A 288,358-nucleotide genomic window follows, 5' to 3' on the forward strand; every position below is an offset into this window, starting at 1 on the left:
CTATCTGTACTTCCTAAGTCTTGGTCGGTAAATAAAATCACAAGAGAGTTTAACGCACCAATGTATATGGCGAGGCAGGTGAAGGATCTTGTTTATGAACAGGGTATTCTTTGTACCACCGAAAAAAAAAGGGGGCATGGTATTGATGAAGATACAAAACAAATAGTAAGTGAATTTTTTGATGATAATGATATCAGCAGGCCAATGCCAGGAACAAATGATTTTGTTTCTGAGGTTCGAAATGGAAAAAAAAAACAACAAGTTCAAAAACGACTTTTGATGATGTCGCTCAAAGAGGCTTATATGATTTTTGTAGATATGTACCAAACTGTGAATATTGGTTTCACGGTATTTACACAGTTGCGACCAAAGCATTGTATTTTACTTGATTCTACTGGTATACATAATGTATGCATATGTACTATTCATGAAAATGTAAATTTAATGTTCAACAGTATAAGAATTGTGTCACAAGATGAAATAATACAAAAAATGCTTTGCGATATTTCCACCAGAACAGATAATTGCTTTTTCCGTGCTTGTGAAAAATGTGCTTGTAATGAACACATTGAAGAGGAACTTACATTGATATTAGAATCAAATGACAAAGAAGAGATTATATTTCAGCAGTGGTTGAATACTGATCGCTGTAATTTAGAAACGATTATTAAACCTGTTGATGAATTTGTTCCGTATCTTGTTGATAAAATTGACAAACTTATAACACATGACTTTATTCATAAACAACAATCATCATTTCTCAGAAATAAAAAAGATACATTAAAGGTGATGAAATTCTTGCGATTTGTGATTTCTCTGAAAACTATTCATTCATAATTCAAAACGCTGCTCAAGGATATCATTGGAACAACTCGCAAGCAACAATACACCCATTTGAAATTTACTATATGAAAGATAATAAACTTGTAAATGTTAGCTTCATTATCATATCGGAAGTAATGGCTCACGATACAGTTGCGGTCCAGTTGTTCATCTCAAAAATGATAGATTTTATGAAACAATTAACGAACTTTTCTAAAATTTATTTTATGTCTGATGGGGCAGCATCACAATACAAAAATAAGAAGAACTTTGCTAGTCTATGTAGATTCCAGTCAAAGCATGCATTAAGAGCAGAATGGCATTTTTTGCAACGTCCCACGGTAAAGGTCCATGTGATGCTATTGGTGGCACTCTCAAGCGAATGGCAAAGAGAGCAAGTCTTGCTCGAGATTATGGAAATACCATAACAACTCCACGAGAGTTATATAACTGGGCAGTTGTACAGACAGATAAAAATATAACTAAATTAAATTTCTGTTACGTATCCACTGAACAGTACATTAAAATGTCAGAAGATCTCGAAGAAATATATAATAACGCCAAAACAATACCAGGCACTCAGAAATTCCATAGTTTTTTGCCTATTCCTGGCGACAAAGTAAAGGCAAACAGGTATTCTAATTCAGAAGATGAACCAAAAATATTTAGTATGATCGGAAAAAAATAGAAAAGAACATGTTTGAAATTGGCTCTAAGACACATATATATATATATATATATATTTGAAAAATTCATAATTATAAATAATTGTATATTTAAAAGTGCACTTCAATACATATTGCGATCAAACATTACATTTCCTAAGAAAATACATTTGTAATATTTTGAAGTTTTTTATGTATAAGAAAACCCTTCCAAATGATTGAATAAATAACACAAAATCTCCTAGAAAATTGAGTTTCATTGGATTCTGGGATTGTTATGACCTTCACTGGTTTTATTGTTGATAACAAAATACACTAAAAAAAAATCATTCGAACAAGAAAAAGTTTTTGTTAGAAAAACTTTTTTTCCTTAAAAGTGCCCATCTTGTGATGTATGGACGGTTGGTAGGGAACATAATTACCTGTCTTGAGACAAAATTTCATCAAAATCAAAAATGGTGTTTTTTTAAAATCAACTTTGAATTTTTAGAAATGATTTTTTTTCAGTGTAGGGCTCATTTTGGATTTTTTTCAGTATTTTTTTCTTAAAATTTGACTTATTTTGTGATAATCACCCATACACACTCAGATTCAATCTCGTTGTTCGGTAATTATTTTGCTGGAAAAATTCAGTAATGCGAAAAAACAACCGTAATTCGGTAATTATGCGTCATTTTACAGGATTTCGGTAATGTTAGTACCGATTAGTTTGTAATTTGATACTTTGACAGCATCATATGTCAAATAATTTACAGTATGTACAGTAAAATCGAACAATTACCGTATACTGTAAGAAACACTACCGAAATGCTTGTAAATCGCATCTTACTTTACCGAAGCTCCGTAAAACTCCCAGTAGCATTTCGAAATGTCAAACTGGTAGAAGTTGAAATTTTCATTTCGGTTTTAGCATTAGTGTTATCTGAAAAAGTCTAAGTAAAAAAATCACGTCAGTGCAATTTGCGATTATTTTAAGCGGAGCATTGGATTTGCTGACATCTGAGTGAGTGTTATCATTTATGTATTTCATCTGCCTTCTTGGAATTAAATTATCAACATTTCGTTGCAGCTGCTCCATAGGTGTTTGCGAGGTAAAGTGGGGTAAAAATTTGCTGCGTGTTCCTGCTCCAAATCAAATCCGGCATATAATTAGTAAGAGCAGACGAAATTTGTTTATAAATGTCTCAGAAATTTGGTGAATAAAAACATTTAAACCCTCAAGCCTGCATCTTTTATTTTTACAAAGTACCGAAATACTGTAAAATATCCAAAAGAAAACATTGAATTACAGAAATCCTACGGTAATTCTGAAACGAACATTACCGGAGAAATTCGGTAGTTTTTGACAGCATTAGCAAATTGCATTTACCGAATGTTCGGTACCCGTTTTGATTACCGAACGGATTACCGAACGTTCAGCTGTTGAGAATTCGGTAAAAAATTACCGAATACTGTAAAAAAATCTAAGTGTGTACAACACTTTTTTGTAGGAGTAGTCATTTTTTGATTAAAAACATTTTAAAAAAATCCATAAAAAAAGTTTAGCCCTTTTCAAAAGTCAGTCGAGAAAAAAAATTAGAAAAATGAGTATGCAAAGTGGCTTATCTGGGCAAGGTCTACACACCAAGAAAATTTCGTTGTAATCTGAGAGGGTGCTGCCAACATTTGTTCGAGTTGGCGCGAAATCCGTCACATGCTTTTTGATGACCTATTCGGCCTAATGACATATTCGGCCTATTAACCTATTCGGCCTAATGATCCATTCGGCCTAATGAGCTATTTGGCTTAATGCCCTTTTCGGCTTAATGACTTATTTGGCCCAATTACCAATTCCACCTAATGACCTATTCGGCTAAATAAACACTTTGTCACAAGATAGGGCTTGGGTTATTTTTATGTACGGCCAGTTGTAACAGTGCAGGTCCGCATCTCTTAAATGCCCATAACCCCGGAACGCCTTGATCGATTCAGACTATTTTAAATGGCAAACTATGCGGAAAAATTCTGGTTCGATTCGAGCTAAAATCCGAAAACCGGCCAATGGGAGGCGCCTTAAAAATAAGTGACCTTTTTTTATACACAGGCATACATACTCACAGACATTATCTCAATTCTTCGAACTAAGTTGATTTGACTTTCAGAGCCTTCTATCGGAAATTAGTTTTCAGAGCGAACATATAGCCTTCAGTACACTTTGGTGCACCAGAAAGGCAAAACCTTTCAGTGATAAATTTGTGAATGATTTTCAAGATACCTCAGAAATTCCTGAAAAGTTCTACATTCTTCTATTTCTGAATACAGTCGGAACCCGCTCGTTGAGCCATAACCTCCACCCAACCAACGAATTCGATTCGATAGTTGGGTGAAGTGACAGCAGCACAGGGGGCGTGCGCATGTTTTTTTTAATCATGTTTAGGTTGGAAGTAAAAAGTAAAATTTTTCAATTTGATTTACATTTAGAGCAAAACTGATACTATTTGCAAGATACATATATGGCCAATGCGAGAAATAATTATTTCCACCCATTTTTAGTCGGTGAAGTGAAAATATAGATGTTTATGAAACCACCCGGACCAAAATGCAAGCATAAAACTCTTTCAATGATCGACAAAATGAAGATTGCTGATGTTTTGCATTTGTTTTAAAGTAATTGTACATATTGTTTTTTTTTTTAAGAAATAGAAAATAGAAATTCTTCTCGATTATCAGTAAAGTTTAAGAAACCAAAAACTCATTTGCGCGCCCCTCGGAGTTACAGATTGGTTGTCATTTTCAGTTTGACATTGAATTATGACATCCAGGTGCTTTTTAGTTGGCTGACAGCTCAACTAACGGAGTCCCAAATAAAAAGCCACCCAACTATTAAGCCCCCAACCAGCGGGTCATGACTGTACTTCTATTTCTCCTGGAAAATCTTCAACGAATTTCTTTAGAAATTTTCATTTAGAGAAGTTTTTTTTAATTTCGTCATGAGGGTGACCAATTTTCAGATTGGGTGGTCCAATAAATCAAGGTTTCCCAAAACTTAAAATTAAAACAAAAACTAGCTTTTGAACCAGTTGACCGATTTTAAACTTCTTTTTTTTTTTGTTTGAAAGCTATTGTAGTTTTAGGGGGCAAATTGTGTTTTGAGTTAAAACACACGGAGTTGCACTATATCGTTTTTCTATGGAATGGCTGTATAACAATTGTTGATGTCTGTGAAATGGACAAATTTTTTTAATTTACCATTACAGAGTTTTGAAGATTTCACAACACCGCATGAACAGTGATTTATTTTCTTATTATGAACAACATTCACTTGAAGTTTTCTCGTAATCATAGCAATTCATCGCTTTACCAAGAACACGTCATCATCAACTACCGGCCCCAGTAAGTGTTGGCACACAGTGCACCATTTCTGCACTAGCCTTTGACTGCACCCCGTACACACATCATTAGTAGATAGCGACTTTATGCACCCATAAATTACCGAGTCGTCCCGCTCTCTAAGCGTACAAGACACTTGGAGCAAAACTTACAAACAAGCTGACGACGACGACGACGACGACGACGAGATTCGCTCCCGGCGAGTCGCAAACAAGCAGTCAATCCTAATCCTTGGCTTGGCCGCCGCACGAGCGTTTCCTTCCTCCACCAATCACACCGTTGCGTTGTAGACTTCGGAGCAATCTCGAGAGTCGAGAGCCTATATTTTAGCCGAACCGCGGCCAAAGCGCTGGCCGGCTGTCCCGATGCGTGAAATGTTAGCGTAAACTGTGGCTTAGCCGCAGTTATTAACCCAGAAGCTGGCCGCTTAAAATAAAATCTCCGGGCTTTATAGATCGAGCGTGACGAGCACGGTGTCACGTTCCTCACCTCACCGCAGCCGTGGAAGGCATCCCAAAGGTAGTGTAGGTTATACACTAGACTGTGTAGTTGTAGAAAGAAAATTAATTTCGTCAATCCATGGTGGTGGCGGAGCTATAAAACTGGCATGCACGGTGAGGTAAGAGGGAATCAAAACCATTCGGAGCTCTAAAATCCATCATTAATTAAATCCAAACCGTCAAAAGGCACGCAGAAAAACAAACACCGAAATTCATCCCCCCGGATTCGCATTTCGGTAGTTTACTCAACGTTGCCCGTTGGGGACGACCTGTGCAGCATTAAATTTGGGGTGGATTACTGACTGCCACCGCTTTTGGCAGCCAGGAGTCAAAAGTGTATTCAGCACATTTCAATTATTGCGGTGAGATGCTTACAGAAAAGAGGCTACTCGAGTAGTAAAATTTTCAAGTGGTCATCATTAGGTTTTGGGAAATTGCGAATAGATCACACGCGAAGATGCCAAGGTGATGGGATTGAGTGAGTGACGATTACTTCAGGTATGTTACTGTGGCAGACAAAATGGTGTACTTATATTATAACTTCAAATTTCAAATTTATTTGTCTAATCAACAGGCTCCCTATAAGCCCCAATGATGTTTCTTAAATCTAAAGTCTAATATTACATACCTAAGGAATCACAGTCAAATATAAAACTTAAATATAAACAATAGAAAGACTTCACTAACAGTCAAACAAAAAAAAAACATAAAAACTAAGTTTGCCTTGAAAAAAAAAAACAAGCTAAATCTTCGGTGAAGGATTTGACGAGAAACATTAAAGTCGAACAATGCGCAAACTCTGTTAAAATTACGCTGTAACCCATTTACACTCCCAAACATGCTGTAGTTCGTTCGGCTCAACGGTGGCTGCAGCATACAGTTGTTGCGAAGAGCACGAGGTTGAACATTAATGTCGATTTGTCCCCGAATAGCGGGACAGTCAATGTGTCCCTGCAGAATATCTGAGATCAACAGAGCCCTAGCTGTATCTCTGCGGGGCGATAATGGTTCTAGGTGGATCAGTTGACAACGACTCTCGTAACTTGCAAACGATACGGATTAGACCAAGGCAAACGCCGAAGAGCGTATCTGTCGTTGAACAGACTCGATCCTTTCGACGCCGTTACTGTAGAACGGATTCCAAACAACCGAACAATACTCTAGTATGGAGCGGGATAGGGCACAGTAGGTACAAGGATTTTAGGCAACAGATATCCGTGAATTCCCTGGCTGATCTGAATATGAAGCCCAGAATACTGGAGGCTTTCCCGACAGCGTAGCTAATATGCTGTTTGAAAGAGCACTGCAGGTTCAAAACTACACCAAGATCGTTAATTTGGCTGACGCGTTCAATTCTGGTGCCTGACAAATTATAATCAAACAGTATGGATCGTTTTTTGTTCGAAAACGAAATCACCGAGCACTTGGACGGGTTAACTTCCATTCGGTTTAGTGCACACCATTCAGCAAACGCATTCAACTGACGTTGGAGAAAGTAGCAGTCTTCAACCGATTGAACACGAAGGTATAGTTTGAGATCATCCGCATAAGATAATCGTGGACCTTTGATCACCAAGTTCACGTCGTTAAAATAGATCAAAAAAATTAGGGGTCCCAAGTGGCTGCCCTGCCCTTGAGCGGAGCTGAATCTTTTCAGACCGCTGCATCTTCTGGAGCCTTTAGTAGGCATCTGTAGCAACGACTTCTACGGATGTTGCGCCTTCGACGTTCACGACGTTTTCGTCTATGATTTTTCATAGCTCTGTGCGGTCGATATTGTCGTATACCGTTTTGAAGTCGATGAACAGATGATGCGTTGGAACCTGGTACCTGATATTCACAGCATTTCTGGAAGATTTGCCGTACGGTGAAGACCTGGTCTGTTGTTGACCGGCCATCGATGAAATCGGCTTGATAACTTCCCGCGAACTTATTCGTTTTAGGTGACAGACAGAACATGATTTGGTATAGCACTTTGTAGGCAGAATTTAAAATGTTAATCGTTCTGAAGTTCTCAAGTTTCGATCCCCTCACGTCCGTCCGTCAAGAAGCCCCCAGCCTCATTCCAGCGCATTTCGGCTCGCGGCACGGAGCCGTTGTGGAATGCGTTGAGCTTCTGGTAGAACTTCTGTGTTCCATGGGAACAGCACAGTAGTTTTATTTCCTCGCACTCCGCTTCTTACAGGTGGCGCTTTTTCCTCCCGAAAGAGGCGAGTCAGCTATTTCCGCTTCTGTCTATAACATTCCATGTTCTGCCAAATTCCTTGCTGCAGCATTACCGCTCGTGCTGCGCTCAGCTCCTCCAAAACCGCTCTGCACTGCTCGTTTCGTCTACTGCTTTCCACGTACCCGATAGTGTTCATGGCTGCGTCGTTTATAGCTACTTTTACTGTTCTCCAGCAGTCCTCTAGAGGGGCCACATCGAGCTTGACCTCGTGTAGCAATGGTGCTTCGAGAGTCTGCGCGTATGCTAAGGTGACATCCGGTTGCCTCAGTCGCTCTAGGTTGTACCGTGGCGGTCGCACACGGTACATTGTTGATGACGGAGAGTTTTGGGCGCAGTTTGACCATCACCAGATAGTGGTCGGAGTCGATGTTGGCACCACGATAGGTCCTGACGTCGATAATGTCGGAGAAGTGCCATCCGCCAATCAGAACATGGTCGATTTGCGATTCCGTCTTCTGTGGTGATCTCTAGATGTATCGATAAGGGAGGCTGTGTTGGAAAAAGGTGCTACGTATGGCCATATTTTTGGAAGCGACGAAATCAATGAGTCGAAGACCGTTTCCGTTCGTCAGCTGGTAGGCGCTGAACAATCGTCGGTCGAATTTCTCCTCCTGGCTACCTGAGCATTTAGGTCTCCAATGATGAACTTGACGTCGTGGCTTGAGCATCGGTCACATTTGTGTTCGAGCTGCACATGGAATGTGTCTTTGTAATCATCAGTGCTTCCAGAGTGTGGGCTGTGCACGTTTATTATGCTGAAGTTGAAGAATCGGCCCTTGATCCTCAACCTACACATTCTTTCGCCGATCGAGCACCAAAAGATCACGCACCTCTGCATATCGCCCATAACGATAAAAGCTGTTCCCAGCTCGTATGTGTTGCCGCAAATGTGATAGATGCTATGATACACTCAAACCTCCATTTAGGTAAAATCTATTTAGGTCCCTCCATTTAGGTAACGTTACCTATATGAAATTCGATTGTGTTCAGATCAGTTGTAGTACTTAAGATTAGGTATAAGGTTGGTTTACGGCAGAGGTTCCCAAACTTTTTGCTATCGCGGCGCCCGTTGACATTTTCAAAAATGTCGCGGCGCACCAAAGTTTTTTTTTTAATTTTGGGCAACTTTCACTTTACAGTGTGCAAGACTAAATCGTGAAACACTTCTCTAATGTCATGTTTTCAGATTTCAATATTTGGAAAACTAACTTTTTTTTTAAATTAATTTCTCAAATATAGTTTGAATATTTGTAAGATTTCAAAAATCATGTGGATTGTGGATTTCATCATAGAAGTTTTCAAAATAAGAAGAAACTCAGATGTACAGGTAAAACAAGCTGCTGAATTTCAACAATTCAGCCGAAAATTCTAAAGCGTTAGCAATAATTAAAGAATTCTTATTGAATGAAAATGACTACACAGAACTTGACCAAAGCTTCAACTTTTTGCGAAAATTGCAAAGCAACACTTTTATTTATTTTGGAAAATTTCGGCAAACTGGGACACATGAAGAGATTGTCAGGTGGACTTTGATTGAACTTATTTTCATAAATTTCAACTTAATCCTTTGGGCCTGGATTGGCCATATATAACCCTATTGATGAAACCGAGCATAACAAACTTATTCGAGTTCTGCGAGGTTGCGTCAGTACTGATGAAACAATACGGTTCAAAAAGGTCAAAGCTAGCTTCACACTACCAGATCGGCAAACCTTCATGCCACTAAGATGTTCCGAAGACCTTGTAATTATTCTGAAAAGAACCTTAATAATGTTCTTGAAATTAAAACTTTGGACAAGTTATAGTAAAATCAAAAGCTAAGCTGAAACTTAAGAATTCCAAAGACAATTTCAAAAACTTGAAATTTCAAAATGTTGTTTCAATTGATATGTTTAAAAATGATACCAGAAATCCTATGGAACAATCGAAGAGTCAGGAAAGATCTAAGAAAATGTGAGCGACACTAGTTTTCCTAATAAAAAAAGGTGTTCCGCAGTACAAATAAAGAGTTTGTTTATTTTTTTGTTTCGTCACAAAAGCCAAAATCCTGCGGCACACCTGGGAAAGGTTCGCGGCGCACCAGAGCGCCGCGGCGCACAGTTTGGGAAGCACTGGTTTACGGGAAAGAAGTAGTGTGTTGTGTTAGGGGGTATGGGGGAGGTTGATGCAATGTTGAGATATGCCCCCTAAACAGCCTCCTCATCCCTTCCATTGAGTGTTGAAAAGTGTCAGTATCCAGCGTCATTTTTAACTGAGTTTGAGATAATCAACCATCCTTCCATCATTAAATTGATATCAGCTCCAGCATTGATGACGTCAAACCCGACATCAACCTATTATTCACCTGTTTTTTATTTTGGCCACCAAACCCAACAGTTGTTCGATGTTGGTCCAACTATGACCCGACATTCAATAATTTTTCAGTCTGGCGGAATTTTGCAGGGTTTTTCGTGTTTGTGCCCAGATAGTCATTTGAATGACAATTCTGATCTAAGACCCTCCAAAACCCCCGAAAACGCCCCTCCCCTCCTGAAACTCCTTGAAAGCCATCTGAAACTTCGCATAACCTCCTTTAAATCTTCTAGTAACTCTACTTTCTTAAACTTTTTTACAACCTTGTACTCCATTTAGGTAATAAACTGAATCCTTTTTGTAAAAATTCTATTTAGGCAGTCCCGACTCATTACCTAAATGGAGGTTTTGGTGTAACGTCTAAACGTTCGCACCATGGATTGTGTAAACCACACTTTCTGCAGCGCTACGATATCGAACCCGCGGTCCTTCTGTAGATCGGCGAGAATGCGGTTGCTCTCTATGAAGTTGAGATATCGGATGTAGTTCCACGTACCGAGTTTCCAATTCCAAGTTGTACAGGTTTATTCAAATATTACGTAACGCAAAATTTGACCATTTTAGACCCCTTTCCTCCTCCCCACGTTACAAATTTTGTATGGTAAATTTTTAAATTTTGTACGAAGCGTAACACAGCGCTTGACCCCCTATATACCCCCTTATCGCTACGTTATATTGGATCGAACGCTTAGAGTCCTTCCCTGGCACTTGGAAATCGATCAGTCGCCCTTAACATGGGGATTAGACGCTGTTCTGAGCCACTCCTCCTGAAGAACAGACATTCGGGTTCGCAGAATAACCACCTCCCCCTTTCGCTGGCAGCCTACGATCAAGGTTCCCACCGGGGTTGGTTAGCCGATCTTCCCTAAGACTGCTCTCAGGCTGGCCTGGGCTGGGCAGAGGCTTATGGATCTCAATAGGATCTGAGTTGCGCGATTAACCCATCTTTTACCGTGCCGGGTTCATTACGGGTTCAAGGTATAGATGTTGAAGATCGATGTCCGACTCTACTTCACCCTCCTCGCTCTTCATTTGTCATTTGTCATTCCATACTTCTGCCTATGCACTGCTCACTTATCTCTCGTCATTGCTCACTCCTCACTTGATGTGCACTTCTGCTTACTTCTCACTCACCCCTAATTGTTCACTGCTCACTCGTCATTCCTTTTTTTACTCCTCACTTCTCCACACTCCTTTATCTGCACCTTTCATTGCTCATCCATATAGTTCAAATCTCTCTCCCCACAACTCACTTTTTACTTCTCACTGCTTTCCACTCATTCTTAGCTGCTTACTTCTCACTGTTTTTTCCTTACTGATTAGTTCTCACTGTTCATTTCTCACTTTCCACCGCTCAATCATCACTACTCACTCCTAATTTCTCACTATTCAACACCTCTCATTGTTCGTTTTTAATTAATTTATTCCTCTCTGCTTACGTTTCAATTCTGATTATTCTCTGCTCTTTTCTCACTCTACATCATCCACTTATCAATGCTCACTCCTTACTGATTACTTCTCACTGTTCACTCTTCATTCCTCACTTCTCACTCATTACTGTCCCCCACTCTTCACTTATCACTTTTCACAGCTTACTCTACCTTCTCATTCTTCACTGCTCACTGTAGAGACGGTCAATGCTTACTCCTTACCAGGATTGTAAACAATCGAGGGGCCCAGAATCAAAGGGGTGTTAGTGACCATTTTGTCGATTTTGAGCTGAGCATATCAAAAAATTCTTCAGATTTCTAGCTTTCAGGAACTTTTTTAAGATTATTTTTACGATGATTATAAAAATTACAATAAATCGTAGAAAATTGGGTTGATTTTGAAACTCTATACATGGTATGGGATGAAAAATTGGTGAAAAACTTCAAACCTCACTCACTCGAAAGTGGGTTTTTGTCACTTACACCCCTTTGCTTCTAACCCCCTCAACCGACACTTTTCAATACCTTCGTTTCATTGCCGTGGTCGGCTGTCAACTTGTTTTGCTACACTCGTGCGCTAAAAATTGAAATTTTCTCGGGATTCCTTTATTGATTCCTCATGGGAATCATTCAGGGATTCTTCCAGAATTCTAACAGAAATCTCTCTCGGGACTCTTTCCGAATTCCTCCAGGATATTCAAAGGGGATTCAAGGATTAGTCAAGGCTTTTTAAGGGATTCCTTCTAGAATTGCTCCTGGAATTTCTTCAGGGAAATCTCCCGGCATTCCTTCAGGATTTCTTTCCAGGATTGCTGCATTGATCTTCTCTGGTTTTCTTTAGAGATTCCTATCACGATTCTTTCTGGGAATCTTTCAAAGATTCTATTCCTTTCGACATTCCTTTATTGAATTCTCCCAGGACTATTGAAGAGATTTGATCCAGGATTTCTTACAACATTATTTCAGAGATTCCTCCCTGGTTTTTATTAAGGGACTCTTTCATGGATTCCACTTGTTTTTTTTTTTCATTTAAAGATTCCTACCGGGATTTTATTTTTTATTTTTCCCGAGATTCTTTTTTGGACTTCTTCCGACATTTTTCCCAGTATTTCCACAGCGATTTTCCCACGGATCCCTCTTGCATTCTTTCCAAGATTCCTCTATTGATGCATCCCGAGTTTTCTTTAAACAATCATCCTGGGATGCCTTCAGAGATACCTGCAGAATCTGTCTCAGAATCACTGGAGAATCTCCTGGTTTCCCGCTGAAATCACTTGCTCATCTCTATAAACATCCTTTGGTCGCCGTTGCAATAGTTAGCGTCATCATTAAATTTTCTTATGCACCATATAGGTTCTGAGTAGCTTTCCCTCTTTTTATGCAGGACATAAAAAAGGTGCATAAAAAAAGGTTTTTGTGCATTCCTCGTCCTCCTACATAGAGTAATCCTCATGTAAACTCTGGGAATTTTAAGGGAAATTTAAGGGGGTTTTGGTGGTCTGAGAGGGGTTTCGAAAGCATTGCAGGGAGTTTCAGATGATTTTCGACGAGCTTTGGAGGCATTACGTTTTCGGGGGTTTCCGAGGATCTCACGGGCGTTACATGGGGTCCGAGTGGGCCTTAAGGGGGTTTCGGAGGCATTTCTGTAAGTTTCAAAGCATTTTAGGCAGGATTCAGAGGCGTTTCGCAGGTTTTTTTTTCGGGGGTTTCGGAGAGTCTCAGGTGCGTTACATGGGGTCCGGAAGTGATTTAGGGGGATTTTGGAGGCATTTCATAAAGTCTCAGAGCATTTTAGGCTCTGAGCATAGGCGTTATACAGGCGTTTCCGGGGGTTTCGGTGGCAGGCAGGCGTTACGTAGGCATTTTCTGGGGTTTCGGAGGGTTTCAGGTGTGCTATGTGGGTCCGACGGGGTTTTAGGGCAATTGTGGAGGCATTTCAGGAAGTTTTAGAGCATTTTCGGTGGAATGAAGGACGTTACGGAAGCGTTTTTGTGGGTTGTACAGGGTCAGGTATGTTACATACGGTCCGAGGAGTTCTTAGGGGGATTTCAGAGGCATTTCAGGAAGTTTCAAAGGATTTTCGACGGGTTTCGAAGGTGTTTCACAAGCGTTCTCGGGGGTTTCAGAGGGTTTTGAGTGCATTACATAGGATCCCAGGGTGTTTTAGGGGAATTTTGGAGTTTTTTTTTCAGGAAGTTTCAGATCATTTTCAGCAAGTTTAAGTGGCGTTACAGAGCAGTTTTTGGTGGTTTCGGAGAGTCTCAAGTGCGTTACATTTGGTTCATATGGGTTGAAAGGAGATTTCGGAGGCATTTGAGGAAGTTTCACATCACCTTTGATTTAAGGGTGTTCTCGAAACCCTTTGATACGGCCCTGACCTGAAATGCCTTGAAACGCCCCTGAAACCTCCGTCCTCAATTGAAACGCCCTTCAAACCATTATAATAAATAAAATGCTTCTGAAACTCCTTTTGATACATTTAATTAGCTGAAAATCCCTAGAATCGCCCTGAAACCCCCTGAAACCCACTGAAATGACTCTGAAATGCTTTGAAACGCCCCTCAAACCTCTTGTATCGCCGTTCATAAGCTCCTGAGATACACTAATTTTCCCTCAAAGCCCCTTGAAACATATCTGAAACCCCCTTAATACACGCAGAAAAAAATATATTGAACTCAAAAATAAAAGAAAATAAATCATTGAACCATGGCTTAATACCATTTTGCTTTGAATCAAATACATTTGGTATTAGATTCAAAGCATTTCTTTCAGCCTTTGCGACATTGATTTTAGTTTCAAGTATTTTTCAACTTTGAATCTATAACATTATTGCTTTGATACTAAGCAATTTTGTAAATCCAAAGACAATATTTTTTAGAAACAAACATGCATGGACTTAGATTCAAAATAGTTTTGTTTAAAAGTGATATCGAAATAAAAAAAACTTGCGAGATTCGAACACAGGTACTGTCATTATATGATTCACTGATAGTGAGCTATCGTACACGGCCAGATCTGCTCTTGAAAAGCTGAGGGTAAAACTGAATAATCTTGCTCATTATTGGCGATAAACATTTTCCAATATTGAAAACAAAGAAAAAAATTTTTTGATTCAACAAACCCCGCGACTTAGGTACTACTGAAATGCCCCTGAATTCCCCGCAACAAGCTAAGTTTCCTGTTCCGAAGTAGAGCGCTCAAGTAAAATTCCACCTTTTTTCGCAAGTATGATCTAATATGGGGAGATTCCTTACGAAATAATAGCACGGACTATTTTTCCGCGTGGAAAAGTGACAGCTCCATTTGATTTGCACGGAAAGCGTTACAGACGTTACACTTTTTTTTCTTATTTTCCATCTGCGAACTGCTCAAGTAATTTTGAAGCAGAATCATTACTTGTCCTATCTTTTTGCACAGTACGCATGAAGTGGAAACTAGCCAATACTATTCAAACGCCAACAAAACCAGACAGAATGCCCTTGAAAGGCTTCTTATATCGCTCCTGAAGCCCCTTGGAACCCCTTTTTTAAGTACATATCTGGGAACTTTTTGGAAACTCTCTTAGCCCCAAGATTCCCTCATTAAAACCTAAACTTAATTTATGCACAAATTTCCATCGTTTTAGGCTTTTTTTTTAATTAATGCACATTTTTATTTATGTCCCAGCCATGTGCATAAATAGAGGTTCCAGTGTACTTAGATAATGTACCGAGTCATGTATTAAAATGTGCTGCTGTCCGACGCCATTTTGAAATCCAAGATGGTAGCATTCGGTTTTTGAAAAGTCCTGAATACCCATGCAAACAACAAGCTCGAAGAGTGGCTGCGGAAAATTGATGTTTAATGCAGAGCTTCACATTCCTCGCTCTTCATTTTTCATTTGTCATTACTCACTGCTTACTATTCACTTCTGACTATGCACTGCTCACTTATCTCTCTTCACTTCTCATTTATTATTTACCTTACACTGCTTATCCTTCAAAGTTTACTTCTCACTCCTCACAGCTTTCTTTTTACTTCTCACTTTTAACTGCTCACTCCTCGCTGCTAACTTCTCACTATTTCTGTCTGCTCACTGCTCACTTTCCACTGCTTACTCCTCACTTCTCACTCCTAACTCTTCACTGCACACTTCTCACTGCTCACTATTTCATACTCCTTATTCTTCGTTTTCAATTTATCATTCATCACTGCTCACATCTCATTCTCTGACTCTTCGCTGCTCAATTCTCACTCCGCACCCTTTAACATTCAATGCTCACTCCTCACTGCTTACTTCTCACTTTCTACACACTCTTCATTCTTCACTTCTCTCTCCTCACTGCCTCATACTCTTCATTCTTCACTGATTATTCCTCTTAACTTACTCCAACTTCTCACTATTCACTGATCACTCTATAGTCTACACAATGCTCACTTCTCACTCTTCACGGCTCTTACTCCTTCTTACTCCTAATTGTGGGATAGTTTTTTAAATTAAACAAGGGACATCTTTTCAGTAGCATGATATAACTATGTAGCACACGACAGATTCTCTACACACTCCGCCATGAACTTCTGCAAGAACTTCCTGAATGTGTATTACATATTTTGGAAAATTTCTTCAAATAATTACAGGTGGTATTTAGAGGGTTTCAGATTTTCATGTGAGGTATTCTTTTTTGGATCTCCCATTGACCAACATAGGAATTCTTTTCTATTTATTTAATAAACATATTTCAAAAGTCTAAGAAGTTTATGAGAAAACCCAAGTGTATCCTTCTAGAGAGGTTGAGAGGCCATTATAGTTAATTTCAAGTTCGTTCAATGATCACATTTCTTGTACAATACATTATTGCTTCAAGATGTCTTGTTCCCCTGCACTGTTAAAGCAAACATAAGGCTTGCAATATTTTTACCCATATCGCAAGCTTCACCATCCCGGAAGTACCATAATCGTGGAAGTAATCGTCTTTTACGATACCACTGAAAGTCCGTGTAAAGATTCCTATACGCATTCGTCTCATATTCCGCCAACAAATTCATCGTCTAGGTACTCTCTTGAGCATTCATCCCGTCCCGCGTGTGTCTCGGTCTGGTTTACAGCCTAATTGAAAGTTACGGTTATGGAGCCCTTGAGGAGTAGAGTAAAGCACGACGTGCAGCAGCAGCTGACTGCATCCGTCACGTCGTTTCGAACCTCTGAGACAGGATGGCATTCGCAATTGCCTGGTACTTACTTTCCTGGGGTTACGATCACTCGTAAAAAAGGCAACAAGAATGCACATAGAACGCAACAGACAAAGATGACGACGTCGACGACGACGTAACAGTCATGAAGGTTTGGCGAAGAAAAAACTTGAATTGGGTAACTACCTTCTTGGAGTAGTTTTGTCGCATGTCGCTTTCAACGGAGAGGGGGAAGGATTCGTCACAACATTCATGCTTCCCGCAGTTCCTGCAGCTGGTGCTGCAGGATACCGAGGATGGAAGCCGGAGTGGTACTGCTAAGCTCTTTCAGCTGATTGACACCGCAGCGTTCTAAAGTCACGCCGCTCACTTACACTGGTAGAATTGGATCGATGAGCAAGAGCGCGAGAGAAGTTGTCTTCCCGGAGAGGAGACGCATACATTGGAATCGTAGCATGCGCGCTTGTGCGTGCGAGCGAAAGAACGGGAGAACCAGAAGAAATGAGGAATCCGGGAGCTAATGACGCCATGTTATTCCACGCGCGAGCTCTCGGCATTCTCCGAATCGTGGCGTTGATACGCCTCTCGGTTCGACTTGTACGTTGCATGTGTTTGTATCGAAGAGGTTGAATGGCAAGTGGGCGGAGCTTCGTCGTTTGGATGCGGTACACTGTCAATTTCGCTGTATCGGAAGTTTGGAACGGAATGATTTGGAGAGTGCAGCTTCTTTAGAACTGAATGCTTCGTTTGACAGATGAAATTTCCACTTCACAATCAGCGTTGAAACCTGATCAGTATGAGCAGGAAGGCTCCGCCTTCCGTTACAAAAATAAAGACACGGTGAGATGAGTCTCACACTGCCGCACAAGACTCTTCCTTTCGGCCGACGTCACTGTATTGGTAATCGTTTCCACTCTCTTTCCTTTTCTCGTGAAGGCAATATTTAAAATTTACACCGCATTCGAGACGAAGTTCATAAAGCATATAAAAATAATAAACTGCTTCTGCCTGTGGCCGGAGTTTTTTGTGGCCCTGCTTGGTTTTGCTTGCTATCTTCCTGACTCTTCGGGTCGTCGTAACAAAGAGCAGGGAGCGACGTGTGGAGGAAGCTCTTAACGTTGACAAATAGGTGTGGTTATGATTTCTTCCCTTTTGGATGCTTTACGTGGAAGCGGGAACGGAACGATACGGATTCGTGGGTAGCACTCGACGTTTTTGCTTTGTTTTATTGTTTTAGAGTACACTTTTACACAATTGAAAGCTTAGCGCCAGTTGATCAAGCACGCATCTGTCAATCTTGCACGGTTCTTGGAGACTCCTTCGTAGACTCCCTTCACACTGACACTCCTTCGATGGTTATTTCTCACTTCGAGATTCGTTCTATCCGGATTAGATCTAACATCTTGAACTCAAACTTCTTGCAATGCATTTTTCGCTGCGTGACCACTCTTCCTGGATGCTTCTAGCAGACTGCAATCCAGACGACTACCTTCGTTCTTCGCTTCGATTCTTCCATTTCCCGCCAACAACGAGACAGAATGTCACCAACCATCCTTACGGGCGGTAGGGGAGCGAGTGAACCTGGACCGGTCTCAGGGAAAAATCTGCTCAACCATCGACCTCCTAACTGGCAGTCGAATCACCGTCGCCGCCGTCCGGCGACTTCACAGGAAATCCCTTGGAAATCCCCGGGATCTAAAGTATACAACACCGGCTCACCGCATCGTCGGCTGCTGCTGCAGCCAGTAGTCGACGTTGTCATCTGCCACCAGCCGGAGTAGTGCCAGCAGCGCCGGACCCAATCAGTCAGTCAGTAGTGTCAGAACCAGCTGAGATATAATCTCACCGGCTCTGACTGACTGAACCCCGCCGCCGAAGAAGTGTAAGCTCATAATTACGGGGACCGATGGCGGCGGTCGGACGGACGGTCGCACACCTAAATCTATATGCCATCCTCCGCTTTTTGAGTAAGCAAGCGAACTACCTACCCTACCAACATTATTCCGGAGTTTTTTTTTACTCGACCTCGAGGCAGGGAGCGAATGCCATCGGTTTTCCTGTCGCCGAGAATGGTAAGAAAAATGATAATCGTCGTCGTGAAGCAGTTGCTGATGGACGGGCGGACGGACGGACGGCGATGCGGAAAAGGTATACTTACCACCGCACCGTACCTACTAGGAGGACCTTGTCCTTGTAGCTCCTTCAACGCCGCCGTGCCAGCTCTCCGGAAAGGATTTGGGATAGTGGGTCAAGCTGGATGGGATTTCGAATGATGCATACCGGGAAGGGGATGATACGGGGTAACTTTTTATTGCCAAAGTGATCTGTTGAAACGAGGTTAATGAACTTGAATGGGTTTGGAGTTTTTTCTGGTACCTAGATGGACTGAATTAATTGGGAAGCTGTAGCATTTGAGATTGAACATTGCACCACTGCAACTCGGGAGACGTTCCATCGGAACAATTGGCATTCGAGTGCGAACGATATTTATGTTTTAAGGAATGCGAATTATGTCCACATTGACAGGTAACATTACATTACGTTTGCATTCACATACCGTAGTAAGAGAATTTTCCTCAAAAATGCACAAAAAGCACTTATCACTTTTTCACTATTTCGTTAAATTGGATTATTCCAGGGAAACTAATCAACGTATTTTTTGCACGAAATTGTATGTAATGCTCGCGAGAGGATATCTTGAAGGAGTTCCTTTCTTTTGAGTTCCTCCGAAAAATCGTTTGAATGTATTGCATTATATGTAGTTTTTTTGTAAATATTTTCCATGACTAGGAATATCGCTAGGATTCTACTAGGATTCTTTCACAATTTACCGAAATGCTCATCTTAAGAAATTCCTCCAGATATCTTTTTAGAATGCATTCCTGTCCATATATTTATTTGAAACTACTCTTGATTTTTTTTTTATTTGAAGTGAATTTTATTCCCAAAATAGTAAGTCACATAAGTTTCCTCGAGAGATACAGTATGCGGTAGGAAAAATGCGAAAGTGTTTTTTAACTTCAAACCTCATTTTCGTCCATTTGACATTAAACAATCTATGTTTCAACGTTCCATGATCTATAATAGACTAGTTTTCTGAAAAGTCAATTAAAAAATTTCCCATTTTGGTCACTAACCTTTACAGGGCGGCGCCTGAAGATGAAGACAACCAGAATTTTCAAACCGCAGAAAATCGCACAGGTCGCTAAATTTCGCATCTGATAAAACAAATTTTTTGATTTTCTCTACAATATCATCAAATATATGTACTTATTTCATCTGGTATGTGAAACTACATGGATCTGGATCAGTGTGGTCTGGTTGTTCATCGAATTTGAGCTAATTTTGTTACTGTTGTAGTAATTTTGTTTAATGACCATTGGGCGCGCAGTTTATTGATATCCGCTTATTAGGCCTACATTATCACATGTTAAACATCAAATGCGTTCATTTTATTATTCAGTGCTAGAATGACATTGACTGGTACACTGTCATGAAAAAATAGTCATATATATTCCATATTTAGCGTGTAATAGTGCCTTGAACTTTTCGCATTTTTTCCTGCCGGGAGGGAGGGGGGGGGGGGGGGTTGATATATGGGGGGTTAGGAGGGGTTAAATGAGGGTTTTCCTAAAGGTGATTTCTGGAGTATGGTTCTGGTAAGAACAACTTGAAAGATGTTCTAGGTTACCCAAGAACTTAGGTTATCCAAGGACTTTCACGAGTAAGCGCCTTAAGATCTATAAGCGTAATCGATGGATTGTCATTACATTACTGATACGATGCAACATCCTACAGGCCCTTAGAGCATAGTTCTGTAGTGACGTAGTTTCAAAGATATTCTAGGACCTCCAAGAACTGAAAATCTACGAGCGTAATCAATTAATTGCTGCTATATTATTGATTCGGTGTAACATCCTACAGGTCCATGGAGCATAATTCTGAAGAGAAATAATTTTCAAGGATATTCTAGGACATCCAAGAACTTCCGCGAGTAGTGGCCTTAAGATCTACAAGCGTAATCGATGGATTGCAGTTACATTGCTGATACGGTGTAACATCCTACATGTCCATGGAGCATAGTTCTGAAGAGAAGTTTCAAGAATATTCTAGGGCATCCAAGAACTTCCGCGAGTAGTTGCCTCATGATCTACAAGCGTAATCGATAGAAATGATAGAAAACTAGATCATCCAAGAACTTCTGCAAGTGAAAGCCTTAAGGTCTACAAGTATTAAAATGAAATGTTGTTACATAACTGATGCGGTGAAACATCCTACAGGTCCTTGACGCATGGTTCCGTTAACGTGTTCTGGGTCATCCAGAACCAGAGCTTCCGCAAGTAAAGGCCTGAATCTACTAGCGTACTTAATCAATTGCTTTTACATTACTTATACGGTGTAACATAATACAGATTTATGGAGCATGGTTCTAAAGAGAAGTTATTTTCAAAGATTTTCTAGGTAATCAGAGATCTTTCGCGAGTAAAGGCCTTAAGATCAATAAGCATAATCAAATGGACTTTTGTTGCATTACTGATGCGGTGCAACGTCGTACAGGTCCATGGAAGACAGTTCTGTAGAGTCTTGATTTCCAAGAATGCATTATGTCTTCCAAGTACTCTTGCGTATATAGACCTTAACAAACAACTATCGACGGTAACATCACGCTTGTGATGTATGTAATAAACGTTATTTTTCAACCACTGATTATCACTGCGCGATATGGGATTAATATTTCAAACATTCGCATTATGATAAACAATTGGACCGCAATTCCAGATGTAGTATTGCAACAATGCATTTGGAGATTTCTTATGCGGGAAACGTTATTATCGGGCGAGTGATTTTTTGGGCGAAAGAAATTCGTGCGTTTTTTATTCAGGTATTTGGAATTTGGACGAATGACATTCGAGTTTTGTTTCCAAAGCATCTCATCGATAAAACTAATTTATCAGTCAGCAACATTTATGTTTCGTAGTGATCAAACCCAAACAGAAATAACCCAATCATTTTGAATTTTTTACCAATGCGAGAACCCAATAATAAGTCCGAAGTTGACCAAAGTTCATAGCTATCGCAGTCGCAGTTAACAACCGGTAAACCTGAAGGATGTTGCACCACATCAGTAATGAAACACCAATTCATTGATTACGCTTAGAGATCCTAAGGGTTTTTTTCACGGAAGTTCTTTTGAAACCTAGAACATCCTTGAAAATTAGTTCATTACACAACAATTCTCTACCTGTAGGATATTGCATAGCATCAGTAATATAATGAAAATCCATATGTTATCGTTGTAGATCTTAAGGTCTTTACTCGTGGAAGTTCTTGGAGGACTTAGAACATCTATGGAATTAGTTCCTTACAGAAAAATGGTTCACGAATCTGAAGGATGTTACAACGTACTATAAATGTAACAACCATCCATTGATTACGCTTATAAATCTTAAGGCCTTTACTTGTGGAAGTTCTTGCAGGCCCTAGATCATCTTTGGAAATTATTTTTCTACATAACTGTTACGACGCGTTAGTGGGAGGTGGCCGTGATACGGTTGGTCATATCAATCATATAAAAACGCGTACGTAAACGAACAACTTAACTTTTAATTAAGACACAACTTTACGGGATAAAAGCATACATTGGAATGACTCAGTATAAGGTAATTTAAGAATACAATGACAAATGGAATGACAACGTAAATATCGGTATCCGGTTTATGCTTTTGACGTCTATCGTGTGGCAGCACGTAGCTGTCACCGATGAGCCCAGCTGGAAAGCGAGGGATGAGCTATGCTCCGAGGACAGTGTTCCCAGCGCTCCTGTTCCGTTGTCGCAACAATAACTATGCTCCCCGGACCTGTAGGACGCTACACTGTAGCGTGTGTGGCAACAAACTATTGATAACGGTTGTAGATCTCCAGATATTTACTCGTGGAAGTTTTTGGAGGACCTAGAACATCTATAGAAATTAGTTCCTTACAGAAAAATTGTTCATGGATCTGTAGCATGTTACAACGTATTAGAAATGTAACAACAATTCATTGATTACGCTTGAAGATCTTAAGGCCTTTACTCGTGGAAGTTCTTGGAGGTCCTAGATCATCTTTAGAAATTATTTCTCTACAGAACTGTGCTCTCTGGACCTGTAGCACGCTACAGTGTATCAATAATGTGACAACAAACCATTGGTAAAACTTGTAGATATTCAGGTCTTTACTCATGGAAGTTCTTGGAGGACCTAGAAATCTGTTCCTTACAGGAAAATGATTCATGGACCTGTAACATTTTACAACGTATTAGAAATGTAACATGGATTGTTGTTACGATGTGATTACGCTTGTAGATCTTAAAGCTTTTACTAGCGAAAGTTCTTCGAGGTCCTAGATCATCTTTGGAAATTATTTCTCTACAGAACTATGCTCTCTGGACCTGTAGCACGCTACACTGTATCAATAATGTGACATCAAACCATTGATAACACTTGTAGATATTCAGGTCTTTACTCATGGAAGTTCTTGGAGCACCTAGAACATCTGTGGGAATTATTTCTATACAGAAAAATTGTTCATGGACCTGTAGCATGTTACGACGTATAAAAAATGTAACAATAATCCATTGATTACGCTTTTAGATCTTAAGACCTTTACTCGCGGAAGTTCTTGGAGGTCCTGTCCTAGATCAACTTCGGAAATTATTTCTCTACAGAACTATTCTCCCTGGACCTGTAGGACGCTACACTATATCAGTAATGTGGCAACACCATTGAAAACGCTTGTAGATCGTCAGGTCTTCACTCGTGGAAGTTCTTGGAGGACCTAGGTTGTTGAAATTAGTTCCTTGCAGAAAAATTATTCATGAACCTGTAGCATTTTACAACGTATTAGAAATGTAAAAACAATCCATTGATTACGTTTGTAGATCTTAAAGCCTTTACTCGCGGAAGTTCTTGGAGGTCCTAGATCATTTTTGGAAATTATTTCTCTACAGAACTATGCTCCCCGGACCTGTACGATGATACACTGTATTAGTAATGTGACAACAAACCATTGATAACGCTTGTAGATATTCAGGTCTTCACTCATAGAAGTTCTTGGAGGACCTAGAACATCTGTGGGAATTATTTCTATACAGAAAAAATCTCGGATACTTTTTCAAAACGACGTATAATACACGCAAATCCTATGTTGATACGTCGTTTTGAAAAAGTATCCGAGAATTGTTCATGGACCTGTAGCATGTTACAAGTTACAAGGTATTAGAAATGCAACAACAATTCATTGAGTACGCTTGTAGATCTTAAGGCTTTTACTCGCGGAAGTTCTTGGAAGACCTAGCATTGGACCGGCCTACAATTGTATGGCGAGAAAGAAAAGTTGGAAAATTTTACGGGGCACCCTCTAGAATCGTGCCTTTGGATGAGAAGAACAGTCTGTGAAAGATTCAGCTCAATCGGTTTAAAACTGAGCTGATGCGAATGAGTTGAAGGATTGTATGGGATTTAAAGTCTAAATGAATGGGAAATTGGATGACCTACAGTCTCTCACTCAGTACGCCGGTTCAGCGAGTTCGATTTAGCTCAGAATTGAAAGAATGGTAGTTTATACCCTAAGGAACAACTACGGCAAAGGTTATTGCAACCATAACAAATTGCAAATGCTCCATAGAAAATCAAAAAGCTCTCCATAAAGAATGAACATATGTTCCATGAAAATGTGAAATGTTACCCATAAATAATTGAAAACGTTCCATACTTTATAAAAAATGTACCGGTAAGACATAAAATTTTCTCATTAAAAGTGATATTTTGCACCAATAAATAATACTGAAATGCTCCATAATAAAATACAAATGCTCCATAGAAAAATGCAAGCGCTCCATAAAAAATTGAAATTGCACCATAGAAAAACGATGAATGTTCCATAAGTATAAGCAAACTGCACCACATAAGCAACAGCACCACTAAAAAAACCTCGCTCATTGTATACGGCGCGAGCACGGTGCAGTTTTAGGATCAAACTGGCGCGCGTCCTGAAAGGTTGATGAATGCTCCCTAAGGTCGAAGCAAAATAGCAGAATTGTCGGTCGAAGCTTGCGCACTACATCATAGGCAGCTATGAAATTCTTCATTGTTTCGATACCCGCCCACGTGCGTGAGCAATTGAAATGAAGGACAACAAAGCCGCCTATGATGTTGAGCGCAAGTTCCGAACAGCAAACACGTGCTGCATGTAACAACCGAGAGTAAACAGGGGAAGATGTTCTGATCCTGCTTTCGTTAGCTGAAACCGCAACTAAATTAAGTTTTATCATTATATTATCTTCCACAAAGTTGTTCCTTAGGGTATCAACTACAATTCTTTTAATTATGAGCCAAATCAAACTCTTTCAACCAGCGTGCTGAATGAGAGACTGTAGGTCATCCAATTTCCCATATTTTTGGATTGAAGATCCCATACAAACCTTCAACTCATTTGCGCCAGCTCAGTTTTAAGCCGATTCAGCTGAAATTTTCACAGATTGCTCTTCTCATCCAAAGGCACGATTCTAGAGGATGCCCCGTGGAATTTTTCGACATTTTTGTATTTGGGCCAGTCTACCTAGCATATCTTTAGAAATGAATACTCTTCAGTACAATGCTTAATGGACCACTGGGATGTTACAACGCATCGGTAATGTAGCAAGAAATCATTGGCTATGTTTGTAGATCTTCTGGCTTTTACTTGCGGAAGTTCTGGGAGGTCAAAATTGGAGGTCATGTTTGAAAATTATTTATTTACAGAACAATGCTCCGTAGACCTGTAGGGTGTTGACTGTCTCCTTAATCCTTCGTTTCATCCGTCTAAACAGGCCTTAACACCCCAAAATATCCTCTGCGATCTTCCTTGGAAACAGTATTCACTCTGCTCCCCATAACCCATCCCTTCTCCACTAACCCCTACATTCAACCCTTACTACTACCCCCTCCCTTTCCTTATTAACACTCTAAAACAAACCTCGGATATCTGAAGGTGAGGACATTTCAAATATTTTCAGATTTCCCTCAGTCTTGTTTTACACGGATTCCCGAATTAGCACGGTATTTTTTACACGGGGCGTATCCCCCGTGTAAAAAAACCTTAGTGTACACCAAAAACCATTTTGAGATTTACGAAACAGTCCTAAATATAAGCCAAAAATATAAAAAAATTGATTTTCCACGAAACAAAAATTACAAAAATGCTCAAATTATTACTGATTACTGACCAACTATTGAACTGTGCCATTTGTAAATCACATACTATATTCCAACACATTAAAAAGTTCATGAAAATTTAAAAGTTGAATATGTGCAAAGTTTTGTAGAATTTTGATAAATGGGTTTTTGTTGATGGTTAACAAAAATCGCTTCAGTTACATAACAAACGACATTTTGTATGATGTTATATTTTAATTACATTGTAGGATAGCTATGAACAGTTATGCAAAAAAACTGGGAATAATTTTGTTGAAAAATGGAAAAGATATCGCATAAACAAGTTTTCCGTTTTATAAATTGAACAGTCCTTATTTCTTTATTCCCTCATTGTGAAGTAGGGGTAGGCGGGGCAATATGGACACCCTAAGATTTTTGCCAACTTTACCTGGCAAGATGTCAAAAAAGTTTGGTTTTTTGATACATGTATCCTTTTAAAGTCTATTTAGCATCTATTGTTTAAGAATGCTCACGAAGAAAAATGGTTTATCCACTTCAAAAAATGTTATGAAAAATGTTAGTTTTCCATGACCGTTTTCAAGCATACGGGGCAGAATGGACACCATGCGACTTTTACGAATTTCGTACATTATTAACACCTATAAAGTCATTTCATTACAAAACAACTACTTCTTCTTCTTATTCTTCTTCTTCTTCTTGGCGTAACGTCCTCACTGGGACAAAGCCTGCTTCTCAGCTTAGTGTTCTATGAGCAATTCCACAGTTATTAACTGAGAGCTTCCTCTGCCAATGACCATTTTGCATGTGTATATCGTGTGGCAGGCACGAAGATACTCTATGCCCAAGGAAGTCAAGGAAATTTCCTTTACGAAAAGATCCTGGACCGACCGGGAATCGAACCCGTCACCCTCAGCATGGTCATGCTGAATACCCGTGCGTTTACCGCCTCGGCTATATGGGCCCAAAACAACTACTATGGATGAATAATACGCCAAAGTAGTTCATTTTTGTTCAGTTAATTTAAATTCAGGCTGTTTTGGATAAAGCTTCGTTTTTGTCGGCATGTACAGCCGTGCCTAGAACAACTATTTTCCACTGCTGTCGTTTTTTTACCAATTTGTTTCACCCTATGTCTACTATAGTTTAACCGAAAATATATTGAAATCGAAGAATTTGGTTGGATTGTGATTTAGGTTATATTTTTCCCTTGCCGCTTCTTACAAAAAGGTGAGTGTCCATTTTGCCCCGGCAGCAGAAGACATTTCCAAACTTGAATTTTATATAAAAAAGAAGAAAATATAAACATGTTAAGCATGTAGATACAGCAAAACTACTTGCATGTGTTCTAGAAATATCAGGTTTTAATCGATCTGCAATAAATTAATCACTAAATCTTATTTTAGATGGTATGAAAATTATAATTTCCATGCACAGAAAACGGAGGACGCAACTTTTTCGTGTGAAATCAAGTATAATTTTAATTTCGAATGTTTCTTTTCCTGAAACTACGTTTTAGACAAATGGACTATATTCTCCATTCATTAAAAGTTCAAAAAAGTTCGCATATTTCAAAATATTGAGGGTGTCCATTCTGCCCCGGGTGTCCATATTGCCCCGCCTATCCCTAATTTTTCAAAAAGGGTGGGCCATGGAATCAACATTTTTAAAATTTTAAATTTTTTAAATACCTAGTTTTGAAACTTTTGAATAAGTCGACCGATTTTCAATTTATTTTTGTTAATTAAAAAAATTGTTTTCAGAAAAATAATTCGTTGAAAAAATTTAAGTGTGTTTATTTTCAATGAAACTGGAATCTGGAAACCATGAAGTCATGAAGAAACCCGATACATTAAGGGTTTCCAGATTCGTTTTTAAATTTTTATCAGTAAGTTTAGTTTAGTTAAGTTCCCTGGCCAAGGGGTTGACGGTATTAAAGTAAAGGAGTTTCATTTTGATTATTGTAATGTAGTGTTCTTTAGTGAAACATATCACCTTTTTAACACTTTTATGCACCTCCAACGGTTCATCACGAACCGGCTGCTGCAGATGGAGTATGGCTGATCATATGCATCAGACATGCTCGATAAACATGAAGGAACCGCCAGGGCTCATTAGAGTCTATTCCCAAGCAATAGTTCCAAGTCGGTTGGATTTGAGAAGGTTTTGATGATCGTTACAAATCCTTCTTCTTCTTCTTCTTGGCGTAACGTCCTCACTGGGACAAAGCCTGCTTCTCAGCTTAGTGTTCTATGAGCATTTCCACAGTTATTAACTGAGAGCTTCCTCTGCCAATGACCATTTTGCATGTGTATATCGTGTGGCAGGCACGAAGATACTCTATGCCCAAGGAAGTCAAGGAAATTTCCTTTACGAAAAGATCCTGGACCGACCGGGAATCGAACCCGTCACCCTCAGCATGGTCATGCTGAATACCCGTGCGTTTACCGCCTCGGCTATATGGGCCCTCGTTACAAATCCTAATAAAAGTATTATTGAATTTGTGACAGGTTTTGGAACCTTTTACAGCCAGCTGACTTCAAAATGTTGTTTGGGCTGTATTTCCCACGTTTCTCGGTTGATTTTGATTAGTAATTTATTAATGTCATAGTCGCTTTTTCGAATTTTTACAATGTTAGCTGATCATATTTTCTTTAAATAAAGAAATCAAAATCGACCGAAGAATTAATGGGAAGGAGATTTGCAGCACTTAATTGTGCTGATAGATTGGAAACTAACGTGCGAACACTTAAACGCATTGTTGACGTCAATGCGTTCGACGTGACATTTTGGACACAAACTGACTGTTTTTTTATTAACTGAACAACGTTACTTTTGTATGACTAGGTTAACATTTCTAGGCTACACTTGAGAAAATGCCATGATTTATCTAGGTAGGACCGATAGGACAATAGGAAGCAATCAGTGAACTAGATTGAAAGTAGTGAGCTGGATTTTTGTATGGTGAGATGATCAGTTCTCCATTTCTGTAATGAAATGGTACAAACAGCGTGGGTTATATGATTTTTTGACTAATTTGATGCTATTTGAGCAAAAGCTTGGGTAACTGTGTTGTTGTATTATTTATTTCTAGCAACTTCAACAACACAGTTACCCAAAGCTTTGCTCAAACAGCATCAAATTAGGCAAGAAACCATATAACCCACGCTGTTTGCACCATTTCATCGCAGAAATGGAGAACTGATCATCACACCATACAAAAATCCAGCTCACTACTTTCAATCTAGTACTGATTGTGTCCGATTAAACGAATTTGAATATTTTTCATAGTATTTGTAGGGGGATGAATACATAATAGTTGACAATCAATCTTTATTATTTTAAAATTATTATTATTGCAATCAACTGACTGGCGTATTTTTGTTTATCTCTTAGATGGTATTATGACACCAACAGAAATTCAGTTACATGTTTCTGTGGGATTTGGAGCGATGACAATTTAAGGACACAAGAGATGGATACAGAGAAGTAGAAAACGATTAGCGAAATCAAGAAAACAATTTGACACAGGGTCGACTATATTTCAGCATACGGGGTTCGATTGATTCAATGAAAAAAAAAAAAAATACGACAACTGACTCAACGAGGAGAAATACATATTGAACCATACCACAACATCAAACAAGAAGACAAACACAAACCGTGTGACCATAACACTACATAAGCAAATCCTGACTGACTGACCAATTGAAAACTTTCCAATCTTCTACCGTAACTTTTTGAGTCAGTTTGCAACAGTGTCTTAATGGATATCATTTTCCGCGTACGGCTGGCAAACTGCTTCTGAAAGATTACGTACTCTTTTCTATCTTCGGGTCTAGTGTAGAGGTTTCAACTCTATCCAGAGTGCAGCCAGAAACCTAGCAAGAAAAAAAGTTTAGTTTAGTTAAGTTAATTTGATTTAGCATATACAGTCGGCTCTCTATGTCTCGATGTTCTACATCTTGATATCTCTCCCTATATTGATGGCCTGATCGGTCCCTTTAAACTGCATTCGTTTTCCCTCTCCATATGTCATATCTGGACGAACATTTGAAAAGGGCCTATCTGCGTTGCGTAAACAAACATGTTTTTGTCTCTGCAGGGCTTATCTGCATCCACCCACGCACATCAACACCCTTATCAGAAAGAGTGTTCTTCAAGCTATCTGTTAAGGGTGTTGATGTGCGTGGGTGGATGCAGATGGACCCTACAGAGGCAGAAACATGTTTGTTTACAAAAAGCAGATATGCCCTTTTCAAATGTTCGTCTAGATATGTTCTTGATTTTCTCTCTATATGTCGATATGCCTATTTTACAGGTTACATAACTTAATTTCGTTGGTGCAAACTATTCTAGGAATGCGCAATGACATCTGTTTGTTGTCGGAAGTTATTTCAATCTAGTGTGCGTTGCAAATTGGTTCTTCAATTCGATCTCTCCATATCTCGATAGTCCCTCCAATAACGAGACATGGAGAGTCGACTGTAAAAAAAACAGCATTTTTTACTTTTTGAGAAATGATTTTTTGAAAATAAGGGACCTGAAGTTATTCTTGATACATCGCGCCCCACGCTGCTAGTTACTGGCAGAAACTAATGAAATAATGTTTAGATTCAGTTTCGCTTTGAGAATGAAACAATATCTGTTTAACTATCCTCAATGCTTTCCGTTCTATGAATGAAGCGAAGTCATCATGCCTCTGGACGAGCCAGCACAACTATCACGAGCATTTGACGAGCATAAGGTTTCCCAATCCCAAACATCAGAAACACCAGTAAAAAAGCCGATTTTCCATCCTTGAATCACGTCCACGTTTTCCCCCAAAACTCGAGATGGTGTGTTTGTTTTGGAGAGCGGGAGAGAAAACAACCATTCTCGGCTTCAATGGTGTACGTGTGCGTAATGTTATTTTGAATGTGAGCAAGCACATGTTACAGTGTGTCCCTACACTGCTGTTGTGGTGCAAACGGGATAGAACTAGTGACCCGCTCTATCTGGGAAAAGAGAGAATGTCTTCCGTCGCAACGGTGGTGGTCGGAAAAGCGAGCTTGTGGCGTGGGCAGATTTTCCGATGGGGGGCCCAGGATGCTCCAGTCTATGGCGTGCTAAACTCCAAACAGATGATGCTGCAGCTTTTGTAAGGTACTCTGCTCGCGACTCAACCATATTTCCGGCGGTTTAAGCCGCATTTGATTGTTGGCCAATGTCCGGTTCGGTTCGGTTTGGTCCGGTGGAAAGTTTGACGGGTCGTCGGGATTTTGGGTTGACTTGTGGATGGATGTCTCGAGCGAGCGAGCTGTTTTCGTAGTCGACGGACGCACGGTTGGTTGCCGAGCTGAACTGAATAGATTGAGTGCGTCGATGCGTCTGTTCGGCCGGAGCTGGTCTACCGGACGGATACGGGAGAGCAAGCACTACTGTGTTGTCAACGGATAGATAACAAACGACGACGACAATAATAACATTTACGGGGTGCGGGACAGAGACAATCGCATCGAATCCCAACTGTGGTAGAGCGAGTGAGCGAGGTTGCTGGTCCCGTTAGTGTGCGTCGTTCGTTCACTGCGAATGGTTCAACCAACCCAGTCCCCTCGTATATCTACGCGCGCAATACTACACTACGCCAGCAAGCAAGCAAGCGAGCAATCCAAATATATGTTGTGAGTGAGTCGTCCGACCGAAAAGAAAAAAAAAAGAAAGAGGGGCCTTCCACTGACAAGTCGGAGCTCTCGAGCTGGCACTTGGCTACGGAACGGCTTTCGGTGTCGGTGTGCGAGGACTAGACCTCCTAAGAACACTAAATCCCTTCTCGGATCGTCGCGGCTCGGCCAACTAAGTCCGGGCAAATAATAATAAGTTTTTAGGAGAATTAACTTTTCGGTATTAAGGATTTAAGCAATAAAGTTTGATGAAGAGGAGTCGGAACAGCGCCAGCTGAGCTGAGGTGGTATATCGACGTCGTCGACACGTCGGTCGATCGGGGGCAACGTCGTCGTTGTCGTCTCAGGACGGTGTGGTCAGCCTTCCTTCCTGTTACCATCGAAGAGACACACGGAAAAAGTAGAGGAGGAAAAAACTAACGGCGGTGATTTTCACGCACTAAATCCCGGATTTTCGGGCTGTGGCTGCCCCGGCGTCGTCGTCGTCTTCACCGAGTGAATTGTGAGTGGGCGAGCGCGAATCGGCGGAAGTTGTTCGACCTTCTCGTACCCAGAAGTGTTCCGAACCGAGAATCTTCGAAAACAGGAAAAGTTGAAAAGTGAAAGAAGTGCTTTTGGTTCGCGGATCGCGGTGTGTGAAATCGGGCTTAAGTGATTAAGAATTGTTCAAAACATTCACATGCCAGCATCATCATAAGGCGAGTAAGATTTTCCGGCGCACGCTTCGGCTTTGACGGATGGTGTTCCGTCGTCATCGTCGTCGGTTGGTGTCCTCATCTCTCGCTTGCCGACTACGTTCGATCGTACCCTGAGTGTTTGAGCGCTAGTGGATTAAGAGCTGAGGTGAAAGCTAATTAGCCAGCCAATCCGATTGATGGTTTCTGTGGTTTGAATCCGGCGGAGAAAAAGTGAATCCCCCAGTTGATGAAATATTGAAACGGATTTGTTTTGGCTGAAAAACCAAATAACCGAGATCAGGTTCTTAGTGTACTGTGGTGGACGAATACTTCCGGAAGTGGCTGTAAACTGCCAAGTGACTGTGGAAGAAAAGTGATTTTGTGCGTCGTTGAGAACAGTTTCCGTCGGAAAGTTGGACATACAGTAAAGGTGAGTGGCGTTAGATTTTTTAACTTTACTGAAAAGCAATTATCCAATTTGCACGAATTTTATTATGCCTACAAACATATGTTTTAACGTTTTTCACGTCGTCCATAACACCGTGGACAGGTCTTTGAATTCAACAAAAATGTTAATGAGTGGCGTGTTTTTTTCGTATTGAATCTAAACAAATCTTCAAGTGTTTAAAGAAGATTCTGTATGTAGATATATATATATATAGCAAGACCAAGTACTCAGTTATTTAGTTATCTATCTATCTACCTCCAGACAACCCTTAATTGTTTCCCAAAATATTGCTTCAAAAACGCATACTTTTACTTCTGTAACTATAAATTTTGAATATTTTTGAAAAATTTTGATGATGTTACTATTTATCAATTGATTTGATTTGCACAATTATGGTTGGTTTTGATATTTGATCGAAATTGTTATATCGATGCTGGAAAAATAATGTTTAGAACATATTCAGCGAAAGCTCGGACTTCTCCTGTCAAAGATATACAGAAAAAAATATGTAATTAAAATTCAGCGAGAAATCATGCACATGAAGGAAAAGCTAGAGTTAGTGCACTTTTACATGAGATATAATGTAAAATTACATTACGATCGTGTAAATTTCCGCCAACTATCGCGACTCCAACCGGTTACGCGACTATTAGTGGAAATTTACACGATGGTAACTTAACTTTACATGATATCTCATGTAAATATGCACTAACTCTAGCATTTCCTACATGTGCATGATTTCTCGCTTAATTTTACATGAATATTTTTTTCTATGTATAATATATTCGAGCGTGAAAAACTGTTAATGCACTATGTATTTACATAACAGGTAAAACAACATAAAACAAAAAATACTAGAAAATATAAACAAATTCCTGTTTGATACAACTAGAATTTGACATTGAATCGAACACAACCTGTACGTTAGTTATATTTGAATAACTACAGCAGCTGAAACAACCTTTATTATCGTCTGAAGTAAACTAAAAATTGTTATTTTTGCTGATGATCTCATGTTGAATAAGCCTCATCTTTATTGACTTGGAATTGTTTTTTTTAAACATTAATTCTTGTAGCTTTTTGTTATGTTTACTATACATTTTTTATCTTCATTAACGAGATGTTTAGTCTGGGCCTTGCTCATCTCGGAACCCACCGTTATTTCTTCCCTTTCGAAGGAAGAACTCACATGTTGTGAGTATTTCGAGAGTGCTATTCAATTCCAGGTCCTTGACGGGATAATCAGGGGCTTTAACCTTCACACCTGGGCCGTTCCACATAACAACTCTTCATTGAGTTCAATCATAGAGCAGGCCAGTTAGCCTCTGTCGCATATCATTTATTAATTAAAACCTCAAAGTGGAACTTTCAAAATTTTCAAACATATTGGAGGGACAACCTTACGGTGTTCGAGCTAGAAATCCTCCTCCTCTTCTTGGCGTAACGTACTCACTGGGACAAAGCCTGCTTCTCAGCTTAGTGTTCTATGAGCACTTCCACAGTTATTAACTGAGAGCTTCCTCTGCCAATGACCATTTTGCATGTGTATATCGTGTGGCAGGCACGAAGATACTCTATGCCCAAGGAAGTCAAGGAAATTTCCTTTACGAAAAGATCCTGGACCGACCGGGAATCGAACCCGTCACCCTCAGCATGGTCATGCTGAATACCCGTGCGTTTACCGCCTCGGCTATATGGGCCCTATGAAATTGTTTATCGATGCTGGAAAAATAATGTTTAGACAAAAGATAAACATGGTCAACGAAGGCTCGGACTTCTCCTGTCAAAGATCTCATATATGCGAGCGTGAAAAACTGTTATAGTAATACACTATGCATTTACATTACCGTTGAAGCAAAACATGCAACAAGTAATACTAGAAAACATGAACAAACTCCTGTTTGATTCAACTAGAATTTGACTTTAAATCGAGCACAACTAGTACGTTAGTTAAATTTGAATAACTACGGTAGTTGAAACAACCTTTATTTTCGTTTGAAGTAAACTAAAAATTGTTGATCTCATGTTGAACAAGCCTCATCTTTGTTGGCTTGGAAATGTTTTTAAAAATAATAATTCTTGTAGCTTCTTATTTTGTATACTATGATTTTTTTTTATCTTCATTAACGAGATGTTTGGGCCTTACTCATGTTGTGAGTATTTCGAGAGTGCTATTCAATTCCAGGTCCTTGATGGGATAATCAGGGGCTTTAAACTTCACACCTGGGCCGTTCCACATAACAACTCTTCATTGAGTTTAATCATAGAGCAGGCCAGTTAGCCTCTGTCTCATATCATTAATTGGTATCCGGCCAAACGGCATTCGGCCAAATGACCCGGAACCCATTAATTAATCAAAACCTCAAAGTGGAACTTTCAAAATTTTCAAACATATTGGAGGGATAACCTTACGGTGTTCGAGCTAAAAATCACTGAAATTTAATTTGCCTTTTTTCACAAAATTATCTATCTTTGCCACTTGGATTATTTTTAGTTTCTAAAATGTCACTTTAAAGCCATAATAATTTCTAATTAACGAATTAAGCATTCATTGTGCATTTTCGAGTGTCGGACTTATTGATGAATTTGTTTTCTTATTCTTCTTCTTGTTCTTATGGCCGACGCATCACTGAAATTTGGCTTCAATTTAGTGTTCTTTGAGAACTTCCACAGTTTTGAACTGTTGTGCAAGGAATGGGTTGAACACAAACAGGTAGGATATGTCCTACCCATAAATTTAATAAAATTACGAGAAAAATAAAATTTATGTTTGATTCCCGATAGTACATTTTCCTCGTAGCAATAAAAAAAAACACAAAGTCTTAAAATCTTATAATCAAACTGAAAAATTGAAAATATCCCCAATATCTAATTATTTCTTGAATATTAACTTACAAAGGATTATGTATAGCAATAATAAATCGTAATGTAGTATATTGATGATTAAATCAGAAAATTATTTATTAATCCCATCACTAAAGGCTTTTTACGGCATCATCAGCGCCGGCAGCCATGTTGGATATGTGGTTCGAAATTTCAAAGTGATAATTCTCTGCCACTAAAGCAAATTTCCGTGTGAAAAAGTATCATCCTATATGCTCACTCGCAATGATTACGATGATACTTTTTCTGCTGCGTTGCTGCAGAATTGACAGTTTTTTATCACTTTAAAAACGCGAGGCAAACAATCATTGAAAAGCAAAAAGTCAATGATTCGTTTGAAAGCTGAGTGACGCATCAAGACACCTTAATTCAAATTCTACAGCTTCCTCCAGATACCGGTAGCAGTTTTTTTATTTAATTCCACAAGAAATTTTCTTCACAAATTTCTATGGTCTTAGGTTTATCAAACATAGATATGCTTGAAAAATTTCTCAATATTCTTATTTTGGATTTTTCAACCTTACATTTCACCAGGTCTTGTACAAGTAAAACACTTATTTTTCAGCGGCTTTACAAAGTTTTTTTTTTGGAATGCCATTAGAAATGTTTAATCGTCATTCAGTAGAATGTTTCAACAGAGATTCTGACGAAATTTCTTTTTCTTCCTAGGGTCCCACTTGCATACCTTTTAGAATTTCCGCAGGTATTGCTGGAGGCCGTATATGGCTCTTGTACACGAAAAAAAAAATCCATTACTCTCATCATGAATAAAAAAAATCATGTTCTTATGATGTCTGTCAAGTCATAATGCCATAGTTATGATTCATAATATCATAAGAATCATGAATAGAAACAAACATTTTTAGAAATTATATTCATGGTCGCTTCCTAGCAAGTGTAACGCTAGGATCTGTCATATGTAATTATATAATTCGCGCGGTCGTCCAGTACAGACATTTGGAAAATATTGAAGCTGCTATTTTTGAAAAGTTTTTATTTAGTTAGAGTAATAAATGTGCATAAACCAGGAAATGGAACAACATCAAAACTCAAAACAGTGTGCCCTTAAGATTCGGCAGTTCGTTGGGAGTTGATTGACTAAAAAAAGTAAACGTGCAAAAGGTAAACAGTGCCCTGTTCGCGTTTTCTTTGTGCCATCCGTCGTAGTTCCTAGTTTATGTACGGAGGGTTTTGCGATGGTTAACCGCAAATGGAAGGTTTTTCCATGTTTTATGCTGGTTTTATACGAGCATGCGAAAAAGTCAGTTTTCTATATTAGTTTGATGTGATAGTTTTTTACATTGCACCTTTAGCATTCCGTAAAATTATCATATAACTCCTGCTATAAACGTCTTCAGTTAAAGACTTGCAAGTAGTCATGAATTGGTTTTATCACTTATTATAAACCATTTTAATAAAACTTGTATTTGCGGTTGTTGTCGGAGAGATTTCTTTTTTGTAAACACATAAACAAAACCTTAAGGCAATGCTCAAAACTAACAAAAGATTTCGTGGCCATAACATGGATCATGAAATGCTGTTATAAAACCGTTATTTCTATCATGAGCTCAGTTATAACCACCACAGGATTGTTAGCCCTATTGGAAAAATTATCAGGAATACAGATTTTTATCAGAAAATTGTGTCGCTCAGCCGGGATAATTTATGTAAATACAGAAAAAAATCATCACTCAATTTTATGATTTCACATACAGCTGAGGATCAAACTTAACGATTCAACACGTTTCCGTCATTTTGATTTCTGAAAAAAAAAAAATACATAATGTCTTTGAAACTTCGCTATGTTGAAAACCCCTTTTTTGTACCCAGTTCCACCAAGTAAATTAAATGCATTTCACTTCCAATTAATGCACAATTGCATAGTTTGTGTGGCGCACTTGTTTTTTGTCATTAGCACAGTCACATTCACCACAAATTTCCCGTGGTATGTCTCCTAACACGTATTAAATAGGAAAACATATCTGAATTCCAGATCGACATCTTTCCAATTGATGGCTGTATAAAAAAAACCAAGCATAATTTATTTTGAAGACCGAACATTAGTGAGTAAAAAAACAAATGTTTAACAAGTCAGAAGATGGTTTTATTTAAAAGGTTGTATCGGGGATACGATAAAACTACCTATGATACAATCCGAAATCCTAAGCCGGTTTGCATACGAAAGTCCTGTAGATCATAATAAGACTGGGCCAACTAGCCAGAGCGTGGGCTTGTAGAGGCATATTAGAACTCGAGATGACTTTTAAATCGGCATCAATGGTTTTATGTTTAGGGTTTTTGAATCGTTAAAAAAAACTTCGATAAAATCAAAATTGTTACTTGGGTGGTGATCGTGCGCTGGTTTTCGGTAATTCTTTGTATTTTTCCGGTTTATACTTCGTTTGACGACTGGAGACACAGCAAGTGGTATGAACTAGTGAACATTCGATATGGTTTGAAGGGCATCCTTAGCCTATTGGATGCAGCAGCTAAAGACAAACATAGAAAACCAGTTGAATATGATTTTCCAGTGAGTTCGATCATTGTTGTTCTCTTTTACATTTGAACTTAACATGTCTTCACTAACAAGAGGCCAACTAAAAAGTGCTGCTTGCTCAGAGAAAAAGAAATGATGGATATTTCCCTAAATCATAGAAATGGTCTCTGATATCACGAATTTTATTTACTTATGGTTTTAGCTTGCATTGTTTTTTGAATCTAATTGGAAGCATTTGGGACCGACGACGACGGAATCATAAAAGTAATTTTTGATTTCATGAATTCTATGCATGGTTCCACCTCTCCAAACCATAATTTTATGAATCTGGTGGTTAAGCATCAGGATCTGCATCCAGGATTATTAAAAATTATTGCTGGCTTCATGAATGCTTCTTATGATTCTAGCTTATTTAATCATAGCTTCATGATTATATTTTTCATTGTTGGTCGTCGAAAGCCAAAACAATAACGGATATGCACCCTTTATGGTGAAATCAATCATAATATCATGACGTATAATCATGGTGTGTATTTATAACATGAAATCATAAAAATATTTATGATTTTGGAAAGGATTTTTTCCGTGTACTAATTACGGCACTACGTTAGGAAAACTGTTTCTACAAAAATAACAAAAAGACCGACTAATATCATCGATATATCAAATTCATACTTATAGAAAAAAAAATGTAGACAGGGAGCCAAAACAACGTTTAGTATTCATTACGGCCTGAGACAATGAATGGATCCCTGTACCAGTTACGGTTATTTTAATTTAATTTCGATTCCACTTGGCACTATTTGCATGCGTTTCTCATGCGATTAGCTAAAACTGGTGCACTACTGCGAAAAAGAGTGGAAGGAAACTAATATTAAAAAAAAGTGATATCTTTTATAGTTTAGGCAAATTTTGAAGTTTAAATAAGTGACACCATCTTTACTCACAAAAGGTGTCATCTCGATTTGTATCGTCAAAGCTTGAATATCAACTGTGGCCAGATTGAGGTACACAGCTAGTCGTGTACGGTAATTTTTATCGAAATCTCAACTCCTGTGTATTCGGGAATGGTTTTTTTTTAACGAAACTCTGCAGATGGGAATGTTCGTTTATCTGTCAAACTCTAACGAAGTTCGTTAAAAATTACTATGTTTACCATTTTTTCCGGTTAAAAAACCTACGGTTGAATTTTATCGGACTCGGTGATTTTTCTAGGTATACACTGAGCCTATTTTTTTTTCTCGGGCGATGGTAGACTCTACTACATAGGGTCAAATATTTGACAAGAAATGAACCAAAGAGCAAACATCTGGTTGACACGAATGAAAATTCGATCGAGTCATACCACCCAGCCAGCAATTTGGTTGCTATATCGAAATTGCAACTGAAAAAGTCACACATATATAGCACTAAAGAAATCGTATTCATTGCACGAAACAGGTACAGTGTCGGACAAAATAATAAGACCACCAGCCATTTTTCATACAAAATGGCTAAGTTTGACGATCTGATGCTCGGTTTCTAGTGAACCGATTTGGCTGAAATTTTGACAGCCGCCATGGAGTTACGTGAATTTTGATTTGTATTTAATTGATTGAGTTCTGTTCACTACATCAAAAGTTACAGATATACGAAATGACAAAATGATAGGACCACTTTCAGATTACCATCACCAAAGGATATTTGAGAGTATCTGATACTTGATGATTGATAAACAAGTACTAAAATTAAGGATGCCATTTAAACTTGGGGACATTTTTATTGAATTGGCAACAAATAATCATCATAAAAATCTGGTGTTAGAATTTTGTCGCACCGTATATCTGTAACTTTGGAAGTAGTGAACAGAACTCAATCAATTTAATACAAATCAAAATTCCCGTAATTCGAAGTCGGCTGTCAAAATTTCAGCCAAATCGGTTTACTTGAAACCGAGTACCATATCGTCAAACTTGGCCATTTTGTATGAAATAGGACCGCTGGTCTTATTGTTTTGTCCGACACTGTATATGCATACTAGAAAGTGGAGGCCATATCGAAACATACATAAGATTACTGCGATTCCATCCATCATAATTTACGATTTCGCATGATCTTATTACGATTAAGAGTACCAATATACGACTCAAGATTTTCAAATAAAAAAAAAACCAATTGGTGTTCAGTGGGAATCGACCTTAGTTCCTTTGACTGAAATGTGCGTTATCTCTATATATCTCTATATATTGGCTATATTGCCAAGTTGAAAATAGAGAGTTCAAAGTGAATGGCATGAAACGAAAAAAAAATTAGCATGATACGGTGCGAGACTTGTGGTGGGAGCGTTGTTGTTGTGCATTGAGTGGCACCAAAGTGGTACCGTGCAAGAGGCCCGGAATTCACATCGTTGTTGGAATCTATACATCACTTATTAAAAGTCATCTGCTAGTATGATAACCTATATATTTGGTTGGAATTATTGCTACCATGGTTGGAGTGTGTCAACAACAACAATAATATAAATTTGTGATGAAAACCATTTTTTCTTTTTCTCCATCATACAAATATGTATACAAAATCATTTACGATATCCGAGATTAAGATTCGACTATTAAAAGTGCAGTAACAATCATATGCGACTGTAAAAATGAATATACGGTTTCTACGATTTCGTTCACTTGGTATACGACGCAAGTGTGACGCAAACGATCAATATACAACATTGTCATTGTTGTATACGATTTCACCTATTTTCATCATATCTTTAGGTAGCAAGCTCGATTTAGCAGATTCATATATACGATGTGAAGCGACTATTTCCACGATACAAAGAAATCATATATACGATGCTAGCGAACTTGCAGCTTGACATTAAGAATGTATGTTTTTTTTCACGATTCTATCCGATTCTGTGCGATCCTACCGATAGTATCTCGCACCTTTTATGATCGGAGACGACTATATGAAACAAAATCGCAATTGAAATTTAGTTTGGCATGAAATGCGATTTTACGCAATCATTGTCAACAAATATTCATATTATTATACAATTCTGATTCAATATATGAAAATATACGACTTTTTCCACACAAATGGTCAAATATTTGGCCCTGCGTACTAGCGGCTTCAAAAATGAAAAAAAAAAAACAAGCCATTTTTGAGAAAATCATCATCAGCTCCAAATCACGTTTACGTCTATAAAAATACATAAAGTTTAAAATTCGTTATTTTTTCAATTGGACATGTTTTTAAATTTATTGACGAGGTAGTTTATGCACAGAACGGAATTTTCTTATTAAAGTCAAAGTTGGAGAAAAAAAAGTTTTTTAAGATAAATAGGTTTAATTCGCCAATTGTTGAGCACTACCCAAATGTTGAACAGTTTGTGAAAATGTCTTTATAAATTTCACCTAAGTAATTTTCCATCAACGTAAACGTATGATGTAGATGCGTATACATGTGTGCCATGATATTGCTCCAATAAAGTTACAAAATTATACATATTTCACGTCAAAAATATCGATTGAAAATTTTATACCACTGATGACATGAAAACTGCACAACTCTGATTTTAAGAAATTGCTGTTACGAAATAAGCGTTGCTGGCAAATCGACCACAAATATCAAAGTCACACCATAGTTACAAGAACTGGAAGGACGTCTTTAACAGTTTAACATTGTTTAAAATTACATTTTCATTGTAATTTCATTTGAAAAAAATATTTTTCTCATCACACTATCATTATGCATCGGTGAATTGGTTAATTCGAAATTTCCTCATTAGATGGCGCAATTTGGCATAAACAATTTAGTAATACAGGGCTGTTACAAAAGTGTCGATTTGGAAATCGCAAAATCCGCGCCAAGCCATTTGAAATCCGCGCCGAGGTCATCTAATCCGCGTTAGTACAAAACATATTGCCCAGTCAACCAGTGATCGTATAAGATGTGGTATAAGATGTTAAAGTGGAGGCGATATGCGTACATTTGTCATGCGCCTAAATGAAGGCATGCACGCATATGGCCTCCACTTTAACATCTTATGCAACATCGTATACGATTACTGGTTATCTGGGTGTTGACTGAAGCTCATAAAAAGGCTTTTGTTGTACTCCAGATGAAGAGCATTTCTGATGAAAATTTATTTTTTAACTTTTGTTAATCTATGACTTTGAATGACAACTTATACATCAAACAAGAATTGAAAAATGTTGCTAGTTTTTTTTTTTATTGGAATAAAAAGTTTGGAATCGATAGTTCTTTGATTGTTTATCAATCAGTGTGTCTGCTATTTTACGAGAATAGGTTTTCCTGATCTCAGGGATTCCGAAAAAGGAGCATTCTCGGCGAATCTTCTGAAACAATTTATAACCAACGTTATAATAGAAATCCTGAAATAAAATCTGTAGTAAATACCAAAAGATCGTTCGAGAGAAATTAAAGAAAATTTTCAGAAACTTTTTGAGAATTTCATGGATTACTTTTTACGGAAACTTATTTTATGAAGATACAAATAGAGTAATACTAGTGGGATTAATTGAATAAATGACCAAAAAACTTTACTTCTAAGAGAGGTATTTATAAAAAGGAAGCACTAAAAACTGTCTGTAAATTCAGTGAAGATTTTAGAAAGTTAGGATTCCAATTTATTTAAGAATTCTCCAAAAAATCCTCAGGAAATTCTACCAAGAAACCCTTTAATAACTCTTGTACGGACTTTTTAGGGCGGAATTGAAAGGTACGAAACTGATTACACTCATTCCTTTAATAACTGTTCCCGCAACACCCCTCAAAATGAGTGCTCCGACTGGATATCAAAGAGAAATTTCACAAAAAAAGTTTACGTATTTTTAGGATAATTCTATCAGTATTTAAAAAAAAAATCGATTCCACATAAATTCCACAAATAGCTGATTCAAGAATTCCGTGAACTCCGTTAAAATCACCCATAACACTAGTTTACAAAATAAAACGAAAGTCGTGAACTTCTGTCAACGACCAAAATTTTTGAAGTACAATTTAGTGCTGATTTCGAATCCGCGCTTCAAAAAATTTAAAGTAGAGTAGTTTTTGAGTTTTAGCTTAATATCGAGTTTTACAATTATTTAAAATATGAAATTTGCTAAAATTCAAATATCTTGCTTTTTGTTCAACCAATTTCAAATCTTTTTTTATAAATTAAAAGCTGAATACAACACCATTCGATCATCTGAATGCAGGTTTTGCGTCGGATTGATGAAATTCAACATATTGGCGAGTTTTTGGGACGATCTCCTTAAATTTTAGCAATATTTCCAAAAATATATGAAGAAACGTATTTTTTTCAATAAGAAAAAAAAAAACAAAATAAAAATTCTTTTTCAACGTTTCTTTGACACATCATAGGCGAGTTACAGTAAAAAATTAAGCTCAAACGGAGCATTGATTACGGAGAATGAGATGTGTGAAGTGAGCGACTTCACTTAAAAATAGAACAAAAATCGAATAAAAATCATCAACCTTGTATGGAAAGTCGAAAAATTTCCGCTCTACTGTATTTTTTTTCCTTCACGTTTTCGAACTCAGGGCATGATTCTACACCAAAAATGATCATCAGCTTACCGAGTTCAAAAATGCTGTAAGCTAGTGTAATGAATGAAAAAAATCCTGCATGTTAAAAAAATCGCTCCCATCTGAAAAAATTGGCACTGAGAAAATAAACTCTGAAGTTTTAAAATTCGATTTCTATGTGAAATTTCGGAAAATCGCCATAAATTGAACATTTCTACGATCATCATGAAACTCTCAAAAATTATTTCAAACGTGAAAACATAACAGCGAAAAATATACAACTGGCTAAAACAGTGTACGGTTCTGTACTGTAGGGTACACAAGTTCGTATTGGGACTGACTTGCGATTACTTTTCATTATGGGACAATCTGACTTAGTGTTGTTTTTCGATTTTACTGAACAAACTTCTTCTTCTTCTTTATGGCTCTACGTCCCCACTGGGACTTGGCCTGCCTCGCTTCAACTTAATGTTCTTTGAGCACTTCCACAGTTATTAATTAAAGGGCTTTTTTTGCCTGCCATTGCATGAATTTGTATATTGTGAGGCAAGTACAATGATACACTATGCCCAGGGAGTCGAGAAAATTTTCCCGACCGGAACGGGAATCGAACCCGCCGTCTCCGGATTGGCGATCCATAGCCTTAACCACTAGGCTAATTGGACTGAACAAACTATATATTTTTATTCACGCAGCTGAAATATCATCCGAAGAAAGATCGAAAACTACCGTCAACTCAATTTTGCCCAAAATGCAGATGGGACTGATTTATGATTCACGACAGTACAGTCTACAAAACCAATTATTTTCATTACGAGATTCTATTAAATGTGACTACAAAATTCAACCAAATGTTTCTCCAGAATTTCCGGCAGGCGTCTTTTTACAATTTCCATTAAAAAAAATCAGGTTTGAGTATCACCAAGAAAGCCCAGCCCCATAACTCTAATTAGAAAATGTTCATTATTTTTTACTGATTGTGTTGAGCCTCATGTGTAAATATTTTATGTAAATGCATTTGAAAACGATTTCCGCAAAATCCGCGCCGAAATTAGCAGAAACGCGCGAAACGCAAAAACTGCGAAAAACGCAAAATCCGCGCCACCTGTAACAGTCCTGGTAATATAATGTGTTAAAACGAAATTATCGGAAGGTCTAGAGCTTGTAGAAGCGTCACGTCTTCGGGAAAGTTGCTTAGTAAGTTGAGCGCTTACAGATAATGGACCGATTGATTCGAAATTCCACCACTAGGTGGTGCTAGTGAGCATGTAAATTTTGTGTCTCATATATCACTGGATCCTTAAAACTTATAAATATGACGCCTTCGAGAAAGTTGTTGTGTTTGTCAATTACTTCCAGATGATGGGCCGTTTGATTTGAAACTCCACACATAGGTGGCGCTAGTGAGCTTGCAAAATTTACATCTCATATATTTCAAGATTCTGATCCCATAGAAAGATGGTGTGTTCGACAGAGTTGTATCATAGGTCAAGAACTTACAGATGATGCAAAATTTTATTCGGAAATCCAAACATAGGTGGCGCCACTGAGTATGCAAATTTTATACTTCAAATATCCCAGGACCCTAATAACTCTCTTACCGTTTCTTCTATCTTTAGCAAAGATGTTTGTTAAGTCAAGAATTGCATTTTTTTTTATTCTTCAACCTAATTTACAGCTATTTTGTCCAGTAGGGCACTGGGTGAGCGATTCCATTGGAAGCTGTATTAACACTTTGCACAGCGCCTAAATGTATTCTATTCTAATTCTTTTATACATCGAACTGGTTGGCGTTGCACTGCCTTTACTTTCTACCCTATCATGGTAGAATGATGAGCACGAGGATGTGTGGATGTTGGTTGTTCCTTTTTCCAGTCCGATTGGGGTCCATTATGAAATACCGTTCGCCGATGTCCATGTATCCGGGTTCGTTTGAGCCATGGGCTCAGAAGAGGGTCAGTGTCAGCAGTAGAATAACTAGCCACAGAAGTCCAATGTCGCGACTGTTCATGTGACTAACATTTAGTTTGCCATGTCCTTATAGCGTCAGCAGCGGTACTAGAACTGTCAAGTTAAGTTTGCTTACCAAAACAAAAGATCCTCTACAAGATAGCCTCTTAAAAAAAAATAAGTTATTGCAATTAAAGTTTAAAAAATAATTAAATGAGAAAAGTGACTACTGCGCCATTGGAGTTCTAGTATATTTCTATTGTGTCAGCTGCTCTCAGGGGGAAAGAGCAACTGACGAAAGTGCCGGGGCTGGGATCGAACCCATGACCATCTGCTTTTGAAGCAAACATGGTCACATGTTTGAAGCATATGCGCCACGGGCCCCGGCTTAATTGCAAATTTTGTAATGCTCATTTGGTGATATGGTGTTGCAGGTTCCATTGGTGCTGATCAAACATATTATAACATCAAATTAATACATTTTCATTGAGATCATAAAGGTATCTACATTTTCCTAAACATAGTATTCAGTTGTGTCCACATGAAAAAAAAAGTTACAAACGTCTTTAACAAACACTTCCTCATCTTATGCCTATCTTACCTGCCGTCGCTCATTAGATCTAAATTACTTTTCCAAGCTCACGTTTCTTCCAAATTCGTACTTTTTGCCTCACTGGCAGAACTGTTAGCCTTTTCCAGTATAGTTCAACATTGCAGAGCCTCCGCCGTGCCCACATTTTCAGATTTTTTCAACACTAGAGCTTTTTTGAGAGCTACTGGTCTATCACCCGACGGCTACCGAATACCAAACAGCCCCAAAGTGTGGATGTCGCCGCCGTCGCCAGTCCCCAACAACATAGCTCGATTGTCTGTCCCCCCAGAAAAAAAAGGGTTAGCGTAGGCAGGCATCATATCGTTCTCGTCTGCGCTACCGGTTGAAACAATATTTACACTCGGATAAGCTCCTATTTGGGTAATTTCAAATATTTGAGGCACCGTCGTCGGCCGAAATACCTTCACGTCGTTCTTGGTGTTGGATGACGCCGCGCGTTGTCGTCGCTTTCGCTAGCCCAGGAAGAAAGTTCTTTTTTTCGATCGAAGGCTGAGACCGAACAAGAGACCCAAACGGCGCCCTTTCACTCAATCAAAAGGTAATTTTAGATCGAGGTGGAATTATCGCGCTGCTGGCTGCCGCCAGACACGAATGACAGCGACGTCGGGCGGATGCCTGACGGCAGCTAACGCCGGGCGACTCACACGACAAATCGAAAATAGGGCTAAGTGAAAAAAGGGTTTTATCTATGGAAAGGTTTGTGAAGGTTATTGATCGGCGCGGCAGCGGCGGCGATAAAACGGGTCCGAAAAGTTTCGTGAAATTTGAAATCGTTTTTCCAGCGCCAGTCCGCCGCCGAAGCCAACCTCATTTGCAGCGATACTTCTGACGGTTATAATCCCCGAAAATGCTTCCGATAGACCGAAATATGTGCTCCATTTGGCGTGGGTAAATTCCACATGATTTACAAGCACCCGTCGTGGTCTGTGTTTAGTTAAACGAACGAAAACATACTACAGCTAGATGTGGTGTGGTGCAGTTGCACTATACCCAACCAAGCCGAATTATTACGCTTCTAGATGCATATGCTAGGGAACCCCTTTCTCCGCCGTTTGTTGACGAACCGTCGGCGTGCGTGGCGTCGTCATCAGCGCCGACGGTCTAGAGTGGCGCCAGAATGCACACAACTGATTAGGCTGATAAGGTTTATATGCGTGCATACACGTTACAATCAGTAGTGGCTAAAGAGGGCGCGTGAAAGTGCTCTAAAACTGGATAAGTGCCTTGGGATTGCGTACCTACGAGTGGATTTGTATTCGAGGAAATCAGCTGAGAGCTGCCAACTTGAGGTATGGAATCGTTAGTGTTCAAAATTTCAAAGTCATGACAATGTATAAGAGCCCATCGGAAAAAAAATAAATCAAAGATTTTATAGAGTAATGGCAGAAGTTTGATAAAATACTGAACCATGGCAAGATTTCTGAAATAATTGGTATTTGCCCGAATCCTTTCTGTTTCCTGCCTTTAAAAATGGTTCATTTATTTAGTTAACATCAAATTCATGATAATACTGAATCAACAATTTGTCGCCATAATACTCGATTTGCAGCTGCAGCTCTCCAACCTCGGTCGCGCCCAACACTTGCCAGATCACGCTCCACCTGGTCCGCCCATCGTGCTCTCTGCGCTCCACGCCTTCTTGTACCAACCGGATGGTTAGCAAACACCAACTTTGCAGGGTTGTTGTCCAGCATTCTTGCAACGTGCCCTGCCCACCGTTCCGGCATTGGCCACTTTCTGGATGCTGGGTTCGCCGTAAAGTGCAGCGAGCTCATGGTTCACCCTTTTCCGCCACACACCGTTCTCCTGCACGCCGCCGAAGATCGTCCTTAGCACGCGTCGCTGGAAAACTCCGAGTGCTTGCAGGTCCTCCTCGAGCATCGTCCTTGTCTCGTGTCCGTAGAGAACCACCGGTCTTACTAACGTCTTGTACATGGTACATTTGGTGCGGGGGTGAATCTTTTTTGACCGCAGTTTCTTCTGGAGCCCATAGTAGGCACGACTTCCACTGATGATGCGCCTTCGTATTTCACGGCTCACGTTATTGTCAGCCGTTAGCAAGGATCCGAGGTAGACGAATTCTTCTACCACCTCGAAAGTATCCCCGTCTATCGTAACATTGCTGCCAAGGCTTGAACTGCCTCGCTCAGTCCCGCCTACCAGCATGTACTTTGTCTTAGCCGCATTCACCACCAGACCTTTGCTGCTTTGCTTTTCAGGCGGGTGTACAGTTCTGCCACCGTTCCAAATGTTCTAGTGATAATGTCCATGTCGTCCGCAAAGCACACAAATTGACCGGATTTTGTGAAAATCGTTCCACGGCTGTTGAGCCCGGCTCGTCGCATGACACCTTCCATGTTGAAGAGTAGGCATGAGAGTCCGTCACCTTGTCGTAGTCCCCGGCGAGATTCGAATGAACTGGATAGTTCACCCGAAACCCTTACGCAGTTTTGCACACCGTCCATCGTTGCTTTAATCAGTCTAGTCAGCTTCCCAGGAAAGCCGTTTTCGTCCATGATTCTCCATAGCTCTGCGCGGTCGATACTGTCGTATGCCGCTTTGAAGTCGATGAACAGGTGGTGCGTTGGGACCTGGCATTCGCGGCATTTCTGGAGGATTTGCCGTACGGTGAAGATCTGGTCCGTTGTCGATCGGCCGTCAATGAAACCAGCTTGGTAACTTCCCAAGAACTCATTTACTTTAGGTGAAAGACGACGGAAGATGATCTGGGATAGCACTTTGTAGGCGTTGAATGCCGATCGCTCGAAAGTTCTCACACATTAACTTGTCGCCTTTCTTGTGGATGGGACAGATTATCCCTTCTTTCCACTCCTCCGGTAGCTGTTCGGTTTCCCAGATCTTGACTACTAACTGGTGCAGACAGGTGGTCAACTTTTCCGGGCCCATCTTGATAATTTCTGCTGCGATACCGTCCTTACCAGCCGCTTTGTTGTTTTTGAGCTTCTGGATGGCATCCTTAACTTCTCTCAGCGTGGGAGTTGATTCGTTTTCGTCCTCTGCTGCACCAACATAGTCATTTTCTCCGCTGCCTTGGTCCTCCGTGCCTACATTCTCTTCGCCATTCAGGTGCTCGTCTAATCCCTGCAGATTTCGGCTTGCGGCACGAAGCCTTTCCGGGATTCGTTGAGCTTCTGGTAGAACTTACGTGTTTCTTGTGAACGGCACAGCAGTTCCATTTCCTCACACTCCGCTTCATCCAGGCGGCGCTTTTTCTCTCGGAAGAGACGGGTCTGCTGCTTCCGCTTCTGTCTGTATCGCTCCACATTCTGTCGGGTTTCATACTGCCCGCCCGCGCTGCGCCCTTCTCCTCCAGAACCGCTCTGCTCTCCTCGTCGAACCAATCGTTTCGTCGACTTCGTTCTACGTACTTGATAGTGCTCTCGGCTGCGTTGTTGATGCCTGCTTTGACTGTGCTCCAGCAGTCCTCTGGAGGGGCCACATCGAGCACACCCTCGTCCGGCAACGCTGCCTCGAGATTCTGCGCGTATGCGGTGGCGACATCCGGTTGCTTCAGTCGCTCTAGATCGTACCGGGGCGGCCGCCGGTACTGTACATTGTTGATAACGGAGAGTTTTGGGCGCAGTTTAACCATCACCAGGTAGTGATCAGAGTCGATATTAGCGCTACGATAGGTCCTGACGCCGATAATGTCGGAGAAGTGCCGTCCATCAATCAGAACGTGGTCGATTTGAGATTCCGTTTGTTGTGGTGATCTCCAGGTGTAACGATACGGGAGGCTGTGCTGGAAAAAGGTGCTACGAATGGCCATGTTCTTGGAGGCGGCGAAATCGATGAGTCGTAGGCCATTTTCGTTCGTCAGCTGGTGGGCGCTGAACTTTCCAATCGTCGGTCCTGGCCTACCTGAGCGTTTAGATCCCCTATGATGATCTTGACGTCGTGGTTTAGGCAGCGGTCGTACTCGCGTTCGAGCTGCGCGTAAAATGCGTCCTTCACACTTATTTCTGAATTGCCTGTTCGGTACTTTTTTGACGAGATTATAACTGCAGTACGATCCCATATAGCCGATATAGCCGGGCCCATATAGCCGAGGCGGTAAACGCACGGGTATTCAGCATGACCATGCTGAGGGTGACGGGTTCGATTCCCGGTCGGTCCAGGATCTTTTCGTAAAGGAAATTTCCTTGACTTCCTTGGGCATAGAGTATCTTCGTGCCTGCCACACGATATACACATGCAAAATGGTCATTGGCAGAGGAAGCTCTCAGTTAAAAACTGTGGAAGTGCTCATAGAACACTAAGCTGAGAAGCAGGCTTTGTCCCAGTGAGGACGTTACGCCAAGAAGAGGAGAGGAGAGGACGATCTCGGTAGTTTCGGTAATCGATTTTACTGAGGTTCAGTAAAACAACTGTCAAAATCGTATGGAAAAGATAAACAATGCATTTTTGCTGAACGAGTTCGGTGCTCAGCAGTTTTAATGTCGTCAAAAAATTACCGAACTCGGTAATCAAAATTAAGTGTGTCGTCATCATCAGTGCTTCCGGAGTAAGGGCTGTGCACGTTTATTATGCTAATGTTGAATAATCTGCCCTTGATCCTGAACCTGCACATTCTTCCGTAGATCGACCACCAACCGATCACGCGCCTCTGCATGTCGCCCATCACTATAAAAGCTGTTCACAGCTCACGTGTGTTGCCGCAACTCTGGTAGATGGTATGATTACCTCTAAACGTTCGCACCATAGATCCTGTCCAACACACCTCCTGCAGCGCTACGATTCCGAGCCCGCGGTCCTTCAGTATATCGGCGAGTATGCGGGTGCTCCCGATGAAGTTGAGAGATCTGCAGTTCCACGTACCGAGCTTCCAATCGCAAGTCTCTTTTCGTCGCTGTGGTCGTCGCCATTGGTATCGGTTCGCATTCTTCTCTTGTTGATTTTCCGGTGCTAGTCTTTTTTACGGCTGGCTCGCAGGGCCTGACACCAACCCACTAACCCAGGGAGCTGGGCTTACCTTCCCGGAAGCTACGGGTTTTGCATTGGCATTTCCTCCAACTACAGTGCTAAATAGCTAGGCTCGAGCGCCAGTCTTCGCCGGGGGTGGTGTTTTTAATGGGCGCCCAGGAGATAATATTTTACCTGAGCTTCCACCCCCACTAAACAGCGTGAACCGATTAAATAGATAAAACGTCGCAATCACCTAGACAATCTTTGATTATTTCATTCGCAGCTTCATGAAACATTTCAATAATCAGATAATCATGGCTTACGTAGTTATTTAATCTGTTTAGTGAACCCCTGCTGTGTTTATGACCAAGCTGTTGAATAGACCAGTGCGCCGACGATATTTTGCTCGGCGGCGACGTGTGGCCCCCGCGACGGAATATTAGGAGAAATTCCCGAAGGAATTCCAAGAGGAATTCTCGAAGGAAGATCCTCCCAGGAGAAACCCCCGAAGAATTTTTAGAAGGAATCCCCGAAAGAACTCTGGGAGGAATCCCCGAAAGAAATCCAGAACTTCTGGACCAGAAGAAATGTTTGAAGGAATTCAAGGCAGAATCACCATAGGAGGAAACCCCCAAAACATTTCTAGGAGGAATCCCTAAAGGAACTCCAGGAGGAATCTCCGAAGAAATTCGAAGAAGAATCTCCAAAGCAATTCCAAGAGGGAATTCCGAAAGAATTTAAGAAGGAATCCCTGACGGAATATTAAGAGAAGCCCCGAAGGAATTTTAGGAGGAATCCTTGAAGGAATACTAGAAGGAATATCCGAAGGAATCCCAGAAGGAATTTTAAAAAGAATCCCCGAAAGCATTCTAGGAAGAATCTTTGAAAGAATTCCAGGAGAAATCCCTGAAGGAATTCCAGGGGGAGCCACCGGATCAATTTTGGGAAGAATCTCCGAATGAATTCCAAGCGGAATCCTCAAAGGTTTTCAAGAGGAAACCCTTAAGGAATTGCAAGAAGATTCCCCATAGGAAGTCCTGGAGAAGAAATTCAAGAAGGAATCTCCGAAGGAACTCTAAGAAGAAACTTCAAATTCCAGGGGGAATTTGCGAAGGAATTGTTAGAGAAATCACCGAAGAAATTCAAGAAGGAAATCCCGAAGAAATGCCAGGAGGAATCCACGACGGAATATCAAGAAGAATCCACGAAAGAATTTCAGGAGGAATCCACGAATTATGTCCTGGAGGAATCCCCAAAGGAATTAAAAAAAAAAAATCAATGGAATATGAGAAGAAATCCCTAAAAGATTTCTAGGAGGAACCATCGGAAAATATCCAGTAGGAATCTTCGAAGGAATTGCCTTCTTTAGCGTTGTTGAGATAATTTCATATTCTGAATCTGCATGCAAAACCGAGCCGAAATCCAAATTTTCATGAATTTTGGTGCCCGGGAACCTACATAAAAATCAGTTTGAAGTTTTTATAGGAAAGATTTGTCGAATCACCCCTCGTCGCATTTTGTACTGGGCGGAGCTGTCAAGCAGTAGCTCAGCTGTCAAAAGGTGATTTCGGAACATCTATTCTAAATTGATTTTAGGTACCAACAACCAACATAATGTTCTAAAAATCTGAAAAAAATCACAGTGGTTCAAAAAAGGTGCTTTTTCGTAAAAAATCATAAAATCAATACGTTTTTCTTAATTCAAAAATCGAGAGAAATCCTTGAAAGATTTCCATAAGGAACACCTGGATAAATTTCATGAGGAATCCCCGAAGGAATTTTAGGATGAATTCGTGAAGCCATTTAAGAAGGAATCCCCGAAGGAGTTCCAGGAAAAATCCTCGTATGAATTTCATGACAAACCCCTGAAATAATTCCAGGAGGAATCCCTGCAGGAATTCCAAGAGGAAATCTCGAAAAAATTCAGCACGGATTCCAAAGGAGTTCCAGCTATAATACACAAAGCAATTCCAGCAGGAATTCCCGAGAGAATTCCAAGAAAATTCGAGAAAGAATCTCCAAAGCGTTTCTAGAACGAATCAACGAAAAATATCCAGAAGGAATCTCTGAAGAAGTTCCAGAGGAAATTCCTGAGGGAATTCTAGAAGGAATCACTGAAGGATTTTCAGAAGACAATTTCGAAGAAATTCTAGGAGGAATCCTTGGATGAATTTCATAAGGAATTTCATCTGGGATCCCCCAAGAAATTCCAGGAAAGAAATCTCCGAAGAAATTCTCCGAACAAACTCCAGGAGGAATCCACTTAAAAATTGTTGGAAAAATCACCGAAAGAAGGAATCTCCGAAGAAATTCTAAGGGAAATCCCGAAGAAATTTCAGGAGAAAAAAATCCATGAAGGAAGTCCAGGTGGCACCCCGAAGTAGGCAACATCTTATACGATTACTGATTGACTGGGTTGCGAATACTATCAGAGTAGAAAATTACCGATAAGGCCATAAATGATTATCTTGAATTAAAAAAAGGGTCGATGAATCCGTAAAATTATAATGTTAATTGTAGTTTTAGAAAGTTGGTGTTTCATGTAGACTCAATGGAGTCCGATGAATGTTAGGTACAAATATAATACAAATACAATGAAAAAAAAAGTCTACCAAATATTTTGGAGAAACATAGAAACATTTGGTGGTGTTTCAGAGGGTATTCAAGTGTGTTTCAGGTACGATTTTAGAGCTCCCTGAATTTCTCAGAAAAGCCCTTCAAACATCTGGAAGAATTTCAACCTCTTTCAAATAAATTTCAAACGCCAGTGAAGCTCCGCTGTAACCCCATTGGGATGCCTTCAAAATGCACCTAAACTGCTTGAAACCACTTTAAGCTCTCTTGAATACCCCTAAGGCCCTAACACATCACTCAAACTACCTTCTTTTAGGCACCAAGAAACCCCCTTCAGCTTCATCTCAACCTCCCAGGAGCAAAAGTTCTTCTCGAGAACTGAAGTTGTTCATTTGTAGTACTGGCTTTATTTATGCTCACTTTTTTCTCTTTTCATGCTGCTTTCTTTTAAACACATTTTCATTTTGTGCACCCCCAGTCCACGGCATAAAAAGAAGTTCCAGTGTACTTAGGGAGTGATTCTTTTTTGCGAACTTGTGGCGAATTTGATGCATTCAAATTGCTAGTGTAGTTCCCACTTATTACACTAGTTTACCAAATAAAACGAAAGTCATGAACTTCTATCAACGGCTAGAAATCTATTTAATTAATTAGAAAGCACAGAATGTTACTAATTGAAATATTGAGAGATGAATTTGTGAAAAAAATCACGTTCTGGTGAGATTTGAACCCACGACTTCGCGTGTTCGCTAGACCAACGCTTTAACCAACTAAGCCACAGAACAGGTAACGATACTGCAGAATAGAAAGCCAATCTGGCTCCGAGGCCCACACCATAAACGTTTCCTTATTCACAAATCCGAATTTATCTCTCAATTTGTCAACTACCAACATTCTGTGCCTTCTATATAATTACAAGTTTTTCAAGTATGTGAGATGGCAGGCTGTCTCAATTGTAATGAACAGAATGCAGTTTTCTTAGATCGATAAACTTTTGATTATATTTAGTGTGCAGTATCTGGCACACCCACGTCTCAATCTGTTGAACAAAGTACGTGGACGCGGCATGATTTTGTACGCCGAGCTGAGAAGCATTATTCTGCGACCCCTTTTCAAGAGAGTAAGAAAGCAAATAAAATCCTGCTTCCAGCCGCCAAGCTGGATCCTCAACATATCGTAATTTTGGGTATATACCTTCTTTTTCTAACAATTTGCCTTCTTTGGTTTTGAAGATGCAAATATCAATTTCCACTCAACTGACGCGACATAGCTAATACATTATTCGATTGTGCACCGCAAATGTACGATCAAATTTCTGGTTCATAATATTGAGTAAAATCTAAGATCAGTAACTGAGCAATGGTGGACATTTCACTGTTATCGCATCCGGCTTTGAGCTGAAATGACAGCTGTAAAATATTCGCATATCATTCTGTGCCACACTGTTTTGCACCTCAGTAATAACATTCTCCTCATATAGACTGCTTCAGAAATTATGAAAATGGGGTCTGGGACCATTTGGGCAGGGAACCTATTTTGGGCATTTGCTGCTATAACTCATTCAATTTCAATCCGATTAACATTGATTCATCCTCACAAGTTCCTACCTCATGCTTCCACGGGTCAAACGATGACAAAGACCGCCAGCTAAGAGTTGTGTGCTTAGCTGGTAGTGCAGCCTGGGCACTGTTGTCCTTCTGACTTCAGCTAGATTGAGGAGGTATGACCCGAGCGTCTGTTCACCAAGGAGGTGCGGCTCAAACAGCGTCTGTTCTGGCATCCAGCGGCTGAGTAAGAAACGCTGCACCACGCCCAGCTGGATCCAAGGTGGCAGCCCCATCAGCGTGGTCGTCCCAGTGTTGGTTGGGACGTTAAACAGAACTGGCACGATGGCCCTCCGGCGAGACAGGAGTGTTGGCGTAGGCCCAATAAGCCACCCGTAAAAATCCCCATTGCGAATAACGTAGGAGAAAATACGACTCGATACAATCGGCAAAGACCCACGCGACGAAATAAGGACTACGATTGGAAAATTGGAACATGGAATTGCAAGTCACTAGGTTTCGCAGGATGTGACAGGATAATCTACGACGAACTACATCCCCGCAACTTCGACATCGTGGCGTTGCAGGAACTTTGTTGGACTGGACAGAAAGTGTGGAAAAGCGGGAATCGAGCGGCTACCTTCTACCAAAGCTGTGACACCACCAATGAACTGGGAACAGGATTTATAGTGTTGGGCAAGATGCGACAACGTGTGATCGGGTGGCAGCCGATCAACGCAAGGATGTGCATGTTGAGAGTTAAGGGCCGTTTCTTCAACTACAGCATCATCAACGTCCACTGCCCACACTAAGGGAGACCCGATGACGAGAAAGAAGCGTTCTACGCGCAGTTAGAGCAAACATACGATGGTTGCTCGCCACGTGACGTGAAAATCGTTGTCGGCGACATGAACGCGCAGGTAGGAAGGGAGGAAATGTACAGACCGGTAATCGGGCGAAACAGCCTGCACGCCGTATCGAATGATAACGGCCAGCGATGCGTAAACTTTGCAGCCTCCCGTGGTATGGTAGTCCGAAGCACCTTCTTCCCCCGCAAAAATATCCACAAAGCCACCTGGAGATCACCCGACCATCAAACAGAAAACCAAATCGACCACGTTCTAATCGACGGTAAATTCTTCTCGGATATAACCAATGTACGCACATACCGCAATGCGAATATAGATTCGGATCTATAATCGCTTAGTCGTTGTATGCATGCGCTCAAAACTTTCGACAGTTATCACCACGCGTCGAAGTCGAACGCCGCGACTCAACATCGAGTAGCTGCGTAACGTAGAAGTGGCTCAAGACTACGCGCAGCAGTTAGCAGTGGCCCTACCAACGGAAGAGCAGCTTGGCGCAGCTACACTTGAAGGTGGCTGGAGGGACATACGATCCGCCATAGGTAGTACCTCGGCTACAGCACTAGGCTTCGCGACTCCGCATCACAGAAACGACTGGTACGACGGCGAATGTGAACAGTTGAAAAACGAGAAGAATGCAGCATGGGCGAGAATGCTGCAACACCGTACGAGAGCGAATGAGGCACGTTACAAACAGGCGCGGAACAGACAGAACTCAGTCTTCCGGATGAAGAAGCGCCAGCAGGAAGAACGAGATCGCGAAGCGATGGAAGAGCTGTACCGCGCTAAGGACACACGAAAGTTCTACGAGAAGCTGAACCGCTCGCGCAGAGGCTTCGTGCCACAAGCCGACATGTGCCGAGATAATTTCGGGAATATTCTTACGAGCGAGCGTGAGGTGGTCGAGAGGTGGCGGCAGCATTACGATGAGCACCTCAATGGCGACGTTGCAAGTACCGAAGGTGGCGTGGTAACAGATTTAGGAGTATGTGCACAGGATGAAAGACTTCCGGCCCCTGACCTCCAAGAGATTGAGGAGGAGGTTGGCCGGTTGAAAAACAACAAAGCCGCTGGGGCAGATCAACTACCAAGCGAGCTTCTAAAATACGATGAAGAAGCACTGGTGAGAGCACTACACTGGGTCATTACCAAGATTTGGGAGGAGGAAGTACTACCGGAGGAATGGATGGAAGGTATCGTGTGTCCCATCTACAAAAAGGGCGACAAGTTGGATTGCGGGAACTATCGCGCGATCACACTACTGAACGCTGCCTACAAGGTACTCTCTCAAATTTTATGCCGCCGTCCATCACGAATGCAAGAGAGTTCGTGGGGCAATATCAGGCTGGATTCATGGGTTAACGCGCTACAACGGACCAGATGCCGCGAATACAACGTGCCCACACATCACTTGTTCATCGATTTAAAATCGACGTATTATACAATCGATCGAGAACAGCTATGGCAGATTATGCACGAATACGGATTCCCGGATAAATTGATATGATTAATCAAGGCGACGATGGATCGAGTGATGTGCGTAATTCGAGTATCAGGGACACTCTCGAGTCCCTTCGAATCTCGCAGAGGGTTACGGCAAGGTGATGGTCTTTCGTGCTTGCTGTTCAACATTGCGTTAGAAGGTGTAATAAGAAGAGCGGGGATTAACACGAGTGGTACGATTTTCACGAAGTCCGTTCAGCTGCTTGGTTTCGCTGATGATATTGATATTATTGCTCGTAAATTTGAGACGATGGTGGAAACCTACATCCGACTAAAGAGTGAAGCCAGGCGAATCGGATTAGTTATTAATGTGTCGAAGACAAAGTACATGATGGCAAAGGGCTCCAGGGAGGAATCACCGCGCCCGCCACCAAGAATTCATATCGACGGTGATGAAATCGAGGCGGTTGAAGAATTCGTGTACTTGGGCTCACTGGTGACCGCCGATAACGACACCAGCTGTGAAATTCAGAGGCGCATTGTGGCAGGAAATCGTGCTTACTTTGGACTCCGCAAAACTCTACGATCGAATAAAGTTCGCCGTAACACGAAGTTAACTATCTACAAAACGCTGATTAGACCGGTCGTCCTCTATGGGCACGAAACATGGACCCTACGTGCAGAGGACCAACGCGCCCTTGGAGTTTTCGAACGGAAGGTGTTGCGTACCATCTACGGCGGAGTGCAGATGGAAGACGGGACTTGGAGAAGGCGAATGGACCACGAGCTGCATCAGCTGCTGAGAGAACCAACCATCGTCCATACCGCGAAAATCGGGAGGCTACCGGGTCACGTCATCAGGATGTCGGATAGCAACCCGACTAAAATGGTTCTCGAGAGTCATCCGACCGGTACAAGAAGACGTGGAGCGCAGCGAGCTAGGTGGGTCGACCAAGTGGAGGACGATCTGCTGACCCTACGCAGAGTGCGGAACTGGAGACAAACTGCCATGGACCGAGTGAAATGGAGGAGGCTACTTTGTACAGCAGAGGCCACCCCGGCCTTAGCCTGGTTGGTAAGGTAAGTAACTTGATTCATGACTTGATCAGATATTGTCTGATTGTATCCCACAAATCAAGTCAATCGGTTAAAAATTGATTGAGTTATAGCAGTAAGTGCCCACAATAGGCCCCCTGCCCTAATGGTCCCAGAACCCACTATTATACTATTTTTTATTATTATTATTATTATTTATTATTTCTGAAACAGCCCATACTGATTGTTCTGTCTACGGTGAATTATCAATGGTACAAGCTAACAACCTTTCTTTTAAGACAGTTTCAGTGACAGTCGACTGATCCTTGGGATCAGAGTTGATGTTTGGTCCTCGTGTTAGTGAATGCCGAACAATGCCAACTGTCTACCAGAATGGGACCAATTTGGTTGGAAGTATTGCCATTTATCCCTAGTAGAAGATTTATTCATATTTTATTCTGGTTTGATACGGGCATTTGCGAATGCTTGTGATTGCATATGTATCAGTTTTGTATGGTAGTTTCTTATTTTGCTTCTCTGGCATTTAACTATCACATATGTAAATTCTACTTTATAAATATCATCAGGTGAATACATCCCATTTTCATTGAATAATTGTTAACGCCTTTTTTAAGACACCTAAAACTACAATGAAAATCTCAAAAATTATGTAACTTGAACTATAAACCTGCTCAGCAACAAACTATGTTCCTGTCGTCCCAAAACAGTTGTTTTAACTGGCCTCACTTGGCTTGTTTATCGGCTTGCTTTTGCTCAGAAGAGTGCACCAGTTTCCCAAAACTTGCACCGACTACTGTCTTGAAGAAATGCCACGAAAAGTGCATCAATTCACAGTTGTAAAACTCGCCCATCGCTCGTCTGTCTGTGCTGAAAAACTGTCATCACATCGTCGTCACGTTGAAGTGGTATTTTTCTGTTTTTATTTCGATGACCTACGAATCGCGGTCACTGTCGTAAAACGATTTTCATTCGGTGAAAAGTCAATTTTCCCGCGTCCACGTCGTGTAGAACAACTTGCACCAGTCTCAATGGCGAGGAAAAGGTTATTTAATTAGGATGAAAAGAAGCGAAAAATCACGTACCCGTTAGCGTTAATACCTCTAAGCCGTTGGAATGACTGTGTTGCTTACCGCACCCCCTCGCCGAAGCCGAAGGATATCGAACCGGATAAAGTCGGCGGATCGCGGGATTATCGCACAACTGCTGCACAGCGCGAAAGTCTCAGTTTTGAAAAACTTCCGCTCCTCGGAACGTGCCTCAAAATTGATTAGAATGTAACGCGGTCCGAAGCCCGGATTTTCACCACCCGAAGTGGCGGGGAAATTGTTTCAAATCGAATCCCCGAGGAAAATCCATGTCATGTCGCGAGTTGTGGCGGCGCGGCGTTCCTCCTCTGAGAGATCCGAATCTCTTCAATTTTACGACCCACGTGCTCAATTCTTCACCGTGAGGTAAGTACCCACTTACGTAGTTTACTGACTATGGTAGCTACTTGCTTGGACCATTTACCGTCTTTACGTGGCCATGCTGGGCGACGACGATGACGACGACGGTGTCATCTTCTTGGGACCACGACAACGGCAGAAGGAAACGAAGGCAGCCATAACTCTCAACCACATATTTCGACGCTGCCGGTTCACTCTGACTGGTTGTAAGGAAATGGGGGAGGAAGGACCGGGCCGAACCCGGGAGCCTCACCACGAGGGGAGAATAAAAACAGATCATAACCATAAACTATATCTAATAAAGTTTATAAGCTTTTTTCGTGTTCATCGGCACAGTAGGGTTTTTTTTTTCGGTGTGTTTCGTATCCGCACGAAGAAGTTGAGGCTGGTCGAAAAAGAGGCCAGTTGATGCGCTGGAAGACAATGAACCGAAGGCAAGGGTGCCAGGGTTACACAATTTAAATCTGGCTTTTTCCAAAACTAAATGACAACTTAAAGTTGATCTTACTTACTTACATACATTTATTTGCTCAACCCCACATGTAAGACAAGTCATAATCAACAATAGTGCGCTACAATACTCGGTTTGTGGCTGCCGCTCTCCATCCTTGGTCACACCCAAGGCTCGCCAAGACACGCTCCACCTGGTCCGCCCATCGTGCTCTCTGTGCTCCATGCCTTCTTGTACCAACCGGATCAGTAGCAAACAGCAACTTTGCAGGGTTGTTATCCGGCATTCTTGCAACATACCCTGCCCACCGTATCCGTTCGGCTTTGGCCACCATCTGGGTGCTGGGTTCGCCGTAAAGTGCAACGAGCTTGTGGTTCATCCTTCTCCGCCCCAAACCGTTCCCTGCACACCGCCGAAAATCGTCCTTAGCACGCGTCGCTTAAAAACTCCAAGTGCTTGCGGTCATTTTCGAGAATGGTCCATGTCCGTAGTGGACTACCGGTCTTATTAGCGTTTTGTACATGGTGCACTTGGTGCGTGAGTGAATCTTTTAAGACCGCAGCTTCTTTGAAGTTTGTAGTGACTCACGATGTTGTTAGCCGTCAGTAAGTATCCGAGGTAGCCGAACTCCTCCACCACCTCGAAGGTATCCCCGTCTATCGTAACATTACTACCTGACCTAGATGGACCCGATCGTTTTCGGTTCCGCCTACCAGCATGTACTTTGTTTTTGACCATCACGCGTTTCAGGCGGATGTACGGGAAAGCACACAAATTGACCGGATTTTGTGAAAATCGTTCCCCGGCAATTGAGCCCGGCTCGTCGCATCACACCTTCAGAGCGATGTTGAAGAATAGGCATGAGAGTCCGTCACCTTTTAGCAGTCCTCAGTGAGATTCGAATGATCTGTTGTGTAAACCGTCTATCGTTGCTTTAATCAGTCTAGTCAGCTTCCGAGAAAAGCCGTTTTCGTCCATGATTTCCATGGTTCTGTGTGGTCGATACTGTCGAATGCCGCTTTGAAGTCGATGAACAGGACCTGATATTCACGGCATTTCTGGAGGATTTGCCGTACGGTAAAGATCTGGTCCGTTGTCGACCGGCCGTCGATGAAGCCGGCTTGATAAATTCCCATGAACACATTTGTTTAAGTTGACAGACGACGGAAAATGATGTGGGATAGCACTTTGTAGGCAGCATTCAAGATCGTGATCGCTATGAAGTTCTCACATTCCAAATGGTCGCCTTACTTGTGAATAGGGCAGATTACCCCTTCCTTCAACTCCTCCGGTAGCTGTCCGGTTCGCCAGATCCTTACTACTAACCGGTGCGGACAGGTGGCCAACTTTTATGCGATACCATCCTTAACAGTTGCTTTGTTGGCTTTGAGCTAGTGAATGACATTCTTATCTTCCTTAAGCGTGGGAGTTGGATCCGTCCTCTGCTGCACTGGCGTAGTCGTTTCCTCAGTTGCCGTTGTCTCGTGTGCCTACGTTCTCCACGCCACTCAGGTGCTGATCGAAGTGCTGCTTCCACTTTTCGATCCCTTCACGTCCGCCCGTCAAAAGGCCCTCATCCTTATCTCAGCATATTTCGGCTCGCGACACGAATCCGTTACGGTATGCGTTGAGCTTTTTTGTTTCTTGAAAACGGCCAGTAATTCCATTTCTTCACATTCAGCTTCTACCAGGTGGCCATTTTTCCCGAAAGAGACGAGACTGCTGTTTGCGCTTTTGTTTGTAACGTTCCACGCTCTGCCGGGTTACTTGCTGCAGTATTACCGCCCGCGCTGCGTTCGTCTTCTCCAAAATGGCTCTGCACTTCTCGGCGACCCATTTGTTCTGGCGACTCATTCTCAAATGGCAGTTGGTGCTCTCGGCCGAGTCGTTGATGGTTGAGGAGTCACCTCTGGCCACGCTGCCTTGAGATTGTGCGTGGATGCTGAGGCGACAACCGGTTGCTTGAATTACTCTAGGTTGTACCGTGACGGCCACCGGTGCCGTACATTGTTGATGACGGAAAGTAGTGCGCGCAGTTTGACCTTCGCTAGTGGTCGGAGTCTACGTTGGCGGCACGATTGTTCTTGACGTCGATTATGTCTGAGAAGTGCCGGCCGTCAATCGAGCGTGTTCGATTTTGGATTCGGTCTTCTGTAGTGATCCACAGGTGTAACGATAAGAGAGGTTGTGCTGGAAAAAGGTGTTACGTATGACGATGTTCTTGGAGCCGACAACATCGATGAGTCGTAGTTACCCGAGCAGAGGAGAATATCAAATTAATAACTACGAAATCGCATAACCTGTTTTTATATCTTGTTTTTTTTTTATCATTTATTTATCAAGGCATAGCTTTTCCATAACACATTTTGTTGAACAATCTCATTTTGTTATAATCAAGCTATTGATATACATTCACTCAATTCCGCTGAATAACATGTTTTGTTGAAGTACAAGTTTTGTTATTGTTATACTATTGATCAACAATAGCACAACAGTAACAAGTTTTAAGCAACAATTCGATAATAATGACCGGTCCTTTTGTTTTGTTCCATTTTTATATTCAGTTAGGCCGAAAATTTCTGATCTAATCCTTTGAAAATTCCTTAAATAATATTCGGAAAAACACTTGAAAGTTCTGGAGGAGGCCTTTGATACTTCGGAGAAGTATTCAAAAGAAATCCTGACGCAATCTTCCTAGAGATTCCAAAAGTAATTCTTCTGAGCAAAAATACTCTTGACAAAATCTCTTAAAAAATTCCTCGAGAATTTTTCTGAAAAAAAAAACTCCTGGTTAAATTCTCAAAAAAATCAGAGAAATCTTAAGATAACATTCGGGACAAATAATCACGAGAAATTCTTGAGGAATTTCTAGAGGAGCCTTTAAAAATCTGGGTAATCTAAGCTAGAAATCGAAAGATAAAGAGTAGTTCTTTCAAATGAGGAAAACTAATTACTGTTTTATTAGGAAACCCAAGAGTTCTGGAAAGCCAAAGTTGACCCATTTGTATGAAGATTTCACTTTTTTGAGCTCCGTCCCGAAAGGGATATAGTAAGTATCATAATTCACTTAGTTACGATTTTGATATTATAACAAATTTTGCTTTCCGCTTATTATCAATGACATATAAATATCAAAATTTTTTTTTATCTGTATTAACGAGATTTTTTGCCCTTGGCTAGTTCATCTCGGGAACCACGATTTACTTCCCTTCCGAAGGAAGAACTCACATTTTGCGAGTTTGTCGGGAGTGGGATTCGATCCCAGGTCCTCGGAGGGATAGTCAAGTGTTCTAACCATCACACCAGGTCCGCTCCACGAATATCAAAATTTGTTATTGAAATATTTTCAAAATTCACTGTTATTAAGTTGTTATTGAAACTCACAAAACAAGTTATTAAAATGGTTTTCCAAGAACATTTTTTTGTTATGTTATTTGTTATTTTGCCGCTTATGACAGACAAATTTGTAACATAATATGTTATGTTAATAACTTAAAAATAATCGATTCCATGATTCAGTTATTTTACCCAAATAACACAGCTCCTTATGCTGTTGTTATTCCCTTCTGCTCGGGTAGCTACCGCAACATTGCTTGGTTGGCATGGGGATCATTAAACTATTACGGCAGCTCCGACCTATACATTTGATTGTTTTTTTTTTTCAATTTTCAATCACAGATGTCATACTCATTAATCCATACACACCCGCTAACTTACTGATTAACTCATTTACTCACACATTCACTCACTTATAGGCTCACTCACTCACAAACTCACTCGCCAGTTTACTAACATACCAAAACACTCACTCATCAACTTGCTAACTCACTGCATCTCACTATTTCACTCACATATTCATTCACCAACAGGATCACGTACTCACTGATTCATTCACTCATTTACTAGTTTACTCACTCACTCACACGCTCACCTAATCACTCGATTATCAGCTCACCAACTAATCACTATGTCAACTCACTACATCACTCAACTTCTCAACTCTCTACATCAGTCACTTATTCATTTAATCACTCATCAACATACTATGTACCTCACTCACTCATTAACTCTGGAGATGAGCTTGCTAAAAGCACTTCCAATTTACAGTTTGCTGGCCCAGAATCAATCTGCGGTATACCAAACTGTACAGCAAAAATGGAACTGAAAGGATGGGCTGAGCAGAGGGGGATATCCAATTAGATGGATGCAATCAGTTAAAACTACTTATAATAACAAGCTTTATGTACATACACTGGCCTAGCAACTGGAAACTGCCTGAGCAGGTATCACTTGAAAAATAGTGGCCAAATTCAGAGTGATGTCTGTCGTTTCTGTTACACGGAATATCTACCGTGCACTTATGGTGCTTTATACACATGCAGCTAACGATTCCTATACTGTAGTTACTTGCATTTGGGCCGATGCAAATATAATTTTGCACTTGCTTTCAAACTTACTAACTCACTAACTCTCCAACTTACTCGCTAATTTTCAAATTCACTATCACACAAACTCACTTACTCAGTAATCAGCTATCTCACTCATTCATATACTTTACATACTCACTCAATCATTCACATCCTCATTTATCAATACATTCATTCACTCATTCGTTAGCGTTAGCGTTAGCGTAGTTACGGTATACTTCGTAGATTGGATACTAACATCATTCATGTACCTTTCGCTTAACTTGCTTGGATTGCTTTCAATACACTAATTCACTCTTTCACTCACTTACTCATTATCTTCCTCATTCAAAAAATCGCTGATTAACTTAAGGACAAACGTCTTGAAATCCCGCTTCAACAGTGCATCAGAACTTCAGACGCACAAATCTTAAGAAGCAAGCTTCAAACAACAGAGAATTTCATTACTCTGTTCATGCTCACTTGTAATAAGCTTAAAATAAAACGATCAGATGCGCTGGTTTTGTTTATGAAGAGATTTGTGCCTTCGAAATCGTGAGTAGGTCCCGAAGTCGGCCATTGTGGCGGCCATTTTGGGATTCCAACAAGTCTGTCCTTAAGCCCCATTAGAATACCTTCTTTTCTGTAGTTTTCTTGAAAGTTGCTCAAAATTGTCCCATATCTTATAACCGATGTTATTGTGTAGCCCAGGCTGTGTCGAAAAACTTTGTCGAAGACCGCAAAGCGATCCGATGTATGTGGAATAAGTTATTCACTTGGCAATTCCTGCCAAAATTAGGGTTGCATTATTGATGTTATTCTTTTACATGTTAAATGGTAAGCACTTTCAGCCGATTAGCAGGTTATAACTTCTGTCACAAGACTCGGATCACTTTGTGGTCTTCGACAAAGTTTTCAAGACATCTAAAGCTATACTTTTACACAATCGGTTACATACTATCAGAATAATTTTAATATTTCATAAGGAAAATTCAAAAAAATAGTTTTCCCATACAAAATCCCATATAAATTTCTATCGCGATGCGCAAAGTGTAAGCATAACCAATCGCGCGCAAATTTCGCACAGTCGTTCACAGTTTTGGACCCGAAATGGAACCAAAAAAAAAAATTGATCTGAAAAAAACGACCTCTACAACGTACGCTTATATGCATATGCATCACTTTAAATGAAGATTCAAGCAAAAAAAAAATCAAAGGAAAAAGTTTGCAGCGCATTGTGACTATCCATCGCTGAGTATAGGTTGTTGAGACTCGACCCCGCTGTGGTGTCAACATTTTTCAGGCTCAGTGAACTCAATGTTCATCGTTGCACTCATCTATAGTTACCCATTTCGAATTGAGACTGAGATCACAATAAAACTGAACGTACTCTGAACGTGAGCCCATTAGCTGATAAAACAGTATGAGAAAGATTAAGCAACTTCGAGTGGCTTCAACCTTCCTTACTAAACAGGGCTAATGTACACAAACGTTCATTATTGCTTCATTCGCTGAAACATGAAAAAGGCGATGATAAAAGAAATGTATGGAGCTTTCATTTACGAAACCGCGTAAATAAGAACCGCATTCAAAAGACCTGACTGTATTGATTCTTTCAACCGTCGATAAAGAAACAAACTCGCTTTGCAACTCTGATTGTGTATGAATGAATGGTAGAGACTGGTTGTGATTGAGCGAGTGTTTCCCATGCCTATTGGCGAGTGCCGCTTTGTCTTGCAATGAAATTTTACATTTACTGCACTCTAAATGCTGAATATTCTTACTGGAAGCTTGTGATTCCATGAAGAAGTTGAAGATTCTTCTAGATTTTACGAGAAGATAGTTGAATCAAAATGGATACTGGGTATCCATTTTAGAGAGAAAAAAGGGGGGGGGGGGTGTCTTCAAGGTCAAGCAGATATTTCCGGCAAACTAACGATGCCAGAAATATGTTACAAACACCTTGTGAACGCGACAGAATCGGGATGTTAAAATGCATCTAAAAATCCTTCACAATGATTGTTTCTGAAATTGAGGCAACATCTTTAGAGATTACTTTTGGAATATCTTACAGGATTTTTCACAAGACTCATTCCGTTTTTCATGACCAGCAAAATTTTTTGCTGAACTTTCAGCAAAGTTTGCTGAATTTCAGCAAAACGTTACTGGTGGTCAGCTGAGTTTACTGAGCAAATCAGCAAAATTTTGCTGAGTTTCCGCAAAATTTTTACTGAAAACTTCAGCTCGGCAAAATTTAGCAAAATTTTGCTGAAACCCTCAATTGATTTTTGGTGTGTACATAACTGATTACACTTCGAAGAGGGTATTCTGCTTGGAGGGTTCGAAAAGTCGGTACAAGATTGTAAGAGTTTCATACATAAGGCTCAAATGTCTTGCAAAAAAACGGAGGCGAAAGACAACATAGAAGTGGCTTCAAACTTTAACATTGAAATTGTCTATTTCACAACATATCAAATATATAGAGCTTTATTTGAATCTGTATGACCAGTGTCGCCAGTATTTTGTTTGTCCCAACGTGAAACAATTGTAGAACATTAGAATTGCGTATTTTACACCATATCAAAGTTATTGAGTTATATATGAATCTGTTTGATCAGTGTTGCCAGCAATAAAATTATTTTTTTGCCCCAACGTGAAACAATGTACTGTACTTGAGATGAACTATAACATTGTCGAACATGTGAATTGGAATCTGTATGACCAGTGATTCCAGTATTTTTTTTTTGTCTCAACGTGAAACAATGTACTGCACTTGAGGTGCATTATAACATTGTTGAACATTCGAATTGTCTATCTCACAACATATCAGAGATATAAAGCTATATTTTAATCTGTATGATCAGTGTTGCCAGCAATAATTTTTTTTTGTCCCAACGTGAAATAATGTACTGCGCTTGAGGTGCACTATAACATTGTAGAACATTCGAATTGCCTATAGCCCACCGTATCAGATATATAGAGCTATATTTGAATCTGTATGACCAGCAATAACCTGTATTGCCAGCAATAATATATTTTTTGTGTCCAAAAGTGAAACAATGTACTGCACTTCAGGTGTACTATAACATTGTCGAACATTCGAATTGCCTATCTCACACCGGATCTGTGATATTGAGCTATATTTCAATCTACATGACCAGTGTTGCCAGCTTGTACAAAAATTATGTGTTAATAAATGATGTCAAAAATTTCTGTATTTTAAAATGACACCAAAGATGCCACTTGACTTCCACATAATCTTAACTGAACAATCAAATTATCTATTATCTCACAATTGCGTTGATCGATGTTTAACATTATGCAGTGTTGCCAGTTGCAGTGATTATTTTGAAGAATCAAATGTTACAAAGATAAGTACTCAAGGTAAATCCAGTTGACTTGCTGACTTGACGTCTACTTTAATTATGCTGAAGAGTATTTTATATTGCATACATTCATATGTATATATTCAGCAATATGTAGCCAGTGTTGCCATCTAACAAAAGAAATAATGATACCAGGAGCAGTCACTGGTTGGCCTTTGTTGTGCTTTCGAACTTTTCTGAACATTACATGTGTATAAAAAGTTAAAAAGTGGACGTAAATCAATCCGGCGTAAAATGAGTTGGTGATTGAGTGAGTGTGAGCTGCCCTAAAATAGAGTGAGTTGTTGACCGAGTCAGACTAAGAAAGTTATAGAGCTTAGGATCGAAAGGTTCTCGAATTTTAGTGTATTCTTAAAAGAATTAGTGAGTTGGTGTACTCACCAGTGTGTATGAATTAATGAGTCAGTGAATAAGAGCAGTGAGTTGGTCATTAACCCTATGAGTACGTCAAGTGTGTTTCGTGAGACTAAGATGACTAGTAAGTGAATTAGCGAGTTAGTCAGTAAGTGAGCAATCGAGAAGTACCCAGGTTACAATTTGATGCTGTACAAACATTCCTTCAACTATTTAAAATCAGCCTTCATTTGAACAAAAGCTGAGCACAAGAAGTACAATCCTTTATTCAGCTCCTAAACATCTAGTTTTGGTGATTTTTTTCAACCTTTAGCTGATTTGAGGTTCTTCGAAAGGCTGTTTTAAAGCTTAATATGCGCTTAATCAGTAATCTATCAAATTCATCACTCACCTTAGCACCTACACCACACAGAATTGTATGTGTATCCTCGAAAACAAGTGCATTACTTGTTGTGTCTGAATAGTGAAGAACGTAAGTTGAACTAAACCTGTATTAAGGCTGAAGAAGCGATGTGAACTTCACAAAAACATGCTTGGGTCTGCTGTCAAAAAATATTTGATTGAAGATTGAACAACAGATGATTAATTCTGCATGTTGGTGTACTATTCAACTTGATATTCAGCCATTTATGTATTGCTGATTATAGAGGCTGAACGTGCCATACTTCAGACCAATATCCAGCTGTCATTGTGTTCAGCCACTGACACCATTAACCAGCCACTATTCAGCTTGTACTCTCACTGTTCAGCATTCATTGTTACTTGGGTAGTTATTGCACTAGTCCATGTTTTTGCAATTAAATCGTGAAAACAAGATGAAATAAATTTAAAAAAAACTTTCAACTGGGTAGAAGTTGATGAGTGTCGACCCCACAGTGGTGTCAAAATTCGCTGGCCGAGTGAACTCGCAACTGGTGGTGTTGATTGAATCTTTTGAATCAATGAATGCATTTTGACTAAATCGGTTGAATGCAAGTGTAAATGTTACTCGATTATTGAGAGTTGAAGCACTTTTGTTTGAGTAGTGTGCGGTAGTTCGGCAGCAGCAAAGCTTCGCGCGCTCGCTTTGCTAGATTTTTGCGATTTTCTTTCCCCTTCTCTCTGCGGGGCTCCGACGACGGGACGCCAAGCAATCAGTAGTGTGCGGTAGTTCGGCAGCAGCAAAGTTTCGCGCGCTCGCTTTGCTAGGTTTTTGCGATTTTTTTTTTCCTCTTCCCTCTGCGGGGCTCAGACGACGGGACGCCAAACAGTCAGTAGTGTGCGGTAGTTCGGCAGCAGCAAAGCTTCGGGCGCTCGCTTTGCTAGATTTTTGCGATTTTCTTTCCCCTTCTCTCTGCGGGGCTCCGACGACGGGACGCCAAGCAATCAGTAGTGTGCGGTAGTTCGGCAGCAGCAAAGTTTCGCGCGCTCGCTTTGCTAGATTTTTGCGAGAGTGAGTTTTTGGAGGCACAGTGTACAGGCCGCGTTTTCATTCGGTCGTCGTCGTCGTCTATTTGACTGCTCATCTTCGTACGGGGCGATTTATGATACGATAAATGCAACAACAACATTTATTGCGATTTTAGTCAACAGACATTGAAATGTTCGTCACGTCAAGTGTCGGCCCAAGTTCCAAAGCCACGTTGGTTCAAATCACTTTATTATCTCTTTCGTTAATTTTCGCACTTCGAAAACTATCTGAATGGTTCGTCATCTTCGATGTCGACATGTGTTTTGTTTTAGTCCAAATGAAAATAAGTGGTTTGATATTAATAGGGTTGCATGAATCACTCCACTTACCAAAGTGAACCCATATCATGCGCCCTTTCCCCTCCCCACTAACAAAAAGTCCTTCCCATGACAGACGTGGAGACGCAGAGGTGATCTCGGTCTTTAGTAAGCAACGCACGTCATAATAACATTCCTTTTCTTCCTCGATGACCGTAAGGACGTGGCCGGCGCCGTTATTGACCTAATAAAGTTTGGAATTCTCGAAGATGCACATTGAGGACGGTAAGCTACTCCCAAGCTCCGTCTGTTGGTTCCTTGTGCAACTTCGATTGTTCTGGTCAATCACGGAGTAGCAACTACGAATAGTACGGTCATCTATGCTCATGCTCATGCTATTGAGAGTTGAAGCACTTTTGTATTCATTCATCGGTAAAACATCATTAATTGTATAGATAAACCAGTTGACGTATCTGGCACCACTTCCGAACCCCAGAAGCCGCCCGTCATCCAGTCTACAAAGTCCCGCTGACTGTGCTTCGTAAAGGGAAGCCATTGCTCCATGTTTAACAGTTCATTTATGTATGTGTTTAACCTTACCCCACACGTCCCAGCCGTATACCATTCCATCCAATTCAGTCGCAGAACCCTCCACATGAGGGACCGACGCCGACCGGTGGCAAGATGGCAGTTGGTTGGCATTAAAATTATGTTTTCGCATACATTCCATTTTTTTTGCTCCGTTTCTTTGTTGTTCATTTTTACGCCATAGTACGACGACAACGACGCGTCGGTGATGGTGGTACTAGGGAGCAGACGCGGAGGTGTAGCATATTTATCTCCGCACACTTCAGAAAAGTTGAACCGTGTGTGTTCAAAAACTCCTCTGCTGGTCCCCGGACCCGAGGGACCGGCGAGCGAAAAAAAACTTTCATTCTTTATCGCATGTGCTTCATTTTTATGTTATTCGATTTTTATATGGATGGCGGTACCGTCGGCGCGGTGGCTTTGGCTATAGAGTGCAAATAAATAATGCTCCTCACCGTCGTTGGTTGGTGAAAAATGTTCAAAGGAAGCCGTCCGTCGTCGTTACCGAACGGTGTTGGGGGTTGAGAACCCTCTGTTGTTCGATTACGATGAGGAAGGTCTTTTCGAGGATTCTTTTATGTCAATAAACGCTTTGATAAAGTTTATTGAAAGTGAATGTATGCTGCATGGTATGGTGACAAATCGGTATTGACTTATCAATATGGTTTGTTGAATCCTGAAAACTGTCATTTATTTTCTTCATTCGCCAATTTTAATAAGACGAATTTAGTTTAACTAGTTGTTCACAGTTCAAACAGAACAACACTGGATGAAGGATTTGCAATAATTGAGTTCCCTGATCAAGGGCCCAAATGTAATAGAAACGTCGGACAATTCAACATAAAGTACCCCAGATAAACTAACTTAGGGCTAAAAATCTCGTTAATACAGATATTAAAAAACATTAGTGAGCAAAATTTTTATTTTATCGAGATTGAAAAGCTATTTTTACGTTAAATTTCCCCACAGTAGAAACCAAAACTGATGCAAAATTACAAGAGGCTCTTCATAAATCATGTAGACAAAATTTTGGTCATCTCAATTGATATTGAAGGTGAATCGTGAAATCTTTTCCCTCGAAGAAGACTTATCCTCTACTAGTTTTCCATACAAGAAAAAAATATGTCCATTTCATCCAAAGCAAACAAAAACAAGAAACGTCTCCGCCTTCATTCCTACATACCTACTCGCATTTTCGAAGGAAATCGATTATTCTCCTTGACAGCAGCCTAGCAGCCGCCAAAGAAGGGGGTGGGGGTGCCACAAGCACGCGCGTGTCTCCATTCGGTGAAAATCCATTTTCATTTTCTGTGGAAAACTGCACGACGGCAACGACTGGTTTCCCAACCAGTTCATCTGTTTGCAATGATTTTCCCTCCATCCGAACCTCGTGGTTTATGTGTGTCTGTATTTGTGCATGTGCTTGCGCACTGTTGAACAACAGTAGTGGCATCATTTGGAATGGAGTACCTAATGGCGGAGTGGGGGAAAATGGCTATTTCGGTGCGAGGGAAGTAGTGGAACGGGAAAAGTTTATCTTTTTCGTAGAATTGCTTGCTCTGTGACAAGTTTTCCAATGTGTGCTTACTGTTTAAGAATTGAAGATTGTAGTGTATTACTTATTGCATCGTTTAGATCCTCCTCAACTGCAAATAGCCAACGTGTGCGTCCCTTCCTGGTTATCTGCTAAATAACATTTGTTAAGTTGTAATTTCTCCGACATACGAGCTACGTGGCCAGCCCACCGCAGCATGCCGTGTTTTATTCGCTTCACTATAGCCATCTCTTTCAATTTGTTGGTACCTACAATTCGTAGTTCATGCAATCTTCTGGTTTACCGCTGAGCATTCTTCAGCAGCGCTTTACGTTCAATAAATTTATCTCATTGTCCACGATTCTTGGCCGTATGGAATGACTGGAAGAATTAGAATCCTGTACAACGCGAGTTTTGTCTTTGCTCGCAGCCTAAGGGTCTGTTCCAATTGGAGAATTAAAATTAATTTTTACTTAAACTTGACAGTTCGATAATTATTTCCTTAGGAGAACTGTCAAGTTTAAGTGTCAAACTGTCAAATTTAAGTAAATATTAATTTTAATTCGCCAATTGGAACAGACCCTAAGTGGCTTCAGCTGGTTTCATGGGTAACATCACTATAGTACGCTCCTATCAAGATAAATATTCACAACTTTAAACCTATCACCACAACCAAGACCGGACCAACGTTGATTATCAGGCAATCATGTACCTGACGTTTGTGGTGTTAATCGTAAGTTCAATCTTAGCAGTCTCCCTCTTAACACGTTAACGGTTAGGGTGTCTCACAATTTAAATCTTCATTAAAATTTGTTTCATGAAAACAGTCCCGGCAATACTCCCTGATGGCGGGGCCCGTGGCGTAGTTGGTCACACGTTCGCTTTATATGCGAATGGTCATGGGTTTGATTCCCAGCCCCGGCACTTGCAATTTTTCGTCAGTTACTCTTCCCCCGAGAGCGGCTGACATTGACCCTCTTCTGAGCCTACGGCTCAAACGGACCCGGATACCTGGACATCGGCGAACTGCAACTCATAAAGGACCCCCAATCGGACTGGAAAAGGAACAACAGCCACCCATCCACATCCTCGTGCTCTTCATTCTATCATTAATAGAGTAGAACAGTAAAAGAAGCACGCAGGTAACCAGTTTAATATAGAACAATAAAATAGAATACATCTAGGCGCTGTACAAAGTCTAAGTGCAGCTGTAAATTGTTATCGCTCACGTAGTGCCCAAGTGGACAAATAGAACTGTAAATTAGGTTAAGTGATTAAGAATTACAAAAAAAAATACTCCCTGAAGGAATCTGTAGAAAAATACCAGGAAGAATCCCTGAAGAAATCCTAATGGAATCCCATACAGGAATCTTAATGATATGCTGGAATGGGTCTATGAAGGAATCCCAGCAGTGATTCCTGAAGGAATACCGACTGAAACACTTGAAAGAATTCTTTCAAGATTTTCTAAAGGAATCCCGGCAGAAATCCCTGAAGGAATCCCGGGAGGATTCCCAAAAGGAATTCTGGGAGGAACATCTGTAAGAATCCTGAGAGGAATCTCAAAAAATACCACAGAAGAAATCCCGGGAGGAATCCCTGTAAAATCCCGAGAATAATCTTTCAAGGAATACCAGCTGGAAGCCCGGCACGAATACCTTAAGAATACCACTATGATTCTCTGATCATACAGTATGCGGCAGGAAAAAAAATGCGAAAGTGTTTTCAACTTCAAACCTTATTTTCGTCCATTCAAAGTTAACAAATCTATGTTTGAACGTTCCATGATCTCCAACATGGTTATTTTCTAACAAGTTCCTAATTCCTTTTTCTAATTCGGTAATCTGCCTTTACAATATGGCGCCTGAAACTGAAGACAATTTGCATTTTCAAACCAAAGAAACAAAATCAAAAGATTTTTTACGCGATCTGTCCTCCGCGAATGGAATCCTTTTTTTTTCAGGAGGAATCTTTGAAGGAATCCTAGCAGGATTTTCCAAAGGGATTCTTTAAGAAATTTTGGAAGGAATCCCAGAAGGAATCCTCGAAGGAATACCGACTAGAATACTAAAAAGAAACCTCTCAGTATTATTTGAAGCAATCCCTGCAGAAATCCCTGAAGAAATCTCAGGAGGAATCCACACAGGTGTTGCGGAAGGAACATCTGGAGGAATTCTGGAAAGAGTCTCGAGGGGAATGCCTGAAGAAATCCTGGAAAGAATTCATGAAGGTATCTCGGATAAATCTCTTCTCATTTCATCTCGTTTCATCACTCTACTTTCTACCCACTACCCTATCCTTCACTCTTTACTCTACCTAACCGTCTCCCCTGTACTCTACCCTAACCCTTTATTATACGCTTAGTGCTAACCCTCGATCCTACCGCCTACTCTACCATTTTGCCTAACCACCTCTACCCTCTACCCTTTACCATAACTCTATACCCTAATCTCTTCCCTACCGTCTATCCTAACTCCAGCTTTCTCAAACTTTGGGTCGTGACCCACCAGCTGACAGTAAGAAGTTTGAGAGAGGCTGCTCTAATCTAACCTCTTTTGTATCCTCTACCCTACCCTTCACCCTCGGTAGAATTTGGTGCTGCTGCCGAGGCCAGGGAAACCTCCCGGCGATGCCTATTGGATATCCTTGACAAGTGGTTGGAGAGAGTAGTCCTAAACAGGCCCACGAAATACCCGGAGAGTGAGAGCAGTCTTTCAGAAATGCAGTTCGTATTCCGGGAAGGCAGGTGTATATGTTGTATATGCCATCAGAGGATGCTATGCAGAAGGCGTTCAACCAAGACAGCTGGGCAGAAAAAGCTGATTCGTTATTATATACATAGGTTGAGAGGGCGCCAGTGTATCTGTGCCAGATTCCGAAAAATTATTTTCTGAAGCGCAGACTGATCTACCTAACAGACGTTGGAAAGAAAAATTTGGCTATTTTGGCGGGTGTTCCACAGGGATCTATTCTGGGCCCGACTGTCTGGAATGCCATGCATGACGAGGTATGAAAGCTGAACCTTCCCAGAGATGTAAAGATAGTTGACTTTGCGGATGACGTGGCGCTGCTATTAATCGGGGAAACACGAGAGGAAGTGGAAGTACTGGTCACGGAGGCGATAGTTGCGGTGGAAGACTGGATCCGGGAGAGGAAGCTATCTCTACAAGACCGAAATGGTAGTCATTAGCAACCGAAAGGCAGTAAAGCATACATTAATTGTGGTTGGCGAGTGCGAAGTGAGGCAGGCACTTGGAATGTAAGACGACCGACTGAACTTCAACTACCATTTCGTCTGCAAGAAGGCCAAGGTGGCGATCGAAGTATGCCTAACAACTCTGCGATCATAGACTGCAAGCGGAGACTACATGCAAGCGTTTGAACCTTGTGCATCAGGTTTGCAGGTCCAGTGTGGTTGGTCTGTGTTGTAGTTTGTATCGAACCATATCATCGGACGCATTGTGCGTAATAGCGAATGCTACAGGGACCGAAGCACAAGAGGAGTACGGGAGAGAAAGTGCGAGCCAGCACACTACTCAAGCGGCAGCAACAATGGGACAACGATGTGAATGGCAGGTAGACACATTCCCAATCTGTCGATGCGGGTCACCAGAGCACACGGGGCGGTTAACTTCCACATGGTTCAGTTTTTGTCTGACCATGGGCGCTTCGAGCAGTACTTGCACAGATTCGGCCATGCAAGATCGAAGATTTGTCCTGACTGCCGAGAGACGGAAAAACATGGGAGCATGTAATGTTTAGCTGCCCAAGGCTTGCGCACCCACGGAGTTCGAAGAGCTCCCCTGTGATATCCGCTGGTAGCAGGAGCACCAACGGAGCTAGTAGATCACATCTGACGCCGGAGGAGCCAGGGTAAGAAAACGTGAAAGAGATGGTTTCGGAGAAATTCCTTCGCCGGGGTACTCTCTGACGGAATAGGCTAGTCGAATAGAACGTGTCGAAGTATCAGTCTGTGTCGTTGGAGCGTCAGGCTTAACCCTCTACTCTACCGTCTTTTCACCATCTACCCTACTCTCAACCCTACTCTTTACCCAAAACATTTACTCTACCCTCTGCCATACCATTCAAGCCTGTACCTTACCTTCTACCCTGACCTCTACCCTAACCCTCAACTCTACCTTATCCTCTACCTTTACCCTCCATCCCACCCTCTGCACTTCCGTCTATCTAACCCTCTACTCTCTCTGTTCAATCCTCTACCGTACTCTTCACTCTTTCCCTCTGCCATACAGTGTTGGTAAACTCACACTCAAAGCACGCTCATGAACCGCTCCTGCGTGAGCAAACTCGCACGCGATTCTGAATCGTTTTCTCACGCGCGAGAATTTCATGCAAAATCTCGCTCTCACGAGTCAAGCGTCGAAATCTCGTTCGCTTGTAAAACGAATTCAAATCAATTTGAACAACATTCAATGTTGTTGTACGCTAGATTCGCTTTTGTTCTATCATACAATCATAAAAACTTTGATGTAAATATTAAGAACACCAAGAAATAAAATAATGAGTGAAATCATGAGTCAACTCATGCATGATTTTTTCGGCGGTGAGTTTGGCGAGTCAAGAATCACGCGTGAAACAACTCAACCATGAGATTTGAGAATTTGAGTTTTTACCAACACTGCTTCCATATCCTCTAGTCTAACACTTCTACCCGCTCCCCCTACCTGCTATCCTACCTTTTGCCCTACCATCTACCCTACTTTCTGTCCTAACCAGGGTCGTGCAATTTCGAAAGGAAAACATGACGTACGACGACTGTAGCAAATCGTTTCCCATGCGAACGGACTGCTGTGATGCTTCATCTCTCACCCAGCAACACACTCGTTCGTTGCTGCTACAAAAACAAGTGTGTATGAAACATGGGATGATACACTTGGATTTTCGTTTCATTTATGATTCATTGAAATACCTACTTCAACATGCTAAAACACTATTTAAACCACATTTTTTAATAGTGGTGCACGCCAATAGAATGATAATTATGTTTTATGAAAGAGGATAACAAATTCGACCACTCGTAACCATTGAGAGACTAGCGCGCACCAGTGAGACACTAATGCTCTGACGGGTGAAGCACAAGCAATGCGACCGGGTGGGAGACTACCGAGTGCTACGATGAGTGGAAAAGTTTTTTTTAACGACCGAGTCATTAGAAAAATGTATGAAACACTTGAAGTGACTCATTCAATTGTTGCATGAAAGTGTATCATTGAAACGAAATTGTACGCCCCTGGTCCTAACCCTCTATCCCAACCATCTACCCTAGGACAGCAGGGACAGGAGTCCAGGGGCTTGACGAACCCTCTCCTCTTTTCTGCGAGCCGAGTGGGAGCCTGGGAATCTTTATTAAGCGAAAACCATTCACACATCCACCTTTGGCTCTCCTTCGGGGATTGCCCAAGCTTCGGGTTTCCAGACAGCTCATACAAGATATTCCTAGGATGTGGAGGGGTTTAACAATGGGCTCTATTGGTTCCGCCTCCAAAGTGCCTTAGCCCAAACACCCGCAGTACCAACAGGCACCTCAGGATCAATGGCAGTAAGATCCTGGCATTCTGGCATACTGGTAAACGCAAACGACAATGGAATACGGAATATGGATCGAATGGCGACGGCAGGCTGACATTTGTTCTGTTCTGTTCCCATCTGGTGGTGACACCAACTTGAAACGGCAGATAGGCTAATGGTACGTTTTCCTCCGTCACGGTAAAACCTAGCCAGGCCTCCGGATACGTTCATCATCTGTCCATCAAATTGATGGGTACTAGGCTCGGATGTAACATTCCCGCCTTACGCTGATTACATCCGACTTACGGCTCTTGAGGTATACACCATGAAGGAACGTCTTTAACCCTCGCTTGACCTCCCTGTTTCATAGACAATAAAGAGATCACGAAAGTGACTTGATTCAACGGATAGTGATGGCGGTTGAAGAGGAACCCAATAGAATGGAGACATCAACTCATACCGAGGCAGTTGGAGAGAACGCAGATGCGTTCAGAAGAAGTGGAATGGTGCAGGGATCACCAGTGACACCGGTGGAAACCACTGCGAGAACGAATAGAAGTGTGATACGGAGCGATCGCCAAGAAAGCCAACAGAAGTGCTCACACTGAACTTGAACAGCAGCACAGCTCAAGAGTCGAGTTCGATCGAGGTGAGGATAAAAGGTAAACAAGCTGTACGAGTTTGCCAAAGACAAGCAGAACCTTCATCGGAAGAGTAAGCAAACGAGGGACAAGCATCAAGTCTGCCATTGCAGCTGCGTAACGCGATCGCAAGTTGAGAGCAAAAACAGCCAAGAATTCTCTTTTGAAAGCCACGAATCGAGATACGGCAGACGCTAAAGAGCCACCGGAATACTCGCTCGGTGAAACGGGGCAGGGACACGCCAGGAGATGAGAAAATTGTGAAGAAACAGAGAAGCGAACATGAGCGCGCCAGCGATCGGAGTGATGATGGATGGCGCATTGTGAATAGCCAGAATGTGAAGAAGAAGAAGAAGTGAAAGGAGAAGGAAGAAAAGAAGAAGCAACCGAAAAAGAAAGAAGTTCGTCGGCCTCCTAGGAATAGGAAAAAAGGATAATGCATTGATCGTCGAGGCGAACGACAAGACTACGTATGTACGCTACCCTTCTTAGGAGAAAAAGGGAGGGCTTGGAGTTGAAGGAGTTGGGTGAAAACGTGGTGAAAACCAGACGCATCCAAAAAGCAGAGATGCTGTTCGATCTCAGGAAGGATCCGACGATTAAGAGTTCAGCGATCAGGGAACTTGATTACAAATCCCTGGGCAGCGCGCCCAACGTGAGAGCTTTATCACAAACGGCAGTTGCTCAAGTCCAGGATCTGGACGAAATCACGACCGATGAAGAGCTGAGGTGCGCACTGATCGAGCAGTCGATCGATGGACCGATGACAATTTGGATAAGGAAGGCACCCATACGGCGACAATCTCATCGCCTTAGAATACCCCCAAGATGCTGGTGGCAACTGACAAGATCAAAATTGGCTGGTCGGTGTGCTCACTGCGACTGGCTACCGGAGCTACCAAACAACTGTAGTGGTACTTTAAATGCATGGAGTTTGGTCACCAGGCGAGAAATTGCAAGAGTCCCGAATGGATCAGACAATGTTGGAGTTGCGCTGGAAATGGCCATGTTGCTCGGGACTGCACGGTTCAACCCAAGTGCATGCTGTGCAAGCTGGAGGACCGTAAGACGAGAGGCTTCGAGTGCTCGGCTTATAGAAAGAAGAAGTCAATCATTGCGACATTGCACAGCAACTGTTGTGGCAGTAGTCGACAACAGAGACTAAGTGTTTGCTAAGTGTGATGTTGCAATATGCGCAGAGCCGTATCGGGCAAGATCGGGTACCCCCCGAGAACGGCAATTGGGTGACGCATAGAGCCCAGATAGCGGCGATACAGGTTGTGGGCCGATTCCCCATACAAGAAGTGATCGAGAACTCATATGACGGTTTTGTGGTTGCAAAAATCAATGAGATCTTCGTGTGCAGCTGTTATGCACCTCCAAGGTGATCGGATGGGTGCGAGGCTTTAGCGATGCAGTGATGGTACGGCCAGCACATTCCGCTGAGACGGCTGTGAATTCATAATCGATGTTACGTTCTTCAGTCCGTCGCTAACAGAAGACAATAACTGAAGAGTCATTGAGGAGTATTCTTAAAGCGATCACTAGGCGATCATTCACGGCGGTGAGCCTCTACTACGACGAGGAGAACGTGGACATGCGAGTGCAGATGGAAGACATAAGACTTAGTCACACCCAGAGGGCCAGAAATGAAGTTCAGAGCGAAAGAAAGGCGAACCATGTTTCGGGAAGCACGAATTCCTTTAAAACGCAAGATTAGGCTGAATAAGTCGAACTGCTACAAAGAGCTGTGTCATGAAACCGATGCCAACCCAACAGACAACGCGTACCGAATCGTAGTAGCGAAGCTAAAGGGTCCAGTAATACGCGTGGAAATGTGCCCGGACAAACTGAGGAGGCTCGTGGAAAGTCCTTTTCTGCATCATGATATGACGCATTTTGGTCGCCTACACCATACGCAGACGGTAAAGAGCTACTGGTAATCGAAAATATCAGGAAAGCTAACTGTCCGGATGGGATCTCCAACGTAGCAGTCAGAACGGAGATACTAGCGTTTCCGGACATGATCAGGACAAAAATGCCCAGATGAAGGCTACTTCACAGTCAGATGGAAAGTTCAGAAGATGGTGCTGCTACCGAACAGGTGTTTCTTCAGAGATTACTCCAGGAGTTCCTTCAGTTCTTCTTTTAGGACGATTCTGGGATGTCTCCACGAAATCCATAAGTGGTTCATTCAGAAGATCGTAAAGGGATTCTCATTGGAGGTCCTTCAGATCTTAGACTAGGAGTTTCCTTAGCGATACTTTCTGAAGCTCTTTCTAGAATTTCTACGGGAACACAGGAATTAACCCAGGAGATTCTTCGGAGATGTCCCCAGTATTTTTTTTTTTTCATTTCGAATCAGGAATTCTCCTGGCGCTCCTTCAGAGGTCCCCTTAGGAGTCCTTACTCTAAAGGACTCCTAATAGATGTCCTTTAGAGATTAGTCTAGGAGTTCCTCCACGGATTCTTTCAGGATTTTTACAGGAATTTGTACAGGGATTAGTCCAGGAGTTCCTTCAGAGACCTGACTCTTTGAGATTCAAGGACTAGTCTAGATGTTTCTACAGAGATTCCTTCTGAAATTCTTCAGAGATCTCTCCAGAATTTCCTTCAGAGATTCTGTGTGGTATGACTCTGGCAATAAACATCTGGGAGCGGATCTGGAGTGATGGTTAGAACACTTGACTATCACGCTGAGGACCTGGGATCGAATCCCACTCCCGACAAACTCACAATATGTGAGTTCTTCCTTCGGAAGGGAAGTAAAGCGTGGGTCCCGAGATGAACTAGCCTAGGGCTAAAAATCTCGTTAATACAGATATAAAAAAAAAAAAAAAATAAACATCTCTCGTTTCCCGACGGTTTATGTTTGAAGAAAACATTTGAGATTTGTTGATTTAAATCGAGTAAGCTTAAATTTAAGAAATTTGTAACAGTATCTTTCGGAATTGGTTCAAAATTAAAAACGAATTAATTCTAGGCCCTGAAGAACCTCTTAACAAGGATTGAAACGTTGGCGAAGACTTAAAATAATCAACGCAAAGTTTCGTTGACTGCAATGCCTAAAAATGTCTAAAACACGCCAGTCGTGCCACAGACATTAATTTGAAATGGCAAATGCCTTTCTCGTATACCAAAGTGTACTGAAAGGCTATATGTTTACTCAAAAAACGAATTTTCGATGGAAACCTCGGAGGGTCAAGTCACATATACTAATCAACTCAGCTCGACGAAGTGAGATAATGTCTGTATGTGTGTGTATGTCTGTGCGCAGAATAAATTTACTCACTTTTAAGGCACTTTCCATTGGCCGATTTGAGGCACTTTCCATTAGTGGATTATAGCTCGAATCGAACTGGAATCTTACCGCATTGTTTGCTATTAAAAATGGTCTAGATTGGTCAAGGCGTTCCGGAGTTATGGTCATTTTAGTGATCCGGGTAAACTGAACCAAGCCTCATCATGCGACACGTCAAACTGCGGCGACTTTTGTAGCCTTTGGTTGACGAATTTTTTGAGGAAATCAATACTGGAGACCAAAAACTCCACGATGTCGGCCCAAAATTCAAGATAGCGGCCTAATATTCAAAATGGCGGTTCCAAAATCAAGATGGCGACTGTTTAATAGATTCTTACGCCCTAAAACCATGCAATATGGGGTATATTTAGTATAGGGTAGATGTCTGGAGTTAAAGAAATGGCGACCAAAATATCCAAGATGGCGGTCTAAAATCCAATATGGCGGCTTAAAATTCAAGATGACGTCAGTTTAATGGAGTTTTAGGGCCTAAAAACATGCAATATTGATAAATTTGGTATTGAAAAGATCTCCGCAGTCCAAAAATGATTACCACAATATCCAAGATGATGGTCTACAATACAAGATGGCGGCTCAAAATTCAAAATGACGGCTGTTTAATAGAGTTTTAGGCCCTTAAACTATGCAATATGGGTATATTCGGTATGGGGAAGATGTCCTAAGTCAAAAAAAGCTGAGCAGAATATCCAAGATGGTGGGCTAAAGTCCAGGTAACGGCTCAAAATTCAAGATGGCGGCTGTTTTATGGTGTTTTACGACCTAAAACCATGTAAGATATACCGGGGAAAGTTGAAACGGGTGGGGCAAGATGATACACGATGTTTTGAAATAGATTTCAATACAATTTGGAAATTTTTATTTCGCCAAAAGATTGTTTGAATCAAAAACTAAGTGTTATGGGTGTTATGGCATTCAAGTTGTTTACCATCATTGGATAACATCATGTTATCCCGCTTTTTTATCTTGCCCCATCCGTTTCAACTTTCCTCGGTGTACCTTAATATGAAAAATGGCAGTCCAAAAAAGCCGACCGATATAACCAATATGGTGGTCTAAAATCCAGATAACGGTTTAGGCTCTAAACCCGTGCAATATGGGTATATTTTGTATGGGGAAGTTATCTGGAGTCCAAAATTCACGAGAAGGGCGTCATCACCGCAAGGTGGATCAATTAGGGTTTTTTTAACATCGGATCAACATTTTGAATATTCTCGAATGATGGTTTCATGCTAAGGAGGAATGTTTATTATTCAGCTATTGAAGACCTTAACATACTCAAACTAAATAAATAAGCAGGACATCATAACTTTTCCACTAACCACCCCACTTTCTCGCTTTCTTTTGATTAGCATCAATCTGGGTCATGGGGTGCAAAAACTTCTTCCCCGCGTCCCACCCCTGTGACACCACACCCCTTCCACTAACCCCGGGGCGGGGGTGGGTCATTATTCACTGCCACACGATCTGACGGCGGTCGACACCGTTGGATGTCCATAATTCACCCCATTTTGGGATGGGCGTATCGTCGTAGGTACCTACTGTGCTGGTGTCCCGAATTCAAACGCCTGCCAGTCCGTCCATCCGTCCGGGGTGCCTTCACCTAACCGCAATAATTTTCCGAAGGAACGCGCATCAGGGATTAACATTTTCCCGGTCTACGCTTCGGTCTCCGCCGGTCGGTCGGTCGGTCGGGTGCCAACAACCACACTTTTCCACAACTACCTACTCTTTGTGTGTATGTTTGCTATTTCCAACTGGTCGTCGGAGGTCCAAGAAGAAGGGGAAGGTGGATGGACGGCACGAGACGTCTCTCGGAGGCATTTCCATTTTAATTTATTTAAATCTTTTCAGCTTGAGGAGATGCTTTCGTTTACCGTCGCATTGCTCCGCTTTCGCTTTTTCAGTTTTATTTTTAATTAAAGTTAATCCCTACGATTTGATGATGTGTTTCGGGGCTCTTCTGCTCGACGGGTTCGCGTCGGTTCGGATCTCCACTACACTACTGGATGGGCGTTCGAAACGGCGAACGAACGAACGCGTGCGTGATTCGAAATTATTTAAGACGTGTTTTCGGTAGTCTTTGAGAGCAAGGAGGGAGGGATTACCGTTCCAGTCAACTTTGAACTTTGAATGTTTCGTGCTCTATTAATGACCATATTTCTATGTTTATTCGTTTTCAGGTTCAACGGCTCTTCGAGAGAAGAGAGAAACAGAAGCGTCGCGCGAGTGCTACCAAAGCGCAGTCCGCTGTCCGCGAAACAGCGATCCCTTTTTGAGACCCCCGGTACAAGAAAACAGTCAAAACGATTTATCTCCGGCCGTACAAGGACATCTTCCCGGGCGGTGGCCATAACCAGTTGAGCTCGTTATACCCACAGTCCGTGATGGAACGTGGAGTTGGAGCGGGCACTGGGGCTGGCGGCGCCGGGAACGGTACCGGGCTCGATTCGATGACCGATACCAGCGGGCTCTGCCTGCAGGATCTGGTCGGGAACGGTGGCGGTGGTACCGGTGGAGGCGGAGGTGGTGGTGGAGGAGGAACCAATACCAATGGGACCTCGGACCATCACCTGCACCATAACCACAACAGCCACAACCATCACGGGTCGCTGCACGATTCGGTGACGGGCGGTGGGGTCAGTGTGAGTTCGGCCCTGACCAGCCTGATGAGTCCCGGGATCAACAGCGGGCTCGGCCATCTGCATCATGGTACTCCGGATCTCAGTGCACATCACCACCACCATCAGCACCCGTCGTCGGTGCTGCATGAGCCGCTCGAGAAGCTAAAGTGTAAGTAGATGAATATTTTTCTTCTTTTAAGTAATAATAGTTCATTACCTAAAAAAGTAACAACTTTACTCAATATTTCTCCCGAGAGATTTCTCAATGAATGTTTCAACAACAATACACAGTGTAAAAAGCTGTAAAACGCGAATAAATGCTATATTACTGCTTGGAGTAATTTGGATTGGACCATTTTTGAAGGCTTTTTTATAATTCTTCCAGAATTTTTGGGGGAACCAACAGGAAATTTTTCGACTGCTCCTCAAATCATTCTTCCTTAGATTTTTCCATGGTTTTTCGCAAAAAATTCTTCAAGAAGTTCTCAAGGTTTCTCTTCTAAAAATTCTTCAATCAGTTTCAATTTTTCAGTATTTTTTTTCAATAAGTTTTTAGGATTTTTTCTGAATTTAAGAAAAAATCTTCCAGAATATTTTTGTCAAATTTTCTACAGGAATCTATTTATATCTAAGAAATTTTTACAGGAATTTATTCACGGATTGCTACCCGATTTTCTGCAAGTTCCTGTAGTATCTCTTTAACGATATCTTCAGTATTTTCTCTAAACATTCCTCCAGCAGTTTTTCTTAAACTTCTTTTAAAAGTTTTTCTTTTATGAAGCTTCTTTCAGGATAATATTACGGATTTTGAGAATTCCTCAGAGTTTCTAAAGAGATGAGTCCTGGAAAATTTCCAAGGGGCTCCTCCATGACTTCTTAAAGACTCTCTGTATTTCTACTGCTCCTCAAATGATTCTTCCTCGGATTTCTACAGGCTTGTTCGCAAAGATTCCATAAAAAAATTAGGGTTTCTCTTCAAAACAAAAAAAAATAACTTTTAATAGTATTAATTTGTCAAGTGTTCTTTTCAAGTTTTCTTTGGGATTTTTTTTTCTAAAATTATGAACTTTATTAAGAAACACATTTCCAGGATTTTTTTTTTTTGTCTAAATTTCAACAGGAATCTATTTATGTCTAAGAAAATTCTACGGGGATTCATTCACGGATGATATCTTCAGCATTTTCTCTATTTGTTTTTTTTTTTAATGTTTTCCACAAGGTTTTTTTTTATGAATTTATAAAGGTCTTTTTATGCAGCTTCTTTACAGTTTCTATAAAGATGAGTCCTGGACAATTTTCAAGGGGTTCTTCCATGACTTCTTAAGTACTCTTTCACTCAATTGATTCTCCGGGATTTTAACCTAGGATTTCTAAAATATTTCTCCAGGATTTTTTTCAAGGATTCCTTCAAAAATTTATCCAGGATCATTCTTAAAACCCTAATTAATCCACCTGGCGGTGATGGCGCCTTTCTCGTGCCTTCGAAAACACATTTCAACACAACTCAAGTGACATGTAACCGGGGAAGTTTTTCGGCTTCGCAGATTTCATGGCACAGAGATCATATCGTTTATCTGGCTTTCGATTTTTGAGTCTTAAACTCTTGAAAAACAGCCACCATCTTGAATTTTGAGACGCCATCTTGGATATTCTGGTTGCCATTTTTGGACTTTGGACATCTTCACCATACCAAATATACCCATATTGCATGGTTTTAGAGTCTAAAACTCTAATGAACAGTCGCCATCTTGATTTTGGAACTGACATCTTGAATTTTGGGCTGACATCGTGCAATTTCTGGTCTCCAGTGCTCATTTCCGCATAAACTTCGTCAACCATGCTAAAGGTTACAAAAATCGCCGCAGTTTGATGTGTCGCATGATGGGGCTTGGTTCACTTTTATATTCGGCCAGTTCCACCGGTGCTGTTCCGGATCACTGAAATGGCCATAACTCCGGAACGCCTCGACCGATCTGAACCATCTTCAATTGCTAACAATGCGGTAAAATTCCGTTTCGATTCGAGTTCTTATCCGAAAAATCGGCCAACGGGAAGTGCCTTAAAAATGTGTGAACTTTTTTTTGCGCACAGACATACATACATACACACATACAGACATCATCTCAATTCGTCGAAATGAGTTAATTGGTATATGTGACTGGACCCTCCGAGCCTTCTATCGAAAATTCGTTTTTTGAGTGAACATATAGCCTTTCAGTACAATATGTAATATGTAATCCATATTTTTAAAGATTTCTCAGTGAATTTTCGAGAATTTTTCTCTAAATTTCTCCAGCGGTTTGTTCAACAGATTTTTCAAGGATTTCACCAGAATTTTATCAATGGTTTTCTCCAAGGATTTCTCTGGAATCTTCTCAGAAGATTTTTCCGTCTTTGTTTTTCATGGAATTTCCCATAGTTCTTGAAGTATTTTTTTTATTTTTCTTGGCGTTTTCAAAATTTGTCTTCATGACTTCGTTCATAAATTTCTTAAAAAAATCTACAATTTTTTTTTCCAGAATATTTTCAAACGTTTCGCTAAGATGGTTTTATCAATTCCTAGTCTGATTTTCCCAAGATTTTTTCAGATGTTTCAGATAGGATTCTTTATGAGAAGTTCATGAGTCCTCAAAACAAATTCAAAGTATTTATTCTGGAATTTCTTCGATGCTTTCTTCTGAAAGTTCTTACATTTATTTTTTGCATTAAAGGAATTTTAGCGAACTTTTGGAGTACCCATAAGATTTATTCTAGAGAATTTGAAGATACTTTGTTTGAGGTTTTCTCCATGTTATTTCCAAGGATTTCTCCAGGATAATAGCTTTGTGAAGTTTCAAAGTATTTATTCTTCTTTTCCTCCTCTTGACATAATATTCTTACCGAGACAAAGCCTGCTTTACAGCTTAGTGTTCTGCCAATGACCATTTTGCATGTGCAGCCACAAAGGTAGACACTTACGAAATGTTCCTAGACCATCCGGAAGTTGTTCCTGTCGGTAGATTTCAAGATCAAATTTACAAGAAATGCCCTTTTTTCGGGTACTTTTTACCCAAAACTTACACAACTCCCGATAGATCATTTCGATCCTAGCACCAAATCAGAGTGAAAACACATTGCTTTTATTTGGTGGCAGACTAATCGATGCTGATTTTTTTGAATAATAAATATTCTTCAAAAACACCGTGAGATATTTGTCAGGTTTTTTTTTTGGCAAAAAATAAAAAAAAAACTTTGATCCCTGAAAAAGATTCAAACCCGAGGATCGAAACGTCGACGATGAATTGAAAGAAATAACGCTTATTTCTATGACTACAAGCTGAAACCATTAGACGTTAAAAAAAACAATGCTTGAATGATTCCAGAAGTTTTTACGGCTATTTCTTATATTTTTCACAAGATTTCAACAAATTGCTTCAAAATTTCTTCAAAAAAAAAAAAATCCGGAATTTTCCCTAAATTTTTCCTAAAAATTTTCAGGGATTCGCAATTTTTTTTCTGCAATTTCTCCAAAAGTTTTTTTTCACAAATGGGGATTTTTATTATCGTACAAATTGGGCCGAAGGGTCTCAGATTTTCATGAAAAATTATCCCGGGCTGGGCTCATGGATGTATGAACAAAAAAAATGAGAAAAATTCAGGTTCGCCTATTTTCTCGGAAAACAAAGGTGGACATTTTTTGTTTTTTCTCTGACACTACCTACTTTTAAAATCATTACTCAAGAACGAAGCATCGTAGAAACAAAGTTTGGCCAATTTTGTGAAAAATGACCATGTAAGCCTGTGGAAAACTTTTTCCACTTCATATTTTTTTGATTTCTGAGAAAATTTGCTTTCATTTTCATAAAAAAAATCTTTGTTTCTACGATGCTTCGTTCTTGAGTTATGATTTTTTCAAAGAAAAGGCTTATATGGCACTTTTGGACATTTTTCAACAAAGTTGGCCATAATTCAAAAACGAAAAAGAAGTGCAAAAATTTCAGCAATTAAAACTTATGCAACAATCTTCTCAAAAATGTTATTTTGAAAATTTTCCACGAGTTCGGGCATAGTTTTTCCGGATTTTCTTTACAAATTTTCTCAACTGTGGCAAATTTTGTGGAAAACATTTACTTTTTTTGAATTTCTGAGAAAATTTGACTTTATTTTCTGAAAAACAAAAAAAAAATTTTCTACGATGTTTCTTACTTGAGTTATGATTTTTCAAAGTAAGTAGTGTCAGCGGAAAACAAAAATTTTCCACCTGAGTTTTCCGGGAAAATAGGTGACCCTGAATTTTCTTCAATTTTTTTTAAGTTCATATATCCTTGAGCCTTGCCTGTAGAATAAGTTTCATGAAAATCTGAGACCCTTTGTACGATAACAAAAAAAAAATCCCCAGCTGCACTTGCACTTTATACAACGTTTTAACCCTCTAATATCCAATCCCACCTTTAGACGGGGTATAGTTTGAGCATTTTGTAATTTTTGTTTCGTGGAAAATCATTTTTTTATATTTTTGGCTGATATTCAGGACTGTTCTGTATATCTCAAAATGGTTTTTGGTGTATTTTAATGCGTATTTACATTTTTTTAAAATTATTGAAAAATTGATATTTTAGTCACCTTTTAGAAATCATTGTTTATTTTGTATTGAATCGCTACAATAACATATTTAAAAAATTTCCCAAATCATTCTATCCTTGTTTAATAGTTTAAGGGAATCGAATACACTCTTAAATTATTTTCCTTAAAATTACACGGAAAATAAAATTTCCCGTGAAAAAAAAAATAAAATAATAATATTTTAACAATATTTTTAAAATCTCAAAATGTTTTCATTTAAAAAAATCCGTTCCCCAAATTGGCTTCCAGGAAAAATATAAAAGTGTGGGGATGTTCAAAAATAAAAATTAGAAAAATCAAAACTGAAATTCACGAAATCGAGAATTGAAAAGAATCATCTTCCAAAACATGTTTAAATCGATTTTAGATGAGGAAAAATGATATTCAGATCAAAATCAAAAATTTAGGTATTAAAGGGTTAAATTTTCAACCTGGAGTTCCTCCAAGATTTTCTCTAGAACTTCACTCTAGGAATTCCGTTGAAATTTATTTTTCAAATTCAGTGTTGCATTTGAACTGAACGCGAGCCAAAAATGAACTGAACGCGTTCAATTTTTTGAACGTGAACGCAGCAAACATTGAACTTGCGTGTCAGAGCTTTTCACTGCTCAAGAACGCCCGTTCAGATCCCCATTCGGCTCAATGTTCTAATGTACTATTCTATCAATATGTAAAGCTAATGAATCGGCCCAGTCGTCCAGAGTTCCGTAGAAATAAGACTTCATGGAACATGGCCCTTTACTGTACCACATAATACCATATTAGTAATACGTACATAGGTGCATTGCATTGTGGGGTTGGGAAGGGAGCGGATCGAATCGTCCAGGGTGACAACGCCTCGGTCCTTATGATGCGTTTTTATCCGAAATAACATCCAAAAGCTTGGATGCGTCATCATATCCTATATGCCTTCTCTCCTAGGACTTTGTGACGCATTTGTACACTCGTTGTTGCACGGAAAAATGCGCCATACGACCTAGGACATTGTGGCATTGGGCATTAAGATTCTGCACCGACATACGGATTATCCGCAATCCACGGTGACCGGACCGGTTCCCCCTAAAAGAAGGTCAGATTCTGAATCCAATGAGCCCAAGATTGCTAGAATTGGCGAAAAAATGGCAGAAATATGACCATTTCAGTTTAGCGGGTACCAGGGTATCATGTTAGCATGGTGGCATTATTAACTGGTGCAGTTCTTACTCAATGTTCAAGGTGCGTTCAATTTCGAGCTCGCTCGCGTTCCAAATTTTGAACTGAACAATGTTCAAATCGTTTTGATCGCAGCGTGCCGAATTTGAACATGAACGCAAATTGATCGCGTTCAAATGCAACACTGTTCAAATTGCTCCAAAGATTCCTTTGGAAATTTTTATTTTTTTTTTCAAATTCAAATGTTAGCATTCCTTTAGGGAGTTCTTTAATGTTTCAGATTTTTTTCAAGTATTCCTCTCAAAATTTCTCCAAGATATTTTAATTTTTAAAAGTATTTCTTCAAAGATTCTCACGGGAATTTTTCTATGATATGCTCCTAAGGGAACTTTTCTGATGATTCTGCGAGGATTTGTTTTTTCAAGGACTTTGTCGGAATACATTCTTGGGGCTGTTCATAAACCACGTTAACCAAATTTTGGCCATCTCAGACAGGATCTCAGGATCTCAGACAGGGGGAGGGCCTCGTACACTTTCGTCCATACAAAACTTTTGAAATACTCTCTCCCCCCAAAAAGTCTTCATGGTTTATGAATGATGGTCCCCTTGATGATAATTTATGGCTTTTTTCAATGCATTTATCCAAACATTTCTTAAGATTTTCGCCTACAATTTTTTTTTTCAAGAATTTCTATACAAGTTTCGGAATGAACTGTACTAGGAATTCAATATTATTAAGATTTCTATAATTCTACAAAACAGTTCCATGAAATATCTTTGGGAGTCTTTCAAGAATTTTGTCAATTGTTTTTTTGGCAATACAGTATTGTTCCGATTTTATCACGCCCCTTTTCAAAAATGCTTTTAAATATTCCACAAAATCTACACGTATTTTCAATATTTCTAACGTTGCAAAGCGAGCTTTCAACATTCATCATGAAGAAGAGGGGAAACACTTGCTCTCAAATGTTACAGTAGATTAATGAAAAATGAATAACTGACGCGCGGAGGGCGTGATAAAATCGGAACATTACTGTATATTTTTTGGTTAGACATTTCTCGAAATGGTAAAATTTGTTTCGAGTTTTTGCTCCAATATTCCGCTAGGTATTGTTCCTAGAATCCTAGAATTCGAGGATTGATTCAGCAAATTTGCCAATCAGAGATATTTTCCAGAAATTTTTCCAAGGTTCCCCTCAATTATTAAAAAAAAATCTAGGGTTTCTGAAGATCTCTCTTCCGCATTTTCATAATTAATTGGGCAATCATCTTCCAAACTAGCTCCCTCTATAAATTCCAAACAAAACCAGTGGAAAATATCTTGGATTATTTCTTGGAAAAAAATCGTAGTTGAATTGTAGTAAATTCTGTAAAGTATCGTTGGAAATGTTCCATAACTTAAAATCCTGAAAGAGTTTGCAAAAAGAATACAGAAGAGACTTTTTGAAAAAGTCCAATTAAAACTGAAATTCTGAAAGAAATCGCAATGAAATGCATAGATGGGCTCTCGTAAGAGAAGAAAAAAAATAAAATAAAAAAAGAATTTGAGGAATTTCAAAGTGAATTTTTGAAAAAAAAAACCTTAGGAACGTTGGAATTTTCAGTTCAAATCTTGAGGAAACTTGTATACAATCTCTTTAAAAAAAAAAAGCAAGGCGGATTTTTTTTTTGAAGTTGATGGAGAATTTCTAAAGATAATCGTATTAAAAATAGCTATGATAGGAAATGCGCGTAGAAAACACTGAAAAAATTCTGGATAAATACCAACATAAACCTATAAAGACCTAATAGAGCAACTGAGCTTCAAATTCCTGATGGGCTCTTTGTAGAAACTAAGCGATCTTCTCCGATAAATCTCAGGAAAAGCCACTGGGACAATGTTTGAAGAAACTTTTGGAGGAACCACTGAGGGAACTCCTTTAGGAATCACTAAAGGGAGAAGGAATCATTCCTGGAGGAAACTTCAGGATAATACCACAAGCAACCCATAGAAGGAGCTCTTGATGCATTGCCTAAAGGCAACTCTGAAGGCATTTTAGAAGTCACCTATGAAAATATTCATAAAGAAGCTCTGAAAAGAATCCCTAAAGAATCCATAGAGAGACTGTAGAAGAATCTTTGAGAACTGAATTAAAATCTCTGAAATAACTCCAGGAGTAATACTTCAAGGAATGTTCAGAAGAATCTGAAAGAATGTATGGAATAACTGGTGGATGAATATCTGAAGGAGCTGCAGTGAGAACACCTGAAGTAACTAATAAAAATATCCATGAAAAAATCTTAGGAGGAATTGTTGGAGGAACTCGTAAATGAATTTCTATTAGGTCTTCCAAAGAAATCTCCGAAGGAATGATTGAAGAACCTCTGATGAAACTACTGAAGAATCCCAGGGGAACTTCAGCAGTGACTTTCAAAGAAACTTTTACAAAAATCCCTGAAGAAACTCCTGGAGTAATTCCTAAAGAAATTTCTAGAATAATCCCAAAAGCAACTTCAGGATCGATTGAAGGAACTATTGGAGGAATTCCTTAAGAAAAAACACCCTGAGGAATTCCAGTATGTCTTTAGCAACTCCTTGGAACATGCCACAAAGAACTCCTTGAGTAAATTTTTGAAAACGTTCCTGAAAATTCCTCGAGGAATTCCGATGGTGCATTCGCGTTATAAGCAGGATTGCAGAATTTCATTTAACGGATAGCAAAGCCTACACCAATCCTTTGCTCTAGAGAGTAATACATTTTTCATACAGCAACTGTTGCTAGGAATTTCGAGCAGAGCTTCTAGAGAAATTCCCAGAGTAAATCCTGGAAAAAATGCCAGAGAAATGTGGAATTTCGAGAGGAATTTTTTAAATTTCTTTTTATTCGTGATTTTCAAGTTTTGCCAATTCTTACCACCGTTTCCAGAGTAATTTCTGGAGGAATTTTCAGAAGGATTCCTGAAGGAATCCTCAGAGAGATTTCTTGAGGAATTACCAGAGGAGTTACCAGAAAGAGTTACCAGAGGAATTCCTAGTGGAATTCCTAGAGGAATTCCTGAAGGGATTCCCAGAGTAATTCCTGGAGGAGTTCCCAGAGGAATGCCTGTAGGAATTCGCAGCGGAATATCTGAAAGTATTCCTGAAGAAATTCTCATAGGGTTTTCTAAGAATTTCCAAAGGGATATCCTGAGGAATTCTTAAAGGAATTTCTGGAGAAACTCTCAGAGGAGATTCCCAGAGGAATTTCTAAAGGAACTCCCAGAGAGATTTTTTGGAGGAATTCCCAGAAGTATTTAAAACCTTCTACCGACGGGCTGTTTCGTGGGTGTTTTAGAGCCCAGCGGTGGGTTTAGTCCGAGTGATTTCAAGTAAGAACCGAGTGCTTTCGATTGTTGCGGAACAATTCCGCCATTAGAAACCATCGCAACGGATTTATCGTCTGTCTTTCCGCAGTCGAATGTATTGAAAAAATCCTCAGAAAGCCATACTCAAACATATTTAATCATTTAAATGTCTGTCGTAATATTTTCTGTATGTTTTGACCACAGTTTCTCAGGTTGATAGCCTTTTAAACACGCCACGGGTTTCGAATCAGTGGTTTAAATCGCACTGAATTCTGTCACCGTTAATGGCTTTCTCGACGACGACGACGACGATAACAATTCAACCGCTAGACTGTTTGAATGTTTATCGTCCGCCAGTCAGCTGAGACGGTAAATCTTGTTCTGCACGACAAAATTTCTCCCACAAATCATGCCACCGCGCAGTTGTAATTTATTTCAGTTTTTGTTATTCTTTCGGTGGTCCTCGGCGGGCGCGTTCCCTAAGACGGTCGGTCACGGTCGGTGAGCCACATCATTTCGTTTCCATGTTAAAACCTATTACAACACGTGTTGCACTCTTCCGTATCCTCAAAACAAATTACCTTGCGACTCGTCGATTGTTATTGTTTTGCTCTACCTAGTAGAGAAACTGGGGTTAGAAGTGGAACTCGTCATACCTATGTATGACAGAACTTCACAACCCGTGTCGATGGCTGAGAACCGAAGCAACAGGCATAGGGGAACAAAGCCCAAAATGCCAAGATGGGGTAAAATGACCCAACTCACAAAATCATTCCTGAATGAGGCTTGATCATTACTATAGGTGAATGGTGTCAAGAAATGTTTACATCGAACATTCTTCTAGAAGCTAGGCCACTAAACCCACGAAAAATATTTAGATTTTTTAATGAAAATTGGCAACTTCCGGTTTTTCGTGCTTGCAATTAAGGTTTTCTGGTGATTTTATTACCAGCCAAGTGTTTCCAACGAGGTTGAGGCACACATGGAGGCGCATGGTTGTTGATGTCTACGCTTTCCATGCAAGGGGTCATTCAAATATGACGACCATCGTTTTGCGGGGAGGGGGGTAACACTCCATTTATTGAGTATACGAAAAAAGCGGTACAAAGGGGGGAAAAGGAGTTGGAAATGCCAGAAAACTGATGGACGTAATTTTTGAATGTTTTCATGAAGTGGCATCTTACCCCACGGCAGATGGTCTTTTTGCACCACTTCCGTTTTACAATCCAGTTTTTAAAATGGCTAAAAATCGATGAAAATTCAATAGTTTAGTGAATATTTTTGCTGAAGTATCGAGCAAATATTGTCTAGTTGCTGTTACCACTTTAAAAGCCTTACAAATGAGGCTAATTATCATTGAAAACGATGAAAGTTTGAAAAATGGCATCTTACCCCACTTGACCCTACCTATCCCATCTCATCGGCAATTTGCTTCGCAGCAGTCGCGCGGAAAGGATTCAAAAGCATGTCGTGTTGTGTTGTTGCTGCTGCTGCTCTGTGGAGGCCTGATTGCCGTGTAACATGGTTTCGACAACAGCAACACCAACGATGACGACGACGATTGACGCCATTCCAACGCAGCTTGGCGTCATCGCAATAACCGTTCCGTACGTAACCGACTGGCGTATGGTGTAGACTGGATGTTAGACCTGCCATCGTCCGCGTCGCTTCTTGTAAGCTGCTGGATTGTAACAGTCGAAAGCTTTTTTTCATGAATTGGCGCCTAGCACAGTCAGAAGAACATGGACATAACTATTCAATGCGATTGGCGGCAACAAGTGTACAAATTTCTCTTTATTAGTCGCATTGGCGTTTTTGGTTTCAGATATGGAAGTAACAAACATTCCTAGAGAAATTTATAAAGACACAGACATACACTCACTCACATCCACCAAATATACACACATACAGACATCATTTATTAGATTCATCGAGCAGAATTGATTGGTATACGTTATTGGATCTTTCGAATCTTCTTTAGAGAAAATTCGTCTTCTGTCGGTCTGTCTATCTGACCCTTATGGACTTGACAACTAATCCGATCGGCATGAACCACCGGAGACCCCCTGGAACATTTCTGGAACGCCTCTGAAAGCCCCTGAAACCCTTGGAATGTCCCAGGGACTCCTGAAATCCACTGGAACACCCCTGGAAGCTCTAGAAACTCCTTGAAACCCCCCGGAACACCTCTGGAACAACCTTAGAATCCCTTGAAATTCTAAAATTCCCTGAGTTTCATGGAAGGCCTTGAAAAACCCCTGAGGCCTCGTGGAACACCCCTACAACACCACTAGAATTTCCTGAAAGCCCATGGAACGCCCTGAGATCCCCTGAAAACCCCTGGAATACCCCGGAACGCCTCTGAAACTCCCAAGAAACGCTTTTGAAGCTGCCTGAGCCTTCTAGAACATCCCTATAACGCATCTGAGTCCCCATAAAACCCCTTGGAACATACCTGGATCATGAAATCCCATGGAACACTCATTCAACCCCATGAGACCTCCTGGAATACCCCTGGAACCCCGCGAAATGCCTTTGAAACCCCATGAAACTCTTTGAAACATATATGAATTAGGGAACGTCCCTAAAAGCCCTTGAAAGCAGTGGTGTCATCGAGATTGCTACAATTTACTCACTGAGAAACCAGCTCTTGAGATTAAACAAAGTTTGGAATTTCAGTATGAGAGCTCTTGGAAATGCAAGAAAAACAACTTATGTATTGTTTCATGCTTTGCGCTTTCATACAGCTTGATCTTGATTGACCGCCCGTTGATGCTACTCCAGTATCACCAAAACAGCTACACTCACACAAGGAACCAATGAGATTATCTGCCGGCGACTAAAGCAGGCATCTTCAGTGTGTGAGCATTGGTGATCTTCTATTTTTAGGCGACAATGGCCGCCGCGTCAGGTTGCAGGTCAATGTGGGGAAGGGGAAGGAAGTGATGATTGGAATTGTTTGTATCCACATCAGACCCAATATATCTCTGCGTCTGCACAAACTTATGTCGGAGTGCTGGTAGGATACGGTTGACAGGGGGTTCACGCATTGGTGTGTGAATGCTAGGTGTAAGGCAAAAGATTAGTGCGATTACTACCACAGACAAACAGACATACAGTATTGTTCCGATTTTATCACGCCCTTTTTTAAAAATGCTTTTTAATACTCTACAAAAACTTTTCCCATTTTCAATATTTTTATCGTTGCATAACGCGCCTTCAACATTCATCTTGAAGAATAGGGGGAACACTTGCTCTCAAATGTAACAGCAAATGTACGAAAAATGAAGGACTGACGCGCGGAGGGCGTGATAAAGAGAAATTGTTTGAAAAGTTTTTTAAGAGGATTGCCGGAGAAACCCGTCGAGAAACTTCCGCAAAAATTGCAGGCAAATGACTGGCAGAATTCATTGAAACACCTCTCAGTAAAATTTCCAGAGGAATTTCGGAAGGAATTCTCGACAGAACTACTGAAAGCACCTTTGGAGGAATCCTTTGAAAAAGAAGTACACAAATATCTCTGAATCACCTAAGAGAAATTTTGCAGAAAATCCTGAGGATTTCGAAAAAAAATCCTTGAAACTATTTTTTGGAATAATCTTTGAAAGAACACCAAAAAATGATAGAAAATTTTCTTGAAGAATTCCTTGAAAAATGACGAGAAATCGATACTAGAGTTATTTCTGCAGGAATCGCTAAGAGAATCTTTCGAGAATTTCCGAAGTATCTCCGGAAAAAGTTTGAAAGAATCTCTGAAGAAAGGTATGCATAATACTTAGCAATTCCTGTACAAATACCTGAAGGGTCTTCTGAAGAAACTCCTGGAGAAACTTCCAGAACAACCTGTTGGGACTATCACGCCGAGGACCTGGGATCGAATCCCACTCCCGACATACTCACAACATGTGGGTTCTTCCTTCGGAAGAGAAGTAAAGCATGGGCCCCGAGATGAACTAGCCAAGGGGCTAAAAATCTCGTTAATACAGACAAAAAAAAAACCTGTTGGAAATTTTCTAGAGGAGTTCTTAAATACATGCCTGAGAAAATTCCTGATTTTATAGAGAAACACCTGAAGGATCCACTGGAGAAATTCCAACACATGTTTCTGAGAGAAATCCTGTGATTTTTTTTTTTGAATTTCTGAAAGATTTCAAATACCTGATGGAATATTATGAGAAAACTTCGTACTACTTTCAAGATGGATCATTCGATATTTTTTTTTGAGGAACTCCCGAAAGTGTACTTAAGAAAAATTTCTGTACGAATTCTTGAAAGAATATCTGGAGGATTCCCAGGAGAAATTTTCAAAGAAATACATAGATAAGAAATGCATTCGAAAGGAATACCAAAAATTTCGGAAACATTTTGATAAGTTCTGAAAAAACTCTTTGAAAGAATTGACTGATTGATTTGTCTTCATTAAAGAGACTTTCAGCTCTTGGCTGGCCTTTGAAAGAATTCCTGTCAGGATCCCTGGAGGTAATCATGGAGAAAATTTCAAAAAAAAAGTTTGGCAGGATTAGGGGGAAAACATTCTAAGTTAATGCTATGACGAGTCTGAAGAAAAATTATAGAAGGAATTCCTGCGAGAATGCTTATTACGTGAAAATGAAAATTTTGCGAAAAAGCAATTTGTGGGTTTCCCAGGAGTAATTCTTAACCCTCTAATACCCAAATTTTTTATTTTGATCTAAATATCATTTTTCGTCATCTAAAATCGATTTACACACGTTTTGGAAGATGCTTCTTTTTAATTCTCGATTTTGTGAATTTTGGTTTTTGATTTTTATGATTTTTATTTTTGAACATCCCTTCACTTTTATATTTTTCCTGGATGCCTATTTAGGAGACGGATTTTTTGAGACGAAAACATTTAGAGATTTTATGATAATTGTTGAAATATTTTCATTTTTATTTTTTTTTCATAGGAAATTTTATTTTCCGTGTAACTTAAAGTAAAATAATTTTAGAGTGTATTCGATTCCCTTAAACTATTTTACTATGATAGTATGATTTGGGATAAATTTAAAATATGTAAACTGAAGCGATTCAATTCAAAATGTACAATGTCTTCTAGAAGGTGACTAAAACATTATTTTTTCAATGATTTTTAAAAAAATGTTAATAAGCTTCAAAAGACACCAAAAATTATTTTGAGATATACAGAATAGTCCCAAATATCAGCCAAAAATGTTCAAACTATACCCCGTCCAAAGGCGGGGTTGGGTATTAGAGGGTTAATAAAGGCGCAATACTAATGTATCGTCAAGGCGCCATTCACCGTGGGGGCTCCATTCACCGTGTTCCTTCGAATATTTTTTCATTATTTCCATATTACGGTTGAATGATATGACAATTTCCCTTCAATTTCGCCAATATAACACTAATGTAATATTACCATGTCAAAACACAAATTAGAAACATTTAAAAGTATCATTTTGACACTAAACTGTGTTTACATGAAGCGGGTTTCTGCTCGTTCACTGCATTCATAGTGAAAAATCGAAAACTGCGCTAAGGTGATTTAAGCGATAAACTAAATGTAGTAACGTTTTTATTCCACCAAGAAGCAATTAAATTCACATATCAGGTATGTATTTTGCATTACCGAAGTAAGTTTAACAAGAAAGTACGATTACTCGTACTTTTTAATTGAAACAAAAAGGCACGGTAAATGGGTACCCTAAAAATCAATGGTCTCCATTCACCGTGCCCCATATTGTCCCATATATCTAGAAAAAATCTAAAATTTGAACATTCGTTTTTCTAATAAAATCTTGCAAGTTATTACTTGAAATGAATTTAAACGAAGAAAATTCCCTTAGCTGGGTTGTTTTGATCATGTTTAAACAAAGTAGAATAAAATTTCTCATACACGGTGAATGGGTCCCTACTACCACGGTGAATGGTGACCTACGACGGAATTAGGCGACCCTAATACCCTTTACTAATTGTACTATATAACCAAATTATGTGAAAAATTTTCTACTTCTGTGGATATTGCTTTAGTTTTAACCTATAATGAAGGCAATTAAAAGCGGCACCAACAATGTTTATAAGACTGGTGTCAAATGACAGCCCTTATTTGCTCCGAATCTTCTTAGATCCACGGTGAATGGTGCCTTGACGGTAACTTACAAGGGGGCTCTGAAATTTGGAAATATTGAGTAACCAGCACTGATTTCATCATGGCTTGAAAGCTCTTGAAACTTTCCTGGAAACCCCATGAGATCCCCTGGAATGCTTCTAAAGCCCTTTGAAACTTCATTAAAAACCCATGAAATCCACTGAGACTTCCTAGAACTCACCTTAAACCCCGACTTCATTCTTCTCAACACATGTATTGATAGGAGTTGAGTTCACCGACCTCCAGCACAGTTGAGGGTGCTTACCAGTGGAAGAATGGTTTCTGAATTGGCGAACCTTCTGTGTAGGTGCCATTGCCTTTGACCATTGATGTTTCTTGCGAGCGATCTTAGTCTCGAACATGTATAATGTAAAGTTGTGGGAAATCACATGCTGCAATTGCTACATTTGTGGCAGAAATTAACACGATTCTTCCTATCTGTGAAGATTTCTGGTGATTTCAGGGTAAATCTTCATCTTCTCTGCTCTTTAAACTAAGCTCAATACCTGAAATGCACGAAGAACTCTCTATAACCCCTTGCTTCACCACAAAAGCTTCCATGCAGCCCCCTGAGTCGCTCTTCAAACGCCTGACACTTTTTGAATCGCCATTCTACACCTCTGGTCCCCCTGCATCACCCCTAAAATTTCTGAGAGGCTTCTGCAACCCCCTTGAAACGGCACGGAGGCCCTTGAAACTCCTGCAACGTCTCTGAGATCCCTTAAAACACCCCTGAGACCTCATGAAACCTATTGCCATACGCCCAAAACCTATTGAAACCTACCGAAATCTCCGCAATGCCTCGGAGATTCCTTAACCCCATGAAATGCTTCTCAAATCTACCTAAACACCCCTGAAATCCCCTGCTTACTCTGAAATCCACTTGAACGAACCAGATACCAACTGATCCAGCTATGTAATTGCCCTGCACGCCCATGAAACACTCTGCAACGCGTCTGAAACCCCCAAAACCTTTTCGAACCATTTTGAAAACTACTCCTCTTTCCTTGGAATCTCTCAGAATCCTTTTAAAATCTACCCTGCACCTTGCTGATCTTTAAATGAGTTTAAATTTTATTTGCTCATTTGCCTCATTCTCCCTGAAATCTTCATGAAACCTTTGGGCCTGTCCATAAACTACGTAGACTCTTAAGGGGGCCGGGGTGGTCTGGTCAAAGTCTACGCTCCATACAAATTTTGAAAATTGCCGCGATGGCCGAAAAAAGTCTACGTAGTTTATGGACAGCGCCTTTTTTGCTTACCTCCATAAACGGATCCCTGGGCGCCGTTGCCATAGTCATTTGTTATGCAGGGAATAAAAAAGTTGCAGAGATGAAATATGCATAGAAAGCTTGAATAAATAGAGGTTATTGTGAACTATAACGAATGTTCGTGGAATACAGTTAATGCTACTGATGACTACATGCTCTGTCTTGTGTCTCGGGATGACTGATCACGATTGGCTCTATTGTATCTCGTAATATTACGAACATCTACAGGGGATAGCCAAAATGATCTGGACATGCAACATTTTCATTTCTCAAAAAATGGTCATTACTTATGTGCCAATGGTCCAATTTTGGAAAAGATCGGGCTATTTCATATGAAGTTAAAAAGATCTCAGGGGCATCACAAGGTTGTCTAAGAAGAGTTTCAAGCGGTTTTAAGGGTCCCAGGGGCGTTCCAGGAGCAGTCTTGTAAGAGATCACAGTCATTGACACCTTTTTGTCGATATTCGGCTGCCTTTGTCTCCGACATTCGCAACACAAGCAATCAAACTACCGTACGAAACAAAAATGTCAAACGAATGCACTTGACCACGATTGCGCCTTCGGGAGACGGTTCGGTTTTTGTTATTCCTGTCTTCTTCCACAATTAGAACTGTGTTGGCTATATGTGTGTCGTATTCAATTCAACAAGCAAGAATAAACTAATATTTACATTCATAATTGGAATTGGCTGGAATACATGCGAAAAGCAAGTATTAGACAAATGTCATCGTGTCAGACGACATTGATTTGACCCCTTTTTATGTTAATTGATCTTCGTCCTACCGCTCGTGTTGTGTGTAAGAGGTAACGGTAGCACATGAATGTAACAAAGCAAGCTGATACCCGACTGCGGCACCGAAATGAAAGTAATTAAAAATGTCGAATGTTGACAAGACTGTCCAGGAGACCTCAAGGAGGTTTTAGGAGGTTGCAGTGGCGTTTCAGGGGGTCCTAGAGGATTTAGAGTAGGTATCTGAAGGTCCCAGGTGTACTAAACACAAAAAAAAAACCCTGACATATTTCGCCAGATTGAAAAATTATCGGATGTCTGGTAAAATTTGGGTTAAATTTATCCAATGTTGGACTACTGTTGGACCCACAGCGGATAACTGTTGGGTCTTCATTGGGTTTGGTGGCAAAAATAAGGTCAACGATAGGTTTATGTCAGGTTACACATCATCAATGACAGAAAAGCTTTGACCTTTCAAGACGCGCACCTGTTTGTTCCTAAAACTGCACCGCTTAATAAGACAAGCGCGGATTTTGGATTGTGCTGTATTTTTTTTTACAACGGCGCGCGTCCTGAAGGGTTACAACTGCGACACCACAATAATGTATGTTTGCTAGTTGGGACTCAATTGAATAATATGTATGTGCTTGTAATCAGAAGTAATCCAGTAAAACTCTAAGACACTTCATGGGATCTCAAGGGCGTTTAAGGGGGTCTCAGGGGATCTCAGAAGGTTACAGTAGTGGATGTCAGGGCATTTTAGGGTTTCTCAGATGCGTTTCAAAGGTTCCAAAGGGGTTCCAGAGGGGCACACCTTGGGATCTTAAGGGCGTTTCTGTGATGTACATAAAGCTCTCAAAGGCGTTTCAGGGGGTTTCAGGAGGGCACTAGGAGGTCTCAGGGCGCTACAGGAAGTCTTCGTCGGAGCGCTCTTAAAGGCTCCTAAATCCCACTGAAGCTTCCCTGAAGCTCATTGGAGCCCCCTTCTTTTGAGCTCTCTGGAAATTTCCTTGGCTCCAATTCAAACTTCCAGGAGTAATGCCTATTCTCGCGAACTAAGTTTCCTCATTAAAACCTGGACTTAATTTATTCACAAAATTATGCCCTTTTCAACTTATGCACATATTTTTTTTAAATCACTTCAAAATGTGGAACTTTTATTCGATAGAGAGAAAACAATTTACCTAAACTGTGTCTTGGTGGATTTGATAAACTTCTGAAAAAAGTAATAATTGTGGCCTGTTTGGGTAAAATTTCAAGGTCATTTCTTCAGTATTGAAGTTTTTTTAAATACTCAATGGAAATACTCAAAGAAGTTTCAAATAAAGTTTCTAAACATACCCATAGCAAGAGTCTTTTGGTTTTTTTTAGATTTTCTATTAGAAGATGCAGACTACTTCCATGAATAATTCCTCTGATAATTCCCGCAGCATTTCGTTTGTCGATACATCCCGGGACTCCTACAGAAAATCCTCCAGGAATTTCTCTGAAAATTCTCATATTTTTTGGGAAACTCCTTCAGGAATTCCTCTGGAAATTTCCTCAGAAAATTCGCTGAGAAGACTTCCTGAAATTTCTCCAGAGTTTCCTCCAGGAACTCTTCTGGCATTCCTCTAAAAATTTCTCCAGGAATTTCTCTGTAAATTCTCTAGGAATTTCATCAATTATAATTCCTTTGGGAATTCTTTCAGAACTTCCTTAGAAAATAACTAAATTCCTGGGGATTTCTCTATGATTGTTTCATAACTTTTCCAGGATTTTTTCTGGAAATTCCTCTAAGAATACCTTCAGTGATTGCTCTGGAAATTTATAAATTCCTGTGGGAATTTGTTAAAAAGAACAGTTGAAATTTCTCCAAGAATTCCTGTGGTAATATTTCTTACGAAATTGAAAAACACAATTCTTCTCGGAATTCCTCAATGAATTTATCCTATAATGTTTTCAGAAATTCCTATAGAAATGCTTCTGAGAATGTCCTCCAGTAACTCTGGACATTTCTTTAAGCATTCTTCTGATGATTCCTCGGGAAATATTCTAGAAAATTTATCTGTAGATTTATTAATAAATTGCTGTGACAGATCTTCGGGTTTATTTTGGATTTCATACTAAAATGATTCTGTTCCATGCTCCAGGAATTACTTTGAACATTTCACCTGGAGTTCTTTTGGAAATTCTTCCAGGAATTTCGTTTAAAACACCTTTGAACATATTTCAATAAAGTTATATTAAATCTCTGGCTTCATTGTATCTGAACTAATACCGCACAGGCAAAGAATGTACCATAAAGCATCATCTCACGTGCCATAAATCCCCGATGGCACAGCTCTTAATCAAGTCACTTGAAGAGAAAAAAAAAATAGAGCCAACGGGCAACAACGTTCATCCCCATTGAGCCACAGAGCTTCACCCGGGTACATACTATTTAACAAATGAGAGTGATCCCAAAACAAAACAATGACCCGTTGTCATCACCCAAGCTTGGTTATTCGCGTCCCGACGCGACGCGTCGGCCGACGGATGGTGGAATTCGGGTGTTCGAGATAAAATTGCTGAAAACGATAAACAGAAAAAAAGAGCACGATCAAATATTTGCGCGCACACAATTGACCGTTGTCGGCTCATCCGGAGCCGGAACCCAGATGGGAAGGAGAAAAAAAAAGACACTCGGTCTTTCACAGTGGTTCAGTTTGAGCAAAAGATTTTATCTTATTTTCGTCCAACCAATAATGATCGAGTTAATTCTTTCACCTCGCTCAATACCTTATTAATGGCATCATGTATTAGATAATGTAATACATATTTTAAAACAGGCATTAGATCATGTGATATATATTTTACAACAACAACCATTTCCTTAAAAAAGTAAGATTGATTAATTGTCTCTCGAATTTTGTTTCCATCTAGTCCACGTCTGTTTCTGGCACAACATCCATTTAATTCCCATCATACCTTGTGCGTGACACTATGATCCATAGGATAATCAGATCAGTTCAACAAGTAAATTTGGTGTAGAAAAAATTGAACGGTGACGAAGAACAATTCGGCTAGCTGCTGCTTTGATACGCTTGCCTTCGGCATACGCAAGACGAGAAAATTGTGGAGTCGTAAGTGGATTGAAATTAAAAGGCGAAATTTTGTCCGTGATATTGAGGCTGGTTATTGAAAGTCTACATCTTTTTGCTTCCATTTACTGAGTCATTGGCCAAAGTTAATTGAAATATATTTAACTATCCACTGTTTTCCATCTGATATGACGGGAATAAGCGCATATGACGAAGTAGATCTCTACCATGGATAGGGTGTCAATATTAAAAAGTTTCGCATAGTCGTTGACTGGTACTGATTCCACACCTTTTCCAGCTGATAACTCTTTAGATTTCGAAACAGTTATCTTTGTCTTATGGGAGTTGCATTCAGTTGTTTAACTTATGTTTTAGTTGCTTTCTGATAAATTTTAATGGATTCCCAGGCTCAAACCACTGCGTCTCTGAAGCACAACGAAAGCGCCAACAAGTTGCCATCCGTGTCATTTTTCCGGTTTCGATCCACGGCTTGGGGATCAAGCTTCCCGTGTGTTGTTTGCCCGGCGAGAAAACGTTAAACCTTCGCCATATATGGAGGAAGCCTCTATAGCCTCTCTGGCTGGCTGGCTGGGGTGTGCGTTTGGATTGGATAGGGGATTTAAAGCTCGAGCGCGCGCGCGCCGGCTTGCGGAGATTAATCCTCTAAATACTATTTCTTGCCACAACAGAAAAGACCGGGAGCTAGCAGCCACAGAGTCAATCCAGCTACGCGGGCGCGAGGCGAGATAAGCTTTACGCAAATTGCGCTCTAAGCACCGTGAGAACCGGGAGTTCGGGACGATCCGACGGGGAGCTGAATCACACTTGAAAGTGAATCGCCTACGAATAATTTTAAACGATCGTTAGCGAACCTCAGCGGGCGGACCGCAGCTAAATGGACCCCAAGGAGTAGTTAGTCAAAGACACAGGGACATGTGGAGAACCCTCGCTCGGAACTTGGCCTAATGTGTTGTGGACTGTGATTAACATAACACATCCCTACCGAAGCCACATGTACCCAGTAAGTAGCAACCCTTCGGAGTTTTCGTCTTCCTAGCCGGGAAAGGCGGCCACAGCCGGGTAAAAATTCATTTGACCAGAAAATTGGTCCCATATGGCTTGCATTGTGTCGCTTCTGAACAGAGATACGTACACTTGGCTGTGGGGTTGAGATTCGAGGGATTGTCTTTTTCGTAGACCTAACCTAGAGCTACTGTTGCTGCTACTGTTGTTGTTGGTGATGATGATGATTAGGATCGGTAGTGACTCGGTCGGGGTTGCTTATTTGGGATTCACCCTCTCTCTCTTGGTGTGTCTTTTTGGCATTAGGATAATGCGGCATAGATTGCAGACAGATTGGCGAGGAAACTCGTACTCGAGTCATTGTTTTCAGGGGCAGTGTGTAATCATGGGTTGGATATCCTTGTGGTGAGGCAGAGATATTTCGAGGGAAGAGATTTGGTAGTTGGAACGGTTATCGATATTATCTTCACTTTTGTCTTGTTTGATACTTTGAGATAAAAGTATGACTTTCAAATAACATTTCAGGTTATACCATCTTCAAAAGTATTATTCATAAGCTGTAAATCAAGAACTGTTTTCATCAGTATCGTTTGATCAATTTCTTGATTTTTGCTTAAGCTAACCAAGCCAACTGGAAATTACAATGTTTGATTGCTCTAACATTCATACACGCGACAGACATACGTGTTTGATGAACAACTTGAGATTTGAATTGTGAAAAAAAAACCCACGAGCTCCGGTGGGAATTGAACCCATGGCTCGCAATTCGCTAGACGGGCGCATCTTTCCTCCAAGCTACAGAGTATCTTGACCATCTGTGTTCCTTAAAGGCACAGAACTGAACTCGATTCCACTAATACACATAGTTTGTTCTAAATCTCCTTCGGATGAAATAAGAGGAACATCTACACGTCTCTATTGTGTGCTATGTGCATGAATGTCGGATCAAAAGGGAAATTTTTAGAAACATACTCACTAATCTTTTGAAAACTTTGTCCCTGCAACTAATTTTTTGAGAATTTCTTCATAAATTCCTTAAAAACATGTTCGTGATCTTCCTTGGCAATTCTAAAAAGAGTGGCCGAGAAGTTGACAAAGTAATTTCCTTATCAATTTCCTGTTCAATTTTCAAAGTAGTTGGACAAAGAGATACCGCAGGAGTAGGCAAATGATTTTTAAAAGAAATTACGGAAGAAAATGATTCAATCAATTCACATAAAATTATCCGCAGGAATCCGAAAGGGAGTTTCTGTGCGATCCCCAAAGAAATCTTAGAAAGAATTCCTGAAGCATTTCCAAATCTCCAGAGAAATTCCTGAAGAATTTCCACATGAACTACAGAATCTTCTCTCGAAGAATATGCCGAAGCAGTTTACACAGTAATTGTCGAGAAATTTCCAGAGGAATCACTCCGGCAGTTTTCAGAAGAATTTTGAGAGAATTTTCCAAAGAAAATGCAGAAGGAATTTTCAAAGGATTTGTTGAAAAAAAAAACCAAAAGGAAATACAGTATTCCTAAAGGAACTGGCGAGAAGCAAATTGCCTGAGAAGTTTCAAAAGAAATTGTCAACGAAATTTCCAGAAAAATTGCTGACGATACTGCTGAAAAAAATACCCAAATGAATAAGACCAAGAATTTTAAAGAGTTTTCCCGAAGAAAACCCTTAATAAATTGGAGAAAGCGCTCCCAGAAATAAAATTAAGTCATTTTTAAGGGAATAGCAAAATGAATTAGAAAAAACGAATTTTCAAACATGATTTGTATTTAGTAACAAATCGATATCACATTTAGATATCAGTTTATCTTTACTTAATTTGATTTCTATTTTTGTTTTTTGTCATTTTAGAATAATGTAAATATTTAGTGTTAGAATAGCTTTATATCTCTTAGTAAGCTATAAGGCTATCCGACGTTTGATAACACTAGTTTACAGCATTTTTGAACTCGGTAAGCTGATGATCATTTTTGGTGTAGAATCATGCCCTGAGTTCGAAAACGCGAAGGAAAAAAAATACAGTAGAGCGGAAATTTTTTCGACTTTCCATACAAGGTTGATGATTTGAAATCGATTTTTGTTCTATTTTTAAGCAAAGTCGCTCACTTCAAACATCTTATTCTCAGTAATCAATGATCCGATTGAGCTGAAAATTTTACTGTAACTCGCCCACATATGATCTGTCAAATAAACGTCGAGAAAGAATTTTTAAGTTGGTTTTTTCTTATTGAAAAAAATACATTTCTTCAAAAATTTTTGGGAATTTTACTAAAATTTAAGAAGATCGTCCCTAAAACTCGCCAATATCTTGAATTTCATCAATCTGACGCAAAACCTGCATTCAGATGATCGAATAGTATTGTATTCAGCTTTTAATTTATGGAAAAAGATTTAAAATTGGTTGAACAAAACGCAATATATTTGAATTTTAGTAAATTACATATTTTGAAAAGTTACAAAACTCGATATTGAGCTAAAACTCAAAAACTGTTCTACTTTAAATTTTTTGAAGGTCGGTTTCGAAATCAGCACTAAATTGTGCTTCAAAAATTTTGGTCGTTCACAGAAGTTCACGACTTTCGTTTTATTTTGTAAACTTGTGTAACCCTTCTCTTTTTGGCTCCCGAGAAGGATTGGTTTGTTTTTAAACGGAAACGTTTCCGTATGAAAATATTAAACGAAAAATTGCTATCTTCTGCTGCTGCTTGAGCGAGAAGGGTGATAATCATTAGATTGCCTTATGTTAAGTAACGCTAGGGGTATACCATTAGTGAAATTATATTATTATTATGATTTGATACGAACAATTTTTAACCATTTTTCATTTTGTTGCGCTGATTACAACCAACGGCTTTCTGACAACCACGGTGGTTTGAGTGTAAGGGAGGCAGTACGACCTACAGATTTGAAAGAAGGTATTACTTCCAAATGCAGTTACGCCCTTTTGAAATGTTGGTGCCGAGTTATCAAAATTAGCAATATCACAACATCAATAGCTATGTATACAACAAGATGCATAATAATGATTTTTCCAGCACGAGGCGTACATCTATCCAACGAAACTTGCTGAGAAGTTCAGAGAGGAATTCCTGGAGATTAGGTTCTCAGAGGAGCTCCGAGAGAAATTTCTGGAGAGGAATTCCTGTTCGAATTCCAGATGGAATTTCCGGAGCCGAGGAATTTCAGGAGGAATCCTTGAAGATTTTCACAATGACATATCTGGATGATTTCTCAGAGGAATACCATGAAGAATATTCATAGGATTTTCTGTAGGAATTCTCAGAAGAATTCCTTAAGAAATTGCCAGAAAAAATCCTGAGAGAACTCACAGACGAATTCCTGGAAGAATTTCCAGAGGAATTCCTGGAGAAATTCCCAGGGGAATTCCCAGAAGATTTTCCAGAGGAATTCCTGGAGGCATTCCAAGACAAATTCCTAGAGGAATTCCAAGAGGAATTCCTGGAGTATCTGGAGGAAATATCTGGATGATTTCCCAGAGGAATAACTTGAACAATGTTCATAGGATTTTGTGGAGGAATTCTCAGAAGAAATCCTGGAGGGATTGCCAGAAAAAATCCCGGGAGAATTCACAGACGAATTCCTGGAGGAGTTCCCAGGGTTATACCTGGAGGAATTGCCAGAGGAATTCCTGGAGAAATTCTCAGAGGAATTCCTGGAGGAATTCCAAGAGGAATTCTTGGAGGAACTCCCAGAGGAATTTCTGGAGGAATTCCCAGAGGAATTCCTGAAGGAATTCCCAAAGGAATTCCTGAAGGAATTTCCAGAGGAATTCCTGGAGTATCTGGAGGAAATATCAGGATGATTTCCCAGAGGAATACCTTGAAGAATGTTCATAGGATTTTCTGGAGGAATTCTCAGAAGAATTCCTGGAGGAAATTCTAGAAAAACCCAGGGAGAATTCACAGAGGAACTCCTGGAAGAATTCCCACAGAAATTCCTGGGTGAGTTCTCAGGGGAATTCCTGAAGGAGTTCCTAAGGGAATTCCAGGAGGAATTCCCTGAGTTTTTCCTGGAAGAATTTCTAGAGCAATTACCAATGGAATTTCTAGAGTAATTAACAAAGAAATTCCTAGAAGAGTTTCCAGAGAACTTGCTGGAGAAATTTCTCGAGAAATTTCTGAAATAATTCGCAGAGAAATTCCTGAAGGAATTCCCAGAGCAATTTATGGAGGAACTCCCAGAGGAATTCCTGGAGGTATTCTTAGAAGAATTCCTGGAGGAATTCCCGCAGGAATTTCCAGAGCTTTTTATGGAGTAATTCCCAGAGCAATTTCTGGATGAACTCACAGAGGAATTGCTGGAGGAATTCCCAGAGGTATTCCTAGAGGAATTCCCAGAAGAATTCCCGGAGGAATTCCCGGAGGAATCCCCGGAGGAATTCCCTGGGAAATTCCCAGAGGAATTCCCAGAGAAAATCATGGAGGAATTCCTAGAGTAATTCCTGGAGAAATTCCCAGCGAAATTCCCAGAAGAATTCCCACAGTTTTTCCCGGAGGAATTTCTAGAGCATATATCAAAGGAATTCCCAGCGTAATAACCCAATTAATTCCTAGAAGATCTCCCAGAGAACTTCCTGGAGAAATTCCACGAAAAATTCCTGAAAGAATTCACAGAGAAATTCCTGAAGGAACACCCAGAGCAATTCCCAGAAGAATTCTTGAAGAGATTCCCAGAGGAAATTCCAAAAGATTCCTAAAGGAATTCCCTGTGGAACTCCTGTAGATGTTCCCTGATGAAATGCTGGCGGAATCCCCAGGGGAATTCCTAGAGGAATTCTCAGAGGAATTTCCAACGAAATTCCTTGAGGAAGTCCCAGAAAAATTCCTACAAGACATCCCAACTAACAAAAGTAGCTGCATAAAAGCTTATGAAACAAACGCATGGGTAAAAGTCGTTTGTTAAACTTTTATACAGCAAAAATGTTAGTTGGGATTCCAGAGATTTCCGTAGAAAAATTCTTGGAGGACTTCTTGAACGAATTCCTTAACGAATTCTGAGTGGACTTTTTAGACGAACTCTGAAAGAAATTTCTGAAGGATCTCCTGGGGGAATTCTCAGAGAAATTTCTGGAGCTATTCTCGGAAGATTATTGTAATATAAATACTCGTTTCTTTCAATTTCAAATAGTCAAGAGTCCAAAATACGAAACCTCCATCCTTCAAACATCTCCGCCACGAAACCCTCCGGAGCGCATCCCCGGCCCGATTAATCTCAATAAACCTGTCATAAGAGCGCAATATATTTTGCATATACCAGCTGTTGCGTTTCACTGCCTTGTCCCACGTTGGAACGCATCAGCCAGCGAGAAAGCGCGGACGCACGGGGGGAGTGTCACTTTGGTCACGCTCAATCTGGTCTGGAGCGCGATTGTTGTGTGGGCCACCACACCACTTCAGAACCCAGGAACCTAAAGAAGAAAAAAGAAGGGCGAGAGGTGCAACGCGCCGTCACAAGATCCTCCTCACTTTCTCTTTTTTCTTTCTGTTTTCCTTCACGGCTAATTGATCACCCTCTCTGTGGCGAAGTTGAGCTTCGTTCTCTACTTGGAATGACTCTGGCCCGAGACGAGGAGTTCTCCAGACAAAGAGACACTCTGTCTGGAAGCGTTAGCTCAGTAGGGTAGGTGAAACAATTATGAACAGGCAGGTTCCCTATTCAAATCTTGGAAATAGATTATGATGATAATCATTGTGATGATACTGATAATGATGATCATCACAGTCAGTGCTGTCAAATGTCATGAATTTCAGGTGACATTCCCAAGTAACATTTTTTAATCAAATAGACTATAAGTGGTTCTTAGAACCACCATAAAACCAAAATAAAAGGTATGCACATTCTTACCAAGAAAATTGATCTTCGTATTATGCCAAATAACCAATTGCCAAATGTCAAATGGTTGTTTTGCCAAATGGTCTTTATGCCAAATGGCATTACATATGTCAAATGGGGTAGTGCCACTCACTTCTATCATTATCACAGAAACAATTTGCATTGCAATGGTGGCAAATGTGATAGAAGTGAGCGGCTCTACCCCATTTGGCAAAACGTTTATTTGGCATAACTTCAATTTGACATAATGCCATTTGGCATTTGGCAATACGAAGAACAACCTTCTTGGTAAGAATGTGCATAATCCTTGTTATGTCAAATTGCCATTATGTCAAATGGCCATTATGCTAAATGGACTTTATGCCAAATGGCCATTATGCCAAATGGACTTTATGCCAAATGGCATTATACCATATGGGGTAGAGCCGAACTGATTTTTTTTGGAAACAATCTTTGAAATCTGAAAGTATTTCTCAAAAAATTCTTGAAGTAATTTTACAAAAAAATCTCTGAAGGTACATTCTGAGTTCCAGACAACTACTTGTGACGTTAATCAGTATAGTTACCCTATATGCTATGCAGCACCTATCGTTTTCCTCCGAAGATAATCATAAATAAACAAATTTCAGTTTCGTGGCAAGGTAACCGGCGCGACGAGGTATGAAGACAAAAATGAGCAATTTGTTTTCAGGAAAAACCGAAAACTTTTTCCCCTGTTTCCCTCCGACGAATCATGATGAAGCCTCTGGATGATGATGCGGATACTGCAATGTAGCATTTTACGTGACGTTTTTTGTTAATCCCTCGTTTTCCTCTGCCAGACGGACCCTTTCTGAATGTTACGCAGGCATATCGTGCGAGGCAGGAAACTGTTGTTCCTCATATCTGCGCTTCGAGAAGGGTGACTTTCGAGTGTAATTCGATGCCTCCGGGTTCTGCTCCGGCTGAAACTATGGAAAGTATGCAGAGAGAGAGGGTGCACTTTATGTTTCTTCTCGTCGTCGAAAACCGAACGAAATCGTGATCTAATTGAGCGCTATTATGTCGGTGTAATTTGTTTAATTGTGATAACACAATGCGATTACATCATCATCATCGTCGTCGGCTGATATCGGTGGTGGATGGGACAGATGGTGATGGAGGTGAGGATAAAAATCGGTTAATTATTATTGGATTATGGAAGCAAGTGCGCAGTTTTCCGGCGCTGATGCTGGGCGAGGGCGACACATGGACATTGTAGGATGACATTAACATTTTCGAAGTGACATATAGATATTCGGACGAGGGATTATGAATGAAAATCATTGCTACAATCATTGCTGACAATTCCTTCAGAATATCCTCCAAGACTTCCTCCGAAATTTCCTCCTGGAATTCCTTTGGGAATTTCTCCAATATTTTTTCAAATAAAATCTCAAAGTATTTCTTCGGGAATTCGTTCAAGTGTTTCTTTGGAAATTTCTACACGACATCGTCGAGAAATTCTGGAGAAATTTCTGGACGGAACCTAGAATTGCTACAGAAATTATTGCTAGAATGCCTCATGCTGTTACAGCCACTAACGGTAGCCAGACTTTTCTTTTTTTCTCTCTCATTCTCCTTGATAAACACGAGAAAGAGCGGTATGAACGGGCACAACTAAGTCTAGTGTTGGCATCTAAGCCAAAAGAGAGATGGGTTTGTGAAAAAGAAGTGTTCACGGTGTGGCTTCGGAGTCAGGTTGGCTTTCTATTCCGCAGAATCATTACCTGTTCTGTGGCTTAGTTGGTTAAAGCGCCGGTCTAGCGTATACGGAGTTGTGGGTTCGAATCCCACCAGAACGTGGTATTTTTACACAAATTTCATCTCTCAATTTGTCAATTAGCAACATTTCGTGCCTTCTTGTTACAAGTTTTTCCAGTATGTTCCTAGTAATTCTTGTTTGAAATCACCATGAGATTCCTTTAGGAATTCTCGCTGGTTTTGCTCCTGGATTACCACTGGTATTCATTCAGAAATTTCTGATAGAGCACACCAGAAAGTTTCGCTGGGTTTCCTCAGGCAGTTCCTGCTGGGAACCCTCCTGGAATTTTGAGAGAATTCCCAACAACAACTACTGAAGAAATTCCAGATGCAAATGCTTCAGAATCCCCAGCATGAATTCCTAGAGAAATCCTAGTAGGAATATATGTTAAATAGAAATTCCCAAAGAAATCTTTGAAGAAAACTCTAGGAGAATCCCAAGAGGAATTGCTACAGGAATCCTTATAGAAGATTCCAGAGGAATCTTTGCAGGAATCACAGGAAGGATATTTGAAGGAATTCTTGCAGAAGCCTCTTGAACAACAAGAATGTTTGGACTCAAAAGGAATCGCATCCAGCATTTTTGAAAGAATTCCAAGAGCATTTCTCCTAATATAAATCTAAAACTGCTTCCAGTAATGCCTGATGGGATTCTCTTGAAATTCCTGCTGGGATTGTTGAAGAAATACTTTCAAAGATTCCTCCTGGGATTCCTATAGGGAGTCTTCTTCAAGGTCCTGCAGGTATTCCTCCTGTAATTTGTCCATGGATTTCTCCGAGAATGTCTGCAGTGGAAACCTCCCTGTGATTTTTCCAAGAATTTCCGCAATAGTTCCTCCAGTCATTTCTTCAAGGATACTTCCTGATGTTCAGAAATGTTTCCAAGGATTTCTACAGGAATTCCAATTGAGAATCTCCTCTCCTCTTCTCTTCCTCCATTAATTTAGAAATTCTTGCTGGGATTCCTCCAGAAATTCCTACTGTAATTCATTCGTGGTTTTATCAAGAAATGTAGTAACTATTCCTTCTGGGAATCCTCGTGAGATCATTCCAGGAGCTACTACTGAGATTGCTCCAAGACTGCTGCTGGAATTCCTATCCTTAAAAACAAAACACAGTAAGCATTCTCGAAGAAATTCCAGTAGGTTTTTGTAAGGGAAACCCAGCAGTAATAGCTGGAATACGAAAAGCAACTCAAAGAAGAACCTTGAAGAAACCGCTGAAAGAGTCATACCTGGTACTTCTGGAAGAACTTGAAGAGGGTTCCCAAGCGGAATTTTCGGAGAAATTCCAGCAGGCCTCCCTAGAGGTATTCCTAGAGAGTTGCTGTAGAAATCTTGAGAATAAACCATCTGATTCCCTCAGGAATGCCTGATGGGGATCTGCTAAAAATTTCTGCTGGGATTCCTCAAAGGATTTCTCTAAGGTTTCCATCAGAAATTTCCCAAGTAACAATGAATGCTGATCAGTGAGAGTATTAGCTGAACAATAGCTGGTTAATGGTGTCAGCGGCTGAACACAATGATAGCTGAATATTGGTCTGAAGTATGGCTTCTTCAACCTCTCTAATCAGCAACACATAGATGGCTGAATATCAATTTGAATAGAATATTATTCATCTGGGTAACCAGTTTCGAAACATACACCAGCATGCAGAATTAATCATCTGTTGTTCAACCTTTAATAAAATATTTTTCGACAGCTGACCCAAGCATGTTTTCGTGAAATCCACATCGCTTCTTGAGCCCCAATACAGACTTAGCTCAACTTATGTTCAACTTATATTCAGACGCAACAAGTAATGCTCTTGTTTTCGAGGATATGTATACGAGAGTGTGTGGTGTAGGTGCTCAAGTGAGTGACTATAAATCAGGAGGTTCGAGTTCAATTCCCAGTTTTCTCACAGATTAATTCATACATTCCTAAACATCTCTCTGGAAATAGACGCAGCTAATGGTAAAATTAGGCTCACGAAAGTGTTTTTATTTTATTGCACTGATTGAAAACTGATTAAGCGTATATTAAGCCTTAAATCAGCCTTCCAATAAACCTCAAATCAGCTAAAGGTTGAATAAAATCACGAAAATTAGATGTTTAGGAGCTGATTGAAAATAGTTGGAGAAACGTTTGTACAGTATCTGGGTTCCTCTGTGATTCCTATAGGGATTTCTTTAAGGATTCGTATATGATCCCTATATATACAAATTCCCCTTTGAATACCTCCAGAAATTCTTACTGGGATTGATTCATGAATCTTGCCAGGATTCCTCCAAGCTTTCTTCTTAAGGTTTCCCAAGAATTTCCAGATAGTATTTCGGCAGTTTTGCTCTAACGAATCTACCAGGAGGATTTCAAGCAGAAGTTGCTTTTAAAATCTTAGCAAAACATCTTGGAGGATTCTCATCACGAATGCCTGGAGAAATCCTAACAGCATTTCGCGACAAACTTTATCGGAAATTTTCAAAGTAATCTGAAGAGGATCTCCGGAAAGAATACGGAGAAATTTATAGAAGGTTCTTCAGAGGAATTCTGATGGAACCCCTGAACAAACTCTTAGTGAATTTATGAAGGAATCCAGGTGAAGCTACAGCAGCTATTCCTGGATGAATCCTATCAAGAATAATTGAAGAAATCCCAGTAAGAATTTTTAGATGTAATCCCAGATGAATTTTCGGATAAACTCCAAGAGGTATTCCTGGAGTAATCGTTGAGAAAATTCTCTTGAAATTTCTCCACAAATGACTGATGGGAAATTCTTGCTGAGACTGCTCCAGAGGTTTTTCCAAGTATTCCTATACAAATCCGTCCAGTGATTCCCCCAGTGATTCCTCTCGTTGGAATTTTTCTCGGAATAGGATCAGAAATTTCTGTTAGGATTCAGATATTCCTACTAAGATTTCTTCAGGAATTCTTGTTGGAATTTCTCAAACAATTTTAGCTGGGATTTCTTCAGTAGTAATTGCTCTTAGGAGTCCTTCAAGTATCACTGGATGATTCTCAATGGGGAATTTCCTGATAAATCACAGCAAGACTTCCTGGTGCATATCACCAAAAATTGAATGAATACCAGTAGCATTCCTGTAAGAATTCCTGAAAATTTTCAAATGGATCACTGGAATTACTGAATAAATTCGAAGAAACAAATCTACAGGAATCCTTGTAGAAATTCCTGCCGGAAATTTTGAAGAAATATCTACAGGAATCACTGAAGGATGCTTTGCATGAGGAATTCCAGCAATATTTTCAGGAGGAGTTTAAATATCACTCCATGATTTTTTTCCCGAAATTCCACCCGAGATTCCTTCAGGGATTTCTTCAAGGACTCCACCAGGTAATCTTTTTGGGATTTCTCCAGTTGGGATGCAGGCTTTGTTCCACTAGAAGCGTTATTCCAAAAAAATAAAAGTTGAAGGAAATTTATTTCATCACAGAGAACACCTTTATATAATACAAAAAAAAAAAACAAAAAATGGAAAAGTTATAAAAAAACAATTTCAACAGATTGTCCACAATAAAATAACACATAACTCTTTAAATTGAGCAAATAAGGTAATAATTTGTTCAAAAAACTGTCCAACAATATGTGTCTCGGTAACTTTGCAAAAGATACCAATACTCAATCTTCATTTACGAAAGGTGAAATTCTATCACACTTTTAGATTGATTGAGCACATAGGGGAAGTCCCAATATGTTTGGGATAGGTCACATGTTTCTCTCTCACAAAAAAATTCAGCATAGAGTGCATCAAGAGTTCTCAAATTTTGACTCTTTGTCAACCTGTTGTATGCTCATCATCAATATAGTGTTAATAAATGCTACAGGTTTCATTATATTTGTTTCACTAGTTTCACCAATATTCAGTTCAAAAATTAGTTTTAAAAAACAGAGTTTTACTAAAGCGGTACTAGCTTCGCGAAAGATTTACCAACCAAGACCAAATTTATACCAACGATGCACATTTAACCCTAAAAGGGATACCTTCATGGCCTCAGTTTCGCCACTTCGCTGAGTATGTTCCATCAAAGACGAGCTCTGAAAGGCGCCTGGGGTCCAATGGACCCCAGGTATCCCTTTTAGGGTTAAACAGTTGACGAACAGTCAAAATTTGAGAAAAAAGTTAGAGCTTGTAGAATTTTTTTGTGAGAGAAAAAAAGTTGCTTATCCCAAACATTTTGGCCACTCCGTGTCTTCTCTGTTCTCTCACTCCTCATCCCTCTTTCTTCACTGTTCACTCTTCATTCCTCACTTCTCACTCCTCACTTCATCTCACTCCTCACACTTCACTTTTTACTGCCCATTTCTTACAGATCGCTTCTCACGATTCACATCTTACTTTTCTACACTCCTCGTTGCTCAATATTCACTGCTCAATTATCACTCCACACTTCTCTTTTCTCACTCATTACTTTCACGCACTCCTCACTGCTCGCCAATCATATCTTACTCTTAATAGGACACGTTCGGTACAGTACAGCACAGTGTACTAGAATTGTAGTAATGAGCAAAATGTTTGTATGACGAGAAGGTGAATTCTCCATTTGTGCAATGAAATGATGCTAAAAGCGTGAGTATTATGATACCTTACCTAATTTGATACAGTTTGAGTAAAACTTCGGATAACTTTGTTGCTGTTTTCTCGATTTCTTGCAACTTAAACAACACAGTCATTCAAAGCTTTGCTCAAACAGCATCAAATTAGGCAAAGAATCGTAATACCCACGCTTTTTGCGCCACATCATTGCAGAAACGGAGAATTCACCTTCTCACCATACAAAAATTCAGCTTATTACATACTACAATTCTAGTACTACACCGAACGTGTCCTATTGCTCATTTGTCACTTCTTACTCCTTCACTGCATATTCCTTACAGTTCGCCTCGAACTCTTCACTGCTCATTTCTCACTTATAGCTCTTCACTGCTCACTCTTTACTCTTCACTGCTCACTCCTCACACCCCTCACGTCATACTTCTTATTATTCACTGGTCACCCTCACCAATCACAGCTTACTCTTTACTTATCACGCCAAAATGAACATGGGACAACTTTTGATGATACAACTGAGCATGGAACAAATTGACTTGATGTTGTTTTCATAGAGTTTCCGAACAAAGTTTACCAACAAAGAATGTATTCTGAAAGCATAGGGTAAATGTACCAATAGTGGAGCTATTAGTGGCTACTTGTAGTAAAATAATTGAATAAAATTGATTATACCACACAAAATAAAAAATCTGAAAACGTTAATCGGTAGTAATTCACTAAAATTTGCTAAAATAAATGTAAAACCATCGTTGATTTCAAATTTCTCTAATCAATCGCTTTCACCAACTATAGGGACATGGTTCCTATAATGGTGGTAAAATTTAACATTGGTTCCTTTAGTGGCGCATTCCATTGAATAGGACCCACCACTATAGGTACCAAGGAGCAAACAATTCAAGTAAAAAAATGTTTAAAATAGGTTTTTCGACAAATTTTCAAAACAAAACTGAATTAATGTCATTAAGCAAGTATAATACATCTATTGAAAATGTTATATGCAAACTTTTTGGCCTAAATAGTGATAAATTGCCACTACCTCTACTATTGGTACCTCCACTAAGGGAGCATTTACCCTAGCTTTTTTGTCCTAAATCCTAAATCCTAAACATTTTCCAAATTTCTTCAGGCTGTTCTAAAGTTTAAATATATTCTGAAAATTTGATGGAAAATCTGAAATGAAGAGACCAGCCATGATGGAAGATAGATCATTTTGATCGTTTTCAAATAATTTCCGATACATTTCATACCAGTTTGGCAGTTTGAGCTGAAAAATGGAAGATTTGATAAAGATAAATTAAGGAGCACCAGTCCCCATAGGGTTTTATTTAAGATTATCTTCATTACTTTCCATATGATGGGTCCACTGCATTCTTTGATTATTGTTTCGGTAATTCTTTACGAAATTCATTCGACAGGTAGATACTTTTAGAATTCCTTAAATAGTTGAAATTTCCCGTTTTTTTTCTTCTACGAAGAAATTTCTAAATTTTGATTTATAAATTTAAAAGCTTGTAAAAAAAAAATCCAAAGAGAACTTACAAGATAATTCACGAAAAAATTGCCGAAGAAGTTTCCAAAAGGGTTACCGAAGAAATAACCGAGGAAAAAATCTTCCAAAATAATTCCCAAAAAAATGGCCGAAATAAATTTTGAAAAATTTCAAAAGCAGCTGTCAAAGAAACTTTCAAAGTATTGCCGAAGGAAATTTCAAAGACATAGTCAGAGAATTTGTCAATGAATTTGCTGACGGAGCCTTAAAAAGAAACCAAAAGGAAATTTCCCTGGGAAATCCTAGCTGCATTACTGTAAATTGCCGAAGGAAATAATAAAGGATGAAATGCCGAAAAATCAAAGGAAACGAATAAGAAAATTCCGCAGGAATTACTTAATCATTTATTAAAGGAATTGGCAACAAAATTCTTCTCGAAGAGTTGCCAGAGAAATTTGCAGAAGGAAAGACATTATTGAAAATGCCGAATGACATCCAAAAAATATGTCGAATGAATTGCCGAAGAAGGAGTACGTGCACATGGTAACTCATAAACTTCGCACTTCTTACATTTCACTCCTTAATGCTTCGCACTCTTTGCTCTTTTTTTCAGTTCTTATTCCTCATTGCTTACTACTCACTTCTGATTCGTCACTGCTCATTTCTCTCACTTTACACTTCGCTCCAGGTTGATTTTTTGTATACAATGAATAATCTTCCCAATGCTTTTATCTGCTTCGTCACACTCATCAGACTTCACTTTTCACTGCCCATTTCTTACAGTTCACTTCTCACTTTTTACTTATCGCTCCTCACCACTCACTTGTCACTTTTCCTCGTTGCTCAACCTTCACTGCCTAATTCTTTCTCCATACTCCTCACTGCTCGCTCATTTTAACTCAGTCTTCGTTGCTTATTTCCCACTCCTTCATTTCTAACAGTTCACTTCGAACTCAATTTTTCACTGTACGCTTCTCACTGCTTCACGCTTCTTACTGTTCATTCCTCACTGCTTAATTCTTACTCCGCACTTTATAATCACTCCTACTACTCACAGTCACTACTCATTCTCCGGTCCTCACCGCCTCACACTTTTCACTACTTCACACTCCTCACTACATACTCCTTTTTATTCACGGCTCACTCTTCACTTATTATGCTAATCTTCTCACTTATCACTCAGCACTTCTCAATTGTCACTCCTCACTGCCCGAGACTCTGCGCTCTTCAACGTGTACTCAAACTTCTCATTAAACATTCTACAATGCTCACTTCTCACTCTTCAGCATTCGTGGTATAGCTTTTCATGCGTAAAATCTGATCAAAGGATAACTTATGAGAAAAAAATATGAATTTGGGACATCATCTGATGACAAAACTAAACATGGTACAAATTGACTTGATGTTGCTTCCGTAAAGTTTCCGAACAAAGTTTACTAACCGAGAGCTTATTCTGAAAGTATACGTAACACCGAAAACATTGAGATACTTATTTTGAAAATCGTTTTGAAATTGAGTTGAATTCTGATTTCGTACTTTAAGGCACACCAAACATAGCCACAACCAAATCAGGTTCACTGAACATCGCTACCAGCAGAGCGCATAATTTAAGATGCACTGCCCACATGTTACCCCAAAAGTTACCCTCTTCGACTCGTCCTGTCCTATCTCACTACCATTCTCGGGAAGAGGGATAAGAAACAGACGAGACAGATTATCCACCGAAATCAGTTTGACTGGTGATGAAATCGAAACTTAATGTATATTGATGTGACAGTGCACTGTTCCCTATCCCCGACGTAGATGAATTCCGTGCGACACGGTAATCAATCAGCTGTCTCCCTGGTCGAGTCAACCGAGACGCAGCGCTGGCTGGGCTTGGCCAGCCTCTGCATGGCAAGTGCACCACATAATGTTTGCCCAGCGCGCAGTGTAAGCAAACACAGCCCCGAGGGCTGATTAAACGGTTGTTAATCACAAAAAGTGTTGCTGCTGCTGCACTTCGAGAACGCTGGTGCTTGTCATCCGCAGTCAGAGCGGACGGACGGATGTTTTTGAGTACAGCCAGGCAGTGCACACTATTTGTGCTTATCTAGTTTCTAGGTCATATAACTAAAATCGCAGCACACAAACAACCCTTGCGCTGTACGATGCAACTATTCATATTGCATTCCACACCACACGGCAACAGCTAACGACGACGGCGACGCGATGGTTATAGTTTCATCTTTATCTAATCTCGAACCGTACCGACGAGCGGGGTGCAATTTAGCGTTTGAATTACAGCAGACGGAGGTAAATATCGTAAATTTTTGCACTTTAGCGCGGGCCTGAAGTGAAGGTTACCGGGGCCGGCTGTTGTTATAGTTTCGCGATGTAAAACGGGACACGAAACCTTGTTGGCCGGTATATGTAGTTCCGCGCAATAAGGTGAATCGACCTTCAATCGTCGTCAGGCAATGGAATGGAGTCATTTTCAAACTACATTGTAATCAAACCGCCGCATATTGGAAAATAATAAAGTATAGGCCTTCCAAGGAATTTCTGGTGCTTTTCAAAGGAATTAGAGGAGTTTCATGGGTGTTTCAAGACATTCCGGGGAGTCCCAGTGACCTTTTGAGGAATTTTCAAGGTGTTTCATGGGTTTTTTGCCTTTCTCGTACACCAAAGTGTACTGAAAGGCTATATGTTCACTCAAAAAACAAATTTTTGACAGAAGGCTTGAAGGGTCAAGTCACATACACCAATCATCTCGGTTCCGGGTCATTTGGCCGAACGCCATTTGGCCGAATGCCGTTTGGCCGAACGCCATTTGGCCGAAAGGGTCATTTGGCCGAATGCCATTTGGCCGAATGCCGTTTGGCCGAAAATAAATGATGAACTTAAGTGACCATGTCACTATTCCTCGCATCAGTATAACTGTTGCAAGTTTCCCGGTAGGGGCAGAGCGAAAACTACCGAAGCGAAACACAAAGCAGACACTAAAGGGCCAAGACACCAACGAAATCACAAAACGTGTAGTTCATTTTAACAATCTGTATTGCCAAACATCTTTGTACTCCTCCTTCCTAAACTTCCTACCCTCAAAGGCCTTTGATTGACTTTCTTAGGTGCTAAACATATTCATTTTCGCTTAAGTCTAATGAAGGGTACTCACGGTACCGGAACTAGCACCTTCTGGCCGCATCGAATCCCGACAATTTACGCGCCCCTTCGGCAGTGGGACGATCCGTCGCTCGTCCGCTCATGCTGATTTCAGGCTGACCCCCGGTGCCCGACCAGGTTCGGAATCTGCTTTGGACGTTCGAATCCGACGATCGATCCAGAGGTACGAACTCGGTTTGTCGCGGTTGCGTCGAAGCTGAAAGACAGTCAATAAGAAAACCCTGTCGTACGGAAAGTTAGGTTTTGCTCCGACCGACATTCTTGGAAATGGATATCTTACCCTTAAAAGGGGTTTTCCGTTGCGTTGATTTGGTTGACGCTGACGCGACCATGGATCTTCCTATCTCGTCCCGGAAGGTACCGTATTGACCGATTTCGTGCCGATTCGCCGCCTAGGTCCGGGCGGGCAGTGGCCGATGATCGTGCAGTGTTCCGACTGACGATTACTGCGTCTCAGATCTGACCGCTCTCGTGATTTGTCTGAGGGCAATGTAAGATTAGTTTGCTTATACTTCGCCTTTCCGAACGGGGTCGTACTCACCGATGAACATTCGCCCCGTCACGACTCCGATCCAAGAAACGTCCTCTCCTACACCGCCGTTCCGATCGCTGTCGCCCTGTCTGGAAAGCACAAAAGGACTCGTTTCTGGACGCGCTTGTGTCTCCGCGTACTCTCCGCCAACGGATGCCGACTTTTGACCGCCTAGTATTCAGTCCACGGAACTAACTCTGTCGAGGAGGCCCGTTTCCTTCACGGAAGTACGCTTTCTGAACGTGTTACTTTTGCTGCCACAGCTTCCGGACGATGATATCTAGCATAACGGCGAAAATCAATATGAGGGCCTTCTTCTTGCTAGACAGGTAGTACTCACCGGATGGGATCTGATTTGGGACGCCGATCCTAACCTCGTTGCGATCGCCTCGTGGAGCGAGCCTTGTTCCGTCCGGATCAGCAAGCGTCGGTTCGTCGAACCCCGACCGTTTTCTTGATGCTACTGCTCTGAGGAGCACGGCTTCCTGTGGTCCCAGCCAGGCCTAACCACACCGGTTCCCTGATGGATCTGCGCACGTGGTTCTGCGCGACTCGGCGCGTCCTTTTCGCGGACGTGCTTTTGACGTGGAGAGCAATCTATATCTTAACGGGAACGCCCTTGCTGAGCTGGCAAATGGTATCCTTCCTTTTAAATGCTCTCGTTGCGCCCACCTCCGTAGGACCCAAAAACTTTTCACCCGCGGCGCGTTCTTTTTAACACACTTTTCACGATGGCGGTCGGTTCGAAATGAGCCGTTTGCCAGTTCACTCCAACGGGACTTCTTTTTGCCTCCCGCTGACCAAGGCTTGAGCGAGAATGTGTGTGTGCGGTTCGCTCTGTGGGAAGCAAACTACGAATGACAGCTGTTTGGTTGTCGGACTGGAGCGATTGTCGGTATAATTGCTTGAGGTGATTCGAATTGGCCGTTAGCGCTCGAAAATGCACGGAGCGAGATGGTGAACTCATTTGTGTTGTTTTTCATAGTTTCTTATAACTTTTTTATTCTATCTTGAACAAATAATAGTGATACGGGCCCAAATCAAACTTAAACGTAACACAACTCTACCGTAGCGGAAGAATTTTTCATAAATCGATGATCAAGCGATTTATGAAAAATTCACAAAATCTTACTCATCCTCCTAGGATGATGGTCAGAGACAAGTCGGTCAGCCTAACTCTTGAGCAGACCTCAAGTTACATTGTTTCCTCAACTAAAATCAAACTCATACGCAAGCCTTGGTCGCTTGCCAAATCTTCTCTAACCTCCAAACTGCATAATCTTAATGCTAAACTAAACTTCACGCCAGCTGCGCCTGGCAAAATCTTCGACCTCTCAAATCGTCTCTGACCAATGTCCTTGTCCAGCTTCCACGAATCCTACGGCAAAACATTCAAATCGGATTCTAGCCTATTGTATTGACTAAAATAGGCTTAATCGCACACAAAACATTAAGAAGCTATATTTACAGACTATCTACAAGGACAAAATTGGTTTGTTTTGGTTTGTGCATGTTCTGAGAAAAGAAACATTTACTAATCTAAATCGTCATGAGCCCGGGAAATAGGGTTTTACCGCGCCCCTGGTCGCGTTACTTTTGGGATGAAGATTTCATGACGACCCCCAGATCTTTAACCCTTGGCCACGCATTCGAATTGACTGGAAACACTTGAGGGTACGTGTGCACCATCCAGTCGTGGATGTGCTTGGATTGCCGAGATCGTGTTCTCTTCCTTCGTAGTGGTGCCGCTCATAGCTCTGTGTTAGTGAGGATGGTCGAATTCTTGATGATGGGCTCGATTTGTCTCGATCGGCTAACGGCATGACCATTTGGTGTGTTTCGGTGTGAGGGTTCCTCGGGGTGTTGTTGCGCTTCACTCGTTGTCTGGATCGTTTGGTATCTGGAGCCTCCCTACTCACAACGGTTTTCAGGGTCCCAGTCTCCCTCGCCCGCTGTAGGCTGTATGCTGCGCTCTTCGTGGTGGTATTTGGAGCCTCCCTACTCACTACTGTTTTCAGGGTCCCAATCTCCCTCGCCCGCTGTAGGCTGTTCGTTTCCGCATTCTTCGTCCTGGTATTTGGAGCCTCCCTACTCACTGCTGTTTTCAGGGTCCCAATCTCCCTTGCCCGCTGTAGGCTAGTGCTGGCTGTGCTCTGTGTTCTGGTATTTGGAGCCTCCCTACTCAACGATGGTTTTCGGGGTTCCAATCTCCCTTGCCCGCTGTAGGCTGATGACTGCTGTGCTCTCTGTACTGGTATCTGGAGCCTCCCTACTCACTGCTGTTTTCAGGGTCCCAGTCTCCCTCGCCCGCTGTAGGCTGTTGGTTGCTGCGCATCTTCGTCCTGGTATTTGGAGCCTCCCTACTCACTGCTGTTTTCAGGGTCCCAATCTCCCTCGCCCGCCGTAGGCTGATGACTGCTGTGCTCTCTGTACTGGTATCTGGAGCCTCCCTACTCACTACTGTTTTCAGGGTCCCAGTCTCCCTCGCCTTCAGTAGGCTGTCGATTCGTCCTGATGTTTGGCGTGTCTTCGTCCTGGTATTTGGAGCCTCCTTACTCGCTGCTGTTTTCAGGGTTCCAATTTCCCGCGCCCGCTGTAGGCTTCTTGCTACATCCTCCTGCTCTCCCAAAGCTCTCCAGTTGCTGTCTCCCTGCGCCTGATAGTGGCCGTAAGCTTCGACTCCGCGCCGAACCGATGTTTGGTCGTCGATCTCCGGGTCTCCACTCCTCCTATCAGAGAATACATCTGGTGCCTTGACGAGAAACCTGCGTTCCGTTTCCAGAATCACAGGGTGCCATTTCTCTCGCTTGGCGAACGGCTCACGGTACACTTCCTGGCGCGATGGAAGTGTTTGGGTACCGCATGTTGATTCTCCACTTGCTACTGTTCGGCCTTCTGACGGATCGGGTGATGGAATCGCAAATCGTTCAGTGCTTCCGACGAAGATCGTGGTCTACAACAAAGCTGGCTGATTTGTCGAGGTGGAGAGGTAGTCGTAAAGAAGTAATTGCTCATCACACCTGACTTTCTACCATTTTCCCGTTTGTTACGTATTTTTGGAGCGTGGTACTCATGGTTGACAGGCATAGCCTGCGGACATAGCTTTAACATTGTGGAACCTCGTACGGCTGTACGGAAATCCTAGCTGTCGACTCACAATCGGTGTTGCTGTGGTGGAGCAGTATTGCGACGGCTTCTCTTCCTCAGCTCTCGTGGTCAAATCTCCCAGTGATTGGTGTTTTGATAGCTTGGCTGCTCCGTGGTTGATAGGCACCGCCTGTGTACATAGCTTGAACAGCCCGGAATCTCGCTGCTGGGAACGAAGATTCCAGTAGATGTAGTCGTCAAATCGGTGTCACGGAAGTGCAGAATTCGGTTGGAACTTCTCTGCCCTCCTGTTCGCTGTAATTATGCCCAAATATGGTGTTTTTTCAGCGTTCGCTTCGTCGTTGACAGGCACCGCCTGTTTGCATAGCTTGCATACTTTCGTTTAGTCCGCCTTGATGTCCTTCGCGTGGTATCTTCCCTTCTTGCCGCTTAGAACATCTTCTAACACGTACAGGTTCGTCCCGATGACCTCCTTGACGATGGCCGGAACGAATTTCGGCTCGAGCTTGCTGTTGATTTGGTCCGCCTTCGAGGAGAGTACGAACGATCGCCGCCAAACCAGGTCTCCGACTTTGAACGCTACTGATCTTGTGCGAAGGTTGTATCGCTGCTTCGCCCGCTGGTGGCTGTTCTTGATCCGCTCGATGATTAGCTTCTGGATTCGACGAATCGCCGAGAGTCGCAGGTCCTGCGCTACCTTTGGGTCTTCTGGCGTGTTGAGTTCCTGCTGCGTGTACAGATCCGTGTGCAACAACAGATTCCGTCCGAAGTTGGCTTCGTGTGGACTGACGCCCGTCGCCTCGTGTCGAGCAGCGTTTATCGCCGCCGTGATCGCCGGTAGCTTTTCGTCCCACTCTCGATGATCGCCGTCCAACAATGCCCGGATGCAGGTTACTACGACGCGGTTGACGCGTTCGGCGTTATTGACCTGCGGACAGTAGAACGCTGTCTTCATGTGGCCGATCTTGTGTTTCGCTAGCCAGGATTTGAAGACCATTGATTCGAACTGCTTCCCGTTATCGGACAGTATCAGCCGCGGCCGAGAGAACTTCAGACAAACTTCTTCTTCCAGGAACTCCACCATCTTCTGCGAATCTGCTGCGCGCATCGGCTTGACAATTACGTATTTGCTGACCCAGTCGACTACTACCAGCAGCACTGTGTTTCCTCGCTTGGAACGTGTGAGCGGACCGACAAAGTCTACCGATATCATCTCCCAAGGAGTCTTCGCCGGCTTCGGGTTTCCCATTTGCGGCATCATTCTTTTCCCCGGTGCCTTGCACGCTTTGCAGGTCGCACAGTTCATAACGTAATCGTGAATCTCCTGTTGCATCTGTGGCCAGTAGTAGTGGGCTTGTAGCTTGTGCCAGGTCTTGTAGAAACCAAGATGCGCTGCTGCCGGTTCGTCGTGGAATCTTCGGATTAGCTGGAACCTCTCTTCTTTCGGAACGACTTGCTTCCACTTGTGGTAAACTGCTCCCACTTCGTCCTTGCAACGGCAGTTCTTGAATAGCGTGTCGTTTGCTATGCGGAAGTCCGGGAACTTATCTCCTTCGCTCTTTACTCTGTCCACCAGCTTCCTGTACCACGGATCCAGGACTTGGTCTACCGTGAAGACTGCTTCTGCTACCGTCCTCGAGAGAGCATCTGGAACAACGTTGATGGAACCCTTCCTGTACCGGATCTCGAAATCAAACGCGTTCAGACGCAACAGCCACCGGCTCATCAAAGCCGTCGGGTTCTTCATCGACTTCAGGTAGCTGAGAGCTGCATGGTCACAGTGGACAATGAATCGGATTCCTTCCACGTAGCCTCTAAACTTCTCGATCGCTCGGATCACTGCGAGGCACTCCCGCTCCGTGACCGAGTACTTCCTCTCCGATGCTGACAACTTCTGCGAGAAGTAGCTGATGGGATGTTCCTCGCCGTTGATCTCCTGCGTTAGCACTGCTCCGATTGCTGTGTCGCTGGCATCGCACGCTATGGCGAACGGTTTGCTGTAGTCCGGCATCGCCAGTACCGGTGCCGAAACCAGAGCTGCTTTTAGCTTGAGGAACGCTTCTTCAGCTATCGGATTCCAACGGAACTTGGTCTTGCCTGACGTCAAGTTTGTTAGCGGAGCTGCTAGCTGCGAGAAACCGGCGATGAAGCGTCGGTACCAGTTGCAAACACCGAGAAATCGCTGCACTTCTTTGCGTGTTGTTGGAGTCGGGAACTGTACAATCGCCTGGATCTTCTCTTCGTCTACACGCCAACCTTGCTCGTCGATTACGTAACCGAGGTACTTCATGCTTTTCCGGCAGAACTTGGACTTCTCCGATGAAATCGTGAGATTTGCTTGGCGTAGCCGGCGGGCTACTTCTTCGAGCAGAGCGATGTGCTCTTCGAATGTTTCAGAGCAGATGATAATGTCATCCAGATAATGGAATACCAGTGGCTCCAAATCGGCGAAGAGGTGAGTCATTAGTCGCGCTAGAGCTTGGCTAGCCGTGCACAGCCCGAAAGGCACCACCTTGAATTGAAAGTGGCCTCTGGATGGAACGGTGAAGGCTGTCAGTGGTCTCGAACCTGGATGGAGTGGTAGCTGCCAGAAGGCATCCTTGAGATCGATCGAAGAGATGTATTTGCTGCTTCGGAGGTTGTTGGTGATCGCTGCAATCTGGGGAATCGGATATCCCTCGTTCACCATGACGGAGTTGAGGTGACGCGCGTCCAAGCAGACGCGATACTGCCCAGTCTTCTTCTTGACAGCGACCAGCGGGTTGTTCCATGGCGAGAACTGCGCCTCCTCGATAACGTCCAGCGCAATCATCCGGTCGATCTCTCTGTTGACCTCCTGCAGAACGTACGGCGACATGGGGTAATGCCGTTGTTTGCGGGGTGGTGCATTCCCTACATCGATTCGATGCTCGTACAGCTTCGTGCGTCCTAATCTTCCATCTACCGCTTTCGGAAACTTCTGAATCGCCTGCTCCAGGCGCCTCTGCTGTTCCGGACTGAGCTGCTTCATCTCCTGTTCTTCGATGATCTGATCTTCCTGCTTCGCTTCGAGTGTGCAACACACTGCTTTTACACCGAATTTGTCCCAGAAGTTCATTCCCAGGATGATGCAGTCTGGAATCGAAGGCACCAACAGCACTGGAAGAACTTCGTTGCGGTTGTTGTACACGATCGGTAAATAGACGAAGTTTGCGATGCTGTGTCTCGTGCCGTCTGCCGTCTTTATTCCGCCGCTGACGGTTCCTTTCTGTAATCCGCATTCCTCTGCCAGTTCGACTCTTCTTCCTCCTAGCAGAGAGCAGTTCGCTCCACTGTCCAGCAAAGCTGTCAACTCCTTTCCCAGCACTGATATGACAGCGTGCGGTCGATTGTCACTTCCGGGGTTGATAATGATCGAGTTGAGGTTTTGAAATTCCGGGATATCGGAGGGGTCTCCGAGATTTTGCGGAGAGCTGCTCCCCTCTACTGCTGGTTCTCCGCTTGGTAGTTTACCGCGTCCATGCGGCACGTGAAGCAACTGCGCAGCGAGTAGCCTTTCCTTCCACAACGGTAGCAGAATAGGATGGCTTGCGGCTTCGGACAGTCCATGAATCTGTGACCCTCCTCGTCGCAGTTCCAGCAAAGCATTGCTATTCGTTGGCCGTTCGGAGCTTCTTCCTGTTGTATTTGGCGATCTTCCCGTTGTCTGGCTGGTTCTGGCAGCAGACGTTGGCTTCTTCGGTTATTGTCGCTCTGATCCGAACTTGGCATCCCCTGTCGTGCATGCCAGCCCTGTGCTCTTTGCGGCTGTTCTTGCTGTTGTTGTGGTAGCCGAGTCTGGTACGATGCGGTTTGCGGCCGCTGCTGCCGTGCCGGCGTTTGCGCCTCTCTTGTGTACTGCCGCGCTGCTCGCAGGACGTCAGCCTCTGTCCGGTTGTACCTATCCGTTGGCCTTGTCTGCCTTTCGTCGCGTGCGGCAAAGCTTGGTCTCGCAGATCTCCGCTCAATGTTCAACTTCAACGCGTTGACTTGCTCCACCAGCTCGTCGATGTTGTGCTGCCAATTGTCTTCTGGTCCTTCCTCCGCTGCTTCGTGCTCGAATGCGCCTTCTTCTACATCCACGGCGTGAACTCTGTTGAACCGCTGTGGCTGTTGGTGATGCTGAATCGGTGGTGGTCTGCTGGTTACTACTGGCGTAGCGAAGTTCGGTTCAAGAAGCGCGCTGTGCGGAATGGGAATCCTGCGCTGCCTGTTCAGAAGCATTCTCGTTTCGTCGTATCCGGTGCAGACTTCCACCATTTCTTCCAGTGAACGAGGCCTCGCTGCTGTGACGATGGCTGCGTAGTTCTCGTTCATGTTCTTCTTCACCAGGAAGAACTTTTCGTCGTCTGGAATTGGTGGATCGACGAAGCGGAAAAGCGCTGAGATGTCTCGGTAGAACTTCGCAAAGGATTCCTCCCTTCCTTGAAATCGAAAGCTGGCTTCCAGACGCAGAATTTGGGAGTATCCGCTGGGCAGGAATTCCCTTCTGATCTCCCGCTTGAACTGGTCCCAAGTGCGCAACAGGTTTTGCGACGTTGCTCGCGAGTACCAGTCGATTGCGTCCTCCTGGAGTAGATGCTTGATCGAACTCAGGAGTGTGGCATCGCTCATGCCTTCCGACCTCGCGAATGTCTCCACGCGATCTAGGAACACGTTGAGTGATGTTGTGTCCTTCTCGCCGCGAAATTTGAAAGGCCAGTTGTGCACCGCCTTCTGTATTCGGCGATCGTCCGCTCGTTCCGGTGCTGGTCGATCTCGCCGGATTAGCCGCTCTAGGTCCTCTCGCATTCGATAGTTTTCTTCACGCGTCCGCTGTTCTCTTTCCTGCATTTCCGCTATTCTCGCTTGCAGCTCCTGAACTTCTCGTGACTGTGCTTCTGGGACTGGCCGGTTCCATATTTCTCGCTCCCGGGGAAGATAGGGAGGCGGTGGTGAGGTGTTTCGTTGTCTAGGCTGTGTCTCCCCTACATCTTCGTTGTCTAGCGCTCGGAATGAACTAGAGAACAGCAATCCTCGTCCTTGTCCACCGGAGAAAGACGTCACTGGTGGTGGTGTGGTTTCTTGCCTGGAAGCGACGCCCACTGGAATCGTGGCGTCCGTTTCGCCACCTACTGCTCCTTCCTCTCCACCGTTGTTCCTTCGTATGGCTCCAGTTGACGTTGCTTGACTAACTACACTTTCACCTCTTGGCACACCGTTCACTACACTTGTCCCGTTCACTTTATTTAGAAGTACGTCGACATGCACCGACAGCATTGCGTGAGTTTCCCGCAGTTCGTTTGGAGGACGGATCAACAGTAATCGATCACGATAGTGGTAAAGACGTGTTCGTATTTGGTTTAAAGCTACGCTATCGGCTGTGCGGATGGCCGCTTCTGCGCCAATGTGCAGCTGGTGAACTTGAGATTCACATTGCTCTAGGTTGGATTGTGTGCTCATGACATGGTCTGAGCTAGTAGGCTTACTATCTCTCAAGGACTCTTCTTGTATTAAGGCCTTGAGGCGAAGAACCTTGCCTCTATGTGTAGTGGGTCCAAGGTTTACTACGTGGCGTAAAGCCAACTCGTAGTTTACTTCTTCATCAGTCAAATGGGTAAAGTCCATTTTTATTTCGAACTTAATGCGTAAGGGTTAAAATTATATTGGTTATCGTAGGCCGGATAACCAAAAAGCACAAAAACCAAAAACTTTTGCTCACAAACCAAAAAATCGCTAAACGGTAGTTTAAATGTGGATTTTCAGTTGGGCGCCAGTGTTGCAAGTTTCCCGGTAGGGGCAGAGCGAAAACTACCGAAGCGAAACACAAAGCAGACACTAAAGGGCCAAGACACCAACGAAATCACAAAACGTGTAGTTCATTTTAACAATCTGTATTGCCAAACATCTTTGTACTCCTCCTTCCTAAACTTCCTACCCTCAAAGGCCTTTGATTGACTTTCTTAGGTGCTAAACATATTCATTTTCGCTTAAGTCTAATGAAGGGTACTCACGGTACCGGAACTAGCACCTTCTGGCCGCATCGAATCCCGACAATTTACGCGCCCCTTCGGCAGTGGGACGATCCGTCGCTCGTCCGCTCATGCTGATTTCAGGCTGACCCCCGGTGCCCGACCAGGTTCGGAATCTGCTTTGGACGTTCGAATCCGACGATCGATCCAGAGGTACGAACTCGGTTTGTCGCGGTTGCGTCGAAGCTGAAAGACAGTCAATAAGAAAACCCTGTCGTACGGAAAGTTAGGTTTTGCTCCGACCGACATTCTTGGAAATGGATATCTTACCCTTAAAAGGGGTTTTCCGTTGCGTTGATTTGGTTGACGCTGACGCGACCATGGATCTTCCTATCTCGTCCCGGAAGGTACCGTATTGACCGATTTCGTGCCGATTCGCCGCCTAGGTCCGGGCGGGCAGTGGCCGATGATCGTGCAGTGTTCCGACTGACGATTACTGCGTCTCAGATCTGACCGCTCTCGTGATTTGTCTGAGGGCAATGTAAGATTAGTTTGCTTATACTTCGCCTTTCCGAACGGGGTCGTACTCACCGATGAACATTCGCCCCGTCACGACTCCGATCCAAGAAACGTCCTCTCCTACACCGCCGTTCCGATCGCTGTCGCCCTGTCTGGAAAGCACAAAAGGACTCGTTTCTGGACGCGCTTGTGTCTCCGCGTACTCTCCGCCAACGGATGCCGACTTTTGACCGCCTAGTATTCAGTCCACGGAACTAACTCTGTCGAGGAGGCCCGTTTCCTTCACGGAAGTACGCTTTCTGAACGTGTTACTTTTGCTGCCACAGCTTCCGGACGATGATATCTAGCATAACGGCGAAAATCAATATGAGGGCCTTCTTCTTGCTAGACAGGTAGTACTCACCGGATGGGATCTGATTTGGGACGCCGATCCTAACCTCGTTGCGATCGCCTCGTGGAGCGAGCCTTGTTCCGTCCGGATCAGCAAGCGTCGGTTCGTCGAACCCCGACCGTTTTCTTGATGCTACTGCTCTGAGGAGCACGGCTTCCTGTGGTCCCAGCCAGGCCTAACCACACCGGTTCCCTGATGGATCTGCGCACGTGGTTCTGCGCGACTCGGCGCGTCCTTTTCGCGGACGTGCTTTTGACGTGGAGAGCAATCTATATCTTAACGGGAACGCCCTTGCTGAGCTGGCAAATGGTATCCTTCCTTTTAAATGCTCTCGTTGCGCCCACCTCCGTAGGACCCAAAAACTTTTCACCCGCGGCGCGTTCTTTTTAACACACTTTTCACGATGGCGGTCGGTTCGAAATGAGCCGTTTGCCAGTTCACTCCAACGGGACTTCTTTTTGCCTCCCGCTGACCAAGGCTTGAGCGAGAATGTGTGTGTGCGGTTCGCTCTGTGGGAAGCAAACTACGAATGACAGCTGTTTGGTTGTCGGACTGGAGCGATTGTCGGTATAATTGCTTGAGGTGATTCGAATTGGCCGTTAGCGCTCGAAAATGCACGGAGCGAGATGGTGAACTCATTTGTGTTGTTTTTCATAGTTTCTTATAACTTTTTTATTCTATCTTGAACAAATAATAGTGATACGGGCCCAAATCAAACTTAAACGTAACATAACTCGAAAGAACAGCCTATGATTCAAAGAAGGAAAAATCTTTGATAAAATATTGACAGACTCAACGCCAACTAATCCCTGAATGTCAAAACTAGAAAGAATAGCCTATGATTAAAAGAAGGAAATATTTCTAATGATCATATTGGTAGTTGGAATGTCAAAAACTTCCTCTGAATTCTTTTGAGCATAATTCGGCCAAACGGCTTTCGGCCAAACGACCATTCGGCCAGATGGCATTCGGCCAAATGGCGTTCGGCCAAACGGCATTCGGCCAAACGGCATTCGGCCAAATGGCCGGACACCAATCATCTCAGTTCGACGAATTAAGATAATGTCTGTATGTGTGTATGTATGTATGTCTGTGCGCAAAATTAGTTCACTCACTTTAAAAGCACTTCTCGTTGGTCGATTTTTCAGATTTTAGCTCGAATCGAATCGGAATTTTACCACATTGTTTGCTATTGAAAGTGGTCCGGATCGGTTGAAACGTTCTGGAGTTATGGCCATTTCAGTGATCCGGACCAGCACCGGTAGAACCGGTCGTATATAAAACTGAACCAAGCCTCATCATGCGATACATCGAACTGCGGCGATTATCATAACCCTTAGCATGGTTGACGAATTTTATGCGGAAATCAACACTGGAAACCAGAAATTCCATGATTTCTGTCCTAAATTGAGATGGCAGCCAAATATTCAAGATGCTGGCTCCAAATTCAAGATGGCGGCTGTTTAATGGTGTTTTAGGCTCTAAAACCATGACATATGGGTATATTTGATATGGGGAAGATGTCTGGAGTCCAAGAATGACAACTAGAATTTCCAAGATGACGACCTAGAATCCAAGATGGCGGCTCCAAATTTCAGATGGCGGCTACGTAACCTTCACATACCCGGCATCCGGCAACTTATTTTCAAAATGCTGGTATTTCGTCAATTTTCATCCGATTTTTTTGAAGTTGCCCTAAATTGGTGCAAGTTTATTACACCCAAGTGGCCATGCAATATCCCGAACCTTTCCGGAGATATTTCGGATTGTGCTGGGGCCAGGAAGGGTGCCGAAATGGCTTAACATGATTATTTCGTGTGTTGTTGTGTTTGAACCATCGATTTTCAGCAGAACTTTCATTGCGAACAATTAAACACAACCACGAATATCAAACTTGAATGAGTTGACTCATCCGGATCACCGTGATTGGTTCCATGGGGGCCTCATTGGGGACACTTCGGGTTATTATCCAAAACATGTCGTGCGACATATAAAACTTCATGATTTCGAATGACTGAGTCAGAAAAGATACCCAGAAGTCTGTATCAATCCCGAAAGCCCCGGAATATCTAGCAGAGGTTCCACGGAGGTGACAACATGATTTGCAACCAAAACATGCCGTGCGACTTATCAAACTTTGTTGATTCAAATATTCGGTAGTTGGTCAATTGACCTGTCGCGGCGCTGGTATCGTTTTTGCTCCAGTTTGACGTTTGCTCACTACCGCCATCTAGTGGTGGCTTGTCCAAACACGGCATGATTAGCATTGGGCGATTACGATTTATTGACGATGATTTTTAATATAAATTGTTGTAAATGTTACATCTGTTTCTCTGTGACTGACATGGCTGCTCCGGAACACCTGAAATAGGTTCCGTGGGGCCCTCTCAAACACAATAACACACGAAATAATCACTTTTAGCCATTTGGCAAAACAGAACCTATCCCCACCTCCTGACCTCAGCACAATCCGGTATATCTCCGGAATGGTTCCGGATATTGCATGGCCACTTGGGTGTAATAAACTTGCACCAATTTATGATCGATTGAGGGCGACTTAAAAAAAAAAAAATCGGATGATGTTAATCTTAATCTTTTAATCTTTTTCCTTCTAAACCATGGGAGGATAATCTCGTGAAGCTTGCCCTCGTTTGGCAGCACCACCTTAAGATACGCTGAGGTGACATTTGGTTATTTCAGTCAGTTGGAAGATATTGACTAGGCTGTTGGATCCTTTACTGATCGTTGCGAGCAGAGCGCAACGATAGGACCTGAGGTCAAAATTTCGACTGCAATTCGAACACTTCATTTTCAAACATCCAGCGTTGAACGTATCTTTCCAATTGGTTTCAATTTTATAACATGTTCTGACATTATTTGTCAGAACTCATTTCCTTTCACTAAATCGAACGGTCCTTTAAAGACATCGGATCTACAACTCCATAAAGCAATCATTGCCTTTAAATGCTCTCTCCCATGAAGTTCTCGCCACATGAAAGAATACACCATCTCTATTCAAAATGCTGCATCATTCTCACCCAGTAACCGGATGCTTTTCTATACGAACAAAACCCGCCCACAGTATCCTGCAGCAAAAAGGACACATCATCATCATCGCCACCATCATCGTCACCATTCCGAAGAGATTGAACTGTACGTTAAGCAAAATTTACTCCCAAAATGCCCCATCACCCTTCTTCCCCGCGCAATTCCGCAGGACCCGGGACACCATCTTCATAAATCTCAATTTAAACATTCCCCATCGACCCCAAATTCCCCCCTGCCCGTCATCCTTTCATGCTGCGCTGTGCCACCAAGAAAATATCGATTTTTCCCGAACAAAAAGGAACCCCGACCGAAGCGAACCAAACCAAACGACGACGACGCGTGCTTAGGGGGGCGATGATGATCCTTCTAATCGTGCCCGGAATCGGTATCTGTCTGTCTCTTGCAAACCTCCGACCAACCGGGTATTGATTTTTGCCAGCGTCTCACCATGAACGAACAACAGCCGTGGTCCGCTTTTCTGAATATTTATGAATCGTCTTCTATCCCGTCCCTTCTTGTCCTTCCATCACCTCACGGTCTAGTCCACGTCCCGTTTTTCGCTTTAGTAGGTGATGATTTAGTGTATTTATTTTGAGCAACCCAATATTTATGTACATGTGGATGCGGAGGACGTCGAAGACCTTCGTCGAAGACGATACCTCCTATCTTCTGCGAGGCAGCGAAGCGCATCCAGGGCTTCAAGGGAACCATAAATTACGTATTATCTGGTGCTTGCCTTGGTCCGGTTTCTTTTCTTCGTTCTGGGTAAATTGTTGTAGACAACTACATTCGATTCGATACGTGTGTCCCTTCGGAGGATGGATGTGTGCTGGATGGAATATTCGTCAGAACACTGCAGAGTGGTTCAGAGAACTTATATAGCTGTGGAATCTTTGTGGACTTTCCTGTGGAATCTCTGTGAAAATAACGATGGAATCCCTGCAGAGACTACAGTGGAACCTTTGTGAAGATTTCGGTGGAATCTCTTGAAGATTCCTCGAGCATCTTTGTGGAGAATCCTCTGGAACCTCTGTGAATACTCTTCTGGAATCGCTGTGCATATTCCTCTGTAATCCCTGCAGTTATTCCTCTGGAATCTTTGAGGAGATTCCACTGGAATCATTATGGAGATTCCTTTTGGAATCTCTGTGGAGATTCCTTTTGGAATCTCTGTGAAGATTCCTTTTGAAATCATTGTGGAGATTCCGTTTGGATTCTCTGTAGAGATTCCGTTTGGAATCTCTGAGGAAATTCTTTTTGGAATCTCTGTGGAGAATTCCTTTGGAATCTCTGTGGAGATTCCTTTTGAAATCATTGTGGAGATTCCGTATGGATTCTCTGTGGAGATTCCGTTTGGAATCTCTGTGGAGATTCCGTTTGGAATCTCTGTGGAGATTCCGTTTGGAATCTCTGTGGAGATTCCGTTTGGAATCTCTGTGGAGATTTCGTTTGGAATCTTGTTACGGGTTCTGTGGAGAATCCTCTGGATTCTCTGTGGAGAATCCTCTGGATTCTCTGTGGAGAATCCTCTGGATTCTCTGTGGAGAATCCTCTGGATTCTCTGTGGAGAATCCTCTGGATTCTCTGTGGAGAATCCGCTGGATTCTCTGTGGAGAATCCTCTGGATTCTCTGTGGAGAATCCGCTGGATTCTCTGTGGAGAATCCGCTGGATTCTCTGTGGAGAATCCGCTGGATTCTCTGTGGAGAATCCGCTGGATTCTCTGTGGAGAATCCGCTGGATTCTCTGTGGAGAATCCGCTGGATTCTCTGTGGAGAATCCGCTGGATTCTCTGTGGAGAATCCGCTGGATTCTCTGTGGAGAATCCGCTGGATTCTCTGTGGAGAATCCGCTGGATTCTCTGTGGAGAATCCTCTGCATTCTCTGTGGAGAATCCTCTGCATTCTCTGTGGAGAATCCTCTGGATTCTCTGTGGAGAATCCTCTGGATTCTCTGTGGAGAATCCTATGGATTCTCTGTGGAGAATCCTCTGGATTCTCTGTGGAGAATCCTCTGGATTCTCTGTGGAGAATCCGCTGGATTCTCTGTGGAGAATCCACTGGATTCTCTGTGGAGAATCCACTGGATTCTCTGTGGAGAATCCACTGGATTCTCTGTGGAGAATCCACTGGATTCTCTGTGGAGAATCCACTGGATTCTCTGTGGAGAATCCACTGGATTCTCTGTGGAGAATCCACTGGATTCTCTGTGGAGAATCCACTGGATTCTCTGTGGAGAATCCACTGGATTCTCTGTGGAGAATCCACTGGATTCTCTGTGGAGAATCCACTGGATTCTCTGTGGAGAATCCACTGGATTCTCTGTGGAGAATCCACTGGATTCTCTGTGGAGAATCCACTGGATTCTCTGTGGAGAATCCACTGGATTCTCTGTGGAGAATCCGCTGGATTCTCTGTGGAGAATCCGCTGGATTCTCTGTGGAGAATCCGCTGGATTCTCTGTGGAGAATCCACTGCATTCTCTGTGGAGAATCCGCTGGATTCTCTGTGGAGAATCCGCTGGATTCTCTGTGGAGAATCCGCTGGATTCTCTGTGGAGAATCCGCTGGATTCTCTGTGGAGAATCCGCTGGATTCTCTGTGGAGAATCCGCTGGATTCTCTATGGAGAATCCGCTGGATTCTCTGTGGAGAATCCGCTGGATTCTCTTTGGAGAATCCGCTGGATTCTCTGTGGAGAATCCTCTGCATTCTCTGTGGAGAATCCTCTGGATTCTCTGTGGAGAATCCTCTGGATTCTCTGTGGAGAATCCTCTGGATTCTCTGTGGAGAATCCTCTGGATTCTCTGTGGAGAATCCTCTGGATTCTCTGTGGAGAATCCTCTGGATTCTCTGTGGAGAATCTTCTGGATTCTCTGTGGAGAATCCTCTGGATTCTCTGTGGAGAATCCTCTGGATTCTCTGTGGAGAATCCTCTGGATTCTCTGTGGAGAATCCGCTGGATTCTCTGTGGAGAATCCGCTGGATTCTCTGTGGAGAATCCGCTGGATTCTCTGTGGAGAATCCGCTGGATTCTCTGTGGAGAATCCGCTGGATTCTCTGTGGAGAATCCGCTGGATTCTCTGTGGAGAATCCGCTGGATTCTCTGTGGAGAATCCGCTGGATTCTCTGTGGAGAATCCGCTGGATTCTCTGTGGAGAATCCGCTGGATTCTCTGTGGAGAATCCGCTGGATTCTCTGTGGAGAATCCGCTGGATTCTCTGTGGAGAATCCGCTGGATTCTCTGTGGAGAATCCGCTGGATTCTCTGTGGAGAATCCTCTGCATTCTCTGTGGAGAATCCTCTGCATTCTCTGTGGAGAATCCTCTGGATTCTCTGTGGAGAATCCTCTGGATTCTCTGTGGAGAATCCGCTGGATTCTCTGTGGAGAATCCTCTGGATTCTCTGTGGAGAATCCTCTGGATTCTCTGTGGAGAATCCTCTGGATTCTCTGTGGAGAATCCTCTGGATTCTCTGTGGAGAATCCTCTGGATTCTCTGTGGAGAATCCTCTGGATTCTCTGTGGAGAATCCTCTGGATTCTCTGTGGAGAATCCTCTGGATTCTCTGTGGAGAATCCTCTGGATTCTCTGTGGAGAATCCGCTGGATTCTCTGTGGAGAATCCGCTGGATTCTCTGTAGAGAATCCGCTGGATTCTCTGTGGAGAATCCTCTGCATTCTCTGTGGAGAATCCTCTGCATTCTCTGTGGAGAATCCTCTGCATTCTCTGTGGAGAATCCTCTGGATTCTCTGTGGAGAATCCTCTGGATTCTCTGTGGAGAATCCTCTGGATTCTCTGTGGAGAATCCGCTGGATTCTCTGTGGAGAATCCGCTGGATTCTCTGTGGAGAATCCGCTGGATTCTCTGTGGAGAATCCGCTGGATTCTCTGTGGAGAATCCGCTGGATTCTCTGTGGAGAATCCGCTGGATTTTCTGTGGAGAATCCGCTGGATTCTCTGTGGAGAATCCGCTGGATTCTCTGTGGAGAATCCGCTGGATTCTCTGTGGAGAATCCGCTGGATTCTCTGTGGAGAATCCGCTGGATTCTCTGTGGAGAATCCGCTGGATTCTCTGTGGAGAATCCGCTGGATTCTCTGTGGAGAATCCGCTGGATTCTCTGTGGAGAATCCGCTGGATTCTCTGTGGAGAATCCGCTGGATTCTCTGTGGAGAATCCGCTGGATTCTCTGTGGAGAATCCGCTGAATTCTCTGTGGAGAATCCGCTGGATTCTCTGTGGAGAATCCTCTGCATTCTCTGTGGAGAATCCGCTGGATTCTCTGTGGAGAATCCTCTGGATTCTCTGTGGAGAATCCTCTGAATTCTCTGTGGAGAATCCTCTGGATTCTCTGTGGAGAATCCGCTGGATTCTCTGTGGAGAATCCGCTGGATTCTCTGTGGAGAATCCGCTGGATTCTCTGTGGAGAATCCGCTGGATTCTCTGTGGAGAATCCGCTGGATTCTCTGTGGAGAATTCGCTGGATTCTCTGTGGAGAATCCGCTGGATTCTCTGTGGAGAATCCGCTGGATTCTCTGTGGAGAATCCGCTGGATTCTCTGTGGAGAATCCGCTGGATTCTCTGTGGAGAATCCGCTGGATTCTCTGTGGAGAATCCGCTGGATTCTCTGTGGAGAATCCGCTGGATTCTCTGTGGAGAATCCGCTGGATTCTCTGTGGAGAATCCGCTGGATTCTCTGTGGAGAATCCGCTGGATTCTCTGTGGAGAATCCGCTGGATTCTCTGTGGAGAATCCTCTGGATTCTCTGTGGAGCTTTCTCTGGAATCTCTGTGGATATTTCTTTGGAATCTCTGTGGAGATTTCTCTGGAATCTCTGTGGAGATTTCTCTGGAATCTCTTTGGAGATTTCTCTGGAATCTCTTTGGAGATTTCTCTGGAATCTCTTTGGAGATTTTTTTGGAATCTCTTTGGAGATTTCTCTGGAATCTCTGTGGAGATTTCTCTGGAATCTTTGTGGAGATTTCTCTGAAATCTCTGTGGAGATTTCTCTGGAATCTCTGTGGAGATATCAGAGAAATCTTTGTGGAGATTTCTCTGAAATCTCTGTGGAGATTCCTCCTGGAATCTCTTCCTCCTGGAATCTCTGTGGAGATTCCTTATGGAATCTCTGTGGAGATTCCTTATGGAATCTCTGTGGAGATTCCTTATGGAATCTCTGTGGAGATTTCTCTGAAATCTCTGTGAAGATTGCTCTGAAATCTCTGTGGATATTTCTCTGAAATCTCTGTGGAGATTTTTCTGGAATATCTGTGGAGATTTCTCTGGAATCTCTGTGGATATTTCTCTGGAATCTCTGTGGAGATTTCTCTGGAATCTCGGTGGGGATTTCTCTGGAATCTCGGTGGGGATTTCTCTGGAATCTCGGTGGAGATTTCTCTGAAATCTCTGTGGAAATTTCTCTGAAATCTCTGTGGAGATTTCTCTGAAGTCTCTGTGGAAATTTCTCTGAAATCTCTGTGGAGATTTTTCGGATATTTCTGTGGAGATTTCTCTGGAATCTTTGAGGGGATTTTTGTGAAATCTCTGTGAAGATTTGTGGAGATTTGTGGAGATTCTTCAGGAATCTCTGTGGAGATTTCTCTGAAATTTCTGTGGAGATTTCGCTAAAATCACTTTGGAGATTCCTGTGAAATCTTTCGGAGATTCCTCTGGAATATTCTGCTCCTGGACCACTGTGCATCGGGACGAAGGAGTTGCCCTTTCCGAAGAAGAAAGTGAAACGAATGAGCTACTTTTATGAGCTGGTTGAGGGATTCCATGTGGGCACTTGCCGCCAAGACTGCTGGCTGTGCTGAGCAATCTCGGATGATGTCGGAATTTCGCCTAGAACTACATCTCTATGCCTGTATTCATAAAGGGTTCACGTCTCTCCCAAGTTTGGGGAAGGTGGTAGGATCATCATTCGGTGATTTGGATGCTCCATGATTTCGATTGAGATTTATGTTTATGGTCGCAACGTGCAAACTGCGTGCTGGGAATTTGGGCATTCAAGAATCGCCGTTCTGAGATCCAGATGAGCGATCACCTCCACCAATAAATGGAATGGTGTCTGTCGGTAGGGCCGTAAACATTATTTACGATCGATGCACCGGTGCGGTGGTGGCGTGGTGGGCTGTCATCGGAACTCCACGACATTCCACGACTAACTAATCTATATTTATAATTAATTTGTCGCGTAATTGCTTTTAATGGCCCGCCAAGAGGCATGGTAACCATAAAACTTGGAGCGCTCGGGGACGACGTAAAAAAGTGAATGTCGCTTGGAAAAACATTCCCACTGCCGGTTGACTAACTGACTTCGGATTGCAGGCAGTGGCGTGGTGCCGGGGAAACGGAGATTTTCCCATTCATTTGTCACGTCCGGAGCTAATCCTTGGGTGGAACTGACAGCTGCCGGAGTCGTTCGTCTCTTGAGTTTGATTTGTTTCTATTTCAATGCGGTACGATTCCATAAGAGTGAGGCAAACATGTTTTTAAGCTACATTTTCGACATCCCTAGTAAAGTAACATTGAAGCCACAATAACTCTGCTCAATTGACACAGCAAAAACTCCAGAAGAATCTCCCCAGAGATTCTAGAGGAATCTTCGCAGAGAGTGTAGAGGAATCTCCACAGAAATTACACAGAAATCATCACAGAGATTACAGAGGAATACCCCAAGAGATTCGACAGAAATCTCTACAGATTCCAGAACAATCTCCACAGAGATTCGAGATGAATACCCCAAGAGATTCTAGAGGAAACTCCACAGAGATCCCACAGAAATCTCCACAGAGATCTCCACAGAGATTCCACTGAAATCTCCACAGAGAATCTGAAGCAATCGCTGCAGATTCCAATGGAATTTCCACAGGGATTCCAGGAGATTCTCCACAGAGATTCCAGTAGGAATCTTCACAGAAATTCCAGGAGAAATCTCCACAGAGATTCCAGGAAGAATCTCCACAGAGATTCCAGGAGGAATCTCCACAGAGATTCCAGGAGGAATCACCACAGAGATTTCAGGAGGAATCTCCACAGAGATTTCAGGAGGAATCTCCACAAAGATTCCAGGAGGAATCTCCGCAGAGATTCCAAGAGGAATCTCCACAGAGATTCCAGGAGGAATCCCCACAGAGATTCCAGGAGGAATCTCCACAGAGATTCCAGGAGGAATCTCCACAGAGATTCCAGGAGGAATCTCCACAGAGATTCCAGGAGGAATCTCCACAGAGATTCCAGGAGGAATCTCCACAGAGATTCCAGGAGGAATCTCCGCAGAGATTCCAGGAGGAATCTCCGCAGAGATTCCAGGAGGAATCTCCACAGAGATTCCAGGAGGAATCCCCCAGAGATTCCAGGAGGAATCTCCACAGCGATTCCAAGAGGAATCTCCACAGAGATTCCAGGATTAATCTCCACAGAAATTCCAGTAGGAATCTCCACAGAGATTTCAGGAGGAATCTCCACAGAGATTCCAGGAGGAGTCCCCACAGAGATTCCAGGAGGAATCTCCACAGAGATTCCAGGAGGAATCTCCACAGAGATTCCAGGAGGAATCTCCACAGAGATTCCAGGAGGAATCTTCACAGAGATTCCAGGAGGAATCTCCACAGAGATTCTAGGAAGAATCTCCACAGAGATTCCAGGAAGAATCTTCACAGCGATTCCAGGAGGAATCTCCACAGAGATTACAGGAGGAATCTCTACAGCGATTCCAAGAGGAATCTCCACAGAGATTCCAGGAGGAATCGCCACAGAAATTCCAGTAGGAATCTCCACAGAAATTCCAGTAGGAATCTCCACAGAGATTTCAGGAGGAATATCCACAGAGATTTCAGGAGGAATATCCACAGAGATTCCAGGAGGAAACTCCACAGAGATTCCAGGAGGAAACTCCACAGAGATTCCAGGAGGAATCTCCACAGAGATTCCAGGAGGATTCTCCACAGAGATTCCAGGAGGAATCTCCACAGCGATTCCAAGAGGAATCTCCACAGAGGGGGGCTATTAGTCTTCGATAAGACAGATTCGTTTCTAGTTCAGCGATATAAAAAATGTCCATTTGCCTTATAACTGGGGTGACAGATGTCCGTCCAATTAATTCTCAATCTGACTTCGGCTGCGACTCCGCCATCCAGCAAAGAATGTGCATTTCATCGCTTCTAATTGGGATAACATATTTCCAATTAATGGACACATAAACCTCAAAGATACAAAACATTTAGTGATCTGCGTCCGTAAACAAAGGCAACCCTTTTTCGCATCGCCACTATACAGCATCCCTTTGATACGAGGTGGTCACCAATTTTGCGGACAGTATGCTATCAAAAGCACAGTTCAACCCTTTTTCACCCCTCTGGCTGCGTTTGTCCATATGCGCCACACTCTCAGGTGGTTTGCGTTGTTTGTGGTTTTGTGATGCTGTGAATTTTGACGACAAAGTGTTTCAGGCTTCATCCCATTCAGGCAGGCATCGCCGCATCGCATGGAACACATGTGCGGCCAAGCCTATTGTGGGTTGGTGATGCTGCGTGACACTTGACAACGCCCGGGAAGCAGTCAGTGTGAGCGCTCGCTCCAGCGAGTATAATTTATGTTCGACGATGGCATAAAACTATCAATAAATTAAATTGATGTGTTAACACCCTTTCTTGCGTTGTGTGGTGGAGAGACAAAATGCGGTTTTTTGTGGGCCCTACATTGGCGTGCCCAGCAGGCACAACACACTTGTATGACAACGTCATTACACACCACCAATCGTCAGTTTTTTTCCTGTCTGTGGTCGAGGGATTGTCCCATCAGGGTTCATTGTTGCTCTGGTTGTGATGTTTTTTTTTTGTTCGAAGGAAAAAAACATATTCGAGAAAACGGTAAGAATTGCTTGCTGTATTCACACTTCATTGAAAATTAATTCGCCTAATGGTTATTGCAATGGTTATAGCATTGAAATCTGTCGTTGTTGGGAGTTTTCCACGTTTTACGCTGCTCGATTATGTTACTGTTCGTTCCTATATGATCCCCTTTGGCTTCTTATTTCTAAACCATTTGAAAGGTCATAAAAATATGCTGTGGATTATTTTTTATCTGATCTTGACAGTCACAATGGAGATTCCTGTGGAATCTTTGTAGAGATTTCTGTGGAATGTTTGCTGAGATTCCTGTAGTATCTCTGTGGAGATTCCTGTGGAACCTCTGTGAAGATTTTTTTGAAATCTCTGGGAAAATTTATGTGGAATCTCTGAGAAGATTTCTGTGGAAGCACTGTGGATATTGCTGTGGAATCTCTGTGGAGAATCCTGTGGAATCTCTGCAGAGATTCTTGTGGAATCTATGTGGAGATTCCTCCTGGAATCTGTGTGGAGATTCCTGTGGAATCTCTGTGGAGATTCCTGTGGAATCTCTGTGGAGATTCCTGTGGAATCTCTGTGGAGATTCCTGTGGAATCTCTGTGGAGATTCCTGTGGAATCTCTGTGGAGATTCCTGTGAAATCTCTGTGGAGATTCCTGTGGATTCTCTGTGGAGATTCCTGTGGAATCTCTGTGGAAATTCCTGTGGAATCTCTTTGGAGATTCTTCTGGAACCTCTGTGGGGATTCCTCTGGAATCTCTGTGGAGATTCCTCTGGAATCTCGATGGAGATTCCTCTGGAATCTCGATGGAGATTCCTCTGGAATCTCGATGGAGATTCCTCTGGAATCTCGATGGAGATTCCTCTGGAATCTCGATGGAGATTCCTCTGGAATCTCGATAGAGATTCCTCTGGAATCTCGATGGAGATTCCTCTGGAATCTCGATGGAGATTCCTCTGGAATCTCTGTGGAAATTCCTCTGGAATCTCTGTGGAAATTCCTCTGGAATCTCTGTGGAGATTCCTCTGGAATCTTAGTGGAGATTCTTCTGGAATCTCTGTGGAGATTTCTCTGGAATCTCTGTGGAGATTCCTCTGGAATCTTTGTTGAGATTCCTCTGGAATCTTTGTGGAGATTCCTCTGGAATCTCTGTGCAGATTTCTCTGGAATCTCTGTGGAGATTCCTCTGGAATCTCTGTGGAGATTCCTCTGGAATCTCTGTGGAGATTCTTCTGGAATCTTTGTGGAGATTCCTGTGGAATCCCTGTGGAGATTCCTCCTGGAATCTCTGTGGAGATTCCTGTGGAATCTCTGTGGAGATTCCTGTGGAATCTCTGTGGAGATTCCTGTGGAATATCTGTGGAGATTCCGCTGGAATCTCTGTGGAAATTCCTCTGGAATCTCTGTGGAGATTTTTGTGGAATCTCTGTGGAGATTTTTGTGGAATCTCTGTGGAGATTTTTGTGGAATCTCTGTGGAGATTTTTGTGGAATCTCTGTGGAGTTTTTTGTGGAATCCCTGTGGAGATTGCTGTGAAATCTCTGTGGAGATTCCTGTGGTATATTTATGGAGATTCCTGTTGAATCTCTGGTAAGATTCCTGTGGAATCTATGGTGAAATTTCTGTGGAATCTGTGAGGAGATTTCTGTGGAATCTCTGTGGAGATTTCTACAGAGTCTCTGTGGAGATTTCTACGGAGTCTCTGTGGAGATTTCCGTAGAATTTCAGTAGAGATTTCCGTGGAATCTCTGTGGAGATTTTTGAGGAATCTCTGTGGAGGTTCCTGCGGAATGGAATCTCTGCGGAGATTCCTGTGGAATCTCTGTGGAGATTCTTCTGAAATATCTGTGGAGATTCCTCTATAATCTCTGTGGAGATTTCTCTGAAAACTCTGTGGATAGTCCAGAGCAGATCTTCTATCAATCTGTGTGTAAGTGTAAATGAACCGTTTCATTTTCTCACACAAATTTAAGAAAGTGATGTCCATATCTGCCAACTCTCCCATAACAAGTAACGATCCACATTTCTTCCTCATATTTCTTCCTCATATCTGAAGGAAAGGAACACCCGAAAGGCCTGTTTAAAATTATGTAAATTTACGCTACTACAAATTATCTGCCACACTGCACCATTTGGAACCCCTCACCCTTCCCTTTCCCTCGGAAAGCATATTCCCTCAACTCGCAGAGTTCAGCTCACCCAGAAAAATGGGCACAGGCCGCGGTAGAACACGCATGACACTTTTTTTACGATGTCGAATGCGGCTGCCTTACCTCCTCCTGCACCCGTCGTGTCGTGTCGGAGAAATGTTAAAGACCGTCATTTAACACTTGTCAGGAATGCTCGTTCACACAGTTTTAGGGAAATTTTTCCTTTCCCGCCGCGTTTGTCACATTCGACCGGGCGGCCGCCTTGGAGGAACATAATCGTTTGACGATGATGACGATGTTACGGCGACTTTTTTTACTGATTTTTTTGTTCTGACGTCACCAACAACAACGTGGCTGCTGCTGCAACAATTGAGCGAGATGTCGTTCGTCGGTTTAGATGGACGGGCACGCCAAGCCAAGACTCGTTGCGTGCTTTCTTCCGTCTCATGATTCGAAGTGACAATTTTATAGTGTGTAGACCTGGTAGACCTAGTAGGGCTGCTGACGACCGACGTTGTTGAAGCCAATGAGCGAATGCATGTGATGTTGTTATTGTCAGCCGGCTAGTTAGTTTTCTGAACTAAAGGGAAATGATGTTGTTAAGAGACGACAAAACCTCCGGAAGATTTATTGGTTCTTTGCTGTGGAATGACACTTTTTCCCTTGCTACTGCACCACTACGGGGCAGAGACCGAGTGTGTGTCATGCGTGTAGCCACATGCGGCGGCAGTGTGGTATGCATCGAACCTAGATGTCTCTCCAAATCGTTGTTAGCATCCTTGGTGGCGTTTCATCCAATTTGAGTCTTGGAAGAACTTGAACAGTGGCATGCGAAGTGATTATATGTACACTGGAACCTCTTTTTATGCACATGGCTGGGACTGCATAAATTAAAAATGTGCATAAATTAAAAAAGGCATAAAAAGATGGAAATTTATGCATAAATTAAGTTTGGGCTTTAACTAGGGGCGGGACAGCCCTAATATTGATTAGCGGTATTAGAAGTATTAAGAGATAATAATCCCCAGGGCTTTAATTAGAAAATGTAGTTTGCGATAACAGATCTTGCTCCTGGGCAGATGAGGTGGGGCTAAGGGGGTTTCCAGAATGTTCTCAGAGAGCCCAAAAAGGGGGTTCCAAGGGGCTTCAGGGGCGTTTTAAGGGGTTGTTTCGGGGGAATTGAGGAGCCTTACAAGCGTGTTCTGTCAAGATTTTTTGGTGTTTTCATGGGATTACGGAGAATTATGGGGTATTTCAGTAGTATTAAATGGGTTTCAGGGGCGTTCCAAGGGGCTTTAGGGGCAATTCAAGGGACCTCAGGAGACTTTAAAGGGCGTTGCATGAGGTTTGAGGGCGATTTAAGGTATTTTAGAGTCTGCTCTGAAACTTCCCGAAATTCCTCAAAAATCCCCCTTGAACCCCCCGGGGACCCCATGTAACGCACCTGAGAGGCTTCGAACTTCTCCGTAACGCTACCGTAACGCCTCTGAATCCCCCGAAAATGCTCTGAAACGCCTTGAAATGCCTCCAAAATCCCCCTAAAGCCCCCGCGGACCCCATGTAACGCACCTGAGAGGCTCAGAACACCCCGAAAACTCCTGCGTAACGCTTCCGTAACGCCTCTGAATCACGACAAAAATGGTCTGAAACATTTTGAAATGCCTCCAAAATCCCCCTTAAACTCCCTCGGACCCCATGTAACGCACCTGAGAGGCTCCGAACACCCCGAAAACTCCTCCGTAACGCATAAGTAACGCCTCTGCATCCTGCCGAAAATGCTCTAAAACGTCTTCAAATGCCTCCAAAATCCCCCTTAAACCCCCTCGGACCCCATGTAACGCACCTGAGAGGCTCCGAACACCCCGAAAACTCCCCCGTAACGCTTCCGTAACGCCTCTGAATCACGCCAAAAATGGTCTGAAACATTTTGAAATGCCTCCAAAATCCTCCTTAAACCCCCTCGGACCCCATGTAACGCACTTGAGAGGCTCCGAACACCCCGAAAACTCCTCCGTAACGATTCTGTAAAGCCTCTGAATCACGACAAAAATGGTCTGAAACATTTTGAAATGCCTCCAAAATCCCCCTTAAACCCCCTCGGACCCCATGTAACGCACCTGAAAAGCTCCGAACATCCCGAAAACTCCTCCGTAACGCATAAGTAACGCCTCTGCATCGCGCCGAAAATGCTCTGAAACGTCTTAAAATGCCTCCAAAATCCCCCTTAAACCCCCTCGGACCCCATGTAACGCACCTGAGAAGCTCCGAACACCACGAAAACACCTCCGTAACGCATAAGTAACGCCTCTGCATCCCGCCGAAAAAGCTCTGAAACGTCTTAAAATGCCTCCAAAATCTCCCTTAAACCCCCTCGGACCCCATGTAACGCACCTGAGAAGCTCCTAACACCACGAAAACTCCTCCGTAACGCATAAGTAACGCCTCTGCATTCCGCCGAAAATGCTCTGAAACGTCTTGAAATGCCTCCGAAATCCCCCTTAAACCCCCTCGGACCCCATGTAACGCACCTGAGAGGCTCTATACCCCCCGAAAACACCTCCGTCACGCTTCCGTAACGCCTCTGAATCACGCCGAAAATGATCTGAAACATCTTGAAATGTCTAAAAAAAATCCTCCTAAACCAAAACCCCTAAAAACGCCACCGTAACGGCTTTGAAACCAATGCTTAAAATGCTCTGAGACTCCTGAAATGACTCCGGAATCCCCTTAAGACCCACTCGGAGCCCATGTAACGCACATGAGACCTTCGGAAACACCCAAAAACGAACCTGTAACCTTCCTTTGCTCTCATCTGTAAACACCCCCCGGTCGCCGTTGCAATAGTTCCTGTCATTATTATATTCTTATACACAATATTGATTCTGAGTAGCTTTCCCTCTTTTTATGCAGGGCATAAAAAAAGGTGCATAAATTAAAAGTGCATAAAAAAACATGCATAAAAAGAGGTTTTAGTGTACCCTGCGGAATAACACCCAGACAACCAATTTGCACGTATAATGAAGTTTAAGACCGTGTTATACGTACTTCTAAACGGTAAAGTAACATCGCAAAACATGCAGCAATAGTGCCTTATGCGTACACAAAAAGGAAGCGATATACGTGCAATGGTGGAACAATAACAACGATTATACGATGAACTGTGTGCACTATTGTGATGTAATGTAGCATCTTATACGACTTAATAACATTCTAAAAAAACTATTCGTTTAATCTCAATGTTGAATTAATGAATTAACATCAAACGCTACTATATGCTAGTTTGTTTTCATGATATTTTAACTCGCCTCAGTGTTTGTTGAAACTTACTTGGTTTACTTGCGCTGTGCGTGTTTGGCAAACTATCTGAAAACGACGAAGCGTGATTTCTCGCATAGTTATCACTACCTCACTCTGCCTAGCGCTACCCATTTTGATTACCAAGGCTACAACACAAAATACGATGACTTAACCACAATCATTATGGAGCTTGTGGACGAGTTTCAGCAGCATGTGAAAGCTCTCGCAAAGCTGAACGAACCCGTCGAGCACTCCTCTAGTCAACCTTTTGCCCTACAAGCTTGATCCGTCAACCCTCCGAGCGTGGGAGGAACCCAGTCAACCAGTGATCGTATAAGATGTTGCATAAGCTGTTAAAATGGAGGCGATATGCGTACATTTTACATGCGCCTAAATTGAGGCATGTACGCATATGGCCTCCACTGTATCATCTTATGCAACATCTTATACGATTACTGGCTGTCTGGGAAGGGAGCAGCCATGAAGAAGACGTCGAATACAACGCTCTTGTCGTGCTTCTGTATCCCCAAGTAACCAAAAGTTCCGCTTCCCATGACAAAATGCACTTTCAAGTTCCACAAAGTTCAGAAAAAGTTCCGAACGGAACTTTCTAGCTGCTTAAGAGGCTAACAATGAGCCTTGCTGGAACATCCCACATATGTTCCTGCAAAGCTCATTGTTAGACTCTCAAGCAGGCAGAAAGTTTCATTCGGAACTTCATCTGAACTTCGTGGAACTTGAAAGCTGCTTAAGATGCTACTCGGAACTTTTTTGGAACTTTCTAGTTCCTTGAAGTTCATTTCGTTATCTTGATGATCTAAGGATTTATTTTTGTAATTTTAGCAAAGACATCATTACAAGCAAATTTTCATAGACAACTCAATTAAATTCACCTAATCAATGAATATGATGTGGAAATGAAAAAAAAAAATATGACACCTACTAAATTCGAACCGGTAGTCGCTGCATTAGAGCCCTACACTCTACCCCGAAGCCACAATCGCGATGAAGTGCAAAGCGGATGAAATCTGACTTGAAGCAATCCTCTGTCGACATCTAGGTTTGTACACTTGTACAGTAGCGTAGTTAACGCAGTGGTTTGACGGCAGCTTATCACGCAGGAGGTCCCGGTTCAAATATACATACACGGGAAAAAATCCGCTGCTTGGAACCTGCTAAATGAGTCATGATTTCGCGTAAAATGTGTGTTTTCATGTTATAAATATACACCACAAAAAAAGGTCATAATTTCATGACTCATGTTGCCGAAACATCACCTTGGCGTTACGTTTTTCATATTTATTGACAAAAATTTGTAAGTTAAGTCATGATATCATGCCCATGAATACCAGAACTATTAACTAGATTCATAAAACCAGAAGCGGTATTCATAGAACTAGTAGTTGTCATTTATGGTTCCAGTTGTATTAGCGAAATTTGGTAAGTCGGTTCATATTATCATGATGTACGTACTCAAACTATGAACTAAATTTATGAAAGCTTGAGCATTACTCATGGTGCAAGTATTAGTCATTTATGGTACTGGATCGATTTGCGAAAAATGGTAGTACTGGTCATGCTATCATAAAGCATGTTCTAAATTTATTATCTAATGTTATAAAAACATAAGCAGTATGCATGATTCTAGTATTTGTAATTTATATACCGTAGTTTTTCTTCTGTTGATGAAACTGGCCAAAATGTTGTGCCGGAATTGTGCGTGAGCTTGATTGTTCTGCTGCTGATGAAGCTGGCCGGAGTTTTGTGCCGGAATATGGAGTTTTTTCACTTTCAACTTCTGGAATGTAGTTCAATAATTATATTGAGCTTGCTGACGTTTATCCACCTCTCTCTTTCAAGCATGCAGGCGGGATAGGATTTGTTTTCATCGGGAAACCTTTCCTGATGGCAACAAATCCTATTCCGCCTGCATGTTTGAAAGAGAAAGGTGAATAAACGTCAGCATGCTCTATAGTTCACTACTATTCAAGTAAAAACAATTCACTACACTTTTTCGAAAACCAAAAAAAAATCTCACCAGAAAACACTGCAGCTCACAAAAGGCGCCTTGACAGAAGTGACAAAAATGGTGTAGGTGGTTCTGCGCGAGGGTTTGCGTAACGCTTACAGTGCCCAAATTCGTTTGTTGTGATTCATGATTTTATGACTCTGCGTTATGTTCATACGACTCAGCGTCTGGTTGAGATGACTCAGCGTCATAGTTTTATGACTCAGAGCCATGCTACCGTGACTCAGCTTTATGGTATTCAATTTATGAAAACGAGCTTATTTTTTTCATAACGCTTTTGACGGCTATGGCTTTTGTTGATGGAATCAGTAATTATTATTCATGATAACCGTTGTTAACGTCACGATATCATGACTTGTAGTTACAATATCATGAAGCGACAAGTTTTATGATTTCATAACATTTTAGTCATGGATCCGGCAGTGATTTTTTCCCGTGTAGGAGTGCCATATGCATAAGTAAATCAGTATGTAATGTAAGTTTGAGCATATGTTACTCAATAAAACTAGCAACAACAAGTTTATGATGAATCTGAAAAGTACATTTTTGTTTTAACATTAATTTTGAGGAAGTTCCGTCAGAAGCTGCTTAAAAGGCTATCCGACTTCCTTATGTGAAGTTCCGAAGTTACCTAAAAATGAAGCTGCTTAGAAGGCTAAAGAGCAACCTCCAACATGCTGTTTAGCTTATAAAGTACCCCCTTATCTGAAGTTTTGGTTACTTGGGTCAGCGAGTACGGCGATACTGAAGTCCGTGGCATCCGTCATCTTCCAGCGTTCCCAGGCGGTTCTAGCAAAGGAGACCGGTGTTGCTTTCCCTCCAAAAAGGCAGTTTCCATCTAAATTTGCAGCCAACGTGGATGTGTCCGATACCAAGACGAATGGCGCATCCTGCTTCGCTTGTTCCGACCGGCATTTTTTGCTCCAGTGCGAATCGTTCGCCAAGATGACCGTCAGCCAGAGGAGAGTTCTGGTTTCCCAGCTCAAGCTATGCTGGAACTGTTTCCGAACCGGTCACCAAGGCAGAAGTTGTACCTCGAAGTTTTCCTGTCGTTTCTGTTGTGATCGGCACCATACGTTGCTCCACGATCCATCACAGCCTGGTAATGGTTCGTCCGCCTCAGCTGTGACGACGAAATCCAACGAAGCGCTGTCTATTCCATCCACTTCGGCCCCAGGATCGGCTTCCACATCCAAGCAAGTAAGCATGTCGGTTCACTCCCAGGCCAGTACCGTTCTCCTCCAGACAGTCGCTTTTCACGTCCTCGACGTTCACGGCAAGACCTTTGAGGCCAGAGCTCTGTTGGATTCCTGGTCGATGTCGAACTTCATCTCGTTGGAGCAGGCTAATCTTCCTGCTATTCCTCAGTCCGAGGTCGATGTGTCCGTTGCCGGGATCGGCCAGTCCCATTGTAAGTTTAAGCGAGCAGGGAGCGCCACCGTCCGTTCCCGAATCGGATCGTTTTCCACCAAGCTCCGATTCTTAGTCATCGGTCACCCATCCCCGTCAAGCTTTCGTCTTGGAAGCTTCCAAAGGTCGAGTTAGCCGATCCGCAATACCAAGTTCCGAACTTGATCAACCTCGTCATCGGCGGTGAAGTCTATGTACTGGAACCTGCATACTGGCAAGAAGCTTTCTATTGGACGTGGCCTACCGTACCTCATTGAAACGCGCTTCGGTTGAACTTTGTGTGGTTCTACCTCCCAAGATTCCATCGGTTCGGTAGCCTGTCAGCTGTCTACCGCTGATCGAAACAATTCCCAAACAATCCGTTCACTACACGACCGAGAAAGCACGTCAGTATGTGAGCATGTTATACGATGCAACCACGTTCTGAGAGCCAGCGGAGTTATACGTCGTTTGCCTTCCCAGAACAAACAACCCGGATATCGTTTTGGGAGATTCTGAATCCATTGTCGAACACTGATTCCTCAGTTTAGAACGCCGACGCCTCCAACGAGACCCCAACGTGCAATCCGCATATCACCAGTTCATAAAGGAATACGAGCACCTTTGGCATATGAAGCGGCTCGACGAACCGGTAGACAATATTATTCCGTACTGCAGCCTTCCGCACCATCCCGTCTTCAAGCTGTCGAGCACCACAACGAAGACAAGGATAGTATTTGACGGCTCGTGTAAAACGACATCGGGCCATTCCTCCAACGACACCCTCCTCGTCGGTCCGGTCGTACAAGACGACCTGCAGTCTCTCGTTAGAGAGCGTCCATTAATAGCAGGTTCGGACAATCCTGCTGACGACATTTCTCAAGTATTAGACCCGTACGATCTACTCGCCAAAGAAAGATGGTGGACTGGCCTGGCGCGGCTGAAGATTTCACCAGAACAATGGCCTGCCGGAACGCTTGCTGCCGCCGAATTCCCAGAATTCGTCCAAGAAACCCGTAAAGCTCCAGTACTCGCCAAGACATCCGTCCAGATCACGTTCGCTGAAGAGTTGTTCTCCAGCTTTTCCAAACTCCGCCGTACCGTTGCATGGTGTTAACGTTACTCATAAGCCCTCCGAGACCATGAAATCACCCGCCGGCGAGACCAAGGGAGTCTGGATGCACTCCGAAATCTATCAGCGTCCTCTCACACCTACACTTAACTCCGATGGGCTTCACTCCGCTGCTCATATTATTGTTCGTTGGCTGTCCGTTGGTGTGTTCGTACCCAAATCCAGTCCGTTGAAGTGGTTTGAGGCCTACATTGACAAGTTCGGATTGATCCGCGTCGATAGGCGACTCAACAATACCGAATTACCCGAAAACGACAAGTATTCCACCGTACTCAGCGCCAAGCATCCATTAGCCAGACAGGTCACCGTCTAATGCCACAGACCTTTGCTCCATGCTGGTCCACAACTCATGCTGGCGAGGCTTCACCAGATATTCTGGATCCTAGGTGGACGAAACCTAACTAGAAGCATCTACCACCAATGTATCACCTGCTTTCGAAGCAAATCGTAGCTGATACAACAATCCTTTGCTGATCTGCCAGCTTCTCGCGATTCTCCAAAGCGTCCGTTCTCCGTCTGCGGCGTAGATAACTGCGGACCGCTTTATTTCAAGTCATCGGTCAGGCAGCATGGTCCAACGAAAGTGTAAGTGGCCATCGTCATCTGCTATTCCACATGGGCCGTTTATATCAAGCTCGTGGGTGATCTGACGTCCACTGTATTCCTTTGCGCACTGCGCTGCCTGATGGCTTCAAGGTAGGTCTCTGGGAGGGCGCGGTGAAGTCCGCGAAGACCAATCTCCTAAAGGGAATCGGCAACTTCAGTTTGTCGTACGAGGACATGCTCACCTTGCTCGCTCTGGTGGAAATATGCCTCATATCCCGTCCTGTCACACCACTATCTTCACAACCATCAGGCATGGAATCTTAGACACCTGTTCATTTCCTGGTGGGTTTCAACCTCCAAGCTGTTCCCGAAAAAAAAGGTAACCGACGTCTCCGAAAGCCGGCTCGACTATTTTGAGCAAACCCAGCGCCATCTCCAACGAATCTGGGCATGATGGTACCCGGAATGTCTGAAGCAGTTGCAGTCCAGGGCTGTTCAAGGCTGCAAACCTTCGACCTTCGTCAAACCTGGACAACTCGACGTGGTCAAAGAGGACTGCCCTCCGCCCGCTCAATGGCCCCCGCGGCAGAATTGTCAAGGTCTATCCAGGGAAGGACGGCATCGTCAGAGTGATGAAATAGGCCAGTTCAAAAGTGGCCGGAATATAGAATCTCTTGTGAATGTATTTCCTCGATGTAGTGACAAGTAAAGCAGTACACTAAGGTCTTTTTGATGACCAATTAGTCTTGTAGAGGTTTTGAGAACCGTCATAAAACCTCATACCTTTTATTTTGGATTTATAATGGTTCTTAGAACCTCTTGTAGTCTGTTTGACTAAAAAATGTTGCTTGGGTGGTAAGGCTATATGCTCACTCAAAAAAAAGATTTTTTGTAATTGCGTTGCAAATTCCCCTACTTTTCACTCGCGGTTGGAACAATATAATGGCCTACTTTTCTTCACTAAAACAAGAGTGCCGAAAAGTACTACTTTTCGGCACTCTTAAGAGTGCTGAAAAGTAGCACTTTTCGGCACCTTTGCCGGCACACATTTTTTCCAATTATCGCAGCTTTTGTTGATACTGCTGCTGCTTCTATATCCACTGAGTAGCTCGAGTTCGACTCAGGATCGATTAGAATCTGATTCGGGCTGCAGATCAGGTGTAGAGCTACACTTTCACTCTTGCTTTTCTGCTGCATGACGACGACGGAAGCTTGAAAATTTGTGACATCCAGCCTACCATAGCCTACCTGATCGAACAAACACACGCTGATGTACAAGGAGGCGCGCACGTGGTTCCTCCTGATACATGTTTGTGTAGCTAGAAAATATTATACTGAATGGGATTTTTTTTTGCAATTACAAAAAACTTTGTATGCAACGCATTGCAAAACTCGATTTTTTCAGCACTCGTCGTATTTATCCAACTCGGCAAGCCTCGTTGGATAAATGTACGACTCGTGCTGAAAAAATCATCATTTTGCAACTTGTTGCATAAATAACTATTTCGATGTCTGTATGTGTGTATGTATGTATGTCTGTGCGCAAAATAAGTTCATTCACTTTTAAGGCACTTCCCATTGGCCAATTTTTACCGCATTGTTTGCTATTAAAATGGTCCGGATCGGTCAAGGCGTTCCAGAGTTATGGCCATTTCAGTGATCCGGATCAGCACCGGTAGAAATGGCCGTCTATAAAACAAAACTAAGCCCCATTATGCGATACATCAAACTGCAGTGATTTATATAACCTTTCGTACGGTTGACGAATATTTGATAACTGGAGACCAGAAATTCCAAATTATCAGCCCAAAATCCAAGATGGCGACTCCAAATTCAAGATGGCGACTCCAAATTCAAGATGGCGACTGTTTTATGCTGTTTTAGGCTCTAAGGCCATGTAATATGGGTATATTTGGTATGAGGAAGAAGTCTAGAGTCCAAAAATTAATACCAGAATATTCACGACAGCGCTCTATAATCAAATATGGCGATTTAAATTCAAAATGACGGCTGTTTAATGGAATTTTAGGACCTAAAATCTCGCAATATGGACATATCTGGAATGGGGAAGAAGTTTGGCTTCAAATTCAAGATGGCGATTGTTTAATTGGGCTTTAGGCTCTAAAACCATTCAAAAATGGCGACCAGAATATACAAAATGGCGTTTCAAGTATATTTGGTAGAGGAAGGACAATGTTCAACCAATCCAATCCAAAACAGCGGCTCAAAATTCAAGATTGCGGCTTTCTTAAGAGTTTAAGTTCGAACTTCAATAGCCAGATAATCGATATGATTTCTCGGGCTATGAATTTATTTTTTTTATCAAATGTATGAGGGTGCGATATTCACCCACAAATCACTTGAGTTTTGTTGATATAGGTTTTCGAAGGCACCAGAAAGGCACAATCACCGCTAGGTGGATTAAATAGGGGTTTTTTACACGGTTTCTCGGATTAACACGGCTGCGAATCAACACTGTTTTTCAACTTTCTCGTGTCCAGAACGGAACTCTTACTAAAAGGATGAAAGGGGATTTATGGGAAAGGGTTGCAAGGGGTTTGAAGAGTGGTATGAGGTGGGGGCAGATGATGATGTAAAAGATCTGTAGGAAAGGGACCTCCAAAAACTTCCGCGAGTACAAGCCTAAAAATCTACGAGCGTAATCAATCAATTGTTGCTATATTACTGACGCGCTGTAACATCCTACAGATCCATGGAGCATGATTCTGTAGAAAACTTTTTTCCAAACACTTTCTAGGTCATCCAAGAATGTCCGCGAATAAAGAATTTAAAATCTACAAGCGTAATTAATGGATTTTTGTTACATTACTGATACGGTGTAACATCCTACGGGTCCATGGAGCATAGTTCTAAAGAGAAGTTATTTTCAAGTATATTCTAGGGCATCCAAGAACTTCCGAGAGTAAAGGCCTGAAGATCTATAAGCGAAATCATTGGGTTATTGCTACATTATTGATGCAACGTATGATTCTATAGGTCCATGGAGCATGGTATTGTACAGAACAAGGCGCACGGTTCTGTAAACGTGTTCTAAGTCATCCAAGAACTTCCGCAAGTATAGGCCTGAATATCTATTAGCGTATTCAATCAATTGTTGTTACATTACTGATACGGTGTGAAATCGTACAGATTTATGGAACACATAGATGCAATTTACTAAATTACTGATGCGTTGCAACATCCTTCAAGTCCATGGAGCATGGTTCTGTAGAGAACTACCTTCCAAACCCGAGTAGAAGAAAATAACAAGTGAATAACATATCAAGGTATTTATTTTAAATACTACCATACCTTGATATGCCCTTCATTAGGTGGTAATAAGAGGCAAGATAACAAAAACGAATACCAAAATTTTGTATAAATAACACCTAGAAAATAACAAGTCTTGTTATTTCAATAATAAATACATACCTAAAATTTCAATTGCTGTATTTGTTATTCCAAAGTCATTGAATAACAAACTCATAACATTTCTTGTTATTAAATGTTTCATGTATTCGATGACTTCATGATGTAATAGCAAATCTTGTTCTTCGGTTATTTTCACTGCTAAACTAGCAAATACTACATCAATACCAAACTCTGCTCAAATACCTCCAACTGTTATTGTGATGTTCTCATAACATTTCATACAATGACGCTGCAATTACAATTTTAGGTAGGGAATCGCGCCACTTGGGCGGAGGCTTTTATATTCGTCTGTTTTCCACTATAACTCAGACAAATTTGAATCAATTGACACAACTTTTGGAATGTGGTGAGATAGGTATAGTATCTACCCGTGTACAACATTTCAAGTCAATTGGTTCAAAATTGACTGAGTTATAGTGGAAAACAGACGAATATAGAAGCCACCGCCCAAGTGGCGCGATACCCTATTAGAGCACATGTTGCTCTTCGCATGGTATTTGTAAGGTATGCGCTTCTGCTCGGGAAGATGTTCTAGATCATCCAGAATTATCACGAGTACAGAATTTAATATCTACAAGCGTAATCGATGGATTTTTTTCATTACTAATACGGTGTAACATCCTGCAGGTCCATGGAACATAGTTCTGCAGAGAAGTTATTTTCGAAGATGATCTAGTGCATCCAAGAACTTCCGCGAGTAAACGCCTCAAAATCTATGTATAAGCAAAATCAATGGGGAATTGTTGCATTACTGATGCCGGGTAACATCCTATCCCAAAAAATTCTAGATCATCCAAGAACTTCCGCAAGTAAAAGCCTTAAGGTCTACAAGTATTATAATGAAATGTTGTCCCATAACTGGTGCGGTGAAACATCCTACAGGTCCTTGGCGCATGGTTCTGTTAACGTGTTCTTGATCAGCAAGAACATCCGCAAGTAAAGGCCTGAATCTACTAGCGTAATTAATCAATTGCTTTTACATTACTTATACGGTGTAACATCATACAGATATATGGAACACGGTTTTGTAGAGAAGTTATATATATTTAAATAGGTCATTTCAAAGGTCGTCGGAATTTAGAATCACTACGCGAAACTCTCTAAAACCAACTTGTTAATCGTAGGCCGAAAGTTCAGAAGTTCTTGTTCGCGACCTTAGGTAGTAAAGTGGGAAGGCAGATCCTGGTCGTATTAAGCCTGAACGATATCAAGGTGTGATTAATGCTATACCGCCGCTGTGACTATAGAGTGCAAGTAACGAAGAAAGTTCCCCCCAACAATAGCCATACACTATGGGTCTTGTGATTGGCCGTTTTGTAACGGTGATTAAATACCTTTCGTCCAGTAATTTATAGCCAACTGGCTCGTACAATGACAATATTAACGAATCAGCTTATGCGAGTTTGTATGCACACTTTAACGTGTTTATTCTAACATTTAGGCGATTTCATTCATACACCAATGCGAGTTAAACTGGCATAAAAGGAAAAGTACCAAGTGAAGTCGTTCAATTATCGCAGTACGCAATTATGCGAATTTATTTGACATTTTGCGAATTCGCTCGTACGCTTATGCGAATAAACGCAGATATGAAAATGATTTATGTCCAAAGAAGTCAAGAACAGTTTCATTATAAATACTTCCTGAATCGATTGGGTACCGATTCCAGCTTTGTTTGCTGAACACCCATGCATTTGCTGCTTCGATTATAGGGTCTGGGACTCAGTCAATTTTTAACCGATTGACTTGATTTTTGTGACACGATCAGGTAAGTACAGTATTTAGCTATGATCAAAAAATCAAGTCAATCGGATTGAATTTGAATGAGTTAAAGCAACAAGTGCTCAAAACAGGCCTCAAAATGGTCTCAGGCCCTATATCCCCGCATACACTTTTTTTTTATTCTTAATCACTTAACCTAATTAGGGGCCGTCCATATACCACGTGGACAGAAAATTCATGGTTTTTGACCCCCTCCCCCCTCCCCGTGGACAAGCGTGGATTTTTCATTGACCCCTACCCCCCTCCCCCATTGTCCACGTGGACATCAGAAAAAAAGTTTGTTTTTCACATTTCTAAAAAAATAAAAAAAGTGATTTTGAAAAGTTTTTTTATTATTTTTTTTGTAAATCATGTCTTAAATATAATTGAAAACTTTATAAAATACAAATATTTTATAGCTTTACATAGAATACAAACAAGTAGCACAAAATAGGAACCAACAAGTTTTCAACATTGTTTTTAATTCAGCTTAATGTTTGTGAGTTGCTCCAGTTGGTGAAAAATGTTCGTCAAACGTAAATTCTTCATTGGGTGTTTTTCGTGTAATGTCTATCGCCTAATGTTAGTGATTGTTCAATTTTCAGTTTGTACAGCCTCTGGTTGAAGACGGTGTTTTTGAGAATATTTATTCAATCTATGATTGTCTGATTGTTTTGTTGAGATAAGGTAATTTTAAATATTATATTTTTGTTGAAATAAGATTATATTTCTTAGATTCTTACAAAAACCAAAATTTACAGCAACTAAATTGTATTGGTGAGGCTTAGACTTCAATATCAATTAGAAACATCTTAAATTTTAAAGGAACCTACAAAAAGAAGTTTTTGAGATAAGCCTGCAAATCCCTACATGTATTTTAAAACTTTGAAGAAGCTTAAAAAATGATATGAAACTTAGAAATACATACAGAACTTCAAAGAAAATTTTCTGACTGAAACACCAACATTTGCATGGTCTACACTTTATTTTAAATCTCCAGTATATTCCTCGATGAAGAAAACTAAGTAATTAAAAATTCTGAAAGTTTAAAACAAATTAGTCTGTGAATCATTACCATAATTTTTTTTGTATAATGAAATAAAATGTATGAAAGAACTGTTAAAGAGAATCTCATCAATAATGCGACATAATTTGTTTCGTTTGTTGATTCTTGTTTCCTATAATGTTGTCCACGTGGACATTTGACGAACCCCCACCCCCCTCTCCGTGGACAAGCGTGGACTTTTCGCTAACCCCCTCCCCCCTCCAATCTGTCCACGTGGTATATGGACGGCCCCTTACAGCTCTATTGTCCACTAGGGCACTACGTGAGCGATTTCAATTGACAGCTGCACTTACATTTTGTGCAGCGCCTAGATGTATATTCTATTCTACTTTATCGAACTGGTTGCCTTTCTGCTGCTTTCACTTTTCTACTCTATACATGGTAGAAGGATGAGCACAAGGATGATGGATGGCCGTTGTTCCTTTCCAGTCCGATTGGGGGTCCGTTATGAGTAGCAGTTCGCCGATGTCCAGGTATCCGGGTCCGTTTGAGCCAAGGGGCTCAGAAGAGGGTCAGTGTCAGCCGCTCTCAGGGGAAGAGCAACTGCCGGGGCTGGGAATCAAACCCATGACCATCCGCATATGAAGCGAACGTGTGACCAACTACGCCACGGGCCCCGGCCTGCATACACTTCTGAATGAATTATCCCGTAGGTACACAGCTTTGAACGAGCGTGTCGCTTGTCCTTCTCTTATACACCATGCACATAAAAAGCGACCACTTTTATCCAATCTTCGGGTGCAGCAACAACTAACACCGCGTGAAAATGCGCGTCACCAATTATCGGAAGGTTCGAAGCGGCTCATGTTTGGATAATTTGTTGCTCCTTCATCGCTGCTGGCTGGCTGCAGCCAGGACGGTTGAGTTTTGAGTTATTTACGGCTGACGGCCAATTTGTACTGTGTGATATATGACCGACCGACCGTATAAAGACTCCTCAGCTCACCATTGTGCTGAGAGAAAGATAATTGCTGTTGACATAAGCGACTAATTTCGGACTTAATCATTTGGACAGCTTCTTCGGTTCAGGACCACAATGAAAACATTCATTCTGATGGAAACATAAATCTTGTAATTTATTTTTCTTCTGAGAGTTGAGTGCACCTGAGATCCAACTGCAGTATTTTGATCAGTAAAGGTTCTCAGGGACGCTGTTAGTCCTAACTACCGTACACAGTCAAGCATCCACCTGGTACTGCAATCTCCTTCACTAAATTGAATTAAATTACTCTCCAAACCTAATGCACTTGTGCTTTACACGATCTAATTTCCCGTTTTTTCCTCTCTCTTGTTTCTCATTTTTCTTGGTATAGTATGGGCCGAGACGGGCGACTTTCGTGATAATAGCCACAGTGCAATGTCGGCCGTGACCAGCATCGACCACACGCAGATGGGCTTTCAGTCGTCGACGGCGCGGAACCGGAGCAGCCGGGATCGGAAAAACGACGGTGAGTTTATCCACTTGAGAAGATGAATTAAAAATCAGTAGCTGTTGGTACCTACGTCTGACATTGTATGCTGGTGTATCATATCATCATCATGGCTAGAGCGATAAGCACCTATCCTAGGTGTCGTCTTATCGATGTTGTCGTCAAGTTTGGTGAATTCGGAAGCGAGTGTTGTTTCCTAATATACGTGTTCTTATGTGACTACCGAGTAGAATAAACAGCCTCGGAAGCTTTCTTAACTTATCTCGGAATCGCACGGCGTTCAGGTTGTCTTGCTGTTAGAAGCTTGTAGAATATCACTTGGACTGACTTGGAAACCTGCTAGAAAGTTAGTAATGCTGAAACAAGTTTACGCACAGTGAATAAAGTGGTTTGTGGATAAGTGGACACCACGATAGAGAGCAGTTTTTCTCTTAAAAGACACCAGCAATTGCTAAACGAATCCTGCACGGTTGTTCTAAAAATCTGAGCATGCAAAGCCGAATTCCAACCAATCGTTATTCCCAAAACAGTCGAATCCTCGAACATCCATTAAATTAAAACGCTTATGTTCCCCTTCATCCATCCTTCGTTCTATATTGTTTTAATTCCATCTTTCCATCATTGGTCTTATATTATCTGTTTTCTATCGTTTTTCTTCTATCCTCAATATTATTTCTTGATTGATTGATTCATTTATCTTTATTATTGAGACTTTCAGCCCTTGACTGTATCTTATAAGTACCATGTTACACCTTCTATTTTCTATATTCTATTTTCTGATTCCAGTCCTTCTTTTTCAAACTCCTAGTATCAAAGTTTAATGAACTATTGTTTCTTTATAAAACAAAGAAACGAGAATCAGTAGGTAAGACAATCCTCTCTCTCGCATCAACTCCGCAATTAGTCTGCCCACCTGCTGTACGATTCACCATCCCAAAAATAGCAGGTCACACACGTTCCACAACAGAAAACAAACTTCGCGTATCGGACAGGTGAATGCTCAATTGTACTGTCACGCTACCGTGAACGCATCGTCGTCATCACCATATGTAAATGATGTAGGCTAGGCAATGCCAAATCAACCAAACGTGAGTCGAACACAGATATCAATCATATTTCGATTGGGTGTCCTGACTTGCGCATCGCTGAGGACCGATCTTTATCGAGTTACGTCGTCGTAGTAGTCGTCTTCCTAATGGAAAAGTAAACCAACCAATCATCTCGGTCGCTATCAGCGTCCGTCGAACGTCGTTCGTCGTCATCGACGATACTTATTCAAATCGGTAGGCATCGGTTTGAAGAGGTTGCAGCCAAGAAATAGCACCGGAGATAAGATCGTATAGGGCAAAACGGAGAACCAGCAAGTTGACAGTTGAATTGTATAATGGATGATTTGGGTGTCCGTCAATCGGTCTATTACTTCGCACTCTTGCACCATGGACGACGACGACGACGACGGACCGGGCCATTGCTAGACGAGATGGATGGCGAAATATGTGTACACTTTACTCGAAGTGACTGCCGATGGTCACTTGGAGGCTTTCCTTATCAGGTGTTTCCGCCGGCACTACGATACTCCAATCTTCAATTTTTGGACCTATGTGTGTTTTGGGTTTCCAAGGGATTTGATGAATTGCCCTAAATTACCCTATTCATTTCCATTCATCATTTTCTTATTAATTTATCGAAGCCCTTGACTGCTCTGTATCTCTCGTCACTAAATAGGAAGCTATTGAACAAATTGGTACATATCAAGGTACATATGTACCATTGTGAAAAGCTGGCAGAAATAATCCACGTTTTTCGTAAAAAGCAATCACTGCCTGCATTCTGGCAAACAGTAATCTGGCAAATGACATTCTGGTAAATATTGCACACTCAATGCTTCTGAACCCTCTCCTTGAAACCCCGCTGAAGCTTATCTGAAGGCCTGGGCAACCCCTTAAACACGTCTGATACCCTACAAAACACCTGTAATTAGCTGACAATCGCCCGAAAACCAGTGAACCCCTCTAAAGTTCCTCTGAAACGCCACTGATGCTCTCCCGGGATGCCTCTGAAGGCTTCCGGAAGCTCTCCTGAAGGCCTATGGAACTCCCTACAACAGCCCCCGGGACCCCTCTAAAGCTACCTGAAACCTTTCGGTGAGATTAATGGCCATGTGGTTAGCAGTGTCAGTCGTCTAGGCGTTTCGATTCACACTCCAGCCGTTAAAAGCTTTTCGTCCAACAGAAATTCTGCACTACACGTTACCTAATGTTAGTTATCGTTATAACGTTAAGTCACAGTGACTTCTGTGCAACCCTTACATACGCTGCCATCACTGTTTTGTAACCATGTGTGCTGCTTGGGTAGGTCTATGCAACTTTTGGTAGAAGACGAAGTGGTACATATTTTTAGAATTTCGCTTAAAACTGCTCTTAACACTTTCTGGATCTCATTTGAAGATCTTCTGTAACTTCCTGAAGCCCCTCTGATAAGCATTGCAACACCTCTGAAACCCCCATGTAATCCCCAGAAACTCACATAAAATCCTCTAAAAATAGCTCGTAAACCTTTGAAAGCCTACTGAAATACCCCTGAAATGACTTGAAACCGCTCTAAAACTCCTCTGAACTGAACTGAAAACTGAAAGCCTTTTGATGGCTCGACGTTCGCATTGGAACTTGACTTCAACTTGTGTTCTTAGAGCACTTCCACAGTTATTAACCCTAAAAGGGATACCTTCATGGCATCAGTTTCGTCACCTCGCTGAGTGTGTTCCATCAAAGACGAGCTCTGAAAGACGCCTGTGGACCCCAGGTATCCCTTTTAGGGTTAATTGAAGGCCTTTTTTTGCTCGGGGAGTTCAGAAAATTTTCCCAACCGGAACGGGAAACGAACCCGCCGTCTCCGGATTGGCAATCCATAGCCTTAACCACTAGGCTATCTGGAGACCTTGAAACTTCCAAAAGCCTCTGAAGCCCTTAAAATCTACGGAAGTGCCTCTATAACCCGTGAAATACCCGTGAAATACTCATCTGAAAGTCTGTGAAACCCGTATAAATACTTCCGGAGAGAGGAAATACTCCTCTGAAACTTTCTGAACCACCTTAAAATGCCTTGATACCAGCCTTGAATTTCCTCCTCCTGAAGCTCATACCAGAGCCTGTAAAGTCCTCTATAACGCACGCGAACCCCAATTAAACCCCCGGCAATGCACTGAAACACTTTCAAAAGCATCTTAAACCTTCATGAACTCCTCTGATGGTCGCCTGAAAGCACGTGAAGCTCCAAAAGCCCCTCTGAAACGCCCCAAAAACTTTGAAAGCCCCTGCAAATACTTGAAGCTCACCCGAAAGCCAGTGGAGCCCCATGAAATTCCCGAAGACCTGTCTGAAACCACTTGCAAGACGAAACGGCTTGAAGCAACTTGAAATCGCTCTAAATCCCCTCTGGATCCCTTATCAAGTTCTCCCAAGAGCCTTAAAATCCCCTCTTTGGTGCCCTTCTGAATCTCTGTGAAATGCTCTTTTGGTGTTTCGAAGTATCCCTGCAGTTCTCCAAAACTCTAGGAAACCCTTCTATAACCCTCTGAAGCTGGAGCCTTTAGATATAGTTTATATTGTAACGTTTTTTTTTGAAAAGATGAAGAGGTTTTGTGCCTTTTTGAGAAAGATTTCAAAATTGTGGAAATCACTCAAAGGGGTTTTTCCCTCTTTCAAAATTTTTGGTTAATAAATAAATAATAATAATAATAATAACCCTCTGAAGCCTCCTGATGCTCACTAAACTCTTGGATATGCTTTCAAACCTTTCTGAAAACCTCCTGAAGGTCTCCAAAAAGTCTCTGCAGCCCTCAAAAATCTCTCTCGAATTTCATGGAATCCCTGAAATTTCCTGAAGCTCACCCGAAAGCTTGTGTAGTTTCCTAAAATCCTTCTGAAACCCCATGAAACGCCCTGAAATTCCTTAAAGCGCTTCTGAAATCCCCTGAATTACAACTTGGAAGCCTCCGGCAACCCCTATAAACAACCCAAAGCCTCCTGAAATCTCTATGAAATTGCTCTAAAAGCTCTCTGGATCTTCCTTGATGCTGTCCTGAAAGTTTCAATATGGAAATGCCCAGAAAGTCATAAACCCCCTCCGAAACCCCGTAAAACGTCTTGCAACGCATCTGAAGTCATTCTAAAACTCCAGAAACCTTACTAAATCCCTCTCAAAACCTCCTCAAGCCTCCTGAAATCCCCCTGAAACGCTTTTAAAAGCCTCTCAAATTCCAAGAAACTCCTCTAAAAATTTCTTTGCAACCCCCTGAACCCTTTTGAAACTCTCTGACATCCCCCGGACCGTACATCCCACTGAAACGCTGTGAAACGTATCGGAATCCCTCCGAAACCTCTTGAAGCTCTCCTGATAGCTTCTGAAGCCCACAAAGAACATTTCTGAAACCTCATGAGCCCTCCAGAAACACCTCTGAAATCTCCGTGAACTCTCTTGAAAGTCCCTTGAATACTCTTCGAACGCTTTTGAAGCCCCGTAAAACTACACTTTACACCTTCATCCAGAATTTTTATATTTTTTACCTTTAAAAAAGTACCAAAAATGTCATAACTTCTTTGTTTCTCGACGGATTTTGATGAAAATTCCACAACTTCCCGAAAAACTCATCTAGTTTAGAATTCCGGGGACAAGGGTATCTGATCCACATGGTTCCGGAAATATTCCGGATTGTCTTGGGGGTACCAAAATTGGCCACATACTTTGCACAATGAGATAGAAGAATAGTTTCTTCGACAAATGTATACATCAGGCTGAGAACTACCTGGCTACGGCGAGCTTGGTTGGAGATTTGTCCGCTAGGCAACGCCAGTTTTAAAAAATGTTCAAACCTCTATATCTCAGAGACCTGATGAGAAAAATTGATGCCGTCTTCGGCTTCAAAGTGGCTCAGCAAGCTTAGAACTGTCTGACTAGTGAGTCTATGATTTGGGATTTATCCGCTAGGTGGCTCCTGGAGTAAAAAAAAACTCGAACACGTATTTCTCGAAACTTGAATGAGCTAGAAGTGTTACGTTTTCAGAAAAGTTGTTCTGCAAACTAAGAACTCTGTGACAACGGCGACCTGGGTTAGGGATTCATCCACTAGGTGGCGCCTGTGTAAAAAATCAAACACTTGTATCTCAGAATCCCGATGAAATAGAGTGATGCCTTCTACTGTAGTTTCAAGAAAGCTATAACACGAATAGATAGCAAGTTTCAACTGGATGGTTGTTAACTTTGGGAGATTTCGGCTTTCAGTCTAACAGATTGCGTTGATTGATTTCTTATCATCGCCGACGTTTCGGTCCGGCTATTGGACCATCTTCAGGGCTCGGCGAAACGTCGGCGATGATAAGAAATTAATCAACGCAATCTGTTAGATTGAAAGCCAAAATCTCCCAAATACAACACGTATATTCTCGAAATTCTAATGAGCTTGAAGTGTCCGGCGGGCAAAGAACTATCTGGCAACAGCGACTTTAGTTTTAGATTTGTGCGCTAGGCGGTGTTGGTGTCAAAATTACTCAAAAGCCTTTAACTCCGAATTCGGATAAGATAGAATGATCACGTTTTCGGCAAAATTATTCAGCAATATGGAATCTATTTGATAGTTGGGTCTTTGGTTGGGGATGCCGGCAAAGTTTTGAATAAAGCTCAGGGGTTCCCAACCTTTTTGAGGTGGCGACCCCCTTTAAGAATTGTCGAAGCATCTGGGGCCCAATGAAAATTTTTAGAAAAAAAAAAAATGAATTAAATAAACGAAGCCGATCTATTTGGGTGCAGTGGTGTAGCCAGAAATTCACTGTGGGAGGGATTTTCGACGATTTATTTTTATATGACACTCACATTTTGTAAACAATGACGTACATGTCAACATGTCCATTTAATAATTGAAGTCGTAGCTTAAAAATAGCGGCGCAGCCGAAAATTTTTTTCTTCTAAGATCGTTTTATACTGAAATTTTGTTCCTCAAATTGTGGCTCTTGGGGTTTTTTGATAACATCGCGGCCCCCCTGGACTGGCTTCACGGCCCCCCCAAGGGGCCGCGGACCACCGGTTGGGAACCCGTGCTATAAACCACATGTCGATTGGGGCTTTGGTTCGGTTAATCCATGAATTCCTCTAGAGATTTCTTTTGGGATTTCTTCAGGGATTCCTTTAGAAATATTCCACGAGGGATTTATTTGTGAATACTTCTAGGGATTCATCGAGGGGTTTCACAGGGGCTCAGCCAGGAGTTCCTCCAGGAAGCCAATATCACCAAATATATTTAAGGGAATCCCTGTAAGGATTACTCTACATATTTTTCCTGTGATTTTTCTCAGAATTTCGCCAGAGATTTCTCAATAAATCTCACCAGGATCGCCTGTTAAATCTTATCCTCAGGAATTCTACCTGGTATTCCTCCAGGAATTCTCCTGAGGATTCAAATAGGGGTTTGTGGATGGATTCCTGAATGCACTTATCAATGTCTTCAAATGTGACTGAGTTGGTCTTACTCAGGAAACCAAAAATCCTTCGTTATCTTACTCAGTTCCAGCTAAAAGTGGAACAACCCATTGCCAATGAGTTGTCCCACTTTTAACGAAAACTGAGTAAGAAAACAAAGGATTTTTCAATTTCTGAGTAAGACCTACCGTACACCTTTCTCGGTGTAAATTTTGCCGAAGTTGGCATCATTCTGTCGCATCCGGATTCTGTGGCGTATGGGTGAAGATAGGAGAATGGGAAGAGTAGAATGTAGAAAAATCACAAGTAACAAATAGATGACCAATTAATCTTACAGAGGTTTTGAGATCCGTTATAAAACCTCTTTTGTTTTGGTTTTATGTTGGTTATAAGAACCTCTATCAGTCCATTTCACTAAAAATGTTACTAGGGATAGGATCTGTCTTCCTATCCCTAGTAACATTTTTAGTGAAATGGACTGATAGAGGTTCTTATAACCAACATAAAACCAAAACAAAAGGGGGAGTCAGAATTGAAGATAGATGATAGAACAAAAGGATGGCAATATATGAAGCCAGGAAGAGAAGTGGATGTAAATATAGAATGGTAAAAAGAAAGATAGTAAGACAAGAAGATAGGAAGATAAGAATATCGCAAAGCAAAAAAGATAGCGAAATAAGAAGACAGGAAGATAGGAATATATGAAGACACGATGAAATGAGGGTTGGAAGAATAGAAGATGAAAACATAGAAAGATAAGAAGGTAAAAAAGCAAGACTAGCAGGAAGGCAAGCAAAAGCAAGAAAATAGTAGTGTGTGAAGCTGACAGAAGGGAGAACCTGAGTAGCATACATATTGTAGATGACTTTTTATGTTTCTTTTTTATCATATGAGAGTTACATAAACTCATTCAGGACATGTGTGCTACTCAAGATAGAACGATAGAGTGATGGAAGGATAGGAGGATAAAAGAGGGAAACATTGGAATGCAGAAAGAGAGGAACCCAAGTAGCCCTCATGTGGTAGCTGAGTTTACTCAACTCCTATATGATCAAATTTAGTCGTTTAACAGTCACACTGACTCATGTAAACATTATTGCTAATCCGAAAGGTAAGGAGACGGTAAGATAGATGGATAAGAATGTAGAAAGATGAAATTATATGAAAATAGAAAGAATGGTAGGTAGAAAAGCAAAACAGTTGAATTATAGAAAGTCATGAAGCGATTAAGATTGGAAGATAAGAAAGAAGTAAGGTAGAAGCTACAAAGATAAAAAGATAAGACAATAAGGAATAAAGAAGGTTAAAAATAAGGAAGAAATGGGGACAAAAGAAGGTAGATAGATATTTAGGTTAGTGGGTATGAACGAGGGTAGGAAGATAAGAGTGTATGAAGCGAGGAAGATAGGAACATAATTTGGCATGATGGGAAGACAGAATAAAAGGAAATATGAAAGATAAAAAACAGAATGATTTAGAAGATAAAAGAAAAACGTGAAAAAATATATATTGTTGATAGAAAAATAGAAGATCCGTCTTACAGCCATCTCTCTCACTGGCACTATAAATGGATCCAATGACAATATTCAAGAAAACTTCGATTCCAACTTTTATGTAAATTTGCACCGCTATTCAATCACAACTTTTACACACTCTGCCGAACGACCTCGCCTACGATTTGCCATTCACCATCGTTACCTTTCCCAACGTCAACTATTGATTGACAAAGTTTTAATTGATTTTTCTTTGCTTTCTTCCACCCACGGCGTAGTCACACGTGTCGATCCCACCTCGGTCAAGACGGAAAACATCAGCAGTGGGATGTCCCACGACGACAGCGGAAACCCGGCGGGAACGACGATAACGGGCGACGGCAGTGGCGGTCAGGACCAGAGTGGAACCGGTGGCGGCGGCGCCGGTGGCAAAAACGACAAGAAGAACAAACGACAACGGCGGCAGCGGACCCATTTTACCTCGCAGCAGTTGCACGAACTGGAGCAAACGTTTAGCCGGAATCGCTACCCGGACATGTCGACCCGGGAGGAAATCGCCATGTGGACGAACCTGACCGAGGCGCGAGTTAGGGTAAGTAGGAGATTTTGACGTTTTCATGGGATATTGGGATGGGTGGTTGCCCAAGGGGGGAAATGCCACAGAAGTTTTTCAAGTGACGCTTTTGACATAAACAAGACTAAGAAGGTTACATATGGGTCATAATTGAGTTTTCGAATTATTATTGCAACAATGCGTGGTTTACACTTAGTCTATAAAACAGAAAACTTGCAGTATGGAATGTGGGAAATGGGGAAAACATGTTGCTTTTAAAACTTATATGCAACATGTATACAACATCCTTCAAAACAAGCGCAGAAGCCTTAACAACAAAGCTAGTCACTTATGTGTTGCAACAAAGTTATAATTCGGTTGAGAAATCGTAAATGGATGAATTCGAAACAGCTAGAAAGTTTAAGATTCACTACATATCTGTGAAGTCCTACCTACGTTTCCAAAAATTTGACAGTGGCGAACAAAGTTTTTATAAAGTTGTTGTAAATAAGCTAAGAGAACTTTGGCACTATTCGCTACTGTCACATCACAGTGTATTGCATTTATATATCATACTGTTAGCGAACGATTCCAATTTCAATCCCAATCGAACCGTCAACCACCGAGCGAGAAGTCCCCGCGCGCATAATCGTATTTGTGTTATGCAACATATTGTTATTCATAACGCTTTTATCCCTTCGCTTCGCCCTCAAGGAAAGGGGTTCCAATTCTGCGGCGAGCCCTTTCGAAAGAGAAAAGGGTCGATGACAAACGTTTATTCTCATAATGGTTTTATTGAGGACTGCATGCGGCGGCGGTGGTTGCCGCCGGGGTTTTTCGGACAAAGAGGGATGGCATATTGTGTTGGTGCTCTGTGCTGCAACAACACCACCCGAAATGAGCAACTATATCGCGATTTTCAATCGCAATAGGGGTGTTCGGAAGGGTTTGCCCCGGAGGGGTTTTCGGTAATAGATTCCAAATTCGGGTGTAATCGGAAACATATGAAATGGTGATTTGAATAACTCTTGGAGATTTTCAAGAATTCTGTTTCTTTGTTGGATTCAGACTTTTTTTCAGTTGAGAACGATGTCAACCATAGCCGAGCTGTAAGAGATAAGGATTATACATAAACTTATCGGAGTTTATGTGCTACTTCAAACTCTGTGTTTCCATAAACAGCACAGGAAGGTGATTTATATGCTTTTTTATTTTTTCATTATTGAGTATAAACAGCAATTTCTATGAATAATAAAAGTTTTCCTAGCTATTGGGATCAGTTATTCCTCTACAAATTTATGCAAAGATCTTTCAGAAACTTCTGCATTATTCTTCCAGGAAATTTCGAGTAAAACCTCCACAAATTATTCCAGACTCTCTCAAAAAATTCTTCTATTATGCATTTCTCCTGGACATGTTCCTTGATCTTGCCCGGTATTCCTCCAGTTGTTTTTCCAGGTATTTCTTCTACAATTTTATCAGGAATTGCCTCATATACTTCTGTTGGTATTCCTTCAAAAATGTTTTCAGAACTTACAACCTTACAAAGTAATTTTCCTAACAGTTCTTCCAAGAATTCGCCACAAAAATGTTTTTCAGAAATAAATCCTGTAAAACTCAACTTATGGGACGTTTGTTCCTGGGATTTTTCTAAAAGTTTTTATTTCTGTGTATTTTAACCTATTTCCTTAAAGTTCACCCGGAAATTCTATTGGGGTTTCTTAATTTTCAGAGATTATGTTAGCGATTTTTCCAGAAGAATTCTTCCATTTTTTTCCAATGATTATTCTAATAATTTCTTTAAAGCTTCTTTTGCAACTCGTTTAGTGATTCCTCCATAAGTTCCTATAGGGATTTCTCTGGGATTTATTTCTAAAATTCCTCCAGCTTTTTTTTTTAAAGATTTTGTAAAGACTTTCTTCTGGGATTTCAATCGATATCACAGCGCAACATTTTTTTGTCTCAAGAGCAAACTAATATGTCTCTGAAGGATTTTGGGCCGCTGAATCCGAATCCGGGCTCAGATTTGCTCCAGCACGTAACAATTTTGAGCTATACCTCAATTTATAGGGTAAAATATGCGATTTTGGACTTTTTTGACTGCAAGCCATTAAGCATGGAATATTTTTTTCTAAGCAATCAAAATGTTAATTGGTCAATTAAGATCAAAATTAACGACTCATGCAAAATATTTCGTTTTACCTAATCAAATTTGATAGATTTAAGCATTTTATGTTAGTATGAAAACTTGCATGCAACTTTTGGAGGGTGACTTGTATGGGAAATATCGTTCCTAACATAAATCGCTTAAAACTTTCGAATTCGATTTGGTATAACGAAATATTTTGCATGAGTCGTTAGTTTAGATGTTAATTGACCAATTAACCTTTTGATTGCTTTAAAAAAATATTTCCATGCTTAATAACTTGCAGTCAAAAAAGCCCAAAATCGCATATTTTGTCCTATAAATTGAGGTATAGCTCAAAATTGTGACGTGTTGGAGCAAATCTGAGCCCGGATTCGGATTCAGCGGCCCAAAATCTGTCAGAGACACATAAGTTTGCTCTTGAGACAGACCAAAAGTTAATTTTTTTAACGCTGTGTATCCCACCATGACTTTATTCAACATTACATCTGGAATTTAAAAATGATTTTTTTTCTGGTACTCTACAATATTTTTTCAGTGATTTCTCCTTGAAAACTTCTAGGAATACCTCCAAATAATACTTTTGAGATTTTTTTTCCTTTTTGAGAATTGTGTTGGGGATTCATCTGGTAGTATTCTCAAATATTCCTTTGGAAAATCTATAGCGGATTTCTCCTGAAATTTCAAGATCAAAAACAAGAAGTTCCCCAAAGTATTCATATAAGATTAGACAATTATAATGACACTAGATAAATTCAGAAATTCCTTATCAATTCAATTCCTGAAACCATCTCTAAAGAAGTGTCTTGTAGATTATTAAGATTTTTTTCTTTTTTTTTATTTCGAGAAATTAGATGTATTAACCCTCTTATAACCAATCCCGCCTTTAGACGGGGTATAGTTTGAGCATTTTTGTAATTTTTGTTTCGTGGAATTTTTTTTTTTAATTTTTGGCTGATATTTAGGACTGTTCTGTATATTTCAAAATGGTTTTTGGTGTATTCTAAAGCGTATCTACATTTTTTTTAAATCATTGAAAAATTGATATTTTAGTCACCTTTTAGAAGTCATTGTTTATTTTGTATTGAATCGCTATAATTAACATATTTTAAATTTCTCCCAAATCATTCTATCCTTGTTTAATAGTTTAAGGGAATCGAATACACTCTAAAATTATTTTCCTTAAAATTAAACGGAAAATAAAATTTTCTGTGAAAAAAATTAAAACAATTATATTTCAACAATAATCATAAAATCTCAAAATGTTTTCATCTCAAAAAATCCGTTCCTCAAATTGGCTTCCAGGGAAAATATAAAAGTGTGGGGATGTTCAAAAATTAAAAACTAGAAAAATCAAAAACTGAAATTCACGAAATCGAGAATTGAAAAGAATCATCTTCCAAAACATATTTAAATCGATTTTTGATGACGAAAAATGATATTCGGATCAAAATCAAAAATTTGGGTATTAGAGGGTTAAGAATCCTCTAGAACAATTAGTTTCATTATTTTGACATCCCAATGCATTTTGGACCCTGTTTAGCATATATTTAGGGCAATTTATATTAAAATCCGTTTGTAACTAATTAAAAAAATGCCACCTGAATATGTTGGACAGTGCTGTCATGATAAAATCAGAGCTGATTACTCAAGGTTTCCAAATTTCAGTGCCCGCTGTACTGGTAGGCCCCCATGAAAAAAAAAACTTCAATATTGAGCCTTATTTAGAATTATTCCAGAAAACCTCTCCATAAAATAAATTCCCACGACTTTTTTTAAGATTTTTTTTGTACTTTTTCCAGAATTTCTTCTATGAGTATCAACAGAGTTCTTCCAATAATTTCTCCATGAGAAAATTCTCTAGGGATCTCACAGAAATTTGATGAGGAATTTCTTCAAGAATTCCACCAGTAACTCTTATGAGCAATTTGTGGCGACACTTTTTAAGAAATCTACGGATTTCTTTAGGTATCGCTCCAGAAATTAATTTCAGAGCTCCTCCAGAAGTTACTTGTGATTTTTTTCTAAGAACTTGGGAGGTATCTTAAGGATTTTTACCTGGTACTCTCCCAGGTATTCATTCAGGATCCACAGAAAACTTCAGGTATCGCTTGAGAAATTTCTAATCAAGAATTCCCTCAGAAAATTTTCAATAATTTGTTCAAAGCATCTTCAAAGGTATCACCAGGAGCTTTGATGATATTCCATCAGATAATTCTCCTGGATTTGTTTTTGGAAATTCTTTCAGGGATTCTTTCAAGAATTTTTCAAGTATTTTCGTGTAATATATGAAGGAACTTTTGAAAAAATGCGTGATAAATAACTAAAACTATTTCTGTAGAAATATCTAAACGAATCGCAGGAGTTATTTTTGATAAAATTACAGGCGCAATTTCTAAAATAATCCTTGCAGAAATTGCTGCAGGAATCGCCGAAGGAATTTCTGAAGAAATGGCTGGAGGAACTCTTTAACGAATTGCAGAAGAATGCTCTGTAGGATTGCAAAAGAAATTGTCAGAGGAATTTCGGAAGAAAAAACTCCATGGAAGCTTTTGAAGAAATCTCTTCCTGAAATTCATGGCGAAGTCCTTAAAATTTTGAGAAAGTATCTGGAGATATTTTTGAAGCAATCCCTAAAGAATCTCCAGTACAATCCCTGTAAAAATCTCAGTAAGAACTCTTGTATATATTTTTTTTTGAGAAATACCATGAGAAATCTCAGAGAGTTGTTCACGAAATACTAGGATGAATTTGTGAAGAACTTCCTGGAGAAATTCCTCAGTAAACCCTTGGTGAAATTCCTAAAAAAGTTTAGTATGGGAGTTTTAGGAAAATTGCCGAAAAATCCATTAATAAAATTCTTGGATGATTTTCTGGAAGTATTGCTGTAGCAATCCAATGCTGCATTTTAAAATAATTTCCTGTAGATACCCCTTGGTAAGCTGCTATGAAGATCCTTAAAAACTCATTAGAAATTTGTAAATGAATTCACCCTCAAGCCGATATTATTACAGTAATGCTTAGAGGAAACTCCGGAGATATCTCTGGGGAATTTCATGGGGAAAAATCTGGAGGAAATCCTGAAGGAATCGCTAGAAGATTTCCTGGCTGAATCACTGAAAGTAATACTGCGAGAAACTTGGGAGGATTACTGCAGGATTTTCTGGATGAGTCCCTAACGAAATTTCTGAAAACATTCCTGCGAGAGTTTTCAATGGAATCCCCATATCAATTCTTGGACGAATCTCTAGTGGATATCTTGAAAAAATACGATTGTGATGCCTCGGGTTGCACATCTCTCTCATAAAGACACCTAACCTAAAAACCTGTACAAATTGCTGAAGGAATCTCTAAAAGATTGCTTGGAGAAAGTTCTGGAAGAATTCTAGAATGATTTCCTGTTGAAAAATCTGAAGTAATACCTTGAGTAATATCTGGCGAAATTTTCGAAAGGTTTTTCAAACGAATCCCTTCCCAATCAATCCCTAGTGGAGTTTTAAAATCTACCTATCAGAATTCTTGGAGAAATTTCTGGAGAAATTCTAGAGGGAGTATCTGAAGAAAGCCATGAAGAAATTTCTTCAAAAATCCTTGGGGGGTTTGAGAGGGCTTCCAAAGGAGCTTCAGGAGCTTCAGGAGGAAGGGTTCAGAGGCGTTACAAGGGGCTTCAGGGTTGTTTTTGGATGAGGTTTTGGAAGGTGCTTTACAGCGGGTTGCCGGGATTTACGGAGGATATTTTGGAGGAGTTTCAGGGGTGTTTTTGAGGATTTCGGATAGTCTCAGGTGCGTAACCGAGAGTCCAAGAGGGCTTCAGGGGATTTTTGGTGACATTTCAAGAAGTTTCAGAGAATTTTCATCTGACTTCAGAGGCGTTACAGGAGCATTTTTGTTGGTTTGGGAGGATCTCAGGTGCGTTATAAGGAATCCGAAGGGAATTCAGGGGGTTTGCTATTGCATTTCTTGAAGTTTCAGCGGATTTTTAAGAGGGTTCCGGAGGAATTACAGGGGTGTTTTCGGGGGTTTTGGAGGGTCTCATGCACGTTATTCAGGGTCAGAGGAGTTTCAGGGGATTTTCGGAGACATTTCACGAAATTGTAGAGGATTTCCAGAGCTTTCCGTAAGCGCTACAAGAGTGTTTTCGAAGACTTCGGAAGGTTGATTAATTTGTCTTTATTTAAGAGACTTTCAGCCCTTGGTTGGTTCGTCTCTGTCCTTCGGAAGGTCTTTGGTGCGTTACAGAGGGTCCGAAGGAGTTTGAGAGGATTTGAAAAGACAATTACACCGCCTTCGGGCAGTGGCCGCACAGACTGAACATTACTATCATTAGACAACGGACAACACATATAACACCCAGTGGGCCAGTGGAGAATTTTCCGTTTTGACGAAAAGTTTTCCCCGACTGGAGCGGGAACCGAACCAACACTCCTAGGCTTACGAGTCACCTGGCAGTTTTGGCGGCATTTTAGTAAGAATCAAAGGACTTTTAACCTTCTTCACAAGGGCGCCTTCGTTGATTTAGAAGGGTCTCTCAGGTGCGTTACAGGGAGTCCGAGGGGGATTCAGGGGGTTGAGGGTCTCATGTGTGTTGCACGGGATCCGTGGCGGTGTCAGGAGGTTCTCGGAGGCATTTCAGGATGATTCAAAGGATTTTTGGCGGGTTCAGAAGACGTTACAGAGGCGTTTTTGGAGGTTTCTGATGTTTTCACGTGCGTTACAGGGGGTTCGAGGCGGTTTCGGGGGTTTCCGAAGCCATTTCGATGACTTCTAGAGGATTTTGGTGGTTTAGAGGAATGGCTTCAGAGGCGCATTCGGGGATTTCGATGGGTCTCAAGGGCGTTACAGGGGATTTTGAGAGGGGTTTAAGGAGGCCTACAGTTTTTGAAAATACGTTTTGATTCACTGCTCTTAAGTGAGCTTCAGGGTGATTTCAAAGGCGTTTTAAAAGCATTTCATAAACGCTTCAGTCATTTTCAGAAGCGGGTTCACGACGTGCTAGACTGATTACGGTTGTAGATCCGATGCCCTATACTCCATTGGGCCTTTGGAGATTCTTAATTTAATCTTAACCCTTATGTGGCCGACAGGGTACCCGGTTACACAGCACCCATTTAAAAAGCACGGCGTAGAAAAGAGCACATGTCGGACACATAACGGTTAAAAAAACATTGAACTCACCACATGAGAGTGCATAGTTGCATGAGGCTGTGCAAGCCTAAACTCCATTCAAACACACAAGTTATGGATGACTTATGCCAAAGAAAGTTTTCAGGGAGGTACCCAATTACAGTTTACCTAAATGGAATCTACATGAATAGAGGTTCCAATGTAGTAGATGGTCCTCTTCAACTATGTTAGTTCATTGTTGCCACTCAACAAATCATCGATGTTCTCCTTCCACCTGGCTTCCATCATTGTTTTGTCTGTCACCGAATTTCCTTTCCGACCATTGCACAAGATGGGCACCCAGCAACACACAAGTCACAAAGGAGTGTCAACAGCGCAGGTTTTTGATTGGACACGAATCATCTGCCTTTGAGTTAGAATGACATGACTGTAGCTTCTGTACAACCAAAAACCTGCGCTGTCGACACTCCTATGTGACTTGTGTGTTGCTTGGGCACTGCCGTAATGCACCGCGCACCATTGACAATCGCATAAAACCTCCGCATATCGATCCGCTCCATGCTTTCTTACGCCTTGGCAATCGCACTCTCTTCGTGCAGTGGGGGATTCGTTTAACTCGTTTAACTGCTCTCTGTTGAGTCGGCCACCGGCCACTAGTGTTTGACTTCTGGCGGCATTCTGTTCGTTCGTCACTTGTTGACATTGCTCGTCGAACCAACCATTGCGTACCTATCAGTCACCTCTTGCGCTGTTGTTATCATTATTTCATGAATCAGATTGAATAAATGGTTAACATCGCCAGATGTGTTCTTCGACTCTTGTTTGTCCAAATCGCGCTCAAACTCTTTCGGCTGCAAAATAATGATCCGAGTCAGCGTCATCTGTGCAAGTTTTTATTTATGTTGTTTTGAATCACAGTACCTACATTTATTTTCTTAATAGTGATGAACAGCTAGTTTTCATTAAACATTCTAGCATAGCTTAAAAAACTAGAGTTTACTAGCATTTGATAGTGAACCTTCAATAATTCCAATATATCTTGTCTATTTTTTGTTCAGAAATTCGCTTTAAATATCAATAAAATCGTTATTTTATGCGACATCCCATGTTGCGCTCTTCACCTCATCCATACCGAGGGAAACCGGTAAATTCATCGGAGGGATGTATCGGTTTGTCGTACCAACTCGCAGTATTTTTCGGAGCAACTTCTAGACAAACAGACGTCGGATCGAGAAATAAAAGCAGCCTGAAATATAGAACAATCCACCTACAGGAGAGACACCGACTTTTTAGACACTCAGTCAAATATTTTGTATAAAATGCTACGTCATTTATGGACGGCCAAGGATTGTTGTTTTCGTAGCAGATTACATTATCGTCTGGGAAACCTTAGCGAAAAAAAGTATATTTCACCAGCGGCAGGATGGGTGTAATAGCATTGAAAATTTCACTCTCGTACCACGGCCCGAACCCTGCCCAGCAGGGGGTGACACCTCATAATGTATGTAGATTTATGTTTGCGCCCTTTTCCGAAATTTGCTGCTTCCCTTTTTTTTAGATCCATCGGTCGATTTGTTGTTCTTTGTTGCATTCAGACGGCCGTGATTTCAAAACTCAATCAGTTCCTGATGCAGCCAAATACTGTGATAATCCTGAGCATGTTAGAAGAATGTCTGCAAATGTAGGAATATCGACTTAACTACAGTTTCGTTTAGCTCCAACTTTTTATAACGTTGCATCCTACGGCAGACACGTATTTTGACCATAACTGCCTCTGTAGTCTGGAAGAATGATACTTTAAAAACTGAGTTACAGTTTGAATCCCCTGAAACATGAAATTTGTAAATGTGTCATAATAGTTGGATCATTTCATGGAGTTTCACTGACATGGGACCGCAACTTTTTTGCTTTACCGGAAGTCACGGCAGCAGGTGTAGGGTAGTGTTGTCTTCAGCACACGTAGATTTTTCGTGTAATATATGTTTGACATCCTGTAAGGTACATCCACCCACACATACAATCGTGCATTTCACTAGATGTGTGCGAAGATATTTTAGTGTATCAAGTAAGCGAATGGGAGAGTTCAAAACAAACGATACACACGACAGACAAGTCGAGAAGAGAAAGATGTTCCTGGCGGCTGAACGAACGAACACTGCCCAGAAAACAGACGAACACTAGGGTGCCTGTACCAATTATGGCACTACCTAAGGAAAACTATTTGTACAAAAATAACGAGAAGACCAACGAATGTCACCAATATGTTAAAAGATAGTTTAGTTTCCATACTTTACAGGAAAAATATAAAAAACGGAGCCAAAACTATTTTAGTATTTATTACAGCGTGTGCCAATGATAGGAACCCTGTCCCAGTTATGGCTACATTTTATAACTTCGGTTCCTTTTCGCACTATTTGCATGCATTTCTTATGGGATTAGCCATAATTGGTACACTATGGCGAAAAAGGGTGCAAGGAAGCCAAAATTTTAAGGAAAATGATTTATTTCTACCATAATTTAAGCAAAATGTGGACTTTAAATGAATGCAATCATCTTTTGTGAACGCGATCTGTTGTTGACATTTTTTTTATTGTTGATATATATCGTTAAAGGGTGAAAATCAACTATAGCGAATAAATGGTACTATAGCCATAATTGGTACACATACCCTACACTGGTTTCCAGCAGTTTGCTCTCGTCCGCCCGGCCCGGTACACAATGCACACATACGTTGTTCCCCACGCGCGCGCGTTCGGTAATCCACCAAGATTTATTGTCTTAATCATGGGAGGATTAACCTTATGCCGTTGAAAGGACTACGCATGTATATTTTAGCATTATGCTGTATTTATTTATACCTTTCGGGCTCTGTCGGTTGGTTGGTGGATGGACCGCTAAATAAACTTGCTGCTAGCAGCCGTCGGTAGCCGCCACTAATCGTGTTCTTCACTACTAGTTCTAGCGCTAGTTTTCAGGGGTGGTGGAGAAAGGTTCGGGTCAGCATGGTGTCACTGGTACTTAGCGTAGTTTGTATGCTGCTGCTGTAGAAGCAGTAGCAGCAGCAGCTAGCGGTTCCAGAAGGGGTTGTAAGGGGTTGTCTGGCATCATAAAGTACACGATGAACATCGCCGGGTTGCAGTCCTATACCAACATACTCGGGGGAAGTTGTTAGTCTGCAGTCTAACGCCGTTTTGGTGGAGAGCTTCTGCGTTCGAGATCATAAACATGTGAGATTTGCGCTTCGGTTGTGAAGTTTTCCAATTGGGGTTAAATGACAATGCTCGAGGTGGGTTGGGTTCAGCTAGTAATAAAGTTGTCAACTTGATAAAAAGTACAATGTAGTAACCTTAATTTTACCTATCTTGAATAAGGCCATTTTCGCAAGCACGCATAGAGGGCCATTATGGCGATTTTCTTGAGGACTTCACGACCAAATTCCTAACGTTTTTTGACAAATTTGTGAGATTTTTTTGTGATGGAGCCTACAGAAGTTTTTGAAAATTCTCCGAAATGAATCGCGGACAGAGGTGCAGGCGATATTCCTGATAGAGTTTTTGAAGCAGTTTTTGGCTGAAATCATGAATCCAACTTCACAGTACAGTGTTAATCTTTAATTCCACGCCTACAAGTTTTGCAACCAGCTAACTGTACCACATGCTCCGACATCCACGTATGTTTGTTCATCATAACTGTTAGAAATCCTTCACGAGTTCCTTTAGAATTTCTACAACAGTCTCTGGAGTTCATAGAGGTTTTTTTTTCAGGAGTTCTTCGAGAATACACATCGGGTGTACCTCGGCATTTCCTCCAGAAGTTCCCCGAAAATTTCTCCAGGAGCTTTCTTCGAAATTTCTTCAGGAGCTTCTCGGTAATTCCTCCAAAAGTACTCCGGTGAATTCTCCAGGAGTTTCTCAGACATTTTCCCGTGGTTCACCGATGATTCTCTGGCGACGCTACAGGAGTTTCACAAAAATTTCTTCACGAGTTTCTCAGGAATTTCTCCAAATGATCCTTAAGAATTTCTCCAATACATCCTCGCGAATCTCTCCAGTAGTTCCTTTGGAATTGGTCCAAGAATTTTTCAAGAATTTGTCCAAAACATTTATCAGATCTTTTTCAGGAGCTCCGCGAGAATACTTCTTGGAGTTCTTAATTTTTTTTCCAGAAGTCCCTCGGGAATTCCTCTAAGAGGTCAACGAGATTTGTTGCAGGAGTTTTTTTGGAAGTTCCTGTATTAGTTTCATTGGGATTCATTCATAAGTTTCAATAACACAAAAGATTCTTCTTGGAGATTTTTTTCAGAAATTGTTTTAAAAACTCATGTTGGAATTCTTGCTGAGGTTTTATAAGAATTGTTTTCCGACTTTGGACCTGTTATCACGTGAGTTTTGGTCTCTTTCGGCCTGGGTAGTCTACAAAAAAACAGCAAAACGGTTTGCCTTTTTATCCGACGGTTTCGGTTTTTAAAAAGTTTTATTTAAACCGAAACCGATGGATAAAAAGGCAAATCCGTTTTTACAGTTTCTATAGACTGTCCAGGCCGAAAAAGATCAAAAGCCACGTGATTTCCACATATATTCATTGCTAGAACTCTGCAGGGATACCTTCAAGAATTCCTGCAAAAAGTATTCCTTGGAATTTCTTCAGAAATTCCTCTGGAAAATTTTCAATAGATTTTTTTTTTTGGTAGTTCTTCCAGAATTTCTCCAGAATTCCTGCTGGAATCTCTTAAAATTATTGATAGAAAAAATCTCTGGAGCATTTTTGAAGACATTCTTGCGGAAACTTCCATTGAAATCCCTAAGGGGATTTCTGAAAATTCTTCGAAAAATTTCTGAAGCGGATTTCAAGAAAAAAAATGTTAGAAGGTTTTCGAGAATGTTAGACAGAATTTCTGTTGTAATCACACGCTGGCTGGTTGAACTGTAGGAGAAATCCACGGAATACATGTTTAAGGAAAACATTTTTTGAATTTCTTAAAGAATATCTGGAAATAATTCTTAAAGTTTCCCTGTAACAAATTCTAAAGAAACCGTTGAAGCGTTTTTCAAAAAAAAAAAAAAAATATGGGAGATTCAATAAACGAATTTCTTAAGTAATTTTTGAAGAAAATCATGGAGCAATTTAATTTAGGAAGATTTTCTTAAGAAATCTCTGGAGAAATTTCTAAAAGAAGCTCTAAAGAAGAATCCCTGGAGAAATTTCTAAAAGAATTTCTGGAATAATTTATGAGAAAGTCTTTGGATAAACATTTTATTGAATACCTGGTGGATTTTCTTAAAAGAAATTCTTAAGAAAGTTTTGAAGAAATTTCTGAAGGAATGCTGTACATTTTATTTTCGTGGGACTCTTGAATGCATTTCTGTTGGTAATGTTTCTGGAAAAAACTCTGGCGAACTTTATTACGTTTCACGAGGGTTTCGACTGGATGTTTGATCGATGCTTCGGTTGGCTTTCTCTGTCTTTAAGTCGAGAACGAATTGTTTTCTACTTTCCCGACGTTTCGGCCGAACGGTTTTGGCCTTTCCGAAACGTCGGGAGGGTAGAAAACAATTCGTTCTCGACTTAAAGACTGAGAAAGCCACCCGAAACATCGAACATGATTAAAGAATTCATGAACAATTTTCCAAAGTAGAATGAACTTGCTTCTTCACTGGTGTTCAGATCTTTTCATATTCTAAATCTGCACGCCAAACTGGACCGAAATCCAATTTTTCATGAATTTTAGTGTCCGGGAACCTATTTAAAAATCAATTTGAAGTTTGAATGGGATCGATTTGTTGAATCACTCCACGTCGCATTTTTAACTGGGTGAAGCTGTCAAGCTGTTACCCAGCAATCAAAAGGTGTTTTCAAAAGATCTCTTTGAAATTGATTTTAAGTATCAAATAAAGTTATAAAAATCAGAAAAAAACATACTGGCTCAGAAAAAGGTGCTCTTTCGTATAAGATTAAAAAATCAATACCCTATCAATAATTTCTCGCTTCCATATTCATCCTATTCGAAAACGACTCCGGCATATTTAAAAATAACCACTGGAAGAATTTTTTAAAAGATTTATTGTAAGATTTTATAAAAGAGTCATAGAAGTTATTTGAAAAGAAATCCATGGGTGTCTTTCTAAAGAAATCCTTCGATAAATTTGTGGCGGGTTCTTTCGAGGAATTTATTGAGGGATCCCTTAAGCTTTTCTGAAAAAAATTTAATAGAAATTCTTAAGAAATAAATACAAGTTTTTTTTTACATAATTATTTGAAAAATATTAAAGTAGTAACTTTTTGAATTTCTAAAAAAAAAAAACATGAAGAAAGTTTTCACATGCAGCATAAAAATTTCTTTGAAAGATTCCATTAAGGAATTCCTGGGAAATTTATGAACGAATGCTTAGGAAATTTTCGATGTAATCCTAGGAGGAATTTCTTAAGAAATCCGAGTACAAGTTTCCGAAAAAAAAAATCCTAGAAGTATTTAAATCAATTGGAGCAATTTTTAAAGGAATCTTTGGATTAAGGCGAAACTGGAAGCATTTCATCATTTTTTTGGTTTTTGATTTTTTTATTTACTAACGAAGCAATATTTTTCAAATCGGTTTTCGTGCACATGTAGAGTATGGATGAAGGTATTTTCTAATTTTTTTACGCTGTAGAAAATGTTTTTCGTTTTTGCAGAAACCATTTTTTAGTGAAATTTTGTTCAAAAATGGTTTCCGCAAAAACGAAAAACATTTTCTCTCGCGTAAAAAAATCAGAAGATACCCTGATCCATACTCTACATCTGCACGAAACCCGATTTTGAAAATATCGCTTCGTTATTTAATAAAAAATCAAAAACCAAAAAGTGAGGAAATGGATCCAGTTTCGCCTTAAGTTCCAATATCACAAAGATGTTTTGCTCGTATGAGGACGTAACAAATAGAAAAACATCAAAGGCAAGAGGGCCCAAAAAATTAAAAATTAAATTTATATATAGGATGAAAAAATGTCAATCGTCTTTATGAACGTTATTTTAAAGTATGAAGGCTCGAAAAATTATAATATCCACATGAATTATTACTCATACCAAAAAATAGTGGTTGAAAAAGTTTAAATTCTATAAAGGTCCACTTTTAAACGTACAAGGGCTGGCCAAAATGTTTAAGAAAGGCAACTTGTTTTTCTCAAAAAAAAAAAATCTATAACTATTCTTAGAGTGCATCAAATATTCTCAAACTGTGAATGTTTGTCAACCTATTATATGTACATCATTGGTACAAATTTGAACCGTTCTCGTGAAACACTATTGTCCAAATTTTTGAACTGTCATATCTCAGAAACCAGTGAATCGAATTTAATGAAATTCTGAGCATTCATTAACAATATATTGATACTTGATACGCCATTATAAAATGCAGTATGTATTTTCGCACAACGAATAAACACAAAAAAAATCTAAATGTGTTCTTACTGTAAATCAATTGTTAAAATATATCTTAATTAAGATATTATGAGAATATAAGTTTAAAATATGTTGATATCAAAACTAAAATGTAATGCCATTGATGTAAAAAATAATCACTTCTTCGAGAAAGATCCACATCCATCATAACTTTTTTCACCATTCAAAAAGCTCCTATTTTTCGAAGAGTTTTGAAGCATCAATAAATTGTTGCTAAACGTTCAAAATTTCATTCGATTTGGTTTACTGATTTCGGAGATATGACAGATCAAAATTTAGTTGTCTAAAAATAGTGTTTCTTGAGAGCGGTTCTGGCTTCGCAATAGATTAACCAATTGAGCCCACATTTTCGATGCACATATAATAGGTTTACAAACAGTCAAAATTTGATAACTTTTGGTGCACTCTATAAAAAGTTACAACTAGTTGAACTTGTTTTTGAGAGGAAAATAAAGTTGCCTATCCCAAACATTTTCGCCATCCCCTGTATGTGCAAAATCTCCATCGACAACATAAACTCATATAAATTAATGTAGTCGATGGAGTTTTTTTCACAGGCAAAACATGTGATTACAGCTCATCAACAGCCCATAGAACCCAAGTTCTGACTTTAATCAAGATATCTCGTTTGCTCAGGAATCTGTCAAGGAACTTCCCAAGTAACATTTTAATAGCCAATAAGTCTTGTAGAGTTTTTGACAACCATCATAAAACCTAATATCCTTTATTTTTGTTTCATGATGGTTCTAAGAACCTCTTCTAGTCTATTTGACTAAAAATGCTACTTCGGTTGATTGTACCTCATACAAGTCATAATGGCTTATGAAGCTGGTCGTTCTTTTTGGCGTGGAAACGACTCTCATTTTTGTCCTTCTACGGTTCTCTGAAGTCAAGGTTTGACTTCGCCCAGGTCATCAAATTTTCCTTTTGACACATTTACACATTGACACATGATAGAATATGAGTTTATGTATTGTACCGAGGTTCCACATAGGTAAAATGTGTAATTTCATTTTTTCTACAGCTCAATGAACTCAAGGCGTGACTTCGATCAGGTGATCCCGTGTGCTCAGGAATTTAGTCGAGGTTTTTACGTTACCTCTGTTAGATGCTGAATTGTTTTCTGGAGCTCACCGTTAACAATTGTTTTCCGGGTGCAAATTACTCTGATTGTAGTCTATGTATAGTTCTCTGAAGTCAAGGCATGACTCCAATCAGATCATCTTAAACGTCTGTGATCGAGTGATCAAGTTTTGTAAGGACGGATTCGGCCATTTGAGAGATTCAGAGTACACATGGGCACACATGCTCCTAAGATGTCTCCGATGACCTATGGGGTCAGTTCGGAGAAAATATCTCTTGTTTATGGTCATTTGAAAACAACAAACGTTGATGTAGACATGGATCACATACTTTTATGGTTCATAAATGTTCAGTAAGTATCTCAAAAACTCAAAAGAAACCTATCGAAAAATCTCAAATTCGAACTTGTAGAAACTTGAACTATCGTTAGGCAATTGAAAATGTAAACTCCCATTGAAATACTTCGTTAAAAATAAAGTTATGATGGTTCAAATCGTACTTGGCCTTTTTTTACCCAACATGATCCAGTGACCTGTCCAAGAAAGTGTTGAACTCGTGAATTTCCAAAACTAGAGTGATGCGTTAGTTCGGGTCGTTTGGTGAATTTTTGGATTTTCATTTTTCAGTTAGCGTCAAACGGATTAAAACCATCATAAAACCAAAATAAAACATTCTGGTTTGATGCTGGTTCTCAAAGCATCTTAAAGACAACTTGGGCTACAAATTGTTACTTCGGCTGCAAACAACAATTTGTGATTTGAAGAAGTTTTGTAAGCTATGATCAAACCAACATACTCTTATTTTGGTATTATGACAGTTTTGAGGACTTTCTAGTTTCAATCTTGAAATAGCAGCTTGGAACTGGAACCTACATTTTGTAACAAGCTATAATAATCGATACACTACTCGGTTGATTGTGGCAAACTTCCCTGATTCATTAAAACCTAAACCAACACCCAGAGATATCGATTGGCAACATTGTACTGAAATCCAGTGGATTTCTATTGCTAGCAAATTCCCCACGTAACCAATCCTAGAAAATCCCCAATCAAACAAGCACTCGAACTTGACAATCATTATTACCCATGCAAAGGTGTGTCCCAGTTAGGGGCTATCAGCCACCAACAGAAAAATAAAAACTAAAATCGGTCGACACCATTTCAAGTGCGTTGACGCTTCTTCCCGTCTGATAGGTTGACGAGAGTCATCGCGCTGAGAACCTAGTTGTTGTCTGATTGGTACACACCAGCAGATAGAGGACGTTTCGCGGGAAATTGCACTGGCGTACGTGACTTCGCGATAGTTGGACTTTCGACTCGTCCTTGGGGGGAGGCATCCACTATCCCGCGTTGCTAAGCTCTACTGCAACTATTTGCCTCGGGAAGTGCTTTTTTGTTTCTGTAGTGACGACGGGGTCAACAACAGCCCATCGAATGCACCGCCGCGCCGCCATGCCACCAGCAGAAGCCGGTGGGATTTACGCCAGGTTGAAACAAGGATTATCGGGGATCATCACTCTTCTGGAGGGGATGGGAAATTGTGAATGAACAAACCACTCCGTCGTCGTCGTCGCGCGATGTTGTAGTGCCAATAATCGGGAAAATCCTGTCGAGGCGGGCGAGAGGCTCTTGAACTTGGATCAACGCTGTGTTGTAAAATTAAGAAACACCTTTGTCAACAGTTCGATTGAATTCAGCTGGCGGTGAAGGTACGATGAACTTGGGTCTACGCGCGATGGATAGCGAATATTTATTGTTTGACTGTAATCCTGGCACGACGTATTTACGGTCTGAAGAACTATGAAAGGTATCGTGGAAGCAACAACGGTCTGACCGTAGCCACGTTCCACGGTTGGCCCATAAAGCATGGACGCGCAGACGAAAATGGCGTCCCGGAGATGATGATGGCAGCGGTCACGTGTGTAAGGGATTGAAGCTCCTCTCCACAAAACTACAGATATAAAGAACACAATCCCAACAACCCCAACCGAGAACAACTGACCAGGTCGATAATTCCTCGTTCGATTGGTTGGCTTCGAGTGGCCAGGTCCAAGCCCGGAGAACCCATTATAACCGGGCGATAAATTAAATATAGCCAATATTTGCATTGCGGGAGCAGCCGCCGTTCGTTGTTCGAACCTGGGCACGAACAGCATTTTTTGTGCCTTTCCCACCAACAACCACTAGGCACCAAGTGGTGGTAGTAGCAGTTTACTGCAGTTTCACACCGGAACATGTTTGCTTACACTTCTCACCGAACATTCCGTTTGTACCGCAGTGCCAGGATGCTAGAGAGAGCACAATGAATGGTCGTAAAGCATTAAACAATCGATGGTGGAAATTTATGGCGCTGCAGTTTTGTTGCCCCCAAACCTACATCACCCTCCATTCTGAATTCGCCAGGAGTCGACGGGTCGCGTTCAGGAAGTGCTACAACTTCTGGTACAGATTCGTCCGCCGGAGAACGGACGGGTTGCAATTTTAGTGTTTCACTCTTTTGTTTATGGTTTTGACGATTTAGTGCGATGATAGAGAGATGCTACACAGAGAGCTAGCTACATCATGGACGGACGACGGTCATTGCACATAACAATGGCTATAAATGACATTTCTTTTCAAAAAAAAACCAATGGAAACTAGGAGTGAAATGAATGCAGACGTTTAGGAAGTCGGACTTGTTCCGGACAACGCAGAACGAGATTTATGGAGCGAACAACTTATCTCGTGTTGCTCCTGGTACCCCGAGGACAACTTCTACGGTTGAAGTGCAGTGCAGATCGTTTTATGGAGTAACGAACTAGACGCAGAATAGTTTATGGTTTGATTCTTATCACCACCAAGTAACGAACATTGCTCTGTGATTGTTTTATGCTACCCGCGAGTAACACATGTAGGACTGAGTTTATGTAACACACAGATCACAGAAGAGTTACGGCACCGCAGGTTTTGGTTGCACAAAATTCACTGGAACTTACTTCTAACAAATGAGAACTTACTTGTTGTTAAGGGATTTCAGGATGGGGTTTCCGTGGGATTGCAGGGGATTTGAACGAGCTTCCAAGGAAGTTTCGATAGGTGTTCAGAGTAGATTTAAGACGTTTAAGCCGTTTTGAACCCTCATAAAAATGCTCGAAACAACCTGGAACGCACTTGAACTCCCTGAGACGCCCTGAAACGCCTCTGAAACTCATTGAAACTGGTATGGTCTTGAAATCCATTGAAACCCTTGAAACACATGGAAACTCCTGAGAACGACCATAAAATCTCCTGAAACGGCCTTGAAGTCTCCTGCAATCTCTGGATCACCCATGTAAATCCTTCGAACCCCTGGAACGCCTCTAAGACCACCACGAACTCCCCTGGAACACCTCTGAAATTCCTTGATACTCCTTATAACGGCCTTGAAATCCCTTGAAATCCCTGGAATACCTTTGAAATACATAGAAACTCCCTGAAAAGCCAAAACATCCCCTGAAACCCATGAAACGTCCCTGAAACCCCTTGAAACTGGGAACGCTCCTGAGATTGCCTTGAATGGTATTAAAATCTCTCGAAACTTCTGGAATATCCAGGAAAGACGTAGAAAGCTGCCTGGAACTCCCTTGAAACCTCCTGAGACGTCAAGAACGATCTTGGAGCCACCTGGGATGCCCATGAAATCCATTGAAATCTTCTAGAACGCCCCTTGAAACCCGTGGAATGGCGTAGGACTTTCATGAAACTCCCTGAATATCCCTGGAGCGCCCATGAACATCCTTGAAACAAACTGGAACGCACTTAAGACCCTATAATATCACCTCCGCATCTCACTGGAATGACGTTAAAACCTCTTGAAACTCTTGGTACATCCTTGAAACACATTGGAACTACCTGGAACGCCCATGGAATCTCCTAAAACCCATGGAACACTCCAGAAACATCCGTGAATCCCCTTGAAACTCGGAATGCCCCTAAAACCACCTTGAAATTTACAGAATCCTCTTAAATACCTTTGAAATACCTAGGAAACTAACTGCCCTTAAAACCGCCTGGGACCTCAAGAACGCTTTTGAAACCACTTGGAATACTCCTAAAACGCCTTCAAACTTTCGGGAACGGCACAGAAATCCCCTGAAACGGCCTTGGAATCTCATGGAACCTCTGGAATGTCCCTGGAGCGTCCCTGAAGGTATTTGAAACAGCCTTGGTCGCAGTTGAAGCCCCGTGGGAAATCTTGGACCGCATCTGAAAATCCTTGAAATTCACTGGAATGATCTTGAAATCTTTTGAAACCCCTGGAACACCACATGGAAACTCCCTGAAACACCCATTAAATCACCTGAAACGGCCTTGAAGTTCCCTGCAACCCCTGGAACCTGTGAAACCTCTTATGGACCTACTTTGTCCATTAAATTGCGATATCTCTACTGGGTTTCGAGATATTTGAAAAAGTGTTCTATTTTAGTAATTTTTGAGTGAAACATAAAACATAAAAAGTGCCTATGTTTTTCATTCATTTTTTTTGCTACCTCATGAAGAAAACCACAGAAATTCCTCTAAAAATTCATAGAGGAATTTCTCCGGGAATTCCTTCACAATTCCAAATTGATTTTCCAAATTTTTTCACAAGTTCCTTTGAAAATTTCTTCAAGTATTCTAATATAATTTTTTTCAGAAATACCTCCACGGATACTTTCAAAATGTTCTCCAAGTTCAAATGGTTGTGTTTTTTTTATTGAGTAATTGCTATATAAACTCCTCAAGTGTTTTAATTAGAAGTTTTTCTGGAGAAATCCAGCTAGTTTGAAAGAAGTCGCACAGGATTTCTTCCAAAAAACTTTCGGGGATTTTTTCACTTTTTTTCCTTAAATTCACTCGGAAATTTTGCACTAGAGATTTGTTTAAAAATTCCTCTAGGGATTCATTAACAAACTGTTTTTGAGCGAATTTCTTGAGGGATTGTTTAAGAAAATCTATCATAGATTTCTTGTAAAATTACTCCAGAAAACCCTTAAGAAATACGCGCAGATTTTATCCCCACAATATTCTTGGACTTCTTAAAAAGAATAATCTTGAATGTAGAACTTCCTCCAGGAATTTCTCATGAAACAACTTCAGAAATCTTGGATTTTACCAACTTATTTTTTTCAGAAACTCATCGATGAATCTCTTCAACAGATGCTCAGGATCCTTAAAAAATATCTAGAGGTTCCTCCGGAAAGTTTTGCAAGGATTTCTCTAGATCTTTCCACGAATTTCCTCAAAAAGTAATCCATGGATTCTTTCAGAAATACAATTTTACAAATCTTTCAAGGATTCCTTCAGAAAATCAGCTATGCTGAGTTGCTTAAAAAAATGTCCAAAGTTTACTTCAGAAATGCTTTTACGGATTCCATATGACTTCTTTAAGGATTTCTTCAAAAAGCTTTCCTGGAATTCTTTTAGTGAATCTTCCGCGGATTCCTTCCGAAGTAACATGAAGGTTTTGTTCATAAAATCACTCAAAATTTGAAAAAATTACCAGTGATTCCTTCCAAAACTGTCCGAGTTATTCTTTAAGAAATTTATCTGAACTTTTTTTCGATATTCCATCAACTTCCTCCTTTGGAATTTATTCCAAGGATTCCTTCACGGAAAACCTTTCAGGAATTTCTTCAGAAACTTTTCCTGGGCTTTCTACAGAGATTCATTCAAAGATTGTTTCGGAATTGGCTCCAATAATCTCTCCTGAAATTTATCCATAGATCCCTTCAGGAGTTTCTTAGAGTATTACTATTTGTATTTCTTCAGAAATTCATCCAGGATTTCCTCCAAAGATACTTCCAGAAATTTCTGTATGGATTTCGTCAGAATTTCTTTCATAATCATAATCGTTCGAGAATGTAATGATAATGTTCTATAAAAAAATCTAAAAATATCACCAGAAGTCCTCTCAGGTATTATACCAGAGGTTTTCGAAGAAGTTTTTTTTTCAAAAAATTCTCCATTGATTTCTTCGGGAATTGTCGTTGTATTCCTTAAATTTTTTTTCAAAAATTCTTCTACAAATTTTTACAGGAATATAACTATATATTCGTTTTCGGAAATTCTTTTAGAAAATTATGTTTAATTTATAGCTTCGGTAGTTCTGTCAGAGATTTCTCCAGGAAATCTCCATTATATTCTTCCAAGGATTTTGTAGACATTCTTTCAGCGCATCGGGAGGTTTTTAGAATAAGTTCAAGTATTTGCAAGTCGCTTTCTTGAACACCAATTCTCCAAATCACCCCTAGAATGGCCCAGAACTTAGCTGGAACGCCTCTTAAACCCCTTGCTACGGCATTAAAATCTTCTGAAACCCTTGAAATACCCATGAAATGCTCCTTAAACGGGGCTGGATCACAACGTTCGAGGCCATACTGTCCCGGCCGTTAAGTCGCGTTTTTGTCGCGAAATAACGTCCAAAATTTTAGATGTGTTATAATATCCTATGACCCTTCTTTTCTTGGACTTCGTGGCGTATCTGCATGTTCGGACGTTATGCCACGGAAAAATGCGCATAAAGTACTGGAACCTTGGACGTTATGATACTACGCCTCCTTAAACCCCCTGAAATGGACTTGAATTCCCCTAAAATCTCTGGAATAGCCCTTAATCACCTAGAATCTCTTTGGACCGCCACAGAAGCCCCCTGAGAGCTCTGGAAAGCTCGTGAAACCCCCTGAGGCACCCTGGAACGATTCTGAAATTTCCTGCAACATCTCTTAAATTCTTTGCAATTTCCTGGAACGGCCCTGAAACCTTCTGGAACGCATTTGAACCCCCTGAGACACCCTGGAACACCCCTGGAAACTCGCTGGAATGGCCTTGAAAACCCCTGAATCCTCTGAAATACTCCAGGAACGCCCCTGAAACCATTACTTTGAACAACTTGAAACCCCCTGAGACTCGCTAGAGCACCCATGGAACGACTCTGAATCTCCTTGTAATTCCATGTAACGCCTTGACAGCCCTGGAAACCATCTGGAACGCCTTTGAAACCTCTAGTTACATTATGGAACAGCTTTGAAATCCCCTGCAAATCCTTGAATATCTTTGGTCGCCCCTGAATCTCCTTGAAACTCCATGAAACGCACTTGAAACTCCTCCAGACTTCCTGGAACACCCCTGGAATGCCTCTGAAACTCCTTAAAGTTCCTTGGAATGACCTTGTTCGTCAATCAAACCGCCTAGAACGCTCCTGAAACCCCTTGAAACATAATGAAACAGTCTTGACAGCCCCTGAAACCACTTGGATAACCTCTAAAACAATCTGGAATGCACTTGAAACCCCCGAGAAACTTTGGAACACTTCTGGAACACCTCTGAAACCCCTTGAAACTCTCCGGAACGCCCTTGAAATCCTCTGATACCCCCTGAACCACCCCTGGAACGCCCATGATGCTCCGTCAAGCTCTCTGGAACGCCCCTACGCATGATTTGGCAGTTATCCCTTATCCAACTATATATTGGATACAGCGTGCAGCTTCAAGGGAGATTTTATGCGGATTGCAGAAGGCTTCAGGTGGTTTTAATTGGCTTCCCGGGAGTTTCTAGGGCTTCATAGGCTCTCATGTGAGCTTTGGAAAGCCTTCAAGTTGCAAGGCATTTCCGAAGGTTTCAAGTATTAAAAGGCTTAGAGAAGAACTTCAGAAGCGATTCAGATGAGTTTTGTAGTAGTTTTAAGGCGTTCAGGTGGGTTTCAGCAGAAGGTTTCCGATGGAATTTAAGAGCCTTTGAGATGAGCTGGTCGAGATTTCATTGCAGTTTTCAGGGGCGTTTCAAGGCATTTCAGTTGCGTTCAGGGCGTTTTTGGCAAGGTTTCAAGACATTACAGATCGATTACGCTGGTAGTTTCGAAGACATTTGCTAATGGGAGTTCTTGGAGACCCAGAGTAAATGAACTTACCACATGATAGGTGTTGCGGGAGGCGTTACACCCGTAGACGTTACGCCACAAATTATCCACAGGGATGCTTCATATCTGACGGACCGCTTGTCTTCCAATAGCTCGTTAGTGTAAGTAAAAACATGATGAAATGTCAAAATGAGAAATAATAGAAGAGAATCATGCAGAATTATGAATGTCATGCAGTGAACAGAATTAGTTGCTAAAAGTTCCTAAAATTATTGAATTATTCGCTAGTATTATGGTATTATCCGCTAAAAATGTGAATTGGAGTTGGTGACAATAGTGAGATGACATGTTTGTAAGAAAATTACTGAATTTGATGAAATTGTTTACGATTAAAGTTTAACTAAATTGATAGGTTAGCCTTCATGCACAATTCACCCTATTTAGAGGACTAAAACTTAAATTAGACAAATTAAGCTATCTACTACTAGTACGGACTGTGAGTAAACTTAACTTTCAATATTTGCTTGTGACTAAGACGATCTAACTAAATCAAAACAGGAGAATTGACCAGACATACCGTAGGACGGTTTCCAGGACGTAGTGAACTGTGAGTATTGAGCAGAATTGTGAGTATTGTTGAGTAGTTGAACCAGAACTGTGTAACTTTACTTTGCCATCCATTTTAGCTTTAAAGCCTTTCTAATAAATGAATTGCTACGGAATCCGTGACTTCTTGCTCTGCGCCCTGTACCGTGCCAACAATAGGCTTGACAGCTATTCAGCAGACCCATGCAGTGGGTGATGGGTTCTGCGAGTATCAGGGTGGCTGAGGTAGTGTTTCAAGGCGTTTCAGTACGTTTCAGAAGTTTTCAAGGATTGGACGTTTCTGAATGCCGCAAGGGGTTTCATATGGGCTTAAAAGTGCATCAGGGAGTTTTTAGGAGTTCCAGGGGACTTCAGGAGACCGGCAGAGGACTTGTAGTAGAGTTCCATACACGGTACAACGCGTTTCTGTTGGTCTCGGGAAAGTTCAGGGAGGTACCCCTAGGTACTCAGTACCTGGAGGTTGGAAAGATTTCAATGCGCTCTAAAGATTTCAGAGTGATTTATGAGATTTCCGGTTCAGGGGAGTTCCCGGAAACTTCAGAGAAGCTTCTGGAAGCCTCAGGGGAGTTTTAGAGTGGTTCTAATGTATTTTAAGGTGTTTAGGAAATATATGAAACTTTGAGGTGTTTTCAGGGGTTTCAATGGCATATCTGATTGTTTTTGGGAAGCTTCAGGGAGTCTCAGGAAAGTTAAAGATGGGTCTCATGGCGTTTTAGTAAGTTTTAAAGGGTTTCAGGGGTTCTCGTGAGTCTCAAGTGGTCTTCTAGGTGTACCAGACATGGTACATGAGTAGTTCTAGGGGCTTCAGGGGTTTAAGGGGTCTTCGTAAGGGGTTTAAACGATCAGACAGTTCAATTGCGAAGGGGACGTGGCCTGCCTCCTCCCTTCTTCACAAAATAGCCTTAAACATTCTCTAATTGCTCCGTCGCAAATTTTACCTTAAATCCTCCATGTACCCAGAATACCATTCAATTCCGTTTAGGTATTGTTCACCTCAATGTATATACTTAAATTGAATTCGCCTAAATGGGGGTTTCAGTGTTGCCAATTGTTCTCATTCTGGCCAGAAATTCATTCATCACAGTTTAAATAGTAATGATTTTTTTTTTCTGAAAGAAAATCGCTCAAGGAATCTGTCAAAATATAGTAAAAAATTCTTCACAGAAATACCTTAGAGATACCTTCAAGAGTTTTATGTGGAAGTTCCAAAAAATTCGGGATTTCGTAAAGAAATTGCACATGAGCTTTTGTAAGAGTTATATTAGGGTATTTATATTGACGACATTCAGAGTGTGCAGAGTGTGCAGAGTGAAAATGTTTAGAAATTTGTTGGAGAAAAAAGCTACTGAAATTCGCTCATTTTCGCACCTTAACAGCTCAGCATAATTCACCTTACGCAATGGATTGGTTAAATGCCTTTTTGTTGCAGATGAATCGTGTAGCGGGGCATACCTTCTTGTGACACCACCGGTGACCACTCGTGACGCATCAAAACGGTCGGATACTCAAAACAACATCACTTTCAGTTTAAGAAAGTATCCGGAGGTCCCATGGGCGTGCCAGGGGATTCCAGGAGCGTTCCAGGGGGTTTCAAGGCCGGTTAAGGGGTTTTCAAGGGCGCTTTATAGTGTTTCAGGATGTTTTAGAGACAGGCGTTCCTGTGGTTTACCAAAAGGCTTCAGGGGCATTCCTGTGATGTTGCAGGAGGTTTCAGGGAGTCCCTAGGGCGTTCCAGAAGTGTTCCACAGAATTTCAAGGGGTTTTAAAAGAATTCCTGAAATCTTCCATGGGTTTCAGGGACCTTCCAAGGCATGTTCCATGGGCTTTCATGAGTATTCCAAAGGCATTCTTCTTCATGGAATAAGTTTTGCTTAGAAAATTTTGAAATATTATATGAACGTAGCACAGCGCTAGACCCTCTCCCTACCGCTAGGGGTTTCGTTAAGTTTCAGGAAGTTTCAGGGGGTTGATATCCCAGAGCCCTCGAGCTAGAGAAGTTCAATGGAGTTTCTTGGAGGTTTTCCTGTACGGTGCAGGGCTTGCTTTAGAGAGGTTCAGAGGTGTTGCAAGGGATTTCAGTGGAGCTCCAGGAGTTTTCAAGGAGTTTAATGGGCGTTTTAGTAATGTTGCATGAGCGGTTCATGGAGTTTTTCAGGTGTTCTTTGTGGTTTCAGAGGGTTTTAGAGGCGTTTCAAGGGTATTCCAGGGGCTTACCTGGGGTATTCCAGATGGTTTCAAGCGGGTATCAGAGGGTCCCAAGGTCGTTAGAGAGGAATTCAGGAGCGTTTTAGGGGATTTTAAGACTGGTTTAGATATTTTCAAGGGCGCTCCAGAGGATCCAAAGGGCGTATCATAGTGTTCCAGGAAGTTTTAGAGGCAGGCGTTTCAGGGGTTTTTTGAGGGTTTCAGGTCGTGTTGCAGAATATTTCATAGGGCATCAGGGAGCCCCAGAGGCGTTCCAGAAGTGTTATAAGGAGTTTGAAGGTTTCAAAAGTTTATCTGGTATCATCCACGGGATTCAGAAGCCTTCCAAGAGGTGTTCCAAGGGGTTTCAGGTGCCTTCCAAGGGGTGTTACAAGGGGTTTCATGGGCATTCCATAGGTTTTCATGGAGCTTGGATTCATTCAAATATGTTAGATTCTTTTTTTCCCAGGCTTTGTATAATAAATTTTGAAATTTTAAATGAACGAAACACAGTGTTAGACCTCCTTCTTACCCTTTAGGGTTACGTAACAATTCAGGAAGCTTCAGGCAGAAGATACTTCATAATCCTAGAGCTAGAGGTGTTCAAGGGGATTTCTTTAAGGGTTTCCTGTATGGTGCAGGGTATGTGTCAGAGAGGTTCAGGGGTGTTCCAGAGAATTTCAGGGGATTTCAGGGGGCTTCAATGGTGTTCCAGAGGTATTCAAAGAGTGCTATTTTAAAGGCGTTCCAGGGATATCCCAGAGAATTTCAGTGGGCGTTTGGCTAGGTTTCAGGAGGGTTCATGAGCATTCATGGGGTTTAAAAAGTATATGAAGCGTTCTAAGGGCTTCAGGAGCATTTCAGAGTGTTCTAAGGACCCCCGAAGTTTTCAGAGGGTTTTAGAGACGTTCAATTCCAGGGGATTTTCGTGGATTTTATAGGTATTCGTGGGGTTTTAGTGACGTTCTCGGGTTCTCCATGGGATTCCAGTCTCAAGTGTGTCGAAGGGGACATATCTAATATTCATAATATCACCTCAAACCCTAAAACGACTTTACATCCCTCTGATAACCCCTAGAGACTTCCTTGTAAGCACCATAAATCTCCCTGAATCTCACGAAAACTCCTTCGTTTCCCTCCTGACAAACCCTGTAAAGCTTTGATACGCCTTAGATCTTTTCTGAAACATCTGTGAAACCCCCACAAGAACCTCCAAGATACCTTCCGAAACCTTTCTAAAACTTCCATACAACTTGAAAATGAAAAACCTGACAGATAATTTGAAATTTCGCTTACCGGAGTTGACCGTTCAACAATAAGTCAACATTGGGATGAGCTAACTTAAAGAAGTTTTGTTCTCTTAGAAAATGGAATTCAAATATAAAGGGAAGTTAAAGAAATTACCATCCATTTAACTATTGGCGAATTAATCGGACCATCCATGACCAAAAGCAAAGAGATGAAAAATCAAATCTAGGAATGAAAAACTTTCTTCTTTCTCTTGAACTTATTCTACAAAATACACCATATCATAACAAAGTTCCCAGCATTTGGGAATAGCCCGTTAAAATCCAGTCGGAAACGTTAAGTTATTCACCGAAAGCCGCTGCAATGAACCTGATACTACGCCACAATGCCATATCTTTCCCTATCAGATCAAATCACAAGCTTAGGGCAGATAATCAAATTGACTTTCCGTTGCATCCGAATGTGGTCTTCTCATTCTATTTACCGCCAGCGACCGATTCACAATGAGCACTGTTGTACTGTCCAAGCCCAAGCCCGACGAGAGAGTTCGATCCCCGCCAATAACTCATCATAAATCTGTCATTTTCAGCAATCCTCATTATTCTAAAGGCTGGGAGGCTTTGTCCGACAGCCAGCGCAGCAGCGATTCCAGGCGGCTGCATTTATCTCGCAAACGATTGAGAGCATTAGCAGCTGGCTATCCCTGGAAATCAGTTCCAAACCATCTCATAATGATTGTGTATGTAGGTACGGTACGTTGTCCTGGGTCAACCAACAACACAAAGAATGTTCTGCTAGTAGCACAGTGCAGTGTATTTACCTCAGCTGACAGAGCTACCGGCAATCCACCCACACTGGACGAAAATGGCCATCTGTTCTGTGGGGGTTGGAACTCTGGGACCTGGGAAAGGGGGTCGTCGGAGAGCGGGAACAACGAAAACCCATATCTTCATTTTGGCACCTGTCCTGTCGTGCTGCACACCGCTCCCCTTCGGAAGCCCCCGTTTGGGGGCTAAAGGCAAGTCCTGCAATAGGCTTCCGAGGTGGGATTAATTTAGACATTAGAACATACACCTCCCCCAAGTTTGGATCCCCTCGTCCCGTCCCGTCTCGTCGCAACCAAGCCTTGCAACTAGGTTTCAGTAGCATTTTGACCGTGCACGATGTTAGAGCAGGAACGTTTCGGCCATGTTGGAGCGCACGATACCTAAATGCGCGTTTGGTCATTATACAATATACAAAATGCATTTCCAAAACGGGACCTGAGGGTGAAACAACACGGCCAAATGCGTACCACACATAATATGAAGATGTCCACCATATTGCTGCTGGTGGTGGTGGTGGTGCAAAACCAGAATGTAGAGCTCCCGGGGATATTCCTGTCAACACACACGGAATCTCATTTGCATATTCTGTTTAGTGCCTGTTGTTGGTGGTGGTTCGGACGCGTGTTTGGGTGGAGGGTGGCCAACGGAACCAGAAGATTTTGGAGCTGAGTTTAGGTAACATTAAGTTTAACCTCTGGTTGAAGCCTGTTAATGAAAATTTAGTTGTGCATTCGTGGAGTTCAATGAAGTTTCTAAATAGCTACCGAAGAAGTGTAAGTAAAGGTTAATCTGTCCAATCCACAAGAGCGCAGGCACAAGACAGGGCGATCGCTTGAAATGTGAGAAACCACGCTGAAGTACAATCTGTGAAGCGCCCTAAAACCACTTTGCAACCCCCTGAAGCATCTTGAAACTCCCTTAAACTTCTGTGAAACGTCCTTGGAATCGTATTGGAAATCCCTTGAAAGCTTGAGCTTGATTGACTGCCCATAATTGCTACTTCAGTTTTTGCCAGATCATCTACACTTGTACAAGGAATAAACGAGATAGCTCCTTTGGACTTATTGGCATTTTCCAAGGCATTTTCAGTGTGTGAGTATTGATGATCTTCCATTTTAGGCGAGAATGGCGCCTGCTATGTCAGGTTGCAGGTCAATGTGAGGGAGAAGTGGTAGTGATGATAGCAATGCGCCTGCAGATGTCGTAGTGTTGTTGGGAGATGGTTTTTTCTAGCAGAGCGTTCACGCATTGTTGCGTGGATGCCTGGCTTAAAGTGATGAATTGTGTGAAGATTACTATGAAGATGATGCTGCACAGTTCGCTTGGTTGCATAACTTGTAGGCGTTATATGAAAGATTGACACTGTGCTGTGAAAGTTGGAAGGAAGGGAAACGCCTTTTCCAGTGTAAGGTGCAATATTACCGATAGCAGCATGTATGTTTCGCATTTGAAACACAAAACCGTAGCCTCATGACTGCATTCCGAGTTCAACTAAATCATCCAATGTGACACGTTTCCGTGCACACATGTAAAGGATTTACATACAGCCTTCAAGTGCCACAGTTTTGCTAGCGAAGCCCACCAGTAAAACTTTTCATTTTACCCCGCTCAGATTCATGTTTGAAACGAAATTTACCCTCGCCCCAAACAAACCCAAACGATGCGTAGAAGGCATAAATTAAAAACTTTTCTTTCTGGGGAAAGTTGCGGGGACGATCATGATAAAACACTAGAAGATGGTGGTTGACACTTACAGGAAGGTTGTTCTCTTCCCCGGCAGAATCTACTGCACAACATTACGAGAAAAGTGTTCCTTCCTTGCATAAGTAACTTGGAGATTAATTCGTACGCACAGAGCACCCTGAAAGATAATCGAGCGAAGCGGCAGTGTACATGCCCTGAATCAGAGCTGAAATAGTGTTGGTGGGGGAAGTCATGTGGGACCATCTAGCCATTTTTCATTTTAATTAGTTTCGTTTAGTTTGCCCTCCTTGTCAGAAATCAACCATCGTTGCTCTGCCGCAACGAACGGAGTTTGCGTATTTGTATCGGATGTAGCTATGCAAAGTGCCACTTCAAGTCGACGAAGACGAAAGTTTTCCCTTAAAACCGATTCAAAATGGCGCCGGTAGTGGTGGGTTGCCCGGTTAACTCCTCCACCGGGATAAATCATCTTCAGGCGGAGAATACCGCCACGCCGTATTTCATCTGCGAAAGTGAAGGGAGTTTTCCCCGGCCATGTCATGTTTATATTTATTGCTTGACGCATCTAATAATAAGGTTTTGTGCATTGCTCGCTCGCCCTAGGTTGCCCAAGCACCTGCAAGAGAACAGAACTGGGACGAGAGTTGAGGTGGGACCGACAAAACGGTACTTTGTTCAAATACAACAAGAGCGCCACCCACCAGCTAGTCTAACGTCATGCGGATGGTGACCCGAGTAGAAAAGTGTAACTGCACTTCGCACGTCGATTGTCCCTTCGTTTTCCACTGGACCCGGTCCTGGGCCAATCGCTTCCAGTCCCCCTGAACGTTGAGTGATCTAAGGTCCTCTTCAACTACAAGTTACTATGAAGTCGCGCCGACCTCTCCCTTTTTTCGCCTGTCGGTCTTTTGGTATCTTTGCGACGTTACTGTAGAAATCGCAGGCGACATGGATGCGTGAATTTCTGACGGAATTCTTGGAGGGGATTCTAAGAAAATATCTGAAGAAATTTCTAAAGAGATCCATGGGAGAATTTTTTGAAAAAATCTTGAAAATTTTTATCAAATAATCCCTGCAAAAATTTAGGAATCCCTGATGAATTTTAAAAAAGAATCTTTAGAAGATTGTCTGGGGTAATATCTTTAGGAATTTCTTAAGGATTTCTGATTGACTTTGGGTCGCCATCTTGGATATTCTGATTGCAATTTTTGGACTCCGGAAATCTTCCCCATACCAAATATGTATACCCATATTGCATGGTTTCAGTGCCTATAACTCCATTCAACAGTCACCATCTTGAATTTGGAGCTGCCGTCTTGCATTGTAGGCCGCTATCTTGGATATTTTGGTTGTCATATTTGGACTCCAGACAACTTCTCCATACCAAATATACCCATATTGCTTAATTTAAGGGCCTAAAGCACCATTGAGCATCTGCAATATTGAATTTGGAGCCGCCATCTTGGAATTTCTGGCTTGACCTTCCGAGCCATCTATCGAAAATTCGTTTTTTGAGTGAACATATAGCCTAGCCTTTCAATACACTTTGGTGTACAAGAAAGGCAAAAATAATAAAAAATGGAGGACAAGGATCGGTATACTCGCCTCACTCCATTCATATTCACTCCTCTTTGCTGAAGCGAATCGAGAAAGATGCAGCAAACGGATCGTCGTGATCAAACACGCAACCCCATCACCAGTGGGAAGCGATGAGCCAGCGGCTTGCCATGAATATTCGTTGCCATTCGTCGCAGTTTGGATCGCAAGCAAATGAATGAATGGCGAATGGTGAAGAATGTTGGTGAGCGATCGAAGCAGCTATTATCATAAGTAGAAGAGAATTTCTGCATGTAATGCATACATTTTTACTGTATTGTTGCTGAAATGCTAGATTAGCAAAGAAAATAATTCGAAAACATCAAAAATTCGTATGCACAATATCAATCGCATCACTCACGAATCGCATTCGCTTGCGATGCGAATGTGGACGAATGAGTAATTTTCAAGTGTGGCCTCCCACCGTTCGCCGGAGTTTGCTGTCGTCGCTGACAAGCATACACACGAACTAAAGCGACAATCGTTCGCTGCTGACTGTCTTCGAATGTGGAAGAAGATGAAAAGTGGAAATCAGGAACCCTGATGGAGGATTTACTAAGTAATTTGGCTTCTGAAGGAAGACCGATGAAATGATTTTATTAAAGAATTTTAGGGACTGAACTGAACGATTTTCAAGCGAAATTAAAAAAAAAGCTTTGAAGGAGTTTTTTTTTAATCCATAAGAAAAAATTAACGAAGAATTGTGGAAGATTTTCATAAAGAATCGACCGCTTCTATCATTTTCTTGTCATTATAAATGCTTACTGTGGATCAGTGATGCATTACAAGTATTGAAGCGGCTAGGCTTACTGTGCTCCGCCATTGAATATTAAGTTGAAACCATAGAACGGGGACATCTCATACCAATCGCTCCGTATAGTATGCGGGGAGTGACGTTGCTAAGAAAATTAATGTCACTCCTCTAAGGCTCATCCTCCTGGAAGGGCCTAGGTTCAAGCGCCGTTGCTCGCTCTCTGAAACGAGATATTTGGTGAAATTTGGTTTGAACAATTAATCATCGGTTGTACTAAAAAAAATCAAATTTTAAGTGATTAAATTATGAAACGCTTACAAGCCCCACACTTTCAACATCAAGACATCTCTAAGAAATTAGAAAGATCTCACCAATTAATCAAACGTCCGGAATACTCTATAAACCCCAAACCAGCGTTTCTCAAACTATGGGTCGCGACCCACTGGTGGGTCGCGGGCTGATTTATGGTGGGTCGCGAAGACTTTGGCGACATTTAGAAATAAATGTTTAAATTAATGTATGCCAAAGATTGGATGGCCGTTTTTTTAATTCATAAATAGCCTCTTGAAGAATCTGCAGAGGTATTTCAAGAAATTGGGATTTTCTTTAATACCATTCAAACTTTGTTTTATAAGTCAAAGCCCGGATATATTGAATATGTCTGCGTTCTGAAATCAGAAGGCTTACAATCTGTTAAAGTTTTAGATTTAACTAATGTTCTGAAAAAAAAAATGAGCTCAAGTTGTGCTTGCAATTTACATTTTCAGTTTGATTTACACGCCAATAAGAATTTTAGACAAAACCACAATACCGAAAATCAGCGAAAAATTAAAAAAAAAATCGTCAAGAAACCAACGAATGTTTGGTAACCTCACCTGAATTATCTGTTTTTAACAAACCTTCGGTAAACATAGTTAACCTGGAATTCGAAAATTTAAACTTTTACAGAATTCCAAACAGCTGAAAAGGAATTTCAATTAAATTGAAGAAAATAAGCATGTATGAAGTATCTGATTGAATATTCCAGGAAGACTCCTGACCATCCAGCAGCACCATAAATCTTAAAACTTTATTTGTGTTTACCCGCTCGCCGATGATATAGAGTAAGATTTTAAGCCCGATGTGTTCGAAGAATTTAATATCCTAAATCTGTGGTTTTCTGTAGTGTTGCGTGGAAGGAGACTGGTTAAATTTGTATCAGAAACTTGCAAACTGAACGGAAATTCTTAAAACAAAGAGTTTACTGAAATCGATCGCTTGTGTACCTTTGATTTTTTCCTAAAAACGAAAAGAGCACTGTAAATAATTAAAAAACTTTAAATTTGTAAGATTAAGTGCTACGTAACGAAGGTATATCAAAACCTATTAAAGCGACATAATGTTCGTTTACATTCTCTAAAATGGCGTATGTTACTGAAACAAGTGCTTGTGGGTCGCCAAATTCTATAATATTCAAAAGTGGGTCGCATATCGGAAAAGTTTGAGAACCCCTGCCCTAAACCCTAATCCTAAGATGAGACAGCACGCCATCGCTTCCCTTTTGTTTGTTTGTAGTAGCGTTCCGCTCCTGTAACTTAGAACACCATTCCACCCACGAATTTTGTCAGTGGTGTTACATAACCTTTTCGACTCGTTCACTACTTCACAAGTTTTTTTTTATTCAAATCTTCATTACTGTAACAATTTAAAAAAGACACTACACCGGCTTCAACTAGAGGTTGTACAGACTGAACAACTAGACAACGAATAACACCATAACACCCAGTGGCCCAGTAGGGAATTTTCAGTTTTATGAAAAGTTTTCCCTGACTGGAGCGGGAATCGAACCCACACTCCAAGGCTTACGAAACGCCTAGATAATTGACGCCTGTAGCCGCACCACCACGAAGCCCACAAATCAAGGGAAATTCACTATACACAGCTGGTTAGTAGAGCTTTCGTCGGCCAAAAACTGTGATTTACTTCGAAGCGAGAAATTACATGACGCTTTCATTTTATTGCTTCCTTTGATGGAAAACACTAAATAGAATAATATAACTTCTACACCCGAGCCGCTGCACGTTTCCGCTCGGAGAAAATGTTCGGAAAAGTTCGTGGTCGCTTTTCTGAATAATTGCTGAACTTTTCAAGAGGCTTTGGAAGTATTTCCTAATGAATTTGTGGAGGGTTTTGTAAGCGAATCCTTGGAACTATTTCCGAACGAACCTTTGGAGGCGTTTTTAAGGAAATATTTGTAAAATTTGGAAGGAATCTCGGACGAAATATCTGAGGGAATTCTGAATCTCTTATTTTTCTCGAATAGCTCAAACAATTTTTTGAAGAAATCCGTGTAAGATTTTCCGAAAAAAAAAACTGTGAACATTTCTGAAAGATTTGAAGGATATATCCGTAAAAAGTTTTTTAGAGGAATCCTTGCAGAGATTTGATGAGAAATTTCTAGAATTTTTTTTTTGAGAAACCAATCGAGGAATTTTTGAAGTAAAATTTGGAGAAATGTCGGAAACTTTAATTGGGAATTTTTTAAGTAATCTATGACAGATTTTCTAAAATGATCCCATTGGAAATATCCAGCAGATCTTACAGAGATATCCATGGCGAAATTTCTAAAGGAATCCCTGGGGTGGTGTTTTTTTTGAAATCCATGGAAGCTTTAGTATAGGAAATTTTCATGGAATCTCTGTTGCATTTTCTTAAGGAACACCAGAAAAAAAAAATCGGAAGGAATCTTTAGAGGAATTTATAATCAGAATCAATGAAATTTCTTTAATTATCTTTTGAGATGTTTCTGTAGGGTTTTTGGTAGATTTTCTGAAAGAATAGATCACAAAATATATGAAGGAATACCTAGAGAAATTTCCGAAGGAGCCCCTAGAGGAATTCATGAAACTAGAAAGAGGAACTTCTTGAGTAATCTATGGCAGATTGTCTAAAAGAATTCCATGAACATATCTGGTGGATTTTCTAGAGACATCCACAGTGAAATTTCAGAAAGATGGCCTAAGGTGATATTTTTATTGAATTTATGGAAGATTTTTTGTAGAAAATTCTCAAGGAATCTCTGTAACATTTTCTTAAGGAACACCAGAAAAAATTGAAGAAACCTTTGAAGAAACCTTTGAAGAAACCTTTGAAGGAATTTCTAAACGATTCTCTGGCAGATTTTGTAAAGCAAATTTTGGAAGATTTTCTGAAATAATCACACCAGGCATTTCTGAAGAAATTTGTGGAATGTTTTTCTAATAGTGTCTGCAGGAGATTCCAGATGGAATCTCTGGAGGGTTCATTAAAAGAATAAATAAATTGAAAGTGTTGCAAATAAATCCTTTGGGAAATTTCTGGGCTTATCTTTGGAGATGTTTTTGTAGGATTTTTTGGAGATTTCCTAAAATAATACATCAAAAAATACCTGAAGAAAATCCTAGAGGAATTTCAAAAGACATCCCTGCAGAAATTTTTGAAAAATCTGAAAAAAATGAATGTTTTTTCGAAAGAACCACTGGAGGAAATTCTTAAAGAATCCTTGGGGAAACTTCGGGAGTAAGACTTATATGCTAAGAATCCTCGGGAAACTTCTTGAAATCCACTCTGGAGGAATTGTTGAAGAAATCAACGAAAGGTTTTCCAACGAAATTCATTGAGCAATTGCTGGAGCATTCTACGTGAGATTTTCTTGAAGAATCCTTGACTTTTAAAAGTATCTGAAGGATACTCCTGAAAAAATTTCGAAGTGAGTCCAGATAAGATGTTTTGAAGGTATCTGTGAAGGAATTCCAGGAGAAATTTCTAAAAAAAAGAATCCTTTGAGAAATTTTAGAAGGATGCTCCGATTGAAATTTTTATATTCTCTTAAAAGTATTTCTAAAGAAAAAAAGGAATATTTTGAAAAGTTTGTAAAGGAAAATCCAAAAAGTTCCTTCTGGAATTTTTCCAAGATTCGTCCAAGTATTCGTTCTGGGTCTTCTCCAGGAATTTCTTCTGGTTTTCTTCCATAATGTTCCTCTAGGATTCCTCTAGGAATTCTTTCGGGGGTTCTTCCGGGAGTTCCATACGGTATCCCTTCAGGAAATCCTTCTGTATTGCCTTTAAGATTCCCCAAGGAATACGTTTTGAGATTTGTTCAAGAATTCCTTCCCGAAGTTCTTTTAATTTTTTTTTGCGTTTTTCGAAAGGGATATTTCCGAAGGAACTCATAGAGGAACTTTCGGAGAAACTTCTGAATCAATTTCTGGAAAACTCCTGAAAAAAAAAATTCCATAGGAGTTTCGATAGTCGCGGAAATAAAAATACTTGAGGATATCCAAACGCTAAAAATGGACCAAATTCCGCTCAGTTCCACCGGTGGTTGTTTCAAATTCTAAATTTCACATGACGCGTCAACGATGTTTTTAAAGTCAAAGGCTTGAAACGAATTCAAGAAAATACCGGGGGTTCCTAAAGACAGCTCATGGCTGAAGAAAGATTCCAGGAGTTCCGGAGAAAAAGTAGCAGTACCGATTGTATGGTAGTGTTAACGAGACTCAAGAAAATGCAAGTGATTACTAGAGATAATATTTCTTCAGTAGCTCTTTTGAGGATTCTTCCAAAAAAGAACTCCACTAGGAGTTCCTCCGGGAATTCCGAGAGTTCCTCTAGGAGTTTCTCCGGGCATTCTTATAGAAGTTCTACTGAGGTCACTTGTGGTAGTTCCTCCAGATATTCCTCTAGGAGTTACTACGAGTGTTCTTTTAGGATTTCCTCCAGAAATTCTTTTAGGAGTTCCTCCATGAATTCTTCTAGAAATTCTTTCAAGTGTTTTCCCGGCTATTCCTCTAGGAGTTCACCCAGGAATTTCTCTAGGAGTGCCCCATGTAATTCTTCCAGAAATTCCCCTAGAAAATTTATCTCGGAGTTCCTCCAGGGATTGCTCTAAGATTTCCTCAGGAATTTACATTATGAGTCCTCCGGGAATTGCCCTAGAAGTTCTTCCTGAGAACTCCTTTAGGAGTTCATCCGGCAATTACTCTACAAGTTCCTCCTGGAACTCCTTTACGATGTTCTTCGAGAATTCTTCTAGGAGCTCCATTGGGAATTCCTCTAGAAGTTCATCCGGTTATTCCTTTGAGAGTTCATTCAGAGATTCCTATAGGAGTTTTCTCCGGGAAGTCCTATACTCAGCGGATTCCTTAACGACTTTTATGGGAATACCTCAAGGAGGTCCTTCGGCAATTCCTGTAGAAGTTCTTCCGAAAACTCCTGTAGGAGTTCATCTAGGAATTTCTCTAGAAGTACTGTCAGGAATTCCTCTACGACTTTCTCCGGGAATTCCTCTTGGAGTTCCATCGGGAATTTCTCTAGAAGTTCTTCAGGAGTTCATCGAGGAGTATCTCCGGGAATTCCTTTATGAATATCTTCGGGAACACTTCTAGGAGTTTCACCGGGATCTCCTCAAGAATTTCCTCTGGCAATTCCTCTACGAGTTGCTCTAAAAGTTTTTCTAGAAGTTTCACTGGGTATGCCAGGATTTTCCTCCGAGAATTCTTCAAAGAATTCTCCCGGAAATTCATCTACGCATTCCACCAGCAGTTCTCATGAAGTTCTTCCAGCAATTAATTTCGGAGTTCATCCGGGAACTTATCTAGGAATACCTCCGGGAATTCCTGCACAAGTCCCTCCGGGATTTCTTCTACGAGTTGCTTCGCTGATTCCTCTAGCAGTGCCTCCGGGTATTCCTGTACGAGTTCCTCAGGAAATTTTTCCTATGATTTCTTCCGGGATTTCTTCCAGGAGTTTCCCTAAATATTCCTCTAGGAGTTTCCCAGGAATTTCTCAAAGATTTCCTTAGGGAATTTTTGTTTCGGAAATTCATTCAGGAGTTCAACCGGGAATTCCTCTAGGACTTCCACCGAGAATTCCTCTACGAGTGACTCTAGATTTTTTTTTTCTTGAAATTGAACAGAGAGTAACAGGATTTTCCTCCGAGAATTTCTCCTGTAGTTCCTCCGGAAAATCGTCTAGAAGTATTTCCCGGAATTCCATCAGGAGTACCTCCGGGAATTCCTCCAGAAGTGCCCCCAGGTTTCCCTCCAAGAGTTCCTTCGGTAATTACTCCAGACCTTTTTTCGGGAATAACTTCGAGAGTTCCTTCAGAAAATCCTCCAAGAGTTACTCCGGGAATTTCTCGAAGATATCCTCCAGGAGATCTTCTAGAAACTGCGAGAATTCCTTCAGGAGTTTTTCCGAGAATTCCTCCCGGAGTTGCTCCAGAAAATCCTCCGGGAAATCTTCCGAGAGTTCCTTAGGAAATTACTCCAGGAGAAGCTACAGGAATTCCTTAAGGAGTTCCTCCGGGAATTCTTCCAAAAGTTTCTCTGTAAATTCCTCCAGGAGTTCTGCAGAGAATTCCTCCAGAAGTGCCCCCAGGTATTTCTTCAAGTGTTCCTTCGGGAATTACTCCAGGACATTTTTCGGGAATAACTTCACGAGTACCTCCAGAAATTCCTCCAAGAGTTCCTCTGAGAATTTATGAAAAAGAGTTTCTCTTGGAACTCCTCCTGCAATTCCTCCGGGAAATCCTCCTGAACTCCCTACAGGAGTTCGCCGAGAAGTCCCCCAGGAAATACTCTAGTTTTTTCCAGAAATCGCTCTAAGAGTTCTTCCAAAAGTTGCTCCAGGAGTTCCTTCGAAAATTGTTTCAGTTGTTCCTCTGGGAATTTCTTTAGTACTTCCTCCGAGAATTCTTCCAAGAATACCTGCAGGAATTCCTTCGGGAATTCCTTTAGAAGTACCTCCAGGAATCCCTTCAGGAATACCTACGGGAATTCCTCCGCGAGTTCCCCTGGGAATTCTTCCAAAAATTCCTCTGTGAGTTCCTCAGGGCATTCCTCCAGTAGTTCCTCGTTAAATTCCTTCAGGAGTTCTTCCGACAATTCTTCGAGGAGTATCTCCGGGAATTGATGTTGTTACTTTCAGGCAGACAGAATAAAATCTCTTCCAAGATTTTCTTGAAAGATAGAAAGTAAAATGAAAAATTAATAACGGTACGATAGAGGTAATCATTTACAGTCGAGTCAAGTATGAGATTCTGAAGACGATCTTACAGTTGTGGTCAAAATGCGTATCTGTCATAGGATGCAAACACCTCCTCTTCTTGGCGTAACGTCCTCACTGGGACAAAGCCTGCTTCTCAGCTTAGTGTTCTATGAGCACTTCCACAGTTATTAACTGAGAGCTTCCTCTGCCAATGACCATTTTGCATGCGTATATCGTGTGGCAGGCACGAAGATACTCTATGCCCAAGGAAGTCAAGGAAATTTCCTTTACGAAAAGATCCTGGACCGACCGGGAATCGAACCCGTCACCCTCAGCATGGTCATGCTGAATACCCGTGCGTTTACCGCCTCGGCTATATGGGCCCTGCATATATGGGATGCAAACACATAGTTGTAATTAAAAATAATAGTTTTACTTGGTTTTCTTAGGTTTAGGGCGCAAAATTAAAACAGAAACCACATCTTTTCTATGTAAAAGACGGTGGAAGATGAATTTCCATAACCACCGTTTCAATAGAGTATGCTGAAGAATTTCGTTCAGCTACTCACTATCGTGTTCGGAGTGTTCACGGTCATTGCACATGATGGGAAACGGCGCAGTTTTTCTTCTCACGCCCTTGACATTTCCTAAAATTTCCGCATTTCGTTCTGTTTCATACTGTTGTGTGCCTCTGTTATGACGAATTCGTACAGCTTTCTTTCTGCTGTGCTTTATTTTCTCGGTAGTTCTTGCTTACCTGTACTGGTCTCTATTCTGCTGGCTACCAGACATCAAGATTCAACTTCTGGTAACGTTCATCCCATCCGTTGGCACTTCGGAACATTCACTTTTCGTTTGTCGGTTGAGCTTGTTCTACACGGTAATTTCTTAAAATGCTGAGTCCTTGAATTCACAGAACAGTAATCAGCTCAATTATTTGAATCAAACAAAGAAATGTTTTGAATAATCAGAAACCTGTAAGCAGGGATGCCTTATATACAGATTTATCTGTATTATACAGATTTTTGGGCATCCGTACAGATTTCATTTCATTTTATATGAAATACAGATTTTTGAGCTAAAGGGGCTATTTGATTTGTGTATGGGATACAGATTTTTCACCAAAATTTTGAATGGGATATAGATTTTTAAAAAGTGCGATACAGATTTTACAAAAAATCATCTGGCATCCCTGCCTGTGAGTGTAGAATTAGCGTTTAAGTTAAAATACAATACATTTCAATACAATAAACAAAAAAAAAAGGAAACCTGTTTAAGATTTAATGCGTTGCATGAGAAGACCGATTTCTGCTCGGGTAACCGCAATAGTATCTATCCTCAGAGTTGCGGGCAGGCGTCCCCTTTCCCCTAGACAGCGTAGGACAGATGAAGTGAAATGATTTTAATTACTTTTCCAACGAGTACACCTGGAACACATGAATTATGGCTTTCCTTCTTGTTGCTGCCACTACTGCTGTTACTCCACTGTTCCTGCCGGGGGGTTTCGTCGACCCTCCCTAGAGGTTGGTTTCGAGTGGAAGGGAGGAGAGAACCGCTCCAACCGATCAAGATGGAGAGCCAGCTTTAATTGATTAAATTATTATCGGTTCTTCATTGCTGGGGCCACAGCCAGCAGCAGCAGTGCAGCTAGGAAATGCCACAAAAGACACTCTCGGAAGGATTTTAATTATTACATTTCTCAGGTGCATTTTGGTAATACTCTCGGGATGACCGACTGCGACTACCCATTTGGGAAGGAATTTGTCTCTCTCTGGATGGACTGACTTTACCAGGAGTGTTAGAGCTGTGCCTATCTTAGAGCGCCGGTAATGATTTATGGCTTTCTTTGTCTTGGCTAGGAAAGCGTTGCTGCAGGTTTAAGCCCGGAGTCGTTTGCGAAACTGCACTGACCATATGATGTCGGTCTGTATTGCAATTGCATGCAACTGTTGTGTGCACTATTACAGTTTATGGACATTGTTGAAGATTAGTTCGCATCTTGATATCAGTTCGATATCTATTTGAATAAAGCCCAACCACCTGTGATGTCATCCTGCTACAGCTTTATCTAAATTTTTCAGATTGGCAACTGGGAATGTGTCTGATTTTTCAACAAAGTAGGGTCTTGTACCATTTGGGCAGGTGTACCTATTTTTGGCACTTGCCGCTATAACTAAGTCAATTTCAAAAGGATTGACTTGAATTCTTGTATCGAGTTACTCACGTACAGTATCTTACTCTATACGAAAACTCAAATAAATCGGTTTGAAATTGACTTTGTTATAACGGTAAGTGCCCAAAATAGGTACACCTGCCCAAATGGTACAATACCCTATTCTTTGTGCATTCCACCGACGAGAATAATTTGGGTTAGCTACGCACCCAGAGAAAGCAGTAAAGATAGAGGAGCGTGATATTGCGGGCGAAAACATGAGGAGCCAAAACCGAAGCCCATCAGCGCTGTTCGAGACAAAAAAAAACGTGGGCGGACCACCTAGTCGACGAAGGCGAGAAAATCGTAAATACCGGTGACATTTCGTCTCCTCTACGATGGTCTCACGTCGCCTTAGTGGGACTAAGATGAATGCTACGATGCCCGTGAAAGTCACGTCTGAACAGCTATTAACCGACCCGGTTGACCAGCTGAAACGCTGGCTCGAGGAATTTGGCAACCTTTTTCAAGTGAGGATCGCTGTATACAGGAGAAGATTGACGCAACTCTCCGACGGCAGCAAGCCGGATTTCGTGCCGGACGATCCTATGTGCACCATATTGTCACGCTCCGAATCATCCTGGAGCAAGTCATTGAATTCCAAGAGTCTCTCTACCTGGTGGTCATTGATTACGAAAAATCTTTAGACCATCTCAATCACGGAATCTCACGGAAGCCCTCAGGCGCAAGGGTCTCCTTGAGAAAATCATCGGCCTCATTGAAGCACAGTACAGGGCATTTTCGGTACTCTGCACTACACAACGGTGTTTTGTCCGATCCCATCCCCGTCGTTGCTGGAGTGAGGCAAGGATGTATCCTATCTCCGCTACTGTTTATCATCGTAATCGACGAGATCCTGGTAGGTGCGATTGACCGTGAAACAGATCGTGGGTTGCTGTAGCAGCACATTACCATGGAGTACCTAAATAACTTCGAATTGACTGATGACGTAGCTCTCTTAGCTCAACGGCGCTCTGATTAAGTTCGATGATCTTTCCGAACGCTCCTCGACGACTGATCTTATAATCAACGTCAACAAGATCGAATCGTTGGATGTAAACACGGTCATCCCTTCCAGTTCCTCAGAAGCTGGGCAGCAACCAGTGGAGAATGTTGAAAGCCTCCGATGTCTTGACACCTATGGCGACCCATGGTGGCACCAAGATCGACATAGGTGCACGAATCAAGAAAGAGAGAGCTACTTTAGCGATTTTAAAAATGTATGAAAAAACGATCAGACGAGTCGACGCACCAAAATCCGAATTTCCAACTTGAACGTGAAATCTGTGTTGCTGTACGCCTGTGAAACTTAGCGTGTATCTGTGGGAAACACTCAACGGCTTCAGGTCTTCATCAATAGATGCATGCGGTATGTTATTCGAGCATGGTGGCCTCACTATTGGATCTCCAACGTGGAGCTTCACCGTCGATGTCATGAAAAGCCAATAGCGACAGAAATCCGGGAGCGGAATTGGAGGTGGATCGGCCACACTCTACACAGGACAGGAACGGGATCGGAATCTGGAAGTAGGCGTTAGAATGAAAACCTGCAGGACATCGCAGCAAAGGCAGAGCCAGAGGCTTATGGGTGCTCAGGACTGAAAGTAAGCATGGGAATCGTTCAGTGCTGCCATGATAAACTAGATAATTAATACAGAAGCCGTAGTACAAAAGTTAATCAAAAATAAACTTGATGCTCTACTGCACTTCAGCAACGTACAAACATGTAACCCATCCAGGTTCAAAGGTTCCAAAGTATTGCAGGAATTTCATTCCAACGAATTTCCAAATAACTGACACTCACCTGAGGATATGTCAACAGAAACAGAAAATAAACGGTAGCTAAACGAAAAACAAACACCTTGTCTGAAAGTCGTTATCGCCGATTGTAGAGCATACACGTGATTACACTTTAGGTCGATATCGTTCCCAACGATACGTCACACGGTAGTGTATCGCTCGATTCGGTTTCGATTCTCCCGCAGCTCATCGTGGTGGAAATCAGTAAATCAATCAGTTTTTAAACAAATACGCTACTGTGTTGGCGCCGACATGCTATCAAACAGTATCCAGTCGCATATCTAGCTAGTGGTACATATACCCAAAAACGGTAGCTAATCGAGTTTGAACCGTCGCCGGCCGTCGCGTCACGTCGGTCGCCCGCTTCACTTTGACGAACAATGTTTGACCAAAACGATGAACTCTGGAATCGATCATTATCCACCGTGTGCTTGTTATCAAGATTCAAGAGGGGGTTTCCTGCAACTCGCTAGAATTGTTGAATTGTTTGCTTGTAATGACATCTATTCGATTCGATGAAAAATGCAGATAAAACAATTGGAAATGCCGTTTCGGTATGGATGGAATCGTGACATTGCAATGTTTGTAACAGTATATTTACAACATAACTATCAAAGTCACCTAAGACATGAAAATGTAGGATCCACCACGTGTTTATTCGTTACAAATCTGTCATGGGAAGGAATACATCTTGATTTGCGAAACATTAAGAATATTGCAATATTGAGTGTTTCGAAATTTATTAGACTGTTGTGCAAATAATTTTTGCACAGTGATTATTTGCACACCTCACTGAACACAGCGTTTCCTCACGGTTACCCCGACAACAACTTTTTTTCCTCATTGTTATGATAATTTGACTCGTCGTTAATGAGTTCAATTGTTTTGATTAGCGTTGTATCGAAATAGTTCAGCAAAAATTATGTAGCAGATCCAGCAAAGAAATGAAGAATAGAGCACATATTTTCAAAAATTGGGGGTTCTCGGAGTAATTGAAGTGAATCTGGGGTGTCTATGTATGCTTCTGGTAAAGTTGGTCTAGATGCATCTGGAGATACCAGAAACCAGAAATGTTTGGGTTCCGGGAGCAGGTATCAATTTGCGGTAAAGAGTGGTGAGGGGATGTGGGCTTGGTTATGAGTGTTTTTACAGATAGAAAACTGGTAAATCCATGATGAAGCTGGGGATTCATACAGTTCATATGAAAGAATATGTTAGGGAAGAGACTGGAATTAGGGTCTACAAAAAGGCTCTTGAATACAAGGTATAAATTGGTTGTGATCTGGGTGAACTAGAACGAACAAGTTCTAAGTAATCAAATACAATAAATCGACGCCTCATGAACTGTCTCAGTCAACCCGGTCAGGAATAAATTCCCAGCGCATATCACCGGGGAAAATCTACTCCTAGACTATCGCTTCACACTCGCTGTAGTTAGCCTGTTCCTACCCGATTGTGGTACACGAATTTTTCCCGTCAACAAGTTTCACTGAAGGTCGTCCGCCTTGTGTTGATCAAATGTCATTTTTTTTATGCAAACGCCTACTAATATTAGTGAGTGTGCAAATCGTATCTCACTAAAACGAAATTGCACTAGAGTCTATAAATTCATGCAATCGTCAATACATTTCCTGTCTGTCAAGAACAATTTAAGCTCTGCGCAACAAGCGTTGTTTATAATTGGACAAATCTCTTGCTTCAGTCTCTTCCACTCATTTTTCATCTTCCGTTTCATGTGCGATCGATTTTTTTTGCTGCAGCATACACAAAAGCCTACTCCGTGATTGAAATGAGCCAATGTCAATTGTACAATGAATTACAGTTGACTCTCTACATCTCGATATTGAAGGGACCATCGAGATTCTTCATTACACCAACAAAGCTAGCCATGAAAATGTTTGACAATTCTGAGGTCATTTTGACAGACCACATACATGCACGAAAAAGACGGATGGTATATTCTACTTTATCGATCTTGATGCCGTCCTTTTCATGCTCATGTTACATCTGTCAAAATGACCTGTGAATTGTCAGTCATTTTGAGGTTAGGTTCGTTGGTGTAATAAAGAATAGGGAGAGATCGAATTCAAGAACCAATTTGTAATGCACACTAGATTGAAAAATCATCCGCAACTAGGAAAAACCGTCAACAAACAGATGTCACTTCGCCTTCCCAGAATATTTTGCACCTATGAAACGAGATCTAGTAAGCTGTAAAAACAGGGATATCAACATATGGAGAGAAAATCTAGAACAAAAACGAACGAGATCGCATCGAGATAGAGAGATATCGAGATAAGGAGGTATCGACATTTAGAAAGGTAAAATGTAAATATGCAGATTGAAAGTTTCTAGCAAAAAATCATCCAGAACTTTTTAAAGGGAATATATCCAGAGATTTCTTCATGAATTCTCCACAGATTGCTCCAGGAAACTTTTAGAGGTTCTTCTAGTAACTTATTCAAGAATTGCTCCAGAGGTTCCTCCAGGAATTGTTCCAGAAGTTCATGCAGATATTTTTGAAATTTGTTTCTTAAGACATTTTTTTTTCAGAAATTCATCAAGAAATTCCCTCAGGATATTTTCTATATATTCCTCTAGGGATTCCTTCAGAAAATTCTAGTTTCCCATCAATTCATCTAGAGATTCCAAAAATCAAGGAATTCTACATAGTTTCCTTGGGAAGCGATTTACGAGACTTAGCTAGGAACCCCTAGAGTAAATTCTGCAGAAAATTAACCTTTCTTCGTACGCCGATGAAGAAAAAAGATACAGCACCTGCAGAACAACCACGCAGAAAACTCAAGTAGAGGTTTCGTAATTTCGTGAAGGATTTTTGGATTGTACACTAAAACCTCTTTTTATGTTGGTTATTTTTGTGCACCTTTTTTATGCCCTGAATAAAAGAAGAAAACCTACTCAGAGCCAATTTTGTGCATAATAAAGTGAAATAATGACACGGAGATCGTGCCTGTGGAGCCGACCTACTGATACCTGATGGCAGACAGAGGGCGTTCATAGGGGAGCGCAATGGGAGTTTGCAGGGGCGTTTCAGGAGGTCTCAAGCGGTTTCCGTGCGATACCAGGAGAACTTTTAAGGTTGACCTTAATTATAAGGTGGTCCCAGTGGGTTTCAGGAGTTGCCATGAGGTCTCAGGGGCGTTTATGGGAGTGTCAGGGTCCTATCAGGGAGCTCCTGAGGGTTGCAGGGGATTTTAGGGGTGGTTTCAGGGGGCTTTTATGCGGTACCAGGAGGTATCAGAAGGTCGGTCTCAGGGACGTTTAAAGGTGTCTCAATGGTATCTAAGGTCTTGAAGGGTTTGAGCAGACTCCATGAGGTCTCTAGGGCGCTTCAGGTGCGTTTCAGGGGGTTCGGAGGCACTTCTGGAAGTTCAGAGCGTTCTGAGTCATATCTGGAAATTTCAGAGGATTTTCGGGGGGTTTCAGAGGATCACAGGTCCGTTACATGGGGTCCGAGAGCGTATCAGGGGGATTGCGGAGGCATTTCAGAAAGTTTTAGAGCACTTTCAGCGGGTTTCAGAGGCATTACATGGCGTTACTGAGGCGTTTCCGGGGGTTTGGGAAAGTATCAGATACAGGCCCGTGCACAGAAAAGGCGACAAGGGAGAGGTTTTCCCTCATTTTTGTAAAACGCGGAGAGGCGCTTAGCTTCGGCAATGGGAGGGGTTTAACCCCTCAAAACCCCTCTTTTGTGCACGGTCTTGATCAGATACCTTAAATACTACACGATGGGCTTTTGGTTAATCTTAGGAAGCATTTTAAGAAGTTCAAGAGCATGTCCGGCGAATTTCAGAGGCATTACGCAGACGTTTTTGGGGCTTCGTCGGAGAACCCCAGATGAGCTACATGGGGTCCGGTTGGAGGCATGTCAAAGAGTTTTAGAGACCTCTTAACAAAAACCCTTTAAATCCCTTGAAACGCCCCTGAAACCTCCATAACCCCATTGACATGCTCCTGAAACTCCTTTGCATTAAGGGTGAAACCCTCTGATACGACCCTGACTTGAAATGCCTCGAAACACCTCTGGAACCCTCGTAATCCCATTGAAAATCTCTTTAAATCATTATGATCTATTTGAAATGCCCCTGAAAACCCTTGGAACGCCTTTACAAAGCTCTAGAAATCCCTTCGAACGCTTCTGTACCTTTTGAACAACCCTCGAAATGCTATCGACCACTTCTAACAGCTATAGGAACGCCCTGAAAACGTTTCTGATACCCTCCAAAACTCTCTGACATGCCTTGAAACGCTCCTGAGACCCCTCTGAATCGCCCTTATTCCATTAAAACGTCAACGAAACCTGACGGAATGCCCTTGAAAGGCTACTAAAATCTCCTGAAAGAACCCTCTTAAATTCCCCTGAAGCCCCTAGTACCCCCTGTTTTTGGACTCTCCGGAAATTTTCTGGAAACCCCCTTGGCTCCATCTTGAATACTCAGGTGCAAGACTGTTCTCGAGATTTAGACTCTCTTATCAAAGCCCTGACTTAATTTATGTACATAATCGCGTCTTTTAAATGATGCACACCCAGAATATGGCATTAAAAAGGATCCAGCGTATCTTTTCAGAAACTTCTGGGCAAATTCCTGATGGAAACATTGCATGAACCTATGGAGAACTTCGTGATGGAATCTCCATAGTAGTACCTTAAAGAAGTTCTGGATTAGATTTTTGAGGATTTTTTAAAGAATTCATGGAAAATCTTATGTAAGAATTCCCGGAGGAATTTCTCGAAGAATTTCTGAACGGCTGTCAAGTATATATTGGGAGTCACATCTGAAGGAATTCTTGCAGAAAGTTCTCGAAACAAACCCTGCAGGAATTTATAGTGAACTTGTGTTGGCATTTTTATGAAGATCTCTGGATGAGCTCCTAGAAGTCTTCTGCAAATAGCATGCGTAGGTTTCTTGCTGAAATTTCGATGGACTTCCTTTCAACTTTTCTTCTATTTATGTTTCATCAATTGTGATCCAGAAATTGACATGGATTCATATATACCATGTCGAAGAGACATTCGCATATTATGCTTCTCATACAGCACACTTGCTCTGGAAACCTGATCTATTGCTGCTGCTGCTTCTGGTTGATGCCACTGTTGATTTAAGGACACGAGTCAACCATGTTATTGGATTAGGCACACCAATCGCTAAGTCCCTGATTTACACCATTCCGGCCATCACATACTTGCGGATGGAATCACACGGCTCCCAGTAGTGGAATCGCGCGCCTAGCGTTGCGTTGGTTGCGGAGTTTAAAGTGGAACCAACCCGCCCGCGTGCTCCGTGCATCCATACCCGAACCACCCGACGAATCAATTCGATTTGTTCCGAGTCAGTGGCACTACAGGGCCGCTCGTTAGACGCTAATTTTCCCACAGGATCCTCGCTAGTTCTAGTTCTAGTGCGATGAATGGACGCATCCGACCAAATTACCACGGCCATAAAGTAGGCCACGTGACTTACGGTAACGTTTGCGCTTCCCGCTTAGTAACGGGTCGTTAACGACCCTGGCGTTACTAATGTCTTAATTTGGGAGTCATGACTTGCTGCGTGCCCAGGAAATCTCTCTCTCTCCCATCTCACCATCTCATAAGAAACGGAGAAACGCCGCACCGTTTTCTTCGCAGTGGGAGTCCCCCAAAAGGAATCGCCGCCGCCGCCGCCGCTGCGTGAAACGAGGAAAATAGCGTGTAATAACAATTACTGCCTAATGTTTCCTTAATATCCCCGCACGGATTCGCACGCATATGGCCCCGAGAACTGACAAAAATCTCGGTCCCTCGTTGTTCCTGGCTGGGAGTGCGAGAGTAGTGTGTGGTGGTGGTTCATTAATTCGTTTGTGGTTCGGTGCGCCGGACGGAAAAGAGGGTGAAATGACAAACTCACAGTTTGACTTCTCTGCCGACCGATCATTTATAACAACAGCTAAGGAAACAAAAATTTATTATCAAGGGAAGCTGTCATTTCGGTAGGGGTGCTGCGAAATTGAGCCCGGGGAACGCGCAGCCAAAGGATTAAGGAAACCAAAACTATTTATTAGATTTGACTTTCCCTTCTTTGTGGGACGTCCTCGTTTTGGTTAGTTGTTTCCGAAGTCGGTTATGGGCCCATAACCGAAGACGTAATTTCGCCAGCAAAGGGAAACTGGTTCAAATATTGAAACCGGTCGGTGGCTACTTGTTTTTGATTGATACCTCCTACCTTGCGGATGGCGCGGCGGGTGACAATAAACCCAAACGAAATTGATCAAAGTTTGAAGGATTGCTTTTGTGTTGGGTTGTCAAAACTGCCCCCGTCCAAGTCCCGAGTTGATGGACAAGTTTTTGATGTTTAATATAAATTTTAATTTATTTTTAATCCCAGTGAGCCGAGTGAGTTACGCGGGGCGCAGAGTAGAATTGATCTACCAAACAGCAGCAACAACAGGCAGGCGATAACTTATCAAACGTCAAAAGGCATTTATATTCTGTTGGATGGGTTTGGCTTTTTTCGCCGTTTTTAAAACCCTTTCCCCTGGCAGGCTGTGCATCAATAGCTCTGCCGCCGAGGTGGGGATTAACAATCGAGTGATACATTTTTATTCGCAGTTCGGTCAAATCAGATGAAAAATAGTCCAACAACGACTGCAGACAGATAAACTGTTTCATTTGCAGTGCTGCGGTAAAAATGGGAATCGATGAATAATTTATTATGGGAAGAGTTATGCGACGTGGATGATAAGAAAAATGTGACATATTTTATTATTTTATAAATAAACCATGGTTTTGATGTTTCACTAAATTTTTACTAATAGCTGGACGATGGGAGTGAATTGAATGTTGTGTGCAAATTATTGTGATGTAACTGCTCGACAAAAAAGTTTATTCACGCCCAATACAAAACACTATATACTTTCTGTATAAGATATTTGTTTATCTTATTAATACGTATCCGTAACGTTTGCAGGTAAACACTTATATAAGTTGGAATAATTTCATTCAAGATTATTAGTAAATCATGCAGTTTCCAATGGATGACAGGAATATCAAAACTTCTTGATGGCTTAGAAAATTTCTAAAGAAACTCCAAATATTTTACCGATAGCTCCATGAAATTGTCAGTAATTTCATTCGAGCTCTGCAGTGCCTAAAAAAATCAGCCCAATGATGTTCAATCAGTGCGAAAACGCACACAAATAAACGAATGCAGTCTCCCACCAATATGACACAGAGAATGAACATGACAAAGAGAAAGCAAGACAATGAGAGCGACGCCTCGTAGTGTAATCAACTGTAGCTGAAGTTCTGTTTTGATCTTCAGTCCGAGCGCGGTGAATATGAATATGATTTTGTTTAATTTGGAAATGACTTTTTGTGATTTTAGGCTATTTAAGGCACGCAAATGTGGATATGTTGCCCTAATTCTAGTAATTACAGGGGATAGACAAAATGATCGGGACAGGCAAAATGTTCCCTTCTCAAAAAATATTCAAATAGCTGTAACTTTTCCAAAAGTGCATCAAATATTCTCAAATTTTTACTGTAAGTGGATAAACTAGTTGTGTATCAGTGGACAAAATTTGGAAAAGATCGGACTATTCTGCACGAAGTTATAAAGATTCTAGAAAAAGGTATGTTTATCCGATAGCCAACTTTGAGCTGTTATATCTCCGGATTCAATAAACCGAATGCAATGAAATTTTGACCATTAACGACTTATTTAATGAGCTCTGAAAAATGTTTGACACAACTTGAAATTATTAATAAGAGAAAAAGTTATAGCGATTTTATTTATTTTATGATTTTTTAGTAAATTGGTCTATTTTTAATATGCATCCCATTACTTTTTCAATGAATTGCCGGCTATGTCGTTACTTTCTTTCAGAACATATTTATATTCAAGACAATTAGAGGGAATATAATTGAACTTTAATTAACATCTTGAATTTTGAAACGATGTTGAAATTTAAGAAAATTTGGTGTTTTATTAGGAAAATAATCTAATCGTTATAATTTTCTTCCGTGTTAAGAATTTTAAGTTAAGTCAAAAGTTTTTCAAAGCTCATTATATAAGTCATAAATGGTCAAAATTTCATTGCACTCGGTTCATTGAATCCGGAGATATAACAGCTCAAAGTTGGCTATCGGATAAATATACCTTTTTCTAGAATCTTTATAACTTCGTGCAGAATAGTCCGATCTTTTCCAAATTTTGTCCACTGATACACAACTAGTTGATCCACTTACAGTAAAAATTTGAGAATATTTGATGCACTTTTGGAAAAGTTACAGCTATTTGAATATTTTTTGAGAAGGGAACATTTTGCCTGTCCCGATCATTTTGTCTATCCCCTGTATGCTTGCTTTAAGTGAATAGTATGCACCAGCAGCACTTTTTGCTTTTAAATCGTGCTTAAACCAGCAAATATCAATTGAAGTTGAATATGCTGACTTTGAATATCAGTCCGTGGTAAAAATTCAGCAGACAGCGAGGTAATGAATTTTTCATTGCTTGAACTTCAGAGAGTGGCACAGGGGTTGTCGAGGCGATAATCAAAACAAAAACAAATCTAAGACGCAAGAGCCTCTGGGCGTCGGTTGGGATGACTGTAATTTGATAAATTAAGACACTGGAGCTCTGTAACACAACCACACATTAAATCAAGGATTTTACCACAAATCATTTGAAGAGCTACAAGTTTATTCCTCCGAATTTGTATCTTTCTATCTAATTTCTTCTCTATATAAAACGTATCATGTATATACATGTATCTTCATAGCCATCACTAGAACCAGAAACGGATTGAAAATGCCATTTCCCTCCCTTTTAATTTTCACAGCACAGTGTAAAATATCATATAACGTCTTCAAGTTATGCAACCAAGCGAATTTTGCCGCATCAACTTCACAGTAATTTTCACACAATCTATCACTTATCGCTTGGCATTCCCTTATGCAAAATATAAACATTTCCCAACATCATTCTGACAACCGCAATCCGCATGTCCTTGTTGAGGTGCAGAGGACTGATCGAACGGCCTTAAACGGGCAAGCGATTGCAATCATCACTTCCCTCCACTTCTCCACATGAACCTGCAAACTGGCGTAGTAGGCGCCATTGTCGCCTAAAAAATAGAAGCCCAGTAACACTTACACACTGTAGATCTCTGTTTGGCCCAAGCAGCTACCTTATTGCTTCCTTGTGTGAGTGTAGCTGATCTGGCGATACTGGAGTAGTAACTTCGAACGGTCAATCAAGCTCAAGCTTTATCTATTTTCTTCTTCTTCTTTGCATATGGAATTCATGTATATTCAATTGTTCATAGCAGATCACTAGAACCATAAACGGGTTGATAATTGAAAATTATCAACAAGCAATCACCTTACGCCTGGCATTCATGCATCAACGTGAACTCTCTGCCACACAATCATCCGACGGCCCAGAATGAACTTACGCAGATGCAGTGGTATAACAGTCAACCGTGGACGAGCGATTGCAATCATCCCTTCCATCCTCTTCCCCACATTATTGCGTTGCATTGACGAGCAATCTGACGTAGCAGGCGCCGTTCTCGCATGAAAACTGAAGATCGCTAATACTCACACACACTAAAAATGCCTGTTAGTACCAAGCAGCTATCTCATTGGTTCCTTGTGTGAGTGAAGCTCTGATCTGGTTAAACTGAGCTAGAGCTGAAGAGTCCATTGCACGGGCAAATATATTTGTGATTGTAGTCCCACATTTATCCAAGGTTGCCACGATTCACGTTGTGTTGGTCATTTGTTGGGCTTGTTTAGTCAAATATTTGTCATAATGGCATCAAATATTTGTCTAATGGCACCTTTAGGAAAGATAGATTCTTTTCTAGTTCTGTTTATAAAAACTATCCGAAATGTCCATCTCGCCTCTTTTGTCATAATGGCATCAAATATTTGTCTAATGGCACCTTTAGGAAAGATAGATTCTTTTCTAGTTCTGTTTATAAAAACAATCCGAAATGTCCATCTCGCCTCTTTTTTGGGACCATTTCGGATAAACATTCGATAGACAGCAGAAAAAATAATATTCTTTGCAAATGAATAGAAACAAATGCTCCATGAATTTCTGTCAAACTATTCATTGATTGCTTCTCAATATTTTATAGAACCACACACTCCATTTGGTCCGACTAAATTTCATTCTTTTAACGAGTTCCATACAGTCCAGCGTTCGGAAATTAAAAGTTAATCTGATAAGTTTGGATTCTTGTTAACACATGTTCCGCAGCTAAGGATTCTAGAAGAATTCTGGTGATTTTAAGGAGATGGTGATTACAGGAAAAGTAGGATAAATGTTGGGGCTTCAAGAAAGAATCTGAGGATTGTAATAGTAAACTTATTTTGACAGTTAGATTTTGGCAAGAATTGGGTAGGGTAATTATCCAATTGTTGCACGGCTAAAACTCGCCTATTGTTGCACGCTCCATGTTATTCTTATGAGGTGTGCAACAATAATTATTGGCGAATTTTTAGCCGTGCAACAATTGGAAAATTACCCTATTTCGAAAAAAGATAGACGGAGGGCTAGAAGTTAAATTTTCTGAGAGCTAGTTGCCTACTATGTGTAGAAACTGGCAACTCCTGACGGTGAAAAGTGTTTTAAGTATTTCAGATATCTGGGAAAAGAATACGATGGGGCAAGTACAGAATTTGCTTGAGAGATTCCTTCAAGTATTGATCCAGAGCAGAGTTGTTAATAGTCATCGGAGCTGCAGGAAAAAACATTGACGGCAATAAATAGATTACCAGCGGCTGATAATTTTATTGATGATTACTGTCTATATCTGATATATCTGAAATAGACTAAAAACTCATCTGGTCAAGGGCTGAAAGTCTCTTTAATAAAGACAAATCAATCAATCAATAAATACTCTTTTTTTTTAAGAAACAATGTTTGTTTAATTGACAAATTGAGCTTGAGCTTGAGCTTGATTGACCGCCCGTAGATGCTACTCCAGTATTGCCAGACCAGCTACACTCACACAAGGAACCAATGAGATATCTGCCGGAGACTAGCAGGACTATTTTAAGGCGACCATGGCGCCTGTCACGTCAAGTTTCAGGTCAATGTGGGGAAGGGGAAGGAAGTGATGATTGCAATCGTTTGTATCCACATCTGACCGAATATACCTCTGCGCCAGCACAAATTCATGCGGATGTCGGAGTATTGGTGGGACTTGCTTGGCAGAAGGTTCACACATTGGTGTGTGGATACCAGGGTAAGGTGATAGAATTATATGTTTTTATTATTTTGAAGATGTGCGGCACAGTTTGCTTGATTGCATAATTTATAGGCATTTTCTAATAGGATTGAGACACTGTGCTGTGAAAGTTTGGATGGAAGGGAAACGGCTTTTTCAACCCGTTTCGGTTCTAGCGATGGCTATGAATAAAGAATATAGAAAGATACAAAGTAGGAGGAAAGGGAGCCTCTAGACTACCAAGCCCGTCTTGTTTGTTTAATTGACAAATTGAGAGACAAATTTGTGAAAAAATAACACTTGTTTTGATGGGATTCAAACCCATGACTCCGTATCGCTAGTCCAGCGCTTTTACCAACTAAGCCACAGATCAAGTTACGACTTTGAAGAATAAAAAGTCAAACTGGATTCGACGCACCACCCCAACCGGGTCCGTTTTTCACAACTTCATCTCTCATTCAACTTAGATGTACTAATTTCGCACTGACCATTCGGTCGGTGAAGAAGCATGCGGTCTTAGGGCGCAAATCTAATCGCGTAAACAATTCACACTAATCATTTCGAAGGCACAACAGTTGCGCAGAAGTCATTGTGACTTACTTCTAGCAAGTTAGTATATATTTGTTAGAAGTAAGTCTGTGACAAGTGTGTTACTTGGGGAGCGTTTGAGAGACTGAGAGATTAACATCTAAGCCGAAAGAGAGATGAAGTTGTGGAAGACGGGCTTGGTTAGGGTGGTGCTTTGAACCCAGTTTGACTTTCTATTTTGCAGAGTTCTAACTTGTTCTGTGGCTTAGTTGGTTAAAGCGCCGGACTAGGTATACGGAGTCGTGGGTTCGAATCCCATCAAAACAAGTGATACTTTTTTACAAATTTGTCTCTCAATTAGTAATTGACATACAAACTGTATCTTCGAAGAATTGACTTTTTTTTCGATTGAACCAGCGCTTGAATATTTTCGTTCCGTATCTCTCTTCATCAGAATTTTCGTTCTGAAGCTCACACCGAACAGGACAGACAAAGGACTAATCACGAGAATGGTTAATCAGAAGAAAAAAAAAAACACAAGAAGGGAGCACGTCTTCATTCGGAATCGACTCAAAGGCCTTGCAGAACTGCAACACAACAAGCAACAAGGCTGAATCATTAATAAAAGGTTTGACTGGTTCGCCTCCCATTTACAGTCAGATCGATTACTTCACAGACAAACAGACGTAATACTCTTCAAAACGGCTTGGCACATGCATTTAACGATCAATTCAAATTACAGTTGATTTGCGCGATCGTTCCACCAGATGCGCTAGTGTTCGATCGCTTTGACGTTTGCCAGTGTACACGTTGCTGAATGATGCAAACGAAAATTACAGGCAATTTGTGTAGTAGTGTGCGTATCAGCAAAACGTCAAATCCAAATCCATCAAGGCCGACAGTGTCGCGCGCGGTTCTACCAACAGGTGGCAGTGTGCTCATGAAAATGACACCGGGCAAAAGTTTTGATGAATTTCCTCTAAGAGTTACGTCTGTTTGTCTGTGATTACATGTTCAAGTTTCGTCTTTGCTATAGGACACAAAAAAAATATGAAAACTGTAGCTGCCGCCTGTTTTATTGTTAGTTCTACCTCGAAACACTCATTGTCGGTCGCTGGGATAATGCAAGTATAATTTGTTGACGAAGTTTCTTTTAGCATTCCGTTGTTGGTCGGTGACAAAACTGGTGATTACCAACCCTGATCCAGGGCACGTAAATGAGTGAGCTCGTTTTATGTTGTTATTTTTATGCAAATTTAAAGAAATATTCATAGAATATTGCAGTATTTTTTACAGTTTAAAGCCCACTTTCGACAATTGTGGTGGTGTTAATTCCAGTTTATATGTAAAATAGATTACATTTTGATTTGTGAATATTGACTCCAGCCTTGCGGCCTACAGGCCTTGCGAATGTCATTACTTCCATCCGTATTATCAATTGACCTGCTTTGGAATGCGGCTGGTGTTGGTATTACTTAGGAGCTGTCCGTAAATTACGAAAAGTTTTATGCAGGGAGGGTGGTTTTGAGAAATTTTACGCGCCGTACAAAAATATTTGGGTTCTCATACCAAAAATCCTACAATGGAGGGATGTCGGAAAATCGTGAAAATTTCCTTACGTAATAAATGAACAACCTCTTATTGAGAAGTTCTGAGGTGCCAGCATTTACATACTGAGGATAAGCAAGGATGAGAATCTCAAGCATCCCCTGTTGGTTCTCTGAATGAATGCAACTATCTTTGCTATGACAGAAGAGCAACTGCGGATGGTCAATCATGATCAATGCTTATTTTTCAAAAAAAAAAAAAAAAGTGTTCGAAGTGTTGATGCAGAAAATCTTCCATTAATTTTCTAGGGTTTCTGCTATTACACCAATATTTCCTTCCAAGATTCCACAAATTTGATCGTTTTTGAAATTCTTCCAAAAGTTCTCTCTAACATTCATTCAGAAATTCTTAAGAAGATTCCACACAATCAGGCCTCCAGGAGTTCCGAAAAATCCACCACAATTGATCTATGAATTTCTCCAAGGTTTTCTCTAAGCATTGCTTCAAGAATTTTTCTACGTGTTACTCCAGATATTGTTTCAAATATTCGTTGAGGGAGTCCTTAGAAGGTTCCTCCAGGCATTCCTACCGATGAACCGAAAAAAAAAACGCTCAGAAATTCGTCCAGGGATTCATCCAGGACTTCTTCCAGGAATCTATTCAGAATTACGTCCAGAGATGCAGTCGTAAATTCTTCTGCAAACACTTCTAGGAATTGATCCAGAGATTTTTCCAAGAACTTTCCCTGACATAACTTCAAGAATTTCTCCAGAGATGCCTAAGTAACAGGTTCTTAGAACCATCACAAAACCAATACAAAAGGTTTAAGTTTTTATGACGGTTCTGAAAACCTCTACGAGGCTTGTTGGCCACCAAAATGTTACTTGGATGGTGAAATCATTCACGAAGGAACACTTTGTAGAATGTCTGGATTTCTGGAATCTCTGGCTGAATTCCCTGGAAAACCACTGAACGTGATTCTGAAGCAACTCTTGAAAAAACCTCTGGAAGGGATTCCTAGACTAGAGGAATATCTGTAGAAAGTTTTGGAGGAATCTCATGAATTTCTGGAGAACCTCTAGATCAATTTCCAAATGAGTTGCTTCAGAAACTTCTGAAAAGTTCCTGGAGAAACACCTAAAGGTTTTCTGGAGGAATCCTTGAAAATTACATGTGAGAATCATTGGAATTATTTCTGAAAAATAAATCTGATGTAATTTGAGTTAAGGCTATGAATCGCCAATCCGGAGATGGCGGGTTCGATTCCCTTTCCGGTCGGGAAAGTTTTCTCGACTCCCTGGGCATAGTGTATCATTGTACTTGCCTCACATTATACAAATTCATACAATGGCAGGCAAAGGAAGCCCTTCAATTAATAACTGTGGAAGTGCTCAAAGAACACTAAGTTGAAGCGAGACAGGCCAAGTCCTAGTAAGGACGTAGAGCCACAAAGAAGAAGAAGAAGAAGAAGTATGGTCAAGTTATGTGAGACGACAAAATCGAAGAGACGGTGGCCGTCTTCGTTTGTTAGCTCCAGGGCGCTGAACTTCCAAATCATCGGGCTGAATTCCTCTTCCTAACCTACCTGAGCGCTTAGGTCTCCCATGATGATCTTGACGTGTTGGCTTAGGCAGCGGGCGTACTTGCGTTCGAGCCGCGCGTACAATGCGTCCTTGTCATCATCAGTGCTTCCGGAGTGTGGGCTGTGTGCGTTGATTATGCTAAAGTTGAAGTATCGGGCCTTAATCCTCAACCTGCACATTCTTTTGTCGATCAGCCACCAACTGATCACGCGCCTCCATATAGCGCTCATAACGATGAAAGCTGTTCCCAGATCGCGAGTGTTGTCGTAGCTCTGGTAGGAGGTATGATCTCATCTAAACATTCGGCCTCGATGCCGAGCCCGCGGTCCTTCAGTAGATTGGTGAGTTGGCGAGGTATGCGGGTGCACTCAATGAAATTGGGAGATCAACAGTTCCACGTACCGAGTTTCCAATCGCAAGTCCTTTTTGTTCGTTGAAGTCTTTGCCGTTGGTCTCGGCTCGTATTATTCTGTTGCTGATTTTCCGCTACAATGGCCAGCCGTAAAGGCTCGTAGGGTCTGACACCAACCCCCTACTTTCCGGAGGACCATAGTGACAGTTGAGCTTAGAGTCCTTCCCTGGCACTCGGACTTCTCAATTAGACGTTCCGAATAAGATATGTGTTGGTTATGTACATTCTGGGCCCTGACTTGCCCAATCATCTTTACTTAGTCGATAACTTTGATAATTTTCTATAAAATCTTAGAATTTCTTGCCATGATTCCATTCAAGCAACTATGATTCTTCTCCTTCATTTTGAATCCAAACATACTCCATTCCACTTCCAAAAACAAATCCAACTGTTTCATTTACCCCGAGAAATACAGCAGTCACCGCCGTCCCCCATGAACATAAATCGTACATCCCCTTCAACAAACATTTCTAGGTAGTAGCATTGCTCATCATCCACCATCTCGTGTACGGCGGCGGCGACGGCGACAATACGCTGCGTCGCGGTACATTCACCGAAAATTGAATGTCTCCCGGCCACGGTTCAATGAAACTCCACGAGGCGACGCGCACCAGTTCCATTCCATCCATCGCATCGATCCATTACTACCTACCCCATCGTCGTCCATCGCATCGCCGTCGCAGTGCCCATCCTTCTTCCTTCTGTGGATTCATCCCACTCGATGACGACGACGAACGCGCAGTCAACGAGCCGCGTAATTGCACCCATGCCACCACCACGCAGGAAATGGTGGGCACTGTGGGACAGAAACTAGGATTGTGCGATTAAAACACCAATCCAAGAAACAAGCTTTGTCTAAGTTGAGATGTCGATACACCCAAAACCATGAAATTCACTTCTATGTCTACACATTCTGTAAAGGAATATGGGTTTGTAGTCCATAGTGGCTATGTAGGGCGTTGAATAGCGGGTTCGCAATCGGCATCGGAAAGACGGCAGAAAGATGGCCGAGAAAAATGAAGATTAATGGCGTCGATTTCCCCCCGGGTTCTTATGTCCCCCGCAACCGACTGTATCTGTATTTCGTTTCAACGATAATGAGGGTAATTATTTTCCATTTTCCTCTCTCTCCATTTCTGTTTCAGGTGTGGTTCAAGAACCGGCGGGCCAAGTGGCGCAAGCGGGAGCGGAACCAGATGAACGCGATAGCAGCGGCCGACTTCAAGAACGGCTTCGGGCCACAGTTTGTGCAACCGTTCGCCGACACCGACCTGTACTCGTCCTACTCGTACAACAACTGGGCAAAGGTGCCATCCCCATTGGGTGCCAAAACCTTTCCCTGGACGGTCAATCCGCTGGGGACATCGATAGTGCCCACGAATCACCATCAGAATTCCATCAATTGCTTCAACTCGTCGGCGTCTTCGGTGGCGGCCGGTATGGGCACCGGCACGATGCTGACGGGCAGCATGGGGACCAGTTTGGGCGGAACGACCGGCGGGACCGGGGTTTCGCCGACGCCCTGCCCGTACACGACGCCAACGAACCCGTACAGCATGTACCACCACCGGGCCACGGCGGAACCCTGCACGGCGATGACCTCCAGCATTGCCACCCTGAGATTAAAGGCGAAACAGCACACTTCCGGGTTCTCGAGTCCGTACTCGGCCCCGTCGCCCGTATCGAGATCTAACTCGGCCGGTCTGTCCGCATGTCAGTACGCCGGAGTGACGGACACCGTCTGAGAAAACGCCCTGGGCAGCATGCTGTCCCATCATCACCATTCGTCCTCCCTGGCCGTGTACAACTCCAGCATCAGCAGTGCCATCAATAATGCCATCAACGGTGGTAACAGTATCAACAACAATGGCACCGGACCGGACAAGGACGGCGGTGGCCAGGTGGGATCGGGCCCGGGAGGACTGGTGGACGACGACGATCTGATGGTGCCGGATGAGGAAGACGACGATCACCGGCGGAACGCGGTGGACGATATTCACGACTGAACACGCGATACCTTTCCTTTTCGGTTTGTCTAATCAGGGTGTGTGCGATTGGGAGGGAGAAAGAGAGCAGTGGGGTCAAATGCACCTATTGCAGGAAAGACACGATTTGGGAGTTGCCATTTATCAAACTTATACCACTTGAGTGTCTATGCAAGATCCATTAAGCGATGTGTAGAAGTAAAAGAATAATTTCTCAAAAGTTTAACCCTGATTTTGTTCAGTCAGTAATTTCTAAAATTTAACAAAATATTCCCCGAAAACCAAAATAATGTTCGAAGTTTTCAACAGATTTTTTATTTTGCAAAGGTACTAGAATGCCTAGAAATAGCTGTTAAATTTCCTTAACCCTTCAGCGCGCGCGCTGTTGTAAAAAGTACAACACTGCCAAAAAACCTCGTTTTTCGTATCGTGCAGTTTCGGTTGCTTGATGGCGCGCGTCCTGGAAGGTTAAAGATATTCCTTTTTTTAAATCCGCCGAAAATTTGTTTTATGTGCTTCTAGAGTTCTAGGAAATTCCCCAGAGATTTTTACACGATTTTTTTTTCGGAAAACTTTTACCAACTACTAACGAAATTTGGTCAGAAAACATCACGAATTGCTTCGGATTCCTTCAAGGTGACTTTTTTCAGAAATCTTTTTTCAAATTTGGATTTTTCAAGGAATGTTCACTGAATCCGTCTATGTTCCTTTTTGGAAGCCTTCCTTTTGAATAATTTTAAGGTATTACTTTGATAATAATCACTGTAGGTGCTTTTATTCCTAGAGCGATTGGTATCTTTGACAGAATTCTTAGAAAAAATCTCAGTGGACTTGCTGAAGGAATCCTCTATGTCTTTTTTTATTAATCCCTGGGATTATGCGTACAGGAACATTTTCAGAAGAAATATTGGAGGAATTATCGAAGAAATTTCTGTTTTTTCCAGATTTTTTTCAAGATCTCTTAAAAAAATCTTCGAGCAAAACTTAGAACATTTTTGGCGATGTCCTCTTAGGAATTCCAGAATCTTTAGAGGAATCATAAGAATTTCTAGAGTCGTCGGAGAAATTTCAGGTGAACATCTTGGAGAACTTTAAAAAGGCAAATCTGAACAATATCCGGAGAAATCTTTGGAAGAATTTCTGGAAAATTCCTCAGAAAAATAGCCGTAGAGGTCATTGGAAGAGTTTTAGGCGGAATATATAACGGAAAAATGGAGGAATCCTCGCAAAACAATTAGAAGAAATCCTCAGAAGCGTTCCTAGAGGAACCCACTGATGAACTTCTGAAGGAGCAACTTTTCGAGGAATTCCTGTTTAAGGGAATACTTAAAGACTTCTCAAAAAAAAAAAATCCGAGTATTCTTCGGAGAAATTCATAGTGTGTTTTTTGGATGAATTGGGCGAATTCTCATGAAAATGTAAAAGAGTCCTTTAACCTTCCGTTAATCGCGCTGTTGTACTTTGTACAACACATGAGAATTATCGTCTATTACTTTGAAACCATCTTTTCTATCGATGTCAACCCCAAATGTATTCTACAGGAATCTTATTTGGAATATTATAAGACCTTTTTTGAAAACAGTATAACTCCTTATAATGCGGAAAATTGAAAATCGCAATATGAAGAACGTACTATATTTAAGATAAGACAGACAGTTGAAAGTGAATTAGTGTATTTCAAAATCTAAATGACCTAGAAATATGGTGTCTTCGGCAAAGTTACTTGGGATATCAAGGGCCTTCGCGAGGTGATCTGAGAAATTCAGATTTCAACCGATAGGCGGCGCCAGTGAGCATGTAATTTTTATATCCCATATAACTCAGGATCCTGAGTACTTAGAAAGATGGTGTCTTCGGCAAAGTTGTTTGGTTGGTTAAACACTAACTGATGGAGAGCCGTTTGGTTTGAAACTCCACATCTAGGTGGCGCTAGTGGGCATTGAAATTTTATAAATCATACATCTCAGGACCCTGATTACTTAGAAAGATGGTGTCTTCTGCAAAGTTGTTTAGTAGATCAAACACTAACTGATGAAGGCAAGTATTGCTGTGTGCGTTCAAGATGAAAACAGTGCCGAAATGCGCTTCAAACGCGGTAACACATGTTACCAAAGGCAACGTAGCAACTATGGCCAACATCACCGCCAACCTAGGATTCGAAAGCTCCCACTGACATCGTGTTACTTGTTAGAAAATCTTACCGCATTTGGTGTCCCCGCATTTGATATTTGCATTTTGAATGCACACAGCAATATGATGTGGAATTCCACATCCAGGTGGCGCAAGTGAATACTCAAATTTATAACCTATATATCTCGAGATCCTGATTACTTAGAAAGAAGATGTCTTCAGCAAAGTTGTTCAGTAGATCGATGGAGAGCCGTATGATTTGAAACTCCACATCTAGGTGGCGCTAGTGGGTATTCAAATTTTATAACTCATGGGTCTCAGGACCTCACTTAAGAAGATGGTGTCTTCTGAAAAGTTGTTTAGTAGATCAAACACAACTGATGAAGACAAATATGACGTGCAATTTCACATCCAGGTGGCACTAGTGAGCATTCCCATTTTATACCTCATATATCTCAAGATCATGATTATTTAGAAAGATGATGTCTTCGACATTGTTGTTTGATGGATAAAGGATGGATGTATTTATCCCGTGACATTGACAACCTTAAGATAGAGTATATTGAAATACGACGGTCAGATATTGAATATTTTACTAAGCGCTTTAACTTCATGTAAAATTAATCAATCAAGTGCAAATTTAAACAAATTATAATCAACTAGTTGTGTAATTTTCAAATTTTGAAAACTTTCGGAAGTATAAAAATTTACAGCTCGTTGATTTTTTTCTAAATGAATAATAACACGTTCATGCTTTTGCAAATTTACATCTAGCGTCTTCTGGTGGCAGAAGCATAATTCAAATGGTCAATCAACTTAAAGCCCTGATCTACCAACCAACCTTGCCAAAGATATCAACTTCCCAGGTAATCAGACTCGGAGATATATAAGATATAAAATTTGCATACTCATTAGCACCACTTACTGGCGAAATATTGATTTCAACGACCCATCAACCAAATGCACTTAACCTATTTGACAACTTTGCCGAAACCACCATCTCAAACGGACAACTATCTGTAAGTTTTCGATCTTGTAGAGGTCGGCACGAGAGGTAACTTTTCCTCCATTTGGTCTTTGATCTACCAAACAACTTTGCCGAAGACACCATCTTTCTGAGTAAAGTGGAGCTTGTGGCCGTTCGGTTAGTGTTACCAAGCGTGTAACCGCACCATGCTATCCACTGGTGCATGTAATGTATGTCGTGTCCATGGTCTAGTGTTAAGTTCTGTTCAGTCTGTACAGCTTCTGGCTGAAGACGGTGTCCCGTGCCTTTTTAATCGGGATCCTGAGCTACATGAGATTAAAAATTTACATGCTAACTAGTGCCTCCTAGTGGTGGCATTTGAAATCAAACTGTCACTCATCTATAAGCCCTTGATATACCAAACATCTTTGCCGAAGACACTATCTTTCTAAGTAATAAGGGTCCAGAGATACATAATATATAATATTTACGTGCTCACTAGCGCCGCCAAGTGATGAAATTTCAAATTAAACTGCGAATCATCCGTAAGTAATTGACCTACCAAACAACTTTGTCGAAGACGCCATCTTTCTAAGTTATCAGGTTCCCGAGATACATAGGATATAAAGTTTATTTGCTCACTAGCGCCGCCTAATGGTGGAATTTTCAATTAAAAGGCCAATAATCTGTAAGCCGTTGACTTACCAAACAACTTTGCCGAAGACACCATCTATCTAAAACATCAGGATGCTGAGATATAAGATATAACATGATATTGCTCACTAGCGCCGCCTAGTGGACGTATTACGAATCAACTTTGTCAGCAACGAGTAGCCCATGAAATTTACAACAACTTTGCCAAAAACAGTCCTCCTCTAAATAATCAGGATCCTTTGATATTTCAGAATGAATGGGTGTTGTACAAAGTACAACGCGCGACTGCTCGCGTTACAAAAATTGGCGCGAGTACTGAAAGGTTAAAAGAGGTTTTTTTAGATGAATTCTTGGGTAAGTTACAAGAGAAAGATTTGGAATATTTCCCTGAAGAATTTATGAAAAACACTTGCAGGAATTTTTGAAAGATATTTTGGAGGAATCTGTTTTTTTTTTGGTTTTTTTCAGGAATTTCTGGGTAACTGCTCAGATAAATTTGGGTAATTGAATTGGATATATTCGGTAAATTTTCAGGATTTTTTAGAAAAACTCTTGGTGAAATTTCAGAAGAAACTGGGTGAATTTATGAAGGAATCCTTGGAAATTTTCAGGAAAATCCACTGAGAAACTTTTTCAGGTATCTTAGGGAAAATCCTGATGCAATTTTCAAAGAAACTTCTGGATGAATCATTGGGGAAGTTTCTTGATAAATTCCAATCGAAAGCATCGAAGGAACTCTAAAAGCAAATCTTTTGTGGAGTTTCTGGTAACATCTTCTGGGCATTTCTTTTTGCAAAGCTTAGAGAAATTTCTGAAAATTTTCTCTCGAGAATCTCAGGAGGAATTCTTGGATATTTTTTTTGAGAATCCTTACAGGAATTATCACATATATATTTGTAGAACTTCTTGGGATAATTTACGAAAGATTTTCAGAGTGATCTTTGGTGAATTTTTTAAAAATGTTCTGGAAGATACTGGATTCTGGAAGAAATCGTAACAAGCATTCTTGGACAAATCTACGGGAAATTCTGAGGGAATAAATTCTTGGTGGTAATTGTGTAGAAATCCTAGTAAAATTTTCCGAAAAAAACCTTTTTCAGTTGATTTTTGAAAAACTATTTGAAGAATTCTCGAATGATTTTCAAAAAACTCTCAATTGAATATATGTTAGAACCATTATTGGAACTAAAAAAGTTCTATGAAGCAATGAATTAGAATTCATACGAATAGAAACTTTTGTAGAAGATTTTCTAAAACATTTTTTGGTTAATATATGAAAATTGAAAAAAAAACGATACATTGAGAATTAAATCTAAATTTTGAATATATTAGAATGCCCAGGAAATAGTGGACGTCATATTAAAAAAAAATATAAATATTTTTTTGTGACCCTATGTAGAAAAAGTAAGTTACCTTCGTGACTTTTCCAATTTTTGTTTTGCGTTTGTTTTTTTTTTATCGGAACTTCTTTCAGGGATTCCTTCAGAAAGCCCTACAAATAAAAGAAATGTATTTCTTTCGAAAATTCGTCCTTCGGAAATTCTCCTTTCCGAAATTCGTCACGGGACTTCTCAAACATTTATTTAAGGATTACCCCACGAACTTCTTATGAAAATTCGGACACTTCAGTGCTCGAAAAATGTATCAGGCTCTGTAAAAAATCTATCAAAGTTTTATTCAGAATTGTATCCGGAGTTTCCTTTTGTTTCTCATATCTTCAGAAATTCCTTCATTGTTTCAGAAAATTTTCCATAAAATTATTATGAAATTCAACCATGCTTTCAGAGATTTTTCTGAGAGATCCTTCAGGAATTCTTCCATAATTCATAGCTTTCGTTAGAAAATTTCTCCTAAGTTTTCTAGAGTTTACTCCAAAAATTAAATATTATCTTTTAAAAGAACTTTCCCTGGAATCCTATTGATATTGCACAATAAAACTGTTTAGGAAATCCTCCAGGGATTTCTTCCGATGAATATCTTTTTAAAGTTCTTCAGAATGTTCTCCATGCATTGCTTCAGAATTTTCTTTAGAATTTCCACCGAAATTTTCGTTAGAGGATCCTTCAAAACTTTCTCCAAATATTTCCTTAAAATCTTTTATAGGTTTTATTGAAAAAAAAAAAGTCCCCCATGGTTTTTTTAGCAACAATTCTTTCAGAAAATTCACGGTTTCCTTCAGAAATGTTTTCTGCGATTCCTTAAGAAAATCTGAAACATTTTACCGAAATCTCAACCGTTAAGTTTTTAACCGGAAAATTCGATAAAGCTGACAACATTTACCGATCTTCGTTAGAGTTTGACCGATAAATGATAACACTTTACCGAAGTTTTGGCATTTTTAACGGAATTTCCGTAAAAATGTATTACCGAACGCTAAGCAGTTGAGATTTCGGTAAAGATTTCCGAACGCTACTAGCTGTGTTCCTCCATAAATTTGTCCAAGGATTCCAAGTCCAAAGAAAACTTCTATGTATTTCTTCCAAAATATAGCCACTTATTCCAGGAATTCGGTTTTAAATCTATCAAGGTTTGCTACAGAAACTCCTCCGGCTATTTTTTCAGAGGTTCTTCCAGGATTTTTTTCAGAAACTTCTCCATGGCTTCCTTCAGATATTCCTTTTTTTTTCTTTTAGGTAGATTTATACGGGTTCCTTCTGAAATTTTATTAGAAAATGCTTCAGAAATTCTTCATATAATCGATTTTTTTCCAGCGTTCAGAGTTCGGAGTTAAGTCCTCTAAAGATTCTTGTATTATTGCTTTCAGTGATTTAAGCAGGAATTCCTGCAAGACTTTAAACAGCGATTCCCTTTTGATATCCTCCAGAAGTTTTTTTTTAATTTTTTCTTCGGAGGATAATTTCAATAATTCATTCACCGATTCCTTCAGAAATCTATTCAAAAATATGTCCTAGGTAATATCTCAAGAGTGTTTTTTTCTAAGATTTTTTGCAGACGCTTAACTATTCGTTTCTCCAGGTATTCAATTTTTTCAACAAAGCTTCGTCCACAGGTTTATCCAAGAATACTTGTTGTGACCTTTACCGAGTGTTCCACCAGAGATTCCTGTGATCGTCTAGGTTTTCCAATGATTCCGGGAGTCTGCAGTGTCCCGTTTGTTACATAAGTGTTCCGGTAGATAGATGGGTTTGTTCCAGGGTGCCAGTGCAATAAGAACACGTTTCACACTCCAAATACACTTTATTTTACTGACACTACCCAAGCAACACACATGTTATATTAGAGTTACGACAGCGCAAGTTTTGGTTGTATAGAAGTTTATTTTACGTAATTCTAACATTGTGTTGAAATAACGTAAAAAAAACTTCTATACAACCAAAACTTGCGCTGTCGTAACTTATATATAACATGTGTGTTACTTGGGTAACTACATTTATTACACTTTGCATAACACTTTTATTAACACTACAGACTATACATTTATTGAACTAATTACTACACATTAAAAATTTGACTAGATGGCGGTTGATCTTAGCGAGTTGGTGGACGTACAGAGAATGATGATTCTAGGATATCTCTAGAAGTTTAAACCCGGAGCACCTATATGATTTAGTTACTCCACGCGCCAATTAATGCTGCCGTTCAGTACCTCCCTATCTTTCTCACTCATTCTGCGGTCATCTCACCGTCGAGTAGTTTGGTAGCCCTTGGTAGCCATGATATTGCCAACTGTTATAATAATAGCTGATACGAATGACAACTAAAGCATAAATCAGACAGAGTGTTAACACAAACAATACTTTCAGAATATCTTCCAAGAATTTTATTTAAGAATTTTTCCGGGAATTTTCCTGTGAATTCCTGTTTAACCGAGAAAACTCTCCAGAAAGTTCTGAGACATTCTCACTTAGGTTCCTTTAAGAGGTTCCCGATGCATTTCTGCACAACCAAAAATCCTTGCGTTCAAATGTGAGAGGTTTCACCGAAGTGTACTCATACGGTCAAAGAATGATAGCTGATCTCAAGGTTCCTTTCTGAAATTCCCGCTGGGATTGCTTCGAGGAGATTATTTTTATCTCCAGGACTTCTTCAAAATTTTAGGCATTTATTCATAAATTTCTGCACGGGATGATTTCTAAACTTCTTCCAAGAAGCTTCTTTTAGGCATAATTCTAAAAAAATCATCATAAACCCTACAGGGATTTTTTCGGAAGTTCCTGCCAAAGTTTCTCAAAAAAATCTTTGAGAAATTCCTTCAGTGAAGTATGCAGAAATTCCTATAATGTTTTTTTTTTTAGAAATTATTCATGCGGCTCCATTACAAATATGTGCTGGGATGTTTTTAGAGATCCCTACATAATTTGTTTAAATATTTCTCCAGGGATTTTCAGAAGTTCTTCTGTAAATTCCACAACATTACTATAGAATGGGCTCCTAAAGCCCTACCTAGTTTCATGATTTAAACCAAAAAATATTATCCAAAAGTGGATGTTTACTCATTTTTTGACGTTTTTATTGGCCGTGGTTGAAAATACACAATACATAATTGCGTAGCCGAAAACCAGTAAATAATATTTAAACTTTAAATGTTTTGTCCCGCCTCTAGCTTATAACACATACTTTTAGTGATTTTTTTCGCTGTGTATGTCAGATAGGAATATTTTGAAACCCCAGAACGGAAATGTCGAGTTCCATCACGTCAAGGTCGACCTCAAATGTTAAACTAGAACTATTCATCATTTTACTTTTTCCGAATTTTCTCATCATTCCTTCGTTTTTCTAGTTTGAGTAACATACAATTCCAATTAGAATACAGTACTTGATCGTACTATTCAATGAAAGCGAGAATTCGTCTTTAATTTTAGAACCCTAATAAATTCTTGGAGGATATTCTCAAGAAATCCCTTAAAAACTCTTAAGATAGCTTTCGAAACTTCTAGAAGAAATTCTTGAAATCTTTTTAAGGAATTCGCGGAAAAAATGCTGAAGCAAGTTTTGAAGCGATTATCTTGAGAGCGATTTCTGCTTGAATGCCGAGAGTAATACCTAGGAGAATATATGAAGAAACACCTTCATTCTCTGTAAACAAAAATCATTAGGGACTCAAGGAGGAACTGTGCAAGTAGTTTCAAAGAAAAAGTGCTTGAGAAACTTCTGGAGGGATTCCTGGAATAATTTGTAGAGGAAATTCTAAAGGGACCTTCAAATAAAAATGTCTGAATTAAGTATAGAAAAACACGTACTAATGGGGGAAGGGGGTTGAAAATTCCCATTTTTCACGTGGCGTAGTAAATGGATGCCCCCAATGGTACCAGAGAAATTCTTGAAGAAATCCTTCAATACATTTCTGAGGGATTCTTGGAGGATTTTCTGAAGGAATTCTTAAAAAAAACTTCTGGAAATATCTGTGAAAGAATTTCTTAAACAATTTCTGAAGGGATTTGTACACAAAAATCCCTAATCTACTTTCTGAAGAAATTTCTGAAGGAAATCTTGCAGAAACAATAAAAGTAATCTTGACAAATGTTTGAAGGATTCTTTGAAATAATACCTGTACCCGAGCAGAAGAAAATAACAAGTGAATAACACATCAAGGTATTTATCTTAAATACTACCATACCTTGATATGCCCTTAATTAGGTGGTAATAAGAGGCAAAATAACGAAAACGAATACCACAATTTTGTATAAATAACACCTAGAAAATAACAAGTCTTGTTATTTCAATAATGAATGCATACCTAAAATTTCAATTGCTGTATTTGTTATTCCAAAGTTATTGAATAACAAACTAATAACATTTCTAGTTATTAAATGTTTCATATGTCCGATGACTTCATGATATAATAGCAAATCTTGTTCTTCGCTTATTTCCACTGCGAAACTTACAAATACTACATCAATACCAAACTCTGCTCAAATACCTCCTACTGTTATTGTGATGTTCTCATAACATTCCGTACAATAACGCAGCAATAACAATTTTAGGTATTGCTCTTCGCATGGGATTTGTAAGGTATGCCCTTCTGCTCGGGTAAGAATTGAAGAACCCTTTTCAAATATTCATAGTGAAAAACTTGAAAAGTTCCATTAAAAATGTTAAGGGATAGATTTCTGCAGCAATTTCTGCAGAAGTTGTTGAGAATCTCTTTGCAAAAAAATTTCTGAGAGAATCCCCAAATGAAGGTCTTGATAAATCCGAAGCAATACCTGGAGGAATATTAAAGAACTTTTGGAGGAATTTTCAAAGAATCTTTTGAGAATTTGTTAAAGGAATTTCCAAACAAATACCTGAGAAAATCCCTGAATTAATGAAGCAATACCTGACGGTACATATGGAGAAATTCAGTCAATAATTTCTGAAAAAGCTTTTGGAATGAAAATCGGAATTTCTTAAGGAAAACCCTAGAGAAATTAAAAAAAAATCCGAATCTTTCCGAAAAAAAAATCTCCTAGAATTGCATCTTTTGAAGGAATTTTTACAGAAACCCTTGAAGAAATTCTTAAGAGAATTTCTTGAGAATTTCTGGAGAAATTCCAATGAAAAACTCCTGGGAAAAATCCTGACAATCCCTGATTTCCTGGTGAAAAACTCATGAGGCGATAAATGCAAAAAACAAAAAACTTCTTGTTTAAGATGAATGTGTAGTGGAGCAACGTAAACTTCGAGCGCTTCCGTTGAAGAGAACGCTTCAGGCATGGTCATTAATTGGATTGTTCTCAGTTCGCTCTTTTGCCAATATAAAATACATCCATTGACCAATATTGGTCGAACAGTTGTTGGAATTCATTTGATATGCTTGATTCTTACTCTCTGTGAAGCTTGAAATCAATGACAACTTCAACGTAGCTGTTACCTATTCAGGCACACGGTTCACGGTTTTTGCCTCTCCGTGAAATGCACTACTGTTATTTTAATCCGGTGTTCCGAGGGCCTTTATTGGCGACATCATTCTTGGACTACCCGACGAGCACTTGAGCTACCTCAATAACTTATTTACAAGATTTCACAAACGTGACCGACAAAACTCCCCCTTGGGAGCACCCATAAACACTCACAATTTCCTACTCGCTGTTTGACGTAATTTCGAGAAGAGATGTTGTTTTTTGAGCATTTGGAGATATACTGTGGCTTCGTGCGGCTTCAAACAAGCATTGAAATATTGTCAAACGCATCCTCGATATCTAAGCAATACCCAAATAAGATTGAGTGAATGCTTTCTCGATATCGAGTCACAGAGTAGTGGGCTTTCCAAGACTAGTAGGCATATTCGTTCACATTAAGAGGCATGTCAGCCAAATGAACATCACGAATGTGATGATCGACTATGTATTCTAAGCATTTCAAAAGAGAACAGATCAAATCTGAAATTCATACTTTAAGGCTTTTAGTTCAAATCACGCGTTTTGTTCCGTATACCCTCACCGGGCGATGCGACCGGTATAGGTACCGGTACCCACCGGCTCCCGGTATTGCAGTGCACCACTTATCTTATCCGCGTATGTTGGCCGAAAAGTCGCGGCGGCAGCTCTCAAAGCATCCAAAATTTTGCATCGACGTCGTCGCGTCGTTTACGTTACCATTGTCGTCGTCACCGCCCCGAAATGTTTGTTTTTCCTTCTGATGGTAGTGTTCTGGCTGGGGGTTTGGTGGCGGCGGGTATAAATCAGCCCAGTTAGTTGAACGAAGCGAAGCGCACGGCATCATCAAAGACCCGTCCGTTATCTGTGAACACCGAAAGGGATTAAGCCGGGCTTAAATGGGGTGCGCGCTTTGGTGGGCACCTCTCTTTGTACATGTACACTTCTGATTCGACGACGACGGCGACGACGACAGCCAGTGATGACGATGAATTTTGACGGGTTTGTTGGTTGCATAGGTGACCCAACAGGGTACGGGAGGATTTGGAGGTGGAGAGTGGCCAGGAGCTGATTGAGAAATTCAATGGAAATCACATTGCTTCCCGGCTGGAGAAATGATAAACCAAGGATGACAATTGGGGATTGGTTCGAGGAACTAGAGGGATTGGAGACACCGATCGATCGAAGTGTGATTGCTGGCTACGGCTAGGTTCTGATTGGCGCTGAAGATGAAGCGTTACAGCCTTTCTAATTATTCTACAGTTTATCCGGGAATCCGTACTTATGCATAATCTACCATAGTTGGTCGCGACCGATTGTATCATACACCGATTTAAAGCCGAAGAACAGGTGTATTGTGGGCACGTTATATTCGCGGTATTTCTGCAACATCTGGTCCATTGTAGCGCGTTCACCCATGAAGACAGCCACGAATTCTCTTGCTCTTGATGATAGACGGCGGCATAAAATTTGAGAGAGTATCTTGTAGGCAGCGCTCAGTAGTGTGATCGCGCGATAGTTCCCGCAATCCAACTTGTCGCCCTTTTTGTAGATGATGGGACACACGATACCTTCCATCCATTCCTCCGGCAATACTTCCTCCTCCCAAATCTTGGTAATGGCCCAGTGTTGTGCTCTCACCAGTGCTTCTCCCCAGTGTTTTAGTAACTTGCTTGGTAGTTGATCTGCTCCAGCGGCTTTGTTGTTTTAACCGGCTTAACTCCTCAATCTCTTGAAGGTTAGGGGCTGGAAATCTTTCGTATTGCGCACGTACTCTTAGATCTGTTACCACGCCACCTTCGGTGCTTGCAACGACGCCATTGAGGTGCTCATCGCAAAGTATATGATGGGTGTGCTGAATTCTACTACCTGTAATTTATATGAACATTTGAGTACTCATTATAAAACATATCAAAACATAGGGCAGATAAAAATTTGATTTGAAGCTTTTCTGTAATCCCTTAAAATCAACTTGATGTCATAAAATACTGAATTCAGCAGTGTCCACAAAATCATTTGCAGTGTATTGACAACCTCTCAATCTCTCAGTCTCTAAACACATTCGTTAAAACTCAAGTCGCTCTCTGCTTCCCGACCAGCTGACACAAAAACGAGCGAAAAAGTAGGAGGAGACCGCCAACACACTTATCCCTATCTTCTTTCTTTCACTCTTCTATCAGTTCCATCATTGTTATTGGTACCATTCCACACTGTGTGTAAACAATCCCGAAACGAGCTCCCATTCCCATTCTTCACACAACCATTATTCTCTCATTCTCCTCCATCATCATCGCTCGCTCGCGCCCCGACACTGGCAGTTGCGATCCAAACAAACCTCCTCCTGCCTCACTCACTGCTCCCTCAATCACCACCCTTGCTAACTCCTTCTCCACGCACGTGCAGCAGTACCAGCACCAGCTTGTCTTGATTAGCGTTCGCGAAGAGATCAAAGCAAGCCGTGCTTCGTCGTTCCCGTTATTACACCCAGCCAGAGCTTTATCGCATGTTTGACCACTGACTGTGCGCGAAAATATGATTTGACAGCGATAAGCTACGCGCACACGCACACTCATAAATTAAACCCGAATCAAGCGCACGAGAAGATATAAACTGCTCAATCGACGTGTTCTCCCGATAATAACGATAGTAATGGATAGCCGAAATAAGAGTAGAGGTATCGCGTCAGTTGGAGTCGTAAATATCGTTTCGGAAAATGTATAGAATTTCAATGATCGCAGCAAGCAAATGAAACGAAGAGAACGAAAGCGAAAAAGAAGAAGAAAACCAAAACCTCACCAAAGGAGGCTGTGTAAATATTTAATTTGTCTGTAGTCGTGCGACAATGCAATGTTTCGTTCTATCCAAGAGTAGTAATTTTAGTAATTTCAAATTGTAAGAAAACCGTTAAATCAAAGTTGAAAAAAAACGCTGATCACTTGAAACTATTAACTCTAAACTGAAAGACAAATAAATGCTAGTGAGTAATTGTACCGTGCGGGATGATGATTCTCTAGAACTTGGATGAGTCGTATACTTTACCCATTAACTTAAATGTGCAATGTTCGTTTAGAAATTGTTTTTCTTTCTACTCACATCATCCCATTGGTTCATTTTCCTACTTATTTATTGGCTAGAAAACACCATCGGACGTGGAATGAAGTGTACAGTTCAAAAAACTAAGCTAACAATACCAAAAAAAAATGGAACTCCATTGAAGCTAATATTGTGAAAAATAAATATCCACAGATTTTTGTTTCACAGACACAATATCAGAACTGTAGATAGAGTCAAATCCTTCTCGTTCAGCTAAACATCTAATAAAACCCTAATTTAACCTGTATTACAAAATCTTTAAACCTTTCAGCATCATTGGAGCATCCAACGCAGAGTACTTAAATTTTGATTGTCTAGTCAATGAACGATGATTCCTTATAGAAGAAGGATCTAGATCTTTTTCTCCCAAACGGGTGCCAATTCTGGCACCAATAAGTTCCGATCGGTAAAAATTAGTGTTATTGATAAGAAAGAGAAAACAAAAGAAAAAGTTTAGTAAGTATAATCTTAGAAAAAAAAACTAAATGCCAACGATCGTTTTCGGAAACTGAAAATACCAATATTACCAGTGAAGAGAGAAAGAGAAAGAAAATACTCTTCCTACAGATAAAAAACACACTTGAACAAAGAAACAAATTTAGTCACACAAATACATTTAGTCACTTAAGATGAAAACCACACAAAAAAAAGTATTGATTATGGAGGTAATGCTAAATTTTCATAGTAGTTAAAGAATCAAAAATGGACAGTAAAACAAAACAAAAAAAAAACAGAATCCAAACAATGGATGGTACTATCAGCAGGAAAAACAAAACAAAAATGTATATCGTGAACAACAATAAAAAAACAACAAAGTCTCGGCGAAAAATTTGCATGAAATGAGCAAACAAAAGTCTACCAATAAAAACTGATCATTATGAATTTATATTCTGTGTTTGAAGATTTATTTAGATGACAACCGCGTTAAAAATCCAAAATGACTTAACCATAATAATGGTCCCTATAGCCACATCTGTAAACGTGTGGATATTCAGCATGGCCACGCTGAGAGTGATGGGTAATTCCCGATCGATCGAGGAACTTTTCTTAATTGAAATTGCCAATTTGCTGAAGGTTATGGCCAGAAGAAGCTCTCAGTTCATAGCTGTGGAAGTGCTCATAGAACATTCAGGAGCAGGCTTTGTCGCAGTGGAGACGTAACGCCAAGAAGAAGAGGGGCGTAACTAAGGGGTTGATGCGGTTTCTGGGGCTACCTCAGGTGGTTTTGAAGAACAGGTTTCTGGAGAGCTTTTTGGAGGTTTTAAAGTTTCAGACAGTTTCAGAGGATTTTTAGCGAGTGTCTAGGGAATTAAAGGGAGTTTCAGTGGTGTTTTAGGAGGTTTCAGGGAATTTCGGATGCGTCATAGATGATGTTCGGAGGTATATCTAGACGTTTCAATGAGTTGCAACGTATTTCTAGGGAAATACAGAGAGTTGATAAGGTATTTGAGGGGGGTGGAGGCGGTGGTAGGGTTTTAGAAGGATTGCAGATACGTTATAGGGGTCCATAGGATTTCAAATAGGTTTTCGGTGTAATTTTAATAAGTTTCAGAGGGTTTTCAGTGGGTTTCAGAGGCGTGAAAAGAAATCAAAGGGCGTTTTGAAAGGTTCGGAGGGTTGCAGATTCTTTACATAGGCCTTTTTTTTTTAATATTTCAGGAGATTCAAGATAATTTTCAGCGGGCTTCTGGGGCTTTACATGGAATCTCAGGGGCTTATTTATGTGACGGTTTCGGAAAGTTGCAGAGGTGTTACAGATGGTCACACAGAGGTAGCATAGCATAGCATAGCATGAATACTTGCACAAATCTTGGATGGAGTTGCAAAGTTGAATATTTCCATTGACATTGCTGATGTCGCTACTATCTTCAATGTCATAGATTCACTCAACTCCACACACCTGGCCAAGTCCTTGCAAGCATTTATAAATCCCTTCATCAACTTAGAAAGAGCCCAGAACTGAAGCATCTTCCAATAGATGAAAGGATGTTGAAAATAGCGAATTTTCAACTTATATGCAGTTAAATATACTGAAATAGAATTATTTATAAATAAATAATATTGGAAAGATCTCACCAATTGTTGTGGGGGTTTTGTGGTTCAATACCGATCATCTAATTGTTTTGATTAATGTTCTTCTCTGTAAAGAACAACACAATACTCAGCAAAGAACAACACAATACTGAACACTAAACACCCGCGCATCTATTGTTTCGATTTTCACTCGAGACAATAGCGAACACGTTCGAATATGCTGCCATACTCACCCCCAACAGGAGCGATGCATGCACAGCAAAGAACAACACAATACTGAACACTAAACACCCGCGCATCTATTGTTTTGATTTTCACTCGAGACAATAGCGAACACGATCGATTATGCTGCCATACTCACCCCTAACAGGAGCGATGAATGCACAGCAAAGAACAACACAATACTCTGTTACAGATGGTCACACAGAGGTGTACTGAAATTCCTTTTGTGTCTCTGAAAATCTCTGTAACCCGTTAAATGCCGCGAAAAATCTTCTGGATTTGCTGAAATTCCTCTGAACTCCATGTAATACCTCTGAAACCACACTGAACCAACTTGAAATACCCTCGAAAACCTCTAGAAACATCCAATAACTTCCCTGAAACTTCTAGTTCTACTATTAGAAGCAGAGATGCCAGATTATTTTTATCATAAATCTGTATCAATACAGATTTTTCTGTATCGCCGTTTTTCAGGGTATAGCGGACACCGAGAGTCCTAGATTTCAATAGAAACTAACAAAAACGTACTACTTTTTACTGGTTTTTATTTTTCTAAAACATGTGTGAAAATGTACAAATTATCATAAATTCTTAAAAGTTCAAGCAGCAATTGATAAAGTTTCCTTTGAATTTGTCGAACATAACTTCATTTTTTATGCTTTCTGGAGAAATCTGTATCAAACTTCAAAAATCTGTATTTTTCTGTACTCTGTATCTTGTCTGTATAGAAGGTAAAAAATCTGTATATCTGGCATCTCTGATTAGAAGCGACCCTAAGAAGGCCATTGAAAATCCTTGAAGCCCCCTGAAACACCGCTGAGACTTCTGGGTACCCGCTTGAAATACCCAGTACTCCCTGAACCACTCACGAGACCGCCAGGCACCCACCTGACACCCCAGGACCCACTAATACGCCATGGAACTCATCGGAAACTCCCTGGGTCCTTATGAGACCTCTAGGCACACGCCTGGAACGCCGTTGACTCCCTATGGCATGACCTCTGTAACGTACTAGATATAAAAAAAACTCTGCTGAAGCGCTCATGAGAAATCTCCCCAGAAACCTCTCTGGGACTCCCAGAAACCTTCAGGTACTTCCCAGAAACGTCCCTAACACCCCTAAAACGTCCCTTAGTCCTCTGGGAATGCCACAGAGACCGGCTTAAACCCCCTGAAACAAATCTGACATCTCCTGAGGCGCCCGTAAAATCTCATGTAGCGCCCTTGAAGCTTTCTCTGAAGTGGCCCTGATGCATCACTGAAACCCCCAGAGCGCCCAGGAACCTTTTGAGGCCTCTTTGGCCTCTCCCAAAAAATGACCACGTGGTTTATGGACAGCCCCTAATAAGGTCAGACCCACAGATTAAGCCTCCAAGTATGCAATCGCACTGCATCCCCATGTAGTTCGTCAGATGACCAAAATATATTAACAGTAGAAACCAATAGGGTAACGGTTTGAATTTTGGACCCCTAGAGGACATTAGTTTGAATTTAAGTCAAAATCAAACAGATTCAGAGGGTATTTACACATAATGATAATGTTAGTATGTTCGTAAAAGCCTCCACTGTCCGATAAAAATACCCACAAGATCATTTCTGGCTGAAAATTTGATGAAAATAACTGATTTCAGAAGCATCAATTTTCACTGTTTTGGACACTCCAATGTATTTTGGACCCTCTTCAGTATATATTTTGGACACCCGGTGTTTAAACTCGTTTGAAACTATTTTTGAAGAACTTGCCGCTTGAATATGCTGGATCACATCTTAATTACTTCATTGGTGAAAATTTCATTTCGTCATATCTAAATTCAACCACCTACAGCTCATTTTAGAAGCTGAACCTGTGAATATGGTATATGAAAAACTTGTGCGGCTAGACCAGTTCTGCAAGAAAGTCACGGAAAAAACGCTATTTTTCGAATATTTGATGCAAATGTCACGAACTACCTTTGAAAAATGCCAAATGATATTCACCGTGAATATCATTGGGATTTTTAGAAGGTAGTCCGTGACATTTGCTTTAAATATTCGAAAAGTAGTGGGTTTTCCGTGACTTTCTTGCAGAACTGGTCTAGCCGCACAAGTTTTTCATATACCATATTCACAGGTTCAGCTTCTAAAATGAGCTGTATGTGAATGAATTTAGACATGACGAAATGAATTTTTCAGCACTGGCAAAGACTGATTAGACGAACTTTGCGAATTTAATGCGCTAGAATGTTTACATCTGCAAGTTTCCTCAGTACCGCAATCTCTTTTTGTAAACATGATGCGGCACTCGCACGAATGACGAGATTGGCAACAAATAATTTTAAGGCAAATAAGGATATTTCCAGTGAAGAAATGATTGCTGCCCGTGCAGAGCAATCTTATTTAGCGAATGATTCTAAAAATTTCCGTCATCTCATCATTGAATCTGTGTTAGTAGTGATAATATGACCCAGGGGGTCCAAAATATATGGGGGTCCAAATTATATTGGTTACCCTCCTATCCATGTCAAGCAGCTTGCGCATCGCATCCCACTGGTGATGGGGTTGCGTGTTTGATCACGACAATCCGTTTGCTGCATCTTTCTCGATTCGCTTTAGCAAAGAGGAGTGAATATGAATGGAGTGAGGCGAATATACCGATCCTTGCCTGCTTTCCACTCGACTGTGCACCAAGCACACAAAAATGTGAAAATTCGTTTAGAAAAAGACTACGTGGTATAGGAATTAGTAGTCCCTAATCTTTTATAAGGATTTACAAATGTTTACTTCAGCATACATCGATGTTGAGATTATGAGTATATGATGAGACAGGCGCTATCACCGCTAGGTGGATCAATCTAATTTTTTCTGTTATTATTATTCGTGGAAGGGACATTTTTGCTGGAATTTCTATTATGAGTTCAGCATGATGTTTTCTTGGATTTTCTAGAAAATTCTCCAGGAATATTTGAAGGAATACCGTCAGAAATTCCTCTGGGGCATTATCAAAAAATTCTGGTTTTTTTACAGAAAAACATTTACGCGGGATTTACAAGAATGATTTGGGCAAGAATTTCACAGGGTATCCTTTTTGAATGCATTCCTAAATTCCATTCGAAAACTTCTCCAGAAATTCTTTCAGCAATTCTTCCAAAAATATTCCTTTGAACTTCTTTAGGAGTTTCACAAGAAATTTCTCATAAGATATTTCGCCAGGGATTCCTTGAAGGATTCTTTAGGAAATTCGTTCAAGGATTGCTACATAAGTTCACGCTTGTAATCCTTCATGTATTTCTTCAAAAACTTCAGGAAGAATTCCTCCACACATGTTATCAGCTTTTTCCACGAGTTTTTTCTTCTTTGGGATAACTCCAAAAGCAATCTAGAATTTTATCCGGGAATTTCTACAAAATGTCCCTCAAAAGATGTGATCTCAGTAGATTAATTTCAAAAATTTGAAGATTATTTCAAACATTGACTTCATTTATTCGGGATTTAATCTGGCATTTGTTAAGAAATTGCTCCAGAAAATTCTGAAGAGATTCTTCTGAAAGTTCCTCCAGGTATTCTTCCAGGGATTGCTTTGGAAATTTTTGGAGTTTCAGAGAATTTTTCGTAATGTCTTTCCAAGGATTCTCTCAACAAATCTGCATAAATTACTTCAGAATCCATTTCTTTTAATATTTACATTTTTTTTTTGTGAATAACTGCAGAGGGTTCTCCGGTTCTCTCAGGTATTCTTTCAATTATCCTTGCAATTTTTTTATTCTCTAAAGAATTCCTGAAGGATTTCTTCCGGACATTCCTCCATTTTTTTTCCCAGAAATTTACCCGGCATTTCTTCTAAGGTTAATTGCAAAAATTTCTTCGTGGATTTAAAAAAAAAATGATTCAGAAATCTTTTCTATGAATCTCTACAGAAATTTCTTTGGAAATGTCTCAAAAGTAGGGACCTAAAAAGTCCTTTGGAATCCCAGGAGCATTTTCTGAATAAATTTCTGGTAGTCTTCTTGAAGAAAAACCTGAATAAATTTCGGAATGAATTTCTTTTTTGAATGATTTTTTTTGAAAAAATATTTAAAGGAATCCCTGAAGAAAATTCAGAAAATTTTTGGAGAAATTTCCTAAGAATTACAGTTTCTTACCGATTTTGGCAACACCCGTTTTTGTTTACTCCCGATTTTGGCAACACCCGTTTTTGGCAACATTTCCATCCCGATTTTGGCAACAATTTCTTACCGATTTTGGCAACAAAAAATTTTGACCAAAAATGTTTACCAAAAAATCTTTTGTATTTGTAAATGTATTTATATTTTAGCCTTACTCTTTTTAAAAAAAATCAAAATTCATTTAATTTTCCAAAATCAACAATTTTACAAATCATGACGTAATTTATGAACGTCACGTACAGGGATCGTTTTATAACTTGTGAATAGTCCATATTTAAAATATAAGCCAAATTGACGTATAAAAGTTGAAAATAATCCACATAAAAAATTACCGATTTTGGCAACACCCCAATTTGGCAACATAAAATTCATCTCGTGTTGCCAAAATCGGTCAGAAACTGTATGTAAATTCCTGGAAGAATTTCTATAGTAATTCCAGGTAGATTTGCATAAGAAACCCATTAACATCTTTCTTGAAGAATTCTATGATAAATTACTGGAGAAAAATACGAGAGAGCATTTGAAGGAAGCTTTGGATAAATTTCTTAAAGAATCCCTGGAAGAATTTATAAAGAGACTGCAAGAAGCCTTGTTGGATTAAAGACAGAGTTCCTAGAGTAATTAAAATTTATGCAAGAAATTCATTAAACAATTTCGAAGGTATCTCCCTCCAGCGCCATTTTTTAGAAGAGTTTCTGAAGGAAAGTTTGGGAAAAAAATCTGAAGAATTTGTGGGAAGGGGCTATTTAAAAACAACGTGTATCAAATTTTGGCCATCTCAGACCTACCTCCCTCCCCCTCGTACATATTTGTACATACCTACTGGAAATTTAAAATGTCTATGGAGCGTACGCTTTGGCCAGACTCCCTCTGTGTAACTATCTCGTATAAGAGTTCATATAACACGATCATAATTTTCATTATACGAGGGATGTGCGAGAGTTCGACTGTTGTATCTATGCCACAATTGTTTTTTTTTATTTTGAAAAATGTATTGATTTTTAGATTTTACATGAAAGAGCACCTTTTTCTGAGCCACTATGATTTTTTTTCCGATTTTTAAAACTTTATTTCAGTACCTAATATCAATTTCAAAGAGATTTTTTGAAATCACCTTTTGACAGCTCCACCCAATACAAACAGCGACGAGGGGTGATTCGACAAATTGATCATATTCAAACTTCAATTTTTTTTTCTTAAACGTTCCCGGGCATCAAAAGTCATGAAAATTTGGAATTCGGCTCAGTTTGACAAGCAGATTCAGAATATCGAATTATCTCAACACCGTTAAAGAAACCAATTGCTCCCGAAACGTAGGAACAAATCTTAATCGTTTTTGTTCTAGAGAATCAAGGACTGATAAGCCAAATTTCGTAACCAAGAACTTCATCATACGTGCAATTTGAGTGTCTGGAACATTTTGAAGTGAAACCAACCAAGATGTTTGGTACACGCTCTGAAAACCCCGGGTCTAATGTTTTCAAGCTGCTGACGTAGATTGAATTATCTATAGCCAACTGAATAGATATCATGTGAATAAAAGAGCAATTATTAAACCAGGTATGAATATAATGTTTTGTTTACAAGGAGTCGTTCTGCACAATATACTACTGAATTTAGAACGTGGATGTCTGTTTATATTATAGAAGTGGAAGAAAATCTGTATGGAGGAAATGAAAAGAATAATGTTTATCCTTTTGATTTGTACGTTTGCTTGAAATTCCAATTTCAGATGGTTATTTACTGTATCAATTTTCAATTTTACATGCTTATTCGAGGTATTGGGGAAAACGTGCCGCCAATCGAAGGCAGAGAAAATTTGTAAATCAGGTTGCCAGATCGAAACCGAGTGTGGTAGTCACGAAGTTCCACTATTCTGGAAACTCTACCGAGCACACCGAGAAGGATGCACTCTTTTGTCCTGAACACGGTGCTGACTCAGTCAACATTTTTCCCCATCCACGATGGGGGGGACGAAAAATTGATCGAGGCAAAAAGTCACTTTCATTTTCCATTCCCTTCCGGAAAATTGAGTGATGAATCCGGTAAAAAGGAACGAAAGCCCTGTGCAAACACGTGGATGGCGCGGGCGGTGGTGTCGATGCAAGACACTTTCTTCTCCAGTCAACTGGATTGAGATGGGAAAGGAATGAATTCCTTGGAGCAGTAAGATGTCTTCGTTCGTCGATCCAGGCTCCTGAGTGCAATCAGTGCAAGCGTGTTCGATTCCGTTTTTTCGGGATTTTCCAAATCTCGCGGAAATTAGATCAAACCTTATTTTGCCCTCTGGAACTGATAGAATTCCATTCCGTGGATAACAACAACAAACATCCACGTGCTAATGTTTCGATAATTCAATTCACTTAAAGTTTCCACACCCGTCCGCGCGTGGCTGACTGGTGGCTCTAAACTCATTTGCTTTTAATAAAGAAAGTGGAAATGCTTGTCGAAGAAATGAAGCGATTCTTTGTGCTTCCACGCTTCTACCCACGACGAAGGGCAAACCGGGAAAATCCGCTTTTTATGAGCTCATTCGCCCTTCCAGCATCCGAGCTTGGCATATTGCTTGTTTAGTACAAATATATACCACTCTCATTTTCATAACGAGAAGCCATCAAGATTGCTGCTGCTTGTGTTTCTTCTCTGGCAGTTAATGGCGGTGAGTCGGTTCATCTAACCTGAGTAACAAAGCAGGAACGCGTTCAGTGGGCGTTTTCCCCTTTTTCTGCTAATAAGCTGTCATATATATTAGTAATGGAATTACATTTTATAGGAAAACAGCAGATGCGACAGGCTACAAATAATAAACGAGGATCACATTGTTGTTCGAAAGGTTAAAGATGTATGGATGCAACAAATTAAGTAGAAGATTTCTGAGGGAAATTTCCGAATAAAATCTGGAGAACTATGGTAATTCATGATAGAGTTTCTACGAAATTGCCTTGAAAGATTCCTGAGCTAAAATGAATTTCCGCTTAGCCCTGAACGATTTTCAAAAACACTTCCAACAGACATTTATAACAAGTTCTTGGTGGAACTATTTAACGAATTTTTAATGAAATTTAAGGAAAAATTTCTAGGAGTTTCGTGGAGATATTTCTAGGAAAGATCTTAGAAAAAAATCAGGGCATCGCCAAAGGAGAAGGTGCTAGGGTATGCTCCAGAAACTTTGTGGTGGAATACCTAAAATCAACCATCGACAGTGAGAAATTGACAATCAGAAGACACAGAATGTTGATGATTTGGCAAATTGAGAGATGAAATTGTGAAAAATTCGTGTACAAGGTGGGATTCACTAGACCGGCGCTTTAACCAACTAAGCCACAGAACGATTCTGCGGAATAGAAAGCCAAACTGACTCTGAACCCACACAATGAACACTCATTTATTCACAGTGCCATCTCTCTTTCGGCTTAGATACCAAACTCTCAACACGCTCGCAGTTGTGCCTTCTAATTATACAAACGAGAGTGAATTTGCCAATTAATCAACATTCTGTGCCATCTGATTTTCAAGTATTTCCCAGTACGTTCCAACGTACCAGCAAATTTCTACACATGCCTATGAAGGGCTACATGGACATGTGAAAAATTGAAGGAATTCCTGAAAAAAAGGCTAAGGAATAGATCGAAGTAATTCTAGAGGAATTTTTGTTAGAAGTTTTGAGACTACTCTAGGACAAATGGTTTATCGATTTTCTGGATATGGATGCTTAGAAATTATAATTCGTTAGCGAACCACCTTGGGATATTTTATGGGAATTCTGGAAAATAATTTTAACATTAGTTATTGAAGAAAATCGTCCGAAAACTTCTCGGGGAAGTCCGGAAGAAATTATTGGAAGTATTTTCCGAAAATTTACTAGGAGAAATTGTAGTTTTCTTGAGGGAACATCTAAAGTAATTACTATCGTATTCCGAGGTTTTTTTTAATTTTTTTTTTTGAGTGTCACTTGGGACGACAAGAGAGATTTCCAGGGACATTTAGGATTAGATTTCTTGGACAGATTGTGGGGAGATTCAGAGAAAAATCTTTTGAGAATTCCTGATGGAAATTTTTAAGTAATTCCTTAAATAATTCCAGAAAAAAAACTAAGGACTTTTTACGAGAAATCTAACAAGAACTCTCAAAGAGCTTCGGGGAGAGATTTTTAGAAGATTCGAAGAATAAATGTCTGGGTGAATTGCTTCAAGCTCCTTGAAGCGTTTCTGGAGAGATTCCTAAAAAAACAAAAACAAAATATTATAGGATTTTTATGAATGTTTCTGGTTCAAATATTGATATTTTTTCGAATTTTTGGGACGTTTTCGTCTATATGTCTTTGAAGAGGAAGTGCAGGGAAATTACAAAGGAAACTCAGTAATAATTATTAAGGGGCTTCCATATGTAATTCCTGAACAAAATTAAAAACTAATATTTTGAATCAAAATTTCTAGGTAAATTCCAGGAGATTCTTAGAGGCACTCAGAAGAGTTTTGTTGGTGGAGCCCATGGAAAATTCTTCTTCTACCCAGGGGGCGTTCCAAAAGAAGTCCCAGGTAAAATTTTGGAGGGAATTCCAGGGAAAATTCCAAAGGAAATTTTAAAGGAAATTCATAGGAAAACTGCCATTGATTTCCACATAAAATCTGTAAAGAATATCAGATAAAATATCAGGTAGAATTGCAGAGAAAACTCTAAGGGAAATCAACGGTAAATTCGAGAGAAAATTTTGAAACAACTTCCAAGACAAATGCCATAGAGTATTCTGGAGAATTTCAGGTGGAATGTCAAGGACAATAATGTCTGAGAAATAGGGGAAATTCTATTAAGAATTCCAGAGCCTAGATCATACTCCAGGAAAAATAACAAAGACAATTTTAGGGCAATTCCTAACGAATTTCAGAAACATTTTGTGAGGTAATTTCAGAGAATCTTCTGGAGAGAGTTCCAGGGGAATTCCCCAAGCTAGAATTCTAGAAAATAAATAAAGAAAACTCCATATAAAATTCAAGGAGCATATTCCAGAAGAAATTACTGGAAAAATTTCATGGGAAATTCCTGAGGAGTTCCAGTAATACTTCCTGAGGAAATTTCAGAGAACATTCTAGATACGATTCCAGGTGCTGTTGTAGAGGAGAATCCAGGGGAAATTATGGAGAGAAATCCTGAAAAAAAAACAAAGAAAATCCCGAAAGGCATTACAAAAAGTTATAGAGAGAATTGGAGGATAAAATTCAAGAAGCCAAAGAAAGAGTTAGAAGAAAATCAAGGGACAAATTCCAGGAGAAAATTCAGAGGGAACTCCTAGGAAATTTTTAGGGAAAACGTCATGGAAAAAAATTTAGAGAGAATTTCAGAGAATATTAAAGTTGAAATTTAAGGGAAATACCAACCAATGCAAATTCTTGGGAAATTTCTAGAGGGAACTCCAAGGAAAACTCCTGAAGAACAGGAGAAATTGCAATAGGTGTTCCAGGGGAAAATCTAAGAAGAATTTATCAGAAAATTCAAGGGAAAATTCTAAGGATGAATCCCATGAGCAATTCTAGGGAAAATTCTAGAAAAAAATCCAGAGGAAATTCTTGCGGTATTCTTTGAAAAAGTGATAAAAACTTCTGAGAAAAATTCCAGCTACAAATTCCAGGGGATATTCCAGACGAAATTTTCTGAAAAAAATGAAATTGTTGGGAAAATTTACTAGGAATTCTACGGAAAATGAATATCAGGGAAACTATCTTTCAGAATTCCATGGAAAATTCAAAGGGAATTCTTGGGTAAGCTCCAACAAAAACTTAGGACGAAATTCCAGGAGAAAATCGGAAGAAATTTAAGGGGAAACTTGAAAAATATTTTTTCGAAAAATTCAAAAGAATACCTCAAGTGAAATTCCAAGCAAAATTCTTGTGGGACAGGAGAAAATTCAACAATGATTTCATAGGAAACTCCAGGGAAAATTTCAGGGGTAAATTCCAGGAGAAATAACGAGAAAAAATACGTTGGAACTAAGAGAAATTCCAAGAGAGTTCTCCCTCTGGTAACTCCAGGAAAAAATCCGCATAATATTTCCAGGAAAAAAATATTGCGGAATTCTAGAAAAAAAAACTCGGAAACAAACTCCAGGGGACATAAACCAGGGAAAGTTGAAGAAAAAAAATCATTGAAAAATCTTGACGGATTTCAAGAAAAAATGCAAGAAGAATTTCGGGAAAACTCTTACTATTTCTAGGGAAAATTCCAGATGAGATTCCTGATGGAGTTTCAGAGGAATTCAAGGTGGAATTTTAGAAAAAAAAATAAAAAAAAATCCAAGGGAGAACCCAAAGAGCATTCCAGAGAAAATTACAAGAGAAAATGTCTAAGGACAGATGTCCAGGGACAAATTTAAGAAGAAATTTCAGACGAATGTACAGGAAAAATTTCAAAAATTATGGAAAATTCAAGAAACAATTTCATAATTAATTTCAGGGAAAATTCCACGCAAAACTCCTGGAAAAAATCCAATGAAATTTTAGCGCTTAATTTTAAAATGAATCTTAAGAATTGATAGCTAAAATTCAAGGGGAATTTGCAAAAAAGATCAAGTAAACATTTTTGAAAAATTCGAAGCAAAATTCCAAGAAAAGTTTCAGACAAACTCTTGAGAAATTTTGAGAGTAAATTCCGGATGAGATTCCGAGGGGAGTTTCAGAGAAATTCAGAAGGGGGGGGGGGGGGGGGGTTTAGAGAGAATTCAAGAGAAAAATCTGAAGAAAATCACAAAGGACATTCCAAAGAGATTTTCAGGAGAAAATATCCAAGGACAGATGTCCAGTGATAAATTTCAGTGAAAAAATCAGACGGAATGTACAGGGAAAATTTCAAAATTAGGGGAAATTAAAGGAAAAATTCCATAATGAATGCCAGGGAAAATTCCAAGGAAAATTCCTACAAAATTATCATAATTTAAATAAATTCCAATAATTATTAAGGAGTCTACAGTAAGCCTAGTGGTTAAGGCTATGGATTGCCAATCTGGAGACGGCGGGTTCGATTCCTATCCCAGTCGGGAAAATTTTCTCGACTAGCTGGGCGTAGTGTATCATTGTGCTTGCCTCACACTATACAAATTCATGCAGTGGGAGGCAAAGAAAACCCTTCAAATAATAACTGTGGAAGTGCTCAAAGAACACTAAGTTGAAGTGAGGTAGAGGAAGTTGCCGAAAAAAAATTATGGAAAGTTTTTGAGGCATTCAAATAAACATTCTTGAGGTATCCAGGAAAAATTCTAAAAGAAGTTTCAAAGAAATTCTTGAGAAATTTCCAGAGAATACTCCAGATGTGATTCCTGGGGGAATTTCTGAGAAATTGCGAGGGGAATTCTAGAAAAATAAAAGAGAAAAACGAAGAAAAGGAAATCACAAGAGACATTCCAGAGAGAATTTCAAAAGAAATTCCAATATGGATTCCAGAGGCAATTTTAGGCAAACTGTCCGGAACAAAGTCGTGTAACTATTCTAGGGACAAATTTTATGGAAAACTTTAGTGAATTATTCAGACGAAATGTTCTAGGAAAATTTAAAAAAAATAGGGAAAATTCAAGGAAAAATTCCATGACAAATTTCAGGGAAAATTTTTAGGAAAATTTCTTTGAAAATCCAGAGAAATTCTCAAGCGAAATTTAAAAAGCTATTTGTGAAAAAAAAAAATACTAGAGAAAAACCCAGCGATTATTAAAAAGAAACTTCAATTCAAAGGACATAGTTCAGGGGAAGTTGCAAGAAAAACTTTAGTAAAAATTCTTGAGGAATTTCAAAGAAAATTCCTGAGGTATTCTAATAAAAATTGCAAGAAGAATTTCAGAAAAATTCTAGAAAAATTTCTAGGGAAAACTCCAGGTGGGATTTCTGGGTGAGTTTCAGAGGAATATCATGGAGAAGTTTTAGAAAGAATTGTAGAGAAAAATCCAAAGGAAATCCCAAGAGGTATTCTAGTGCGAATTTCGGGGAAAAATGCTAGAGAGATTGTGGAGGCAATTCCAGAGAAAATGCCCAGGGAAAAGTCCACGACGAACTCCAGGGATATGTACCAGGTGAAACCCCAAGGAAAATTTTTTAAAAAATTTCCGCGAAATTCTAAGAGAAATTTGAGAGCGTATTCAGGAGTTATTATTAAGGAAAATTCCTGGAAAAAATATGGAAAATTCCTTGGCATATTATGTAACGCTGTGAATTGAATCAACCAAATATGAAAACGAATTCGACGAAAAAAGAATTCACATATGAAATGAACATCCCCATTGATCATATCGCACAACATGCACGAAGCATGACAACCGCCAGCAAACTGTCAACCGCTTGCATCCACGGTTAGACGTCAGAAGACACTTCCGCCAGCAAAGAATCCACACGGTCATCATCGGAGCGTATCCCGATCCCGAAGGTTTGCCCTGCAACGGTAACACTGCTGCACAACCCACCGCTGTCCGTAAATGAACGTAGCAAGTTATCGTTCACAGGAGGATCTTGCCAGACAGCCATGCTACGGATTGGTGGAGTCGTCAGCTCGTGCAGGCACCTTCAAGTTTGGGGCTGTTCATAAACCACGTAGACCAAAATTTGGCCATCTCAGACCCCCCCCCTCCCCCCTCGTAGACTTTTGTCAATACAAAAATTTTGAAATTTGTATGGAGCGTAGACTTTGGTCAGACCCCCCCCCCTCCCCCCAAAAAGTCTACGTGGTTTATGAACGGCCCCTTTGGGAAAATCTACCCGGCATCAAAAGCCCACTTCAATTCCAAGGTACGTAGAACGTCTACACGCGACATAACCTCTTCGGTGGATTGAGGTTCTACAGCGAACATACGCGTTCGACACCGACTCGTGAGACAAAGTGACCAGTGGAGACACTAGACCAATCAGACGGAGTTAAGAGCATACATCGAGACGGTGGTCGGGGGGCACGGCGAGTCAATATCCAGAAGACCGTGGCCGGTTTCACATCCGACACAGCCAGGAAAACACGATCAAGGAAGAAGAGGTGGAAGCTGCACCATCGATCGAGGAGCGAGTGTCGGCGATGTAAATTATAGGCGGAAGTGGCGGTAGGCATGTGCACGAAATATTGCAATCGAACATGAGCACAGCTGCATGAGCAAAACCACACCGTGCTATCGAATACGGCGCGATCGGAATCTGCGCTATCGAACACCATGGGAATCATCTAATCGGGGCCCCGCAACTAAACTATGAGTACCACTATGTTAGAATATATGTATGTATTTTGTGTCATGAACGGTTATATGCTATCTACATTGACTGACCGGAGCCTTCATAGACAATTCAGAGCTTGCCGGTAAGAGTCTCAAAGCCTTAACTCAAGAAATAACAAGCCTCCGAGCACTCAATGAACACCATTTTTGTACATTGAGTTCATTTGCTTGTGTTTTGCGTTGTTTTCGCCCAGATGGGTAGATACAGAAATAGAGAATAAAGTATTAGGAAAAATTAGTAACAATTACTGGAAAAAATCCAGACAAATTTCAAGAAAACTTCCAAGAAAATATTTGCCAAGAATCTTGAGGAGAAATTTCAAGAGCCTTTACTGAAAAATACCAGAAAAAAACAGGGAAAATTGAGAAGAAATTCCAGAGAAAATTGAAGGGGCATATTCCAAAGAAAGTTGCTACAAAACTTTATGGAAAAAATGCAGTGCTATTTCTGAGGTATTTCAGGAAAAATTCCAAAAGGAATTCCAGTGCTCGGTCAAAGTCCAGGAAATACTCCAGGGGCATATTCCGGAGTGTTTCTGAAGAAATTTCACAGGAAATTCTAGAGTGAATTTTAGTGGAAATTCCGAGGAGAACTTCAGATGAGAATCCATAGATAGTTTCAGGGAAAATTCCAGACGGAATTCTAGTGGAAATTTTGGAGGGAATCAAGTGGAATCCTAAGTAAAAATTTTAAGAGCCTCTCGAGGAAATTTTGAGAGGCAATTCTAAAAAAAACAAGGAGAGAATACCAGGCAAAGTCCAGGAGAAATGCCAAGGGAAATTTCAGAGGGATTTCCTTAGTAATTTTAATGGAGTTCCAGAGAATATCCCTTTCGTGACGAACCAGCACAATTGTGCTGTTGAGCAGTAACAGTTTTGCATATTTTTTTCATCTGTTAAGACTTTGTTTTATGTGATGTAAACTGTTTCAATAATTCAGTCATTACTTATACTTGTATGTGTGCAAAAAACTTTTGTTTACGTTGCCTGTGAGATTTACCACAACAAGGCAAACAAAAAGTGGGCAAAAACCGTAAAACATGAAAAAGTTTTATCTGTCGCATATTTTTTATTTCCGATTTATCTAGGTAGTCAAAGCTAGAAATCGGAAGATAAAGAGTAGTTCTTTCAAATAAGGGAAAATAATTGCTGTTTTATTGGGAAGTCTAAGAGCTCTGGAGAGCCAAAGTTGAGCAACTTGTATGGAAATTTCGCTTTTTGCGCTCCGTCTCGAAAGGGATAAGGACTGTTCAATTTATAAAACGGACAACTTTACAAGGCTATAAAAAGAAGACGCGTAGTTCAAATTTAACCACCCTTGCTTAGTTGTTCAGTACATCATCTGTCTTTGTAGTAATCATTTTTAATTCGAATAAAAATAGTTTTATTTTATAGAAAATCGACCAGGTGTTAAATGAGGTGAATTTTTCGATTGCTGAAAATTGAAAATATGTATAAAATAACTGTTCACATATGGTTTATCGTTTTTAATACCAGAAAAGTATGTGCCATGCTGCAGCAGCATGAGTAACAAACATTCTGGCAAAATTTAAGATCAATCTGAAAATTAAGTGTTGAGATATTAAAATCTCAAGTAAGATTCGATTTTTTGAATAAAATTCAATTGTAAAGCAAAAAGGGCATGAAAATATCGAATAATCAATTTTTTTATGCATCCAGTGGAAAGTGGGAATAATGTGGTTTTAAATGCAGAAAACTGCTTCTTATTAGCATTGCTGGTTTGGTTACTGTGCGCTATTACAGACACAGTAATCAAAACAGTTTCGTTCTTTGAAAGTTCTTCCAAATAATAATGCAACCTAATGCAAATTTTGCATAACAATGATGTTGGAAATCAAAACTTTGCATCCGATTATTAATAAATAAGGTGTTCAATAACATAGTACCAACCATGTTGGAAAAAAATAATAACAAGATTCGTTTGAGTCGAAAATCTGCATCAATGGAGCAAATAGTAAGACATTTTTTAATATGACCATCTTTATGGATAATTTTTTTAAAGAAAAAATGCAACTATAAGTAAATTTTTCTTCTGCATCATTCAGAGAGCAATATTCTACTACTCTGGACACATTTTTAGCCGAATCCGTGATGCTATTGCAACACAGGACTTAAATGATTTTTTTTTTAACAATTTCTATGAAAATAAGTCAACTCACTATATCAAGCTCGAGACTACTTCGTGCATTATTACTGACCAACTATTGAGCTTTACCTTTGGTAGAATAGTATATGATTCCAATACATTAAAAACTTCATGAAAATGCGCATGTTAAGTATGTGGAAAATTATGTCGAATATTGAAAACTGGGTTTTTATTGATGTTTTACAAAAACCGCTTCAGTTACACAATAATGAAGATTTTGCTTAATGTTATATTTTTCCTACATTTGGGAATAACTATAGAAAGTTATGCAAAAAACTGATAATGATTTTATTGAAAAATAAAAAAGATATCGCATAAGCAAGTTGTCCGTTTTATAAATTGAACAGTCCTTATTTAAGATGAAATGTATGGGTAATCTCAAAGCTATTCCTGGGGAAGTTCTATTGTGAATTCCATGCAAAATTATAATAGAAACTCCAGGAATCCAGGAAAAATCCAGGTAAAAACAGTGTAAAATCCAGGTAAGTTAGCAGCCTTTAGAGGAACTTCGGAGATATTTCATGGATCCTAGATGAAATTCCTGAAAAGACTCCTAGTTAAATTTCAGGGGGAATTCCAATGGCAATTTTGGGTGTGATTCCATGGGGAAGAACTCCAGAGGAAATTCCCATGGAAGTTTCAGGAAGAAATTCCTGAGGGAAATACAACAGAAATTTCAACAGGAATTTCTGGAGAAATTTGCAGAGAAAACTCCAGTGGAATTCCAGGAGGAATTCCTGATGCAATCCAAGAAGCAATACTAGAGGAAATCCCAGGGGTAATCGAAGAAAGTATTCCTGGAAAAGCCCAAGAGAAATTCTATATCTGCAGGAGAAATTAAAAAAGAAATTTCAAGAAAAAATGGCAGAGAATTTCCGAGAGAAAACAGAGGAAATTTTGGAGTCAGTATTCTGGAGTGAATTCTATTAAGGAATTCCAGTAGGATTTGCAGGTGGAATTTCAAGGAGAATTTCAGAATAAATACCATAGGGAATTCCAAGAAGAGGAAATTTAGATGGCAGTTTCAGAGGGAATGCCAAGGAAACTAGCATTTGAAGTCGGTGGGAAATGTAGAGATAATTCAGGAATGAGTTCCAGTAGAAATTCCAAAGAGAATTCCATAGGGAATGGCAAGGAAAATTACATGTAGAATTTTCAGGTGAGTTCAAGGTGATTTATTTTTTAAAAACTCAGAAGTAAATTCCATGCGGATTACCAGTGAAAATTATAGAACGAACTTCATTTAACATTTAGAGTGGATTCTGATGAAATTCCAAGAGATGTCATAGGCAGGCTTCCAGGAGAAATCACAGTGGGAATTGCCGGGAGAAATTAAGAGAGAATTCCAGAGGAAATCACAGGAATAATTCCAGGGTAAATTGCAGAGGTAATTGCTGGGGAAATTTTGAAGGGAAATCAAGAGTGAATTCAAGTAGAAATTCCAGAGGGGATTTCTCTAGGGATTACGCGAGATTTTCGTAACTTTTCGATACTACATCAAAGATCTGGTTCCATCCACGATTATTTGTGATCTTTCTAATCGAGACTTTCTCTCTGTCAAATGAGCTCGCGCGAAATGAGTCATAATGCAGTGGTACCCAAACTGAGAAAAAAGTTATTAAAGAGCTCTTCGAGTGAAATCTAGTGATTGATTGAGCACTAACCCGATTAACCCATTCGAAAACGAACTACATATATTTGGTAGTGAGTAGAAAAGCGGTAACCCAGTGCTGCAAGTGGGAGTGTGAGAACCATAGAGAACTTGACGAAATCGATCTACCAGGGTAGACAAGTGAAAACGAGAGTTACAACGATAGTCGGAAAGATCAATTAGCCACCGAGAATTCTGAACAAAAGCCCTTCCCAGATGAAGACATTCGAGAAGCAACTGGAAAGGCGTTACGCGAGGTGTACGACGAAGCATGGTTGGATCATTGCTCAGTGTTGAAGCGCACAATTCGAAGATCAAGATAAGAATTCGATGAGTTCGATGAGCTGCATACCGATGCGCTAGTGAAGCTGAATCATCTATAACGGATTAGTATCGTGCCGAGCAACGCAACAACCCTCAAGAAATTATTGCCGGACATGTTGCCAGGTGTTCGAGAGATGTGAAGTGGACCACAGTCTACCAAACTTCCGACGATGTTAACGACCAGTTTGCCAGTTTCTTTGTACGAACATTACACCCAGCAACGAAGAATAAGGGTGCCGTTATAGTTACGCGTGAGAGTGGGAGTGCGGGTGTGCGAAGCCGCAAAAAAGAATATCAGTATCAGCAAAACCACGAAAATCCTTTGGACGCGCACTCTCACTCTCACTTTGAAGCGGCACTATGTCAGCGCCGTAAGTGTGAGATCGGAGCAGGCCAGCATAGCAATCCTTGCAATAGTGTTCTTCCATATTGGGTGTGCGCGTGTGCGTGTAGCTCTGCGAATGACCAAGGTGAAGCAATCTGGCTTGTGTTTCAACTACCGCCGGAAAGGCCACCAAATCATACTTAGCTTGTATATAGAAGGAGTCATGCTCAAAGTGTGCCAAGAGGCTTGATGTTGAATTTTGAGAAATCAACCCATCCAGAACCGAACAAGAAAAAGCTCCAGCGTAACGTTCGATATATCAAAGGTGAAGACAGACGGTAGTAGCGTCTGCCGTTCCAGATGAACCTGCCTTTGCAGCGAGCTCCAGTGTTTTAGTATCATTCCAAACACGTGATTTTGACGACGGCGTTGGTGAATGTAGCATCAAAGAGTGAAGTGGCTGTGAATTGCGTGCCCTTCTACATTCCGGGTTTCAGATCAATAGGGTGCTGGAATCTGGCATAAACTTGCTAGAGCTGCCCTGTTGATCTATCAGTCGTGGGAGTAAGAGGATTCAAGTGCGGGTGCACGTGATATGTGCCACCAATGAGAGCTCACAGCGGGAGAGATTACAGCAGTTTTCAAAACAAAGTGAGCTTCCAGACGAGAAGGCATCAAGGTGTAAAGAACAGAAGATTACAGAGCCTTTGTGTAGGACGTGCAGGTGCGAGCAGAATGAACGTGTCGCCGGGAATGAACGTGAGCTGGGAGACTACCAAACATAAGCCATGAAGAATCTATTAGGATCAATCAAGCCAATCTAAGACAATATCGTCGTGCAAAGTCTTCTTGAAGGTGTTCGAAGATGTTAACCATGGGACTTGTGAGAAAGACAATGCCCAATTCTCCGAAGCGTGCTGTACTGGACCCTGCATGTATCAACACAGATTTTGGTCGACAGCGGGGTGAGGTCTGATGAAGGGTCCGCCAAGGACAGTCAAATGATCGACCCTACCCAGTCAACCAGCGGCCGTATAAGATGTTGAATAAGATGTAAAAGCGGAGGCGATATGCGTACTTTTTACATGCGCCTAATTGGAGGCATGCACGCATATGGCATCCACTTTATCATCTTATGCAACATCTTATACGATTACTGGTTGTCTGGGTAGTGCACACTAGAGGAGGTTTGAACAGAACACGGGAGAAAACGGTTCAGAGTGAACATTTTGAAGGAGAAACAGGAGTATCAGGGACGTTGTGGATCAGTTTTTGTACTGAAAGAGTCCAAAACAGATACAATCATGCAAGAAGCTGGTGAAGCCGATGATCCAGCAGTTGTAGATGAGTTGACATGGAGTGAGCACCTTGAAGCCAGGCTGTTCCAACTGTTAATGGTGCAGCTTAGCGAGATCGAAAACCGGCTTCGGTTCAAGAGACAGGTTGAGCTTCTGTAGATGAGTTATTACGATGCGAGATGGGGAGGCCCCCAAAATCTTCACTGCCAACTATAGGATATTAGGAAGGAGATTCCCTGAATGGAATCCAGGGGAGATTGACTGAGTCAGTGCCGAGGGGAATCACTTGTTGAACTTTTTAAGGGAGTTCCGGGGGAAGTTCCTGGGGTCAATCTTGAGAAATTTCTTAGGGAACTGCAGGGGAAAATCCATGCGAGATTCCAGGCAGAACTTCTTGGTAGGGAGCGGACCTGGTGTGATGGTTAGAACACTTGACTATCATGCCGAGGACCTGGGATCGAATCCCACTCCCGACAAACTCGCAAAATGTGAGTTCTGCCTTCGGAAGGGAAGTAAAGTGTGGGTCCCGAGATGAACTAGCCTAGGGCTAAAAATCTCGTTAATACAGAAAAAAAAACTTCTTGGTAAATCCAAATTGAAATTTCTGCGAAAACTCTTGAGCAAGCCCAAGATATATTTTTGGGTGATTTTCAGATTATAATGCCCTTATTCAGACAATCATATGGTCGGCGTTAAGTCAGAGGGGACCAAGTAACAAAATTGACGAAAATTAGATTTTCAGGGCATTTGGATAAGAACTACTTAAGCTACTTGGAACTTTCACCTAATTTTCTTAATGTTATGATTAACGAGAGTTATAGCACAATTTTCTTTTGATTTAACTGCAAAAATCGATAATAGTGTGCAGTCAGAGTGGACCATATGCTTGATGTCAAGAGAGTTGAAAAAATATGTATTGATTAAAATCCAATAAATAAAATAGTATATCATCAAAATGTGATACGTTTCTAAATCGTATGACTCCCTAACGTATTTTCTGATGATTCTTGATCAAGAAAGCATGTGAAATTCCACTTTATTATGGCCAATATCGTATTTTACAGATCATCGTGTTGAAGCATATTGTGGCATTTCGCGTGCAGACAGAGTGGACCATGTGTCTCTAAGAAAAATGGTTGAAATTAACTTATTCTTCGTAATCCTTTCCAAATCAAAATATGTTTGTTTAGTAGCTGTTGGGCATCGTATTGAAATATACCAATACCCGTTTCATGAAGAAATTGATTTTACCGATTATTTAAGAAATGTGTACTTGGTTCACTCTGTCTGAACGAATTCTTGAAAAGTGCCAGTCCTCTGAATAAATTATTATGACCTGTGTAACTACAATATTTCAAAAACGTACCGAACTATGAAAATACATTCAAAAGTTGTTGGCTATTAAATGTTCAAGTTAGGAATTCATAAAAAGCTCATTAATTGACTACCCTTCATGTGATATTAAACTGTTGTACTTGGTCTACTCTGACTGAACATAAAAATTGAAAATGGTAATCAACAGTGTAATAACAGAAATATCAAATTCCAAACTTCCTGCTCACATTATATACCACTCCTATTAACTGTTGTCCTACTTGTGCATTATTTTTTCTTCAAATATGTAAAAACTTGAGTGTGAAATGTAGTTTTTACATGTAGGTTGAAGGTTTTCTAAAAACCGTTCAGTCAGAGTGGACTAAGTACAATCAATTACTTAGCAATTTCTCGGTTTCAACCTTTATTTTACGTTTTTTCGCGATCAATACAGAGCGATGTTGTGATGAATAGTTATTAAGATTTATGGCAAAAATTCAAGAACATTTGTTGAAAAACTCAAAACTTATGGAGTTGCAAACTTAAAAGTCGGTTTTCGAGAAATTAAGTAAAAGACATATGGTCCTCTCTGACTTAACGCCGACCATATGAATTTTAAGTTTTTGGAGCCCATATTCTCAGTCGCTTAAAATATATTAAGTAATAAACTTTGGATAGCAATTTGTCTCGATAATAAGAAGGCACCGTTTCAGACAATTTTCTAAACTTTGGGACTGTCCATAAACCACGTGGTCATTTTTTTGGGACTTTTCAATCCCCCCCCCCCCGCGTGGTCATTAGTCCATACAAAATTTTTTATTGGTCCATACAAAATGGTCATTAGCCGAACCCCCCCCCCCCCCCCCCCCCCCCCTTATGACCACGTGGTTTATGGACAGCCCCTTTGCCGTATACCAATGCAAATTTGGAGCGATAAATTAGGTACCGAAACAAATTGAATGCTTTTTGCATCATCCACAATGCTTTGACCCTCGTAAATAAAGCAATGAGACCCGAACGCACTAAACTATGCCCAAATAGGAAATTGTTTCAAAGCCAATAAAAACCTAGAAGGATAATTTTCTTTCCTTTTCCCATAGACATCGGTACGGATGCGCGCATTTTTCCGGTGACGACAACCATTTCTCCAACACGGCCTATCGCCACCCGCCGGAGATTGATGCGTCAATGTTGAGAATAAAAATAATTTGGAAACGAGCTATAAAAAGCGTCATTTCGCGGTACGACAACCACGGGGCCCAAAGAGGATATGTCCAGCAGCAGCAACAGCAGTGCGCTCCCTCAAGGTGTGGGTGGGGGTTGGTAAGAATAAAGTAATAAAACCGAAGGCAGCCAGCCCCCCCATTGGGATCCGAAATGGTGACTCGCACTCTCTTTCTCGCTTTCTGTCGCTAAAGATGGCAGACTCCTCGGTCGGAGGGGCAAATGAAAACGCAACCCATAAATGTCGAATAGCATCACACTAAAACCAGGATCTCATCTCATTCTGTTAAGGTTGCTGTCCCGTCTCGTGTACCCGCACCACAAACTACGGCTGTCCCGAGGTGAAGCGTGTAGCGTATGAGTAACTAAATGAAAGCAAAGTTTGTCTAATGCGAAAAATGAATGAAAGTGCGATTTCTCATACTGAATCCCACACAAATTTCAATCAGAGGCCGACAGGAGCCCGAGGAGGTAACAGGAGCTGCAAATAACTTTTTCAGAGTTGTTTCCAGAGTAATTCCACGAGAATTCCTGAGAGTATTCCTGGATAAATCCAACGGAACAAAATGCCTCCTGGAATTCCCTTGGAATTATCCTGGAATTCCTCCTGGAATTCCCTGGAATTCCTCTTGGAATTCCCTGGAATTCCTCTTGGAATTCCCTGGAATTCCTCTTGGAATTCCCTGGAATTCCTCTTGGAATTCCCTGGAATTCCTCTTGGAATTCCCTGGAATTCCTCTTGGAATTCCCTGGAATTCCTCTTGGAATTCCCTGGAATTTCTCTTGGAATTCCCTGGAATTCCTCTTGGAATTCCCTGGAATTCCTCTTGGAATTCCCTGGAATTCCTCTTGGAATTCCCTGGAATTCCTCTTGGAATTCCCTGGAATTCCTCTTGGAATTCCCTGGAATTCCTCTTGGAATTCCCTGGAATTCCTCTTGGAATTCCCTGGAATTCCTCTTGGAATTCCCTGGAATTCCTCTTGGAATTCCCTGGAATTCCTCCTGGAATTCCCCTGGAATTCCTCCTGGAATTCCCCTGGAATTCCTCCTGGAATTCCCCTGGAATTCCTCCTGGAATTCCCCTGGAATTCCTCCTGGAATTCCCCTGGAATTCCTCCTGGAATTCCCCTGGAATTCCTCCTGGAATTCCCCTGGAATTCCTCCTGGAATTCCCCTGGAATTCCTCCTGGAATTCCCCTGGAATTCCTCCTGGAATTCCCCTGGAATTCCTCCTGGAATTCCCCTGGAATTCCTCCTGGAATTCCCCTGGAATTCCTCCTGGAATTCCCCTGGAATTCCTCCTGGAATTCCCCTGGAATTCCTCCTGGAATTCCCCTGGAATTCCTCCTGGAATTCCCCTGGAATTCCTCCTGGAATTCCCCTGGAATTCCTCCTGGAATTCCCCTGGAATTCCTCCTGGAATTCCCCTGGAATTCCTCCTGGAATTCCCCTGGAATTCCTCCTGGAATTCCCCTGGAATTCCTCCTGGAATTCCCCTGGAATTCCTCCTGGAATTCCCCTGGAATTCCTCCTGGAATTCCCCTGGAATTCCTCCTGGAATTCCCCTGGAATTCCTCCTGGAATTCCCCTGGAATTCCTCCTGGAATTCCCCTGGAATTCCTCCTGGAATTCCCCTGGAATTCCTCCTGGAATTCCCCTGGAATTCCTCCTGGAATTCCCCTGGAATTCCTCCTGGAATTCCCCTGGAATTCCTCCTGGAATTCCCCTGGAATTCCTCCTGGAATTCCCCTGGAATTCCTCCTGGAATTCCCCTGGAATTCCTCCTGGAATTCCCCTGGAATTCCTCCTGGAATTCCCCTGGAATTCCTCCTGGAATTCCCCTGGAATTCCTCCTGGAATTCCCCTGGAATTCCTCCTGGAATTCCCCTGGAATTCCTTCTGGAAATTCTCCTGAAATTCCTCGAAGAACCATTGATTTTTTTACAGTAGACGAATTGAATTTTAGTGCAGTAGACGCTCGACTGAAGCAGAATTTCAACTGTCATTTATCGATAGAAACTCTCACTAGTTCTGATAAACAACCCTACTGTGGCTTCTTTAAATCAAGATTAAGAAATAACCTTTTGTTATTTCCTTCCACTAGGACAGCCACGGTTGGCCCGAGATCCCGACGGAGATATTGGTGCGAGGAACAAGCTGTCGGTGCTGCCTGATTTGGGATCTTTCCCTGCCCTTCCAACCACGGGACAGAAAGATACGCACGCCATTTCCAAAAAAGGCAATAAATATAAACAAACAGATTTAATGGAGAATTTGAAGAAATGAAACCCGAAGCTGCGCTGGGAGCTGGCTGACTGGGGTGTCCGCTCGAATCTTTCTCCTCGACGGCGTTGCGATGGGTTTCCGGTATTTGGCTGGCTAGGGGGATGAGATTTGACAGTCGAATGTGCTGGCTGCACTCCGCTCCGTTGTTGTAAGGCAGGCGCTGAGCTCGCTTTTGACGATGTGGTGCCGATGGTGATTTCGATGCTTTTTACGATGTTCATAAAAATCAAATTTGATGATGATACCTAAAATAATAACAGTGCAATAACAATAACATGAGCGCGCGTAAACAGACACACACAGAGATACAAACGCAGACCAGGATGCACGCCTGGATGAAGCTTGGTCAGGAGATTGTTTTGAAACTGACATGCGTTGATGAAGATTCGTGTTCTTCTTCTAGACGTGACGTGACATCCAAACCTGGACAGAGCCTTCTTCTCAGCTTTGTGTTCTTATCTATATGCCAAAACCTGTTTACTCTCGAAGAAAAAAAGCGCAGGTTGAGAATCCATGGAGATGGCTGCGCAGTAGACTCCATCATTGACGTAATTCAACGAAGGCGGTCAAGCAGGATCATGAGAAACTAATGGCAACTCCGGAAGCATCAGAGCCCAGGAAGCAGAAGGAACCAAGGTATACCCAGACGGAGGCCCTCACTTTCACGGATAGCCTCAAAAAATGTGGCAGAAGCGATTACTTATGACAAGAAAACTCAGAATGCCCAGTGTGCAATGGTTTAGAGGAAACGGCGGAACACGTTTTGTTCGTGTGCCCGCGTTTTCGCACAATGCGTGACCGCATGCTTGCCACATGCGGGGAGGACACAAACCCGGACAACTTGGTCCAGAGGATGTGTAGGGATGAGTTTGGCTGGAACGCCGTTTCAACGGCTATCACCCATATCGTCTGGGAGCTACAGAGGTGGTGGCGCGTGGACTCGGAGAATGGCTAGTCCAGATACAGTACAAGAGGTGGTCCAGGGGTTCGAAGTCGGCTTCGTAGGTCATACCGGTGGTGCCCTGCGGTCGAGATCGACCCTTACAGCGATTAAGTGGCCGCGGAGAGGAAGTCCCGGTAGCGGTGCTGTCGTGGCGTTGGTCTACTGGGTTGGATCCGAGCCCGCGGTTAGAAAGGGGTCCCCGGCAAGGGTCGGGGCAGGTGGAGACCCTGCTGTCAGCAACCTCCTGGTGCAGCTGATAGGGCCTGAAGGGTAGTGATACCCTTGCCTTCAGCAGGTCAGATCGGGCTGCACGTGGGCATCAGTTCTTGATGTCTGCAAAGCAGTTGGGCGCGGGCGGGGTTGACCCTGCCCGCCTTCCGAGGACAAAAGGAGTGGCGAGGACCACTCGGGAAACTGGCTAAGCGCCAGCATGCTACCGTGATGGACTCTCCAAAGCGAGTCATCGATGTACGTTGCTGCAGGCAACGCAGCTAAACTTGAGGGTGCGATGTGCACTAGCCCCTCTCTGAAGCAATGCCTTCTTGGTGGTTCCGGAGAGACGAAGGGTTTGGCGACCATAGGAATGTGTTTTAGTGGGTCGAGGATAGAGTAGTTCTGACTTTTACTATTGTTGTAGAAGACGGCCTAAACCCCACACTACGCTAACCTTCCTGTTAGGGTGTTTGTTGAGCAGATTTCTCCCCCTATGGTTCAGGAAAAAAGGGTCCTTAGCGGGGGCGTTGATGTGAGGGTGCTTACAGTGGAGATGACTCTGAAGGTTAAAACCTAGACGAGATCCTAGCGCGGAAGAACTCATCACGGCACTGCGAGGTCCCGGTGACCACAGTAGTATGGGACACACTTGTATGGAAAAATTAAATCCTCGCTCCAGTCGACTTTTTAGATGCCATTTAGGTCCCATATGAACTGTACAAAATTTCAGTGCAATCGGTGAAACTATAATTTAGCGCAAGCGGTTCAAAGTTTTCATAGGATTTACTATGGAGAAAGTTACACTTTCATACGAAAAATCCCAGAGGTCACCCCTTGTCTCCTTAATTCAAGTCGATCAATGTTCCTTGTAGAAAAATCAATTATGAACCTTTCCTTTGAAGACCGCAAAACAATTGGATGCTTGTGGAAAAAGTTATTGATTTTTTACCGATTAGTGATCCAACGAACGGCTTTTCGTTTCGTTTTATCCGCAGCACTGCTGCTGCCGTTGTTGCATGTGGTGGCGGGAGGTATCACCACCCCAGAAACAGGTGAGGGTGCTTACAATAGAGATGACTCTGAAGGTTAAAAACGTAGACGAGATCCTAGCGCGGAAGAACTCGTCACGGCACTGCGAGGTACCGGTGACCACCGCAGCCGTTCTGTTACGGAAGCGCCCGGCAGGGCCACTGGTAGCCTAGGTACAGCTACCTGTGGTGAACGCAAACAAGTATGTTCAAATAAGGAAGCTCAAGGTGGGTTGGTCAATATGCCAACTGGCCTTGTACGAGCCACCGGAGTTTTGCTTCAGGTGTTGGAATCCAGGGCACAAGTCATGGGATTGCAAAGGCCCTGTCAGAATCAAGCTGTGTAGGCGATGAAGTGGTCAATGCTACATGGCTCAAGGCTGCATCAGTCCATCCAAGGATTCGATTTTTTCGGTGGAATTCGCGAACAGCATGCACCCTACGGGAGGTCCAAGGTGCCCGGCCTTCAGAAGAGTCGCAGCTGACAAATCACAGTGCAGGTAACGCAGCTAAGCCTGAACCACTGTGACGCAGCTCAGCAACTGCTTTATCAGGCAGTTTCTGAGCGGAGCCGGATATCGCCATCATAGCGGACCAATACGGAGTACCCGGCGGCAACGGCAACTGGGCCTCGGATGGGACCAGGAAAATGGCGGCGATATGGACGACGGGTAAATACCCCGTGCAGGAGTTGGTGTCTACACCTTACGAGGACTTCGTAATCGCCAAAGTAAAGGGAATTTTCTTCTGTAGCTGTTATGCGCTTCCGCGGTGGTCGATCGAGCAGTTTACGCAGATGCTGGAATGCATGACGACTGTGCTGACAGGGCGAAGGCCGATGGTAACAGCGGGTGACTTCAATGCCTGGAACGTGAAACGGGGAAGCCGTTTTATGAACCACAGTGGAGTCAGATTCTGTTCGAGACACCGCTTGACATCTGAGTAAGGGTGTAGTCTATCAGTTATCCAAATAAGAAAACAATTCTTTCAAATACATCCTAGAATTTCAAACCGAAGATTAACCTTTTGTTCAACGTTTCGGTGAAACAGCAATCCTCGTTCCCTTCCAAAGACACACGTTGAAAGGGTCAATTAAGTTTTCTGTTTACAAAAATCCGGCGGCGTGTCACGCCATGAATAAACATTCCTCGTTGAAGCCTGCAGCGAATTTCCATACGACCATCAACCTTTTTTCGGTACGCCAACATGAAGTGGGGGGTAACAACGCAAAAACGCCAGGAGGATGCGTACGAAACGTACATACTCCATCATCATGGCTGCCGTACCATGAATGACGGTGGAGATAGTTGCCAGGTGGCGATGGAGAATGAGAGAGACGTCGAGCCTACTGGTACTGCAGTACCATTCGCTGCTACCGTAAATAGGTGAAAAAATCACTTCATAGCTGTGTAGTATACATTTTTTCAAAGACTAAGCGGAGACCAAGAGGAGACCAAGAGGAGACCAAGAGGAGACCAAGAGGAGACCAAGAGGAGACCAAGAGGAGACCAAGAGGAGACCAAGAGGAGACCAAGAGGAGACCAAGAGGAGACCAAGAGGAGACCAAGAGGAGACCAAGAGGAGACCAAGAGGAGACCAAGAGGAGACCAAGAGGAGACCAAGAGGAGACCAAGAGGAGACCAAGAGGAGACCAAGAGGAGACCAAGAGGAGACCAAGAGGAGACCAAGAGGAGACCAAGAGGAGACCAAGAGGAGACCAAGAGGAGACCAAGAGGAGACCAAGAGGAGACCAAGAGGAGACCAAGAGGAGACCAAGAGGAGACCAAGAGGAGACCAAGAGGAGACCAAGAGGAGACCAAGAGGAGACCAAGAGGAGACCAAGAGGAGACCAAGAGGAGACCAAGAGGAGACCAAGAGGAGACCAAGAGGAGACCAAGAGGAGACCAAGAGGAGACCAAGAGGAGACCAAGAGGAGACCAAGAGGAGACCAAGAGGAGACCAAGAGGAGACCAAGAGGAGACCAAGAGGAGACCAAGAGGAGACCAAGAGGAGACCAAGAGGAGACCAAGAGGAGACCAAGAGGAGACCAAGAGGAGACCAAGAGGAGACCAAGAGGAGACCAAGAGGAGACCAAGAGGAGACCAAGAGGAGACCAAGAGGAGACCAAGAGGAGACCAAGAGGAGACCAAGAGGAGACCAAGAGGAGACCAAGAGGAGACCAAGAGGAGACCAAGAGGAGACCAAGAGGAGACCAAGAGGAGACCAAGAGGAGACCAAGAGGAGACCAAGAGGAGACCAAGAGGAGACCAAGAGGAGACCAAGAGGAGACCAAGAGGAGACCAAGAGGAGACCAAGAGGAGACCAAGAGGAGACCAAGAGGAGACCAAGAGGAGACCAAGAGGAGACCAAGAGGAGACCAAGAGGAGACCAAGAGGAGACCAAGAGGAGACCAAGAGGAGACCAAGAGGAGACCAAGAGGAGACCAAGAGGAGACCAAGAGGAGACCAAGAGGAGACCAAGAGGAGACCAAGAGGAGACCAAGAGGAGACCAAGAGGAGACCAAGAGGAGACCAAGAGGAGACCAAGAGGAGACCAAGAGGAGACCAAGAGGAGACCAAGAGGAGACCAAGAGGAGACCAAGAGGAGACCAAGAGGAGACCAAGAGGAGACCAAGAGGAGACCAAGAGGAGACCAAGAGGAGACCAAGAGGAGACCAAGAGGAGACCAAGAGGAGACCAAGAGGAGACCAAGAGGAGACCAAGAGGAGACCAAGAGGAGACCAAGAGGAGACCAAGAGGAGACCAAGAGGAGACCAAGAGGAGACCAAGAGGAGACCAAGAGGAGACCAAGAGGAGACCAAGAGGAGACCAAGAGGAGACCAAGAGGAGACCAAGAGGAGACCAAGAGGAGACCAAGAGGAGACCAAGAGGAGACCAAGAGGAGACCAAGAGGAGACCAAGAGGAGACCAAGAGGAGACCAAGAGGAGACCAAGAGGAGACCAAGAGGAGACCAAGAGGAGACCAAGAGGAGACCAAGAGGAGACCAAGAGGAGACCAAGAGGAGACCAAGAGGAGACCAAGAGGAGACCAAGAGGAGACCAAGAGGAGACCAAGAGGAGACCAAGAGGAGACCAAGAGGAGACCAAGAGGAGACCAAGAGGAGACCAAGAGGAGACCAAGAGGAGACCAAGAGGAGACCAAGAGGAGACCAAGAGGAGACCAAGAGGAGACCAAGAGGAGACCAAGAGGAGACCAAGAGGAGACCAAGAGGAGACCAAGAGGAGACCAAGAGGAGACCAAGAGGAGACCAAGAGGAGACCAAGAGGAGACCAAGAGGAGACCAAGAGGAGACCAAGAGGAGACCAAGAGGAGACCAAGAGGAGACCAAGAGGAGACCAAGAGGAGACCAAGAGGAGACCAAGAGGAGACCAAGAGGAGACCAAGAGGAGACCAAGAGGAGACCAAGAGGAGACCAAGAGGAGACCAAGAGGAGACCAAGAGGAGACCAAGAGGAGACCAAGAGGAGACCAAGAGGAGACCAAGAGGAGACCAAGAGGAGACCAAGAGGAGACCAAGAGGAGACCAAGAGGAGACCAAGAGGAGACCAAGAGGAGACCAAGAGGAGACCAAGAGGAGACCAAGAGGAGACCAAGAGGAGACCAAGAGGAGACCAAGAGGAGACCAAGAGGAGACCAAGAGGAGACCAAGAGGAGACCAAGAGGAGACCAAGAGGAGACCAAGAGGAGACCAAGAGGAGACCAAGAGGAGACCAAGAGGAGACCAAGAGGAGACCAAGAGGAGACCAAGAGGAGACCAAGAGGAGACCAAGAGGAGACCAAGAGGAGACCAAGAGGAGACCAAGAGGAGACCAAGAGGAGACCAAGAGGAGACCAAGAGGAGACCAAGAGGAGACCAAGAGGAGACCAAGAGGAGACCAAGAGGAGACCAAGAGGAGACCAAGAGGAGACCAAGAGGAGACCAAGAGGAGACCAAGAGGAGACCAAGAGGAGACCAAGAGGAGACCAAGAGGAAGGCATCATTTTATTTACAGCAATGCACAATGTTCAACTCACCCCCGGTTCACGGTACGCATCGTTCGTCGGTCGTAGGAAAACGTTTGTGAAACTCGTGCAAAAAATGGAAATGATGCTACCCGGCCGTCCATCCGTCCATATAACAACATTCATTCCATTCGACCAACCTCGCTCTCGCGGGTGTTGGTGCGCGCCACCTCGTCGCTGGTCCTGGACAGTCAGTCGGACGGTTGGTGGAGATGAGTTTGAACGATTTGAATATTTATGACGTGACCTCGTCGCTAATTAAGGTTTTATTAATTTATGGAAAAATAAATATTGTCCCAGCGAAACGTGAGTGCGTCCTTTTTTCCTGTTCGGTCCTTCTCGGTGCTCCACTTGGGCTCTGATTCTGTCCGTGGTTTCGCGCTCAAAAAGACCATTGCTGTATAATGGCTGCAACTAGTGAAATTTATTTCGACGCTCCTCTGGAATGAAAAATAAATCACAGCGAAAGAAATAATTCACCAATCGTTAATTGAATTAAAACTTAAGATGCTGCTAGCAATCTAGTAGATTTAGAAGCGAATCAAATAAATTTAGCCAATGCAAATGTCCCCCGCTGATTCATCCACGGACACGTTCGCCACCCCTCTGGAAAATGCAGTGAACTTAAAAAAAACAACTTAGTACTTTTACTGTTGCTTGGAACCGCTGGGCTGCTGTGCGTGAGATGTGATTGCCTGATCCATTATTGTCACCGATCCATCTTCCTCCCCGTCAGGGCACGCTCATCGACGACGCAGTGTGATGTCTCTGTGCTTAAATTAAATGTAAATTCAAAGGCGAATTTTATTGCCTGGTGCTGACTCGCCCCTGGCAGATCTGTGCCTATCCAGGAATTGTCATGAGTATCTGCATGGCGTTTCTGTAGAACCAGTAGCAGTGATTTAGATTAGGCATTGTCCAATAGCTGCGTAGACTCTCTTGACTAACGGCTACGCAGTCTTGGGAATTAAAAAACGAGTTGTTTTATTCACCCGACGTTTCGACGCGGGGATAGTGTCTTCCTCAGGGGGAAATAATTACTATCGTTTTTGTCAATTGTTTAGTCTAACTGTAGCTGTCCCTTTTTGTGTCGTTTATGGTACATGACTTCGGAATCACTTTTAGTTTAAACCAAAACCGTTAAACTTTCCGTTCTTGTAAGCAATTTCTGGAGTAACCTCTGAAGGAATTCCTGCTATAATCTATAGGGGAATATCTGAAAGATTTCTTCGAGATATTACTGTAGAAATTCTTTAAATAGTTTCAACAGAAACATTTGGAGGAATTCTTAATTAATCCACCTAGCGGTGATGGCGCCTTTCTCGTGCCTTCGGAAAACTCATTTCAACAAAACTCAAGTGTCATGTTGATGAATACTTATATTAACTTCTTCGTGCATTAGCTTGCGCTCACCTCGCTGGTCACGTTTAGGGGTCATAATGACCCCAATGCACGACGAAGGTTAAGCTAGTGTTGATGAATTCGACGTGAAGTTTACCCCAAATAATAATTTCGGTGCAGTTCACAAAACCAATAAAAAAACATGAGTTTTTACGAAAAAATTATTTCGTTTTTTGTGCTTCGATATAACTTCCACTAATGTTTTCCCCAACAGACAGATTTGTAGTAATGAGCTGAATTTTAGCATGGTAAGAAGGTCAATTCTCCGTTTCTGTAATGAAATGGCGCAAAAATCGTGGGTATTATGAATCATTGCCTGATTTAATACTGTTTGAGCAAAACTTTGGGCAACAGTGTTGTTGTTTCCTCCATTTCATGCAACATAAACAACATAGTTATCCAAAGTTTTGCTCAAACAGTATCAAATTAGGTAAGGAATCATAATACCCTAGCTTTTTGCACCATTTCACTACGTTTAACAAAATCCATTTAACAAAAATCTATTTAATGGCACCAGAAATCATATTGTTTATCAGCATTTCTTAAAAAAAAATGCTATCTTGAATTTGTAATCGCCATTTTGGATTTAAGTCCACCAACTTAGATATCCTGGTCGCTATTTTTGGACTCCAGACTTCTTCACCATGCCAGAAATACCAATATTGCATGGATTTAGAGCCTAAAATTCCATCTTGAATTTTGAGCCGCCATCTTGGACTTTAGACCGCAATCTTGGATATTCCGATCGCCAGTTTCAGACTCCAAACCGGACATCATCTACATTTTAAATATATCCATATTTCATGATTTTAGAGCCTAAAAAAACATTAAACAGCCCACGCTATGTCCAGAGGGAAGTATTATGAAAATCGAATGTACCTCAAGGATCATAGCTTTGGACCTCTAGTTTCAAAATCTGTGCGGTTTAAAATATTTCATCTTGGGTTTTGATATTTTCGATTTTTTTTCTTGTTTTTCCATACAAATTTCGAAAAAAGTCATTTTAAGGTCAATTTCGTCTCATATAAAAATGTATGGGAAAACCCCAAGATGGATTATTTTAAACCACACATTTTCTGAATCTAGAGGTTCAAAAATATGATTCTTGAGAATGAATTTTGAGGTACATTCACTTTTCATAATACTTCCCTTCGGACGTAGCGTGCAGCCACCATTTTGAATTTTGAGATGCCATCTTGAATCTTCCCTATACCAAATATACCCCTATTGCATGGTTATAGACCCTAAACTCCATTATTCAGCCGCCATGTTGAATTTGGTGCCGCCAACTTGGACTTTTGACCGCAATATTGGATATTCTGGTCACCATTTTTGGAGTCCAAACATCATCCCTTTACCAAATAAACCCATATTGCATAGCTTAAGGGTCTAAAATTCCAATAAACAGACGCCATCTTGAATTTTGAGCCACCAACTTGGATTTCCGACCGCCATCTTGGATATCTTGGAGTCCAGTTTTGGACTCCAGGCATCTTTCCCATACCAAATATACCCCATATTGCATGGTTTTAGAGCCTAAAACTCTATTAAACAGTCGCCATCTTGAATTTGGAGCCACCATCTTGAATATAAGACTGCCATCTTGAATTTTGGGCTGACACCGTGGAAGTTCTGGTCTCTAGTGTTGATTTCCGCAAACAATTCATCAACCATGCTTAAGATTACAAAAATCGCCGCAGTTTGATGTGTCGCATGATGAGGCTTGGTTCAGTTTTATATACGGTCAGTTCTACCGGTGCTAGTCCGGTACGGTCATTTTTCAATAGCAAACAATGCGGTGAAATTCCGGTTCGATTCGAGCTATAATCCAAAAAATCGGCCAATGGGAACTGCCTCAAAAGTGAGTGAACTTTTTTTGTGCACAGACATACATACATACACACATACATATACACATACAGACATCATCTCAATTCGTCGAATTGAGTTGATTGGTATATGTGACTTGGCCCTCCGAGCCTCCTATCGAAACTTCGTTTTTTGAGTGAACATATAGCCTTTCACATTGGTGAACGATAAAGGCAAAAAATAGTTTGTTATTAAAGAAGTTAAACAAATTCTTTTGTTATTAGAAGGATTTCGATGGAATTTTAGACTTCATAAGAAACACAATTCAATCAATTCACAATCTAATTCTGAAATTCAACGTACTTTCCCAAATCAAAACGAAAATCATATTGTAACCTCTGCACAACACCGCATCTTCCCACACCCGGCTTACCTCAGTACAGTGGCAAAGGCAAGACTCCCGAATGCCGTTCATATTTTGCGAAGCATTCATTTTACCCTTGATTGGTCCTTTCAGCCCTAATCCCACCAGGGCTTACGCTGGCTGTGGATGGAGGTAACCTTTTCGTTTGGTTTGTATTTTCTTAAAACACTGCACTGAGGTTAGTGCTTACTCGGTGGCTAGGTATGTATAGAAGCTGTTGGTTGGGTACGTAACTCCCCAATCGTACATTCCCAATCACCCTTCGGTTGGCTGGTCGGTCGAAACGATTGGTTGAAACGTCGCACAGTGTACAAATTCGAGCGAAAAAACGGACGCAATTCAGTTCCGACCGCTAAGCAAACGACAAGAACCCATTCCTAAGCAAAAAACTCCGAGGAATCGAATGGTGCCAACCCCTTTCCTGAAAAACATCGGCAAGTGTCTCATTTTGGCCATTTTCCCCTAAATATGTCAAAAATACTTAAACATATCAAACCAAAATCCAAAAAAAGGAAGGGGAAACCCTAAAAATTTCAAAAAGTTCAGGTAGCAATGTTAGACAACTTAGTTTAGTAAATGTTTTCCACTTCTGATCACAATAAGTGTCTGATTTAGTCCATTATCCCCTATAAAATGAGAATATTTGAGAATTTTGGATGAATTTGAACAAAAAACTATGCACAGTCGTTCAAAAGTCGTGCTACCATATGGAGAAACCTCAAATTGATCATGTCTTGTCCATCACATTCAGATATGATGTCTCATTTTGTCTAATATCCCCTATAAATTATGAATATTTGAGAATTTTGGATGTTTTTCAACAAAAAACAAAGTCGTTCAAGAGTCGTAATACTGAATGGAGAAACCCCAAAAAGATCATCTCTCGTCCACCGCATTCAGAACTGATGTCTCATTTTGTCCAACATCCCCTATAAAACGAAAATATCTCAGAATTTCGGATGTATTTCAACAAAAAACATGCAAAGTCGTTCAAAAGTTGTGCTACTACATGGAGAAACTCCAAACGGATCGTGTCTTGTCCATCACATTCATAGATGATGTCTCCTTTTGTCCAATATCCCCTATGAATTGAGAATATTTAAGAATTTTGGATGAATTTCAACAAAAGACCCTACAAAGCCGTTCAAAAGTCGTGCTATCTTATAAAAAACCCCAAACGGATCATCTCTTGTTCATCATATTTCGATATCATGTCTCATTTTTCCTATGTTCTCTATGAATTGAGAATATTTGAGAATTTCAGATGAAATTGAACAAAAAAAACAATGCGAAGGTGTTCAAAAGTCATGCTATCTAATGGAGAAACCCCAAGCGAATCATTAATTGTTCATCATATTCAGTGATGATGTCTGATTTTGTCGTTTCCCCTAGGAAATAAAAATACATAAAAATATTCAATAACAAAAACTATCTGTTGAAAATTGTTCAAATGTATCGTAATTTTATGTTGGGATGTCGGAATGATCTCATGGTGCCATTTCCTATTAAAGGGCGAACACGATGAAATTGCCACACAGAAAATATTGTATAACTTTTGATTGCGTTCGTCAAAATAGCTAATTTTTGACCATGAATAGTATATTATGTGTAGCTAATACCATAAAATTTTCATTAAAATCGGTTGAGTCATATATCATAAAATGAGATTTTAGAAATTTGTGCACCCATTTCAAAAAATTACTTAGGCTATAACTTTTTTGTTACCTCATCAAAACGTTTGGAAATTTCACTCGATATTCTTAACATAGTATCAATTAAGTGGTAAAAATTTGATCGAAATCGGTTCAGTACTTTTTCTAGTAAATATCCAAAGCTCAAGGTAAATTTTAGGTACTTTTTGACCATTTTTAGTTCCGCGTGCACTATTTTGACTGTATAACTGGTAACACTGTCCCGATTTTTATAAAACTTTGACAGTGTAAAATTGTTGTTTTAAACTGTTTACAGTGAAAATTTCAACCATTTTTGTTGAGTACTTTCAAAGTAAGAGCAGTTTGAATTTCGCTATACCAAAAACCACATCTGCTTATTGTGACATAGTGCGACATATATGGCTATAACTTTTTAACGGTATGATCAAATTGAATGAAATTTTGACAAACTACTTCTACAGATATACTTTACGTACATACAAATTTTCATTGAAATCGGTGCAGTATTTTTGGCGCCAGCGTTGAAACGGCAAATTCATCCGAAATTCTCCAATATTCTCATTTTATAGGGGATATTGGACAAAATGAGACATTTATTGTGATCAGAAGTGGAAAACATTTACTAAACTAAGTTGTCTGACATTGCTACATAAACTTTTTGGAATTTTCAGAGTTTCCCCTTACTTTTTCTGGATTTTGGTTTGATATGTTTAAGCATTTTTGACATATTTAGGGGAAAATGGCCAAAATGAGACACTTGCCGATGTTTTTCAGGAAAGGGGTTAGCACCATTCGATTCCTCGCAGTTTTTTGCTTAGGAATCGGTACTTGTCGTTTGCTTAGCGGCCGGAACTGAATTGCATCCGTTTTTTCGCTCGAATTTGTACACTGTGCGTCGTCTAGTGATGTGTGTCTTCTTCCAACGAAATCTGATAACCGACCAACGAAACCAAACCAACCGACGACCATCTAAGAATAGGGTTGTGCCGGCAGTACAAAGAGTACGACACCCGGAGTCTATCTAATCAATGATTCAGCACAGACGATACATTCGCACTCTTGGGGATTTCCCTTGCCCCTTTTTTCTAGGTGGTGTCTTCTCTGGACCACTTGCAATCACATCCATTCCGGGAATGCTTTTATAATAATATTTATATTTCTGTAAATTTCTTTCACTGGATTTTCCCCCTCTACCGAGAACGTATGTTGTTCGTAGGTAGCTACTGGAGGAAAATCAGCAATCTCCTATTTCGTCTTGGTTTATGTTATTTGCCTCCCTCCTCTTACCGGGTACAAAATGGTGTCTCCTTCGTGTGAAGCTGTAGATACAGTAGGGCTCGGTAGTTGTTGTTGGATAGTCTGACATACATTCAGTAAAATGCTAAGATATATCTGTTCTACGGGGTATGACTGGGTTTACGTAAAACTTGGTATTTTTCGGCTTTCAGTCACAGAAAAGCGTTGATTATTTTAGATCATTGCCAATGTTTCGATCCTGTGGTTGGGATCTCAACGTGGAAAGCCGAAAAATACCAAGTTCTAAGATATATCTTTAACCAATTTTTCGTTGTGAACATCTTGAACGTTTCAAGTCCTTGTTTAGTTGTCAAAATACTTTTGGCCGCTACTGTAAATCCATGAAAGTACTTGCAGAGGGAGAAGCAGACGATCCAAATCTTCTTGTTGTTACGTAAGAGTTACGATGTTCCAAGGCTTAACTTTCCGAGTGCTCGCCCTTGTGCTGCTGCTCTCTCCTTGCTTCTGCTCTGCTCGGTTCACCATCCCAATCTAACTATACGTCGTACATGTAAGTATACCTCTTCATTGCTACACATATTTATGAACCCCTTCTCCGCAGAGCACTGCTGCTTTTACACTTCCCCAGGAGATCAAAGGCAAATAAAGCAAATGGAATTAGATTGCTGCTGCTCGGAAATGGTACGGGCACTTGGCCCCGGGGCAGAAGACGGCGATGGTTGTCCGCATAACAATTTCTCTTCCTCGACGACGACGACGAAACATTCCACCTGAATCGGTTCTGATTGAGCGATTATTGGTGAAATTCCAAGTTCCCGAAAACCCGCATGAAATCCCGCCCAAATCGACGCTGCATTTTCCTAACCAAATCGAACTGCTTGCCTGCAACAGACTCAAGAAAAAAACGAAAGCCTTTAATTCGAGCGGGAATCCTTGAAAAAAATAACTCCCAATCCAGTCGGTGTGGCTGGCTTCCGAACTAAACTGCGCAAAGCCAGGAAAATGGAAATAAATCTTTTGAATCAATCGGAAATTAGCTCTTGCCATTCCGGTTTATCAACGGGGCTGGTTGGTTGGTTCGTTGTTGGAACAAAATAGAATCGAATCACTCAAAATGTATTTCTACCTTGCTCCTTTTATGCTTGAAATGGAATGAAAGATTTTCTTCAATTTCGTCGTTGCCGCTACCGTTGGTACAGAATACAAACACTCGTGTGTGGCTTTGAATGATGTGGAAATTTATCCACAGGATGTGACACCAAGAATAGAATTGTTGTCTTCGATTATAGTATGAATCTTGTGTTCCCGATTTATGCAAAAACGTTGATTGACGCAAGGCATTTCGGTTTAGTTGACCAATTGAAAATTATAAATATTTTCGCTTACGTTAAAGCACCTTCCTAAATATCTCGTCGTTGAAGTATGGTATCTTGCACCTTCGAGTGCCAGGGTTGTGCCCAGTCGCCCCTTCATCCACCCGCTGCCAGTCAATCATTGGCGTACCTAGTGTGAGTCACAGTGACTAGGGGTGATGCACAAATTATGTCACGCAAAAATCGACCTTTTTCAACAACCCCCCCCCCCTCCCTCCCCTCTATGACACACTTTTTGTATGGGACCTCAATATGTTTTATATGGGTCGTCACGTTATGCAAAGCCCCCCCTCCCCCCTGAAAGCGTGACGTAATTTGTGCACGGCCCCCTATGAAACAATCACAGAACTAATTTCTGAAGAAAATATTTTGCAAGAACTGCAGGGGGTATTTTTGAAGGTATTCATGGTGGATTCTAGAATAAATCTGTGGATGAACTCCTTGAAGAATCGCTGAAGGAATTCCTCTAGAAATCCTTCAAGTAATTCAAAAATTCTTCGAGTAATCCTGGAAACAAATCTTGGGTGAATCCCGAGAAAAGATGATGGACGGGTTTCTGAAATTTCTAACCGAACTCCTGAATCAATTTTCGAAAAGATGCCGAGAAGAATAACTGGAGCAATCTCTGAAACAAAACTTCCGGAAGAATTCCTGAAGGAATTCCTGGAGAAATCCCTTGACAAAGATCTGTCTGGAGTAAACCCTGCAGGATTCCCTGAAGGATTTTCTGAAAGTATACATGAAATGGAGGAATCCTAAGAGCAATTATGGGAGATGGAGAAATTTCTGAAGAAATCGTTTGATGAATCCCTGGAGGAGTTCCTAGATAAAATTCTGAATGAATCCTTGGAGGAGTTTCTGGACGAATTCCTGTAGAAATCCCTATAGGAATTCTTGGAGACATCTTTGGAGAAATTCCTGGAGAAATTCCTGAAGCAACTCCTAGAGGAATCGCTGGAGAAATTTCTGGACGAATGTCTGGAGCAGGGATTCCAGGTGATATTTCGGAAAATCTGTATCACTTTTTCCAAAAAGATGTATTTGGAGGAAAAATCGGACTCCCTGGAGAAATTCTTGGATGATTTCCTAGAGCAAACCCTGGAAAAAATCCTGAAGGAAAGTCTGAATGAATTTCTGGAGGATTCCTTAGAGTAAATCTATCTCTGCCTTCAAGTTCAATCTAAGGCTTCTTCGCCTTTGGGAAAACGATGGATCATCGCGAATGACAATCAACCGTATTTCAATTTCAAAAAGTAGCTCATCTTCTAACAAATGATCCACGCGCATATGGTGGTACCACCCTAACATCATCTCAACGGCTTGATCGAAGGTGATTTTCGATTGCGCCATCGTACAGAGGAATCCACACGGTCACCAAATTTATTATTCTAATTGAAACAAAGCGTTGAGAAAACGACGAAGAATTTGAAAAGTTGCCTAGGTTTGATCTATTGTATTAATTAACAAAGGATTCTAATTTGTCTTACACGTGGTTGACAAAACCAGTTCGAGAATGTCTTATCATCACCCGAAAAGAAATTACTTTACACTATTGTTAACCATCAAATTCACCAGTAAATCACACTTCACTTGTCACTTCTTTATTTAAACAACTTAGAACCTAAAGAAAGGGAAATATATACAAGATAAAGAAAAATTCAGAAATTTGGTTGGAAAAACTAATTCAATTGAGATTTTTACAAAAATTCAATTCCTCCCGGAGCACATTTAAAAAAATCTAATTCAAAGTAGATTTTTTTCTATTTTTATCGTTGGGCGCCAATTGATACGGTTCTCTT

At 41.1% G+C, this 288,358-nt stretch overlaps 2 protein-coding genes and 1 non-coding gene across 6 annotated transcripts; 2 read left to right on the top strand and 1 right to left on the bottom strand.

Annotated features, from left to right (window-relative positions):
- Positions 1 to 31,276: 31,276 nt before the first annotated feature.
- On the top strand, positions 31,277 to 239,557 carry LOC109421987 (pituitary homeobox homolog Ptx1). The gene is made up of 5 exons (XM_029855051.2): positions 31,277 to 32,495; positions 83,938 to 84,547; positions 163,029 to 163,163; positions 171,388 to 171,701; positions 231,698 to 239,557. The coding sequence occupies exons 2-5, from the start codon at positions 84,142 to 84,144 to the stop codon at positions 232,295 to 232,297; spliced, it is 1,455 nt and encodes a 484-aa protein (XP_029710911.1). The 5' UTR covers positions 31,277 to 32,495; positions 83,938 to 84,141; the 3' UTR covers positions 232,298 to 239,557.
- Positions 129,598 to 137,124, bottom strand: LOC109432734 (uncharacterized). 4 transcript variants are annotated; one of them, XM_062844901.1, is made up of 2 exons: positions 133,033 to 137,124; positions 129,598 to 132,972 (listed from the first exon to the last, which is right to left on the bottom strand). In XM_062844901.1, exon 2 carries the CDS (start codon positions 131,764 to 131,766, stop codon positions 129,604 to 129,606), a length of 2,163 nt encoding a protein of 720 aa, XP_062700885.1. In that variant the 5' UTR covers positions 131,767 to 132,972; positions 133,033 to 137,124; the 3' UTR covers positions 129,598 to 129,603. The 4 variants fall into 4 exon arrangements, with proteins under 4 accessions (XP_062700885.1, XP_062700884.1, XP_062700883.1 ...); XM_062844900.1 differs by having other exon boundaries at positions 129,598 to 132,640; positions 132,702 to 137,124; XM_062844899.1 differs by having other exon boundaries at positions 129,598 to 132,356; positions 132,441 to 137,124.
- On the top strand, positions 227,264 to 227,336 carry Trnap-agg (transfer RNA proline (anticodon AGG)). The gene has a single exon. It is a non-coding gene; the product is annotated as a tRNA-Pro (tRNA).
- Positions 239,558 to 288,358: the final 48,801 nt, after the last annotated feature.

This window comes from Aedes albopictus, chromosome 1 (assembly GCF_035046485.1).
Source record: "Aedes albopictus strain Foshan chromosome 1, AalbF5, whole genome shotgun sequence".
Lineage (NCBI taxonomy): Eukaryota > Metazoa > Arthropoda > Insecta > Diptera > Culicidae > Aedes > Aedes albopictus.

Coding starts and splice junctions, on each gene's coding strand:
- LOC109432734 (XM_062844901.1), bottom strand. CDS start 131,766: ATGGACTTTACCCATTTGACTGATGAAGAAGTAAACTACGAGTTGGCT.
- LOC109421987 (XM_029855051.2), top strand. CDS start 84,142: ATGGAACGTGGAGTTGGAGCGGGCACTGGGGCTGGCGGCGCCGGGAAC. Junction 163,164..171,387: donor CCGGGATCGGAAAAACGACG/GTGAGTTTATCC, acceptor CCCACGGCGTAG/TCACACGTGTCGATCCCACC. Junction 171,702..231,697: donor TGACCGAGGCGCGAGTTAGG/GTAAGTAGGAGA, acceptor TTTCTGTTTCAG/GTGTGGTTCAAGAACCGGCG.